Source organism: Cavia porcellus, unplaced genomic scaffold (genome assembly GCF_034190915.1).
Source record: "Cavia porcellus strain 051 isolate PalLab524CR breed Dunkin Hartley unplaced genomic scaffold, mCavPor4.1 scaffold_42, whole genome shotgun sequence".
NCBI classification, from domain to species: Eukaryota; Metazoa; Chordata; class Mammalia; order Rodentia; family Caviidae; genus Cavia; species Cavia porcellus.
The window spans coordinates 1,402,723-1,691,080 of record NW_026947525.1 but is presented as its reverse complement, the minus strand read 5'-3'; the positions used below and the strand labels follow the sequence as shown (position 1 = coordinate 1,691,080).

The 288,358-nt window shown below is 40.5% G+C and overlaps 1 protein-coding gene across 6 annotated transcripts; it reads right to left on the bottom strand.

The window, feature by feature from the left end:
• Positions 1-95,982: 95,982 nt before the first annotated feature.
• LOC134474894 (zinc finger protein 709-like) lies at positions 95,983-264,592 on the bottom strand. 6 transcript variants are annotated; one of them, XM_063243935.1, is made up of 8 exons: positions 264,458-264,592; positions 245,315-245,414; positions 211,198-211,308; positions 208,678-209,909; positions 206,744-206,815; positions 164,773-164,899; positions 164,513-164,573; positions 159,839-162,980 (listed from the first exon to the last, which is right to left on the bottom strand). In XM_063243935.1, the coding sequence occupies exons 5-8, from the start codon at positions 206,780-206,782 to the stop codon at positions 161,825-161,827; spliced, it is 1,383 nt and encodes a 460-aa protein (XP_063100005.1). In that variant the 5' UTR covers positions 206,783-206,815; positions 208,678-209,909; positions 211,198-211,308; positions 245,315-245,414; positions 264,458-264,592; the 3' UTR covers positions 159,839-161,824. The 6 variants fall into 6 exon arrangements, 3 of the variants coding, with proteins under 3 accessions (XP_063100005.1, XP_063100007.1, XP_063100006.1); XR_010045811.1 differs by lacking the exons at positions 159,839-162,980; positions 164,513-164,573; positions 164,773-164,899; ... (1 more) ...; positions 208,678-209,909; positions 211,198-211,308 and adding exons at positions 95,983-98,433; positions 102,997-103,071; positions 103,542-103,701; positions 123,479-123,569 and having other exon boundaries at positions 264,458-264,588; XM_063243937.1 differs by lacking the exons at positions 206,744-206,815; positions 208,678-209,909; positions 211,198-211,308.
• Positions 264,593-288,358: the final 23,766 nt, after the last annotated feature.

The following is a 288,358-nucleotide window of genomic DNA, read 5'->3' as shown; positions in this document are numbered from 1 at the left end:
CACTTTTCACCAATCCCGTCCGAGAGGGGAATGTGTGGCTGGAGTCGCCCCCGAACCCTGCTCTTACAGGACTGCCCAAGCCCAGAAAGTCCTCCACTGGAGTCAAACTGTGGTAGAGTGTCAGTTTCTCTCACTCACCTTGCCACAAGTCGGTGTACGCTTCCTTGTCCATCCTGTTTTCGACTCCGTTCGCAGACTCCCATTCCCAGAGCTTCTGCATCTCTCCTTGCCGAGCCACTGTGGAGGCAGCCAGCCGCCGAGTGGTGGGAAACCCAAATCGCGGTTTCCAATGGCGCAGGGTCCAGCCTCCACACCGAGTCTTTTCTGTTCCTATTTTAGCACCAGGATTGCATTCCAAGTTGGTTTCTCTCAGCCCAGTTCATTCCTGAGTCAGCAGAGCATATCTCTACCAGCTCATGTCTCCTTAGTCTGCATCATTCCTGACTTCTGAGCCGAGCCTTTCAGAGAGCCTCCGGTAGTTTCTGTTATCTGTCCACCATGTTCTCCCGGAAGTCAATCCTGGCCATTCTTTCAGAAGTGAGATGGTATCTCATTGTGGTTTTAATTTGCATTACTCTAATGAAAAATGATGATGAACATTTTTTCATGTATTTATTTGCCATTTTCATTTCTTCATCTGAGAAGTGCGTATTCATCTTACATGCCCATTTTTTTATTGGATCTTTGAATTTTGGGGGTCTGAGCTTTATTAATTCTTTATATGTTTTAGACAAGAGTCCCTTATCTGAGAGAGAGTTCACTAAAATCTTTTCCCAGTTTGTGGGTTTTCTTTTCACTATGCTGGAGATTTCTTTTGACATGCAGAAACTTTTTAATAAGAAGTGGTCCAAGTTATTGATTCTGGGAAGTATTTCCCGTGCGGTTTGAGTCCTGTTCATGAATTCACTGATGGGAGAATGGCCATCTTCACAATGTTTGTTCTTCCTATCCATGAGCAAGGGATGTCTTTCCATTTTCTGAGATCATCTTCAATTTCCTTTTTCAGTGTATTATAGTATTCACTGTATAAGTCTTTCACTTCTTTCATAAGAGTAATTCCTAAATATTTCATTTTTTTGCTTGCTAATGTGAATAGTCCAGTTTCTCTTATTTCCCTCTCTGTGATTTTGTTGTTTGTGTATAGGAATGCTATTGATTTCTGAGTATTGATTTTGTATCCAGCCACATTACTGAATTTATTTATTGTATCTAAGAGTCTTTCAATGGAGTTTAGGGGGTCTTCTATGTAGAGTATCATGTCATCTGCAAACAATGATAACTTAACTTCTTCTTTTCCTATCTTTACCCCTTTTATTTCTCTTTCTTGCCTAATTGCTCTGGCTAGTACTTCCAGTACTATATTAAATAGGAGTGGTGATAAAGACATCCTTGTCTTGTGCCTGATTTTAAAGTAAAGGCTTTCAATTTTTGGCCATTTAGTATGATGCTGGCTGTTGGTTTGTCATAAATGGCCTTTATTATATTGAGGTAAAGACCATCTATTACAATTTTCTGTAAAGTTTTTATCATGAATAAATGTTGGACCTTATCGAAGGCTTTTTCTGCATCTATAGAAATGATCATGTGATTCTTATTTTTGGCTTTATTGATATGGTGGATTACATTTATTGATTTGCGTATGTTGAACCATCCTTGCATTCCTGGGATGAATCCCACTTGGTCATGGTGTATAATCTTCTTGATGACTTGCTGGATCCTATTTGCCAATATTTTATTGAGGATTTTGCATCTGTGTTCATTAGGGAGATCGGTCTATAGTTCCCTTTTTTAGTTGGGTCTTTCTCAGGTTTTGGTACTAGAGTAATATTTGCTTCCAGGAATGACTTAGGAAGGATTGTTTCCCTTTCAATTTCATTGAATAGTTTGAGGAGTGTCAGCATTAGGTCTTTTTTGTATTTCTTGTAGAATTCTGCAGTGAATCCATCTGGGCCTGGGCTCTTCTTGGTGGGTAAGGACTTAATTACATTTTCAATTTCAGTAACCGAGTTTGGGTTATTCAACAGTTTTACATCCTCTTGATCTAGCTTTGGCTCTTCATATGCTTCTAAGAATCTGTCTATTTCTTCTGTGTTATCAAACTTTTGAGAGTAGAGGTTTTCGAAATAGGTGTTGATGATCTTCTGTATTTCTATTGGGTCTGTAGTGATTTCTCCTTTTTCATTTCTTATTGCATGAATTTGAGCTTTTTCTTCCCTTTTTAAAATAAGGTTGGCTAGGGGCTTATCGATTTTATTTATTCTTTCAAAGAACCAATTCTTTGATTCATTGATTCTTTGGATTGTTTTCTTAGTCTCTATTGCATTGATTTCTGCTCTGATTTTTATAATTTCCTCTCTTCTTTTGGCTTTGGGCTTGACTTGCTCTTCTTTTTCTAGCTGTTTGAGATGTAGCATCAAGTTATTTATTTGTATTCGCTCTGTTTTCCTGATGTGGGAACTCAGTGCAATAAATCTTCCTCTCAGGACGGCTTTCATTGCATCCCACATATTCCAGTATGTTGTATCTGCATTTTCATTTTCTTTTAGGTATTGTTTGATTTCTTCTTTAAATTCTTCTGTGACCCACTGATTACTCAAGAGTGTGTTATTCAGTTTCCATGTATTTGTGGGATTTTTGCAGTATCTTTTATCATTAATTTCTAATTTCAGAGCGCTATGATCTGATAACATGCAAGGGATGATTTCAGCTCTTTTGCACTTGTTTAAATATGTTCTGTGAGCTAATATATGGTCTATTTTAGAAAATGATCCATGTACTGCTGAGAAGAATGTGTATTCTGATGTTGTTGGGTGGAACATTCTGCATATGTCTATCAAACCCATTTGTTCACAGGTATGATTCAGTTCTGTTATTTCTTTGCTCATTTTCTGTCTGGTTGATCTGTCCCTTGGTGTCAATGGTGTATTAAGGTCTCCTGTTACAATTGTGTTACTGATAATTTGAGTTTTCATTTCTGTTAATAACTGTTTTATATAACTGGGTGCTCTGGAGTTTGGTGCATATATATTTAAGATAGTTATCTCTTCCTCTTGGAGTTTTCCCCTTACGAGTATGTAGTGACCTTCTTTGTCCTTTATGGTCATTGTTGGTTTAAATTTCACGTTGTCTGAAAACAGAATGGTACTCCTGCCTTTTTTTGGATTCCTGCTGCATGAAGAATTGTTTTCCATCCTTTGACTTTCAGTCTGTGAGTATCCTTCTGGGTTAGATGGGTTTCCTGTAAACAGCATATGGGTGGATTTTGTTTCTTGATCCATTCTGCTAGTCTGTTTCTTTTGATTGGTGCATTGAGACCATTTACATTAATGGTTATTACTGCTAAATGCTGGTTAATTGTAGAAATCTTATCTCTCTGCTGTTGCATCATTATCTTTCTGTTCTGTTTAATTATTTGCTTTGCTTAGTGGTTTTTTCCTTTGTGTATCTAAACTGACTTTCAATGTTTTTTGCAGGGTTGGTTTGGTGTTCACGAAGTTCTTCAGCTGTTCTTTGTCATGGAAGTATTGTATTTCCCCATCTATTTTGAATGGTAGTTTTGCAGGATATATCAGTCTAGGTTGGAAATCATTTTGCTTTAGGATCTGGAATACTTCACTCCATGCTCTTCTTGACTTTATTGTTTGTGATGAGAAGTCTGCTGTGATTCTGATAGGTTTTCTTTTATAAGTGATCTGTCTTTTCTCTCTGACAGCTTTTAATAATCTATTCTTGCATTGGATTTCTGGGATGGTGATTATTATATGCCTGGTGTAGTTTTGTTTTGGTTATGACTATTTGGAGTTCTATATGCTTCACTGATCCTGATGTCAGTTTCTGATCTCATGCTTGGGAAATTTTCAGCTATTACTTCTCTAAATATCCTCTTGATATCCTTTATGTTGTCTCCTTCTTTTTCATTAATCCCTATCATTCTTATGTTATTCTTCTTTGCATCGTCTTGCAGTTGTTGAATTGTTGTTTCCTGATTCCTTGTTATTTTTAAAGATCTTTCCTTTCCTGTTCACTAGCTGCAATCCTGTCTTCAAGGTCTGAAATTCTATCTTCACTTTCATTAAGGCGGTTTTTACAACTTTCAGTGGAGTTTTTTATTTCCTGTGTATCTCTGTGCATCTGCATTATGTATTCTGTTTGTTTCTTATATTGCTCGCCTAGGGATTCTATCTTTTTGTTTAGTTCCTCCAATTTTTTATCTGTGTTTTCTTTAGATATATTTAGAATCTCTTTCATTTCTTTTATCATTTCTTCTTTTATCTGGGAAATTATTTTGAGTTTGAATTTCTTTAAAGCTTACTGGAGTTGCTTGTCAACTTCAGTAGCTATTGTGTCTGATATATGAGGTGGATGGGATATATTTTCTTCTAAATACATTCCTCCTAGAGTTTTCTGAGATGGGCTGGAGGTTTGAGGTTGTAATTTGGTCTTTCGTTTTGTCATTTTCCTATATTTCTGTGTTTCAAGTGTTATTTGAAAGCTTCCTCAGGATCTGTTGAAAATCCCCTTCTATGTTTTCAGCTACTGAGACTCTGGCACCATGCTACCCCAAGCCATTGGGCCTGCAGAACCAATGGCCCTCCTCTGCTTGTTCAGAACTCTGCAGTTCCAGACAAGCTGGGCCTCAGGGACACTGTGCGCCCACCTGCCCCTTGGAAGCTCCACAGCTCTTCAATCGCAGCTGGGTTAGGGTACTCACCACAGGCCTCAGTGCCTCAGGAGCCTGTGATCCCTCCCTGCTTGCAGAGATATCCACCGTCCTCCAGACAAAGGAAGGGGCTTCTGCAGGCACTCCAGATCCGCCCAGCTCCTCCTCTGCACACCAACGGCTAGGCGTTGCTGGGCTCAGGGGATAGTGTAGGCCCACCCACCCATCGGGAGCTCAGCAGACCTCCAAGTGCAGCCGGGATGGGGAAGCAGATGTAGTGGTCTCTAACCCGCTGCTCCACTTCACTGCACCCGGAAGCCTGGGGGGTCCAGAACAGTCTGAGATTTGGGCAGAGTGTGCTGAGCACTTACCACAGGCTGAGGTGCCTCAGGAACCTGCAATCCCTCCCTGCTTGCAGAGATATTCAGTCCTCCAGACAAAGGAAGGGGCTTCTGCAGGCACTCCAGATCCGCCCAGCTCCTCCTCTGCACACTGATGGCTAGGCGCGGCTGGGCTCCTCATTTCAGTGGCACTGCCTTTTAAACATGGTGTTTGCTTGTGTCAGTAAAGGTTTCTGCAGCTTTAGTTGAGTTATAGGAAGCCAAGCAACTGAACTGAGAAATATGGAATTTCATTAGCTGGTCTCAGGACCACTTGTATACAGAACCCCCACCCCCATTTCAGGATCTAAACAAGAGGCTCTGAACTGGAAAGTCACAGATGTTTTAAAAGATAGAATCACAAAATATCCTGTTGGAAATCATTTAGCTAGACTCTTATAATAATTTTTGGATGACAACTGTATTCTGCTTCTTTTGTTGAGCAGATTAGTTTTTTTTCATTGGGTACAGCTCATTTTGCTTTTCTCCTGGGACTTCTACCCTAAGTGATTTTCCATTGTGCTGGGTGAAATACAGGGCACCATTTAAATGCAAAGCTCAAGATGGCATCTATTATTCCAAGCTACAACATGGCTAAGTTACAAGCCTCAATATTTTCTGCAGTAAAAATAACATATCTATATTCCCAACAGTTAAGAGGCTGAAACAGGAGTGCTGCTTTGAGGTTAGGGCAATTCTGAGCTCTGTAAGGGGTTCAAATCTAGCTGATATACATAGAGAAAACTTGTCTCAATAAAACAAAAATAACTAAACAAATAAATCCAAACAAAACAGCTGAATGGAGATTAATTCCTACAAATCTTAATTGCCTTGTCTCAGGCATTAATTTTTTGTATATACACATTTTTTGAGACAGCAAATTTAATACTAGATTGGAACTCACTGCTAATGCTACAGCCAATTAGGAGCACTGATTCTTGTGGTGAGTCAGTGCAAGAGTCCCTATTCACTGTCACTAAAGCAGAGCTTATAGTAGGACCCTGTAGGATCAACACCCATAAAGCCCAGAGACAGACAAATATCTCATCAATCACTTTGATATACTACCAATGATATCTCTTCAAATCTCATTTAGGCCACTGAGTCCTTTGTTCTTAATATACTTAAGCAGCATTTTGATATTTGAATTTGGTTTCATAGAATAAAACATAAATAACATCAAATATGGTACATAAATAATAACTCAAATGTTCATGGAAAACTGCTGTATGTAAAAAATGAATAAACAATGAAACCAGGTAAAAGCTTCAAATTATAGCTCAGTGTCACCAAGTGATCACTTTACATTCAGATATAATAAATATATATTGGGAGGCTGATGCAGGAGAACTTCCTTGAGTTTGGGGCTAGCCTAAGTTACAGAGCTGTCTCAAATAAAGAAACCCTGACTGAGAAACCTCACAGACAATGTGAAACTTGAAAAGTGACTGCATAAGACACATTTGGTTTGCTTTAAAAATTATAGCCATGGGGCCTGGGGATTTAGCTCAGCAGCATAAGCACCTGCCTTTCAAGCAGGCAGTCATGAGTTTGATCCCTGGTATTAATAAAAAGGAAAAAGACCAAAAAAACATATAGCCATGAAATATAGAAAAATTCCAAAATATTCAACATTTTCTGAGGAACAATGTTGATATCATACATAGTATACAGAAAACACTTTCAGAGCTGGGTATTTAGCTCACAGCATGAACACCTACCTAGCAACCTTGAGATCATGAGTTCAATCCCTGTTACAAAAAAAAATTCAAATTTTACCTTCATGACACTTTGTCATAATTAGAGATAATCAAAATTGGATCTCAAGGGAAGAACACAGAATTCATGGGTTTAAAGAGATGTGGAATAATGATTGTTACCAGAGCTGGTGTTATTCACCTCAAGGAAGAAGCAATAAGCCACCTTTAACTTCATGCTTGCCCTAAGAATACCTGACTTTTAGCGAGGACGCTCTCTGTTGTATGTCCTGCTATTGGCACATTGTTTCCTGCCAGTCACTTCCACATCCTTTCCATGTTTGTCTGATCCCCCCGAAGCAGAAAACCCTTCATGACTAAACTATTGATATTCCTGCACAATTTCAATTTAGGGCATCTCCTTTACACCACTTAGGAAAGTCCACTGCAGAGAATTTCCATATTTAAACAATGTCTATGATCAACCAAGCTATTAAATCAGCTGTTAATTCAGAGATGACACCCATATTCCTTTCCATTCTGAATAATATCACCTGTATATGTTCATGCAAATGACTAAATTTAGGAATTTTTCAATGAGGATCTAACAGGCAGCCCTTTCTGGAATTTGTCCTTAGCAAGCACACTTTACTCTGCCCTTGATAACACTTTTAAATCGGTTTCATTTTTGTCAGAATTCAAACTTCTATCACTGTTCTCACAAACATAGTCTATGAGCAGGTTTGTAACAAAAAATATGCTCAGAAATTCTTTGCATTGTTCTGTGTAATACACAGGAGTTCACCAGGTGTTTGGGAAGCCTTCCTCTACTGAGGCACATCACTACACATCTCTGAATTATTAGGACTTTTGGCAACACCTGTCATGAGGATGGAAATGTGAGAATATACCATAAATTTAGGCGATCCTTATAAATACAAAAAAGCACAAGTTTAAGGAGAGCTTTTGTGGATATGAGGCCCTGCATTACAGATATTTATAAACTTTAGAACCTAAAGATTGCTGCTAACTGGAATGAGAACAGAGACCAAGCTCAGTACTGCCGCCCCAGTACAAAATGCATCAGATTCAGGGTCTCCCCAAGCTCCTTCCTCTGCCCCCTATAACGGAGGTGCCAGGGTAGTAGAGAACTTCAAATATGATACTCCAGTCTGTTGCTATCATAGTTAGCTCAGGGTTCTGGGGACACAAAATCATGCTTACTCCCAGCGGGAGTAAAAAGGGACAGTGGATGACCCAAAGCCAATACTAGAATACATCAGGAAATGAAGCTATCTAAATACCTGTGTCTACAGACACCAGAACTGCTTCTAAACACTTGTAACTGGTTTCTCCCAATTCCACCCTATTTCTGGGCTCCCATCCAAAGCCTCACCATTCTGAGGCTACGGGGTCTCCCAGGTATTTGTTAATCAGGCCACAGGACTTCGAAACTAGGAAATGAGATGCAGCAAGTATTCTGCTCCCGGTTTTGTGCTCCAAACAGGCAAATAATGCCTAGACAATGGAAGAGACCCAAGAGACCACCTGTCATGGCTCACCTAATTGGACATTTCATATAGCCTGCCTCTTCATCACTGATTGACTGCTGCTCTACTACCCTCCTTCTGAGTTAAAAATAAAGAGGGAAAGGAACTCCTTCCTGCAAGAGAGGATCCCAAATGATAGACTGTAGTCAGAGACTTCTGTAGCTGGTTGTCTTCTACAATGTTGATCTCAGTTACATAGAGGAATATGTGTACAAAAGGGCTTTACTTCAGGCTTTTGATTTCCAAATCAATTTTATTTCAAGGATAAAATGAAAAAAATAAACTAAAACTAAATTTCAGGACATGTGAATCAGAGGGCAACACTGGTATATACATTGCACACTGTCATCCCCAGATCAGTCACCCAGAGCACAAGACATCTGTATTCAATTTTCAGAAAAATACTGTTATGGGAAGCTGAGTTAGTTAAATACTTTTGGCAGTGAGACAGGGCTAGGTCCTCCAAGGAGCCCATGCAGAAACCCAGATACCTTGCACCTATGTATAAGATGGATGTGATAGTTTGGACTCCGGAATAAAACCCAAGGAAGCAAGAAATTAAAATTAGGGGAGCAAAGGCTTTATTTTAGGCCAGGCCTGGCAATGCAATCTCCAGGAGCCAATTTGGAGACTGCCAGCCTTACAGCTAAAAAGGTTGGGTTTTAAAGCCAAAAACCACAGGAATGTTGCAAACTTTGACCCAGTTTGATAACTTCCTTGTAGTTAAACTTTTCTAAAAGGCAGCACATTGCAGGTAGGCTGAAGGGGGATGGGGGATTACAAGAAACTGAAACTTAAAGTTTACTTAATCTAAAAAGAATAGGGAGGGGAGGGGGATTTACAACGAGCTGAAATTTAAGTCTTTACTGGAGATGGAATTTTAATCTCTATTGAAATGGCGCATACAGAAGAGAAAGGGGGTCCATTGGTTAGAACTATGTTACAACAATGGACAGCTCCTGTTAGGGGCCAAGCCTCAAGACAGAAAATCAACAAATTCATCCGTACTCTAGGGACTGATATTCTAAATAGTTCCCTAGCATTCTGAAGAAGTCAGGAGTCACCATTCAAATATCCTGGACTGATACTGTAATTAGTTCCTATCAAGAGTCACCCTTCCAACCTCCTAAGGGAAGCTTCACTGCTGCCTAAGAATGCCTGCTTTCTATGTGACTCCCTTCCCCATTTGTTCCCAATTTAATTAACTTTACCTGTACTATTTATCTTATTGACAACCATAGATCTGTCCCATCTTATGCCCATCTGCATTTTGAGTTCCCAGTTTTTTCCAACTTAAACCCATCTCACCATATGATTTTACTCTATAAAAGTCCTTGAAAAAGACAGTCTTTGCCAACCCACTCAGGATGAATTTGCTCTCTCCCACAGCTGTCTTTCTCCAAATAAGTATATTATCTTGACTTTTGTTGTTCCTAAAATTCATTTTTTGACTTCAGAGAACACAAACTCATACCAGGATAGTAGACCGGGAGTTTCATTCCCCTATAGCAATACCACTATAAATTTTTCTTTTTCTTGAAGTCAGAGAAATCAGTAGATGATTGTGTTCTTAAATGTTGATCTCACCTCTTAAGGGACACTTGCACTGAAGGGCTTTATCCTTGCCTTTAAGTGCTGCTTCTGTTTTCTGAAAGTGAACTGATCTGTAGTTTTTTATACTTGTACAATGCATTAAGGAAATGACTAAAACCTTTTCTTGTGAATTGTTTACCACTAACTGTGGAAGAAGACACATAGCAAAAATTCTTTATTTTCATTTTGTAATTCAAACTGAAGGATGCACTTGAAAGAGTTTGGCCTAGAATAATTAACAGGACACCATGGTGGTAGTTCATCAGGGTTAAAGTTCAAATCAGCCATGTTTACCCATATGGCTATTTCCTCTTTTTTTCCCTGAATGCAACTTCCTTATTCCTTTCCCAGGGGCCCAAAGAAAATTCCTATCAGCTCCTTGCATGACATCAATGTCAGTGCCAGGCACCACATAGAGCAAAATTTCACATATACCCCATAATCCCATAATCAGTCAGAAAAAAAGGCAAACCCTTGGTGGCTGTAGGCTCCCCTCCACATTCTTTAAATAGAAAGGACACTTTTACTTTTTCTTATATTCTGCTTCTCTATTGGTCCACAAAATCCTAACTGACAAGATTATATAGTAAGTCCAAAAGATGAGAAGTATAAAACAAAAGAGGCCTTTATTCTGAAAATGCGAAGAGAGAAAACAAAAGCCCCCTGACCACTGGAGTCTGGCTTTCTCTCTCATGGACTCATGGCATGGGGGCATATAAGCAACCTAGGTTTAGGGTGGAACCTGAGGGGGCATTAGGGATGCACAGGTAGTCCATTGGTCTTTGTTTGGCACCATAGGTAAATTCCTAGGTGCAGGGAAGTTGCAGTTACAGGGAAATTCCTAGGGGTGGGGGAGATAGGAGCTCCTTGGTTCTGCCTCACTGGCTACAGTGTCTGTCTCAGCCCAAACACTTTCAGTAACAGTACTGATTCTTGTATATGTATGAAGCTAATTTAGCTCTTCAGTAATTCTCATGTTAAATGCCACGAGGACCCAATGGAAATTAATGAAGTGGGCTCTTGCTTCACTCTATCAGCGTCAATGCAGTAAGTTTAATCCTAAGATAAAAATAAATCTTCATATAAATTTCAAAACACAATTATTCATCAAAATACAACCAAGGTCCTAGAGACCTACAGACAGCTTTCAATAATATAATAGAAGCCTTCTAGAAACTGACAAAAATACACAGTTTTTCTAATGAAAAATTGTTCAAGCAGCCCATAATGTAGAAACTTTTCTGAACAAAATAGGTGAATCTTCCTTTTAATAAGATATAACCTACTGCAATGGCAATGTCTAGTTATTGCTAAATAATACACTCAAACCAATTATTTAACATCTATAATGACTGATGTATACAATTTTATATATTGCCAGGACTACAATGACTGTTATTTGTATTAATCACTTAAAACTGCAGGAGAAGGAACAAATTTCAGACCTTATATAGTATAGTCATGTTAATTTGGCTCATGTTAATGGTTTAGGGTAATGAAACTCCTTACCTACTATATGTCTGGTATGAGTTTGTGTTCTCTAAATTTAAAGAATGCATTTTAGGAATGATGGAGTTTAAGAATGGAACATATTTATTGAGGGAAGGAAAACTTCTGAGAGACAGAAGGGGTCCTGAGTGGGTTGCCAAAGACTCTGTCTTTTTGAGGAGCTTGTACAGAGTTAAACCATGAGGTCAGATGGGTCACAGGAGGGGAAAAATAGGAATTTTCAAGATTAGCATAAGGCGGGATAAGACTGTGGTCAACCAATAAGGTTAATCTCTCAGGTAAAATTGATTAAATTGGACCAAATGAGAGAGCAAGTCACATACTAAGTGGGCCTGTTTAAGAGCAGGGACACTTCCTGTAGGGGGTTGGGATGGTGACTCTTGAGTTCCTCAGGGTGATCAGAGAACTATTTGGACTGTTGGTTCTTGGCACTTGGTTGTATTTCCTTGCCTTTTCTTTTGAGATTTGGCCCACAGCAGGAGGTGATTGTCTCTTCCAATGCTACAAGCAATCTGAACTTATTTTCTGGCTCCACTGAGGGCCCAGCCCTGTTGTTACAGGCAGGTGAGTTGGTTAGAAATATATAGCCAGGGAGACAGGATCAGGTCCTAGAAGTGGCCAGTGCAGAAGCCCAGACACCTTGCAGCCATGGGGGAGACAGATACCTCTTGTTATGGGCCAGGCCTCAAGACAAAATATTTCTTTAAAAATGCAGATCATGCAAAGGTTTTAGAACATTTAGCAGATGTTTGATATTCAAATTGAAATAGGACAAATATAATCTTGCCCTGTTTGATGTCAAATGCACCAAGTTTGTTGGCTCACAACATAAAGGAATGAAGTCACAAACCAAAAGAAGTTCAACAAGTTTTCTGCGAAAAAAGAGAGAAGAAGAGCCCTGGATTTTCAGGAGTGCTCTTCAGTGTTTCAGTCACAGACCTATTGTCAGGGGTCATTTATGCAGCAAAGTCACACTGTGGCTACAGTGTGAGTCCCAAACTACAACCAACCTATAAGCTAGTAGTGAATGGCTTAACTAATACTAATATTATTTAACCTGGGAAGAAGTCACCCAGAAAAAGTATGTTGAAAGAGCAAAGGCATTTTGTGGGAACAACAGTCCAGTTGTTCTGGTCATTGAGTATGGTAATTGATGACTATCTGGACTTCCTGGAGGAAGTAGTGGTAACAGTAGTACATTTCAAGCTATTCTTTTTCTCTTCAGAAGGCATGTAGACATGGTCACTGCATCTTCACCTTTATGTCTGGCTTTCTTCAGCTGAGCCTGTATAGGGATTGTTGTGTTTAGTTTTTTATGTAGACTCCTTTGAGGTTCCAATTCCTCTCTGGCTGTGTATCAATTTTTCTCTACTTTGACCTCCTGTAGTAAAATCACAATACCATTTGACTGGATAACGTGATGCTTATACATTTAATAAAATATTATTCAATAGAGGCCAGGGTTTAGCTCAGCAGGCAGAAGTACCTGCCTGGGAAGTGCTAAGTTGTGAGTTTGATCACCTGTACCTAAAAAAAAAAAAAACAGTGTTTTAAACTGCAATGAAAGAAAATAGCTTCATTTGTGAAGATGTACATTAACAAGAGTTTTAATTAAATATGTCAATGGTAAAATAAACATTGGTAATAGTGATATATAGAACCTGAAGATCTTGGGCTGGGTTTTGAGCTTAGTGGTCAAAGCAATGTTACAAAGCCTTTGCATGAAGCTACCTGCTTGCTCTGAGTTTAAGATTTCAATGAGTTTTTGGACCTCTTCATTCTAGCAAATTGCAGATTTATTGGAGGAAGGAGATCGCTGTTGTGCTATAGCACAATAGGTACCATTCTTAAATCTGTATTTGTCACAGCTTCCAGGATGCCACTACATGGCCAGCTGTCTGCTGCAACATCATTCCATAAGTGCCAAGTAGGTCAGCTTTCATTCAACTCTATTATTTTTGTTTTCCTTTAATAGTCTTTCTCTCTCCCTTGGTTTTTTTTTTTTTTTTTTTTTTTCATTTTTATTTTTTTGTTTTTAAAGATGTAGTCTCACTTTGTAGTTCTGGCTGGCCTTTCACTCACTGTGTAGGTTAGACTGTCCTTGAATAAATGGCCATTCTCCTGTTTCAGTCTCTTTAAAGCTGTGAAAAAGAGGTGGGCATCATAACACATGGTGTTTGTCATTTTCTTCCCTCCTTTTCAGCATTATTCTTTCATTTCAGGGGCACTTACATTTAATGCAGAGGTCTGCTTCTGTCAGTAATCTTTCTGCATATTGAGGTGAGTTTGTGAACAACAGTATAGTAATCCAAGCATCCAGAGGGTAAATTTGGAATTTAAATATTTGAGCTCAAAACCACTTTTATATAGACCCCCTTCCCCATTTCAGAATCTAAACAATTGGCTCTGAACAGGAAAGTTAGGCATTTTTGAAAGAGAGAACCACAGAAGACATGCCATTGGAAACAATTTAGATAGAATCTTAAATTAATTTTTGGTTGACACCTGTATCCTGCTTCTTTTTTTAGCAGATTACTTTTTTACTTGGGTAGAGCTCCGTTTGCTTTTCTCATGGAACTTATATCCTGAGTGATTTTTCATTTTCCTGGATCAAATACAGGGCACTAGATAAATGCAGGGTGCAAGATGGAATCTGTTATGCCAGGCTACAATACAGCTGAGCTACAGTGTCAAGCCTCAATATTTTCTAGGATCAAAAGCACATAATGTTTGAATATTTCACTGTTTATGATGTTCTTCCTTAGAGTAAAGCGTGATCTATAGTTAGGACATGCAAAGCTCACCAGGACTCTCATTGCTTTCCACTGGTCTTTTTCTCATCATCCTTAAATACAGTACTCTGAATTCTTAATACTAATGCTCACATTCGATTCATATTCCTACCTGTGACATCTCCTTTTTCTGAAGTAGTCTATCCTGGTATCCTGGGCTCATAAGAGATAAAAACACATCTTCTGATTCCCTACACTCAAAAGATGTTATGTGTTATATTGGACACTTTTCCTTTAAAGGAATGGTAGTTAATGAATGCATGTGTATCTCATGACTGTTTCTTCAGGTTTCAAATAACACCAGGAATTCTTTCAAGTTTTATGTGCATACCTGTAATCCCAGAACTTGGGAGGCTGAGGTAGGATAATCAGTGTGAATTGACTGGACTAGGAAGTGAGTCCATAGTCAGCCTAAACTGGATGGGGAAATCCTGTCTCAAACAAACAGAAGAAAATCCTATTATTGTGGATATCCTTGGGAAGAAGAACTCAAAAGTTTGAAACTCTTAAGATCGTACCTATTATGTTTCATCTGGTGAATATAAGAGACCAGTAAAACTACCTTCAAGGATATGGAAAAAACTCAAAATATCTTATTGCAAACTGTCATACAGATGTAATGCATTGCCCACCAAAATACCACTAGGATAGCTCACAAATGTAGAGAGAACATTTCTAAAATTCATCTGGAAACAGAAATGCTCTAGATCGCCAAAGACATTGCTGGGCAACAAAGGTAACTCAGGAAGCATCACAATTCCTGACTTGCTATTATACTAGAAAGCTACTATTAGAAAATCGGCATAGTTCTGGCAGAAAAACAGACCTGAGAATCAACCAAAAAGACTAGAAGATGCAAATAGAACTACAAACACACTCTGCTACTTTGTGTTTCACAAAGAAGCCAAACATGTCCACTGGAAGTGAGATAGCCTCTTCAATAAATGGTGCTGAAGAAAATGACTTTTCTCATACTGAAGACTTAAACTGGAGACATGTCTATCACTATGAAACAAACAAAAGTCAAACTAGATTAAAGATCTACATATTAAAACAGAAAAACTAATGAGGCTTCATGAACAAAATGCAAATTTTAAAGAATCAACCCCTGGGACCCCATCTTATTAAAAAATATTTCTACATCAAAAGAAATCACTAACAGAGTGAAAAGACAATGCCCAGAATGGGCAAGGAATATCTTTCTATTTATAATAATCTGTTCAATATCCTTTTCCAGAGTACTGTAATTTTCAATATGTAAGTCCTTTACTTTCTTAGTTAGGTTCTTTCCAAGTATTTTGTTTTCTGGGAGGCTATCTGTAAAGGCTGTAGTTTCTGTAACTTCTCTCTTGGTGAATTCATTGATTGTGTACAGGAATGCTATTGATTTTTGATTCTCAACTATGTCTCCCGCTACATTATTGAATTTGGTTATTAATTCTAGGACTGTTTTGGTGGAGTCTTTGGTATCTTCTATTTAGAATATCATATCATCTGTGAATAAGGATAGTTTAATTACTTTCTGTTATATATTTATTCTTATTTCTCTCTTTTGTCTAACTGGTCTGCCTAATGTTTCCAGAGCGATATTGAATGGGAGTGGTCATAATAGTGATCCATGTCCTTTTGATAACTGTAAAATGAAAGATTTCTGTTATTCTCTATTTAGTATGATGCTGGAATTTTCTTTGTCATTGTCTGATTCTTTTTGTCTTTTTGTTTTTTATCAGTGCTGTGATCAAACTCACAACCACACAATTGCAAGGCAGGTGGTTATGCCACTGAGCTAAATCCCCAGTTGTGTCATTGTTTGATTTTATCAGCTTGAGGTAAAGGTCATCTGTTGTTATTTACTGTAGGGTTTTTTTTTATTTAAGGAGAAAAGAAAAAAAGTGAAAGGGTACAAGTTATACAGATTTACAGAAGAAAAAAATGAACAGTAGGAAATCACTAGTTAATGGATTACATATTGCCATCTTAAAAATAATTGTTCAAGTCCCAAAATTAAAGCTTGTAGAGTGGACATTCCAACAATGATACTGCAAACAGTTCTGTTCAATGATCCAATAAAACTCTGTGATATCATTTTCTATCTTATACACTTAAATATACATGCAGTTATATAGTTTAGAGCACTTTCTTTTCCTCTCTTTTGTACAATGACTATTACACATTTTGGGTTTCATTGCTCCCATGGTTCTTGTTTACTTTTTTGGAAGAGAGTAAAACCAAATGAGACATAACGGGACAGAATCGGTCAAGTCAAAAGGGTGGACATAATAGATAATATAAAAACATAATACAAGGTGATCATCAATGGTTACCATAATGCCTCCCGCTATCTCTAATAGAATTTCCTATATCATTAGTTATAATACAATTGAACAAAATAGTAAAGAACAAAACCGACAAAACCAAAACATTGGAGACATTGTAGGTCTTCAAAAGTAGATAAAAGTCAACGAGAATGGGTGTTATAATGAATCTCATTATCTTCTCAGCTGATGCCTAAACTTTCGAACCTGATACTATCCATCAAAACAGAATAGGGGAACATCAGTCAAAATTAAGATGGTGAGAGTAATACAGGGCTTCAAATCGAGATAATAGAAAGTCAAAGTGGGTTACTATATTATATCCTGCTATTTTTTCCCTTTAATTAAATGGATAAAAATAAAAAAGTCAATAATGGAGTGGAGATTGAGAAAAAAGAAGGCATGACAGCAAAACAGCGCAGATCAAAACATAACCATTTAAGCAGAATAGTGTTTCATCACCAGACAATTCTGACCTAAAAGTAGTTACCATATTGACTCTTTCCTTGAAGTCCTTGAGTACAACTTCATATACTGTAGCATTAAGTATATCAAAACAATGTAAAACCATTTAAGAGAATGACAGCATTACAGAGTATTTAGAATTGACTAACAGAAAATGAACAATGGTTTCTGTATAATCTCCTTGTCTTTAAAAGGTTTTTGCTTATACTATCATATATAATAAAATCCAATAAGATACAACCTGTTTAGACCATTGGAGACAGAAGAACAAAAGCTAGATGAGACTTCAAAACAAGATGATACTAATAACCTCCAGCTAAGATTGAAATATCCTGCACAACTGTCCCTGGAAATTGATGGAAAAACAAGGTACTTTCAGGATAAAGAGGAACTGGGGGAATTTGCAACCACCAATTCAACCCTACAGAAAGTATTGCAGGATATTCTAAAAAAAGAAAAATACAAAGAACCCAGAAATGGTGGCGGGGAGGCCACAATGAATGGAGCAGAGAACAAAATGAAGAAGACAAACTGACAGATACTGACAGAAAAAGCGCTCAACAGAAATGAGACAGAGAAGATTGGATGATAGGAACAACTATTTTAGAGAAAATGACATCTTAATAGGTAATACTGGTTTAGTATCATACTGTAGGGTTTTTATCACAAATCAGTGCTTGATTTTATAAAAAGCTTATTGTGCATTTATTGAGATGATTACCACGTGACTTTTGTTTTTGACTGTGTTAATATGACATTTAAATTTGTTGATTTGCATGTACTGAAACATCCCTGACTTCCTAGGATTAATGCAAGTTGATCATATTTTAAACTCTTCTTGATGATTTGCTACATTCACTTTGCTAATATATTGCTAAGGATTTTTGCCTCTTATTCATTAGGAAAACTGTCCTATAGTTTACTTTTTCTGGTTGGGTGTTTCTCTGGTGTTAGTATCAGGGTAATAGTTGCCTCCAGGAATGAGTTAGGAAGAACAGCTTCTCTTCCAATGTCATTAAACAGCAGTGGCCTTAAATTTTTTTCTACATTTATTGTGGAATTCAGCAGTAAATCCATCAGGACCTAGACTTTTTTATGTTGGCCATTTGCTTTTCTGTTGTCATTGTTTTTCTTTTTTTTAATGTGCTCATGAGATAGGCTCTCATTATTTAGTTCAGGTTGGCCTTGAGCTTATTTGTAGTGCTGTTATTCTCGAACTCACAACAATCCTTGTACCTCAGCCTCCCAAGTTCTGGGATTACAGGAATGCACCACCATGCCCAGCAGCTGACACATTTTTAATTAGATATTCATTCTCATTTACTGATACTGTATTTTCTAGAATTTTTATATCTTCTTGGATCAGATTTGGCATTTCATATGTTTCTAGGAATCAGTGCATTTCTATATTTTCTAACCTATGAAAGTATAAGCTTTTCAAGTAGATATTGATGATCTTCTGAATTTTCACAGGATCTGTAATTATTTTATTCTTCTGATTCCTCAGTGCTTGGTTTTCAGTCTTTATTTTTTTCTTTTATGATATGGTTGTCCAAGGGTTTATCAATTTTGATTATTCTTTCAGTGAACCACCTCTTTGATTAACTATTTGTATTGTTTTCTTGTTCTGCATTGCATGAATTTCTTGCCTGGTCTCATAATTTCCTCCCTTGTATGGGATTTGTGTTTGTCTTGCCATTCTTCTTCTGGAAGAATGAGATGCAACATTACATTATTTGTTTGTGTTCTTTCTATTCCCTGATGTGAGATTTGACTACTATAAATTTCCCTATTTGGATTTATTTCATTGAATCCCATAAGATACAGGATTTTGGGTCTATGTTCTTGTTAGGTTGTAGGTATTTTTAAGTTTCTTCCTTTATTTAATCTGTCACCCATTGGTTGTCTAGAAGAGTGTTATTTAATTTCCATATAGTTACGCAGTTTTTGCAACTTCTTTTACCATTATTTCCCAATTTAAATACATGCTTAAGAATACTAGCCTTAGGCTGCAAAGCCAATAAAGTAATAAAAGGATTAAGTTTTTTATACCTCCATTGCTATCAACTCAGCATGTGCTCTAAACCAGTCAGACTGTTGGTGGTGGGAGGAGGTGACTGTGGTGCTCATCTCCCAGCCAATGCAATGGCTAGCTCCCAGGAAGTGTAAGTTACTTTCTTGTTTTTCTTCAGAGAACCAGAATAGCTTCCACAGAATCACAACATGGGAACATTGGCTAGTTTCCCCTACCATTCCACATATGACATCCACCAGCTCACAGCAAGGGCATATTAGCTTTCTATTTCTCCTCTCAGGCCTGGGATGGCTCTGGATTGTTAATTTTTTCTTCAGGATGACTTAGTGGAGACATATTAAACCTGCATATCTGTGTGTATGTCCTACAGAAAATAATTCATATTTAGGTCTTTGATTGGAGTGGAAATAATTGTCTTGAGGAAAGTTGTGTCATGTAAGAGGATTTGGCATTGGTGAACCAAAACAGTACAGTGGAATATAACAGCTTTTGTATATGTGAATTGTCTTAAACAGGTTTGATACTTGTTCCTGTCATCATCCAACAATACCAGATTTCAGTGCTGAGTCTTTAAAACAGATACATTTTATGTTTCATGTTGGGGTCTTTTCCTAGAAACCAAGATGCCAAATAGGTGTACCAAAAAGGCTCTAAGAAGTGAGAAAAACAGCATGGTCTTCAGGACTGTAGGAGGAGAGAGATCCTAGGCAGAGCTCATCACTCTGCTAGCCAGTTGGCCAACCTGATGCAGGCAGGAGTTGAGTGGACAATGGAGGAAACCTGAACAGGATCTTGGGAGAGGTTCAAGACCCACTCCAAGCAACAGATGATGGTAACTGCAGAGAACTCTCCCACAGAATGTGTGTAGGTGGCCTCAGCTGTGGCCTACATTGCCACTTGAGGCATCTCTTGATTCTCAGTTCAATCATGCCTGTGCCACATCACAGCCCTGCATGAGTATTCAGCTTCAATGACTTCAAGATATTCCTCCATTTTGTTTGGTTGATACACAGATGGGTGACCAGCTGCAGATGTAGAAGGTCTGTTAGAGCTCCCACCACTGCACAATCCATCCATCCATAATGGTAGTCACCTACCAGCATAGATAGCAATTGTCAAATGATGTTGGTGATAGGAGATTCACCCACAGACAGTATTTTAAAATTGCACAGTACCTCCCAAGTCCAGACTTTTATGTAGAAGGTTCAAGATCAAGCTATCATGAGGAGTACACTAAAGACAATTGGTTCTTTACTTCCTATCAAGGCCAGTTCTTATAACCATGCATAGCTCCTCATATCTCTTCTGTCAGTGTCTGCCACCTGGAAGAGTCATGGCCATTGCTTGACCATGTTGATTTCTGTGAAACCTTAGGAGACTTTTCTGGTGACTCGTGACTCTCCTTAGGCATACCTTGCATCAAAGGTCACTTTCCTCTGTGGTCTCATCATCTTCCTGATCATAATATTAGGTACTCACTGGTTATCTTCTGATGATGAAAGCGGGATTTCTGTTACATCTTGAGTCTCCTCCAAGCTTTAAATGCTGTGGACAAAATACTGGCTATCCATTTAGCCCATCTGTGTCTCTCATTTTTGGTCCTAAACCTTAGCTGTTGGACATCCAGAAGAAAAGATTGATCACAATATAATACATTAGAGGCAGTAAGGTTAACATTACTATTTTATCTAAACATGAAACACCTTAGAACATTAAGTGAAATGTATTTTCTACTATCCATGGATATTTTTTCACATTTGAATACCTGCAGTGTTAACAGTGACATATTTTACATAGTAAATCAGAAATCAGAACCGTACATATTATTGTATTATGACATCCTTGCAATAATCTGAATTTCTCTTTTGACATAAAATATCCATTTTAGTCAAGCACCCTTATCAAATACCCAAGAAGTCTCTTATGTATCATTGACCAATTTATTGACCTTTAGTGGAATGTGAATCTCACAAGTCTTTGGTATTAGGAGAGGTATGAACATGGAAAAAGTCTGCTACCATAAGCAATCCCCATTTTTCAATCTTGGAGGCCTATGCCTCCAGAAATATGAATATATCAAATACATCATCAATTTGACAACAATAAACTGTCATAACCATGTGAAACCTTTACATAGACATCTTCAATGCAAAAAAATGCATTAATTCTTTTGATAGTGACCAATGTGAAAATTTTGGAGTACATTTCATAACTTTAGTTAAGGTGTCTCCTATAAGACTATGGAGATCATTGATGTCTTTGATCAATAAACAAGCACTGGTTAAAAATGTTACCCAGCAGTTAGTTTATGATTTATCAATCAGAGCCTTGTCCAGCAATCTTAGTCCTAAGGGACTTTGTTTATTCATCCTAATAATATCATTTCTAAATAATGAGACTATCAAGCCAATGATAAATAACAACACATTTCATTCATATACCCTGTCTCTGTGACATTCGGAACACCTGGCAACCAAGATAAAAGCATACTTTATAAATTCACTGCCAAAAGTAATCTTTGATTATGTGATCCAGATATGGAAAAAGACAAAGATTCCTGAGCTCAAAATGAAAGGAACAACTGTTCACACAGTGGACAAGTGGATAAACATAGACAGACAACCTGTGTGGATTCAAACAAACACAGAAATAAGCACAGAACTTGTGGGGGTCCGTAAGAACCCTTTAAGTTCCTCAGAGGCCATTTATGTACTTGTACCATACCCCTTTGTTAAACTAGCTCATCTCTTACACCCCATGCTCCCTGTGCTGGAAAATCTGTACACTTCCAGCACTCAGGTTGTTCCCAGATGTTCTGGGACACTTGAGCACTCCTGTATGGGCAAAATTGATTTCTGCTTTACAGGTTTGAACAATCACTAGCTCAGCAACTCCCAGAAACTGCTTACAAACTAACTGAACAAACAGACAACTGATATATGGATAGACTGACAAACATCTTATAATATCAAGTGAACTTGAGCTTATCCTGAAGCCAAATTACAATACATTTTACAAAGTTAGAGTCTACAACTTGAATTCAACTGACTGATGTATTAATGACCACTTTCTTGAACAATTTCTTGACCAGTCAGTTGAATTTTTTATAGTCCAACTAGTTGAGATCCTGTATAAAAGGAATTGAGGCTTGAATCAGGGAGAGCTGAAATGGTGGAATTATGATGTGGAGCCTGTGGTGCCAATGCATTCATGCAGGGCAAACACAATAAGCAGAAATCCACACAACACCTTGGCAATAACACACAAACATCCCTCTTCCCCAGATCAGCAGGGGCAAGGAGCCTCTGCCCACTAGGGTCTGGGGGTGTTTTGTATAATACAAAAGGCCTTGTCAGAGGTATATTCTGGTAAAAACATATTTGAACTAGGGAAGATGAACGCTTTGTTGGGAAAGAGAAGTGACTTAAAGTAAATAGCACCATCGACAGAATAGTAAGAACCTGAGCAGGAAGTGCATTATTCTTCTTTAATTGTTTCAAGAGAAGAGATTTGAGGGTATGATGAGCTTGTTCAATGATTGCTTGGTCAGTGTCATTATAGGGGATACAAGTTACATGAGAAATGTTCCATGTGGAACAAAAGAAAGCAAAAGCCTGTGAGGTATAGGCTGGACCATTGTGAGTTTTAAGGAAGGAAGATACACCCATGAGTGCAAATGCAGCCAAGAGATGTTGAATTACATGTTGGGCAGATTCAGCATGCAGTGGTGAAGCACAAATAAAACTAGAAAATGTATCAACAGAAACATGAAGAAATGAAAAAGAAATCAAGGAACAGTGTGTGGCATGTTTACCAAGGTTCATTGGAACAGAGGCCATGAGAGTTGACAGCATCACAGGGAAAAGGGTGAGGCATGGCAGTGCAATGGAAATCAGTGTAAATGAAAGCACTAGCTGCAGAAGTTGGAATATGAAACAATTTGTGCAAGGAACACGCTGATTGTTGAAAGAAGGTGGGGCTTCCTTTAGTGTTATCAAATGAGCATAGACTACAAATTAATCTCAAGAGCAGCCTGAACTGCATATAGAAACAATGTTATGAAAAGACCCTGCCCAAAAAAAGAGGGAACAGAATATTCAGTGCTTGATCAGTAATTATCATATCAAACAACAGGTAGGGCTTAATGACTACCTGTATGTAAAAGAAAAAGAGGGGCATGGTGAAGTCAAAGAGGAGCCTGTAGATGCAAAACAGGGACATTAAGTGTGAGCCTATTGCTAAAGGAGAGATAACAAGAGAAGATAAGTGTGGGATAGCATTATGTACAGATAAAGAGGCAGTGACTAAGTTAAGGACTTAGGATGAAAAAACTTTGCAAAGCAAGGATAACACAGAGAGCTCACTGCATTGACAAAGGTTTGTGGTGGTGAATACAGGTGTTTCCAAGTATTATAAAAACATATGTTATAGCTTCATGAAGGGGGGTTCCATCAGTGAAGACAATGAGGACACTATTTAAAGGGGTGCTAACCAAATAAGTTTGAAGAGAAAAGGGAAGTAGGGTAAATAGAGACAAATAATGATCATGGAGCATATCAAAAGAAATGGAACCAACATAGACAGCAAAAGCCACTTACAGAGGCCTTGATTTTTTTTTTTTTTGGTCCCAGGGATCAAACTCATAACTGTGCACTTGTAAGGCAGGCGCTCATACCACTGAGCTAAATTTCCAGACCTGAGTCTTGCAGAGGGAACAGCAGGGGACAGCAAAAAGGAAAAGTCAGCCTTGGTAAGTGGTAAGACAGTATTTATTAAATCAATTCCAAGGACTATAGGTGTTCCAGTACATCCTCAAGTGAAGAGAGGGAATAGCACTGACAATGGGAAATAAAGTATTTCCAGCTGAGTGGAGTAAAACAAAACCATCATCTCCAGTGTGCAGCAAACTTGAAAAGGAAAGCTTGTCAATACCTACAGAGAGGCTTCAGCATTCATCTCCAAGGGGAATAGCAGTAGCCACCACAGTAGAGTGAAATGCTTGATTTCCATGAGTAACATCACAAGTTTTAGAGGAGACAAGGCAAGACAATTAGCTGGGCTACAGATTCAAAAAATTAATTGAATGGGTAAAAGAGATCACAATTGAAGCAACAATATGCCCATATAACGTGCATCAATAATGTCAAGGATAACAAAAGTGCCTGTTTTTTTATGCAGGTGAACAGGAAAGAACTGTCCAACTGTCCCAGGAGGTAAAGGATCATGAAAAGTAGTAGGAACCTTCTTAAACATAGCAGGGAATTCCAAGCTAGTGTCAGGTTTCATAGAAACATCTTTCAATGCATTTCTGTAGCCTTGGTTTGCATTTTTGTGTGTTAATTGCTTTAAGAAGATAGAGGCTACTGCCTTGTTGTCCACCTGGCATTCAATAGCTTTATTTAATCTTCTATAAAGGCAAGGCAAGGTTCAGTGTTCTCCTGTTTAATAGTACTAAAAAACCTTGTGTGCCCACAGATTCATGGATTCTTATTCAAGCTTTTAAAGCAATTTGAGGATAATAGCCTGAGGGTGGCAATGAACATGTTGACAAATATCTGAAAAATCTCTTGCCCCTCATAATTCAGCAACTCCTATAGGAATATAGCAATCAATATTATTTATAGCTTGCATGTCCTCAGCACAAGAACATTCTTAAGCCACACCTGACGTTGGGCTGGAGTGATAATAGTACACACTGAGACTTTCCAGTACAAAAGGATCATATCACAATCATGAAGGATACCCTCAATAATGCCAATTACAAAAGTACTTTTAAATCTTTATCCTTTGACAGGCATTTTAAACTCTTTATCTTTCTTGTTTTTGTTGTTTGGAACATGGTATTGAACTCACAAACTTGTGGGTGTCAGGCAGCCACGTAGGCCACCGAGATTACCCCCTGCCCCTTTTAACTCTTTAAATAGAGTACTGCAAACTTTCAAAGTGGGGCTCTTTTCCTGTTGATACAAAAGAGGTCAAGCAATTAATTTGCCATGTTGTTTACCTTCTTGCGCCATCTTTTACCTAGGAGGTCCAAGAGGTGAAGAGTTGCCCAGAGGTTTTACAGGGTTTGCGTATTTTGGAGGCAGCAGCAAGAGGAGGTGAGAAGCAGCACAAGAGAGGCATCCAGCAAAACTGGGAAGCCAACCGTGTGTTGTTCCATTTGCCTGCCTGCCAAATGTCACAGAATCCTCGCAAAGATACCAAGTGTGCAAGACAGGGATCACAGCTCAAGGCTCCTCAATGCAGCAGTTTATGTATGTTTTTCCCAATCTGCCACAATGACCACACCAACCTAAGAATAACAAGGATCATGAATTTCCCACATGAGGTGTACCAAACTATCCTTGAAAGTAACATGGCCCACCTTCCTAAGGAAAAGCACTTTGCATTATATTTCTGTTGCACCTCAGACACAGAATTCTCCATGATTTAATGGGTCAAGGGATTTTTTTCAAAGAAAATGAAAGGATTTTCCAAAAAGTGAAATAGACATGTTTCGGGGCTGTATTCCATCCCAGGAACTCAACAAATGTAAGTTACACTCCACATCAGACATCTCCACTCTAGAGTCCCTGTTCAGGAAACAAGATTTTGGGTTCCATTCCTGGATCCACAGCCCCTCAAACAGGTGCATGGGAAAGGCCCAAAACAATGAAACAAGTGACACAATCTTTAGGACTGCAGGAGAAGTAAAAGTCTTGGCGGAGCTCATAAGTCGGCGAGCCACCTGGCTGAATGATGCTGGGTAACAAGTATTTAATCAGAACCAGAAAGGAGTTTACTGGACAATGGAGGAAACCTGAGCAGGATCTTGGGAGGGGTTCAAGGATCCCTCAGAGCAACAAATGATGCTAATTTAGGAAAACTATATTGCCCTAACTTTCCCCCTGGGATGTCTCCTCATTCTCAGTTCACTGATGCCCAGGCCATGCCACAGGCTTGCATGTGTATTCAGCTTCAATGGCTCCAACATTTTTGCATATAATTAGATCAATCACAAATGCACATCACTCAGGTCTCATTCATCACTGACACTTTCTCTCACTCCCAGACATGACCTTTCAATTTTACTGAATACTGATAGACATTTGCCTTATCTCATCACATTTATGCTTAATCACCATGCTCCACAGAAATGAATTTGTCAGTCTGAGCCATGAGATGCTGAGGACAGAGTAACACTTCTTTTTTCATCAATACTGTTTCTCAGCATGCATAATATTTTTAGACCAAGTGAGTATAAAACTCATAGTGGTTATAATAAGGAAAAATTAAAAGTGCAAAATGCTATAAGAAAATGAGAAAAGGCAGTGTGAAGCTCATTAGCTCAGTTGAAGAGTAAAATTGCATTTTGCCTAGAGTTGTTTGAATAACACAAATAGGTTAATGAGACAATGTTAATATAGTATTGATGGCAGAAACAGTAGTTTGAAGCAAAGACATGAGGGTCTGCTGACCATAGAGACATGGCATTGTTAAACACTGTGTAAATGTAAACCAAAAATGAGAAGGGAGGCTCTGAGAAACTTATCCCTCTTGTGCTTGTAGAAGTCTAGTAACAGGTTGAAGAAGCACTTAGGTTCAAGGCCAATTCTAGATGGAATAGGGGGAGTCTATAGTTGAATTTTCATGAGTTCAGATAGGTCTATAGAGTTGATTATTGGGAACTCAGATTGTGCCTCCTACATTTTTTTCACATCAGCAAAATCACTAAAAGATTTGGGAGACTTGCAAATTATATATTTTTCAGAACAGAACAATTTTAAGCAACACAGTATTTCACCTCAAGACAACCCGATATATCAGTAGCTACCATAATTTCTCTTTCCTTGAAATAATTGAGTAACTTTCATATACAATAGTATAAAACACAATGAAATAGTATAAAACCATTAAAGAGAATGAAATAATTACAGGGAATTCAAAACCAAATTACAGAAAATGGAAAATTGTTATCATATTCTCTCATTATTCATAAAAGATTTGTTTATACTATCACACATAATAAAATCCAATAAGATAAAACATGATGTAACCAATGGAAATAGAAGAACAAAAGCATGGCAGCACTTCAAACAAGATGATATTAAATTAGCAGTGGCTATTATACTGTCTTATTTTCTTAAAAATAGCTGTTCATACCATCACAGATAATAAAATCAAACAACCCAGGATAAAACCATTCCAACTAATGAATGGGAACATTATAAGTCTCCAAAGCAATGTAATGGGGAATCATGATTACCATAAACTCTTATGTACTCTTAACTGGCTCTTACACAAGGGAGAGTATACAGTATTTATACATGTGTCTTTGATTTATTTCATGTGTGAGTGAGGTTTCAAGTTGCATCCATGTATTTATAAATATCTCAATGTGATCATTCTTTATAGGTGAGTAGTACTCCATTGAATTAAAATACCACAGATTTTTATCCATTCCTCAGTTTACGGACACTTAGGCTGTTTCTAAGATTCAGCTATTACAAATTGTGCTGCTATAAAAATGGGTGTACATATATCACTGAGGTATGATGCTTTCATTTCTTCTGGCAATATACCTAGAAGTGGAATAGCTGGATCAAGTGGGACTTCCTTTCCCATCTGTTTGAGAAATCTCCATACTGACCTCCATAATAGTTTCACCAGTCTAAACTCCCAAGAACAGTGCAGGAGCGTTCCATTTTCCCCACACCCTCCCCAGCATTTGTTGTTGGTAGTTTTCTGGATCCTGGCCATTCTTCCTGGAGTGAGATGGAATCTCAGTGTGGTTTTAATTTGAATTTCTCTAATGAGTAATAATGAGGAACATTTTTTCATGTATTTATTTGCCATTTGTATTTCTTCATCTGAGAATTATGCATTCATCTCAAATGCTATTTTTGGATTAGATCTTTGAATGTTGGGGGTTTGATTTTTTAAAAAAAAATTTTATATGTTTTAGACAGAAATCCTTTGTCTTAGGGATGGTTCACTAAGATTTTTCCCAGTTTCTGTTTTTTTTTTTTCATTATGCTGGAGATTTCTTTTGACATGCACAAACATTTTAAGAAGATGTGATCCCAGTTATTGATTCTGGGAAGTATTTCCTGTGGGGTTTGATTCCTGTTCATGACTTCTCTACCTACTCCTATGTCTTCAAGAATTGCACCCTATTTATCTTCCAACAGATTTAGTGTTTCTGTTATAATATTCATATCTTTAATCCAGTTACATTTTAGTTTAGTACATTTTGATAGGCATCAGTCTAGATTTAGTTTTTGGCCTATGGTGAGCCAGTTTTTCAAGCACAATTCATTTAAGAGACTGTGGTTCTTCCAGTCAACATGTTTGGCCCCTTTATCAAAGATAAGATAGTTGAGTTTCTTTGTAGTTGTGGTTGTATCTTCTAATTTATTCCACTGATCTTTAGATCTGTTTTTATTTCAATACTATGTTGATTTAATTATAATTGCTTAGTAGTATAAGTTTGACTCAGGGATTGTGATGCCTCTTGCCTTTCCTTTGCTGCTTAGAATTGTCTTTGCTATTCTAGGTCTCTTCTGGTTCCAGATTAATTTTAGGAGTGATTTCTCTAGATCTGTGAGGTATGTTGATGCTATATTCATTGGGATTATAGTGAGCTTGTATAACACTTTTGAGAGAAAGGGCATTTTCACAATATTTAGTCTTCCTATGCATGAACAAGCGATGTCTTTATATTTTCTCAGTTTCTCTTCAATTTCTTTTTCAGGATATTATAATTTTCCTTATATAAATAAATTTGCTTCTTTTGTGAGATTAATTCCAAAGTATTTCATTTTTTTTTGGTTGTTAGTGTGAAGGTTGAGGCTTCTCCAATTTCTTTCTCAATGATTTTGTTGTTAGTGGATAGGAATGCTATAGATTTTTGAGCATTAACTTCGTATCCAGCTACTTCGCTGAACTTACAGTATCTAGGAGACTTTCAATGGAATTTTGAGGGTCTTCTATGTAGAGTATCATGTCATCTGCAAATAATAATAATTTAACTTCCTCCTTTCCTATCTTTACCCCTTTAATTTCTGTTTAATATCTCATTGCTCTGGCTAGTATTTCCAGTACTATTCTGAATAGGAACAGTGATGAGGTACATGCTTGTCTTTTGCCTTATTTTAAGGTAAAGGCCTTAATCTTTTTGCCATTTAATATGATGCTGGCTATTGGTTTGTCATAGATGACCTTTATCATATTGAGGTAAAGATCATCTCCTCCAATTTTCTGTAAGGTTCTTTTCATGAATGGAAAATGCACCTTATGGAAAGATTCTTCTATATCAATAGAAATGCTCACGTTTTTCTTACCTTTGGTTTTATTAATATGGTGGATTTCATTGATTGATTTACATATGGTGAAATATCCCTGCATGCCTGGGATGAATGGCACTTGTTTGTGGTGTATCATCCTGAAGATTTGCTGCTTCCTGTTTGCCAATATTTTATGGAGGAATTTTGTATCTGTGTTCATTAGGGAGATTGGCCTGTAGTTCCCTTTTTTAGTTGGATCTTTCTCAGGTTTTGCAACTAGAATATTATTACTTCCAGGAATGATTAAGGAAGAACTGATTTTCTTTTTATTTCACTGAAGTGTTTGAGGAGTACTGGCATTAAATTTCTTTGTATATCTTGAAGAATTCCACAGTAAAACTATCTGGGTATGGGCTCTTCTTTGTATGTAAGGAGAATTATAATGTTTTCAATTTCTTTAATAGAGACTGATTTATGCAATAGTTTTATATCATCTTGATCAAGCTTTGGTAATTCATACGTTTCTAGGCATCTGTCCATTTCTTCTGTGTTATTAAACCAATGAAATAGATTATTTTAAAATAGGTGTTGATAATCTTCTGAATTTCCCAAGAGTCTGTCGTGATTTTGTCATTTGCATTCCTTATTTCATTAATTTGAGCATTTTCTTCCCTTTTAAAAATAGGGTAGGTTAGGTGCTTATCAATTTTATTTATTCTTTCACAGAACCAACTCTTTCATTCATTGATTCTTTGGATTGTGATCTTAGTCTCTATTGCATTAATTTCTGCTCTGATTTTTATAATTCCCTCCCTTCTTTTGACTTTGGGCTTCACTTGCTCTTGTCTTTCTAGATATTTGAGGTGTACATCAGGTTCTTTCTTTGTATTCATTCTGTTTTCCTGATGTGGGAAGTCAGTGCAATGAATTGTCCTCTGGGGGCTGCTTTATTGCATCCTACATATTCCAGTAAGTTGTACATGTGTTTTTGTTTGCTTTTAGGTATCATTTAGTTTGTACTTTAATTTCCCCTGTGACCCTCAGATTGCTCAAGAGTGTGTTATTTAATTTCCATGTGTTTGTGTGATTTTTGCAGTTTCTTTTATCATTAGTTACTAGATTCATAGTTCTATGATCCTATACAATGCATGGGATAATTTAAACCCTTTTGCATGTATTTAAAAATGTTCTGTGGCCTAGTATATGGGCTATTTTAGAGAATATCCCATGTAACTCGAGAAGAATATATATTCTGATTTTGTTGTGTGGAACACTCTGTATATGTCCATCATGTCCATTAGTTTACAGGTGTGATTCAGTTCTGTTATTTCTTTGCTGATTTTTGTCTGGTTGATCTGTCTCTTGGTGTCCATGGTGTGTTAAGTTCTCCTGTTAGAAATGTGTTTTTGCTTATTTGATTTTTCTTTTCTATATATAATTGCTTTGGATAAATTTGTGTTCTGGAATTTGGTGCATATATATTTAAGATAGTTATCTCTTCCTCTTGAAGTTTTCCCCTAACCAGTATTTAGTGACCTTTTTTATGTCTTAGAGTCATTCCTGGTTTGAAGTTCACATTGTCTGCAAACAAAATAGCTACCCTTTTTTTTTCACTTCCTGTTGCATGATGTATTGTTTTCCATCCTTTGACTTTCAGTCTGTGAGTTTCACTTTGAGTTAGATGTGTTTCTTGTAGACAGCATGTGATTGCCATTGTTTCTTGATCCATTCTACCAGTCTGTTTCTTTTAATTGGTGAATTGACCCCATTTACATTAATGTTTATAACTGTTATATATTGGTTTATTGTTGACATGTTATGTTTCCATACTGGTTAATTGTCTGCCTTGCTTAGTAGTTTTATTCTATGAATATCACAAGTGTCTTTCAGTATTCTTTGCAGGGTTGCCTTGGTAGTCATAAATTTCTTAGATGTTCTTTGTCATGAAAGTTAAAGATACAACAGCAAGAAATAACATGCCAATGCTTACAAATTATTTGTCAATATAAAATGACTGCATCCTTTATTGGTAATTCAAGTACACAGAGGCCAGGCAGCATAGGCTACAAGGCTAGGTTCAGGTGACAGGAAACACCATGGAGGTTCCTAACCCATGTGCTTCTCGATCATGCAACACAGAATGTAATGCCTTAATATCTGTAGAGAATCTATCAACAGCCTTCAAAGCCAAGCTATTGGTATAGCTGGGCTTCTCCACATGAGAAAATTGGCATGGAACATTAGCTAACTAAAGAAATATGTCATGTCTGAAAAATGGCACCTCTTACCCTTTCTCAACTATTGTAGTCAGGATTTGCAAGGAAAGAGATTTAATATGGAACTTATAATTGATAAGATTATATTAAAATATTCACTCCCAAAAAGTCAGATTTAGAGAGGTGTAGATCTGTCCACATACTAGATACCTAAAGAATCCAGCTGACAATTTGAATCTTATGACGATATACTTCTTAAGTCTTGCTGAACACGTAGAGTTCATGGCAAGGACCAACACAAGTTTACCTGGAGACCTAGAGGCACTCCCAATGTCTCATGCAAGTCTCTATCAAAGTTGTGTACTAGGAAGTGTCAAAGTTCATTGTTGGAACCTACAGATCTGTGCACTTGGGCACAGCATGTGTGCCATCAGACTGAGGGATCAATACTGGAGCCAAGACAAAAAGCTCAGGATGAGTGCCAGAGATCTGCAAAAGAAAACAGTAGCCATACACAGGACTAATGAGTTCCTGCGCTCCTCCTCCTCTGATGATGATGATGTCTGTGTTCATATCTGGAAAACTGTGATACCAGCTTCTCCATGAGAATTAACAGCCCAGCACTTTCCCTCCATTTCTCCTTTGATGATGTTTGCAACAATCCATCAGTGGATGCTCTATGCCCAAAACAATGGTGCCTCAGTTCACTGGGTGATCCAAGTTGACATTACTAAGTGGGCCACACCACCAACGCATTTCTTCAGATACTTAAATTCCAAAACAGACTTTGTAAGTGCTGAGGATTGATCTCAGTGGCATAAGCATCTGCTTAGCAAGCTCAAAGTCAAGAGTTTGAGACTCTGTAAAAAAAAAAAGGACGCTTTATAACTTCATATCTTAAAGTAGTCATCTGGTACACCTCCCACAAACAACAGTGAGAAAACCTGAGGCAAATTCAAATGTAATAATTAGGAAAACATACCTCCACAGAGTTGTCTTCTCATGTGCCTTGACAAACCTCTCACGGGAACTATGTGGTCTCTTTCCTGTGTGTGTGTGCTGCACTCTACTTAACTGTGAGCTTGTGCCTCAAAGTGTAGACAAGGTTATTGATTATATAAGGTAATTTTAAAATCTTTTTGAAGGAAAGTAGATAAACAAACAGTTATATACATTTAAACACATAAGTCTCACTGCATTACACTGACAGCACTGGACCCATGAGAGAATGTCATGAGGATGGTGGTATGTACATCACCACCCCAATAAGGTCACAGTGGTTATAGATGCTGGAGGTAAAAAGTGGAAATACTTTAACAACCAAAACAGTTGAAATTTTAAAAAAAATACTGAATATAAAGTTAACATACCAAATCTAAACTGGGCCAATGGCATGGGTGTGTAACCAAGTACTTGAGAGGCTGAGGCAGGAAAATTTTTTGAGACCACTCTGGGTTACAAAAGTGATCTAAAATCCCACCTGAACTTCATAGCAAGATGTTGCCACCAAAAGAAAAACAGTTCAAATCTAATTAACACAAGAGTGTAATGGTGATGGCCTTGTTACATTAGCATGACTATCATGCTCATATCATGCTTATCACACTATGAATACCTAACGTAGAGCCCATTTCATAATAAAATACCATATCATTTACTAAACAGAGAACACTGATGAGTATTTGTTGTTCATCATTAGCATTTGGTGGTGATGGGGCAGTGCTTGCTGCTGCTCTACACAGAAAAGTGACTATTGCTGCAATAAACAGGAATATGCATGAATCACTGCAACAGGTCCTTAGATCTTTGAGTATGAGACCCATTAAAGGAAGCACTGCACTTTGTGGACTTAATATGTTTAATCATTTGAATACTTTGAACACTGACTTCAGTAGTGGTTGAAGTACTTGCCTACATTTCCACCAACAAAATTAAATTGTTTCTTTTCCCCTACCATCTCATGAGTGTTCTTTTTATCTTTCAGTGATTTGTCTCTGCAATGAGATGGTGTACTGATTTGCATTTCTCTACTGTGCATAAATGCTCAATAGTTCTTCAGGTATTGCTTGACAATTTGTACCTGTTCTGAAAAGTGTGTATTCATTTCACATTTCTATTGGATTTACATGTTAGCTGTCAGGGAGTAACATGCAATCTTCTACTATCCTGTAGATTGTTTCTTCATCCTTTTTTTATTTGACTTTTTTTGGTTGTTTCTTTTTTAGCTTCTTCATTTGTGCACAAATATTAAATTATTATAAAATCATTTTTCATGTTTTGTTGCCCTATCTTATTTTGTATAAAAAGCAGCAGCAGTAGCATTGAGTAAAAAAGTTTTGATAATGCCTCTACTTTCAGAACCTAGAATGCCTGCCTCATTCATGTTTCACTATGTTTTACTCTAATACAGGCATATTTAAGACTGCTGCACAAATTACCATGAAACGCACATTTCCTGGGACAAAAAAAAAAAAAAAAAGAAATCATGATTTTCATGATTCAGCTATCCTATCCTACATTTATATTCTTGACCTAAACTTACCTGTTTCCTTAAACTTTAAATGCAGTTATAAAAACAACTTCCACACATTCTGCTAAATCATCTAGCAAAATTGCCTCCCAAAGTCAGCTTCAAAACCATGACTGTTCCATCTCATCCTCTGCTGATGCTGGGACTAAAGGAAATCACACTTAGCCTAAGGCTTTATATGTAAGTCCTTACCAGTGCAATTATTTAAATAAAAGATAATTAATTAAATATTGCATACATTTGTTAGTTTTTCTAAAATAACAACAAATATAAAAGTGAGTATTGTAATGTGTTCAATACAAGAATCAACTGGTTAAAATGACAACTACCCCGGTGACGCTCAGTATAGTCAGTGCAAAAACAAATGTGCTTCCCAAGTGATGTTGGGGGATAACTGCTGAGTGGCCAAGTGATAAAAGTATGATCCAAAAAATTCACACATATATATCTCAAAGGAAGATTGAGACTCATGGCCTGGGATATCTTAAATTCTCTCATAAAAATCTGAATCAAAAGCAGAGTTGGTGCATATTTATAATCCCAGGACTCAAGAGGCTGAGAGAGGAGGGCTGTTGTGAAGTCAAGGAAATTGTAGGCACCATACAGGTTTCAAATACAGTGATACACATAGTGAAATCCTGTCTCAATAAAACAAAACTAAAGTAAACAAAGCAGAACCAAACATCACAGCTGAATGGAGACTGAATTCTTCAAAGCTTAATTCCTTGTCTTGGTGATTAATTTTATGGATAGACACATTTTTTGAAAAAGCAATTTGGATGCTACATTGCAACTCACAGCCAAATGGGAGCACTGATTTTTGTTCTGAGTCACTGCAATGGGCACTGTGTCCCCACTGTCTCTAAAGCAGAGCTCACAGTGGGATCCTGCAGGACCAGCATCCACAAAGCAAAGGGGTAGGCAAATATCTCATGAATCACTTTGATAGACTACAGATGATATCTCTTCAAATCTCATTTAGGTCACTGAGTCCTTTGTTCTTAATATACTTCAGCAGCATTTTGAAATTTGAATTTAGTTTCATATAACAAAACATAAATAACATTAAATATGGTACAGAAATAATAACTCAAATGATAATGGAAAACTGTGTATGTAAACAATGTATAAACAATGAAACAAGGCACAAGTTGCAAATTATAGCTCAGTGTCACGAAACGATCATCTTTCACTCAGAAATAAATATATCTTGGGAGGCTGATGCAAGAGAACTGCCTTGAGTTAGAGGCCAGCCTCAGTTACACAGCTGTCTGAAATAGAGAGAAAAACCTTGACTGAAAAACCCCACAAAAAATGAAACTTGAAAATTGACTGCATAAAACACCATTGGTTTGTTTTAAAAATTATATCCATACAATATAGTAACATTCCAAGAACATTCAAGACATTCTGAGGAAGAATGTTGATACTTTCCATAATATACAGAAAACACATTCATGTTTGGGTATTTCTCTCAGTGGCATAAACACCTGTCTGGCAAACATGAGCTAATGAGTTCAATCCCTGGAACAAAGAAAAAGTGATTCAAATTCCTGCATCAAGACATTGCCACATAATTAGAGAAAATCAAAATTAGATCTCAAATATGGAACACATAATTCACGGGTTAACACGTATGTGAAATACTGAATATAGAAAGAGTTGGTGGTATTCATCTCAAGTAAGAAATCAGAAGCCAAATTTAACTTCATGCTTACCCTAAGAATACTCGATTTTCACTGAAGATCTTCTCACTTGTAAATCCTGCTATTGGCACCTTGTATCATGCCAATCAATTGCACAATCTTTCCATTCTCCTCTGATCCACACTACACAGAAAACCCTTCATGCCTAACTATGGATATCCCTGCAGCAAAACTTCTATTTAGGGATTCTATTTTACTCAACTTAGTAAAGTCCATTGCAGAGAATTTCTATAGATAAACAATGTATATTATCAGCCAAGTTGTTAAATCAGCTGTTAATTTAGAGATGACACGCCTATTCCTTTCCATTCAGAAGGATATCATGTGTATGAGTCCATGCAAATGCATAAATTTTGGCATTTTTCAATGAGGGTTTAACAGGCAGGTGATTCTGGAATTTTTCCTTAGGAAGCACACTTTACCCTGCCCTTGATAACACTTTCATATATGCTTCATTTTTCTCAGAATTCAAAAATCCATGGCTGTTCTCACAAACTGTCTGTGAGTAGAGGTGTCACCAAAATAATTATGTTCAAAATTCTTTTGCATTGTTCTCTGTGATGCACAGGAGTTCAAAAGGTGTTTGAGATGCCTTCCACCACTGAGGCACATCACTACACATCTTCAAATACTCAGTACCTTTGCCAACACCTGTGATGAGGATGGAAATAAAAGAACATACTATAAACTTAGGAGATCACTCTAAATACAAAAAAAAAAAAACCCACAAGTTTAAGGAGAGCAGTTGTGGCTATGAGACCCTGTATCACAGACATTTATAAACATCAGACCCTCCAGGTCTGCTTCTCACAGCAATGAGAGCAGAGACCTTCCTCAGTACTTTTGCAGCAGCTACAAAATGCATCAGAGTCAGGGTGTCCCCAAGCTCCTTCCCTCACTGAGCTTGTGGAGGTGCCAAGGCAGCACAGAATTTCAAAGATGATACTGGAATCTGCTGCTGTCAAAGTGAAGATAGAGTCACTCTTGCCACCAGAAAGAGGCAAAATGCACAATGGATGACCCACAGCCAATGCTGGAGGACCTCCGGAGCTGAAGCTAACTAAATACCTGAGGATTGAGACACCCAGAACTGCTTCTAACCACTTGTAACTGGTTTAGCCCATTTGCACCCTATTTCTGGGCTCCCATCCACAACCTCAGCATTCTGTGGCTTGAAGATCTCCGAGGTTCTTTCCTAACCAGGCCACATGACATTGAAACGACTAAATGAGATCAAGCAAACATTCTGCTCCAGTACTGTGCTCACAACAGGTCAATAATGCCCAGATAGGAAGACCTAAGAGACCACCTGCTGTGGCCCACCTGCTTGGACAGTTCATATAGCCCACCTCTTCATCAGTGATTCAGTCTTGCTCTACTGCTCTCCTTCTAAGTCAAGAATAAACAGGGAAATGAACCCCTCCGTGCAAGAGTAGATCCCAAATGATAGACAGTATTGCAGACTTCTGAAGCTGAATGTCTTCTACAGTGCTGATATCCACAGAGGAGTGCTTGTACCAAAGAGATTTACCTCAGGCTTTTTATTTCCAATTCCATTTGATTTCAAGAATAAAAATAAACTAAAATTAAATTTCAAAACATGTCAATCAGGGGACAACAATGGTAAATGCTTTGCAAACTGTCATCCCCAAATCATTCACACAGAGCACAAGACATTTGTATTCAGTTTTCCAAACAATGCTGTAATGGGCAACTGAGATAGTCAAATAATTTTGGCAGTGAGACAGGGCTAGGTTCTCCAAGGATCCCATGCAGAAGCCCAGATACCTTCAACTATAGGGAAGGCAGGCACTTTCTGCTAAGCATCAGACTTCAGGACAAAAGATTAAGCAAATGTATTCATATTGTAAGGTTTGATATTGGAAATGGTTCTCTAGCACTCTGAGGTAGTCAGCAGTTACCATTCAACTAAAGCCTGATATTCCAAATAATTCCTATCATCCTGGTGAAGTCATGAGTCACCTTCTGAACCCCTTAATTGAAGAGTCACTAGTGCATAAAAATGCCTACTTTCTGTGTGACAGGCTTCCCCATTTGATCCCAATTTAATCACTTTTACCTGAACTATTAATTTTATTGGCTCCCATATTTCTGTCCCATCTTATGCATATCTGCCTTGGGAGCTCCCAGTATTCCCACCTTAGATCCATCTCACAAAATGATTTTACTCTATAGACATCCCTAGAAAAGACAGTCTTTGGCAACCCACTCAGGACCCCTTCTCTCTTTCAGACAGCTTTTTTCTCCCAATAAATAAATTCTACTCTTAAATTCTGTTGTTCCTAAAATTTATGCTTTAATTTTAGAGAGCACAAACTCACACCAGACATAGTAGATCAGGAGTTTCTTTCCCCTGTAGCAACACCATTATAAATTTTTCTCTTTAGTGAACTCAGATAAATGAGTAGTAGTTTGTGTTCTATAAAGCTGATCTCACCTCTTCAGGGATACTCTCATTGAAGGCCTTTATGCCTGCATTGAAGTGCTGCTTCTGTTCTCTGAAAGTGAACTGATCTGTAATTGTGGTTATGGTATCTACAATTTATTAAGGATATGACTCAAAATATTTCTTGTGAATGGTTACCACCAGCATTGGAGGAAGACACATAGCAAAACTTCTTTATTTTTGTTTTGTCATTCAAACTGAGGGATGTACTTGAAAGAGTTTTGCCCTAGAATGAGTTACAGGACCTCCTGGTTGTAGTTGAACATGGTGGAAGGCCCAATCAGGGATGCTAACCATATGGCCGCTTCCTCTTTTTCCCTGATTACAACCTCCTCATTCCTTTCCCAAGGACCTGAAGAAAATTCCAATTAGCTCCTCACATGACAGAAATGTCTGCTTCCATCTCCACATCCAGGCAAAAATCACATATACCCCTAACCCCATAGTAAAAAAAAAAAAAAAAAAACAAACCTTGTTTTTTTAGGCTCCTCCTCACATTCCTTAAATACAAAGGCCACTTTTCCTTTTTTCTTATATTCTGCTTCTCTATTGCACCAGAAAATGCTAACAGTACTGATTCTTGTCTATATAGCTAATTTACCTCTTTAGTATTTCATATGATCAATGTCATGAATATATAATTGAAATTACTGTAGTGGACTATTGCTTCACTCCATCAGTGTCAATGCAGTGAGTTTAAGCCTAAGATAAAAATAAATCTTCATATAAACTTCAATGAAGAAAAAGCATCAAAATATAAACAGGGTCCAACAGATGTACAGACTTCTTTCAATAACATAATAGAAGCCTTCTACAAAAAGGCAAAAACACACAGTTCATGTATCTTAAAATTGTTGAAGCAGCCAGTAATGTAGAAATTGTTCTGATTGAACGCCTTGTTCTACTCTTTCCCCCCTTCTCACTAGTGCACTTGGCTAGTCTAAAGAAAAAAAAAAAGAAATTGTTCTGAAAAATTTTATTTGAACATTCACTTTTATATGAGATAACCTACTGCCATGGCAATATCTAGTTCTTGCTAAATTATACACTCAAACCAATTATTTTACATTCATAATGACTGATATACACAACTTTATACACTGCCAGGAATACAACCACTGTGAGTTGTATTGGTCACTTAAAACTGCATGAAAAGGGAAAAGCATTCAGACAAATCATAAAGATATTTATGTGAATTTGGCTCACATTAATGATAGAGGGGAATGAAATTCCTGACTTACTATATGTCTGGTATGAGTTTGTGTTCTCTAAAATAAAACAATAATGTTTAGAATGATGGAGTTTAAGAATTCAATATATTTATTGAGAGAAAGAAAGCTTCTGTCTGAGAGACAGAAGGGGTCCTGAGTGGGTTGCCAAAGACTCTGCATTTAGAGATTAATAACGGAGGTTAGATGGGTCAAAAGAGGGGACAAATGGGAATTTGCAAGATGAGCATAAGGCGGAATAGAGCTGTGTTCAACCAATAGGGTCAATTGATAAGGTAAAATTGATTCAATTAAGAACAAATGGGGGAGTATGTCACATAATAAGTGGGCTTCCTTAACATCCGGGACTCTTCCTGTAGGGGGTTGGGATGGGGAGTCTTGACTTCTTCACTGGTTTAGAGAACTATTTGGACTATTGGTCCTTAGCACTCGGTTGTATTTCTGTTGGCATTTGTCTTGAGATTTGGCCCAGAGCAGGAGGTGATTGTCTCTTCCAAGGCTATAAGAAATCTGAATTTATTCTCTTGCTCCTTTGAAGTCCCAGCCCTGTTGTTACAGGCAGCTGAGTTAGTTAGAAATATATAGGCAGTGAGACAGGACAAGGTCCTAGAAATTGCCAATGCAAAAGCCCAGATACCTTGCAACCATGGGGGAGATGGATACCTCCTGTTGTGGGTCAGGCCTCAAGAAAAAACACCAAGCAAATGCATCCCTATCCTAAGGGCTGAGCCAGTGCTGACAGACAGGCTTGGACTGGCGCTGACCTGGCTGCTGCCCCAGTCTCAGCCCCACTCCTGGTCCCATTGTTCTGTTGCCCCCTACATCATATAACTTTTTTCTAGAAAATATCTGGTGGATCATAGCACAAGGAGTCAAAAGGGAATTTATAATTATCTCTTAACTGTAGCTGTTAAACATCCAGAAGATTAATACCATACAGTACAGGACAAGCAGTAAACTTAATATAGAACATTAAAAGGAAGTGTTATTTTCTATTAACCATGGGTGTTTTAACATTTGAGCACTGAAAAAATTTGTGACATATTTTGTACTGCTCACTATTACATTACATAAGTTTTTGTTAAAAATTATTATTTGACTGGTGACCATGTATTGGCCTGATTTAAATCACCAGGCTGGAACACACAAAAAAAGGCATAAGACATCTAGATATGAAAGAAAACATTTGTCATCATAAACAATTGCAATTTTATATTTGAAGGCATGAAAATTCCATCAGATCAGCAACAATGAATTGTCTTAGTAATATGAACTTTACTGGAACTTTTTCCAATGAGGCTAAAGTGTTTATTTGGACCTCCCATCAGTGAACCTGACCTGCTTAACGTACCTGGTTGTTCATGTGTAAATACCATATAGTCTCCCTAGTGTGAGAATTGGTAAGAGTACATAAGAGTTTTTGGTAATCCTGCTTCCCCGTTACATTGCTTTGGAGCCTTATAAATTTCCATTCATTACTCAGAATGGTTGCATCCTGGGTTGTTTGATTTTATTATCTATGATTATTTGAACAGCTATTTTGAAGAAAACAAGAAGTTATAATAGCTAGTGTTGATTTAATATCATCTTGTTTTGAAGTGCTAACATGCTTTTATTCTTCTGTTTCCTTAGTTCTATCTTGTGGCATCTTACTGGATTGTATTATGTGTGATAGTATAAATGAATATTTTATGGACAATGAGATAATATAGTAACCATTGTTCTTTTTGTGTTATTTCATTCCAAATAATCTGTAATAATTTCATGCTCTTTAATGGTTTTATAATATTTTATCTTTGATACTATTTTGTATGAAGATATACTCAAAAACTTCAAGGAAAGAGACACTAAGTTAGCTACTGATATGTCAGGTTTTATTGTGTTGAAATACTGTGTTGCTTAAACTGCTGTGCTTCAATCTCATATGTTAAGTCCTCTTTTATTTTAATCTCTTTAAAATTAAAATAAATTTTTAAAAAAGTTCCCAGGTGGCCACGTTCTTGTTTATCAATTGGAGTGCTGTCTGATGTTGCCTCACCCCAAGGGATTTTGTTTAACCAATTTTAGCATCATTTTGACCAGCTGGCAACTTAGGTGGAAGCATGTCTTTTAAATCTGTTACCCAAATAAACCTTTATTACATGATCTGAAAATATAAATGTTGAGGAAAACGTTGTTGAGCTCAAATAAAAAGAAAAAGCTGCTAACAGAGCAGACAATTGGACAAATGAACAACAGATATATAAACTGACAATCATCTTATAAAATTAGAATGCACTCAAATATATTTGGCCAACTTGAACTATGATAAATAGAGTAGAGTGAACCTTCTTATAGATCAATTAATAGAGATCTTGAAAGAATAAGAATAACAGAAAAGGAACATAATTGATGGCTAACCTGAGGTAGCTCAGAAAGTTAAAAAGACAGAACACAAATATTAGTTAATCTTTTAGGCCCAGCCTGTTCCCAAAGCAGCAGTAGAGATGAGCCCAGCAGGTGCATGTGTGTAATCAACATGGCTGCTGGCAACCATGTGGCCTGCCAGAAGGCTGCAATGCCCATGACTGAGTGTGCTGGGCAGGCAGAGAAAATGGCAATGCAGGGGAAGGAGAAAAAGAACCTCAGATGGGACAGACGGCTAGAGCAGGGGGATTGAGAAATCAGAGCCTTGTGAGAAATGCTACGGGAAGGATGAGAGACCCTAGGGGAAGGATTGGAGACCCTAGGGGGAGGATTGGAGACCCTTGTGTGTGACGGAGGAGGAGAGGATGACGCAAGACTTATAGAAACTTTTGGCTGAGAAAGCAGCGGGATTTGGTATGAGAGATATGGGGAGAAGCTGTAAAGACAGAAGCCGCATCGTAAATTTGGGGAATTGGAGATCCTGGTGGAGCAGAGCGAGCCAGGAGTACTTGGGCCATCACAGAAGACAGAGTAAGAAAACCACATCCTTAAAGTGAAGAAGGCCTAAAAATGAAGGGGTTTTGCCAAGTTCTCACCATTTTGACAAAAGCATAAATAAGAGACCAGCTTTTTGGTTGTTGTAGCCTTTTAGAGGACAAAAGCACCAAGGTTATGAACCAGGCACCAAAAGGTGTGTTTTCTGGAGGACAGGAAGTGGTCCCCATGACAGAATTATAAGGGAGCTGAGAGAACAGTTTCACCTCAGGAACTAAGAGCTATAGCTCCCCCAAGGAATGTGGAAGCTGTGCTTGGTCACACACAACATTAGAGATCATAATCTATTTTGAAAGTTTGTTAGGCAGAGTCCCAACACCCATTCTTCTTGGCAGGTAACTAAAGAGAGCAGGGCGGGGTCCCAGCACATAAAAATCTCAGCATTACCTCCAGCTGTGTGGACTAAGGGATGTGGAAACTAGTAACCCTGTTCAGGGATGGCAGGATGGGTTTTCTGTCACAAGCTTGCTAAAGAACAGAAACAAACAAACAAACAAACAAAACCGGAAAGTATCTCACCCATGTTCAGTGAGTAAGGTTGCTGTTGCATGCATATTAGCAGTGGCAAGTAAACCATCCAGGAGGAAGAAACTGGTGGTTTTAAAGCAAAGGGACTCAAAATGGGAGGGATTCCCAGGAGACACTCAATCTGCCTTAAGGAACCAAATGATAGGATTTTTGACGTGGTAAAAGAGAGAATACACAGTAAAAATGTCATGTAGGGGCATACATATAGTTTACCACTGGGGTGGTGCTAAAAGGTCGCATTGCTGATGTGCAAGTACCTGATTGGGACTCTTTTCATGCCACAGATAAGTTGCAAAGGAGAGGGGAAAGTGACCTCAAGGTAAATGTCCCCTGGTCTCACCTCCCAGTGCTGAAATGTCCCATCTAGAGCAAAATCCTGTCAATTTATTTCTCTCAAAAAATATATTCTGCTCTTACCTCCGTTGTTCCTAATTATTCATTCTTCAGTTTTAGAGAACCTAAACTCATACCCAACATAGTAGGTCAGGAGTGGCATTCCCCTATATCACTGTCTGACTGCTTATATTTCTAACTAACTCAGCTGCCCATAACATTAAGGATCATTTATCAACTTCTCTTAGCATAATTGTAGCAAATAAAATGTACTTAATGAATATAGTGAAATATATGATTAAAATGAAAAAAATAATTATCACAGTTTCTCTAGCATCACCAAATATTTTCAGGTTTCAAGTATGTGAAAAAATAAAAACAAAAACAACTCTCAGCAAATACCCAGGAGTATACGGGACAGTATATCATTCACTGTATTTACCATGTTATCTGTAGATATTTTGTAGAACACAAAAGAAAAATTGAGCCACTGAATGAACAACTGTCAATTTCAGTAATTGTGCTTGTAGCACTACATGGTTGACAACTGTAGAAATTTTATTTTTCGTACCAGGGATTGAACTCATGACCTTGTGCTTGCCTGGCTGGTTCTTGAACCACTGAGCTCAATCCCCAGCCTGAACAACCTTAGATTCTAAATATGACTATTATCACTCTTTAATTTGCCATTGACAGATTTAGATTTGAAAATTTTATTCATCTACATATTCACAAATGAAATTATTTTCTTTCCTTGCATTTTAAATCATTTTTTTAGGTACTGGGGATCAAACTCACAACCTGGCACTTGCCAGGCAGGTACTTTTGCCTGCTGAGCTAAAACCCAGGCCCCTATTAAATAATATTTTCTTAAATGTATAAATATCACTATATCCATTCAGATAGTATTGTGATTTTACTACAGGAGGCCAAGGTAGACAGAAATTGATATACAGTAAGAGAAGAAATAGAACCTCAAAGTAATCAATGTAAAAAACTAAATACAACAATCTCTGCTAGAGGCACAGCTGAAGAAAGCCGGACCTGTAGATGCAGTGACCAGGTCTACATGCCTCTTAAAGAGAAAAACAATAGCTTGAAATGTACTACAGTTACCACCACCTTCCCAGGAAGTCCAGGTAGGCATCTATTACCATACTCAATGAACAGAACACCTGGGCTATTGTTCCCACAAAATTCCTTGGCTCTTTCTGCATACCTTTTCTGGGTGACTTGCTGCCCTTCTGAATAATATTAGTTAAGCAGCTATACAGTTATAGGTAAATTGTAGTTTGAGACCCACACTGTACTTACATTCTGAATTTGCCGTATAAATGACCCCTGACAATAGATCTGTGGGCTAAACACTGAAGACCCCTCCTGCAGTAGAAGGGCTATTAGGTCTTTTTTCCAAGAAATCTTTTTGAATTTCTTTTGATTTGTGACTTCATTCTTCAATGCTGTGAGTCAACCAAGTTGCTGCATTTGCCATCAAACAGGGAAGGATTATATTTCTCCTGTTTTAATTTGAATATGAAATATGTGCTAACAGCCAGGTTCCAAAGTCTTGATTGCAACCTGCTTGTTTGCTCTGAGTTTGACATTTCCTTGAGCTTTTGCACCTCCTGTCTAGTAGACTGCAGATGTATTGGAGGAAGGAGATCACTATTGTGATGTAGCACAATAGGTCCCATTCATAACTGTATTTTTCACTGCCTCCTGGGTGCCACTTCATGACCAGCTTTCCTCTGCAACATCATTCCATAATTCCCATTTTAGTTAAGTCAACTTTCATTCAGCTCTAATATTTTTGTTTTCTTTCTCTATTTCTCAGTTTTTATATTTTTTCATATTTGTTTTTTGTTTTTAAAGACATAGTCCCACTTTGTAGTTCTGGCTGACCTTGCACTCACTATCTAGGGTAGTCTGTCCTTGAATACATGGCCATTCTCCTGTTTCAGCCTCTTTAATGCCAGGTAAAGAGGTGGGTATCATAACACATGGTGTTTGTCTCTTTCCTTCCCTCCTTTTCACTATGATTCTTTCATTATGTTGACACTGTATTTAATCTACATTCTTGCTTGTGTCAGTAAACCTTTCTGGAGCTTGAGGTCAGTTTGTGAACAACAATATATGAATCCACACAGACAAAGGATAAATTTGGAATTTAAATAGCTGTGCTCAGAACCATTTCTCCCATTTCAAAACCTCCCCCATTTCAAAATCTAAACAAGTGATCCTGGACTGGAATGTTAAGAGTTTTTAAAAGAGAGAATCACAAAGAACATCCTATTGGAAACAATGTAGCTAGAATCTTATGTTAATTTTTGATTGACACCTGTATCCTGTTTTTTGTTGTTGTTGTTGTTGCTGTTGTTGTTGTTGTTGAGCAGGTTACATTTTTTTCTTTGGGTACAGCTCATTTTGCTTTTCTCATTGTACTTATATGCTGAGTCATTTTCCATTTTCCTGGTTCAAATACAAGGCACTAGTTAAATCTAGGGCTCAAGATTGTGTGATTTATGCCAAGCTACAACACAGCTAGGATACAATGCCAAGCCTTAATATTTTCTGCTAAAAACACACATAATATTTGACTATTTCAATATTTGTGACATTCAGCATTATAATAAAGCCTGATCTAGAGTTATGAAAGACTAAAGTCACCAGGTCTCTCATTATTTTCCAGTGGTCTTTTCGCTCATCTTCCTTAAATACTCTCTTAATTCATAATGCCGGTGCTCAAATTTGACACATATTCCTAGCTGTTATGTCTTCCATTTTTGCAGTAGTGTAGTCTGTTATCCTCAGACCATAAGAGATAGAAACACGTCTTCTGATTCCCTATACTCCAAGGGTATTATGTGTTAATTTGAACAATATTCCTTTAAGGAAATGACAGTTAATGAATACATGTGTATCTCATGACTGTTTCCTCATCTTTCAAGTAACACCAGGAATTCTTTCAGGTGTCAGGTGCACACCTGTAATCCCAGAACTTGGAACCCTGAGGTAGGATTACCAGGGTGAATTTACTGGACTAAGATGTGAGTCCACAGTCAGCCTGAACTGCATAGGGAAACCCTGTCCCAAACAAATTGGAAAAAAGTATCTATTATTGCTGATATCCTTGAGAAGAAGAACTCAATTGATTGAAACTCTTAGTATCATACCTTTTAGAATACATCAGGTGAGTATAAAAACCAGTAAGACTATGTTTAAGGATATGGAAAACTCAAAAAATATCATATTGCAAACTATTATAGAGATATAATTCAATGCCCATCTAAATAGTATTAGTATAGCTCACAAATATAGAGAAAACTTTTCTAAAATTCATTTGGAAATAGAAAATATCTAGAATACCAAAGACATTCCTGGGCAACAGAGGCAAGTCAGGAGGCATCACAATTCTTCACTTGGTATAATACTAAAAAGCTACTGTCACAAAATCACCAGAGTCCTGGCAGAAAAACAGACCCAGTAATCTATCAAACACACTGGAGATGGAGATACAACTGCAAACACACTCTGCTACCTTGTCTTTGATAAAGGAGCCAAATATATTCACTGGAAGAGAGATAGCCTCTTCAATAATGCTGAAGAAAATGACTTTCTCCATACTGAAGACTTAAACTGGGTCTATGCCTAACACCATGAAATAGACTAAAGTCAAACTAGCTTGGAGATCTAAATATTACAACAGAAACACTAATGCGGCTTCATGAACAAAACACAAAATTTGAAGAATCAACTTCAAAGTATCAATCACTGGGACTCAATCTTATTAAAAAAATATTTGTACATCAAAAGAAATCATTAACACAGTGAAAAGACAATGCACAGTTTGGGCAAGGGATATCTTTCCATTTTCTGATAATCCCTTCAGTATCCTTGTACAAAGTACTGTAATTTTCAATATGTAAGTCCTTGACTTTCTTTGTTAGGTTCATTCTAAGTATTTCATTTTCTTGGAGGGTATTGTTAAGGGTGTGATTTCTGTAAATTTTTTTCTTTGTTAGGTTCATTCTAAGTATTTCATTTTCTTGGAGGGTATTGTTAAGGGTGTGATTTCTGTAAATTTTCGCTTAGTGAGTTTATTGTGTACAGCAATGCTCTTGATTTTTGGTTGTTAACTTTGTCTTCAGGTACATTATTGAATTTGGTTAAGTCTAGAAGCCTTTAGGTGGAGTAATTGCCAAGCTCCAACTGTGTGGCCTAAGGACTGCTAGATATGAAAGAAAAATACATAGAATCTACATAGAATATCATGTCATCTGTGAATAATGATAGTTTACCTACTTTCTGTTATATGATTATTCTCATTTGTCTCTTATCTCTAATTGTTCTGCCTAATGATTCCAGAGCCATATTCAATAAGAGTGGTGATAGTAATCATCCTTTTCTTGTTCTTAATTGTAGTGTGAAAGTTTTTAGTTTTTCACCATTTAGTATGATGCTGGGTGTATTTTTGTCTTTGCTTGTTTTATCAGATTGAGGTAAAGGCTCTCTATTGTTACATACCACAGGATTTTATTACAAATCAGTGCTTAATTTTATCTAAAGCTTATCATGCATTTATTGAGATGATCACCATGTGACTTTTGTTTTTGCCTGTGTTGATACAACATTTAAATTAGTTGATTTGCATGTACTGAAACATCCCTGCCTCCCTGGGATGAATCCAAGTTGTTAGGTTTTAAAATCTTCTTGATGATTTGCTACATTCACTTTGCTAGTATCTTATTAAGGATTTTTGCAACTATGTTCATTAGGAAATCTTCCCTGTAGTTTTTTTTTTTTTTTTTTTTTTTTTTTTCTGGTTGTGTCTTTCTCTGGTATTAGTATCAGTGTCAGTGTAATGCTGGCCTCCAGGAAAGAGACAGGGAAATCTGCTTCTCTTTCAATTTCATTAAAGAGTAGGGGCCTTCAATTTTCTATACATTTCTTATAAAATTCAGCAGTAAATCCCTGAAGACTTGGACTTCTATACGTTGGTCAGTTGCCTTTTTGTTGTCTTTGTTTGCTTCATTTTAATGTATTTTGCAGAGGGTCTTATTATGCACTGGAATGGCCTTGAGCTCACATTGTAGCCCTGGTTCATTTCAAACTCCCAACAATACTTCTACCTCAACCTCCCAAGTTCTGGGGTTACAGGCATGCACCACCCGGCCAGTACCCAATAAATTTTAATTAGATCTTCAGTCTCATTGACAGATACTGCATTATCTAGAATTTTTATATCTTCTTGATATAAGCTTTGGCAATTCATATGAATCTAGGAATTGATTCATTTCTATGTTATGCAACCTAGGGAAGCATGAGTTTTTGAAGTAGATACTGATGATCTTAATTTTCACATGATCTGTAGTTTCTTTACTATTTTCAGTCCTCAATGAATGGTTTTGAGTAGTTCTTTTCTTCTTTTGATGTGGTTGGGCTAAAGGTTTATCAATTCTATTTATTCTTTCAATGAACCAACTCTTTGATTCATTAAACCTTTTTACTGTTTTTATGTTCTGCACTGCATTACTTCCTTCTCTGATCACTATAGTTTCCTCCCTTTTATTGGCTTTGGTGTTTTCATGCCATTTTTTTTCTGGAAGTGTGAGGCACAACAGTATATCTTTATTTATGCTCTTTCTATTCCCTGAAGTGAAATTTGAGTACTATTAATTTCCTACTTTGAACTGCTTTCATTGTATCCCATGAGAACCAAGGTTTGTATCTATATTTTTGTTGTATTGTAGAAACATTCAGGTTTCTTCCTTTATTTCATCTGTGACCTCTTGATTGTTTGGCTGAGTGTTACTTAATTTCCATATATGTATGAGGATTTTGTACCTTCTTTTACAATTATTTCCCAATTGTATTGCACTATGGTCAGGTAACATGCATGGGGTAACTTCAGTTTCTTTGCATTTACTTCAGCATGTTCTGTAGACTAGTTCATATGGCATGTTTTAGAGAACCTCCCCTGCACAGCTGAGAAGAATGTTTATTCTGAATATGTTGGGTCACATACTTAGTAAACATCTATTCAATTCATTTGATCACAGATTCAGTTTTACTTTCTTATTTGTTTGCTGATTATTAGTCTTGGTCACATATTTGTGATAGTGGGATATTAAAGTCTCTTGGGTCCGTTGTATTATTTTTTGTTTGCATTATTTTCATGTCTTTTAACAATTGCCTTATCTTGTTGGATGCTCGTATTAGATGCACACATATTTATGATTGTTATCTTATCCTTTTAAAAACTTTCCATTAACATCTATGCATTGAGGCTCTTTATCTTTTTGGTCATTCTTGGTTTGAAGTTCATATTGTCTGCACAGAGAGTAGCTACTCATGCTTTTTGCTGGGCCTCTGTTGCATGGAAGATTGTTTTCTGTCCTTTGACTTTCTGTCTCTGAATTTCCTTTTGAATTAAACATTTTTTTCTGTATACAGTATATTTTTGTATATTGTTTCTTGATCCATTTAACCCATCTATTTCTTTTGGTTGATGAGGTGTGACCATTAACAATGATATGTATTGGTTTGACTTTGTTGTAATATTGTTCTGCTGTTGATTCTCTGCTTTTCTCCTCTGTTTAATTACTTGTCCTGCCTGGTTGTTTCTGTGTTTTTCTTGGAATTGTGGCCATTTTTACCTCTCTCTAGAATAACTTTCATTACTTTTTCTATGGTCAGTCATATATTTCTTCAGTTTTTCTTTGTCATGGAAGTATCTTATGTTTCCATTAATTTTGAAAGTTTTGCAGGATACATCAATCTGGATTGGATGTTCTTTCCTTTCAGAACTTGTACTTCTGTCTAACTTCAAGAGTTGTTCTTCTGTTTCAACTACAGCTTTCTTCTTTACTTGGATATTTGTGTTGAGAAGAGTGAGGTAGGTTCATGAACAAAAATAAAGGGATCAAAGCATACAAATTGATAAATTTGGAATTTGATTAATAGAGCTCAGGACCACTCATTTAGATTACCTGCCAGTTTCAGAGTCCACACAAGTGGCTCAACTGGAGACTTACAAAGCTTTTAAACAGAAAAACACAAAGTGACATCCTGTTGGAAACAATTGAGCTAGAATCTTACATTAATTTTTAGTTGACATTTGTATCATGTTTCTTTCATTGAGCAGGGTAATTTTTCTCCAGGTGATGCAGCTCATTCTGCTTTTCTCACAGGACTTGTACTCTAAGTCATTTTCCATTCTCTTGGGTTAAATATAGGCAAACAGTTAAAAGAAGGGATCAAGATGATGTTAGTTATGCCAGGCTACAACAAAGACTGCTAAGAATTTGATGTGCTTTCAATTATAAGTGATCTGTGACTTTTCCTTAGTAGCATTTTAAACTGTGTTCTTGTGCTGTATTTCTGGAATCTTGAATATTATATGTCTTGGTGTAGTTTATTTTGGTTATGTCTGTTTGGTGTTCTATATGCTTCACTTATTTGTATGGCAAGTTCTTTAATCATGCTTGGGAAGTTTTATTCCATTATTTTGTGAAGTATTTTTTATAGTATTTGAGTTGTCTCTGGCTTTCTCATTGACCCCAATCAATCTCATTCAATTCTTTTTTGATGCATTTTGTACCTGTTGGATTGATCTCTCATAGTCCCTTGCTAATTTTAAGATAGTATTGTTTTCATGACAACTAGGTACAATTTTGTCTTCAAGATCTGAAATTCTAAACCTATCTTTTTTTCAGTCTGTGCATATAATTTTAATCTCAAAGGTCCACTTTGTATTCTTTGATACTGTGATTTGAGCAACTATTTTCAAGATAATAATATGTAATCTATTAACAGGTGATTCCTTACTGTTATGTGGTTTTTTTTTTTTTTGTAGTTCTGTATTACATGTACCCTTACACTGCTTTGTTTTGTTTTGTGTTTTTCTCTTTTTCCTCTTAAATAAAATTTTTTAAAAAAGGTTTTATATATCTCTTATATAGCATTGAACTTGTTGAAATCTTGTTTGGATCTCTTTCATGTATTCCATTTCTTCACTATGATGGCCAACCATTGTTTTTCATTGTTTTCCTATGTTCATCTATTCTTTTATTTGTGTGTTCTCTAGTATATTTGACTTAAAGTATGTTTTTGTATCTGAAAGATTTTCTCTGTAAACTTTTCCACTTTTTTTCAGTTCTGGGTGATCAATGCAAACAATTTTGAGAACAGTCTCTAGTTCATGGGTTGCACTGTCATGCACCACATAGGATCTAATATGCATTCTGCATAATAAATAAACCATGTGCCTATCGTCAGTGTAATCAATATATACTGCAAAAAAGTGTATATTGCATCAGGGATGGGGTCCTTCTGGCAAATGCAGGCTCAAGAACAAAGCATCAACTTTCCTCAACTTAAGACCTCACTAATGGAGTTTCTGGGAACAATCTTTCTATCATAGGAACATGCACATTTATACTTTGCTGTATACACAACCTAACAGAGACACATGGAGATCTCACTGTGTGCTGACTGCCCCAGATCCCCAGAAGCAGCCCACTCTTTTGGAGACAAGTGAATCCACACCGCCAATATCTGGTGATGACTGAGTCATGGAACAGAAAGTGAAAACGAAAAGCAGGCAAATCTTCTGGAGGAGCCCTCAGTCTGGCTCCAATGTCCTGCCTTTGTAGCTCTGTTCAGATCACTGATTCTAGCAAAGTGTTCAAAACTGCTGTCTCCTCTCTGACCACAGGCTACAGGCTCAGAAGTGGATGTAACAGTGCCTGCTGAAGGTGCCTGCTGCCCCTCTGTAGCTGCTGTCTTGGAGGACAAAGCCACTTGTCCTCCTTCACCTCCCTCCCCACCTCTCCCACCCAGCTTTGAAGGCTGAGCTGTTACCAGAAAGTCTGGGTGGAGACACTTAGCAGGGCCTTGAACATATACTTATCTGGCATACAGCTTTTGAGTAATATATCATGGGAAGGAAAGTTATAGTAAAAAGTGACATCTGAGTGGCAGGAATCTTGCTCTGTACATCATGACTGCAGCAACAATGTGGTGGGGATCAAAACACATAGGGTTCTTGCCACACTCCACAGCTTTTCACAACACAGCAGCCCTATTGCGGGTGGCACAGGTGCTTGCCTCACACCAGCACACTGGCCTACAACCTCACTGTGCAGCTGGACTTGGGAAATCAATTCTGCTGTGATTCAGGTGAGAACACAATGGAAGCCTGGCAAATAGGTGACCAAAACAAAATAAGAATTGATGGTGGCCATATCCTGAGGCTGGGCACTGAGACAAAGTCCCATTGTAAACAAGTGAGGCTTGCACCTCTCTCCTGTTCAGGTGCTGTCCAGCTCCTCAGGGGCCCAGAGGCTGGGCCATTAGAAGACTGACCACAATGTCACACCTTATAATACCTTCCATTGCTCTTAGGACAGGACCGAAATGCATGAGCACAGGGGGCAGGAATTTGCACGCAGACACATTTGGGCTGGGGCACACTTATTTGCCTTTATTCAAAAGTTTAGCACATATCTGAGGGTCCTGCTTCACGGTCTGGTGCACCCAGCCTTTATTCCCTGAGCAGATACAATTCTGCCCATATCATATGAGCCATTTCAAAGATACTGTGTCTACCTGGATTCTGACAGACAGGAGCACCTGCATTTGTCTCCCCACATATCCAGGAACACATGCATCACACAGGGACCCAAAGCTTAGGTCAGGTCCTGGGTTGCTCCACAATCAGATTGATCTTGATCCCCCAGTTCTGACCACCATGTCCTGAGGAGAACTCTAGAGCTTAGAGCCAAGAATAGAATTCCTGGTAGCCTTAGTCCCACGTTGTGAATCAAGGACAACACATTTTGGTTCTAGTTTGTTGTGGGTGACAACAAATCAGCCATACCTGTGGGTACTGGATTCTCTCTTCTGGGGGAGTGCAGAGCAGCTCCCAGTCCAGCCAGGGCTAGCACAAGCCAGATGTGTGCTCTTGAGAGGAGAAGTGTGTAAAAGAGGAGGATGGAGGGATACCTGGGGAAAGAGAGAATGGAAGCTGGAAGAAGAAGGCTGAGAAGTCCCTGAGCTGCACAATGGTTGGCACTTCATTTTGTTACACATCATGGGTGACACCGTTTTGGCTGATAGCACCAAACTGCACCGCTATATTTTGGGCAGCTACACATGCAGTGTCTCCACTTGTAGCTCCACCAAAAGGTTCAGAGAAGACTGGGGTGGACAAGGAAGGACCTGGGTAGACAATGTCAAGCAGTCACACAATCTGTGTTGTGCAAATTCACTGCCAGACAGAGCCAATACCCACTGCCACCCTGACCCAGAAATACCAGGCCAGGAACTGCCTTGTTCAATGCAAGAGGCCCATCCTGATGCCCTCACAGGCACTGGGGTCCACACATCAGAATAGGGATGCCCACCTCTGCTGTTCCCACATCCCCTGAACCTGCCCTTGTTTTGTGCCCTCCCTCATGGTGCTCAGCTCCCACATGGTACCACACAGAGGGGCCTGGATTTTTCCATGCTACCTGGCACTGATCCTGTGCTTCAGCTTGCTGTGCACAATACCAGTTCAAGTGACTCCCCTCAGGCTCAGGGAGTAAAGGAGGCCACAATCCCAGTTATATTGCTGACACATGTGAAAGTGGGGCCAAGAGATGCTATTGCGCTGGACTTTCAGCCCGGGAATGATGCCCATCAGAAGGTGGTCAGAGCAGCAAGCAAGGGAACAGCACATCTGCTGCTTGGAGAACCATGTTGAAGTCCAGTTCAGGACAGCTGAGACCCTCAGTAACCTGTGCGGCACAGGGGCTGGATGGAAGTGAGGCAAATGGCATCACAGGGCTTAGGAAATGATGCCAGGGAAGAAGAATGAAACTCAGTCTCCTCTCAAAAGGTGTACTCACCAGGGATTTGAACTTTAGTTAGTCATCAGTGCCATGGATCAGGGTACAGGGCATTTGGGTTTGTTCACTGTGTCTGAGGTATGACAGTCCTTGCAGGCACTTGGTAACAATGAATAAAGAGGATGAAGTTGCCTCAATGGACAATTCAGTCAAGAACAACCTCCAACCCTCCCAGTTTACTGGTGGCCCAGGAGGAGACAATCCCAAAGCAGTTAGCTGCTATGCAGGAAGGGATAGGGTTAAGCATTCATTCTTTGGAAAGGTGGGGTTAAGGAAAATAATACTAGTAACTGCAAACACCCCTTTAAATTGTTTACTTATATCAGATGATATCCTCAAGGTAATGAGAACCACAGAAGTCACTGCTTTAGGCTGAGGACTTCGCTCAGCAGCTTCAACACCTGCTTAGAAAATGCAACATTGTGAGTTTGAACGATGCTACTGAAAAAACCAAAACAAAAATGAGAAATTACTTTAAACCAACCAAAAGAACACACACACACACACACACACACACACACACACACTTGTAAGTCATCTAGAGTAAACAGTGTTTGTTAAATTACCCTATGAAACTGGCGTAGTTGTGCACAACTGCAATTCCCATACTGTAGGAATCTGAGACAGGAACATCAGAAGTTCAAGCCTAGGCTGAAGAATATGGAGACTCAAAAAAATGGAGAGAGAGTGAGACAGAGACAGAGACAGAGATAGAAAGAGCAAGGAAGGAAGCAAGACTCATAAGGCCATGAGTTCAGTCCCCAGTGAGTGAGTGATAGACAGAGAGAGAGAGAGAGAGAGAAGTTAAACAGAAAAAAGCTATGCACACACTATAATACCCAAATCTCTACTCAGAAGTGTTCTAATCCACCATTTGTTTAGGTTAATTTTGTCTTTTTGAAACAAGGTCTCGCTTTGTAGTTCAAGGCTATACTTGAGCTCACTGTGTAACCTAGGTTGGTCTCAAACATTAAAGAATCCTGACTCAGCCTCTTGAGTGCTGGGATTACATGCTTGTACCACCCTGCCCTGCTTCCACTATTTTTTAAAACACAGGCTTCAGAAAGGTTTGCTAGAGGGAGACACAAAATGCACTCAACTGTGGAATGTGGCTGCTCAAAGAGATGAGCCACCTAATCCACCAGTTTTGATGCACAGTGAACAATGCAACAGGATCTATAATGTGATTCCAGGAGAACAGAAAGTGCCTCCCTCTAGAGGTGAGGACCAGTCCTCCCCATATGTGTGTGATAGATCTCTCCAGTACAATCCAGCTGTGCTTGTATTGGGGAGGCAGTTTTGACAGTTACCCCAGCAGCTCTCTTCACTCTGCTATTGCCTGGCAGTGTATACTTTTGGCATTGAACTCTGCAGGGTGCACCCCCAACATTTTTCCTTTAGTAGTTAGGAAACACTGTCAGCAAAACAAAGGGGCCAGAGACAGGGACTACTGAACATTTATCACAATTGTCAAGACTGTTTTGAGAGATGAGCCTTCCATAATCCTGCCTCTTGGGCTGGGAACAATGAACCAACCAGGTTGATGGCTGGGTGCAAGGAAGGCAACTGGCAGCCTGAATTTCTGAAAATGCTGGCAGATGCCAACCAATGATGACTCTGCTCTCAGTCAAATACTTACCAGTCATGAGGTCATTTAGCCACTAGTCCATGAAATTAGTGCCCTCTGGAAGAGCATGGGGTGGGATGCAGCTGCCTCCCTTGTCTGGGGCCTGAGGCTCACAGAACAGAAAGGGAGGTTCCCCAACTACTGCCAGGTCTCTCTGCCTGTCCATGGGAGCCTGGCAGGAAGTGAAAGGGTGCAGAGTAACCTCCCTGGGCAGACACGCTACCTCCCTCCCAAACCTTGACCACATACTGAAATCCACAGTATCTTGTTCCTGGGACCCACCACACCCTGCCTGACATGGGGTTCATTCTGCAAGTGACAGAATATGGTCCCCTAGGGTATGGTTCCCACTGAGCACAGCTTCCATAGATGTGTCTGCCTTTTGAGGCCCAGGTTCACCCTTCCCCTTTTGGAACCTTTATTAAGTGCTGCTCTGTTATTCTGAGACTGTGAGTCAGCTTCAACACAGACAGTCATGGCCTTGGCCATAACCAAGTGCTAGGTCACAGGTTTGAGCAGCCATAGAGAGCTTGGTTGGAGAGGATTACATGCAGTGTCTTGGTTGCTGACCCCAACACACTATTCTGTGCACCCAGCAGGAGGGGAGCTTCCTTCCTGTGTAGACAGAGCCTTGTGGTGGGGAAGAAGCCATTGCCCAGCTCCTGGCTGCAGACCGCATCATAGTGTTCTCTTTTGCTCTGCATAGCTCCCATGGAGCATGAAGCCCACTCTCTGAATGGACTTTTCCTACTAATAATCAACCCCAAACACATCAGGAGTCTGACTTTGACAGAAACTTACTTTTTGGAGCTGAGCAGCCCTGTGCCTGGATTTTTTGGTGTGGGATTTCATCAGTCCAGGTTCACCATGCTCTCACAGGTCAAAGGCCCAGTCTCAGACAGCATAAGACTTGAAAGGTGGCCTGTGAGACACAAGGTCAAGTGCAGGTCTCTAATTACACAGGGCCAGCACTGCGCCCTTGGGTATCAGATGCATGGTCTATATGGGAAATGGGTTACACTCAGCTGAATTCAGCAATGTGGGCAAGAATTCCTGAGGCTGAGAGCATGGGAACATATAGCAGGCTGGGCCTCTTGTGTGCTGTCTTAGTTACTTTTCTCTTGCTGGTGAGGCAAAATAACAGACACCCAAATTTAAAAAGAAGAGGGTGTTTTAGTTCACAGTTTGGAGAGGTTTCAGTCCATTACCTCCTGGCTTCAAGGCAGGGTGGGACATGGCAGAGGGCAACAGTCCATGGCAGTGGAAAACAGTAAAAACAACAGGTGAGGAGGGGAGACGAAGTCTCCTTCCATCCCTTACAATGTACGCAGGTACCAACCCTAGGGCAGGTGTGCCACAAACACCCTTAATCTCAGCATTAGACCAAGAATCCATCACAAACTTAGTTTCAGCAACTTTTGAAAAAACCCTTCTCCTGTGACTAGATGAGGCTTTGGGGGTACAACCAGACACAAAATATAATGTGTGCAATATGTACTACCAGTGAGAGATGGTACAGCCTTCTAACCTGGCTCTAATGCAGAAACTTAAATCCAGAAGCTAGGGACTCACTGCTTAATTTCTAAAGAACCTTCCTGTGTACATAAGAAGCTCTGTTACCCAAGGGCTCAGTCAGGTGGCCATGAGTCCCCAGCAGGAAACAGGAATAAAGATGGAGTTTTTTCAGGCCTCAGATGCAAAGCAGAGGCCAGGCAACCCAGGTAGAGGGAGATTCACTAGGGCTCTGAGGAAGGCCACCTGGGGGCTGATAAGTGAGCCTGAGCTGGTCTAGGGTTTGGCAAACCACAGGGTGAGAATAAATTCTAGATGGGGATGGGAAGGTGGGTGAGATCAGCTTCCAGAAGACCTGGCTTCCCCACCAGGCCAGCAAGCCCCAGGTGCTGTCTGAAAGGCTGCCATGGGGAACTGTACTAAAGGACGTGGTTCATCACATGGCTGGTGTCTTCTGTGCTGTCACTAGAAAAGTGAATCCTTTCCCACTTAGGCAATCCCAAAACAGACAAAGTTAGACCTCCTGGTAATCTGTTCTGGCTGGCTGGTGGCTTTGAGGGCTTCCTGGATCATAAATGCTGGTGAACACCCCTTAGTGACTGTCTGCTCTGTGGGCCTGGGTGTCCCTATCATCCCTACCATGGGGGAGCAGGGTTATGAGACAGGGTGTGACCCCTCCAAGCTCACTGTGCAGGGCAGACCCTGCAACTCTATGTACAGCCTGTGCTTCCAGAAGCTGCCAGGTGTCTCTGTGCTATACTCAGAACTCTGGGAAGATTTCAGGGAGTCCTGATGGTCCCATTCTCTGCTTGTCTGAGATCTCAGAAGCTTCTTGCACACTACTAGTCATTGCACCATCAGTGCTGCCCCAGACATCACCCTGGAGCTAGTCCCTGCAGGGCTGCAATCCACATACCTGTACCACAGTGGGGCCTCGCAATAACAACAGATGCCAGCAGGGGGAGAGAGTGAGCTAAGGGGATTCTGTAATGAGGCCCAAAGAGGGCAGGGAATATTCAGGGTCAGATTACATTTTCAGCACTTCCCTCAAGGGTGTGTAAACAGCAGGCCTGTGGTCCTGTCCCCAAAGGAAACTGGGGTCTAATTCTTCAAGTATCACCTCCTCTCTGCTCAGCCAACTCAGCCAGGTGCCAGGTCACTGTCCACACATTAGTGGGAGCATCAGAATAGGGACATGGACACTAAGTCACTTCACCTCCTGTCATGATTTACTTCTGCTGTTTTAGTTCACTGTAACTCCTGGGCCCATTTATTCCTTTGGCACTGGTGTGACTGTGCTTCTACCCTGTCCCAAGCTCTGACACATCATCACATCAGCAGGGGTGCACTCACCCAAAACCTAGGCCCTTGCTACTTTGTCCATGTCTCAGGGAAATTATCCAGCCCCTCAGGTCAGAGGTTGAGGCCCCACTAGGCTAAATGACATTGTACCAGGAGAGAGTGAACACAGCCACTCAGCCTTTCATGGCTAAGGAAACTGGAACCAATTTCTTCAGAAGCACCACAGGGAAGTACCCTGTGTGTCATCATATACAGGTCCCCACTCCCACACCCAGGACAATCCTGTTTTCTCATCTCCAGAATGTGTGGTTGTCACAGGATATGTGGGATGATACTCTTCATATAGGAAGCTAATGACTTATTTGCTCACAACTGATCTAAAAATGCTATTATTTCTAACTGCACCTTCTGAAATTTAACCTTTGAGTATCACTACAGATTCCAGCACTCACGGTGGGGCATGGCTGGGCCAGTAACTTCAGGCTTCCCATGTCTCATCACAGACTGGAAATCAGTCAGTGGAGAACCTGGCAGTGGTCTGCACAGTGAGGGTGACACAGGCAAAAGGGCTGCACAGCCTGATGGAATCCCTGGAGCAGGACTTTCTGCACAGCTGCCCTATCCACAGCTCTTCCTTCCCAGGTCCCTCAAGGGCCAACATTTCCCCCCCACAGGTGGGAAGGTGAGTTTGCTCTCAGGTGCACAGGTGCCACCTAGAGCTGAGTCTTTGAAATGTGCTTATATCTCCGAGCCTCAGTTCACTGAGAAATGAGAATTGCACCCAGTAACAGTGCAATTCTCAGAACAGTGAATTGCACCTAAGGACAATCTTACAGGGTCCCTATGGAACAAAATGGGGTTTCCAGGCAATTGCTGACCCCAGCCAAGGCTCTGTGGAAGGCCTGCTTGAGTGGCCATGTTTATTCTCCATTGAGCTGCTCTCTCAATGGTAAAGGCTTGTTTCTCCTGCACTGATCCCTACACTGAATAAACATTCTCTCTTTATTGTAGAGGAGATTGGAGAGTTGCTCTATGGGCATTGGGATGTATTAGTCAGAGCCAGATTCTCTGAGGACTGGCAGAGGCATCAGGCCCTTTTAGACATCTGGGCAGGAACCAGTTGTTACCATGAGTACATGAATATACATAGAGCTACACCATGCACAGACACTTTTCCGGGCACTGACCATGATCCAATGACCAGGAAATATGTATCTACTCCCCTCTTGACCCTCCACACTAGTGGGGGCTACCCTGAATGGCAGATCATGAATCACTGACATTATGGTACATGAGTCCCCCTCTTGGCTTCCCTAGACAAGGATGCCCAACAGTGGAAGAGGAGCCCAGAGGAAGCACAGAGTACTGGGTGGCAAGTCACTGCGCAATCTAACAAATGAGGAAAGGTGGAACAGGACACATCCCTCTCTCCCCTCACTTCTCACATGTTTATGGAAGACAACCCCTGTTCCATAGCAGACATTTTCCATCCCCCATGAAGGCAACATGCCACTGGAGAGCACTAGACAGATATGTGTACAGCTTCCCTGAAGAAGGGAGAGATGATCACCCCAGTGTCCACAGACTCTCCCGTGGAGTCATCTGTCAGTCTCTCAGGGCTGTCTGGGCCAGCACTGCTTCACTGATGGTGGAGATAGAGTGAACTCGGCTCTCCACTGCTGGAGCAGCAGGCAGGTGTGGAACTCAGCAGCTTGCCTTAGGTGAGCAGTTTGGGAGGGAGGACCAGACCTCACACTCAGCTCCCCACACCTGTCTCCTCCAGAACCACAGCCCTGCTTCTTAGCTCTAAGCAGCAGCTCCAAACCCACATGGACCCTCCAATGAAACTCCACTTCTCTGAGCTGGAGCACTGTGAACCCACTGAGGCAGAAACAACGGTGAGATGGACTGGGTTTAGGCTTGAGGGTATGTGAGGAGGACAAAGCTAAGGGACCACCCTGCAACTCTGAGACACAGCAGTCAGTGGGTGGATGCAGTGTGGGACACTTCCTGATAGTGGATTTTTGCACAGAGCTGTCTCTGACATGCACTGGGAAGGTTGTTTGCTCTGCAAGGAACATGGGAAATGGATGATCTTTCCTCCTTTTGTTGTTGAAGGGTTGGCTGGACACCAAGTTCAAGGACCAGCTGAAGAGTTTGTACCTGATTCATCTCCAGTGCCTTCATCAGCTCTGGGACCACGGGAAGAGGCAGCACCAGGAAGCCATCTCTGTCAGCTCCACAGCCTGTGTCAGCTCCTTAACTCCACTGAGGCCAGCTCCTGCTGAATTCGTGACTTTCCCATCTCCTCCACTATGTTTTCCATTTCCTTGCACTTACCTCTATACTCTTTTTAAATATTATGGCATGAATTAATTTTAAACAAATTATAGGATTTCATTCATTTTAATTAAAATCCTCAGGAAATGGCACTATCACATTCTCAATGTGCACAGCCTTCATTTCTGCCCAGTTCCAGAATGTTTCCCCCAACTTCATTCCCATTTGGACACCATTCCCTCTCTTCCCTGCCATCCCAGCCACCACTAATCTATCTGCCTCTGTGATTTATTACCCCAGGTTTTCACATCAGTGCATCACAGCTCTGTTTGGCCAAGCAGTACTGGAAGAGATTAACTGATATTTGTCTTTCATAAAGGGGACTATCCTAGATAGACTATAGGATATAAGTAAAAGTTAAATACATTCATCTTTGAGGTTGGAATTACCTTTCCATTTGTTTTGTGAGATATGAGATGAACTCTTACAATTCAAAAGGGGATCTGCTCATATGGCCAACAAGTGTATAAAATACACAGTATCCCACTGCAGATACATTCACGGACATGTCACTGAGATGTGCTGTGTCCCCATTTGACTTCAGGTTTTAAGGCAAGTGGGGAAGTGCAGTGGGGAGAAAATGGAGGGGCAGAGCAGAGCCCTTTCCCTCAGCTCCCATCAGACCTCTACACAGGTCCCTGGACCTCGTTTAGCTAAGCATAGAGGTTTCTTCCACACAGACAGCTACACAACAACAACACAAAACAATAAAGAAAAAGCTGCATAACTTCTTAACTTTCCTTTCTAGATTGTTGTTCACAGCACTGTTAGAAGCAGAAAGGAACTGGGACCCTCCCTACCCTGCAGGTAGATGGTGCGGGCACCAGTGTGGGCCATGGGAACCAGGGGAAGCTGCAGGGATGCTGAGCTCAGTCTCCCTGTGCCCACAGGGAAAGAGGCCAAGGAATCTGGTCATGAAATAACCATGGATGCAAGATGGATGTGTCTGAGGAAAGTCTCAGTTTTTACAATGAATACCTCTGACATCCATGTGCATACACACAGAGATGTGTGTGAGGCAGAGTGACAGATGAGAGTGAGGCAGAGCCTGGGAGACTTGCCCATCACTTAATGAAGTGGAGCTGCAGAGGATGGAAAATGTGAGCACTCTTCTTGGTTTACTCTCAAAGCACTTTATTGTACAATGACATCTTTGGGTGGGGAAGTGGCACAGGGAAGTAACAGGAACCTGGAGAAATAGATAAATATACCAAGATTTTCTTTTTTCTTTTTCTAAATATGGCATTTACAATAAGAGAGAATATATTAATGACATACACATAGTTCTCCAGTAGCAGAGTCATCCATGGGCTTGTCATTAGCAGACTCAGAAGACAGAAGGGTGAGGGAAGGGAAGGGAGGTCCATATAAAGGGGGAAATGGGGTTTAACCTTAGTTGAAAAAAATGTAACCTGAGACTCCTTACTTAAATCAAAGAGAGATGCAACCACTTCCCAGTGTGTAGGGGGGAGGGCGGGGATGCAGCACAGAGTACAAGGCTGGGTTGGAAGAAGACCAGGGCTCAGCTGTGGGAGAGGGGATCACAGTATGCCTACCGGGCCACTATGTCTCTGCTTTTCTTTCGCAGTTAAAAACTAACAAGAAAACAACACAACTACCAGGATAGAGGAGTTTCCAAAAAAGGAGCCACCAGAGACATGAACAATAGAACCATGTTAAATTTTTAAAAAGTATTTACATGTCATCTGTTTGTACATTGGCTAGTTCTGTAGGAAAGGTGGGAAGCCGTGTACCACTCAGCTGCTCCACAGATATGAAAAGTGTTGCTGTAGGTTCCCCTCATTAAAAATCCTTCAGTGTAGAAATATGAGGATGTAAGCTGAAATAGTCACTGAGATAATGGTGTTGACAAGGGGAGAGACAGTGTCTCCTCTTCTGGAAAGGAAGAGAACTTGAAGATTGTGTCATTAGCAGCTCTGGGAATGTCTGCCAGTCTCAGTACTCCTATAGTGAGGTGTCAAGGTGGCCCCTTCCACAAGTCACAGACCACGGGTAAGGTGGAAGTAGGAGAGTGTGTGGAGCCTGCTGTGCACTGTTGCTGGAGAGAACCCTGCCCTGGCACCATGCTCTCAGACTACGGATTGCACTATGTGTTTACATAAAATCCCGTCATGATTTCAGGATGGGTGGCAGCCTCTTGTCTACTGGAAATTATTTTTCATGTTTGGGCATAAAAAACCTTAGACAATGTGCTTAGCCAGGTGAACAGAAATGACATTACTTGGAAAAATCTAGGCAACACATTTTGCAGTGGCAGATTCAAGCTACTGAATCTACTGAAGCCCATATTTTGGGGATAAAAAGACATGAGTCAGGGTTTGCTGTACAAGATGCTGGGAGGCACAGAAATGTGCCCAAGTTCACTTTCTGCTTCGCTTCACTCATTCTACCAAGCTGCAGAGTAGATTCTGAGCATCCAAGACCTTAAGGTTTGAACTGCAGTAGAAATCTGTAAAAACTCAGGCAAGTGGAGAGTAAAAACAAAAGAAAAGCTTTTTTGGCAAAATGCAGTTTTAAATATATGGTTAAATAAATAAAAAAAACACCACAAAATGAAAAAGAACAAAGAAGAAGAAAAGGTAATGCTAATGCTGTGTTTGTTCCAATGCTGCAGCCATAGTCAGAAAGGAGAGGAGTGAAATTTGCAGATTGGAAGGGTCACTGTGGTAAACGCACTTGGCCTAGGAGGCTGAGGGTGTGTAGACCCACTATGTGAGCAACACCCAGGCAGTATCAGGCACCTGGTGGAGGCGGACTTAGGACTGATGTGGCAGAGTCTTGGCTGCATCCTGGCAGCTCTGCCTTGCTGTCCCTGCAGGGCTGCAGCATGGATGTGGTGGGGGAGAGGAGTGTAAAGCAGGCGGTGCTGGGCTCCTCTGCACACTGCACACTCCGTGTTCAGCCTGGCAGCAGGAAGATTCAGGTCCTCCTCACTGGTAAAAGAGACTCTGAAGAAAATCTCTTGTTCTCCTCTGAGAGGTATTGGCACAGGTGAACCGGTGCTTTCTAGGGGAGGAGGGCATTGCCACCCCACCATGGAAGGGCTCCGCATGTGTTAAGGTTTTAAAAATTAGTCATAAATGATGTGTTGTTTTTCTGAATAACAAAACTCCTTATTTTATATATCTATAAGGTGACGTTTGAAGTTTCTGTACTGGGCATATCCTTCATTTTACATAAATGAAAATTAAGTCATCCATTTTCACTCATCTGTTTGAGAAATTACATACTATTTTTTTCTTAACTAGGTTGGGTACAAGAGAAGAAATAGTGAGTTGGACACTAGCAATAATTCAATGGAAATTAAAAATTGAAAAACCACAAAAGCATCCCTCCGAGGATGAGTGGTCTGCCACTGACCAGCTCCTCTCTCCTGTCCTCACCTGCTGTGCTGGCCTGTGTCTCTTCACTGCTGGGTGGAGAGAGGGCTAGGCCACAAGCTCTCTGTCATCTCAAGTAAGACTGAGGACATGGCCTAGGACATGGCCTTCTTTCAGCATTTTCAGTGCCTGTAAGTTTATAATTCACTCAGCAGCTTTGCTGTCATGGGTTCATGGCTTCTAACTTTTCACACCTTAACTGAGTAAGAATAGAATATGGGAAACTGTAAATCTCACTTTTTGTTATGAAGACTTAGCACTGGGCGTTCTAGGAAAAATGTATACATGTTCAATTTCATAGTGATAGATTTCACAGCTGAAGTCTCCACATTGAGTTGGAGCCTGGAAGAGCAAGTCTAGGGGGTGCTCAGATCCCTGTGGAGATCTGATGTCAGTGGAAAATGGTCCAGGCAGACATAGAGGACACCATGGCACCAGGGGCAAGAAAGGCCCAGGTCCAGGCCTCCTGATCCACAAGTCAGCTTCCAGCAAAACAGCATACACTGCACGCTGGACAGAAGAGGGCTGGTGCGGCCCTGCTCCCAGAACTCCTTCCTGAAAGCTCTAGGCTCCTTGGCTGACTCAGGGAAGCACTGTATGAGAAGGTCAGCCTGTTACCGAGCCCACCTTGACAGAATGTCTTCCACCCAGGTGCAGATTTCAACTGCCGCGTGTGGACTCACCACAGCTATGGAGCAGGACAGGTGTTTACAGGGAGCAAATCAGGAGATGGGGACACTTCAGGCAGGCCAGAGTATGAAGCCTGAAATAAGATATGGGCACTGACCAGCTCCAGTTTCCTTCAGCGGTAAACTCCCGACAAGAACAGTATGCATTAAGACTAAGTAACTGAAAGGAGTTACTGACAAAAATATATAAAACACAAAAGTAAATGGCTGCATCCCTAAGTAAAATGAGATGTGACCCTTAATGGGAATGTGGTCTCCTTTGGTGTCACTGACCCACACCCATAAGGAACAAACACAGTGATGAACAGAGCAAAAATTAATATAGGTGATGGGTCAACAATCAAAACTCATTAATAACAACAACAAAACTAGGATAAGGCAAATGACCCAGTGAAGTGTATAATAAAAAATAAATAATAATCATTTTTGGATTCTTCCAGGAAATTGAAGGGAAAAATCCAACACCAACTTCTTTTAGATGACAAAGTTACCCTGAGAATGAAGCCTGACAATAGTATATTGAAAAATAAAATAAAATAAATGAAAACACCCTACTGACCAATATTCCTAATGAACATAAGCAAAATTATTCAGCTAAGTACTTGTCAGCTAAATTGGCCCGCACATGCAAAAGTTAAGCACCACAATCAACACTCGGCTCAATCTCAGTGATGCAACAACTGTCCCACTGTAAAAACCATTCAGTGCCACTTCTCACTCATAGAATGAGACAGAAGTAACCTCTCAATACATTTGGAAAAATAGCTTTGAAAAATACTGAGTTTCAACATTTTCTTATTGTAAGAACTACCCACACATGATATTTTGGAATAATGGACCTCAGCACATCAAAGATCATGCATGAGAAGCCCATCCCAGACATTGTGCTTAGAGGCTGACAAGCTGCAAAATTTTCTTCACAGATCAGGAACCAGACAAGGCTTGCAATGCCTTTCAACACAGTACTCCTATCCCTAGAATTTACTCAAGAATAAGAAATCAAAGGCTTCCATATCAGAAGGGAAGAATTAAGCATGGTCTCTGTTTCCTGAAGACACCACCTTTCGTATAAGAAATTTATATATCACTGAAAAGCTTTTAGAACAAATTCACAAATCACATAGGGTGCAGGGTACAAGATCCACATGTCTTAAACAATTCATATCTATGTGCTTCAAACAAACTGCAGCCTCAAATACAAAGAACACAATTCACTTCGTAATTCATCAATTAGAATTAACACTTAGGATAAATTTAATTAAACTCACCTGTTGTTTAAAATATGTAGAAATTGATGCAATCAGTGAAATAGCACTAACAGAAGAAAACACATAGCATGATGGTGGATAGGAAGAATTCATGTTGTTATAATATATGTGCATTCCAGAGCACCCAGACATTTCAAAGCATTCCTGTCAAAAAACCACTGATATTTTCTTAGAAATCAAAAAAATTAATATGAAAATTCACAAAGAAGTACAATATGCTCTAGCCATGTAAAGAACATTAAACTTAGAAGTACCAAAATCCCTGGTGTCAAGGTATATTTTAAAGTGACAGCAGTTCAAAAGGTTTTATACTGCAATAGGACCACAGATTAAAATGACTAGCCCAGATACAAAAGAACTCATAGAATCACCAGGAATTTGATATTGTATCTTCCTTCCATTCCTGTCCTTTCCTATATTTTCCTTTTCTTTTTCTGGTCAGGGACTCCCTCTGTCTCTCTGGCCTAAGCTGAAATCAGAGTGTGTTGCAGGCTTGTCTGAAACTCCCAGGAATCCTGCTGCCTCAGTGGCCTGAATGTAGACATGACAGGCATTTTCACCAATCCCTGCGCAGCCAATGAGTTTTTAAGAACACCATGATGAAACCACATCTGCTGGTGTGGCTTGTAAGCTTACCACTCTGGAAGACTAAAACAGGAACATTATAAATTCAAGGAGAGACTCACCAACTTAGCAACTTATTAAGAAACTCCTCAAAAAAGGAAGACTTTTAAAAGTGGAAGGTAATGGAACTAAATACAAAACCTCTGTATTCAATTCTAGAAACTAAGTGTAAAACCAAAACCATAACCAAAACAAAAATTTTGGAAAGTAGAAGTGGAAGGCAAAAATATTTTACCCTGGCCTGACCTTCTGGAGGGCAGTGGGCCCCAAGTAGCTTTAACGTCCACATCTTTCTTGGGATTTGACGTCAGTCATCAATTGCCATGAGTTTATCAGAGAAAAAGAGACTGTGCTTTCAGGATACCAAGCCGCAGTCCCACAGCAGAAGGCATTTGGAGTGATCTCCTGAATCCCAGGCTGACCACTGTTACAGTTAAAAAGCTGTGACTCTACTAATATTGTTAATAGGATTTTGAGTCTTGCTCACTATGAAAGAAACTGTGGATTAGAAAGGTAGGAGATAGCTTAACTGGATGAATTTTTCTACAAAGAGTCTAAAGATCAAAGCCAAGTATTTTATTCCACGAATACACAAAATTACTGCCAATTGTCAACTCAGGATAATGCACACCTGTAATTCCAGCCCTCTGGGAGTGAGAGGAAGGAAGAGGAAGAGTTTAACTCTAGCCTGGGAAACTCAGAGAACTGGTGAGACCATGTGTTAAAATCTTTTTTAAAAACTTACAAATGTATGAAATTATTGATCATTAAGAAATCCTGCAAATCACTGTGCAAGGTACATTAACCACTTTTATTCTACAATTATTTTTATCTTTCCATAGACTTAAAAAGAGTATCTTTTATATGGTCCTTATTTTTATTTTAAAAAAGGAGCAATCCCTTGATCAACTTCTGATTGTAAATATAAATTTAGGAGATGAAAAAAAGCAATGATCATATTCTCTTAGTACTGAGCAACCCAAATCCTAAGATGGTATATTCATTTGCATATCTGCAGTCATCTCTGTAAAACATTCAAAAAAATTGAAACAATGCAAACCTGGTAACACATCAATGTCTACATGATGGTAAACCTTATGGTAGGTGTGCTGACTAAAGTACACTTATTAGAAAACCTCACATATGTTTTTATTCTGAATTCACAGTCAATATTTGACTTTGTGTTTTTAATTGTTTTTTTCCCTCTTCTTTCTCTCGTTCTTTCTTTCATTCTTTGTTTGAGACAGGGTTCTGCTATGCAGTTGAGGCTGGCCTTGATCTTCCCTTGTAGCCCAGAATGACCTCAAACTTACAACAATCCTCCTGCCCCAACCTCTGAGTACTGGAATGACAGTGTGTACCAACATTGCTGACTATGTCTTCCTTTTTAAATTTTCTACAAAAAATACTTACTAAGAGTTATGTGATATTCTTATATTTTCTCAGGTTGATTATACAAAATCAAATCAGAATCCACAGAAAATACAGTTTCAAAATCCTCACCAACATATAACATAATATAAAATAACATAGCATAGCACAGTATAATATAATAAAACAAATCAAAATAAAATGAAAAGCAACCACCTAATTCTGCTAATCAACTGCTTCCAATGATACTTTAAAATTTTTTAAGTTAGCCATAAACCAGCAATATGATCCAGTAATTTCACATTTAAGTAGTTTTCCTTTAAAATAAAAGTCTGCATCGACTTAAGCCCATGTATAAGAATGGCTATGGCAGGGGCTGGGGATTTAGCTCAGCGGCATAAGCACCTGCCTTGCAAGCAGGCGGTCGTGAGTTCAATCCCTGGTACCGATAAAAATGAAAAAGACAAAAAAAAAAAAAAAAAAAAAAAAAAAAGAATGGCTATGGCAGCTCGCTTTCACTGGTTGACCCAGAAACAGAAGAAATGGCCATCAGCAGATGGGTGAGGGGTGCATGAACAAGTCACAGCTGGTTTTTGTTCAGCCTCCCAGTGGGCATCACACTGGGAGCTCAGCATGGAGACAGTGCTTGAAGGAGACCAACCAAAAAGCATTGCGCCTGATCAGCCTCAGGGTCATCACCTCTAGGAAAGGTAAACTACCTAGCAGGGACAGAAAGCCCATGGTCTATATGGATGGGAGGACAGGAAGTTATACCTGTTGCTATGAGACAAGTTCCCCAGGAGGCATGTGCATGTGTCTTTCCTCAGCATGGGGTGATGATGTCCATGGACTTGGAAAGCCACTCCTTGCAATCACCACCTGCTGACCCCTCCACAGGATGTGAGAGGGCAGAGCACTACAGTGTGTGGCTGAGTTAAACATCTAAGGATAAGAAATCATTCATATGCACGTGAGAGTAAAACTTGCTAGGAATCCTCCCCTGGACATATGGGGGTAATAACATGAAACATTTAAATCCTTTGGGAAAATTATTTTGGATATTCTGGAAACTTCTCCATACTCTCTAATTGAATTGAAATGAAACTAACATGAAGCCAGGAAAGAATCTCATCCTAAAATTTGACAGATCTCTAAGTGAAACCTAATTCTCAATGAAAAGTACTTTTGGATGGAAATATGCACTTGGTATCCAACCTGCCACATCTGAGGCATCTACCTGTTTGTTGTATTAAAAATTTCAAAGTGAAAAAAAGTGTAAAACCACACTCAATTTTCTAGTTTTTCACTTGCCATTTCTAAGGAACACAATAAAAAGAAAGGGGGCGTCAGAGGGGACAGCGCAGCTATGGACCCCAGCACATGACACAACTTCCTTGGAAACAGGTCTAAACAGAACTCTGAAGGCTCTGGTCACCAGGCACCTTTTTCTGGCAACAGGCACTTGGTTCAAGAGAGTGACCAGTGAATATACTGTGCTGCTTTCCAAGGCCTTGATGCCCCAGCCTCAAGATCCCGCCTGGGAAAACTACATGGGAATGAGGGAAAGGATGGTTCAGTGGACCAAGATGCTTCAGGATGCTTACCAGGAACTGCCCAAATGTCAAGGGCAGCATAGGCTTCCCAAGAGACCAGAGAAAAGAGGGAGCCTGGGACAGGTGTCTCTAGGCTTGGCCACTTGCCCTTCAGAGACACCAAGTACAGGACAGGTACATTAAGGCCTGGCCACCTAGGTGAGTTCTCCTAAACATTCCCCATTCTAAATCATCAGTGAAATGGCTCTGAGGACAGACACCAAGGGCAGAAGCTCTGCAGAAGGGGCAGGTGCTGGGATGCATGAGCCTGTGCTCCTGTAATGTTCCCACCCAGGACAGGGCATCCTCGAGGACAAAGGCAGAGCTCATGTTGATCCACAGTCTCCAGAGTCATCTCTTGTCCTCCTGGGTAGACGTCTGGTACAGATCTGTCTGTCTTTAAGGAACATAAAGTTATCTGGGTTCACAAAGTGAAACCTGTGGTGTCTGAGTCTCAGGCTTCCTGTTGGCGGCTGGGCACTGCCCCACCCGAGCTGCCTACAGGAGATCAGCATGGAGATGGAAACTGGAACATGTGTGCCACATCCCTGATCCAGACATGGTACCCACAGTAACAACATATATCAGCTCCGGTGCAGGGTGTGTGAGCAGAAGTAACTGTATGGAGACCCACAGATGACTGAGAGGAACTTTGTGTCAGGTCAATCCTTCCAGCACCTCCCTCCAGAACTTTTCAAACACTGGGCCCATGGTCCTGCTCCAAAGGAATCTTGACTCCAAGTGCTCAACTACCATATACTCTCAACTCTGTCTCTACCTTGTCACAGGCAAGGTCACTGTACACATATTAGTGGGAGCAAGAGAAAGGGGAGAGACGAAAGTCATTTCATTTCTTGTCATGATTGAATTCTGCCATTGCACCTTATTGTCAGTCCTGGGCCTGGTGTCCAAGGACAATTAGTGAGCTGTCTTTCCCCTGCTGTCTCCAGCTCTTACACAGCATCACCTTGCTAGAGATGTGCTCACCTCAAATGTCATCCACTCTGTCCATTTCTCTGGCACTTGTTTCATGGGAGTTTTCAGGTTCTGCAATTAGTATTGAAGGAGCCTCTGGGCAAAATGAGCACAAGAAGAGATCAGTGAACACAGCTGCTCAGCCTCCCATGGCAATGGAAGAGGAACTTAATTCCTTCCTGGGAACTTTTCATCAGAAACCTGAGAATATTCTGAGGTGTCTCATTAATGGACCTGGACATGTAGAATCAGCCTTTTCTCATCCCTAAAATGGGGGGCCGTCTTAGGACTCATAGCTTTTGTTCATGCATAGACTTCTTTTCAACCTCTCTATCGAGGTGATCTGAGCATACTAGTATTCCTAAGTGTGCCTTGTGAAATGTAACTTTTAATATGACAATTCCTTGTCTGCAAGGACCATCCTGTGAGCCCATTACCACGAGGCTCTGTGGACCAATCGGAGTGTGGGCTTTGCTTCATCCCCAAACCCTCCTGAGAAGCCACATGCAGGACACCAATTCCATATCCACCCACAGTCTCACCACATTCTCAGAAGTCTGGCAGCAGAGAGCCTGGCAGAGGTCTGTACAGGAAGCACGGTGCAGGCAGATGGGCCTCACAGCCTGAAGGAGCCTATGGAGCTGGCTTCTGGATAGATCCTCCAGATATATGCAGATCGCTCTTGGCTCCTCCAAGGATCACATCTCTAGCCCACAAGCACCAAGGCTGAGAAGGGGAGTTCTCACCTTAGCAGCCCAGTGGGACTTGGCTACCTTTGGATTCAGGTCCTGGCTATATGCAAGGGCCTCAATCAACCCTAGTTTACAATGCTGAATGGGTGGGGTCTGAGTGGATTAAGACCTTAGGGTCACTAAGGATGAAATGGGGGCTCCATGCCAAGTGTGGCCTTGGCCCAATGAAGACCTACTGTGGAGGCTGTGATGATTCTAATGGATGATCTTCCATCTCATTCACTGACCAATAATTGGTGGTTGCAGTTCTGTTCATTGGAAAGGAGATTAAAGAGTCACTTTTGTGGACTTCAGGGTTTGTTCAACACAGGAAATCTTAAGAATAGCAAATTTTCCATGGCTGTCAGATGTCATGGAAGAGCAGATAGATGTCATCAACCCACAAATGTACATGAAGACACACTGTGTGCAGACACTTTTCTGGGCATTGACCATGATCCTATAAGCAGAGCCAGTGCAACCACTGCCCTTTTGAGTTTTGATGTTCTTTGGAGGCCACAAAATCACCCTTGGCAGCAGAACAGATATTGCTCACCTCAAGGCCATTGTTCTGGTCCCCAGGCCTCCCTAGATGTGGGGACAGACCATAAATGAGGAGTTATACAGAGGCTAAGAGAACTGGGCAATGCATCACTGCCTGAGCTAGAGACTGAAGCGACACAGGACAGACACTGATTGATCCCTCAGTTCTCAGATATTTATGGAGAGGCAGCCCTGAGCCTTTGAGTGCAAAGACAGGAAAGATTCCACTCTCTGTGTTCACCACACTGAATTGCACTGGGGATGGGCAGGGAGAAACTGTGTCAGGATTCCCTGTACAAAGCAGAGGTATGATTCAATTGAGCAAGAAATCCCACCCACTGAGACTTATGTCAGCCTCTAAGAGTTCCTTGGGCTGTAAATACCCAATTATGGCTGGGTGAGGATGGGGATGGATGTTGTACTGACTGAAGAGGAGGCCCATGCACCCCTCTCTACAAGTGAGCTGTGCAGACATTGTGGCAGGAAAACCCAGGCCTCTCACTCTGCTAGCTCCCTGTCTCCCCAGGTCTTCTGTGCTTGATGCCCCATTGGAAATGTATGCCCATGTGGATCCCCAGGCTGAGCTTCTCCTGGAAAAGCTGGAGCCTCTTGAACCACCAGGGACTGAGCCCTAAAATGAATAGCCCTGGAGTGTGGGATGTGGGCTTTTGGGACGTGATGGCCTTGGAACTCAACAAAGTGCCCATATGCTTGGTGACCCAGGAGCGTGACACACTCAGCAGTCAATGTGTGAATACAGTGAGGGAGGCTTTGTTGGGGCTGTATTGGTGCACATGCCTGCCTAAACAGGCAGTGGGAAGGTTTTGCTCAGGAAGCCCATGGACAGTTGGCGATCTTTTCACTTCCTGCGACTACAGGGCCAGGTTCAGCCCATGCAGAAGTTGCACCTGCAGACCTTGTGCCAGCTTCCCCTGCAACTCCCTCACCTGCTGTGATCCCAGAGCAAGAGCCAGCACCTGGATTCCTTTGTCCACCAGCTAAGCCTCCTGGTGCCTCCACTCAGGAGTCATCTCTTGAGGTCTACTTGCGGGCAGCTCTTGACCCACACCTTCCATTTCCGTCTTTTCCAGATTTACTTATCACTGTATTCATGCTACACTTATTTACCAGATATATGTTAGTGATAGAACAAACAGATAAGATTTAAGATTTTAATGTTGTTTAAAATAATCAGCTTGCTGGCATTCAGTGCATTCTCAATTTGAAGCTAATTTCCCCAAGGTCCACATCCAGAATATAATCTTCAAATATTTACACAACAGTGTTTTCTTTTCTTTCACCTCTTGCTCCATCCCAACCACCACAGAGTATATATTCTCATAATTAACCTATATTACATTTCGCTCATCAGTGCCATAAAGTTCAATTTAACCAGAGAATGCTAGTAATGACTTTCTATGGTTAGAGTTAAGTTTTGGGTTTGGCTAGACTTTTGTTTTTTAAATTTTATTTGAGGAGAAAAAAAAAAGCAGAGAAAGGGTACAAGTTATACAGATTTATAGAAAATAATAAACAGTAGGAAATCACTTGTTAATGGATTACATATTGTCATCTTAGAAATAATTGTTCAAGTCACAAAATTAAAGCTTGTAAAGTGGACATTCCAACAATGATACTGCAAACAGTTCTGTTCAATGATCCAATAAAACTCAGTGATATCATTTTCTATTTTATACACTTACATATACATGCAGTTATATCATTTAGAGCACTTTCTTTTCCTCTCTTTTGTACAATGACTATTACACATTTTGGATTTTATTGCTCCCACGGTTCTTATTACTTTTTTGGAAGAGAGTAAAACCAAATGTGACATAACAGAACAGAATCCGTGAAATCAAAAGGGTGGACATAATAGATAATGTAAAAACATAATACAAGGTGATCAACAATGGTTACCATAATGCCTCCTGCTAACTCTAATAGAATTGCCTATATCATCAGTTATAATAAAATTGAACAAAACAGTAAAGTACAAAACCGACAAAACCAAAACACTGGAGACATTGTAGGTCTTAAAAAGTAGATAAAAGTCATCGAGAATGGGTGTCATAATGAATCTCACTATCTTCACAGCTGTTGCCTAAACTTTCAAACCTGGTACTATCCAGGAAAACAGAATAGGGGGACATCAGTCAAAAACAAGATGGTGTTAGTAATACAGGGCTTTCACTCAAGATAATGGAATATCAAAGTGGGTTACTATAATATATCCTGCTATTTGTATTTATTTTTCCCTTAACTAAAAGGATAAAAATTAAAAAGTAAATAATGGAGTGAAGATTTAGATAAAAGAGGGCATAACAGCAAAACAGCGCAGATCAAAACATAACCATTTAAGCAGAATAGTGTTTCACCACAAGATAATCCTGACATAAAAGTAGTTACCATATTGTCTCTTTCCTTGAAATCCTTGAGTACAACTTCGTATACTGTAGCATTAAATATATTAAAACAATGTAAAACCATTTAAGAGAATGACAGCATTACAGGGTATTTAGAATCAACTAACAGAAAATGAACAATGGTTTCTTTATAATCTCCTTGTCTTTAAAAGTTTTTGCTTATACTATCGTACATAATAAAATCCAATGAGATACAACCTGTTTAGACCAATGGAGACAGAAGAACAAAAGCTTGATGAGACTTCAAAACAAGATGATACTAAATCAGTATTACCTATTAAGATGTCATTTTCTCCAAAGTAGCTGTTCCTATCATCCAGTCTCCTCTGCCTCCATTCCATTGAGATCTTTTTCTGTCATTAGTTGTCAGTTTGTCTTCTTCATTTTGTTCTCTGCTCCATTCATTGTGGCCTCCCCGGGTTTGCTAGACTTTTAAGGTTAGGGTTGGGCTAAGCTCCCAAATATTGTATCATTACCCACTGTATTGGTCATAAAGAAAGGACAATCAAGACAAAGCAGCACCTTGTGTTGCCAATGTCTTAGTCCTGAGATGTGTGCTCAATGCACAAAACTTTGAGAACAGTCACTGGTTGTTGGATTGTACCACTGTGCACAAGATGGGGCCTAATTTGCATTCTATGCATCACATTTGCAATGGACCTAGCACCAATATAATCAGCATACATGCTATATATGTACTAATAAAAATATACAATAATCTATAAACAAAAATTTTTTTGTAGTTCTGTATTACATGTACCATTACACCGCTTTGTTTTGTTCTGTGTTTTTATCTTTTTCCTTTTAAATAAAAATTTTTTAAAAAAGAAAATCTATTCAGACATGTGGGAAAAAAAGAACAACTGATGAGAAACCTCACACAGGAAGGACATGCTCTAACTGGCCAGCAGTGGGTCCTTCATGCGGATGCAAACCTGTAGAGCAAAGTATCAGCTGTCCTCAATCTACATCCTCACTAATGGAATTTCTGGGGCTAACCTTCCTATCATAGGAATATGCACTTTTATACTTTTGTCTATGCACATTCTAACAGAGACACACAGAGGACTAACCGTGTTGAGTACCAGAGATGTACAGAAGCAGCTCAATCTTGGGGAGACAAGTGAACCCACACTGCCAACAGCTGGTGTTGACTGAGTCATGGAACAGAAAGTGGAAACCAAATGCAGCAAAGTCTTTTGGAGGAGCCCTAAGTCTGGCTCCCAAGTCCTGCCTTTGTAACTCTGTTCAGACCCCTGATTTCTAGCAAAGTGGTCAAAACTGCTGTCTCCTTTCTAGCCTCAGGATACAGGCTCAAAAGTGGGTCTAACAGTGACAGCTGAAGGTGATCCTTGCCCCTCTGTAACTGCTGTCTTCGAGGAGAAAGCCCCTTGTCTTCCTCCTCCTTCCTCCCCTGTCACTCCCACTAAGTTTTGAAGACTGAGCTGCTGCCCAGGGGTTTGGGAAGAGATGCTCAGCAGGGCCTTCAATACACTTATATCAACATACTTTTATATGTGACATACTGTGTCACATACAGACAGTTTTCCAGTAAATTATCATGAGATGGAAAGATGTAGTAAAAAGTGACAGTTAGTTGGAAGGAACCCTGCTTTGTACACCAAGATACCCACATCAATGTGGTGGGGAAGGAAATGTATGGGATTCTTGCCCCACTCCGTGGCCACTCAAAACTCAGCTGCCCCATTGCTGATCACATCCCACCACACTTGACTAAATTCTCATGGACAACAGGACTCGAATACTAGGTATTTCCCTCATAATCCAACGAGCAGGAAAGTGAGAATGCAGCAGTGCCTGGCAACTAGCTGGCCAGACAGAAAAAAGAGATGACAATGGCCATGACCACCTTACCTGGGGGTCAGTCACTGAGAGGTACATTATGCACAGGTGAGCCTTGGGCCATCTCCTTTCCAGGTGCTGTCCACTCCTGAGGGGCCCAGAGATATACCAAAAACAGGGGATGACAATTCTAGGCCTTATAACATGGTCATTTGGTCTTGGGACAGAACAGAGATGTACTGTAACAGTTGGGAAGAATTTGTCCCCGGACACAGTTGGGCTTGGGCACCCTTATTTCCCTTCCTTGTAATGTGTGGTCGAGATCTCAGGGTCCTGCTTTAAGGTCTGGTGCACACAGATTTTGTTCCCTGGCCAGATCCTACAGGAGTTATTTCAAAGTTACTGTTTCTACTTGGATTGTGCCAAAGAGGAGCGTCTGCATTTGTCTTTCCACATATCCAGACACATGCATCACATGGCAACTCACAGTTTAGATCAGCTTCTTAGACGCTCCACAGATTGGAGTTTCCAGACTGACCTTGAGACCTCTATTCTAAGCACCATGTTCTGAGAACTTCTAGAGCTGTGAGACAACATTAAGCATTCTAGGAACCTCAATCCTAGGCCTTGGACCAAGTTCAACACAGATTGGATTAAGCTTGTTCTAGGGGATAACCAATACTGGTGGGAACAGGACTCTCTCCACGACAAAAAGGGATGGAAGGGGCCTAGAGCAGCTCCTAGGCCAGCCAGGGCTAGCACAAGCCCAGCTGTGTGCTCTTAGAAGGAGAGGAGTATAGAAGGAGGAGGAAGGGATGCCTGAGGAATGAGGGAATGGAAGGAGGAAGATTAGAAAAAGGCCCCAAATTACTCAGTGATGGACACCACTCAGTGATTTTGTTACCCACCATAACTTTTGGGTGACAGCAGACACCAGTGACACTGGATTTTGGTCAGCTACACGTGCATTGCCTTCTCCTGTGACTCCATTCAAAGGTCCAGTGAAGATTGGAGTGGAAAAGGTGTTCCTGGGTATACTAAGTCTGGTAGGGGAATGACAAAAGAATGACTTTATGGGAGGATGTCCTGGGCATGGAGCAGAGGTACACACTCTGTGTTGCCCAACGTGGCTGCCAGACATAGCCAGTGTCCACTGCCACCCTGACCCAACACCCCCAGGCAGGGATATCCCTAGCTATTCAAGAGGGCCATCCCTATATCCTGACAGACACTGGGGTCCACTTATATCTGAGGAGGGCTGCCCAACTCTATGGGTTCCATAGCACCCGATCCTGCCCTTGCTTTGTGCTCTCCCTCATAGCACTCACCTACAACGTGGTGCCACATATTAAGAACAGATGGCTTGCAGAGTACATGGGGAGCTGCTTTCAGGAGGGTTTGTGCTGGACATGGGTTCTCCCTACCATGCGTTAATGCTGTGCCTGGTTTTAACACACTATGATACACAGGAAAAATGAGTCTCCATGTGTTCAGGAATCAAGGGAGGCTAAGATATGCTGGCAAGTAGCTCCACCTGTGTGTGAGAGGGGCCAATGGACCCTATTATCCTGGCCTACAGCCTGGGACTGACTCACCTCAGACCATGGTCCTACCAAGCTGCTCAAGAACTGCTGCTAGGGGAGCTGTGTTCCACTTCCAGGTCAGAACACTTGGGAATATTAATGCCCTATGGGGTACAGAGGAGGGATGGAATTGGGGCAAATGTCCATAACAGGGCTTAGGAAGTGCTCACCAAGACACATGCATAAAACTTGGTCTACATTCTTAAGCTGTATCCCAACACAGAATTGGGCTTTTGAATGTGATGCATGGCTTGGAACAGGGCACAGGAAGTTTAGTTTTGTGGGGTATTAAAGTGTCCTGTGTCTGTGGTATGATATTTTCTCAGAGTTAGGGAGTTGAGTGGGTATTTTAGTGGGTAAGATCCCCAGGGAGAAGAAACCACACAGAGTCAACATTAGCAACAGTAGTAAGCAAGAATTTTTATTATCCAGACTGTATATATCAGCCATCCTCAGGAATTATTTCTTGTATACTGTCACAAGCCTGAGCATATTCATGGCTGTCTACATTAACTCATGCTTATATAACTATGTCCATGGTGTGCACATGCCACTCGGTTGAGTGAGGTCCATACCGGTCCTCATACCCTTTGATATTGAAACAATATGCAGTGGTTTTTCTCATTCAACCAACTCAAAAATCAGGGAAAATGTGCTTATTGTAAGTGACCCATAGGGTGGACTCACATACGCAAAGAACACGACAACACTAAATGTAGAGCATAATACCACTAATCCCACCACAGTGCAGCTTATGGCCATGCAAAGCTAGGTGGATCCCAAGGACTCTCACCACTGCATGAGCAGGCCCTGCTTCAAGGAATGAAAGGCACAAAATTCCAGGTCCATTACTTTTTTTTTCATTTTTTACTTTTTTATTTAAAGAAAGAAAACAAAATTAAACAAAATACAAAAAAGCAAAAAGGTATAGAATATAGAATTCAAAAAAGTTAACATCTTAAAATCACTAGTTGATACATTACATATTGTCTTAAAAATAGTTGTTAAAGTTACAAAAACAAAGCATAAAAAGTCACTGAACACTGAAACATTGACAGTGCAAACCCTCCTGTTCAGTGATCTAACAGAAATTTAGTAATATGGTCATCTATCTTACATACTGTACATACCATTATATCCTTAGAACACTTTACTTCACTTTCTTTTTTATAATATCTATTATACTTTTTTGGGTCCCATTACTTTGTCAGTTTTTATTATTTTTTTTCAGTAGAGAGACAATGTAATATTTTCTAATGTGAATCTTATTTATTTTACTAATGAGGATATTCTTGTTACCTTCATTTACCTATAAAGGCCTCAAGATCATCCCTTTGTATAGATGAGTAGTATTCCATTGTGTAAAAATACAATTTCTTCATCCACTTGTGGTTGATGGGCAGTTTGGTTGTTTCCAAGATTTAGCTATCACAACTGTGCTCCACATATGGGTGCACATATATCACTGTGACATGATATTTTCAATTTTTCTGGGAAAATACCCAGTAGTGGAACAGCTGGATTAAATGAAACTTCCATCCTAGTTTTTTGAGGAATTTCTACATTGATTTTGACAGTGCTTTCACCAGTCTGCATTCCCACCAATGGTGAGAAATTTCTTTTTCCCTTCATGCTCGCCAACATTTGTTTCAGTTTATTTTTGATGGCAGCCATTCTTCCCAGAGTAAGATGAAACCTCCGTGCTGTCTTAATTTGCATTTATCAAATGACCAGTTATGGTGAACATTTCTTCGTATATTTGTTTGTCATTTGTATATCTTCCTTAGAACTGTGTGCTCATCTCTGATGTTCATTTTTGATGTTTTTCAATTCTTTGTATGTTCTGCATTTAAGTCCTGTGTCTTATATCCAGATGCTTTCTCAATCTGTTAGGTTTTTTTTCCTCACTTGTCTGATTTCTTTTGAAGTATAAAAACTTTTGGTAATATGACATCCCAGTTGTTGTTTCTTTGAAATATTTCCTATGCACTTTGCATTTCATTCATGAATTCTCCGTCTACTCCTATATCTCCAAGATTTCTACCTACCTTGTCCTCCAGTAGATTTTTGTTTCTTTTTAAATATTTAGATCCTTGATCCCCTAGGACTTAAGTTTAGTGTATGGTGATAGTTATGGGTCTAGTTTCAGTCTCTGGCATGTAAACTCAATGTTTCCAACAGCATTTATTAATGAGGCTATCTTTTTCGAGTGAACATGTGTAGCCCCTTTGACAAATGTAAGGTGGCTCTGTGTCTTTGTAGTAGTGTTAGCATCTTCTAATCTGTTCCATTGATTCTCAGGTCTATTTCTTTGCCAGTACCATGCTGATTTTATTACTGTGGCTTTGTAGTATAATTTCAAGTGAGGAAGTGAGATGCCTCCTGTCTTTCCATTGTTGCCCAGAAATGCTTTTGTTATTCTAAGTTTCTTCTGTTATCAGCTGAATTTCAGAAATATTTTCTCTACATCTGAAGGTATGTTAATGATATTTTGAATGGGATTGCTTTGAATATGTATAAGAGTTTTGGAAGTATGGCCATTTTCACAATATTGACTCTTCCTAACCAAGAGCAAGAAATATCCTTCCATTTTCCAATATCCTCTTGAATCTCCATGATCAGAGTAGTATAATTTTCAGCATACAGTACTTTTACATTCTTAGTTAGGTTGATTTCTCAGTATTTCTTTTTTTTTTTGATGCTGAGTATTTCATTTTATTGTGAAAGGCTACATTTCTGTAATTTCTCTCTCATGGAGTTTTTTTTTTTTGTGTGTGTGTGTGTACAGGGATATTATGGTTTTGTGAATGTTGACTTTGTATCCAGCTATTCGGCTTAATTTTTTTAATTTGTTTGTTACCTCTGTGGTCTTTCAGTTGACTTTTTGGGATCTTCTATGTAGAGTATAATGTCATCTGCAAATAATGATAATTTAACTTCTTCTTTCCCTATTTTTATTCCTTTTATTTCTCCCTCTTGTCTGATTGCTCTGGGTAATATTTCCAGAACTATATTGATTAGGAGCGGTGACAGTGGACATCATTGTTTTGCTCCTGATTTTAGTGTGAAGGCTTTCAGTTTTTGTCCATTTAGTATAATATTGGCTGTAGGTTTGTAATAAATGGTCTTTATGACATTGAGGAACATAGTGTCTATTCTGAGTTACTGTAGGGTTTTTTTTTTTTAACATGAACAGTTGTTGTATGTTATCAGAAGATTTTTCTGCATGCATTGCAATGATTACACGATTTTATTTTTGGCTTGTTGATGTGGTGTATTACATTCACTGATTAGTGTATGTGGAACCATCCCTGCATTCCTGGAATAAATACTACTTGGTTATGTTGTATAATCTTCTTGATGATTTGCTACAGTCTATTTGCCTATATTTTATTGAGAATCTTTACATCAATGTGTATTAGTGGGATTAGTCTATAGTTCTGCTATAGAGTTGGATCACTCTCTGGTTTTGATATCAGAGTGACACTTGCTTCCAACAATGAGTTAGGGAGGACTGATTCTCTTTCAATTTCATTGAAGAGTTTAAGGAGTATTGGAGTCAGATATTCTCTGAATTTCTTATGGAATTCAGCCCTGAATAAAGCAGGATCTGGGCTTTTCTTTGTTGGTAAGGTTTTAGTCATGCTTTTGATTAAAGTAGCTGATACTGGGTTATTCAAAATTGGTATATATTCTTGACTGAGCATTGATAAGTCACATGTTTCTAGAAATCTATTTCTTCTGCTTTCCATCCTATGTGAGTAGAGATGTTCAAAGTAGGTGTTCATGATGTTTTGAATTTCCATGGGATGTACAGTAATTTCTCTTTTCAGTCCTTATTGTGTGTTTTTTTCTTGATAAGCTTGGCTAGAATTTTATCAATTTTATTTTCGCAAAAAAACAATTCATTTATTCATTTATTCTTTGTACTGTTTTTTTATTTCAATTTCATTAATTTTTCTTTAATCTTTAGAATTTCCACTCTTCAATGAAAGTTGGGTTTGATTTGCTCTTCCTTTTTTAGAAGCTTGAGATGTAGCATTAGGTTATTTATTTGTGTTCATTCATTTTCTTGATGTGACTACTTATTACTATGTATTTCCCACTTAGGACTGCTTTGTGTCCCATAGGTTGTGGTATGTTATTCTGCATTTTTATTGTATTATAAGTTTTGTTTTATTTCTTATTTAATTTCATCTGTAACCCATTGGTTTTTCAGAAGTTTATTATTTAATATTCATGTATTTAGGCAGGTTTTGCAGACTTTTTGTCACTGATTTCCAATTCTAGTGCACTATGCTCCCATAATACATATGGGATAATTTTACTCCATTTGCATTTACTTCAAATATTTTATGGGACAATATATGGTCTATTTTGGAGAATATCCCATGTAGAGCTGAGAAGAAAATATGTTCTTATGTGGTTGAGTGCAATACTATGTAAACATCCACTAAGTCCATTCACTCACAGGTATGATTCAGTTCGTTATTTCTTGGCTGACATTTTGTCTAGTTGATCTATCTCTTTGTGACAGTGGGGTGTTAAGGTTTCCTATTGCAATTGTATTCTTGTTTGTTTAGTTCTTCTTGTCCATTAGGATTTGTCTTACATAGTTGGGTGCTTCTATATTTGACGCATATAAACTTATAATTGTTAGTTCTTCCTGTTATATTTTTCAATATACAAGTTGTAGTGGCCTTCATTAACTCTTTTAATCATTTTAGGTTTGAAATTCACTTTGTCTGCAAACAGAATAGCTACCCCTGCTCTTTCTGGTTTCCTGTTGCATGGAAACTGTTTTCCATGATTTGATTTTTAATGTGAGCTTCTTTTTGAGTCTGATGTGTTTCTTTTATGCAGCATACTGTGGGATTCTATTTCTTGATCCATTCTGTCAACTTGTTTCTTTTGATGAGTTAGTTGAGCCCATTTACATCTATGGATATCACTGATATGTACTGGCTTGAATTTGCCATATTGTGTTTCTATTTTTGGCTGCCTGCTTTACTCCATTGTTTAGTTTTCTGTCCAGCCTGGTGGTTTCTTTCTGTTTTTCTGGAGATTGTGGTCGTTTTTATCTCTATATAACATGTCTTTCAGTATTCTTTCTAGGGTTGGTTTGGTGGACCTGAATTTCTTCAGTTTTTCTTTATCATGGAACTATCTTATTTCTCCATTAAATTTGGATGAAAGTTTTGCTGGATACATCATTTATGGGCTGAAAGTTGTTTTCTTGTAGGGCATGAAATACTTCACACGAAGCTGATCCTTAACCTGAAGACTTGTGCTGAAAATTCTGCTGCGATTCTAATAGGCTTTCCTTGATAGGTGAGTTGTGTCTTTTTTTCCTAACAGTTTTCAGTATTCTGTTTCTATGCTGTGTGTATCAATCTTAATTATTATATATCTGGGTGTAGATTTATGTTGGTTGTGACTGTTTGACAGTCTGTATGTATCACTTTTTTGTATATCAGACTTTTACCGTATTGGGAAATGTACTACTATTATTTCTCTGAATAGTTTATTTATGTCATTAGTATCAACTCCTGTACCTTCACTGATGTGTATTATTGTGATATTTCCCTTCACATCATCTTGAAGCTACTGAATTGTTATTTCATGTTGCTCTGTTGTTTTTAGAAGTTCTACCCCCCTATGTATGACACTGTCCTCAAGCTATCCTCTGCTTCTTATAAATAGCTTTACCAGCTTTCAATAGTTTTTTGTCTTGGATATCTCCTTGCACTTGTTTCAGGGATCCTGCTTATCTTCTACATTATTCATTCAAAGTTTCAATTAATTTCCCATGCTCTTGTCTTTTTTAAAATCTATTTCTTCTCTAGCTATGTTGTGCAACTAGTTTAATAAGTTTGGTCTTTCTGTATTTGCATGGGACATTCTTTCTAATTTGATTTCTGCTATGGCCTCATGGATTTCTCTCTTTACTTCAGTTGCTATCTTTCCAGAGATTTCTGTTATATGACTTTTAAGATCCTCTATTTCAGTGTTACCTGTACTTGCTCCTGATTGACTAGATGTTTGAGATTGCATTTTGCCAATTCACCTTGTCATTTTCATCCTTTGGGTACATATTTGGTCTTCCAATACCAACACAGTGTGGATTTTAGGGTCCTATTGTGTGGTTGATGTTTGTGCAATTGCTGGGCACCAAAATGAAGAGGAGAGCCCATCACCGGAATTCTTCCTGCAGGGCCTGTTTTGTGAGTTCTATAGTCTTCCTGGACTAACTATCCTAAAAGAATAGATCTAGGCAAACCCTTAGTTCTTGCTATTGCTATGTCTTCAGGTTGGTGCAGGTCACCAGATCTCCCTGTCTATAGTGTTTGTGTCAGCTGAGGCCCTATTGTGTCACTGGGTGTTTTATAAGCTCTTTTAATTTTCTCCAAGTGAGGGGAGGCCTTATTGGTCCACTCCTCAACTTGTCTGTTGTTCTCTGTGTGGAGTGTTACTCACTGTCTTGCCAGGTTTGCCAAGGGCTTGTAGTTGGAGGGAGCTTCATTTCTGCTCCTATTTACCTACTGCAGACCTCTATTTTAGGGGCACACTCACCACACTGACTGGAGCCTGCTGACAGCTTCTGTTTGCATGAGGGGTTCCTGAGTCTCTCATCGAGCCAGCATGGTAATCCACTGTAGTCCAAGGTTTTAGGAGAAAGGGTCAGAGCCAAAGTTCAACTGTAATATTTGGTCCAGGAGGTGGAGGAGTTTCTGACTGTGTGGGGCTGAGTGGCAGTCCAGTGTGTCCTTGGTTGCCAAGTTGTGGGGCAGACCCATGGTGGCAGTCCGGGGGTCTCAGATGAACATCCATTTATTGGAGGGCTTCTTGTTCCTATCTCTTGTTGGTCAGAGATATAAATGCCATATTCTACATGAAAGACAGTGCAAGTACCTTGTTGGGCTGTGGTTCCCAAATCAAGTCTCATGTGGTTTTGCAAAACCACCTTTCACATTTGAGAAGTTTCATCCATGAGCAACACCAAGCCTAGCAAATAAAGTTAATGGCATGGGCCCTGCATTAACAAGGGTTTAGGTCCATGATTTTTGTCCTTGGTAGCAACACAGCCACCAGAGAAAATCACCAGGCCACCTGTACAATATGGTGGCACCTAAAGAACAGTTTCACAATATTGCAGTATGTCCATAATAATGGGTTTGATGGTGTCATGGAAATATAGGAATACATAGGTGGTATCCTGGTCAGTGTAGGGATAGTTATTGTCAGCCCTAGCTGACACAGACTTAAGAGGCTTCCACAGTAAGCCAATCTGTGGGCATCACCCTGATGAGCTTGTTGCCACCCCAAATGTCTGTATCATTTTTTAGTGATACACAGTTACACAGGTGAAGACATATCCACACCACAATGGGGTGCCCCAATGCTGCATTTACCTGTTGAATAAAAGTGGGGCTGCATCCAGTTATGCTCCTTAGTTCCCTGTTATCCATCCCCAGACACTGTACATAACAGACCCCAGGCCCTGTGGTGCGGTCATGCTCTCCATATCAGCACCTTGCTGGTCTGGCATCTCTGATCCCAGCTGCTGCTGTCAACAAGTTTATCAAAGTCTGTTTATCTGCTCACAGGTTGTCCTTTTCACATTCTATAGAACTTGTCACATAGAGGCAGTGCTGGCTGGAATAAATTTGGCACATCTTCTGTGGGCTCAACTTTGTGTTATCACCCCATTTTCCCATAGCTATAACATCCATGTTGAGACAGTTTCACTCACATTTTAATTCAACTGTCTCACCAGCTCCCATATTCCAGGGCTATACAGATTGTATATGTGTATCATGGGTAGAGAGGAGCAGTCCCTCAAGTCCCCCTCCTTGGGCTAGGGGCTCCTCCACATCCACCTTCTGTCAAGTAGCAGGTCTGAGGGAACTCACAGAGACTGTCCTGGTCATGGGGCCTTAACCTCAGAAGGAGGCGGAGCTCCCTGGTTCATGCAGTGTGACTTCAGCAGGAGCCTGCAGTGATTCGAAGGCCTCTGTGGGATCCACATGTCTATCACTTCTGAAGGCCTTCCACATGCTCTTGGGAGTCATATGGACCCTTCCCAGTCTGTGCATGTCTCAACATTATCATTAATCAGGTAAGTGAATATTCATCTCACAAGGAAATACCTTGCTTATGTGTTGAAGAGCAGTAAGAGCCGACTTTGTTTTTTAGGTCAAAGTACACTGGTATTGGTGAGGAAGGAGACTCCTTTTGCATTGCTAGTAGTATATTCACTTCAGAAATCATCTTGGTAGTTAATTTAACAGTAGCACATCTGACTACCTTAACATTCTGTGAATCCATTCCTATGTCATGAAGACAATTTCACAATCTATTCACATTAGCTTTGTTTTCAATAACTGAAAACTACAATGTGAATATCCAATAATATCTAAATGAATAAAAAACTACAGTAAGCCATTACTTGAAATTCTAATAAAAAATATAAAAACACTGTACAGTAACCTCAGAATGATTGATTGGCAGAGAGGACAAATTTTGTTCAGTCATTACATACATTTGCAAAATATTTAAATATACAAGGCAGGTCAGTCTGTTCCTATCTGATACATGAGGTAATACTCTATTCTAATAAGAGTTGCTGTGGATCAGGAATCCAGGAGGCTTTTCTGTGGCTGCTACCATAGTAGCTTGGTGCACAGAGCTACATACTCAGTGAACATGCTGCTAGGGCAGAATTTGGTCTCAGGCTTTGTCCTCTGTCTACACGAAGAACTCAGGACAAAAGCCTAATGTCTCCTCTGTCTGTTCTCCCTTTTCTCACTCAAGTTTCATCAGCCTCTCCTCAGGGAAGCTGCAGAGATAGGAGTGACTTCTTTGAAGCCAGAGATCCAGAGAGGGATAAAAAAAAAAAAAAAAAAACCCACCATACTGGAGAGAACAAAGTAAAATATCAGGAGATTGGTCAGAGTTATTTTGTGTGAACCTTAGTAGTACCATCACATAACCTCTGTCATATTCAGTTATTTAAGACTGAGTCAGGAACTGGGGAGAGAACTCATGATACAATACTTGCTTACCATGCATGAGGCCCTGGGCTCAATTTTAGCACTGCTAATGCAAAATTAAAATAATAATAATAATAATAATAAAAATAATAATAATCCACAAACTTAGGACCATAGGGCTGGGCATTTAGCTCAGTGGTACAAGTGCCTGCCTTGCAAGCTGGCAGTTGTGAGTTTGATCCCCGGTACCGATAAAAAGGAAAAAGACAAAAAATAATTTAGGACCATAATATAGTGAATAGGTTACTCAAGATATGGCCATCACAAGATGAACTTTCAGCTACTGAGTAGGAACAAAGACCATAGGCCTGGTGGCTCACCCAGGTGTGAATATAGGAGCTATGGACTTAGATATGGGGATGTATCTCCATCCATAGTGCTTGCTCAGCCTATGTGAGGTCCTGATTTGAGTCCACAGTACCAATATATAGAAGAAATTGTGATGCTTAGGGAAAATATGGATGGCTGAATCAATGCATTTCCACGTCCTCATGAAGCCACCAGGGAAACATGTCCCAGGAGGTGAGTCTCATTTCTACCACCACACAGCAGGAGCCAACATTTTGAGCACTGTGTTCCACGTCCATCCTACCCTTTCCTGGATTTCACTTCTAATTCTGTGCTGTATGTATATGTGAAACCAGCCCACAGATTTTACAAGTGTTATCTCACATCACCGAAGATGATCCCAGGTGGCAGATGCCAGGATGACCTCCACAGAGTACACTAACACATTGGGAAGCTCCTGAGAGTCATGGTGTCTTGTCTAGGTTGACATAAGAAACCAGAAAAACAAGTTTTATCCAAACCCCTGACGTTGGCATCAGAGCTGAGACCCTGCCTGCACTGCTGGTTTTCTTAGCCATGGGAATATTTGCATCCTGCCAAGGATCCATCACATGGGTGATGAAGCTGCTGTTTATTGTGAAGGACAATGGAGATTTATTCTTTGGGATTCCCTATTATCCAGAGCAGGAATTTCTGTAAGGTATCATGGTCCACACAGAAATCATGCAGGAAGCTGGAGGATGCATTTTATTATCAATTTACTAGGCTCTGACAGATGCAATGACCAGATTAATCATAAACACTGTTGTCTTGTGCTTTAATGCTGTACAGGCCACAGTCATCCTGGAGAGAACACCATGTAATACCCACATTTCTGTGACTGTGCCTAACTTCCTGGCCTCTGTACATGTGAACACATAATAGGGTTAGGGGAGTTCCTCTGAGGTACACAGAATGAGGTGATGCATCATTACATAAACTGAAGATGGAGGAAAGGCAGGCAGAACCCACACTCTCTGTCCACTCACTTTGCAGATATTTATAGTACAGCACCTCTGTAGAGTGACCATGAGTAGAGTAACACTGCAGACACCACTCTTGCTCAGAGACAACAGTCCCCAAGGGTTCAAAAGGGAGGTGTATGTCAGGCTTCCCTGAAGAAGGGAGGACAAGTGGTCACAGCACTATTAGGGACTTCTGTCAGCACGTGAGGACAACCTGGGATAGCACTACCCCATTCAAGGCAAAGAAAAGGCTGGGGCAGGGCTCTGCAACTGCAGCAGGAGGTTGATGTCCAAATCTATAAGATGCCCAGTTGACTTAGGCCAACTTGAGCTCACTGAAAATGAGGACTGAAGTCAGAAGGGTTTGGCCTGGGTCTGTGGGCCTCTGGGGAGTGCATGGGACACTTTAGACAGACAAAGACTCCAAGATTTCGGGCCTCCTGCAACACTGAGACATGCAGAAGTGAGCAGGTCAAAGAAGAATGGGAAGCTTTCCTGTGGTGGATTTGTGCACAGAACTGTCTGTGACAGGCACTGGGAAGTTCTAGGGCCTGCAAGGAACAAGAATAGTTGGTGATTTTTCTCCTTCTGCTGACACAGTGTAGTACCTAACTGAGCTCAAGTCCCACATGCAGAGTTTATGCTAGATCCATCTACAGTGACCTCACCAGTTTTGGGATCAAAGTGAAAACTAAGGCCAGGCAGCCTGTCTTGAGGAACTCTAGAGCTGAGGCTTTTACTGGCTCCACAGCAAGCATCCTGAACTCCACTTAGGGCCAATCCTGCAAAGCACCTACCTTTCCTTTCCCCTCTCCTTGTACACCTTGTATTATTTTCAGTTTACATTTCTACTGCTAAGTCTGTAATTCTTCTAGACATTAAATTCTAGTAAATTTACCTTTAAATATAAGATACAATTTGTTTCATCATGTTCAATTAAGTGGCATGCAAGTACATCATCATCTATTTGTAAATTTCCACATCTGTTGATTTCTAGCTCTCTACTCAGTTTTGGACCCATCCATACCCCTGTCCTCTCCTGCTATACCCCACCAAACTCTGACCTTTTTCTCACTGCAATTTAGTATTCTGGGGCTTTAATAATCATTTATCAGATTCTGTTCAGTCAAATTTTACAGGAAGACACTGGCTGCTGTTGCTCTTTGATAGAAGAGAAAACCCCAGGGAGACAATTCTATCAGGAAAATGTAGAGACCATTGTGTACCTACTCATCTTTTCATTTTGGAAAAGTGTTCCCATGACCTCAGTGATAGAAGGGAGCTAGAAAGGTCTGATTCATTGCATTTGAAAAACAGAAACAAGTATAATGTAAAAACTACAACAAGAAACCTTTCCTTACAAGCCATAGTCAGACAGATAGTTTGTGATACAGGTGTAAAAGAGGTGTCATGAGTCCATTCTGTGAGAGATGAAAAATTCTTATAAATCAAAAGAGAATCACCACAAGTGACCAACAAGGGCAGAAAACACTGAGCCTCCAAAGCTGATTCATGCAGGCACACATCCCTGGCATGTGCTGTGTCTCCATCTGATGGCAGGTTTTAAGGCAGGTCCTGAACAGCACTGGGGAGAACATGGGGGGCAGAGCAGAGCCCCATCTGGCAGCTCCCATCAGAGTGCTATGACTTACAGAGGTTTATGTCTTACAGAGAGTTGCACAACTTTGTAAGATTTATTTTCAGGAGTTTGATTCACAGCTGTTTGAAGCAGGAAGAAACTGGGACCATCCCTATCTTCCATGTAAAGGGTATGGGGCATCAGTGTGGGCCACAGGATGCAGGGAAAGCTGGGGGGATGCTGAGATTAGTCTCCCTGGGTCCACAGGAAAAGTAGCCAAGGAATCTGATCATGAAATAATACATGGGTGTGAGAATAAGGATCTGGGTTTTCAAAGTGAAATGTCTCTGACATTATGGGGTTCTGTCCTAAATCCCGGATCTCCCAAACTAGTTTATGGTGGAGGTTAAATAAAAAGTGAGAAATTATATGATTTGTAGGGCTCCACTTTGAGGGTAAAGACAAAGGATTCTCTGTGTCAATCCACTTACATTAGGACCAAGGACAAAAGGCAGAGAAACTGAGGAAAGCACAACCAATGAGCAGGACCGTGGGAGTCACTTCAAGGATGTCTCCAAGTAATGAATCAAGTCAATTCAGTAGCACTGTCTTATCATGAAGACATGGTAGAAGTGAGACTGTAGGAGTAATCTTTGCATCTGCAGTCTCTACCTAGTTAATTGGTGTTGGAGCCAGACTGTCCACAGCTGTAGCCTTATCTTGCCTTTTGAGGTATCTCTGGCCTCACAAGCCACTACAGGCCTCAGCCAGGACCTGTGATTCATAGAGGTTCACTTACTAGGAATCAGCTCCAATCTCCAGGCAAGGGGCCTGGGCCTCGGACAGATTGACAGCTAAAGATAGAAAGCAAATTAGTAAAATTTAAATCCTGCTCAGAGCCGCTTCATCTCCTAGTGGTTTCCAACATGACGTCAAGGTGCATCCACACATAGACATGTAAGAATCTATGTCCAAAAATGGTGTCTCAGCACTGTAGCTCCTTGTGGTGACCCTGGCTCAAAATAAAAAAAGAATATTAAAACAGAAGTTAGTCTAGTTCAGTGCAAGGCCCTAGTCATAGTTTATGTCTGTGGCCCCCAGGCCTCATGCATTTATATTATGCATTTGTGACTGGTTCATTGTTTATCCCTTGGACTGGGGGTGTGAGTGCTACACAGACCTAGGGGTGGAGCCAGGATGTGATGTAATGGCAGAAAGAAGGCCTGTCTTGCTCTTTTGCCTGTTTCCTCCTTGCTGTTTGTAGCAGTCATGAACCTCGGCCCTGCCATGACAGCCTGCCTTAAAGCCAACTGAGTATGGACTGAAACTTCCAAAAATTGTAAGAAATAAACCTTTCCTTTCCCAATTTTTGGCATCAGGTATTTTGTCTCAGCAAACAGTATAAAGTAACTAAGACAGCCCTGCATTCAATTCCTAGGATTCTGTTAAGGAAAAAAAAAAGTGGGAGCAAGGTGCAGCCCTGCAGAGTACCACTGCTTGGGCTTTCTGAAGAGCAATGTGCCCCAAGTACCTTGAGCCTTCACACCTTTCTTTGGCAGTCTGATTTTAAAAATTGATCAGTTCCACGAGGGATGGTGAAAGGAGGATGTTCACCCAAGAATACAAAATCTCAGTCACAGTGGAGAGGAAATTTTGAATTCTCTACTAAACATTATGGTAACCACAGTTAATAAGAAGGACAACTTTCAAAACTGCTAAACAATAGGATTTGCAGTCTAGTCACTGAGAAAGAATTTCTAGATTAGTAAGGTGGTAGGTACATTAACTAGATTGATTCTTTCTACAAAGGAGCCATAGATTAAAGGCACATTTTTATCCCATAAACATACATAATTATTGTGAATTTCTAAGTAAGGATAGCCTGTACCTATACTCCCAGCACTCTGGGAGGACCACAAGTTTAAACTCAACGTGTGAAATTGAGTGAATTATTTAGACCCTGTCTCAAAAAAAAATTTTTTTTAAAGTGCAGGGGCATATAGCTCATGCAGAAATCCCCAAGATCACTAAACATAAAATATAAAAATGCATAATATGAAACTGCATACTTCATACTAGTTTCATACTGTGCAGTTTTAGAGTATATAGTTATATAAAGTATACTATAGTTTATAAATATACTATTGTTTCATAGTATATAAACTGCATAGTATGAAATCTTTAATCTATTTATAAGGGTTTTCATAATTTCTTTATTTTTATCTACTTGTGCTACATTAAAATAAGATAAGAGGAAAAAGGGTTTGTTCATTTTGTTCTGAGATAAGGTCTTGCTATGTACTGCAGCCTTACCTTGAACTCACCAAGTATTTCAGGCTAACGTGGCACTCCCTGTTGATGCACCTGTCTAACCCTCCAGAGTGCTGGGATTACAGGCATGAACCACCATGCCCAGGAAGAAAAAATTTTTTTTAATTTATTTTAAAGAGAATGAAGCCAAATGAAGCAAAACAGAATAGAGTCAATCAAAATAAAAAGACGAACATGGTACATGACTTAAAAACATAATCCAACAGTAGGTTGTGTGGCCTGTCTCACAGTCTGCACCGAAAATGACTCAACATCTTGCTGAACTCCAAATTTCCCAAGATAATTGGACAAAAACCTAGATTATGAAAGATGTAAACATGACTTATTTAGGCACCAGTTCATGTCAAGTGTCAGGGAAAGAACAGAGAACTCTGAATTAGTATTTCCAAATTCTGGAATTTATCCCAAGAAAAAATGATGTATGCTCAATGCAATTTTTCTAAGCCGAACTGGACTTTTGTACATGGTCAGTAACAGGATAACTAAGTAAACTTCTACCTATGCATATAATATAAATATTCAACACTATGCAAATATATAAATGATATGAGCAGAACTGGGTAGTAATATTTACAGACAGCCGAATATGGGCAAGATGGGTATTCTGTAGCAAAGTTCAATTATGTGGGTGAATTATTTTTATTTGTGGATTTAAATTTTTAACCCTACTGATCACACTTTGCCTTGTTGTCAAAGCCCCATGCTGCATTCAGTCTCCTCACAAAAGCTAAACACCTAAGTGGCACTAATATTAAAAGAAGCAGAAACCCATTATCAATGGAAGGGACTTGAGCTAAAGCATGTGCAGGTAGAATAATAACTGCTATCTTACTGTAATGTCTTGGTCCTCTCTCAGTCTCTGCAGGGAAGAGCACAGAGTGAAATGAAATCATCGTTTTGGGGGTAAATGTCCCCCGCTCAGCACAGCCAGGCTCAGTGACAGCAGAGGCCATGTGAGACCTGAGCCACCTCCTGCAGGTCCCACACCAGGACCGGGCTCCCAGCAGCGCCTGGCGGAGGCCAGGGACTCCGGGCCGCGCGCCAGGCCTGGCTGTGCGGACCCCTAAAGGAGAGGAGGGAGGAAGGGAGAGAGGGGCCTTGCGGGCTGAGGCCAGGTCACCACCAGAGCCACACCCGCCGCCATGGGCCCGCGACCCCGCCGGCAGGACTCCCTGCCAAGGCACCTGCGCCCGCTAACCTCAGGGCCACCGGGCCACGCCCCTGCTCACAGCCGGCTCCCGCCTGCCAACCTGGCCCAGATTCCAGCCCCTGCCCCGCCGCAGGCTAGGCCACTGAAGAAAGAGTGTTCAGGTCTCCTGAGGGCTTCTCTAGCGGCAAAATGGCCACTCCGTGCACAAGACAGGCATCCACTGCGAAGGCGAGGCCAGGGCCAGGACTGACTGGGATGTGCAGGCGCAAGGCGAGGGACAGCCCGTGGGCACAGCACACGCAGGTTGGGCCAGGTGGAGTGTAATCTTCGCTTGAGGCCAGTGGCTGGGCTCAGAAGCTTGGGAGGCGGGGCAAGGGGCGTAGCCAGAAAGTTGGGGCCCAATAGGTATGTAGCCCGCCTGTGGGGGGAGAATGAGGAAGGGGGCGTGGCATTGGGGGTTGGGTCAAGCTGAAGGGAGGTGTGGTTGCAGGTCTCAGATGAGGCTTGTGGGAACTCTGAGCCCCAGGCCTGCTATGACAGGAAGCAGAGAGTGGACTGAGTCTGAGGCTTGAAATTTATGGATGTCTGGACTCAAATCTTCCCAGGCCTGACACCTTAGGCACACTGCTTCTCTTCTGGGAGCCTCAATTTTCACTATTGTTATTCTCCTATTATTTCACTTTGAAATATTGTGCGGTTTTTTCCATTAAAAAAACAAACCGTTATGAATGGCAATACTCATCTCTTGGCACTGCTGTGAAGATCCAATGAAGAGATCTTCCCATGGTTCCTAGCATATAACAAGTGCTCAGATACAATTGTTATTTGTGTTGTTGCCCTTCTTTTATTACAGAGAAATGAGTGCTTTTGGTATCCATCCTCTGATTTCTTTATATCTTAAAAGTATCTTTACGTGGGGGCTGGGGATTTAGCTCAGCGGCATAACTTGCCTTGCAAGTAGGCGGTAGTGAGTTCGATCCCTGGTACTGATAAAAAAAAGTATCTTTACATGTTAATATAACATATTAATATGTAACACTTATAGGTATCAGGCCAAGGCCCCTTTGAGATGCTTTAAATATGTTAATTCTTACAACAGTGTGAGATAGGAATTATCTTCATTTTCATAGCTGTGTGAGCCTACACACCAACTTTTCCAAATACCTTTTCCAATAACAAAGCAGTGGACAGAATTTTAACCCAATGGGCCCAACACCAACATCTCTGTTAACTAACCCATAATTAGCACAGCACAGCTGCAGTTCTGCTTTTGGATTTTTCACATGAGTGAGGAAGAAATTGTTCATGGGAGGTTGCACAGGTAGCTAGAGGCAGTTTGTGTTAGGGTGCACTACAGGATCAGATTTAATTTGTGTGTGTGTGTGTGTGTGTGTGTGTGTGTGTGTGTGTGTGTGTGTGACAGATAAGGATTTACAAAGCAGGCTTAGGAAGGCCATCTGCAGAGTCCTGTGGAGAAGAAGGCAAAAGTGCCAGGTGCTCATTGGAGATGCAAAAGATCAACACACAAGTCTAAGGCCTGGAGTTCACAGTCCTGGGAGAGTCTCTGGCAGGAAGCAGAAGAATCTGTGCTAGGATCCTGGAAATGACACCTAAGGTGATGGCAAGGACTCAAACTCTTCTGAAGAGGCAGAAGCCAGACTTTTTACTACCTCCGGGATGCAAGACTATTGGTTGCTCACCACACACAGAAGGTCTTCCATCTTCAATGCGTTAGTAATCTACACACAAACACAAAACACAATCACCTAGGAGTTCTTTGTTTGTTGGCTGTTAGTTTTTGAGGCAGGATTTTCTTTGGAGTTCAGGCTGGCCTTGAACTCACTGTGTTGCTCAAGCTAGTCTCAAACTCAGATTTTGCTGCCTCAGCCTCCCAAGTGCTGAGTTTACAGGTATGCACCACCATACCCAGTTCCTCCTTCATTTGAATGCACTTATTCCATCATTCTTGCCATTTTCTTCTGAATCAATTCTGGAAGTCCTCTTATAAGGATCTTTAGTTTTGCTGTTGTGGTTGCCTCAAGGTCTTGAATCAGTTCAAACTATTTACCTTTCATGATCATTTTGATTTTGGAGAAGAGTCAGAAGTCACAAAGATTCAGATCTGGTGAATGAGGTGGATGAAGACACACCATAATGTCTTTATGAACCATTCTTCCCATTGGATGGCACTCAGCAGCAGCTCTCACTATATTTTTTATCTCAATTTGTAAAGACACTTGCAAAAGAGGACTTCCAAACTGCTCCAAAAATTGCAAGAACAAATGGAGAAGTGTGTTTGAAGCAAGGAGGTGTATTTTATTTAGTTTATTTTCAGAATGTGATTTTTAAGGAGGATTAATGAGTATGTATCTCTTATTGTAGTAAATTTAAAGAATTTGAATGTTAGCGGTATATTTTCATCAGCCCTTGTACTTCTTCCTTGAGGTTATTAATTAAACATCTGCATATTCAGTGTCATTTATACAAAATGATTGGGACAAGAAGTGTTTTGAATTTCTGATTTTTTCATTTATTGGAGAACTTGCATAGACATAATAAGTTGTCTTTAGGATGGGACCCAAGTCTAAACATGAAATTTATTTATAGTTCATATATACTTCATACTCAGAGCCTGAAGATAATTTTATACCATATTTGTATTAATTTTGTGGTTAACGTGTGTATTGTGTTGTTTCTCTGGTGTGGGAAACTGAAAATGTAGATAAGGACTAAAATAAAATAGATATTTGAACATTTTCTAATGAGAAGGGGAATTATGGATGGAGGAGGGAGAAAGGAAGAAGGGAAATGAAAAAATGATGAGAAAGAAGGAAACAGGCCTTCCATAAACAAGAAGGGGAAGGGAGTTGAAGGAAAGCTGCAGGAATGGAGAAAAAAAAGATTCAAATCATGTATAGTACAAATTTCCCACGATTAACATGATCATTATTTACATCTAAAATGTACCAATAATCTTAATTAAATAACATTTTGTGTTTGAAACAAAATTTCTTTTTGTGGAATTTCTCAATTTGGCACTACATAAGTACTCAAAAGTTTTGGATTTTGAAGCATTTCAGACTTCAGATTTCAGATTAGGAATGCTCAGCCTATATTTGGATAGTGATTTGATAAATATCCCCCTACCTCAGTAGACCATAAGCTTCATGCTGAGAGTATGAGAGCTGTCTCTTTGCCTCTACTGGTGTCATAGTTTATGTCAGTGCCCCTCCCAAGCATCATATAATTATGAATGTGGCCAAATCCAGTATTTCTGATTGGTTCATTGTCTAGCACTCAGATTGCTGGTATGAGTGCTACACCTGCCCAGGAGTGGAGCCAGCATACAGTGTACCTGAGGGAAGAAGGCGTGTCTCTCTCTTTTGCTGTTCATGCTTGCTGTTTGCAGGCACGATTAACTGCTTCCTCTCAACCATGTCACTTTGCCTTGGAGCTAACTAAGTATGGACTGAAACCTCTGACCTGTAAGAAATAAACTTTTCCTTCTTGCATGTTGGGTATCAGGTATTTTGTCTCAACAACCAATGAAAAGTAACTCACACAACTGGTAATCAGTGTTTCTCAACTCAATGCCTGACACAAGAATGGTGCACTCTTGTTGATAGAAAGAAAACTAGCAGTAGCACACAATTATAGATTTGTATCACACAGAATTTCACTGCTTCCAAGGCTCTGCAGTGAAATGAGGTCTCCCCTCTGTAGGCACTAAGATTGTCATTTATTTTGCTTTATTATAGCAAATAATGCTCCTCTATCCATGTTCCATTCTCCCTATGGTCTTAAAAATCAATTGTAAGCTTTTATACAATCTCATGCTGGGCATGGAATTCAGGACCTCCTGCATGCTAGGCAAGTGCTCTACCCTCAAGATACGTTCCAGTCCTCCCTTTCTTATTGCTGGACTTTAGGCCATGGGAATGTACTGCAGTTTTAGCCCCAAGCTGACTGAAGTTACTTGACAGGACACTGTAACTACGCAACTGAGCCTAGTAAAACCAGAAAATTGAGTGCCAATTATAAAATTTTGCAATAAAGCACTGAGTTTGGGAATGCTTTGTTATACAACAATGGCTAATGAGCAAGATAGGTGCAAGAGAGGAACTATTCACAATAACCAAGGCAAACAATCAGTCTAGGTATGTGTCAGCAAGAGAATGGGCAAAGCAAACGTGGCATGCACATGTGCACACATGCACACATGCACACACAGACACAGACACAGACACACACACACACCCTATTCAACCATAAAGAAGAATGAAATACAGTCATATGCAGAAAAATTCAGGGAAGTGGAGGATATCATGTTAAACAAAATAATTCAGACAGAAAAATATTGCATGTTTTCTCTCATATGTGGAAACTAAAAAATAAAGTAGAAGAGGGGCTATACAGGCCTGGATGGAGAGTTAGGAGAGAGCGAGAAGATAGGAGAGGGGTTCACAAACTTGACCAATACACAGTATATGCATATATGAAAATATCATAATGAATCCCCTTACTCTATACAACTAGTATGCATCAATAATTATAATGTGTAAAAAGGAAAAGAGATGGAACAAATTTTAAAGCATGTGGGCAGGTACATGCTAATGCATACATTGCTTAATCCCTTGCTAATCCCATGCACCTGGGGCGTTGCAGGTAATAGGAGTGCAGTGATTGCTGGGAAATCATCATTGGCCATATTCAAGGCTCACACACTTGCATGTGGAACATGAATCAAGAGGCCCACGGCTAAGAAGCTCGCTATCATTTGATAAAAGGTCCTCTCCCCCCAAGTCATGTACTATAGAAAAAAGATCCCCTGCCTTCATATGGCAGGGTGGTAGCTGCCAGACACCAGGAACAGGGTCTGCATGCTGACTCTCCTATTGTAGAAATGACATTGAACAGATCTGCTCACTTTTCCACACTTAGTTTTCTCACTTACAAATGATCACTTATGTTAGCAGCAGTATAGAGACCGGAGGTGAGAAACAGCATTTCCATGGTGTTCATGAGTTAGAGGTGGCCAGAGGAAACTGTTTTGCAGCATCTTCTTCAGCCTTGCATCTCTCGCCATCAAGGATGAAGAACAAGGCTCTTGTTTCCCTAAGGAAAACAAGAGCACAATGGGTGGTCCTGCAGTAGGAGTCAGCAGAGGTCAAAATCAGGTTACCATGCTGGGGAGCTTTGAAGTTTCATCATTGAATCCTCTAATTTTTATTTTTTTGTTTGTATCTCAATCACTGTTTTGATAATTATGGTAATATTTACATATTTCAAAAAGTACAATAAACAAGGAAAAATTAGAAATATTTGCTCTTTTTCTATGTAGAGAGGTAACTATCTTTGGTACATTTTTTAGCCTCCCTTTTCTTGTCAATGATTTATTGTAGATGTGGTTCCAGGGTGATTAATTTAGGTTTACATCACTGTAACAGGAATCAGTGAAATAGGAATTAGGATTCTGCCAGGCATTAAGGGCAGCAGCCCCAAAATGGAGTCAGGAAGTCCAAAATGGAGCCTGCTGAGTTGTGAACTTCCAGCGACCTTACACAAACATCTGCTGACTGTCCTGCAGGTTTTTGGGAACTGTCCAGAGCATGATCATGCAGGACATTGGCGGAAGGGTACATGGGCTGTGCATGGGCACTGTGTGAACACTTGTTGGCCTGTTTTGTGGACTCAATGAAGATGTTGTTGGGTGAGGTCACAAAATTAGAGAATGTACATGTTGAAGACATCAGCAACAGTGGTAGGCAGAGTGGAACAGAGCAGAGAACCACTGTTCTTGAAGTATAATTCTTACACAGGTTGTTATCTCATCTTTACATTCTTGAGTAGTGCTCTAACCTGTTCATGGGAGTTCATCTGTGCTAAGTCATGGTTATATAACTGTACCCCACTGTGTGCCTGTGCAGACAAACAGGGTCATGTTCTCAGTTGTCTTTAGATGTCACTGAACTGTGAATCAGTCTGAGTGGTTCCCCACAACAATACATAGATTGAACCCTGAAAAGTAGGTAGTCTTCCATAGGGTAGCTCTTTTCTAAATCCATTAACAACTTCTGGATAAAGGCTCCCTCATGGGTATCCTACTCAGAACCGCCTCTTTGCTGGTGGGAACTTTACTCCCTTGCCTTTATATCTATCAGAGAGGATGAGGCTAAGGGGTTAATTGCTTGTGAAGTCCCCAATGACAGCAGGGAGGCAGACTTCAGCACATCAGCAGCAGCAGGCAGCAGTCAGGGAAAATTGTGTCTTTATCGTTCAGCCTCTGTATATGTTGTTATGTTTACATTCTTGCATGCTGGCCTCCCAGAGGTGCCACAGGCTGATGATCAAGCCACAAGGATTGCTGAGGGACAATTACAATCCAAAGCCTCACACACACAAACAAGAAGCGTTTCTCATGTGTGCATCACTCAGGGGCCAACAGTGGTGTCCAACTCATGTCACCTGCACTTCCTTCCCCTCAGTGGGACCCTGCAATTCTTACAGCAGAGGAAAAAGAATTTTTACTAATTATTCAATATCAACTACAAAAAATAGATGTCTAAAGATATGGTACATTGTAAACTCTATTGCAATCAAGGTGTACCCCCTCAAGGCAGCCCCATAAAACAAATGCAGTGAAGTTTGTTGTAGAGGATTCCCAGAGTGATTTTCAGAGACAGCTCCATGATTACACAGACTCCTGAGTCACATGTGCATCTGACTGTTAGCTAACAAGGATGTTCCTGGGTGAGAGGTGTTGGAGGAGGAGATGAAGATGTTCATTCGTTCTGTAAGTCTAGGAACATCCTTCAGTTTCACCTTCAGCGGGTTTGCATACTGTCCTGTAGCCATTTCCTGACTTACTTCAGAAAGTCTTAGCTTTCCTGATTTTCTTTTATTGTCTTTCACAGCCCTGACTCTTAAGGCTTCTAGTGGGTAGTGACATGTGTCACTTGCATTCATGTCTCACAACTATTCTCTCCTTGCCCAAACCCTAGTCAGGATCCTCTAGTCACCTGACAGTGTCTGAGAAGTCTCCACAAAGAGGAGATGGGGACCTCCACTCATTCTGGGCCTGGTGCAGATATTCCAGTCTTGTCATGGAGGAGAATTGCTATGTAACCCTATGAGAGCTTCAGGTAAATTTAGTAAGCAGATTCAAAGATGCAGGCAGTCAGAACAGAGTGCATGTGCTCAGATAATGAGGCCCATTATGGTCTAGGGCTGGGCGGCTTCTGTGTTATTGCGAATGATAATCTGTGCAGTTTGTGAATCTATAGAAGGCAGGGCCTCAAGTTACAGGCAACAGGCAATGGCCCATTTTCTAGGTAAAAGGCAAAAGAAGGCCCAGTTTAAGGCCTTATTTTATCTTGAAGACAATGGATTTTTTTTCAGTGAGTTTCTTGGAAGGAAAAAAAGACATTGTAACTTTGGATACATTTGTATCCTGAAGCTGGGATTTCCCAGGAACCATCTCTGGCTATACCTGGCCTTCAAATTACCAGTCCTCTGGACATATCTTTGCAAACCAAATTGTGTTGTCCCAGCAGCATTCCACTGAGACTCCGGGTTCTGCATTCTTTATAAACACAATGCATTTGTAAAACTTCCTCCAGAACAAACACTCATATGGCCTAGTATAGCACAAAGTCCCTGGCGTGACCAGAAGTTAATCTTGTTTAAGTTAATCTGTTATCCATATCTGGGTCAAATGGGACCAGCAATCCTAGTTTTTTTAGGAATCTCCACAATGATTTCCACAGTGGATGCACCAGTGTATGCCACCACCAGCAGTGGAGAAGGTTCCTTTTTGCCCACAACACCTCTAGCACTTCTTATTGGTTGATTTCTTGACACAAAGATTCTTTTCAGGGTGAGGTGGAATCTCAGTGTTATTTTAATTTTTCACCTATATTTATTTCATATTTCTCACTCTCAGTTCATTTTTGGCTTCTGTGTTCATATCTGCATTGTCCAGTTTTAGCAAGTGTCCTGCTAAGGCAGTTGGCCACAAGCTTCCATCCCTGATGTCTGATCACCCTTAACATCTGATTGGCTCCTCATCCTCCACCATCACGCAGCTCATGCCTGTTCAGCCTGGCTTGCCCTCTGGAAGCATTCCATTAGGCTGTCAGGAAGCAGCTCCCTTCCATCTGCTGCTCACTCTTAGTGTTGTCAGCTGCCTGATCTGACCCTGACCTGCAGCTGTACATCCCTAATTTTCCTAGGTGCATGTAGAGTTCTCTGTCCTCCACTGGTGAACCCCTCACAGTGGCACCTGCCTCTTTCAGGAAGGTCCCTATATTGTGAGAAACTTCTTGACAACACAAATGGGGCCCAAAGTGGTGGCACAGAAGACTGTGGCAACTTCCTGAATGAACTAAGTGAAGAAAAGCCCTGGGTTTAGCTGCCTACTGCTTCCATGGTTTGTTGTACTGTGCCCATCCCAGGACAATTTTTGTCGATATCAGGAGAATCTCAGGTACAGTTAAGACTGCATATGTTTAGAGCATACAAAAATAACAAGTGCTCTCTGTCACACAGTGTACATCTAAAGGTTAAACAGCAGTAAAATATTTCAACATCTCTTTAAAGTTGGTCATGGTACTTAAAGTTTGATCTATATCTACTGGAATTTATTAAATAATCATTTTGTTATTGCATAAATAAGATATAATTGTATTAGTTAATAACTATATATATATATATATATATATATATATAGTCATTAATGCTCTATCCTAAATTTATTAGATTTCTACAGATGTCTGTTAAAAAATCTAAATTTTGCCTAAAGTGTAAAATCTAAGTAAATGTACACAAAGTTTTCATACGGCATTGAAATTAATTATTGGTAACCTCACGGTATATCAAATATATTTCTTTTATCAAGGATGTAGGGTTTTATATGGTATAGCATGTGAGAAAGACACCTTATCATATTGATGACTACAGTAGTACAACTGTAGTCATCAATACTAAACTACAGTTGTAGGTGAGATCTGGTGTACGTAGGAGAGATGGCAACCAGAGGAATGTGATTACGTTGGTGACTTTGTCCCACTCCATTTGTGTGCACATGAGGGTTTGGATCAGAGAGATGCTGTTTGCACAAAATCCCTAAAGTGATGTTTGCACAGTGACAGGGCTTGGTTGGTTGGCTGGCTTTGTCTTTTGCAAAAAGTATTACCAGCATCCCCCTCACTCAGCCTAACTGCACCAGGAGCCCTCTCTAGTCCAGCATTGTAGTTCACAGAATGGCCAGGAGGTGGCGGCGGAGCAGCGAGTCAAGTTTGACAAGTTTTGTAGGAAGGCAGCAGGGAAAATGAAGCTTTGGTAACAAGGAATAATAAAGGAAAACGTTGAATTCAATGAATTTTCATAAATGAAATGAACATTCACCTTTTATGCTCTTTTCTGGCTGCTTCTTCTCTCTTCCCCCAAGATAAATCCTATCCAGTGATTAGTTTGTCCTGTTTTTATCAGTTATACATATGCATGTTCATTTATATCCATATATGTACTCTTACAGTTTGTGTTTCTTGAGGGTCTGACTGTTTCATTTATCTTTATGTTTGCGAGATTTACACACTAACTCATTCACAAAGCCATTACATTATGACCTGCTTCATGTAGCTGTAGATATCTTACTTCTCATGGCTCCGTGTTTCTCACCTTCATTTGTTCCTTCTCCTGGCTGGTCTCTTCTCCTCACAGGTAGATTGCCGTCTTGAACTGTATAGTGAGACTCTGTCTCAAAAAGAGAAAAAACCATTAAGTCAATGAAAACACTGGTGATTGCATTTGTTACTGTGGATCATCTTATGCTTTTGGGCCACTGTTTTCAGCTTTGAATTATATTAAATCTGACACATGAAACAGACCAACAGATGACTTGAGTATTGCATGAGTTGCTCTGAAATGAATGCAGTATGAGCCAACCTTTGACAAACTATCAGTGTGCATGCAACAGCCAAGATAACATTAATTGTGTGAAAGCATACCAAATGCAAACCTTCACTTTTCAATAAAATGTTGTATCATTGAAAGCTTTGTGATTGTGTTTTTCTCTCAAGCAAAATATGTCAATGGATGAGCAGTTTTTTCTAAACTAAAACTTCAGTTCATTAATCAGATCTAGTTACAGTGTAGGCAGTGCAATAAATAAGTGGGTTTTGGCTTGCAGTATGGGCCCTTGTTCTCTAAAAGGTTTCCCTTACCTGATCCAGGAGACCTGAAGGGTGAGGATTCCATGTCCAGGTTTCCTGTCTGGTCTCTGGCACTCACTGGGGTCCCAGGCATGGACAGAGCATTCAAATAGGATTGAATTCATCAGCTCATGCAAGGCAGATCCCAGCCTGAACATCAGTTCACTGGAAACTGTGAGAGTCAACAACCAAGTTTGGGACACAGCCAATCAGAGTTCTGCTGAACTTGTAGTAGCAACACCTGATTCATCTAGCTCTTTCCCCTAAAACACAGAAGGTGGATCATCCACACACTCACCCTGCAAAGGTTCAGCTTTGTGGGGCATCTGGGTTTCACTGAGGAGTGGGGAGTTGCAAGGTGTGGGTCACTATGCTACTGGTTTCCATGGTGTAGAAGGGGACAGTCTCTAAAGAGTTCACATCACTGCAGAACTGACCCTAAATTGGGTGTGGCTTGGATCCAGTCCCTCTTTGTTTCTACTGCCTCATGTGCCACACAAACCCATCACGTGGAGTGTAGTCTGAGGCTCTGCAGACCAAGGATCAGGGACAGCAGCTTGATTAGATTCTGTGACTGCTTGCTGGTCTACAGGATCTCAGTGAGAAACCCAAACCACATGTCTTGTTGATGGGGTTGTAAAATGGACTGACTGCTGTAGGGAACAACATAGCTGTCCTCTCCAAATTCTATAGAAGCTTTCTATGATTGAACAATTCTAAATATGTTTATACAGCTTAACAGAAATCAGGAGCTCAAGCAGATACATGCATTCCCATGTTCACAATAGGATTATTCCTAAGAGCCAAAACATGGAGAAAAAACCCCAAATCGTGGATGAACAAAAGGTGCTATGTATATATCCTGCAATATTATCTTAAGGGAAATAAAACAGAGAGAAAAGGAAATGTTATATGATTGCAAATATGTCATGGCCCAGAAGAGTCCATTTCATGGAGACAGACAGTATAATGGTATTTCTAGGAGTAGAAGGTAGTGAAATGATGCTATTGTTGGGAGGGTTCACAGTTTCTGTTCAGAAACAGAGTTTTGGAGCAGGGACGGTGCTGATAATTGCCCAAGGTAAGTGTTCTTAACTCACTGACAAAATTAGTGGATTTTGTGTTGTGCATATTTTAGCATATTTTCAACAGTCTATAAGAGATGATAAATTGGACAGAAGAGATGAGTGAATTCAGGGACAATTTTTTGAAACCCTGTTCACATTTTGAGGAGTAATACTCTCCTGGGTCCTGATCATAACACACATCCCATATATCACTCAGAAGACAATTTACAGTTAAAACTTCCCGTCTGCTGACTGTGCACATCAGATTTTTCACCTACACTCAGTAACGTGTCTCTGATGGCTTCATTCTAAGCAGAGGGAGAAGAAGCATTTGCAAAAGATCTCCATGACCACTGATGTCCTCAGGAGGCTCCCACTCTACAGGTCTGTAGTGGGGTTAGGGCCACTCCTCATCTGCTCTTCTTTCTTTATTAAGGCAAAATTCAATCTAAAATTCAGCATCTGTCCTGGAGCAAACAGCTCAGAGGCAATTCATGCACTCAGAGCTGTGAGACCCTCACCATGCCTGGTAAAGAATACCTTCACCATCCCAGGTGGTAACCTAGGTTCGTTAAACTGTCATTCTCCATTCTGCACGCTCAGCCATGAACCACTATTGTGCTTCCTAAGGATTTGCCTCTTCTGGATATTTATACAAATGGAAGCATAAAATAAGTAAATATTTACATTTGACAAAAATTTAATATATTAATCACAAGAGTTCTAAATCATGAAGAATACATTTAACAGTATATTTGTACACAGCCCATTATTTAAATGCATAAAAAAATTGAAAACAATTCCCACATCTGACCTGAAAGTAAGTGTGAAATTATGGTAAATTCTATAAAAGCTGTGTAGGTTGAAGCACCTATGTAAACATAAAAACAATTGTCTTGGTCAAGGTTTCCCATTAGTAGAACACAAAATCCAAGATGCACAACTTGGAAGAGGATATGTTTAATCTAGCTTATAGTTTCAGCAGAGTCAGTCCTGCCTGATTTTAACATATTTCAGACAATAGATAGGAGATGATAAAGAGGACAGAAGAGATGAGTGGATTCAGGGACATTTCTGTGACTCTCTGTTGACTTTTTGATGAGTAGTGTGCTCCCGGGTCCTGATCATAACACACATCCCATATATCATTCAAAGGACAAAATTTTCAGTTGAAGCCTCCAGTGTCCTGACCATGCACACTTGTTTTTTCACCTACACTCAGTAACACATCTCTGATCCCTTCATTCTGGGCAGAGGAGGGAGAAGAAGAACCATTTGAGAAATGTTTCCATGACCAGTTATGTCCTCAGGGGGCTCCCACTCTACAGGTCTGTAGTCAGGGGTAGGGAGACTCCTTATCTGTGGTTCTTTCTTTATTAAGGTAAAAGTCAATCTAAAATTCAGCATCTGTCCTGGAGCACACAGCTCAGTGGCATTTCATGCACTCAGGGCTGTGAGACCTTCACTATGCCTGTTAAAGAACACTTCCACAATCCCCAGTGGTAACCTAGGTTCATTAAACTGTCATTCTCCATTGTCCACACTCAGCCACAGACCACTACCATGCTTTCTAAGGTTTTGCCTGTTCTGGGTATTCATATAAATGGAATTATAAAAGTAGGTAAATATTTACATTTTAGAATAATACAGTTCCATTAGTCACAAAATCTCTAAATCAGGGAAGACCACATTTAACAGCATATTTGTGAACATCTCATTTAAAAGGGAAAAAATTGAAAACAATCCAACATCTGAGTAGAAAGTAAGGGTGAAATTATGGTAAATTCTATAAATGCTCTGTAGGTTGAAGCACATATGTAAACATAAAAACAATTGTCTTGGTCAAGCTTTCCCATTAGTAGAATCCAAGACCCACAGCTGAGAAGAGGAGAAGTTTAATCTGGCTTATGGTGTCAGGGGAGTCAGTCCTGCCTGGTTCCAAGGGAGGGACACCACAGCAGGAGGGTGTGATGGGGCAAAGCTGCAGAGTTCATGGTGGCCAGGAAGCAGAATAGAGGCACAGTGCGAGGGAGGAAGGGGCCAGAGACCAGATGGAGTACCTAGCGTCATTCCACTATGACCCGTACAGATGAGCCCAGAAGTACACTTTACTAATCCCTTGGACAGCTCTCAAGCCCATGAAGGTGACCATGAATATTACTCATCACATAGCAGAAATTTTGTGACATTAAAATTATATGTGATTTACATATGTGCATATATACCGTATTTTGAGGTTATTTCCACCTTTAAAATTCTAACCAAAGTCAAAAAATGGTGAATTTTGTGTAATAGAAATAAACTTTCCTTAGGTATATTTTATAAAATCAACCCCAAAAGACTGAAAAACATAAGAGCAGGGTTTAAAAATACTCACAGGAAGAGACAGAAATCTTAATTCTGTTTTGAAGAACTACTCTGAAAGACAGTTAAACATTCAAGGCATGAAATATTCAACTTCACACTAAGTATCTTCCCCAGGGAAATGAATGCTACAGCTATACAAACACAAGAATGACTGCAGCAAACTTATTTTTAAGACTAAACCTGGAAACAATACACAAGGCCTCAGCTGATGGACGCATGAGGATTTGTGGTTCATTCACACAGCGGGATGTGATGGCTCCACCACTGACAGGGAGCAGCACATGGGAAACCTCACATGGTTATGAGGATTGAAAAAACTCTACTTGCTCCCCCCAAACAAAAACAAAAACACTCTGTATAGTGGGTGGTCACAGAGAGGTCACAGACCTGTCACCTCTAGAAAATACAAAGTGATTCCCAGAGACAAAAAGCAGGTGCATTGCTTAGGATAGAAGGAAGCAATTGTAAGGAGCCATAAGGAAAATTTGGACATGACTTATGAACATATGAGAGGATGTTCACTAGTCCCAGATGCTTCAGAAAGCTCACCTGGAAACACCCAACCATCATGGGCAGCTCAGGCCAGGACTAACCAGACTTAGGCCAGAGGCTCCCAGAGATAAGAGGGAGCCCAGGACAGTTATTCCTAGGCTCAACCACCAGCCACTCAGAGACACTGAGTCCAGGAAAAGTTCAGATACTGGGAAGGTAAGTTCTTACCTGAGAAGCCCTTTGGAACTTGGCCACCTGTGCATTCAAGTCGTGGCCATGAGCAAGCAGCTGAACCTCAGTTTAAAACACTGAAAGAGGGGTGCTGAGTGGGTACAGAATGCATGGTAACTGAGGAGGAAATGGGGGCTCCATGGGAAGGTGACAGCTGTGGTCTTAGCCCCATGAAGACCAGAGGATATGCTGATTCCCAGGGATGACCTTCCACCCCCTCCCCACTGACCCACACTTGTGGAAAGCTGTTCTATTCATTGGAAAGGAGATTGGAGATCGGGGTGTGCTCAGGACAGGAATTCTTGGGGATGGCAAAGTGTCCATGCCCATAGGTATCATTGGAAAGTGGGCCGATGTCATCAAGCTACAAATACACATGAATACACCCTGTGTGAACACACTTTTCTGGGTATTGTCCATGGTCCTGTAAGCAAAACAGGTACAAACACTGCCCTTTTGAGTTTTGATGTTCTCTGGAGGTCACAAAGTCAGCACTGGCAGTAGAACACACATTGTTCATCTCAAAGCAGTTTTTCTGGGTCCCAGGCCTCCCTAGATGTGGGTACAGACCATGCAGGAGGAGTTGTACAAAGACAAAGAGATCTAGGCAAGAGATGTCTGCCTGACCTAGACACTGCAGAAAAGCAGTACAGACACTGATGACCTTTCACTTCTCAGATATTCATGGAGCACCAGTCCTGAGCCCTTGAGTGCAAAAACATGGCAGATATCAGTCTTTGCCTTTGCTGAGCTGACATGCAGTGGGAAAGGACAGGGAGACACTATGTCAGTCTTCCCTGAGGAAGGGAGTGGTGTCATACCAATAAGCAAGGACTGCCTCCTATGGAGCATTCTGTCAGCCTCTCAAGGCTCCCAAGGCCCATAGTGCCACACTGTATTTGGGATACAGTGGGAGCGGATCCTGCCCTTATTGGGCTAGAGGTCCAGGTGCCCTCCCTAAGGTTACTTATGTAGGTAGTGTGTGAAGAGAGGCAAGACCTCTCACTCTGCTGCCTCCCTGTCTGCCTCAGGTCCACATCTCCTGTCCTTGACTCCTCACTGCAGCTGAACTCCAAGGTGGTTACCCAGGCCAAGCTTCTCATGGACCATCTGGAGCCTCCCACTACCCTGGAGCCTAAGTCACAGGTAAGGAGCCCTGGGATGTGGGCTGTGGCCTTTAGGGTAGGGAATGCCCTAGGGAAATCAGCAATGTGTCCAGAGGATGGGAGACCCAGGAACATGAGCCCCTCAACAGTCATTTTGGGGCAGCAGACTGGGAGGCTTTACTGGGGCTGTGTTCATGCACACAGCTGCCTCTGAGAGGCAGTGGCAAGGTTTGTTCCTGAGAGGTACCTGGAATATCAGTGATGTTTTCTCCTCCTGCAACTGCAGAAGCAATTCCAGTGCATGGTGAATTTGCACCCACACAGCTCGTGCCAGCTCCACCTGCAGCTCCCTCACCAGCTCTGGCCCCACAGCAAGAGCGAGCACTTGGATTCAGTTCTCCACCAGCTGCAGAGCTGGACCTCCTGGTGGCTCCCCAGCAGGAGTCATCTCTTGAGTTCTACCTGCAGGGAACCCTTGACCCACACCCGCCATTCCCCTCTCTTACAGATTTACTTATCAGTGTATTCATTGCTACCCTTATTTCCCAGAGGTATGGTAGTGATGGAACTAATATAAATAAAGTTTAAGATTTCAGTCATGTTTAAAATAATCAGCCTGGTAGCATTCTGTGTATTCTCAATGTTTTGCAAATTTCACCACTGTGCACTTCCAGAACATTTTCCTCAATTTTGTACAGAAAGGTGTTTTCTTTTTTTCACCATCCTGCTCCATCCCAGCCACCACTCATCTTATGTCCTCATAATTTACCTCTGCTACATTTTCCACATCAATACCATCAAGTTTCTCTTGAGCCAGAGGGTGCTGGATGTGACTTTTTAATGTTGCTTTTTTGTAAGAAGGCAGAATCTTAAGTTAATGTCCTTGGTTAGTCAATCACAGATTCAGTAAATTATCCAGTATTCTTTTCTGGGGCAAGAAATACATATTATGGTTAAATACACAATGCAATATGAGTGAATAATATAGGACATAGTGGCTGTTGTTCCACCCAGGAACAGTGGCCTCCCTCCTAGGTGCTACTCTTTCAGTCTCATTTTAGGGACAGCCTGAGTGTTTTAACTGTTGGGTGGGGAGTGTGTCTCAGGGAACAGCTCCTCATGGATTGCATCTAGGATGTGGAGACAGAGTCCTGTCAAGCTCTATGCAATAGGAAGCAACCACCTTTGTAAATCTCATTTTGTGTGTTAGATTCTTAACAGTGGAATTTTTCAGTCATGGTCATAGAACCTTTGGTAGGACCAGTTACTGTCCATGGGTCTGCATATACATTGTCCAGGCACAGAGCTTCATGATGACCTCTGGCAAATGCAGCTCTGCAAGCTGTGGTGTTCCCATGGGGACACTGCATCCCCATGACATCTCAGCAGACAGCACAACATCATGACATGGCCTCACCTCTGCTTCTTGAAGATGGATGAACATTGCCTACAACTTGACTCACTTTCTCTTACAAATTACTGAATCTCAGACCATTTTGGACAATTGGGGCTTAAGGTTCCTAGGGGAATTTTCTTCCATATTGCCCCAAGATAGTTGTAGAATCCTCTTGATTGAGCTTCTTCACAATGTAATAAGTTTTGTATTTATGTAGGAGGGTTGAACTGAGGGCGTTCCCACAGAGTGACATCCCCAGCTCCTTTTAGTTTTTGAAATATAAATTTGACACCAAGTCTCACTGTGCAGCTAAGTTGTTTAGTCTGGGTTCAAATATGTGACCCTCTTGCCCTAGTCTGGTAGAGCATGGGGATTATAGAGACTCAAACCTCAACTGATTTCTCTAGGCATTTTTAAAAAACCAACTCCAAATCTACTGCTATAGTCTGGCTGACCACCCTTAGAACATGGTTGATTGCTATCTCTCTCCAGGCTGTACCCAGGGGTCATTCTATGAGATGTCAATAACTTTCTGCACTTGAGGCTAAAATGCCAATACATAGAAGCAATTGCATTGCTTAGGGAACATAAGGATGGCCAAACTGATGAACTTCTGTCTCCTCACGATGCCACCAGGAAAACATGTCCAGAGGTGAGTGTCATTTCCACAACCAGGCAGGAGGAACCAGCCCAGTGTGCACTGTATTCACCTCCATCCCAACCCTTCCCAGATTTCTCCTCTATTTCTATACATTATGTACCTGGGATACCAGCTGCCAATTTTCACAAATGTCATCTGATACCTCTGATGATGTCCCTAGCAAGCAGATAACAGTATGACCTCTATAGTGCATGTTTTACCTAGGTTTACATAGGAAGTCAGAAGGAGCACGTCTTTTTCCTCAGAAAAGGCACCCTGGCTACACTGCTCTTTTTTCTTTCCTATGCAGAAACTTTGCCTCCTACCAAGGAGCCCTTGCCTCGGTGAAGCTGTTCTCTTCACTGTGAAGGACACCAGAGAATCATTTCATGGGCTTCTATGGTATGCAGAGCAGTAATCTCTGGGGGATACCAGAGGACACAGACATCATGGAAGGAGCTAGAGGATGCTTTAAATCATGAGTGTACCAGGCACTGACCATGAATAATGCCAAGAGCAGATGCAACCATTGGTCTCCTGTGCTTTCATTTTGTCCAGGCTCACAATCAACTTGGACCAAATACTACCAATATTATAGACTATGTTCCTGGCCTCTGTACATGGGGACACAAAATAGAGGAGGGATGTCATGGGAAGGCACACAGAATGGGGTGATGCATCACTACATGAACTGAAGATGAATGAAAGGCAGGCAGGACACACTCCATCTGCACTTCTCAGATAGTTAGAGAGCAGCACCCAGTAGAGTACCCATGAGTAGAGTAACACTGAATACACCACTCTCTTTCTCACAGAGGCAACATGCCATGAGGTCGGGAAAGGGAGATGCATTTCAGGCTTCCTGAAGAATGGAGGACAGGTGGTCACAGCACTGTCCAGGGACTTCCATTAGCACATGAGGGCTGCCTGAGTCAGCATTGCCCCATTCAGGGCACAGTGATGGCTGGTGCTGGGCACTCGGTAGCTGGAGCAAGAGGCTGGTGTCCAACTCCACAGGATGCCTTGGGAGGGCAGTTTGGGAGGGAGGCTGGACCTATACTGCTGCTTACAATTGTCCTCCCTAGGACCAGTGCTTCCTTTACTGACGCCTGGAAGGTGCTGCTTACCAAGTTGGGACACCCAGTCCAAATTAAACTGAGTCTTTTGGAACAACCTGAACTCACTGAAGATGAGAACTACAGTGAGCAAGGTTTGGCCTTGTTCTATTATTCTCTGTGGAGGGCATGTGTAACTTTACATGCAGAAAGACTCTCAAACTTGGGGCCTTCTGCAACAATGAGGCATGCTCAAGTGAGTGGGGTGAGGCATAACAGGAAACTTTTCTCGGGTGGATTTGTGCACAGAATTGTCTTTGAGAGGCCTTGGGAGGCTTTGGGGCCTGCAAGGATCAAGGAGAGTTGGTGATTTCTCTCCCTTCTCTGAGGCAGGGCTCGTACCTGACTGAGCTCAAGTCCTATTTGCTGAGCTTGTATGAGCTCCACCTCCAGTGACCTCACCAGCTCTGGGATCAATGTGAAAGCTATGCCCAGTTCAGTACCAGCACTTCATGAATTTCAGAGCTGGGGCTGTTGCTGGCACCATGGTAGACATCCTGAGCTCTGCATAAGGCCAAGTCCTGTAAAGTATTGTCTTTCCCTCCCCTTCCCTTGTAACCCTTGTATTTCTTTCAGTTTGCATTTCTACTCTTATGTAATTCTTCTAAACATTACACTCTAAGTTAATTTAAATTAACAGTTAAGATTTTATTAGTTTCAACATGTTCAACTCAGTAGCCCTATCATAAGCACATCGCCAATTTGTACAATATTCACATCTGTCGAGTTTCAGCTTTCTGCTGTTTTGGACCCATCCATAGCCCTGTACTCTCCTGCTAGTCCCCATGTGCTTCTAACATTTCTCTCGATGTGATTAGCTACTCTGAGTCTTTCGTATCAATGCATCAGATTCTGTTTGTCCAAACATTACTGGTGGAGACTGGCTGCTATTGCTCTTTGAAATAAGAGAAAACTCCAGACAGACAAAGTCTACAGGGAAAATGTAGAGACAATTGTGTATATACTTATCTTTTCATGTTGGAAAAGCTTTCCCATGATTTCAGTGACAAAACAGAGATTGAAAGTTCTGATACATGGCATTTGAAAAACAGAAACAAGACTAATGTAAAGACCACAGCAGGAAACTTTTCTGTACAATCAATATTCAGATAGATGATTGTTATTACAGGTGTGAAAGATGTCTCAAAAGTACACTTTATGAGAGAAATGACGCATTCTTTTAACTCAAAGGCAATCATCATACATGGCCAACAAGTACAGAAAATATTGAGCCTCCCAAAGCTGAAGCATGCAGGGGACAGATCCCTGAGATGTGCTGTGTCCCAATTTGATGGCAGGTTCTAAAGCAGATGCTGAACAGCACACATGAAATTATGGGGTGCAGAGCAGAACCTTGACACACAGCTCCCATCAGAGCTACACACTGGTGTCGCTGGAGCATGCAGGGCTAAGAACAGTGATTTCTCCCAGAGAGAAACTTGCACAACTTTTCAAGATTTCTCTTCAAGAGTTTGATTCACAGTACTGTTTGAAGCAGAAAGGAACTGGGACCCTCCCTAGCCTCCACATAGAGGGTGTACAGAAGAGCTACCTGGAGGATATTGTGCATGGTTGCTGGAACTAACTGGCCCCAGGGCCACAGAGGTGAAGTCTAGGAACTGACAACCTCATGGTAGCACAAGGCTTTCCAAGAACCAGCCAGTGAACAGGGAGTCTCTACTGCAATCCAATGCTTCCCAAAACCAAGACCAGCTTGGGGAAAGGACATTTGGATGTCAGGGTGGCCAGTCAATTAATGAGCAGCCCTTCCTGGTACAGCTGTGCAAAGCATCTCCCTCTGGGGATAACGAACCAGCAGGTCCAACTCACTGCCTTTTTCAGGTCTGGCAGCAAGGAAGTCACACAGAAGCACACCAACACAGTTGAAGTTTTCTCTAACTAAATTGTTTAGCTTCCTTTGAAGAAATGATTGAAAATGCACAGGTCTGGAGAAACAAGGCTGACAAAAGTGCTCTGCATGTTGTGTAAATAAACTAGCCCTTGACAAGACATGGGAATAATGCCTATGAATTGGTCTACAATGGCAGAGGCATAAAATCTCATGCAAGAAGATTCCATAAATGCAAAAGAAAATGGCAAATAAATGATACATGTACATGATTTTCCTTTGGAAGGATAATCCCTGCAACAACCTGGATTTACCAAGCCACATCAGTAAACCCAGGGCAAAACCTACCACACCATTCCATCACCCAGCAGTGAAGGCTCAGCAGCTCTGCTCCCTGCTTGTTGCAGCTGCTGGTTGACTATTTCTAGGTGTTTCTATCTGCACAAGCCATCTGCCCCTCTCTCAGCTCATGACTGCCAGGGTGTGGGCTGGACTATATGTTTACATAAAATCCCATCATGATTTCAGGATGGGTAGCAGCCTCTTGTCTACTGGAACTTATTTTTCAAGTTTGGGCATAAGAAACCTTAGACAATGTGCTTATCCAGTTGAGGGGAAGTGAAATTGTTTGAAATAAATGCAGAAAACTCATTTTGTCAGTGGCAGATGCAGTTGGTACTGAAGCCTATATTTTGGAGGTAAAAAGACACGAGTCAAGGTTTTCTCTTCAAGGTGCTAGAAGGCAAAGAAATATCCCCAAATTCAGTTTCTGCTTTGTTTCCACCATGCTATGAAGCTGCAGATTGGATTCTGAGCATTCAAGCATATGGGTTTGAAGTGCAGTAGAAATTTGTAAGAGCTTCTGTTAACTGGGGCATGAAAAGACAAATAAAGGGTTTTTGCAAAATGCAATTTTAAATATATGTTTAAATAAAAAAAGAAACCACTAAAACAAGAACAAAAAGAAAAGGTAGTGACAATTTTGTGTATTGTTCCAATGCCAAAGCCTCAGTCAAAATTTGCAGACTGGAAGGGTCAGTGTGGTCAGTGATCTTTGTGTATGTGGGGCTGAGAGTGTGCCCCACCCACTATGCCAGCTGAACACATGGCAGCACCTGAAGCCTAGTGGAGGTTGAGCCCAAGACTCAGGAACTGAGGATCCTGGCACTGAGGAGGCAGAGACTTGGCTGCACCCTGGCAGGGCTGCAGCATGGATACAGTGGGGGAAAGGGGTGTAAGGCAGGCAGTGCTGGGCTCCTCTGCATGCTGCTCACTCCCTGAGCTGCCTGGAAGCAGGATGATTCAGGACTTCCTTGCTGGAAAAACAAACACTGAACCAAATCTCTTGCTGTGCTCTGGCAGTGGCAGGCACAGATGCGCATGGTGACTTCTAGGGTGGCTTCTAGCACCACTACACCGTGGAATGGCTCTGCATGACCTCGTGTGTTAGAGATAGTGATAAACAGAGTGTTGCCTTTCTGAATATCAAGACTCCTTTACACACACACACACACACACACACACACACACACACACACACATATAGATAGATATTCGAAGTATGTACTGTGAATTTCATTGTATGTAATGTAATTAAATCATCCATTTTCACTTACCTATTCAAGAAATTAGCCACTATTTGTTCTTAACTAAACTGAATAGAAGTAACATTGAATAGAGCACTATAGTTAACTCAATGGTATAAGAAAATGGACAAAAAAGAAATAGGCATACCCCCAGGATCATGGTCTGCCATCGATGAGCCCCTCTCTCCTGCCTCACCTTCTGCGTGGGCCTCTGTGTCTTCACTGCTGGGTAGAGAGAGGGCCAGGCCATAAACTCTCTTTCATCTCAGGTAACACCGGGGGCATGGCCTGAGACATGGCCTTCTTGCCGCATTTTCAGTGGCTGTAATTTCATAATTGATGCAGCAGCTCTGCTGTGGTACATTCAGTGGTTTCTAACTATTCACAGCTAAGCTGAGTAAGAAGAGAATATGGGTGTTGTCAGCCTCATTCTTTATAATGAAGCCTTAGATGCTGAATTTCCAGGTTAAATGTATACAAGTTGAGTTTCATAGTCACAGATTTCACACCTGTAGTTTCTACATAGAGTGGCAGACTGGAAGAGGAAGCCCAAAGCTGTGCAGATCTCGGTTGAGATTTGAAGGTGGGGAAGATGGACCAGGCAGAGGTGCTGGACACCATGACACCTAGCCGGAACCATGGCAAGAAAGGCCCAGATTCAGGGCTGCTAATTCATGAGTGAGCTTCTCAGCAAAGCAGCACAGCTTGCAGGCTGGACAGGAGATGGCTGGAATGGCGCTGCTGCCAGAGCTCCTCCCTGCAGGCCTAAGGCCCCTTATCTCCCTCAGGGGACCTTTGTTCAAGAAGGTCATCCTGTTACAGAGCCCAATTTGACTGAAAGTCTTCCACTCAGGTGCAGATCTCAACTGCCTCATGTGGACTCACCACAGCTGTGGAGCAGTTCAGAAAATGGGGACACTGCAGGCTGGTCAAGGTATGGAGCCTGAAATAAGAGACAGGCTCATGACTGCTACAGTTTCCTTCAGTAGAAGCAGCATGATGAGAATATTTTGCTTAAAAGACTAAATAACTGAAAATAGTCACAAGAATATACACTGTAGGGTTAGTTTGAGGATACCAAAGAAAATGGCTGCATCCCTAAGTAAAATGAAATATGACCCTTAATGAATGTGTGGTTTCCTTTGATGTCACTGACCCACAGATATTAAGGACAGACACACTGATGAACAGAGCAAAAATTAGAAAGAAAAATCAATATCCAAAAGCCAAAACAAACCCTTGGAAAGTAGGACAGCAGGGAAAATAATGTTTTACACTGGCCTGGCCTTCTGTAGGGCAGCGTGCCCCAAGTAGCTTTAACTCTCACACCTTTCTGGGGGTCTGAATTCAAATAATAATCAAATTCTGGGAAGGATCAAATAAAAAGAGAATGTGCTCCAAGGACACCAAACCTCAGTCCCAGTGCAGAAGGCAATTATGCTGATGCTCTGAAGCACATGCTGACCACAGTTAAAAAGCACAGAATCTACAACACTGGTAATGGGATTTTCAGTCTTATTCTGTGAAAGAAAATGCAGGCTAGGAAGGGAGCAGATAGCTTAAGTAGATTGACTCTTTCTGCAAAGTGTCTAAAAACTGAAGCTGAACATTTTATTCCATGAATACACAACACTGCTATCAATTGCCAATGCAGGATTATATACACCTGTAATCCCAGCACTCTGGGAGGGTGAGAAAGAATGAGGAAAGATTTAAGCCTAGCCTGGGAAACTTAGAAAATTAGTGAGACCATGTATTAAAATTTGTAAATAATTTTACATATGTATGAAAATATCCATCATTTAGAAATTCCAGAAATCCCAGTGCAAGGTACGTTAACCACTAGTACTCTATAATAATTTTTATGATTTTATACACTCAAAAAGAGTATCTTTATAAGATGCTTATTATTATTTCAAAAAAGGTAGTAATCCCTCTATCAAATTCTTGTTCAAAATATAAATTTAGGACAGAAAAAATAAGAATGATCAAATTCTCTTCATACTGAGCTACTCATATCCTAAGAGGGTATATTAAGTAGCATATCTGCACTCATTTCAGTAAAAACTTTAAAAAATTAAAACAATGCAAACACCAGGCAGAACATCAATGCCTACATGATGGTAAATCTGATGCTAGTTGTGGTGACTAAAACACATATTCAAGAAAACCTCACAAAGATTTGATTTCTCAGTTGACAGGTGACTTTTGACTTTTCATTTTTATATTATTTTGTCTTTCTTTCTTTCTTTCTTTCTTTCTTTCTTTCTTTCTTTCTTTCTTTCTTTGATTTTGTTTTTAGAAAGGGTTTTGCTATGCAGTTCAGGCTGGTCGTCATCTTATCTTGTAGCCCAGGATGACCTCAAACTCACTACAATCCCCCTGCCTCAACCTTCTGAGTACTGGAATGATAGGCGTGCACCAACATCCCTGACTGAGTTTTCCTTTTTAAATTTTCTCCAAAGCAAAATTAGTCAGATTATGTTATATTCTTATATTTTCTCAGGTTGATTATTCAAATTCAAATCAGAAAGCACTGAAAACATGCTGAAGGAGTTTCAAAATCCTAACCAACGGAGGACCAGAGAACATGGCGGACAGACAACAGCAACTATCAGAGGCTCTCTGAAAGGTTCGGCTCAGAGGCCAGAAATAATGCGGACTAGGGAGACACGAATCAGTAGAGATATGCTCTGCTGACTCAGGAACGAACTGGGCTGAGAGAATCCAACTTGGAATACAGTCCTGGCGCTAAAATAGGAACAGAAAAATCTCGGTGTGGAGGCTCGACTCCGCGCCATCGGAAACCGGTTTGGATTTCCCGCCGTGCGGCGGCCGGCTATCTCCACAGCGGCTCAGCAAGGAGAGACGCGCCGAGCTCTGGGAGCGCCGAGCTCTGGGAACGGGAGAACGGAGTCGAAAAAAAAAAAAGGACGGACAGAGGTGTACAGGAAAACTGACTGGTGGCGAGGTGAGTGAGAATCTGACCCTCCACCACAGTTTGACTCTGGCGGAGATCTCTCTGGGCGCCATTCCCCTCTCGGATGGGATTGGAGAAAAGTACCTGGCCTGAGTGACGCTGCTGGCGGACTCTCTAGGCTAGACTAGCCTAACCCAGATCCCAGAGCCGGACGATGGCCCGGAGGAGCGACTGACTTCCGCGTAGGCTGCCTCCTCCGACTCCCTGGTGCGCAGCGGTGGGCGGGAACAACTAGCCAGCGCAATTTGATCAGGCTGTGGCTGACAGGCAGGGAAGCCGGGCCTCCTTTGTAAGATTGCATTTTATAAGGAACAAAAAATATGGGGAAGGGAAGCAACAAAAAAAGCTCCTCGGCCCCCAATCCTGAGAAACAGGCAATAATGGACGCCGCACCAGCATACATTAAGCACCATATTGAGAGCCTCATAGACCAATTCAGGAATGAAGTTATCAATGATCTGAAACTAGAAGTATGCAGAATAGTTAGAGAAATGCTAAACACCACCCAGGAAAAAACAGATGGTGGAATGGAAGAACAGAAAAAGAGGGGAGAATTGCTTGATGGAGAAAACAGAGAAAGCATTGAGTATGTGAAGCAGGTTCAAAGGGACTATCAAGAAATTAATAAGTCTATACAAGACTGGCATAACAGCTTAAAAGAAACTAAGGACAGACTATCTGAACTGGAGGGCAGACTTGAAATATGGGAGAATGAAATGAAAAACTTCTTAAAAATAACAAAGAAACAAACAGCAATAATACAAAGACAAGAAGATGATAAGAGGAGCCACCACTTAAGGATTAAGAACATAGAAGAAGAAGTAGGGACACAAACAAGTGAATTACAAAAGCTACTCACAGAAATAATCCAGGAGAATTTTCCTAATTTAGCAAAAGGGAAAGATACTCAGCTGTATGAGGCATACAGGACCCCAGCTACCTACAACCCTAACAGAGAAACACCCAGGCATATAATAATAAAAATCCCAGAAATTCAATACAAGAACAGAATATTAAAAGCTGTAAGAGACAAGAAACGGATCACTTACAAAGGAACACCCATCAGAATTACAGCAGATTTCTCTTCACAAACCATCAAATCACGAAGAGCATGGGGGGAAATAATTCAAGCTTTGAAAGATAATAATTTCCAGCCAAGATTGAGATATCCTGCACAACTGTCCCTGGAAATTGATGGAAAAACGAGGTGCTTCCAGGATAAAGAGGAACTGGGGGAATTTGCAACCACCAATTCAACTCTACAGAAAGTATTGCAGGATATTCTAAAAAAAGAAAAATACAAAGAACCCAGAAATAGTGGCAGGGAGGCCACAACAAATGGAGCAGAGAACAAAATGAAGAAGACAAACTGACAGCTACTGACAGAAAAAGAGCTCAACAGAAATGAGACAGAGAAGATTGGATGATAGGAACAGCTATTTTTGAGAAAATGACATCTTAATAGGTAATGCTGATTCAGTACCATCTTGTTTTGAAGTCTCATCTAGCTTTTGTTCTTCTGTCTCCAATGGTCTAACCAGGTTGTATCTTATTGGATTTTGTTATGTACGTTAGTATAAGCAAAAACCTTTTAAAGACAAGGAGATTATACAGAGACCATTGTTCATTTTCTGTTAGTCAATTCCAAATACTCTATAATGCTGTCATTCTCTTAAATGGTTTTACATTGTTTTGATATACTTAATGCTACAGTATATGAAGTTGTACTCAAAGACTTCAGGGAGGGAGTCAATATGGTAACTATTTTTAAGTCGGAAATATCTGGTGGTGAAACACTATTCTGCTTAAAAGGTTATGTTTTGATCTGCCCTGTTTCGCTGTTATGCCCTCTTTTTCTTTTTCTCAATCTCCACTCCATTATATACTTTTTTATTGTTATCCATTTAATTAAAGGGAAAAATATAGCAGGATATAATATAGTAACCCACTTTGACTTTCTATTTTCTCGATTTGAAGCCCTGTATTACTCTCACCATCTTGTTTTTGACTGAGGTTCCTCTATTCTGTTTTGCTGAATAGTATCAGGCTCGAAAGTTTAGGCATCAGCTGAGAAGATAATGAGATTCATTATAACGCCCATTCTCGTTGACTTCTATCTACTTTTGAAGACCTACAATATCTCCAATGTTTTGGTTTTGTCGGTTTTATCCTTTACGGTTTTGTTCAATAGTATTACAACTAATAATATAGGCAATTCTATTAGAAATAGCGGGAGGCATTAGGGTAACCATTGTTGATCACCTTGTATTATGTTTTTATATTATCTATTATATCCACCCTTTTGACTTGACCGATTCTGTTCTGTTATGTCACATTTGGTTTTACTCTCTTCCAAAAAAGCAATAAGAACAGTGGGAGCAATGAAACCCAAAATGTGTAATAGTCACTGTACAAAAGAGAGGAAAAGAAAATGCTCTAAACTATATAACTGCATGTATATTTAAATGTATAAGACAGAAAATGATATCACAGAGTTCTAATGGATCATTGAACAGAACTGTTTGCAGTATCATTGCTGGAATGTCCACTCTACAAACTTTAATTCTGTGACTTGAACAATTATTTCTAAGATGGCAATATGTAATCTATTAACTAGTGATTTCCTACTGCGCATTTTTTTCTTCTGTAAATCTGTATAACTTGTACCCTTCACTGTTTTTTTTTTTCTTTTCTTTTCTCCTTAAATAAAAATTAAAAAAAAAAAATCCTAACCAACACATAACATAGTGGAACATAACATAGCATGGCATAGTATAGCATAATAAAACAAAACAAAACAAAAACCAACCACTTAACTCTGCTTGAATCAACTGCTTCCAAAGATACTTTAAGAATTTCTAAGGTAGCCAGACAACAGAAATATGATCCACTAATTTCACATTCAAGCACTTTTCTTTGAAATAAAAGTGTATATACACACAAGAACATGAATAAAACTGGCTGTGGTACCCTGCTTTCAAGAATCAAGCCATAAACAGAACAAATCCCCATCAGCACATAGATGACACATGCATGAACAAGTCGCAGTTGTTTGGTTCAGCCCCATAATAGCAGGTGGTGACAGCACAGGAGGAGCCCAGCACGGAGACACTGCTTGAAGTATACCAAGCAAAGAGCATTGCCACTAAAGAGGCTCAGCACCATCACCTACAGGAAAGGCAAACTACCCAGGAGGGACACAAAGCTCATGGTCTTTTTGGGATGGGAGGACAGGAAATGAAAGCAGCTGCTAGCAGACAAGTTCCCCAGAAGTGACACACATGTGTCCTTCATCCACATGGGGCAATGGCATTCATGGCCTTGCAAAGCCTTAACTTGCTCTCACGACCTGCTGTCCCCCCTCACAGGCTGTCAAAATATGGAGCACTACAGTGTGTGGCTGAGGTAAACATCCAAGGACTCATAAGTAATCATTCATAGGCATGTGAGAGCAAGACTTGCTAGGAATCCTCCTCCCGTGGACATGTGGGGGTTTTAACATGAAACATTCACATCCTTCAAGGAAAAGTATTATGGGCAATTTGGGAACATCTCCATGCTCCCTAATGGAACTGAAACGAAACTAACATATGCCCAGGAAAGCAAGTCACCTGAAAATGTGACATATCTCTAAGTGAAGACACTGAACACCTCATCTTCAGAGACAAGGGACCCTTTGGATGGAATTGTGTGCTTGGCACCATGCCTGCCACATCTGAAGCATCTACATGTTTGCTGCATTTAAATTTTCAAAGTGTAGCAAAATGTAAAACCACACTCAGTTTTCCAGTTTTTCACCTGCTGTTTCTAAGGAAAACAGATTTATTCCACAATAAAAATAAATTGGGCTTTAGAGGGGGCAGCCCAGCTATAGACCCTAGCGTGTAACCTCATTTGCTTGGCAACAGATCTAAACAGAACTCTGAAGGATCTGGTCACCAAGCACCTTGATCTGGTGACAGTGGCCTTCACAGGCACTTGGCTAGAGAGAGTGATCAGTCAATATGTTATGCTGCTTTCCTAGGTCTCAAAACCCCAGCCTCAGGACTTGCCATGGGAAAACTACCTGGGAACAAGTGAGAGGATGGTTCACTCAGCCAAGATACTTCAGGATGCTCACCGGGAACTGCCCAACCGTCAAAGGCAGCACAGGACAGGATTCACCAGGCCCAGTCTCCAGGCACCCAGATAGAAGAGGGAGCCTAGGCCAGATGTCCCTAGGCTCTGCCACCAGCCACTCAGAGACACAGACTCCAGGACAAGGCTATTTAGGCTTGGCCACCACTGTAAATCTGCATAAACAATTCCCTCCCTAGGTCATCATTGTGAGAGGGTCTGAGGACAGGCACTGAGGGCAGATGCTCCTGCGCAGGGACAGGGAAACTGAGCCTGGGCCACTGTCATGTTCACATTTCCATCTAGGACAGGGCTGGCAGGAGGAGAAGGGCAGCAGCCATGTTTATCCACAGCCTCCAGAGTCATCTCCTGTCCTCCTGGGTAGAAGTCTGGGATAGTGCTTTTTGTCTTTGAGGAACATAAGTTTATGTTGTTTAACAAAGTAAATCCTGTGGTTTCTCAGAGCCTCAGGCTTTCTCCAGGCTTCGGGGCTCTGGCCCAACAGAGCTGTACACAGGACATGGGCATGGAGCTGGCCCCTGGGCCCTGTGTGACATGTCCCTGCTCCAAACATGGTACCCAGAATAACAATAGATATCTGCCCTGGTGCAGGTTGTGTCAACAGAAGGGACTGTATAGCGGCCCATAGAGTACTGAGGTGAATTTAGGGTCAGATTAACCGTTTAAGTACATCCATCCAGGACTTGTCAAACACTGTGCGCCTGTGGTTCTTCTCTCAAGGAATCTAGACTCCAAGTGCTCAAATACCATATGCTCTCTACTCAGCTTCTACCTTGTCACAGGCAAGATCATTGTACACACATTGGTGGAGAAGGGAAAATGGGATACAAACACAAAGACACTTCATTTCTTGGCGTGATTTGAATTCTGCCCTTGTATCTCATTTTCAGCCCTAAGCCTGGTGTTCATGGACCATTAGCTGGCTGCCTCTCCACCCTATCCCCAGCTCTTACACATCATCAACTCACCAGAGATGTGCTTACCTCAAATGTCAGTCCACTCTGTCCATTTCTCTGGTGCTTGTCTTACAGGAATTTTTCAGGAACCACATTTCCTTTCATAGGAGCCTCAGGGCTAAATGAGCACAAGAAAAGAAAAGTTAACACAGCTGCTCACCTTCCATGGCTATGGAAGAGTAGCTTAATTCCTTCCTGTGGACATTCTATTGGGAAACTGGGGAACATTGTGTGGGGCCTCATTAATGGATCTGGACATCTAGAATGATCCTCCATTTTCTCATCTCTAAAATTGGAGGCCATCTTAAAACTCATAGGTTTTGTTAATGCATAGACTTCTTTTCTGCCTCTCCTCTATCGAGGTGATGTGAGCATGGTAATATTCCTTAGTGAGCCCTGTAGCACAAGCCTCTGTGGACAATTTAGAGTGTGGGCTTTGCTTCAGCTCCAACCCTTCTGAGAAGTCATGTGCACGACACCAATTCCATGTCTCCCCACTGTCTCATCACAGATTGGAAGTCAGCCAGCAGAGAGCCTGGCAGATGTCTGTACAGGAAGCCAGATGCAGGCAGATGGACCTCACAGCCTGAAGGAGACTCCAGACTTAGCCTTCCTGGACAGCTGCCCCAGGTCAGGCCATTCCTCGCTGGCTTCCTCCATGGCTGACATCTCAGCCCTGCAGGCACCAAAGCTGAGAATGTGAGTTCTTACATTAGCAGCCCAGTGAGACTAGGCCACCTGGAGATTCAGTTCCTGGCCATGTGCAAGTTGATCACTCAACCCCAGTTTACAATGCTGAACGATGAGGTGCTGAGTGTATTGAGAACTCAGGGTCACTGGGGATGAAATGGGCGCTCCATGCAAAGTGGTTAGCTGTAGCATTGGCCCCATGAAGACATACAGTAGAGGCTGTGCTGATTCCCATGAATGATCTTCCATCCCCTTAGTGACCAACACTTGGGGGAAGCTTTCTATTCTTTGGAAAGGAGATTGGAGTGTCACTATATGGGCCTCAGGGTTTGTTCAACACAGGAAACCCTGAGTACAGCAAAAAATCCATGACTGTCACATATCATGGAAGAGCAAATAGGTTTAATTATGCTACAAATACACATGAAGACATGCTGTGTGCAGACACATTTCTGGGTATTGGCCGTGACCTTGTAAGCAGAGCAGATGCAACTCCTGCCCATTTGATTTACAATGTTCTTTGGAGGCCACAGAGTCACCATTTGCAGCAGAACAGATATTGCTCACCTAAAAGCCATTTTTCTGGACCCCAGGCCTCCCTCAGTGTGGGTATAGACCATGCATAAGTGGGCAAGCCATGGATCATAGCCTAAGCTAGAGACTGCCGAGAGGCAAGACAGATACCGACTGACCTCTCACTTCTCAGATATTCGTGGAGCAGAAGCCCTGATCCATTGAGTGCAATGAAATGGCATATAGCAGTCACTGCCTTCAACAAGCTGACTGCACTGGGGAGGGGCAAGGAGACAACGTGTCAGAAAGTCCAAGTGTGCTACAACTATGCAAGGTCTCCCTCTCACAGAGACTTCTTTCAGCCACTAAGGGCTCCTTGGGACCAAAGTGCCCCACTCTGGGTGGGAGAGGCTGTGGCTGGATGCTTTACATATTGGGCAGAAGGCCTACACACCCCTCCCTACAGATGAGTTGCCTAGGTATATCACGACTCTCACTCAACTGGCTCCCTTCTGCCCCAGGTCCACATCTTCTGTGCTTGACTCTGCATTGGAACTGTACTTCCATGTAGATCCCCAGGCTAAGTTTCTTCAGGAACACCTAGCGCATCCTGAATGTCCCAAGCCTGAGCTCCAGAGTTTATGGGCTTGTGGGCAGGGGATATGCCTTAGGGTTAGGGTTAGGGTTAGGGTTAGGGTTAGGGTTAGGGTTAGGGTAAAGTGGTTTTCTGTAAGGCTTGAAATTGTTCACTCCAACCTCATCTTAACCTGAAGGTTTGTGCTGAAAAATTTGCCTTAATAGTAATCATAGTCTTTCCTGGACAGGTGAGTTGTGTCTTTTCTCTCACAGTTTTAGTATTCTCTTTTTAAGCTGTATGTCTGGGATCTTCATTATTATATGTTTGACCATAGACTTATGTTTGTTATGACTGTTTTGCACTTTGTGTGTCTCACTTTTTTGTATATCAGGCTTTTCTTCATGTTTGGAAATTTTTCTGTTATTTTTTTATGTGAATAGCTTAGTTATGTCATTTGCATTGACTCCTGCATCTTCACTGATGTCTATTAGTCTTACATTGCTTCTCTTGGCATCATGTTGAAGCTGCTGGATTGTCATTTCATGATGCTTTGCTATTTTTATATGTTCTACACTTTCATGATCACTCCCTGCAATACTGTCCTCAAATTATGAAATTCTATCCTCTGCTTCATTTAAATGGTTTTGCCAGCTTTCAATATTTTTTTTGTTGCTTGAATATCTCTTTGAAAATGTTTCATAGATTCTGATTGTTTTCTAAATTGTTCATTCATAGTTTCAATTTACCATGCTCCTGTATTTTTTTTGTTTTATCTGTTTCTTCTCTAACTATGTTGAGAAACTTGTTTACTACATCTGTTATTTCTTTACATGAGACATTATTTCTAATTTGATTTCCTCTATAGCTTCATGGATCTGTTTCTTTACTTCATTTGCTATCTTTTGAAGTTTCTGATTTATGTCTTTTAAAGTCCTCTATTTCAATGTCAGTTGGTCTTGCTCCTGATGGACTAGATGTTTGAGATTGCATTTTGCCCTTTCTTTTTGTCATTTTCCCATGGGTATAACATCCATGGTGGGACTGTTTCACTGACATTTTGCTTTAGCTCTTTTGGCCGCTCCCATATTCCAAAGCTGTCTAGATTGTGCACATGTATTATGGGTAGAGAGGAACAGTCCCCTGAGTCCCTCTGCTTGGGCTAGGGGCTCCTCTACCTCCATCTTCTGTCAATTCATAGGCCTGTCACGCAATACCAGGGAACTCTCACAAGAACTGTCCTAGTCATGGGGCCTTAACTTCAGGAGAAGTCAGTACTCCCTGGGTCATGCAGTGTAACTTCCACAGGAGCCAGCTGTGATTCCAAGTCCTCCAGCGGACTCAGAATTCTAGCACTTCTAAGGCCTTCAACATGCCCTTGGCCATCACATGAACACTTTCCAGTTTCTACATGCCTCCTATCATTGTCAATTATCAGATAAGTGAATATTCATCCCACAAGAGAAACCCTGTAGATGTTTTGAAGAGCACAAAGGAGACTTTCATTTTTGTTCAAAACATGCTGGTATTGGTGAGGAAGTTCACGAAGGAAATTTCTTCTGTCTTGCTTGTGGTACATTCACTTCAGATACCATTTTGGCAATTAATTTCAGGTTAACTCATCTGACTATCTTAGGATTCTTTGCATACAATCCTCTACGTCATGAAGAGAATTTTATAAGATATTCACTTCAACTTTGTTTCCAACAACTGAAAATTGCAATGTGAATATCCAATAACATTTGAATGAATAAACAAACCACAGCAAACCATGAAGTGAGAACCTACTAAAGAAAATCCATAGGAAAACACTGTACAGTAATCTCACTGTACATAATCATTAACAATTATGATTGGTGAAAGAAGGCTGAGAGGTCAAATTCTGTCCACTCATTACATACATTTTCAAAATATGACAAGACACGTGTGATAGAAGACAGGTCAAATCATATAAGAGATATTCTCTGTTCTCTTAAAGTTGCTGTGTATCAGGAATCCAGGAGGTTTTGCTGGGTCTGCCACCATCATATCTCTGTGAAGAAAGGCTCAGGAGAGATGGCACTAGGGAAAAATTTGCTCTCAGGCTCTGTCCCTTGCTTACAGGCAGGACCCAAGGAAAAAGCCTGATTCCTTTTGGACTGTTTTCCCTTTTCTCACTCAAAGCTCCTCAGCCTCTCCTCTTGCAAGCTTCAGAGACAGCAGTGAATTCCCCGCAGCCAGACATCCAGAGAGGGAGAAAAATGAATACTAAAATGTAAGAGAGAACATAAGAGGAAAAGAACAGAAGGTGTATAACAGTTATTTTAATGCGTGAACCTTAATATTCACATCACATGATGTCTGCCATTGTCAGTTATTTAACAGTGAGTCAGGAGCTGGGGAGAGAGCTCAGCATAGAGTACTTGCTTACCATGCATGAGGCCCTGGGCTCAATTTCAGCACTGCTAATGCAAAATAACAACAACAACAACAACAACAACAATAATAATAATAATAATAATAATAATGATAATTCACTAAGTGAGGCCCATAATGTACGGAATGGGCTACTCAGCTTTTTGCATCAGAAGATCAGCTGTCAGCTATTGAGTAGGAGTCAGGTCATGGGAGTGCTAATTTACAAAGGTGTGAGTGTAGAAGCAATGCCAGAAGATTTGGGGGTGCAACTCCATCCATAGTGCTTGCATAGCCTGTGTGAGTTCCTGACTCAAGGCCATAGCATAGTACATAGCAGAGATTGTGATGCTTAGGGAACATAAAGATGATTGAATTGAAGAACATCTGCCCCCTCACAATGCCACCAGGGAATATGTCCAGGAGGTCAGTGTCATTTCTACCACCAGGCAGCACTGTATTCCACGTTCATCGCACCCATTGCTGGATTTAACCTCTAATTCTGTATACTATGTACACAAGACACCAGCTAACAGGCATTACAATTGTCATCTCAGGCTGGTGATAATGTCCCTAGGAAATAGATGCCAGGATGACCTCTATAGTGCATGGGGACACTCTGTGAAAGACCTGAGGGAGGGTTTCTTGTCTAGGTTTACATAGGAAGACAGGAGGAGGATTTGGTTCTAAACTCAGATCTTTCTCCTCAGAGCTGTTTCCCTGTCAGCACTGCTGGTTTTTCTTAGCCTTGGAGAAGCCTTGCCTCCTACCATGGATCTGTCACTTGGGTGAAGCTGTTCTCTTCATTGTGAAGGACACAGGAGAGTCGTTCCATGGGCTTCCAAGATATCAAGAGCAGGAATCTCTGGGTGATACCATAGGACACAGGTTCACACAGACATCATAAAAGGAGCTGATTAGTGCTTTTAACCAGCAATTTACTAGACTGTGACCATGATGCAATGACCAGACCAAATGTAGCCACTGTTCTCTTGTGATTCCATGTAATCCAGGACACAAGTCCCTCTAAAGAACAGGTCAGGCTCTACCCACATTACTGTGAATTTGCCTAACTTCCTGGCCTCTGTATATGTGAACACATAATAGGGGGAGGGGTGTCCCCAGAAGGCACACAGAATGGCAGGATGCATCCCAATATGAAGTGAAGAGGAAGGAATAGCAGGCAGAACACACTCCCTCTGATCACTCACTTCACAGATATTTACAGTGCACCAACCCTGTAGAGTAAGCACGAGTAGAGTAACACTGCAGACACCATTCTCTTTCTCACAGAGACAACACCACGAGGGTGAGAAAGGAAGATGGATTTCATGCTTTCCTAAAGAATGGAGGACAGGTGGTCACTGCACTTTTAGGGACCACGATCAGCAGGGGAAGGCTTCTTGGACCAGCACTGTCCCATTCAAGGCAGAGAGAAGGCTTGGCTGGCCTCTCTGCAATTGGAGCACGAGGCTGGTGTCGAATTCTACAAGATGTTCCAGCTGAATTGGACCAACCTGAGCTCACTGAAAATAAGCACTTTCTTCAGAAGATTTTGGCTTTGGCCTGTGAGCCTTTGGGGGAGTGCATGGAACACTTGACAAGAAAAAAGACTGCCAGTATTTGGACTTGCAACCCTGAGACATGCAGAAATGAGTTGGTCTAAGCTGAATGAGAAACTTTGCTGGGGTGGATTTGTTCACAGAGTTGTCTGTGACAGGCATTGGGAAGTTTTGGGCCTGCAAGGAACAAGGACAGTTGGTGATTGTTGTCCTTCTGCTGATGCAGGGCTGGTTCCTGACTAACCTTAAGTCCAAATTGCAGAGCCTTGGTCATCTGCACCTCCAGTGACTTCACTAGCTCTGGGATCAAAGTGAAAACTAAAGTCAGGCACCCTGTCTTAAAGAATTCCATAACTGGCACTTTTACCACACCATGACAGGTGTCTTGAACTCTACTTAGGAGCAAGTCCTGCAAAGCACCTGCTTTTCCCTTCCCATCCCCTTGTAACCCATCCCCTTGTATTTCTTTCAGTTTTGATGTTTGCTCCTATGTCTATAATTATTCTCAACATCAAATTCCAAGGTAAATTTAATTAAAAGTTAAGATTTCATGCATTTCAACATGTTCAATTCAGTAGCACATCATCACATCACTAATTTTTACAATTTCCACATCCATTGAGTTGCAGCACCATGCTCAGTTTGGGAACTTCCATATCCTTGTTCTCTCTTGCTACTCCCCACCCACTCTGACATTTTTGCCCTCTAACTTAGTACTGTGGGTCTTTAATATTCATGCATCAGATTATGTTTGGTCAAATATTCCTAGAGGAGACTGGCTGATATTGCTCTTCAATAGAAGAGAAAATTCCAGATAGACCAAAGTGTACAGATAAAATGTGAAGACTATTGTTTATCTACTCATCCTTTCATGTTGGAAAAGTTTTCCCATGATCTCAGTGGTACAAGGGAGAGAGAACGATCTGATTCTTTACATTTAAAAAAACAGAATGAAGAATAATGTAGAATCCACAATAAGAAATCTTTGCTTACAAGCAGCAGGCAGATAAATAGTTTGTATTAGAAGTGACAATGAGGTATAATGAGTCCATTCTGTGAGAGATGAAAAATTCTTGTAATTCAAAAGAGAATCACCACATGTAAACAAATGTAGAAAATGCTGAGCTTCTCAATGCTGATTCATGGAGGCACACATCCCTGACATGTGCTGTGTCCCCATCTGATGGCAGGTTTTAAGGCAAGTGCTGAACATCACTGGGGAGAAAATGGTGTGCAGAGAAGAGCCCTGTCCAGTAGCTTCCATCACAGCTCTACACAGGTGTCCCCAGACCTTGAAATGCTCACAATAGAGATTATCCCACACAGAGATCCGCATAACTTTTCAAGCTTTCTGTTTAAGACTGTGGTTCAAAGCACTGTTTGAAGCAGGAGGAAACTGGGAGCCTTGCTACACTCCACATAGAGAGTTCAAGGCATCAGAGTGGGTCATGAGAACCAGGGAAAGCTGCAGGGATGCTGAGCTCAGTCTCGCTGGGCCCACAGGGAAAGAGGAAATGGAATCTGCTCACGAAGTAATCACCGATGAGAGTGGGATGTGTGCATGGAAGATCTTGGTTTTGAAAATGAAATGTCTCTGACGTCAATGTGTGTTCACACACAGACATGTAAGAATCTATGGCCAAGATTGGTGTCTCAGCAGTGTACTTACGTATGCAAACACTGACTCAAAATAAAAAAAGAAATTTGAAAACAGAATATACTCTAGTTCAGTGCACGGGCCTGCATTCAATTCCCAGAATTGAGTTAAGGAAAAAAATTGGGAGCAAGATGAAGGGCTGCAGAACACCATCACCTGGTCTTTCTGGAGAGCAGTGTGCCCCAAGCAGCTTGAGCCTCCACATCTTTCTTGGGCACTTTGATTTTAAAGAATGATCATTTCCATGAGGGATGGGGAAAGGAGGATTTTCACCCAAGAATACCAAGTCTCATTAACAATGGAGAAGAAATTTTCAATGATTACCAAACTGCCTGGTGACCACAGTTAATAAGAAGGATACCTTTCAAAACTGCTAAACAATGGGATTTGCAGGTGTAGTCACTGTGAAAGTATTTGTAGGTTAGTAAGGTGATAGACACGTGGTAGACACATTAACTGGATTGATTCTTTCTACAAAGGAGACATAGAGCAAAAGCACATGTTACCCCACAAACATTCATAATTACTGTGAATTACCAAAGGAAGATATCCTATACCTGTACTCCCAGCACTCAGGGAGAGTAAGGAAGGAGGACCACAAGTTTAAACCCAACTTGGAGAGCTGGGTAAATTATTTAGAGATTGTCTCAAAAATTTTTTAAAAATGACAAATTTTTAAAGTGCATGGGCATATAGCTCATACAGAAATCCCTGGGATCATTGAACACAGTGTACTAACCACTATTCTGTTATGAAAAAAAATTAATCTATTTATAAAAGAGTTTTCATACTTTATTAATATCTATCTGTGCTACATTAAAATAAAAAAGAAAAAAAATTGGTTGTTTGTTTGTTTTATTTTCCTCTGAGACAAGGTATTCCTATGTACTGCAGGCTGACCTTGACTCAACAAGTATTTCAGGCTAGCCTTGAACTCCCTGTGATCCTCGTGTCTAACCATCCTATGTGCTGGGATTACAGACATGCACCACTATGCCTTGCAAGAAAGTGTTTTTTTTTTAATTGTCAAGAGGATAAAACCAAATGAAATAAAACAGAATAGAGTGAATCAAAACAAAAGGATGAACATGGTACATCAGTTATAAATAAAATCCAACAGTAAGTTGTGTGGCCTCTCAGCTGGTACAGAAAATGACTCAACAGCTTGCTGAACTCCAAATTTCTCCAGATAATTGGGAAAATACCTAAATTTTGCAAGGTGTCTATTGTTAACATGTCTTGTCTAAGAAGCAATTCATATCAAGTACCAGGGAAAGAACACAGAACTTTGATTTACTATTTCCAATGTCTGGAATTTATCCCAAGAAAAAAAGATATATGCTCAATGCAGTTTTTCTTAGAGGAACAAGCCTTGTGTACATGGTCAGTAACCGGATAACTAAGTAAACCTCTACTTATGCATATAATATAAATATTCAACACTACTCAAATACATAAATGATGTGAGCACAACTGGGGAGTATGGTTAGAGACAGCCAAATACGGACAAGATGGGTATTCCACAGCAGGTTCAACAATGTAGGTGAATTATTTTTTTGTGGATTTAAATTTTTAAACTGCTGATCACACTTTCTCATCCCTCAAAGCCCCATGCCAGATTCAGACTCCTCACAAAGCTTAAACACCCAAGAGGAGCCAATATTGAAACAAGCAGAAAGCCCTTATCAGTGGAATGAACTGGAGACAAAGCATGTGCAGGTAGAATAAAAACTGCTATCTGAAAGGTTTTGGCCCAGACAGGACACTGTAGCCAGGAAAGCCACAACTGGAAGCAGGAAGCCCAATCTTGCCCTGCCCCTAGGAAGTTACCTGTGATGCCATCTTCCCGCCCCTGGGAATTTAAATATGGCGCCAAACCTAGGACCAATGGGCTACCTGTGTATCCCTAATGCCCGCCTTAGGTTCCACCCCAAACCGAGGCTATTTACAGGCCCCCACGCCACGTGTCCCCCGGAGAGATCGCCGGACGCCAGCGGTGGGGTGCCGGTCATCTCTCTCCATGTTCTCAGAATAAAGGCTGCTTTTTATTTTGTATTTCTCATCTTTTGTTAATATTTTTCATCTTTTGGAAATAACTCTATCGCTATCTTAGTATAACCTCTAGTTCCTCTCTCAGTCTGCAGGGAGGAGATCCAAGTGGAATAAAATCATCAGATTGGGGTAAATGTCAGCAGCTCAGCAGGGCCAGGGTCACTGAGAGCAGAGGCCATGTGAGACCCACAGTCGCCCTGCCCACAGGTCCCACACCAGGGCTGGGCTCTCAAAAGCACCTGGGGGCGGGCAAGGATCCTGGGCCACATTCCAGGCTGGACATGCGGACCCCAACAGAGAGGAGAGAGGAAAAGAGGGCCCTGAAGACCTGAGGCTAGGTCGTCCCAGTGCCGCGCCCGCCGTCTCCCCAGACCCCCAACCAAGGGCACCTGCGCCTCTACAGTCTGAGCCACCAGGCCGCGCCACAACTCAACACCTGCTGCCGCCCACTTACCTGGCCCAGACCCCAGTCCCAGCCCAGCCACAGCTTAGGCGGAGGAAGGAAGGAAGAGTGCTCAGGTCTCCAGAAGGGGTCCCTAGCGGCAAAATGGCCACTCCGTGCATCCCCTGTGAAGCGAGGCCGGGGATGGGACGGGACTGAGTAGGATGAGGAGGCCAGTGGCTAGGGACCATCCCTGGGTGTGGGCCGCCCAGGTTGGGCAGGGTGGAGTGTAATCTTCGCTGGTGGCCAGGGGGTGGGGCCAAGCGATGTGAGGGGCGGGACCAGAAGCTGGGACCCAAGAGGTGCAGAGCCCTCCAGGAGGCAAGAATCAGGCGGTGGGCATGGCAGTGGGGGTTAGGGTTTCTCTGAGGTTGGGTGTGGCTGCAGGTTGAGCTTCTGGGAGACTGAGCCCCAGGCCTGCTGTGAGAGGAAGCAGAGGAGTGGACTGAGTCTGAGGCTTGGAATTTATAGATGTCTGGACTCAAATCTTCCCGGGCCTGACACGTTATGTGCACTGCTTCTCTTCTGGGAGCCTCAATTTAAACTGTTCTTATTCTCGTATTATTTTGATTTGAAATATTGTGTGGCTTTTTTCTATTAAAAAAACAAACTGTGATGAATGGCAATACTCCTGTCTTGGCACTGTTGTGAAGATCCAATGAAAACCCTGCAGAGCTCTTCCCATGGTTCCTACCATACAGCAAGTGCTCAGATGCCATTGTTATTTGCATTGTTGCCCTTCTTTTATTACACAGAAATGAGTGCTTTCAGTATCCGTCGTCTGATGTCTTCATAACTTAAAAATGTGTTTACATGTTAATATAGCACACTAACAAGCATATGTAACACTTACAGGTGTAAGGTCAGGGCCTCTCTGAAGTGCTTTCCATATGTTAATTCTTACAAGACTAGGGGTTAGGAATTATTTTCACTTTCATAGCTGTGTGAGCTGACACACCAACATTTAATACCTTTTCCAAAGACAAATGTGTGGACAGAATTTTAACCCAGTGGGCCTAATACAACACCTCCGTTAATTAACCCATACTTGGCACAGCACTGCTACAGTTCTTCTTTAGGTTTTTCACATGAGTGAGGCATGAAATTGTTCATGGGAGGTTGCAAAGGTAGCTAGAGCCAGTTTGTGTCAGGGTTCACTAGAGGATCAGATTTAATTTGTGTGTGTGTGTGTTTGAGACACATAATTGATTTACAAAGTAGGACTAGAATGGCCTTCTGCAGAGTCACGCGTAGAACACAAAAGGGCCATGTTCTCCTTGAAGATGCAGAAGAATTGGCTGAAGGTAACATGGACTATTCGTGGGCACTGTGTGAACATTTGTTGGCCTGCTTTGGGAACTCAAGAAAGATTTTCTGGGGTGGGGTCCCAAGGTCAGAGAATGTACATGTTCAAGACATCAGCAACAGTGGTAGTCAGTGTGGAGCAGAGCAGAGAACCACTGTTTTTGTTGTAAAATTCTTATAGTTTGCTATCTCATATTTACATTCTTATATAGTTCTCTAAGCAGTCCATGGTGGCCAGGGAGCAGAGTAGAGGGAGAGCGCCAGGGAAGATGGAGCCAGAGACCAGAGGGAGAACCTAGTGTCATTCCTCCATGACCCCTACAGATGAGCCCAGAAGTATACTTTACTAATCCCTTGGAAAGCTCTCAGGCCCTTCAAGTTGACAATGAAGTCAATCATCACATAGCAGAAGTTTTGTAATGTTAAAATTATAGGTGATTTACATATATGCATATATATATATATATATATATATATATATATATATATATATATTGTATTTTGGGTTTTTTCCACCTTTAAAATTCTATCCAAAGTCAAAAAATGCTGAATTTTATTTAATAGAAATAAACTTTCCTTAGGTAAATTTTATAAAATGAACTGAAAAAGACTGAAAACTAAATGAACAAGAGTTTTAAAAAGAACAGGGTTTTAAAATACTCACAGGAAGAGCCAGAAATCTTTACTCTGCTTTGAACAACTCCTTGAAAGACAATTAAACAATTTCTGAGTTAGACAAGCAAGACCTGAAATATTCAACTGCACACTGAGTATCTTCCCCTTGAAAATCAGTGCTACAGCTATACAAACACAAGAATGACTACAGCAAGTTTATTTTTGAGCTCAATACAGGAAACACCAAAAAAGGCCTCAGCTGATGGACTCAAGAGGATCTGTGGTTCATCCACACAATGGGTTGTGATGGCACAGCCACTGACAAGGAGCAGCACTTGGGAAACCTAACATGGTTATGAGGATTGAATAAACCCTACCAGCTCCCCCCAGAACAAAAACAGAAACCTTCTGCATCCTGTGTGGTTACAGACCTGTCACCTCCTGAAAATACAAAGTGTTTCCCAGAGACAAAAAGCAAACACATTGCTTAGGATGGAAGGAAGCAAGTATAAGGAGCCATAAGGAAAATGTGAAGGTCACGTAAACATCACCACTTTGGTGTTGATTTTCAAGGGGCTCATGTATGACAAGATTCCTAGAGGATTTTTTGTTTGGTTTTAGTTTCAGTTTTGTTTATTTTTGGTACCAGGAACCAAATTCAGGACCCTGTGCTTGCCAGGGAGCACTTTGCCACTGAGCTATATCCCTGGCCCATGTCAAGTTTTATAGAATTTTGTATTTAAACCTGTTAGTTCATTGCATGTCAATTATAATGAAATAAAATTGCTTTTAAAACACTTCTCATCTGAGCTATCCACAAAAGCTTTATTTAGTATAGATTTACTGACAAGCAATTTTTTATAGATTTATTTCTAAGCAGTATTGTTTATTTATAGATTATTTTATATGGTCTGTTTATTTATAGATTTATTTAATTTTGCTGTGTTGAAGATTGAATCCAGTGCCTTGGTCCTTTTATCATAATTTATTCCCAGACAGGACCCTGCTAAATTGCTAAGTTGTTTACATTGGGCTGGAATTTTATTATATTTATTGGCATTTTTGTATACTTAAGAATAACAAAGGTAACTAAATTGATTAGTGTCAAGTAAATCAATAAATACAGCTTAACAATCAATAGCTGGGTGTGATGGTACATGCGTGTAATCCCTGCAATTAGGAAGCTGAGGCAGGAGGATTGTTGCAAGTTCTAGGTCAGCCTAATTTACATAGTGAATTGAAGGCCAGCCTGAATTACACAGTGAGAGTCTTAAAAAATAAATTAATAAAATAAAATAAGATAAACCCTGGACTAAGGCAAGGAATTATCTTCTAGTCCAAAGCATGAGCATCTTCAGAGGATTCACTTTCGAAGGTGTTATGATTTGTATCTGGGTGTCCCCACCAAAGCCTCATGAAATCACAGAGGCAGCTAAACCTAGCATCTGTGATTGGTTCATTGTTTAGTGCTGTGATTGGTGATGAAAGTGCTTCACCTTTCTGGGGTTTGAATTATCGGAGTAAAAGAGGTCTCACCAGTTCATTTTGTGAGAGAAGTGAGAAAGTCTTGTAATTCAAAAGGAAATCAACACCTGTGGCCAACAGCCTCCCAAAGTTGATAAGCACAGGCACAAATCACTGAGATGTGCTCTGTCCCCATCCAATGGCACATTTTAAGGCAGGAGCTGAACAGCACTGGAGAGAAAATAGGGGACAGAGCAGAGTCCCATCCCGTAGCTCCCATCACAGCTGTATACAGAGCCATCCTTAGACCTCACAGGACTAAGAAGATAGGTTTCTCCAACAGAGAATGCTACACAAATTTTCAAGATTTCTTTTCAAGGGTTTGATTCACAGTACTGTTTGAAGCAGGAAGGAACTGGGACCCTCCTTAGCCTTCACGTAGAGGATGCACAGCAGAACTGTTTGGAGAATGCCGTGCATGATTGTTGGAGGGAACTCTGGCCAGGGCCACTGAGGTGCAGGTCTAGGGGTGAAAAACTCATAGCACAGCAAGGTTTTTCATGGGCTAACCAGTGCGCTGGGAGTCTACACTGCAAACCAGTGCTTCCCAACACCAGGGACAACACCGAGCAAGGGTATTTGGATTCCAGAGTGGCCAGTCAGGGGAGGGGCAGCCCTGACTGACACAGCTGAGCAGAGTATCCCTCTGGAGCTGAACCCTGAGCAAGTACATCTCACTTCTTTTTCAGGTCTGTCAGCAAGGATATCACACAGAAGCACGGCAACACAATTGAAGTTTCCTCAAACTAAATCATTTAGCTTCTTTTTGAAGAAATGATTGAAAATGCACAAGTCTGAGAAAAACAAGGCTGAGTACAGAATTCTGCATATTGTGTAAATAAACTGATCCTTTACAAGTCATGGAAATAATGTCTGTGGGTGAGTCTGCAATGGCAGAGGTGTGGAACCTCACGCATGCAGGTTTCACAATTGCAAAAGAATAACTCCAAATAAATGCTACGTGGACATGATTTCCCTTTGGCACTGCACTACAGCAATCTAGATTTACTGAGCCACCTCAGTAAACCCAAGGCAAAACCCACCAGATGATTCCTTCACCCAAATGTGAGGGTTCAGCAGCTCTGCTCCCTGCTTGATGCTGCTGCTGGTTGACAATCTCAAGGTGTTTCTATCTCCACAAGCCATCTCTGCCCCCTTAGCTCATGATTCCCTGGGTGTGGATCAGACTATGTCTTTACATAAAAAGCCACCATGATTTCAGGATGGGTAGCAGTCTCTTGTTTACTGGAAATTATTTTTGAAGTTTGGGTGTAAGGATCCTTAGACCATGTGCTTAGCAATTTGAGGGGAAATGAGATTATTTGAAGTAAATGTAGGAAACTCATTTGTCAGTGGCAGATTGTTAGTATTGAAACCCATATGTTATGGGTAAACAGGCATGAGTCAGGATTTGCTGTACAAAATGCTGGAAGGCACAGCAGTGTCCCCAAGTTTAGTTTCTGCTTTGCTTCCCTCATTCTACCAAGCTTGAGAGTGGATTCTCAGCATTCAATCACATAGGGTTTGAACTACAGTAGAAATCTGTAAAAACTTATGTTAACTGGGGAGTGAAAAGACAAAGAAATGCTTTTTTGCAAAATGCAGTTCTAAATATATGCTTAAAGAAACAAAGAAGCCAGAAAAAATAACAACAAAGAGAAATATAATGACAATATTGTGTTTTGTTCCAATGCCACTGCCTCAGTCGCAAAGATAGGAGCAAAATTTGCAGAGTAGAAGGGTCACTGAAGACAGTGGTCTTTGTGGTCTTCCTCCCCAGAGGTGCAGAGTGGGTGCCCTGCCCACTAAGCCAGATGAATTCAGGACAGCACCTGAATCCAGGTGGAGGCTGAGATCAGGACCCAGGAACTGAGGCCCCTGGGGCTGAGGAATCAGAGTTTTTGCTGCATCCTGGTTTCTCTCCCTTCCCTTGCCTGCAGGACTGCAGCATGGATGAGGTGGGGGAAAAGGCTGTAAGGCAGGCAGTGCTAGGCTCCTGTGCAAGCTGCACATTCCCTGCAATGCCTGAAAGCAGTAAGATTCAGGACATTCTTGCTGGAAAAATACTCACTGAAGAAAATCTCTTGTTGTCCTATGGCAGTAGTAGGCACAGGTCAGCATGGTGGCTTTTATGGTAGGAAGGGCAGGGACACCCACCGCAGCAGGATCCTCATGGCTTTATGTGTTGGGAATTTTAGAAGTTAGTTATGAGAGATGTGTTGGCTTGCTGAATACCAAGCCTCCTTATTTTATATTTACAGTGATATTTGAAGTGTCTGTATTGTGCATAACTTTCAGTATATTTAATGAAATTAAATCATCCATTTTTACATACTTATTCAAGAAATTAGCCACAATTAAATATATATTTTATTCAAATATGATTTGAATAAAAGGAATATTGAATAGAACGCTCTAAATAATGAAATGGAATGGAAAAATGGAAAAAAACACCAAAAAGGCTTCTCCCCAGGTTCAGTGCTCTGCTCTCCAGGAGCCCCTCTCTTCTGTCCTCACCTGCTATTCAGGCCTGAGTCTCTTCATTGCTGGGTGGAGAGAGCGCCAGGTGTTGAGCTCTCCTATCATCTCAGGTAGAATCCAGGACATGGCCTAGGACATGGCCTTCTCTCAGCATTTTCTGTGACTATAATTGAATAATTGACTCAGCAGCTCTGCTGTGGTACATACATGGTTTCTAACTATCCACACTCATAACTGAATAAGAAGAGATCACGGGTGTCTCTCAATCGCATTTTTTATGAGGCCATAGAAGTGGAATTTCCAGGTTAAATGTATATAAATTGAATTTCCTGATCATAAAATTCACACTAAAACTCACCATAGAGTTGGAGCCTGGAAGGGGAAGCCCAGGGCTGCTCAGATCTCTGTGGAAATCTGAAGTAGGGGGAAGATGGACCATGCATATGTGGAGGATACCACAGCATGTAGTAGTGTACCATGTGCAAGAAAGGCTCAGGTCCAGGACTCCTTATCCATCAGTCAGCTTCTCAGCAAACAGCATACGCTGCATGCTGGATAAGAGAGGGCTGTTGTGGCCCTGCTGTCCAAGCTCCTCCCTGCAGTCCTGAGGCCCCATGTCTCACTCAGGGGAACACTGTATGAGAAGATCAGCATGTTTCAGAGCCTACCTTGATGCAATGACTTCCATCCAAGTGAGATCTCAACTGCCACTTGTGAATTCACCACAGCTTTGGAGCAAGACAGGTGTTTACAGGCAGCAGGTCAGGAGCGGGGGACACTTCAGGCAGGTAAGTCTACAAAGCCTGAAATAAGAGGCCTGGCCCTAGCCTGCCCCAGTGTCCTCCAGGAGTAACTGCACCCTGTAACAATGTACTTTAAAAGACTAAATAACTTAACAGATTACTCACAAAAATATATACTTTAGGGGTAGTTTGAAGATACAAAAGTAAATTGCTACATCCCTAAGTAAAATGTGACAGGATCCTTAATCAGTACATGATCTCCCATGTCGTCCCTGACCCACACCCTCAGAAGAAAACACACCATTTGACATAGCATTAACAAACACGGGCAATGAGTCAACAATCATAACTGCTTAATAACAACAACAAATGCCAGGATATGATAAAGGCCCTGCTGACTTGTATGAAATGTATAGTAAAGAATAAATACTGGATCTGGCCATGTTGGGACTTAGGCAGCTGAACAAGAAAACAATTATCCTGCCTTCCTGGCAAGCACCCCTAATGCAAGCCAGGAGGAGAACCAGTCAGCATCTCTGGTGAGCATACTGGTACATGGACTGAGAGCCATACATCTCTTTTGCCCACCCTTGGTCAGCAAGGAGAGGCAGAATTCTGAGCATCTCTTGGGAAGATGACTGTGTGCAATATAGAAAATATGGGGTATTTTTTTCTATTTTGTGTTTGAAAACAAATGTTGTCTTTAATATTTTGCTGTGTTTAATTATTTTGCTCTATTCAATATTATCTTTTGACTGGTTTTAAAATGTTCTGTGTTTGTTTGGATTTCACTATAACTAATTGAATGGAAACCAATTGTGAAGATAATGAGATATAGTATGGTGCCTACTACTGTTATCATGGACCCTGCTGTGAAGGTCTGTACCAATTTCACTGCATTGTCTTGATTTGCTTTGTTCTGTTTGCTCTGTTGTATTTTACTATCTTCAAAATAAAATTTTGAAAAAGAATAAATACTAATTATTTTCATGTCTTTCAAGGGAAGGGAACCACCACCAATTCCTTTTAGATGAGAAAGTCATCCTGATAATGAAGCCAGAACATAATGCATTAAAAAAATGGGAATGCTCTAATGCCCAATATTCTTAATGAACATACACAAAAATATACAACTAAATGCTCATCAGCTAAATTCACCAGCACATGAAAATTTTAAATAACACAATGAACACTGGGTTCACCCTCAGTGGTGCTAGAATGGTTCCACTTGCACAAATCATTCAGTGTCACTTGCCACATTCACAGCATGAGGCACAGCTAACCCCTCAAGAGATTTGGAAAAATCACTTTGAGAAATTCAAAAGTTCATCATCCTTTCATGATAAGAACCATTCACACACCATGTGTAGGAGGAATGAATCTCAGCACAGCAAAGAACAGACATGACAAGCCCATCACTGACATCATGCACAGAGCCTGACAAGCTGCAAGATTTGCTTCTCAGGTCAGGAATGAGACCAGGCTTTGGACTCTTTTCAACACACTTCTTCAAGTCCTAGTCCTAGAATTTAGTCAACAATAAGAACCCAAAAGTTTACCAAATCAGAAAGAAGAGTTAAGAGGTGTCTCTGTTTCCTGAGGACACAACATTTCATATAAGAAACTTAAAACTCCACTGAAAATCTTTTAGAACAAATGGACAAATAACTTCAGTTTCAAGGTGCAATATCCATATGTCATAATCAATTCATATCTATGTGCTTCAAACAAACTGCAGCCCCAAATACAAGGAACACAATTCATTTCATAATTCATCCAAAAGAATTAATACTCATGTAAAATATAAACCAAACTCACCTGTCCTTGGAAATTATAGAAATTGAAACAATGAGTGAAGTGGCACTAAGAGAAGAAAAGACAGACTGTGATGGTGGAGGGGAGGAATTCATGTTGTTATAATGTACATGCTACCCAGAGCAACCAGGTGCTTAAATTCCATTCCTGTCACAATATCAGTTCCATTTTGGCACTGCTAGAAAAAACAAAATGAAAATGCACAGGGAAGGACAAAGAGTCATCCTATAGCCATGGAAAAAACATTAAAGTTAGAGGCAACAAAATACATAGTTTTCTGGTATATAATAAAGTGACAACAGTCAAAGGGTCCTTTACTGCAAGAACTGCACCACAGATTAGAAAGGCCAGCCCAGTAGAGAAAAACTCATACAGTCAACAGGAATTTTGTTTTGTTTCTCCCTTTTCCTTTCCTTCCTTCGCCTCCCCCACCCCCTCTGCTTTCCTTCATTTCCCTTTCCTTTAGTTTTCTTTCTTTTTCTTTTTTGAGTTTTGGTCAAGTTCTTCCTGTGTAGCTCTGGCCTAAGCTGAACTCAGAGTGTGTTGCAGGCTTGTCTGGAACTCCCAGGAATCCTGCTGTCTCAGCCTCCTGAGTGCAGGCATTGCAGGCATTTTCACCATTCCATGCTCAGCCAATGAGTTTTTAACAACACTATGATGAAACCAGGTCTGGTGGTGTGGATTGTAATGCCAGCAGTCTTGAAGGCTGAGGCAGCAACATCACAAATTTAAGGACATCCTTGGCAATGCAGCCACTTATCCAGAACCTGGATGAAAATAAAAAGAATTTTAAATGTGGAAGGCCATGGAGCTAAGTGCAAATCTCAGTATTCAATCCATAGAAACTGAATGCAAAGCAAAAAAAAAAAAAAAAAAAAAAAAAAAAAAAAAAAAAAAAAACCTTGGGAAGTCCAACAGTAGAAAAAACAGTATTTTACACTTTCCTGGCTTTCTGGAGGGCAGTGTGCCCCAAGTGACATTAGCTTTCACACTTTTCATGTGGTTTGACTTGAAAAAATCATCAAAATCGAGGCGGGAGAACATGGCGTACAGATAAAAGATACTACGCAGGCTCTCTGAAAGGCTTGGTTCAGAAGTCAGGATGGTGCAGACTAAGTAGACATAAGCCGGTAGAGATATGCTCTGCTGACTCAGGAACGAACGGGGCTGAGAGAAACCAACTTGGAATGCAGTCCTGGTGCTAAAACAGGAATAGAAAAGTCTCAGTGTGGAGGCTGGATCCTCACCATTGGAAGCTGAGATTTGGGTTTCCCACCGTGCAGCAGCTGGCTGCCTCTACATCGGGCTCAGCAAGGAGAGAGAGGCTCAGAAGCTCTGAGAATGGGAGTCTGCGAACGGAGTCGAAAACAGGACCGACAGGGAGGCGTACACTGACTTGTGGTAAGGTGAGTGAGAGAAACTGACACTCTACCACAGTTTGACTCCAGTGGAGGACTTTCTGGGCTCAGGCAGTCCTGCGGGAGCAGGGCGCGGTGGCGACTCCAGCCACACATTGCCCTCTCGGACGGGATTGGTGAAAAGTGCCTGGCCTGCATGACACTGCTGGTGGACTCAGTAGGCTGGCCCAACCCAGATCCCAGAGACTGACAGTGGCCCAGAGGGGTGACTCCCGCCTAGGCTGCCTAGTCCGCAACTCCCTGGTGTGCTGCCAGTGGGCGGAAACACCTAGCCAGCGCAATTCGATCAGGCTCTGACTGACAGGGAGGGAAGCTGGGCCTCCTTTGTAAGCTTGCATATATAAGGAACAGAGAATATGGCAAAAGGCAGCAACAAGAAAGGCTCCTCGGCCCCCAATTCTGAGAAACAGGCAATAGTGGACACCGCACCAATAGACATAAAGCACCATATAGAGAGCCTCATAGACCAATTCAGGAATGAAGTTATCAACGGCCTGAAGCTAGAAGTATGCAGAATAGTTAGAGAAATGCTAAGCACCACCCAGGAAAAAACAGATGGTGGAATGGAAGAACAGAAAAAGAGGGGAGAATTGTTTGATGGAGAAAACAGAGAAAGCATAGAGTACATGAAGCAGGTTCAAAAGGACTACCAAGATACTAAGAAGTCTATCCATGAGTGGCATAACAGCTTGAAAGAAACTAAGGACAGACTATCTGAACTGGAGGGTAGACTTGTAATATGGGAGAATGAAATGAAAAACTTCTTCAAAATAACAAAGAAACAAACAGCAATAATACAAAGACAAGAAGATGATAAGAGGAGCCATAACTTAAGGATTAAGAACATAAAAGAAGAAGTAGGGACACAAACAAGTGAACTACAAAAGCTACTCACAGAAATAATCTAGGAGAATTTTCCTAATTTAGCAAAAGGTAAAGATACTCAGATGTATGAGGCATACAGGACCCCAGCTGCCTACAACCCAAACAGAGCGACACCCAGGCATATAATAATAAAAATTCCAGAAATTCAATACAAGAACAGAATATTAAAAGCTGTCAGAGACAAGAAACAGACCACCTACAATGGAACACCAATCAGAATTACAGCAGATTTCTCTCCACAAACCATCAAATCACAAAGAGCGTGGGGGGAAATAATTCAAGCTTTGAAAGATAATAATCTCCAGCCAAGATTGAGATATCCTACACAACTGTCCCTGGAAATTGATGGAAAAACAAGGTGCTTCCAGGATAAAGAGGAACTGGGGGAATTTGCAACCACCAATTCAACTCTACAGAAAGTATTGCAGGATATTCTAAAAAAAGAAAAATACAAAGAACCCAGAAATAGTGGCCGGGAGGCCACAACGAATGGAGCAGAGAACAAAATGAAGAAGACATACTGATAGCTACTGACACAAAAAGAGCTCAACAGAAATGAGACACAAAAGACTGGATGATAGGAACAGCTGTTTTGGAGAAAATGACATCTTAATAGGTAATACTGATTTAGTATCATCTTGTTTTGAAGTCTCATCTAGCTTTTGTTATTCTGTCTCCAATGGTCTAAATAGATTGTATCTTATTGGATTTTATTATGTACGATAGTATAAGCAAAAACCTTTTAAAGACAAGGAGATTATACAGAAACCATTGTTCATTTTCTGTTAGTCGATTGTAAATACTCTGTAATGCTGTCATTCTCTTAAAAGGTTTTACATTGCTTTGATATTCTTAATGCTACAGTATACGAAATTGTACTCAAGGACTTCAAGGAAAGAGTCAATATGGTAACTACTTTTGGGTCGGGATTATCTGGTGGTGAAACACTATTCTGCTTAAATGGTTATGTTTTGATCTGCGCTGTTTCACTGCTATGCCCTCTTTTATTTCAATCTACACTCCATTATTTACTTTTTTATTTTTATCCATTTAATTAAAGGGAAAAAATTGCAGGATATATTATAGTAACCCACTTTGACTTTCTATTATCTCGATTTGAAGCCCTGTATTACTCTCACCATCTTGTTTTTGACTGATGTTCCCCTATTCTGTTTTGATGGATAGTATCAGGTTCGAAAGTTTAGGCATCACCTGTGAAGATAATGAGATTCATTATAACGCCCATTCTCGTTGACTTTTATCTACTTTTGAACACCTACAATGTCTCCAATGGTTTGGTTTTGTCGGTTTTGTTCTTTACTGTTTTGTTCAATTGTATTATAACTAATAATATAGGCAATTCTATTAGAGATAGCGGCAGGCATTGTGGTAATCATTGTTGATCACCTTGTATTATGTTTTTACATTGTCTATTATGTCCACCCTTTTGACTTGACCGATTCTGGTCTGTTATGTCACACTTGGTTTTACTCTCTTCCAAAAAACCAATAAGAACTGTGGGAGCAATGAAACCCAAAATGTGTAATAGTCATTATACAAAAGAGAGGAAAAGAATGTGCTCTAAACTATATAACTGCATGTATATTTAAGTGTATAAGATAGAAAATGATATCACAGAGTTTTATTGGATCATTGAACAGAACTGTTTGCAGTATCATTGTTGGAATGTTCACTCTACAAGCTTTAATTTTGTGACTTGAACAATTATTCCTAAGATGGCAATATGTAATCCATTAACTAGTGATTTCCTACTATTCAATTTTTTCTTCTGTAAATCTGTATAACTTGTACCCTTTCACTGTTTTTTTTTCTTTTATCCTTAAATAAAATTTTAAAAAAATTAAAAAAAAAGAAAAGAAAAAATCATCAAAATCCATGAGGGATTAAAAAAATAAACAGAAATTGCTTCAAGGACATCAAGTCTCAGTCCCAGTGCTGAAGGCATTTGCAGTGATATTTTGAAGCACATGATGACCACAGTTACAAAACTGAGAATCTACAGACAGTGTTAATGGGATTTTCAATCTTACTTACTTTGAAAAAACTGCCATTTAGGAGGGTGATATATAGCTTAACTAGATCCACTCTTTCTTCAAAGTGTCTAAAGATCAAAGCTAAATATTTCATTCTATATGCACAAAATTACTGCTGATTACCAACACAAGATAATATACATTTGCAATCCTAGCACTCTGGGAGAGGGAGGGAGATTAAATAAGGAAAGGTTTAAGCCTCACCTGGGAAACTCACAATCTTAGTGAGATCATGGCTTAAAATTTGTAAAAAGATTAACAAATTTTACAGATGTATGAAAATATAGATCATTAAGAAATCATTGTGCACAATACAGTAGCCAATGTTATTCTCTCACAATTCTTATGTATTTTATTCTTTTACAGACTTAACAATACCATCTTTTATGTGGACCTTATTAATATGTACATGAGTTACATTAAAATAATACAAGAAAGTCTTTCCAAAAAACAGTAATCCTTTGCTCAAATCCTACTTCTATATATAAAGTTAGTACTAAAATAAAAAGAACCATCAAATTCTCTTTACACTTTGCTCTCCAAATCCTAAAACTGTATATTCAGTAGCATATATACATTCATCTCAATTAAAAGGTCAAAAAAATTGAAACAGTTTAACTTCTTGGCAGTAGATCAATGTCTACCTCATGGTAAACCTAATGCGCAGTGTGCTGAATAAAGTACATATGTAAGAAAAATTCATCAAGATTTGATTTGTTGATTTGTAGGTGACTTTTGTGGCTTTTTAAACCTTTTTTTAATGTATTATTTATTTCTATTTATTTATTTATTTTTGAGACAGGATTTTTCTATGAAGTTTTGGCTTTCATTGAACTCACATTGTAGCACAGGCTGACGTCAACTCACAGCAATCTTACTGCCTCAGCCTTGTAACTTCTGGCATTAGAGATGTTTACTACCAAACCTGGTTCTTGTTTACTTTTTAAATTTTTTCCTAAGTTAAATTACCCAGGATTATGTGATATGTCATAGTTTATCAGGTGAGTTATACAAAATGAAGTCAGAAAGCACTGAAAATGCACTGAAAGAGACTCAAAATCCTCACCAACACTAAACATAGTGTAACATAACATAACATATTATAGCGTAAAAACACAACAAAACAAAGCAAAACAAAATGAGAAAACAGGGTTGGAGATTTAGTTCAGTAGTATAAGTGCCCACTTGGCAAACCTGAGGTCATAAATTCAATCCTCAGTACCAAAAAGAAAACAACCGCCTAACTCTGGTTTTAAAAAATGCTTGCAAGTGTACCTTAACAGTTTGTAAGCTAATCAGACACAAGACATATAATCTTGCAATTTCACATCTAAGTACTTTTCCTTTGAAATAAAAGTCTATCGCCACGCAAGACCGTGTATAAGAATGGCTGTAGCAGCTGGCTTTCCAGGGCCAACCCGGAAACAGAACAAATGGGATCAGCAGATGGGTGACAGATGCATGAACAAGTTGCAATTGGTGGGTTCAGCCCCATGAGAGTGTGTGGTGGCTCCACTACCAATAAGCAGCACTATGTAAAGAGCCCAGCACAGAGATGCTGCTTGAAGGAGACCAACCAAGAGCATTGAGACTGAACAGGCTCAGCACCATCACCTCTAGGAAAGGCAAACTACCCAGCAGGGACACAAAGCCCATGGTCTGTTTGGGATGGGAGAACAGGAAGTGAACCAGTGACTAGGAGACAAATTCCCCAGGAGGGATGCCCATGTGTCCTCATCAGCACGGGGTGATGATGTCCATGGCCTTGCAAAGCCTCCCCTTGCCCTCACCACTTACTGTCCCTCCTCAAAGGAGGTCAGAGTATGGAGCACTACAGTGTGTGGCTGAGGTAAACATGAGTAAAACTTGGTATGAATCCTCCTTTCCTGGACTATGGGTGTTATAACATGAAACATTTCTTATCCTTTAATGAAAATTATTATGGGCATTATGGGAACATCTCCATGCTCCTTAATGATAATGAAGTGAAACTAACATAAGTCCAGAAAAGACAGTCAAAATAAAATTTGAGAATTCTTTAAATAAAAAAACTGTGCACCTCATCCTCAAGGGAAAGGATCTTTTGGATGGAAAAGTCTAAAAATACACACATTTTGCTAGTTTTTTAACTTGCTGTTTCTAAGGAGGACACAGATTAGCTCACAATAAAAACAAAGGAGGCATCAGAGGGGGAGCCTCAACTGTCGACCCCAGCACATGACCTCACTTGCTTGGTGACAAGTCCAAACAGGAATCTGAAGACTCTGGTCACCAGGCACTGTGGTCTGGTGATAGTTGGCCTTCATGGATGGCTGGCTCAAGAGAGTGAACAAGGAACATGCTATGCTGCTTTCCCGGGGCTAGTGGCCCCAGCATCAGGACCCCGTGTCAGAGAACCATGTGGGAACATATGGAGAGGATGTTTCACTTGGTCCAGATGCTTCAGGAAGCTCAACTGGAAACACCCAGCTGTCAGCAGCTCAGGCCAGGACTCATTGGCACACAGAGGCACCCGGAGGCTCCCAGAGACAAGAGGAAGCCCAGAACACATATCCCTAGGCTCAACCAACAGCCACTCAGAGACACTGAGTCCAGGACTAGTTCAGATACAGGCAAGTTAAGTTCTCACCTGAGCAGCCCCGTGAGACTTGGCCACCTGTGTATTCAAGTCCTGGCCATGTGCAAGCACCTCAGTCTTGGTTTACAACACTGAACTGTGGGGTGCTGAGTGAATCCAGAGTGCAGGGTCACCGAGGATGAAATGAGGACTCCAATGCAAGGGATTAGCTGTGGCCTTGGCCCCATGAAGACCTGCTAAGGAGGCTGTCCTGATTCCCAGGGATGACCTTCCACCCCCCTCACTGTCACACACATAGTGAAAACTGTTCTGTTCTTTGGAAAGGAGATTGGAGAGTCACTCTAGGGGATTCAAGGTATGCTCATGGCAGGAATTCTTAGGAATGGCAAAGTGTCCACGGCCCACAGGTGTCACTGGAAAGTGGGTGGGTGTCATCAAGCCAAAATACAAATGAAGACACCCTGTGTGAAGACACTTTTCTGAGTATTGTCCATGATCTTGTAAGCAGAACAGGTGCAACCACTGCCCTTTTGAGTTTTGATGTTCTTTGAAGGCCACAGAGTCAGAATTGGCAGCAGAACAGATTTTGTTTACCTCAAGGAAGTCTTTCTGTGTCCAAGGCCTCCCTTAGAAGTGGTTACAGAGCACATCGGAGGAATTCTACAGAGACCAAGAGAACTGGGCTGCAGATCTTTGCCTGACCTAGACACTGCAGAAAGGCGGGATAGACATCAATGACTCCTCACTTCTCAGATACTCATGGAGCACCAGCCCTGAGCCCTTGAGTGCAAAGACATGGCAGATATCAGTCTTTGCCTTTGTTGAGCTGACATGCAGTGGGGAAGGGCAGGGAGAAACTGTGTCATGCTTCCCTTAAAAATGGAGTGGTGTCATACCACTAAGCAAAGACTGCCTCCAACGGAGCATTCTGTGAGCCTCTCAGGGATCCCAAGGCCCGCACTGCCACACTGTGTTGGGAGAGGGTGGGAGTGGACACTGAACTTGCTGGGCTAGAGACTCATGTGCCTCTCCCTAAGGTAACCTGTGTAGGTAGTGTTAGAAGACAGGCCAGACCTCTCGCTTTGCTACCTCTCTGTTTGCTCCAGGTCCGCATCTCCTGTCCTTGACTCCTCACTGGAGCTGAACTCCAAGGTGGATAGCCAAGCCAAGCTACTCAGGGACCAGCTTGAGCCTCCTAAGTCCCTGGTGTCTGAGTCACAGGGTAAGGAGCCCTGGGATGTGGGTTGTGACTTTGAGAGGAGGAATGTGCTAGGGAACTCAGCAATGTGTCCAGATGATGGGAGACACGGGAACATGATCACCTCAGCAGTCAGTGTGGGGATGCAGTCTGGGAGGCTTTAATGGGGCTGCATTCATGCACACAGCTGCCTCTGACAGGCAGTGGGAAGGTTTGGACCTGAGAAGTCCCTGGAAAATCAGTGATGTTTTCTTCTCCTACAACTGCAGAGGCAATTCCATTGCATGCTGAATTTGCACCAGCAAAGCTCATTCCAGCTCCACCTGCAGCTCCCTCACCAGCTCTGACCCCACAGCAAGAGCAGGCACATGTTTTCCTTCCTCCACCAGCTGCAGAGCTGGATCTCCTGGGGGCTCCCCAGCAGGAGTCATCTCTTGATCTCTACCTGCAGGCAGCTCTTGACCCACACGTGCCATTCCCCTCTCTTCCAGATTTACTTATTATTCTATTTATTACTATTCTATTCTGAGCTGTCAGTGATAGAATCATTGTAAATGAAATTTAAGGGTTTATTCTTGTTTCAGTTGATGAGTTTGGTATGATTTAGTGCATTCTCCATATTGTGAAACCTTCACCAGTGTCCTCTTCCAGAATATTTTCATCAACTCACTACACAAATATATTTTCTTTTATTTTCCTTCCTACTAGATCCTGGCCACCACTCATCCTGTGTCCTTGTAATTTACCTGTCCTACCTTTTCTACATCACTGCAGTTACGTTTCTCCTCTGCCTTACCCTGTTGCAAGTAACTGTTTAATCTCGTCTTATCTGAGAAGAGAAAATCCAGACATATTGCATTAATTTCTCATGCATGTATTCATGGACTCTTGGAAGGGCATAGAAAAAGAATTCAGGATTTTTTTTGTAATTCTTAGGATTTTTTGTTTTGTTAATTATGTTCCTGGCTTTATAGACACATACACATCAAAACTGCTCAGTGTTTAATTACATGTAGGTCATTTCATATCAATTTCATATGAAAGAGACTAACACACTTTCTTTTGTTACAGAGCAGCACCATGGGAGTGTCACATCCATATTTATTCTTTAGATATTTCCAATGATAAAGTTTTAATTTTAATTTCTGAGTGCTTAACTTGCAAAAAATCACAAAAGTATTGTAGTTGTAATACAACCATTAAAATGTGAGGCACTGTGTGTTCCAAAGCAAGTCTACAACCCAGTATAGAAAGTGCAGTGTCACAGGAAGCATGTCCATTGAATTCCCCTGTGGTTTATCTCCATGCAATGTCATGAATATGGCTGCCTATGTCCTCCTCTCTGGACAGAGTAAATTTGCATAAAGTCTGGCTCAGCATGTCATCACCTATAAGTTGTAGTTCTTACCCAGTAGTTCAGTCAAAGGACAAGACACATGAACACAGCCCAATTAAGAATGGGCTGTGTTCATAAGAAAAGAAACATAATGGTCAACGAGGCAAACAAGCTGGAGAAATGAGCACTGGGAAACAGCAGAGGCATCAAGTCCCAGGTAGTAAAAACCAGCCCAGAACTCGAATCCACCAGGCTCCTGGCCAGGCTGGGGTAGATGGTGGGAACCCAAGAGCTCTCCATGACTCCTCAGGGGCTGGGGTGGGTCTTCAATCACAGATCTTCTGTGTCATGGTGTAAACCCCTGCAGCCTTCACAGAGGCCAGCTGATTGGTTGCTCCAAGCTGTAAATATGTCCGGCTGAAGTTATTCCCCCAAGTCCTGGCCTGCACTTTGCTGCCACTGGGGGCTGGGCAGCAGGAGAGGTTAGATCACTGATTCAGCAGCCACTAGGTTTCCCACAAAGAAATAGCTGAGCACGTGGGTACCCCAGTATGAGCTAAAGTGTAGGTCCTGAATTCGATGGATGATAGAAAGTTTTCCCATGGTCTTTGAACCAAGTAGGCCTATAATGTGTCACAGGCTTGGGGAAAGGCATCGGTGACAGTGAGTGGTGAGTTCTATGTCCAAGCCTTGCCCTGCCCAATGGACTGCATGTGACAATGGCAATGTGAGGTAACCCATAGGTGATGGCCTTAGTAGGGATGGTATCAAATTACAGGCAGGTGTGGATGGGGACAGTGCCCAGGTGAAGAGAACCCCATGTGACCCTCTAGTGCCTCACCCTCAAGCATGCTAGAATCTCCACAATAAAGGACTATGTGTGTTATTTCATTTCCAATGGACATTTCAGAACCAGTGCCAAGAGAGGGACAATGCCAGGCCCAAGGCACAGGATATGGGCAGAGTGAAGAGGATGGGGGAGAAGTCCAAAAGAGAAAAACTTCCTAACACAGGACCGATTCCACTCCCAAAGGATTAGAAAAGCAGCCCTCAAGCTCCTGGGCCCTGAGCCTAAACATATGGGACTGATTTCAAGCAGCATCCCAGGGGATACACACATGCACACACAAACACACACACACACACACACACACACACACACACACACACACAGACACACACACACACAAATGAACACACAGTGATGCCATGGGCACCCACTGGATAGCACAGAGCAAAAATGATCTGATTCATTCAATCTACATGCCTCAAATCTCCCCTTATTCCTGGGCTGAACTAGGCTGGCACCAACACAGAACAGGACAATATGTCACTGGCCACCCAGAAGCTGGAAGGCTGGAGGAGAGGGACAAACCACTGCAGATTGTAGTGGAAGAGAAGACCCAGGGCTATATCCCAATAAACAAGGGCACACAGAGGTCAAGGTCACTACATGGGGGCATCTGAATAGCCTCAATGAGATGGAGCTGATGCCTGAACCTGAGACATGCAGCCCCTAATGCTGTACAGAGCAGAGTCTGTGTGGCAAAAGATAGAGAACCAACCATTTAGAGATTCAAAGTCAAAATTTTTTTTAGTCAAGAAAGAGATGAGAAGCGAGAGCAGAAGGCCTGGTGAGAATAAGGGAGGGGAGGAGTGGGCAAGGGACAGGGGTGGGGGTAGAACCTCACATCTGCTATAGTGCATCAGTGAACACTGAGGTATGTGTGGCTGCAAACTTAGGTACAACAGGTAAACTTCAGTTCTTTCAGGTTCTATGGGTTAGGAATTCAGGAGGTGCTGCTGGGGGATCCACCATAGTTTCTCCTGACCAGGCTGCAGGCTCAGTGGACACACCACTGTGGCAGAATCTGTTCTCACGCTCTCTCTCTTGCTAACAGGCAGGAACACAGTTATGATGGAGGTCTGATGTCTCCTCTGTCTGTTAACCTTTTTCTCTGCAAAGAGTCAGCCTCTCCTCAGAGAAAATGTAGAGATAGTCAGAGATTTAGAGAGGAAGACAGAATGAAACAGAGAGGAAGGAAGGAAGAACAGAGGAGGGAGAGAGCAGGAGGTTGGTCACAGTCATTTTATGGGTGAACCTTGATAGTCACATCCCATTACATCTGCCATGTTCTGTTATTAAGAACAAGTAAGGAATTGGGGAGAGAGCTCAAGATAGAGCACTTGCCTACCATGCGTGAGGACCTGGGCTCAATTTCAGCCTGGCTAATACAAACCAGAACAAAATTCACTACATGCGACCCATGCTCAAGAAATGGGCTACTCAGGATGTGGCCATCAGAAGGTGAGCTGTCAGCAGTTGAGCACCCTTGCCATGGGAGTGGTGACTCATACAGGTGTGAATGTAGGCACAGTGCTGGTAGATTTGGGGGTGCATCTGCATCCATAGTGCTTGCTTAGCCTGTCTGAAATCCTGACTTGAGGGCACAACACCAATACATAGAAGAAATTGAGATGCTTAGGGAACATAATGATGGATGATCTGATGAACTTCTGCCCCCTCATGATGCCACCAGGGAAACATGTCCAGGAGGTGATTGTAATTTCCACCACCATACAGTAGGAACCAGGCCTGTGTGCACTGTGTTCACCTCCCTTCCACCCTTTCATGGAAGTGACCTCTAATTCTGTATACTCTGTACACATGACACCAGCCCACAATGTTTAAAAGTGTCATCTCTCACCTCTGATGATGTCCCTAGGAAGCAGATGCCATAGTTCCGGGGAACACACTGGAAAGGAACTGAGAGGCATGGTGTCTTTTCTAAGTTGACAAGGGAAGTAGGAAGGAGGAGTTGGGTCTAAAACTAGGTCTGCTCAGACCGGGGACCTTGGCTTCATTGTGGTTTTTCCTTTCCCATGGGAAAGCTTTGCCTCTTGCCAAGGATCCATCACTTGGTTGGAGCTGTTGTCTTCACTCTGAAGGACAGTGGGCAGTCATTCCATGTGCTCATGGTATCCAGAGCAAGAATCTCTGGGTGATGCCAGATGACCCAGTTCCACACAGACATCTTGGCTGGAGCTGGTGGGTGCCTTAAATCATCAAGGTACTAGGCTCTGACCATGATGCAATGACCAGAGCAGATTCAAACACTGGCCCCTTGTGCTTATGAAGGCCACACAGTCACCTGGAGAGCTGACCGGGTACTAACCACATTACTGTGAGTGTCCCTAATTCTTGACCTCTGTACACATGGACATAAAATAGGGGTAGGGGACACCCATGAAGGCACACAGAATGGGGTGATGCATCCGTATATGAACTGAAGGTGGAGGAAAGGCATACAGGAAGCACTCCCACTGTCCACTCAGGTTTCAGATAGTTATAGAGCAGCACCCTGTTGAGCCCCCATGATTAAAGTAACAGTGCAGACTCCACTCTCTTTCTCACAGAGGCAATATGCCACAAGGGTGGTAAAGGGAGTTGCATTTCAGGCTTCCTGAAGAGTAGAGGACAGGTGGTCACAGCACTGTCCAGGAAACTCTGTCAGATAGTGAGGGCTGATTATGGTTAGCTCACAGGATACCCTGGGAGGACAGTTTGGGAGGGAAGCCAGACCTGTAGTGCTGCTTACACCTGTCCTCCTCAGGATCAGAATTTCTCTTCTTGGCTCCTGGCAGGTGCTGCTGAGAAAGGTGGGACAGCCAGCCCAACCTAATCTGATTGAGTTGGGCCAAGCCTAGCTCACTGAAAATGAGAACTACAGCGAGAAGGAATTGGCCTGGGTCTGTTGGTTTCTGAGGAGGACATGGGACACTATAGAGGGAGGAAGACTCTCAGACTTGGGGCCTCTTGCAACCCAGAGGCATGCAGAAGTGAGTGGGATGAGGCAGAATGGGAAGCTTTCCTGGGGTGCATTTGTGCACAGAGCTGTCCCTGACATGCCCTGGGAGGCCTTGGGGCTTGCAAGGAGCAAGGACAGTTGGGGATTCTTCTAAGGCAAGGCTGGTACCGGACTGAGCTCAAGGTCTACTTACAGATCTTGTGCCAGCCTCACCTCCAATGACCTCACCAGCTCATCAACCTGAAAATCAAGGTCAGATACCCAGTCTGGTGGGATTCCAAGGCAGGTCTGTCACTGGTTCCATGGCAGGTGTCCTCAGCTCCACTTAGGGCTCAGGTCTTGCAAAGTATAGGCCCTTCGTTTTCCCTTCAATTTACCTCTTCTATTTCTCTCAGTTTTCATTTCTACTCTTAAATCTAAGTTCTTTAAAACATTAAATTGTAAGATAATTTAATTTTAAGTTAAGATTTCATTAGTTTCCACATGTTCAGTTGAGTCATATGTAAGCCCATTGTCAGTTGGTATAATCTTCACATCTGTCTAGTTCCAGCTTTCTGCTCAATGTTGGACCCATCCATACCCCTGTTCTCTCCTGCTAGTCCCCACCCACCACTGACTTTTCGCTCACTGTGATTTACTACCCTGTGTTTTTCATATCAGTGCATCAGATTCTGTTTGGCCAAACATTCCTGGAGGAGACTGGATGCTATTGCTGTTTGACAGAAGAGAAAACCACAGATAGACAAAGTCTATAGGGAAAATGTAGAAATCATTGTGTATGTACTCATCTTTTCATGTCGGAAAATGTTTTCCATGATTTCAGTGATACAAAGGGAGCTACAAATGACTGATTCATTGCATTTGAAAAATAACAATAATGCAAAAATCACAACAGGAAACCTTTCTTTACAACAAATAGTCAGATAGATGGTTTTTATTACAAGTATGAAAGAGGTCTCATGATTCCATTTTGTGAGGGAAATGACAAATTCTTCTAACTCAAAGGGAATCACCAGACATGGCCAATAAGCACACAAAATGCTGAGTCTCCTAAACCTGATACATGCAGGCACACATCCCTGAAAATGGATTCTGAGTGTTCAAACACATAGGGTGTGAACTGCAGCAGAAAGCTTTAAAAATTTCCTTTAACTGGGGTGTGAGAAGACAAGGAAAGTTTTTTGGCAAAATACACCTCTAAATATGTATTTAAAGCATCAAAGAAACCATGAAGAACACAAAGATGAAGACAAACAGGAAGAGGAAGAAGAAGGAGGAGGAGGAAAAAGAAGAAGGAAAAGAAAGAAAAACAAAAAGTAATGACAATGTGTGGGGTTTTGTCTCCAAAGCCTCAGCCTCATTTAGAAAGGAAAGGATCAAAATTTGAAGAATGGAATTGTCACTGTGGAAAATGGACTTTGCCCCAAGGCACTGATGGTGTGTCTGGCCCGCTATGAATGTCCAATCCAAGGCAGAGCTTGGAGCCTGGTGGGGGCTGAGGCCAGGACCCAGGAGTTGAGGCCCCTGGGGCTGAGGTGGCAGAGTCTTTCCTGCACCCTGGTGGCTCTGCCTTATTGGGCCTGCAGGGCTGCAGCATGGATGCAGTGGTGGAAATGGGTGTAAGGCAGGAGGTGCTGGGCTCCTCTGCATGTTGCACACTCCCTGCTTGGCCTGAGGACAGGAAGACTCAAGACCTCCTTGCTGGAAAAAGAGACTCTGAAGAAGATTCTGGTTGTCCTCTACCAGACAGAGATGAACACAATGACTTCTCAGGTAGGGAGGGCAGGACACCCACCAGAGCAGGATCCGCATGGCTTCATGTGTTGGGGGTTTAGAAGTTAGTCATGAATGATGTGTTGCCTTTCTGAATAAAAAGACTCCTTGTTTTATATGTCTATAAAGTGAAGCTTGAATGTTCTTCTATATGCATATCCTACATTACATATAAAAGAGTATTAAGTCATCCATTTCTACTCACCTATTAAAGAAGATACCAACTATTTATTCTTAAGTGAATTGAACAGATGAGAAGTAATATTGAATGGAGCACTATAAATAATGCAGTGGAAAATAAAATGGAAAAACCCCAAAGGCATCCCTCCCAGGATGAGAGGTCTGCCATTGACCAGCTCCTCTCTCCTGTCCTCAACTGCTGTGCAGGTATTTGTCTCTTCACTGCTGGGTGGAGAGAGTGTCAGGACACAAGCTCTCTTCAATCTCAGGAAAGATCAGGGACGTGGCCTTCTTTCAGCATTTTTCAGTGGCTGTAATTTATAATTAACTCAGCAGCTGTGCTGTCGAACATTCATGGTTTCTAACTGTCCACACCTTAACTGATTAAGAAGAGAATATGGTGTCTATCAATTTCATTTTTATAATGACCCTTAGAAGTGGAATTTCCAGGTTAAATGTATATAAGATGAATTTGAGGGTAGCAGATATTTCACCTGAATCCTCAGCATAGAGTTAGAGCCTGGTAGAGGAAGACTGAGTCTGCTCAAATCTCTGTGGAGATCTGAAGTCAGAGAGATGGTCGAGGCAGAGGAGCAGGACACCATAGCACCTAGCAGGAACCATAGCTAAAAAAGGCCCAGTCCAGGCTGCCTCATTCATCAGTGAGTTCTAAGGGAGGCATCACACACTCCATACTGGACAGGAGAGAGCGGGAATGGTTTCAGAGCTCCTCCCTACATGCCTGAAGCTCCCTGTCTAACTCAGGGGAGCTCTGTATGAGGTCAGTCTGTTACAGAGCCCAACCTGACTGAATGTTTTCCACCCAGGTGCAGATCTGAACTGCCTTATGTGGATTCACCGTAGCTATGGAGAAGGACAGGTGTTTACAGGGAGCAGGTCAGGAGATGGGGACACTGAAGGCAGGTCACGGTATGAGCCTTAAATAAGAGACCAGGCCCTCACCAGGCCCAGGTTCTACCAGCAGTAACCACACCCTGCAAGAATGTGCATTAAATCTGAGTAACTGAAAGGAGTTACTTACAAAATTATATATTATAGAGATAGTTTGATGATAGAAAAGTAAATGGTAGCATCCGTAAATAAAATAAGATGTGACCTTTAATGGATATGTGGTGTCCATTGCTGTCCCCGAACCACATGCATCAGAAGGAAATAGTCTGATTAACAGAGCAATAAGGAGTACAGGCAATGGGTAAAAATCACAGCTGCTTAATAACAACAACAAAGCTGGCATACAAAAAGTGCACTGGTGAATTTTATCCAGTATATAATAAAGAATACTGATTGTTTTTCAATTCTTCAATCAAGTTGAAGGAAAACCCACCACCAACTTCTTTTAAGTGACAAAGTTAATGTTATCCTGAGAATGAAGCCAGACAATAATGTGTTAAAAATAACATAAATGAAAACACTCTGCTGGCTAATATTCCTACCAAACATACACAAAATTGTTCAGCTAAATGTTTGCAACATTAACTCACCAGCATATTCAAAATTAACCAACATGATCAATACTGGGCTCAATCTCAGTGGTGTAAGAATGGTCCCTCTCTCACAAACTATCTGTTTCCACTGGTTTTAACATGTTGTATCTTACTATATTTTACTATATGCGATAGTATAAAGAAAAATTTTTATAGGCAAGGAGATATTATAGAAACCATTGTTCGTTTTCTGTTAACTGAGTCTAAATACCCTGTAATTCTTTCATTCTGTTGAATGGCTTCACACTGTCTTGATATGCTTGATGCTATCGTATACAAAGTTATACTCAAATAATTCAAGGAATGAGGCACTTTGATGGTTACTATTATGTTAGATTTTCTGGGAGTGAAACACAATTATGCTTAAATTGTTCCATTCTGACCACTGTTGTTCTATTACAATGTCCTCTTTTATCTCAATCTCCAACTTTTTTTTAAATTAAACTATTTTATTTTTTTCAATTAAGGGAAAACTAAATTTAAAAATAGCGGGATATATTATAGTAATTATTTGTTTTCCTATTAACCTGATTTGAACCCCAGTATTGCTCTCCACATCTTGTTCTGATTTTACTATATTCTATTTTGTTTGATAGTATCAAGTTTGAGGGTATAGGCAACCACTTTGAAGGCAATAAGATTTATTATGATGCCCATTATAGTTTGACTATGATCTTTTTTGAAATATTGCAAGGTCTCCAGTGTAGGTTTTATTGGTCTTGTTCTGTACTGTTTTGATCAATTCTATTATACCTGATGATATAGGAACTCTTTTTAAAAATAGCAAGAGGCACAATGGTAACCATTTTTGATCATCTGATATTCTATTTTTGCATCATGTACTATGCCCATCCTTCTGTTCTAACTGACTGTTTTATTTAATCATGTTAGGATTTATTCTCTTCAAAAAATGTAATAAGAACTGTGGGAGTAAAAAAACTCAAAATGTGTAATTGTTATTGTAAAAAAAGAGAGGAAAAGAAGGTGGTCTAAGGGATATAACTGCATGCTTGAGTGTGTAGGATGGAAAACCATATTACTGAGCTTTTGTTGGATCACTGAACAGAACTTTCTGCAATCTCACTGTATGAATGTCCACTTTATATGCTTTAATTTTATAATTTGGACAACTGTTTCTAAGATGACAATATGTAACCTATTGACTAGTGATTTCTTACTGTATTTTTTCTTGAAATTCTGTATTACTTGTACCCTTTTATTGCTTTGTTTTTTATTTACTTTCTTTTTTCTCTTTAATTAAAAAATAATCAAACCTGGAATGGATATCTTTTATTCATTTATTTTTTTGGCTCTGGAAATCAAACTCATGACCTCACCCTTGCCAGGCAGGTGCTTAAGCCACTGAGCTAAATCCCCAGCACACCAATGGATATCTTTTACATCTTTCCATCTTCAGAGTAGTTGCCTCTGCTCTTGAACTTGATACCAACAAGCATACCAAATGTGAATAAAATCACTCAAGGCCAAATAACATTGAAACAATCCAGCTTCAAAGAAGATCAGTCATAGAAGACAATGTAAGTAATATAGGTATTCAGTTTTAGTTAATAGGAAATTAAGGATAATTACCATGGTATAACCTGATATTTTTGGGTTATCTCTCTGTGCCCTCAAATCTAATATGAGTAGACAGACCAGAACAAAATATAATTAAACTAAACAGAACAACAAGACTACTTTAGCTTTTAAGTCCTGATACACTTTTAACAATGTCCTCTGCCTTCTTTTATTAGGCAATTCCTCAGCTTTCTCCTTCTCAGGATACTATTATTCACTGTTCAGAGTGATATTAGTCTAGTCTCTTGTGTTCCATTTCAGCATACATAAAGATAAAGACAGCTACTATGAAGAGAATGAGAGACATTATGGTAGTCAATATCGACTTCCCCAAAATCAGTCTTGAATATTGAAAAAGCCTGCATCATCCTGTAATTATTTGATTAGTTCTATAATATTCAGTATATATTCATTGTGTGTGAGGATGGGAACAACTATTTGGAAGAAAAATAGAGACAGTAAGATAGACAGTGAACAATTCCAGTGGACTTGCTTTGAAATCTGTGTTTCCTTAACTTGTTTCCTTATGAACTGTTCTGCTCTGTTTCGCCATGTTTAATCTTACCCTCTTTAAGAAAAAAAATTGTGTAGGACAGATAGGCATATTAAAAACTTTTTGGTGGATCATTGAGGTGAACTGTTGATAGTGTCATTATTTGAATATCACTTTGTATGCTTTAAATTTGTAACTTGAACAACTACTTCTAAGATGACAATATGATACTAGTCAACTAGTGATTTCTTATTGTTTATTTTTCTGAAATTCTGTATTATTTCTACATTTTTTCTCTTTAAATAAACAACATTACAATTCACCAAAAAATATAAAATTTAAGTTTTAAAGACAAAATATTAAGTACATAGGCACTATCCATACTTGAAAGTGAAAAAGCCCATTTCAGTTTAGCATGTTTAATTACAAGATGCCATGTTGAAGCACAAAAACACTTTAAAAAATCTAGAGAGGTACAGTGATTAACTGAAAATCAAAAAACATATGCAATTGAGTAGAGATCCACCTCAGATTTGTCATTTCTGGAATATTTGTGAAGAAATATTGACATCAAACTTCTGTATTGATTATTTCTTCAGGTCTCCTTGGGATTTTTAAAGTAAACTGTCTGAACAGTGATGCTTTTTCTAAGTATTTAACAAGAAACATGGATTACCATATTTCTCACATTGTTAATCCCATAGCATCTCTGCCCAGTGAGCTCTTTCAGATATGTAACAATGATCAAGTATGCTGAGAGTATTCCCATAACACATAGGAATTATCTCTTGTGTGAGTTTTTTCATGTATTTCACTTACAATCTGGCTGCTGAAAATGTCTCCACTTGCTTACATAGCCAGTGGTTCTTCCCAGTGTGAATTCTTTCATGTGTTTTGCAATGACTATATGCAGTAAAAGCTTTGTCACATTGTTATGTACATAGGCTTTCTCACCAGTGTGAAGTCATTGATGTATTTTACAAAATCAATGTGTGGTGAAAGCTTTCTCACATTCTTCACATACACAGGGTTTTTCAATCATGTAAATTTTATAATGTATTGGACAATGAGCATTTCTCCTGAAACCTTTCCCACATTCCTTACATATGTAAGTTTTCTGCCCAGTGTGAAAATTTTCATGCATTATGCAATATGTACATGTGCTGAAACCATTCTCATGATGCCTATATACACTGGTTTTATATTGAATGTGAACTTTCATGTTTCTTACAATCTCCCTGTGTTTTAAAAGCTTTCCCATATTGCTTACATACATATGGTTTCTCTCCAGTGTGAATGCTTTCATGAACCTTACAATTTGCACTTGTGTTAAAAGCTTTCCCACATTGCTTACATACATATGGTTTCTCTCCAGTGTGAATTCTTTCATGTTCCTTACAATGTCCAGGTCTGGTAAAAGCTTTCCCACATTGCTTACATACATATGGTTTCTCTCCAGTGTGAATACTTTCATGTTCCTTACAATGTCCAGGTCTGGTAAAAGCTTTCCCACATTGCTTACATACATATGGTTTCTCTCCAGTGTGAATTCTTTCATGATTCTTACATTCTCCCTGTGTTCTAAAAGCTTTCCCACATTGCTTACATACATAGGGTTTCTCTCCAGTGTGAATTCTTTCATGAACCTTATAACTTGCATGTGTGTTAAAAGCTTTCCCACATTGCTTACATACATATGGTTTCTCTCCAGTGTGAATTCTTTCATGTTGCTTACAATGTTCAGATCTGGTGAATCTTTTTCCACATTGCTGACATATATATGGTTTCTCTCCAGTGTGAATTCTTTCATGTTCCTTACAATGTCCAAGTTGGGTGAAACCTTTTCCACATTGCTTACACACATAGGGTTTCTCTGCAGTGTGAACATTTTCATGTATTTGAAAATGAATTTTACTGCTAAAAGCTTTCACACATTTCTTACATATATGCGATTTCTGCCCAGTGTGAAGTTTTTCATGGATTACACAATAAGTACATGTGCTGAAAGCTTTCTCACAGTGCTTATATTTATAACGTTTTTCTCTGGAGTGAAGACTTTCATGTACTTGACAATATGTACGTGTTGTAAAAGCTTTCCCACACTCCTTACATATGTAGGGTCTCTCTCCTCTGTGAATTCTTTCATGTTTCTTACAAATTCCATTTGTGGTAAAACCTTTCCCGCATTGCTTGCATACATAGGGTTTCCCTCCACTGCAATATTTTTCATGGATCTGAACATTGTGGTGTGTTTCTGTTACTTTCACATTCACATTACCTTCTGCAATACAAAGGAATACTTCTTTACACTGATTCCAAGATGTATGTCCATAGGATTTCCCTAGCTTGTAATTTCTGTAAAGAAAAAATCACATATAGGATTTATAACCATATTACTAAGCTTTTCTTGGAGAGTTGAACAAAACTATTTGCAGTCTCACTGTTTGAATCCCCACTTCATATGTTTCACTTTTGTATTTCATAACTATTTCTACGAGCAGGATATGTAATCATCATCTTGTGATTTCTTACTGCTTATTTTCACTTTGAAAGCAGTATTATTTCTACTTATTTTGTCTTATTTAATCTTTCCTTATATTAAATTTAAAATAAGAAAAATACACAGTGAAATGGGTCTCCATTTAATGACTGCATTAATATAAAGTTCTGTTTTTAATGCCTGCTAAGAAATTCTGACCATGAAGCAACAGAATGGCCTTGTAAGATATGTTGAAAACAACCATTCCCAAAAGACTGGTACACATTTGGAAATCTTAAAAATTGGTACTTTGAAATGCAGAATCTTTAGCTTCATTTTGGGCATGGGTACATACATGTATCACACGCAGATTATTTTCATATGTTTTGCCATCACAATCTCCCTTCTGTCCTTAACCTGTTGTTCCCTTTTCGATATGGTCAGTCTTACTTTTCTCTGTCAACTCTGTTTCATTTCATTCCACATTTTGTATTTTGGTTTCTCATCTAAAAGAAACCCAGTGACCTTTTAAGTTTTATAGCTGAGCTATTTCACTGAATTGATGGGTGAAAGACCCATCTAATTCATATGGCAAATGACATTATATTATATATTTTTTGACATTATATAACACATATTTTTCTTTTCTGGGCTGGCAATGAACAACAGGTATTAGCATAAATCTATAGCTTTTTAAAAATCTATTTTAAGAGATTTTCACTGATCATTAAGCTGGGAAGTTTGAACTTGAATTTGCCATTCTGCAAAATCTGATTCCTAGTGTGCTGGGTTTACAAGAATGCACAATCACAGAGAGTCTATTAACATTTTCCTTCTCCACAAATCCAGTGATAGATAGATATGCTTCAAGGCCTGATCTGTTATAACTTGATCTGCTTTGTATATGAGTAAGCATGTATCAGTATTTTATGTGGATTTTGAGATTTTAAAAATATCCAGGACAAGTATGAGGGGATCAATTTCTAGAGACACCTGCATACAGATATTCAAAATGAGTGTACTAACATTCCACCAGCCTACTAAGAGTATTAATCAGAATTGCTGATTGTCTAGAGCATGGCTTGGAAACATGAGTACTCAGTTTTATTTCAAATTCTATTGCAATCTTAGCAATTGTTACATAATGAGTGTGTTGTATTCACATGTATATATGGATAGAAAAACTGAAGGCAGAATGTCATAACTCAAAGTGTATGCCTTTCGTACACATCTATATGCAATGTGATACATTTTCATGATTTAATTCCCTCGTATATACACTAGCTTATACATCTTTGGAGAATATTACTGACATTAAATTGAATGGTGCCTCATTTCTCTGGTGGTCATTTTTCTGCTGAGTCACTAATTACTCAGGAACATTCCTCTCCTTGTGAGTGTCAATTACCTTAAGTATCTCCAGTAAATTTTGCCTTCTTTTTCAGCTTCCTGGATATCCCCAAGTCCTCCTGAATTGTAGACATAGAAATACCAGGACTCAGTTGAGTAATACATACAAATTAATAGATTTTGTTTAGATTTACGATATAATGTGTCCAGGTCTGAGCTATTTTTAAAAATATTTTCATATTGTTTTTAACGAAACAGCACTAATGAGCAACAAACAATATTCTGACAGCATGAGTGCCAAAAAGTATTCATCCTTACCTATTGCAGCCATGTTCCTAAAGATTTCACCCATCACATTTCTGTAGAGGTTCTTTTGGGATGGACTCAGCAAAGTCCACTCATCATTGCTGAAGTTCACAACCACATCCTCAAAGGTCACCGCCTCCTAAAGGATCATACACATACTTCTCAAAGAAAGGTTGAGACCCCAGGTTTGGGGTATCTTAAATTCTCTCCTAGAAATCTGAATCAAAAGCAAAGTGTGGTGGCACATATTTATAATCGCAGCACTCAAAAGGTGGAGACAGGAAGGTATCAGTGAGGTCAGGGCAATTCTAGGCTCCATAGGGTGTTCAAATCCAGCTGATATACATACGAAAAGCTTGTCTCAATAAAACAAAACAAAACTAAACAAATAGGGGGCTGGGGATTTAGCTCAGCGGCATAAGCGCCTGCCTTGCAAGCAGGCAGTCGTGAGTTCGATCCCTGGTACCGATAAAAATGAAAAAGACAAAAAAAAAAAAAAAAAACTAAACAAATAAAGCCAAACAAAATAGCTCAATGAAGACTGATTTGTTCAAATTTAAATCCATGTCTTGGTCATTAATTTTGTATCTATACACATTTTTGAAGACAGCAAATTTGATGCTAGATTGCAACTCACTGCTAATGTAACAGCCAAATAGGAGCACTGATTCTTGTGACACATCATGGCAAGACTCCCTGTGCACTGCCTCTAAAACAGAGCTCACAGTGAGAAGCCTACAGCACCAGCAACCGCAAAGCACAGAGGCATATAAATATCTCATCAATTGACTGGGAAGCTAGGTAAGCACCTCCCCTCCCTGGTCAGCAGTGGTGGTTTGGCAGACTGCAGCCCTTCCAGGGGCAAACCAGCAGCAGCTCCTGTGATCCATGCCATGCTGGAATTTAGAACACTATGAGGCCAATTAAGCACCACTTCTCCCTGGTAAGCAGTGGCAGTCTGGCAGACTGCGGCCCTTCCAGGGGGAGAACCGGCAGCAGCTCCTGAGATCCGTGCTATGTTGGAACTTAGGAAGCTGTGAATCCAAACAAGCAGCCTGTCTCCCTACTAAGCAATAGTGAACCTACTGATTCACAGCCTAGAATCAAACATCCCACTTCCCTACCCCTCTTCTCCTGTCACCCCCCCCCCATTAGCAAATGGGAACCAGAAATCTGAGCGTTTCCTGGGAAGTAGATCATAGCAAGTAAGGGGGACTTCCTTCTACTATCTCTTTGAAGGGAAATGTTTTTATTATTGTTTCACTCTATTCTGATTAATGGTACTGCTCAATTCAATATTCTGTTTTGATGAGTTCTATATTGTTCTGTATTTCATCTCATTTTGATATATGTGATTAAAGAACAACTATTACAAAGATAACAAAATATACTGTGATACCTATTACTGTTATCCCAGTAACCTGTTGTGAAGTTGTGTACCAATTTCACTGTATGAACTTAGTTGGCCTTATGCTGCCTTGTTCTGTTGTATTTTACCAATTTCAAAATTAAATAAAAAATCTCATCAATCACTTTGATAGAGTACAAATGATGTCACTTCAAAACTCATTTAGGCCAATGAGTACTTTGTTCTTAATATACTTAAGCAGCATTTTGAAACATTAATTTGGATTCATAGAACAAAACATAAATAACATAAAATATAGTATATAAATAATAACTCAAGTGTTAGTGGAAAACAGCTGTATTTTAAAAATATGTATATACAATGAAACCAGGCCCAAGCTGTAAATTATACCTCACTGTCACCAAGTGATCACTTTCAATTCAAATATAAGAAATGTATCTTGGGATGCTGGTGAAGGATTTCTTCCTTGAATTTGGGGCTATCCTAAGTTACACAGCCATCTAAAATAGACAAACCCTGATTGAGAAACCAAACAGACAAAGTGAAACTTAAAAAGAGAATGCATAAGACACCTTGGGTTTGTTTTTTAAAAATTATAGCCATAAAATAGAGAAAAATTCCAACAATATTCAACACTTTCTGAGAAACAATGTGGATATCTTGCATACTACACAGAAAATATTTTCATAGTGGTGTATTTAGCTCAGTGGCATGAATGCCTGTCTGGAAAGCATAGGTCATGCATTCGATCCTTTGTACAAAAAAATTGAAAATTTCACCTTCATGACACTGGGGCATAATTAGAGATAATCAAAATTAGATCTAAATTGCAATGGAACAAAAAAAATCATGGATTGACAGGGATGCGGAATACCGATTTTTGCCAGAGCTGGTGTTGATCACCTCAAGGAAGCAATCAGAACCCAACTTTACTTCATACTTACTCTAAGAACTACCTAACTTTCAGTGAAGACCCTCTCTGTTGTATGTTCTGCTATTTGCTGCCTGCATCCTGTCAGTCACTTCCACATCTTTTCCACACTCCTCTGATTCATCCAAACAGAAAACACTTCATGCCTAACTATTGATATCGCTGCAAAATTTCTATTTAGGGCTTCTCATTTACACCACTTAGATATGTCCATTGTAGAGAATTTCCATATTTAAACTATTAACAACCAAGCTTCTAAATCAGCTCTTAATTCAGAGATGACACCCCTATTCCTTTCCATTCAGAAGGATATCACGTGTATATGTCCATGCAAATGCCTAAATTTTGGCATTTTTCCATGAGAATTTAACAGGTAGCCCTTTCTGGAATTTGTCCTTCACAAATTTTTACCCTGTGCTTGATAACACGTTCATATTTGCTTCATTTTTCTCAGACTTCAAAACTCTATGGCTGTTCTCACAAACCTAGTCTGTGAGCAGGGGTGACACCTAAATAACTAAGTATGTTCAGAAATTATTATGCAATGTTCTGTATAATACACAGGAGTTCACCAGTTGTTTGGGAAGCCTTTCTCCACTGAGGCACACTACTACACCTCTGAATTCTCAGGACCTTTGTCACTACCTTTCATGAGGATGGAAATAGGAGAACATATTATAAATTTAGGAGATCACTATAAATACAAATAAGCCCAAGTTTAAGTTGAGCCATTGTGGCTATGAGGCCCTGCATTACATACATTAATAAACTCTGGACACTCCAGATCTGCTAATCTGAGGAAATAGAGCATAGACCTAGCTCATTACTGCCCTACAAGCTACAAAAGCATCATAGTCAGGGTCTTCCCAAGCTCCTCCTAATGCCTAAGATGGTGGACTTACCAGGCTAGCAGTGAATTTCAAAGATGATACTTGAGTCTGCTGCTTTCATAGTGAAGCCAGGGTTCTGGGGACCCCAAATTACCCTTGCCAACAGCAATAGCAAAAGGGATAGTGAATAACCCATGGCCAAAACTGGAGGACTTCAGGAGCTTAAGCTAACTAAATACCTGAGGCTCCAGACACCGGAACTACTCCTAAACACTTGTAACTGGTTTTACCCAATCCATCCTATTTCTGGGCTCCTATCCACAACCTCACTATTCCATGGATCCAGGATCTTTCAGGTTCTTTGCTAATCAGGCCACAGGACATCAAAAGTACTAAATGGGATCCAGCAAGTGTTTTGCTACCAGTATTGTACTCAGAAAAGGTAAATCATGCTGAGACACTAGAAGAAACAAAAGTCACAGCCATCAATGGCCTGAAAATTGGACAGTTCATATAGCCTGCCCCTTCATCACTGACTGACTCCTGCTCTACTGCCCTCCTTCTGAGTCAAGAATAAACAGAGAAATGAACCCCTCACTGCAAGAGTGGATCCTAAAAGATAGACTGTAGTGGAAAGACTTCTCGAGCTGTCATTCTTCTACAGTGGTGAACTCAGCTCGACAGAGGAGTGTTTGTACTGAAGAGCTTTACCTCAGGCTTTTAATTTGTAAATCCATTTTATTTCAAGGAAAAAAGAACACATCAACTAAAATTAAAATCAAAACATGTCAATCAGGGGGCAACAATGGTATATACATTGCACACTGTCATCCCCAGATCATTCACCCAGAGCACAAGACATCTGTAATCAATTTTCCAAACAGTACTGTTACAGGGACCTGAGTTATTTAAATACTATTGGCATGAGACAGGACTAGATCCCCCAAGGAGCCCATGCAGGAGACCGGATACCTTGCAACTATGGGGAAGACTGACACCTCATGCTATGGGCCAAGGCTCAAGACAAATGATAAGCAAATTCATCCATATCCTAAGGATTGATATTCTAAATAGTTCCCTAGCACTCTGAGGAAGTCAGGAGTCACCATTCAAAGAAATGTATCCTTATCCTAAAGACTGACATTCTAAATAGTACCTATCATCCTGAGGAACTCAGGAGTCACCCTCCCAAACCCCTAAGGGAAGAGACACAGCTGTCTAAGAATGCCTGCTTTCTATGTGACTCCCTTCCCCCTTTGTTACCAATTTAATCAACTTTACCTGAACTTATAATCTTATTGGCTACCATAACTCTGTCCCATCTTATGCCCATCTGAATTGTGAGTTCCTAGTTTTCCCCACCTTAAACTGACTTCACCACATGATTTTACTCTATAAAGGTCCCTAGAATGGGCAGTGTTTGGCAACCTGCTCAGGATACCTTCTCTCTCTCAGGCAGCTTTTTTTCCTCTCAATAAGTATACTCTTCTCTTAATCTCTGTTGTTCCTAAAATTCATTCTTGGACTTTACAGGACAAAAACCTAATATCAGACATAGTAGACCGGGATATTCATTCCAGTATATCAATATCAGTATATACTTTTCTCTTTCTTGAAGTCAGAGAAATCCCGTAGTTTGTATCACACATTGAAGGCTTTTATCCCTGCCTTTAAGTGCTGCTTCTTTTTCTGAAACTGAACTGATCTGTAATTTTCGTTATGGTATTGACAATGCATTAAGGAATTGACTCAAAATATTTCTTATGAATGGGTTACCAACAGCCATGGAGGAAAACAGATAGCAAAAATTCTTTGTTTTGATTTCTTCATTCAAACCAAAGGATGTACTTGAAAGAGCTTTGCCCTTCAAACAATTACAGGACCTCATGGTTGTAGTTCAAGGTGGAAGAAGGTGAAATCAGGGATGCTTACTCATATGGGAAGTTCCTCTTTTCTCCTTGAATACAACTTCCTCTTTCTTTCCAGGGGCCGAAAGAAAATTCCCATCAGCTCCTTGCATGACATCAATGTCCCCTCCAAGCACCACATCCAGTCAAAAGTCACATATACCCCATAACCCATTAGTCAGTGGGGGGGGGTGGGAGTCAAACCTTTGGTGGCTGTGGGCTTCTCTCCACATTCTTTTAATAAAAGGCCAGTTTTACATTTCTTATATTCTGCTTCTCTACTGTGCTAATTTACCTCCTCAGTAATCTCAGTAATCTAACCCACTTTAAAGCTATCTCATCACATGATTTTATTCTATAAGGTCTCTAGAAAAGACAGAGTCTTTTGCTACAGGCTCAGAATCCCTCCTGTTTTTCTCAGATAGAAGCTTTCTGATAAGATTTTTGGTGTAGTAAAGAAGAGAATACAAATTCAAAGTGGCCTTTGTTCTAAGAATATGGGGAGAACCCCATGACCACTGGGGGTCTTGCTTTTTCTTCTGGAAATATGTGGGCACCATACATATAGTTTTTGACTTGGATGGTGCTTAATTAAAGGTGGCATTGCTGATATGCAAGTAACTCATTGAGATTCTTTTCTGGCCACAGGTAGGTTGAATAGGGAAAAGGAAAGTGACTTCAAGGTAAAAGTGCCCTGGTTCCACCTCCCAGTTCCAAAATATCCTATTTAGAGCAAAATACTTTCACTTTCTATCTCTCAATAAATATATTCTGTTCTTCAACTCTGTTGTTCCTAAAATTCATTCTTGCACTTTAGAGAACACAAACTCATACCAGACATAGAAGTTCAGGAATTTCATTCCACTTTATCAGAGTATGGTTGCCTGTATTTCTAACTAACTCAGCTGCCTGTAACTTTAAGAATTGTTTATCAATTTGACTTGGGGTAATTTTAGCAAATAAAATGTTCTTAATGTATATAGGGAAATATATCACTAAATTGAAAAAAAATGATTATCGCATTTGTTCTAGCTAGCATCAGCCAACATTTTCAACTTCCAAGTATGTGGGAAAACAATAAATAAAAACAACTCAGAAAACAGCAATCCTATAGGGGGCACTACATCATTTACTGTAATTGCCATGTTATGTGCAGGTATTTCATAGACCACAAAGGAAACATTAAGCCTATTAATTAACAAGTATCAGTTTCAATAAATGTGCTCATAGCACTGCAGCAATGACAACTGTGAATTTTTTTTTTTTTTGTATGAGAGATTGAACTCATGACCTTGTGCTCTCTGGGAAGCTCCTTGTATCACTGAACTCAATCCCCAGAACCAACAACTTTAGATACTAAATATGACTATTAACAATGTTTAATTTGCCATTGACATATTTAGTTATAAATTTTGTAAACCTACATTTTCACAAATGAAATGATTTTCTTTCCTTACAGTTTAAATTACTTTTGTTTATAGGTACCAGCGATCAAAGTTACAACCTAGCACTTTCCAGGCAAATGTTTCTGCCTGCTGAGCTTAAATCCCTGGCCTGTATAATGAATATTTTTAAATGTATAAACATCACTTTATTCATTCAAATAGTATTGTGATTTTAGCAAAGGATGTCAATGTAGAGAAATTGATATACAAACAGAGAGGAACTGGAACCTCAAAGAGTCAATGCAAAAAACTAAACACAATAATCACTGCTACAGGCACAGCTGAAGAAAGCCAGAACTGAAGGTGAAGATGCAGTGACCATGTCTACATGCTCCTGAAGAGAAACACAATAGTTTGAAATGTACTGCAGTTACCAACACCTCCTCCAGGAAGTCCTGATAGGCATCAATTACCATAGTCAATGACTAGAACAACTGAAATATTGTTCCCACAAAATGCCTTGGCTCTTTCCATATACCTTTTCTGGCTGACTTGTTCCCCTGATGAATAATATTAATTAAGCAGCTATAAGCTTATAGGTTGATTGTAGTCTGAGACCCACACTGTACCCACATTGGGACTTTCCTGTATAACTGTCCCCTGACAGTAGGTCTGTGGCCAAAACACTGAAGACCACTCCAGAAAATTCAGGGCTATTCTTCTTTCTTTTTTTCTAAGAAAATTTTTGAACTTGTTTTGGTTTGTGGCTTCGTTTCTCAATGTTGTGAGCCATTAAACTTGGTGCATTTGACATCAAACAGGGCAGGATTATATTTTTCTTATTTCAATTTAAATATGAAATTCTGCTAAAGGCCATGCTCCAAAGCCTGGATTTCAAGCTGCTTGTTTGCCATGAGTTTAACATTTCCATGAGCTTTTATAAGTTCTCCATTTAGTGAACTGCAAATGTATTGGGGGAAGGAGGTCACTGTTGTTCTGTAGCACAATAGGTGCCATTACTAAATCTGTGTTTGTCACTGCCTCCTGGATGCCACTACATGGCCTTCTTTCCTCTGCAGCATCATTCAATAATTCCCATTTTGCATAAGTCAACTTTCACTCAGCTCTATAATTATTTTTTTAATAGTCTTTCTGTCAACTTGGTTGCTTATTTTTTTTTCATTTTAGTTTTTTGATTTAAAGACATAGACTCACTTTGGAGTTCTGGCCAGCCTTGCACTCACTATGTAGGTTAGCCCGTCTTTGAATACATGGTCATTCTCCTGTGTCACCCTCTTTGTTGCTAGGGAAAAGAGGTGTGCATTATAACACATGGCATTTGTCTTTTTTCTCCTCTCCTTTTCACTATTATTCTTTCATTTCAGTGCCACTGTCATTTAATCCTGGTGTTTGCTTGTGTCAGTAAAGGTTTCCGCAGCTTGAGTTGAGTTTGTGAACAACAATATAGGAAGACAAGCAAACCAATTGAGAAATGTGAAATTTCATTAGCTGGTCTCAGGACCACTTGTATAAAAAAACCCCACCACCATTTCAAGATCTAAACAAGGGGCTTTGAACTGGAAATTTACAGATATTTTAAAAGATAGAATCACAAAAAGATCATGTTGGAAATCATTTAGCTAGAATCTTATAGTTTTTTTGGATGACAACTGTGTTCTGCTTCTTCTGTTGAGCAGGTCAATGTTTTTCTTTGGGTACAGCTCGTTTTGCTTTTCTCCTGGGACTTGTACCCTGAGTGATTTTCCATTTTTCTGGGTGAAATACAGGGCACTAATTAAATGCAAAGTTCAAGATGGCATCTACTATGCCAAGCTACAACACAGCTAAGTTACAAGCCTCAATTTTTTCTAGGGTAAAAACACACATATCTATAATCCCAGCACTCAAGACACTGAGGCAGGAGTGCTGCTTTGAGGTTAGGGCAATTCTGCACTCCATGAGGGGTTCAAATCTAGCTGATATACATAGAGAAAACCTGCCTCAATAAAACAAAGCTAAACTAAACAAATAAAACCAAACAAAACAGCTGAATGGAGACTGGTTTCTTCAAATCTTAATTCCATATCTTGGGGATTAATTTTTGTATATACATTTTTTGAGACAGCGATTTCATGCTATGTTGCAATTCACCACTAATGTAACAGCCAAATATGAGCACTGATTCTTATGCTGAGTCACTGCAAGAGTCGCTGTGTATTGTCTCTAAAGCAGAGCTCATAGTGAGAGCCTGCAGGACCAGCATCCATAAAGCACAGAGCCAGACAAATATCACATCAATCACTTTGATGTACTACCAATGATATCCCTTCAAATCTCAAATAGGCCACTGAGTCCTTTGTTCTTGATATACTTAAGCAGCATTTTGATATTTGAATTTGGTTTCATAGAACAAAACATAAATAACATCAAATATGGTACATAAATAATAACTCAAATGTTCATGGAAAATTGCTGTATGTAAAAAACGTATAAACAATGAAACCAGGTGCAAGCTTCAAATTATACCTCAATGTCAACAAGTGATCACTTTCCATTCAGATATAAGAAATATATCTTGGGAGACTGATGCAGGAGAACTGTCTTGAGTTTGGGGCTAGCCTAAGTTACAGAGCTGCCTGAAATAGAGAAACCCTGATGGAGACACCCCACAGACAATGTGAAACTTGAAAAGTGACTGCATAAGACACTTTTGGTTTGCTTTAAAAAGTTATAGCCATACAATATAGAAAAATTCCACAATATTCAACATTTTCTGAGGAACAATGTTGATATTATCCATAATATACAGAAAACACTTTCAGAGCTGGGTATTTAGCTAGCAGCTTGAAAACCTAACTTGCAAGCTTGAGAACATGAGTTCGATACTTGGTACAAAAAAAATTCAAATTTCACCTTCATGATACTTAGTCATAATTCAAGATAATAAAAACTAGATTTCAAGTGAATAACACAGAATTCATGGGTTGACAGAGATGTGGAATACTGATTGTTACCAGAGCTGGTGTTATTCACCTCAAGGAAGATATCATAATTCAACTTTAACTTCATGCTTACCCTAAGAACTACCTGACTTTCAGTGAAGACCCTCTCTGTTTTATGTCCTGCTATTTGCACACTGTGTCCTGCTGGTCACTTCCACATCCTTTCCATGTTCCTTTGATCCACCCTAAGCAGAAAACCCTTCATGCCTTAACTATTGATATCCCTACACAATTTCAATTCAGGGCATCGCTTTACACGAATTAGTAAAGTCCATTACAGAGCATTTCAATATTTAAACAATGTATATGATCAACCACACTATTAAAGCAGCTCTTAATTCAGAGATGACACCCATATTTCTTTCAATTCAGAAGGATATCACATGTTTATGTTCATGCAATTTAGGCATATTCCTACATTTTGGCATTTTTCATTGAGAATTTAACAGGCAGCCCTTTCTGGAATTTGTCCTTAGCAAGCGCACTTTACCCAGCACTTGAGGACACTTTTATATCTGCTTCATTTTTCTCAAAATTGAAACTTCTATGGCTGTTCTCACAAATATAGTCTATCAGCACATGTGTCACATAAAGTATGTTCAGAAATACTTTGCACTGTTATTTATCATACACAGGAGTTCACCAGGTGTTTGGAAAGCCTTCCTCCACTGAAGCACATCACTACACATCTCTGAATTTTCATAATCTTTGGCAACACCTGTCATGGGGTTGGAAATGCGAGAACATACCATAAATTTAGGCAATCCCTATAAATACAAAAAGTACAAGTTTAAGGAGTGCCGTTGTGGATATGAGGCCCTGCATTACATACATTTATAAACTTTAGAACATCAAGATTGCTCATCCCTGGAATGAGAACAGGGACCAAGCTCAGTACTGTTGGTCCAGCTACAAAATGCATCAGAGTCAGGGGCTTCCCAAGCTCCTTCCTCTGCTCCCTATGGTGGAGGTGCCAGGGCAGTAGAGAATTTCAAAAATGATACTCCAGTCTGTTGCTATCATAGTTAATTCAGGGTTCTGGGGACACAGAATCATCCTTGCTCCCAGCAGAAGAAAAAAGCGTAAAAGTGGACGATCCAAGGCCAATGCTAAGAAGAACTCAGGAGCTGAAGCTAACTAAATATCTGAGTCTAAACACACCAGAACTGCTTCTCACCATTTGTAGCTGGCTTCTCCCAATTCCACCCTAATTTTGGGCTCCCATCCAAAGCCTCACCATTCCGTGGCTTAGAGGGTCTCCCAGGTTCTTTGCTAATCAGGCCAGAGGACATCGAAACCAGTAAATGAGATCCAGCAAGCATTCTGCTCCCAGTTTTGTGTTCCAAACAGGTACACAATTTCTACACACTGGAAGAGACCCAAGAGACCTCCTGCCACGGCTCGCCTGATTGGACATTTCATATAGCCCGCCTCTTCATCACTGATTGACTGCTGCTCTACTGTCCTCCTTCTAAGTCAAAAATAAACAGGGAAAGGAACTCCTTCCTGCAAGAGAGGATCCCAAATTATAGACACTAGTCAGAGACTTCTGAAGCTGGTTGTCTTCAACAGTGTTGATCTCAGCTACACAGAGGAATATGTGTACCAAAGTTCCTTACCTCAGGCTTTTCATTTCCAAATCCATTTCATTTCAAGGATAAAAAGAAAAAATAAACTAAAACTAAATTTCAAGACATGTGAATCAGGGGGCAACACTGGTATATACATTGCACACTGTCATCCCCAGATAACTCACCCGGAGCACAAGACATTTGTATTCAATTTTCCTAAAAATACTGTTATGTGGAGCTGAGTTAGTTAATTATAATTAGCAGTGAGACAGGGCTAGGCCCTCCGAGGAGCCCATCCAGAAACCCAGATACCTTACAACTATGGAGAAGATGGACAAATCCTGCTATGGGCTAAGCCTCAAGACAGAAGATCAACAAATTCATCCATATCCTAAGGACTGATATTCTAAATAGTTCCCTAGCCCTCTGAGGAAGTTAGGAGTCACCATTCAAAGAAATTTATCCTTATCCTAAAGACTGACATTCTAAATAGTTCCTATCATCCTGATGAACTAAGGAGTCACCCTCCCAAACCCCTAAGGGCAGATTCACTGCTGACTAAGAACGCCTACTTTCTATGTGACTCCCTTCCCCCTTTGTTCCCCAATTTAATCAACTTTACTTGAACTATTTATCTTATTGGCTACCATAGATCTGTCCCATCTTATGCCCATCTGCATTGTGAGTTCCTAGTTTTCCCCACCTTCAACCAATCACACCACATGATTTTACTCTAAAAGTCCTTGGAAAAGACAGTCTTTGCCAACCCAGTTAGGATGCATTTGCTTTCTCTCACACAGCTTTCTTTCTCTCAATAATTATATTATCTTGACTCCTGTTTTTTCTAAAATTCATTTTTTTTACTTCAGAGAACTCAAACTCATACCAGACATAGCAGACCTGGAGTTTCATTACCCTCTAGCAATAACAATGTAAATTTTTCTTTCTTTAAGTCAGAGAAATCAGTAGATGATTGTATTCTTAAATGTTGATCTCACCTCTTAAGGGACATTTGCATTGAAGGGCTTTATCCCTGCCTTTTAGTGCTGCTTCTATTTTCTGAAAGTGAACTGATCTGTAGTTTTGTTTATTTGTACAATGCATTAAGGAAATGACTAAAAACTTTTCTTGTGAATAGTTTACCAGTAACCATGGAAGAAGGCACATAGCAAAAATTCTTTATTTTCATTTCTTAATTTAACCTGAAGGATGTACTTTAAAGCCTTTTGCCCTAGAATAAAGTACAAGGCATCATGGTGGTAGTTCATCAGGGTGAAAGGTCAAATCAGGGATGCTTACCCATATGGCGACTTCCTCTTTTTTCCTTGAATACAACTTCCTCATTCCTTTCCCAGGGGCCAAAATAAAATTCCAATCAGCTCCTTACATGATGTCAATGTCAGTGCCAGCACCACCAAATTTCATATATACCCTATAATCTCATAATCCTTCAGAAAAAAAAAAAGGCAAACCCTTGGTGGCTGTAGGCTCCTCTCCACATTCTTTAAATAGAAAGGACAGTGCTACTTTTTCTTATATTCTGTGAAAGGGTTTTGGCCCAGTCAGGTCTCTGTAGCCAGGAAAGCCTCAATGGAAAGCAAAAAGCCCCCATCTCCCCCGCCCCTAGGAATTTACCTGTGATGTTATCTTTCAGCCCCTGGAAATTTACATATGGCACCAAACCTACGACCAATGGGCTACCTTTCCATCCCTAAAATCCTTCTTAGGTTCCACCCCAAATCGAGTCTACTTACATACCCCCACCCCATGTGTCTGCCAGAGAGATGACTGGAGTCCAGCAGTGGGGGGGGTGCCAGTCATCTCTATCCACGTTCTCAGAATAAAGGCCTCTTTTTGTTTTATACTTCTCATCTTTTGGAAATGTTTTTCATTTTTTGGAAATAATCCTATCATTCTGCTTCTCTATTGGGCCATGAAATCCTAACAGTACTGATTCTTGTCTATATATGAAGCTAATTTACCTCCTCAGTAATTCACATGTTCTATACTGCGAGTATCCAATGGAAATTAATGCAATGGGCTGTTGCTTCACTCTATCAGTGTCAATGCAGTAATTTTAATCCTAAGATAAAAATAAATCTTCATACAAGTTTCAAAACAGAATTATGCATCAAATTATAGCCAAGCTCTTAGAGGCCTACAGACAGCTTTCAATAATATAATAGAAGCCTTCTAGAAACTGAAAATACAGTTTATCTAATTAAAAATTGTTCAAGCAGCCAATAATGTAGAAATATTTCTGAACAATTATAGATGAACCTTCTCTTTTATAAGATATAACCTAGTACCATGGCAAAGTCTAGGTCTTGCTAAATAATACAATCAAAGCAATTATTTTACATTCATAACGATTGTTGTATACAATTTAAGATATTGCCAGGATTATAATCATTGTGAGTTATATTAATCACTTAAAACTGCAGGAAAAGGAACAAATTTCAGACATTATAAAAGTATAGTCATGTTAATTTGGCTCATGTTAATGGTATAGGGGAATGAAACTCCTTACCTACTATATAACCGGTATGAGTTTGTGTTCTCTAAAATTGAAGAATGAATTTTAGGAATGATGGAGTTTAAGAGTGGAATATATTTATTGGGAGAAGGAAAGCTTCTGTCTGAGTGACAGGAAGGGTCTCAGTGTGTTGCCAAAGACTTTGTCTTTTTGAGGAACTTGTATAGAGTGAAATCATGAGGTTAGATGGGTCCAGAGGAGGGGAAATGGGAATCTGAAAGTTAAGCATAAGGCAGAGTAGAAACGTGGTCAACCAATAAGGTTAATTGCTCTGGTAAAATTGATTAACTTGGGAGCAAATGGGAGAGCAAGTCATAGTAAGTAGGCAGATTTAAGAGCAGAGAATCTTCTTGTAGAGGGTTGGGATGGTGACTCTTGTGTTCCTCAGGGTGATCAGAGAACTATTTGGACTGTTGATCCTTAGCACTTGGTTGTATTTAATTTACCTTTTGTTTTGAGATTTGGCCCACAGCAGGAGGTGATTGTCTCTTCCAATCCTGCAAGCAATCTGAACTTATTTTCTGGCTTCTTTGAGGGACAAGCCCTGATGTTATAGGCAGCTGAGTTAGTTAGAAATATAGAGCCAGGGAGACAGGATCAGTTCCTAGATGTGGCCAGCTCAGAAGCCTACATACCTTGCAGCTATGGGGAGACAGATACCTCCTGTTATGGGACAGGCCTCAAGAGAAGATACCAAGCAAATGCATCCACATCCTAAGAACTGATTTTCTAAATAGTTCCCTGTCACCCTGCTGAAGTCAGGTGTCACCCTTTCAGTCCCATAGAGGAGAGTTACTGCTCTGTAAAATGCCTGCTTTCTATGACCTCACTTCTCCATTTGTCTGCAGTGTAAATGATTTTACCTGAACTATTAATCACATTGGCAAAACATAGCTCTGTCCAAAGTTTTGTGCACCTGCCTTGTGAGTTCCCAATTTCCCCCACCTTAAACCCATGTCACCTCATGATTTTATTCTATAAAGTCCCTAGAAGATATGGAGTCCTTGACAACCCACTTATGACCCCTCCTGTTCTCTCAAACAGAAGCTTTCTGATAGTGTTTTCACTGTGGTAAAGGAGCGAATATAAATTAAAATTGGCCTTTATTCTAAGAAGGTGGAGAGTACCAAATGACCACGAGACATCTGGCTTTTTATGCTGGATACGTGGTGAGGGGAATTATATTTACTGTTTGACTGGGGTGGCGCATAAAGGCGGCATTGCTGATGTGCCAGTAGCTGATTGGGGCTCTTTTCATGCCACAGATAAGTTGCCTAAGGGAGGGGTAAGTGAGCTCAGGGAAAATGTCCCCTGGCCTGCTTCCCACTGCTGTAATATGCTATCTAAAGCAAAAATATTACAGTTTTTTCTCTCAATAGTTATATTCTGCTCTTCACCTCCCTTGTTCCTAAAATTCATTCTTCTATTTTATAGAACACAAACTCCGACCAGACACAATAGGTCAGGAGTTTCATTCCATTATATCACTATCTGACTGCCTATATTTCTAACTAACACAGCTGCCTGTAACATTAAGAATTATTTATTTATTTCACTTAGCATAATTGTAGCAAATAAAATGTACTTAATGGATGTAGTGAAATATCCCATAAAATTGAAAAAAATCATTATCACAATTTCTCTATCATCACCAATCATTTTCATCTTTCAACAATGTGGGGGAAAAATAAAAGCAGCTCTCAGCCGATAGCAATGATATAGTGCACAGTTTATTACTCACTGTAGTTACCATGTTATTTGTAGGTACTTCATAGCTGACAAAAGAAACATTGAGCTTTTTAATGAACAATTATCAGTTTTCATAGTTGTGCTTATAGTATTACATGGTTGACAACTGTAGATTTTTCTTTGGTATGAGGGATTGAACTCCTGACCTTGTGCTTGCCAGGCAGGTGCTTTGACCACTTAGCTCAATACCCAGAACAACATCTTTAGATTCTAAATATGACTATTAACATTGTTTAATTTGCCATTGACATATTTAATTTAAAATCTTGTTAATCTACATGTTCACAAATAAAATTATTTTCTTTCATTGCAGTTTAAAGCACATTTTTTTTTTTAGGTACCGGGGGTCAAACTTACAACCTAGTACTTCCCAGGCAGGTGATTCTGCCTGCTGAGCTAAATCCCAGGCCCCCATTAAATAATATTTCATTAAATGTATAAACATTACTTTATCCATTGAAATAGTATTGTTATTTTAATAGAGGAGGCCAAAGTAGAGAGGAATTGATATACAGAGAGGAAATGGAACCTTAAAGGAGTCAGTATAAAAACCTAAACACAACAATCCCTGCTAGAGTCAAAACTCAAGAAAGCCAGAAAGTGAAGATGTAGTGACCATGTCTACATGCCTCCTGAAGAGAAAAACAATAGCTTGAAATGTACTACAGTTACCACCACCTCCTCCAGGAAGTCCAGAGAGGCATCGTTACCATACTCAATGACCAGAACAACTGGACTATTATTCCCACAAAATCCCTTGGCTCTTTTAACATGCTTTTTCTGGGTGACTTCTTCCAAGTTTGAATAATATTAGTTAAGCCACTAAAAGCTTATAGGTTGATTGTAGTTTGAGACCCACACTGTACCCACATTGTGACTTTCCTGTATAAATGACCCCTGACAATAGGTCTGTGATTTAAACACTGAAAACATTCCTGAAAATCCAGGACTATTCTTCTCTCTTTTTTCCCAGAAAAATTTTGAACATCTTTTGTTTTGTGCCTTCATTCCTCAATGTTGTGAGCCAACCAACTTGATGCATTTCACCCCAAACAGGGCAGGATTATATTTGTCCTATTTCAATTTGAATATGAAATATCAGCTAAAGGCCATGTTCCAAAGCCTTTGTGTGAACCTACTTCTTCCCTCTGAGTTTAAGATTTCCATGAGCTTTTGGACCTCTTCATTCTAGCAAATTGCAGATTTATTGGTGGAAGGAGGTCACTGTTGTGCTGTAGCACTATAGGCACCATTTCTAACTCTGTATTTGTCACTGCTGCACAGATGCCACTACATGGCCAGCTTTCCTCGGCAACATCATTCCATAATTGCCAATTTAGGTCAGCTTTCATTCAACTTTATTGTTTTTGTTTTCCTCTAATAGTCTCTCTCCCTTGGTTTTCTATAATTTTCATTATTATTTTTTGTTTTTAAAGATGTAGTCCTACTTTGTGGTTCTGGCTGGCCTTTCACTCTCACTGTGTAGATTAGATTGTCCTTGAATACATGGCCATTTGCCTGCTTCAGCCTCTTTAACGCTGTGGAAAAGAGGTGGGCATCATAACACATGGTGTTTCTCATTTTCTTCCCTCCTTTTCACTATTATTCTTTCATTTCAGGGGCACTGACATTTAATCCAGATGTTTGATTGTGTCAGTAAATCTTTCTGCATCTTGAGGTGAGTTTGTGAACAACAGTATAGGAATTCAAGCATCTAAAGAATAAATTTGGAATTTAAATAGCTGAGATCAGAACCACTTGTATAAAGACCCCTTTCCTATTTCAGAATCAAAACAAGTGGCCCTGAACTGGAATGTTAAGCATTTTTAAAAGAGAGAATCACAAAAGACATCCTGTTTGGAAACAATTTAGCTAGGATCTTAAATGAATTTTTATTTGACACAATATGTATCCTGCTTCTTTATTTAGCAGGTTACTTTTTTTCTTTGGGTACAGCTCCTTTTGCTTTTCTCATGAAACTTATACCCTGAGTGCTTTTTAATTTTCCTGGGTCAAATACAAGGCACTAGATAAATGCAGGGTGCAAGATGGCATCTGTTATGCCAAGCAACAATACAGCTGAGCTACAGTGCCAACCCTTAATATTTTCTAGAGTAAAAAGCACATAACGTTTGAATATTTCATACTTTGTGATGTTCATCCTTATAATAAAATGTGATCTATAGTCAGGACAAGCTAAGCTCACCAGGTCTCTCATTGCTTTCCACTGGTCTTTTCCTCATCATACTTAAATACAAGACTCTCTCAGTTCTTATTACTAATGCTCACATTTGATTCATATTCCTACCTGTGACATCTCCTGTTTCTGCAATAGTCTAGAGTGGCATCACCAGCCCATAAGAGATAGAAACTCATCTTGTGATTTCCCACACTCCAATGAGGTTATGTGTTAAATTAGACATTTTTCCTTTAAGAGAATGACAGTTAATGAATACATGTGTATCTTATGATTGTTTCTTCATGTTTCAAATAACAGCATTAATTCTTTCAAGTGTTAGGTGCAAACCTGTAATCCCAGTACTTAAGAGGCTGAAATAGGACAATCAATTTGAATTTACAGGACTAAGAAGTGAGTCCACAGTCAGCCTGAACTGCTTAGGGAAATCCTGTCTCAAACAAACAGAAAAAAAATATCATGTTATTGTGGATATCCTTGGGAAGAAGAACTCAACAGTTTGAAACTCTGAGGATCATACACTTTAGGTTTCATCTGGTGAGTATAAGAGACCAGTAAAACTACATTCAAGGATATGGAGAAAAGTCAAAAAATCTTATTGCAAACTGTCATATAGATGTAATGCATTGCCCAACAAAATACCATTAGAATAGCTCACAAATGTAGAGAAAACATTTCTAAAATTCATTTGGAAACAGAAATGCTCTAGATCACCAAAAACATTGCTCGGCAACAAAGCCAATTCATGAAGCATCACAATTCCTGACTTGCTATAATACTAGAAAGCTACTATCAGAAAATCAGCATTGTTCTGGCTGAAAAACAGACCTGAGAATCATCCAAAAAGTCTAGAAAATTCAAATAGAACTACAAAGAGAATATGCTACCTTGTCTTTGACAAAGGAACCAAATATGTTCAGTGGAAGAGAGACAGCCTCTTCAATAAATGGTGCTGAAGAAAATGACTTTCCTCATACTGAAGACTTAAACTGGAGAAATGTCTATCACTATGAAATAAATATGTCAAACTAGATCAAAGATCTAAATATTAACACAGAAACACTAATGAGGCTTTGTGAACAAAATACACATTTTAGAGAATCAACCACTGGGACCCCATTTTATTAAAAAATATTTGTACATGAAAAGAAATCATTAACAGAGTGAAAAGACAATGCTCAGAATGGGCAGGGGATATTTTTCTATTTTCTGATAGTCTCTTCAATATCATTTCCAAAGTACTATAATTTTCAATATGTAAATCCTGGACTTTCTTTGTTAGGATCTTTCCAAGTATTTCATTTACTTGGAGGCTATTTAAAATGGTGTGGTTTCTGTAACTTCTCTCTTTGTAAGTTTGTTGATTGTGTACAGGAATGCTATTGATTTTTGATTGTCAACTTTGGCTCCAGCTACATTATTGAATTTGGTTATTAATTCTAGGACTGTTTTGGTGGAGTTTTCAACATCTTCTATTTAGAATATCATATCATTCGTGAATAATGATAGTTTAACTATTTTCTATTATATACTTATTCTTATTTCTCTCTTTTGTCTAATTGTTCTGTCTAGTGTTTCCAGAGCTATATTGAAGAAGAGTGGTCATAGTAGTCATTCGTGTCCTTTTAATAACTGTAGAATGAAAGTTTTTAGTTATTCTCCATTTAGTATGATGCTGGATTTTCTTTATCATTGTCTGATTTTTTTTTTTTGTCTTTTTTTTTTTAAGGTACTGGTAATCGTACTCACCACCACACAATTGGAAGCCAGGTGCTTATGCCGTTGAGCTAAATCTTCAGCCCCGTCATTATTTTATTTTGTCAGCTTCAGGTAAAGGTCATCTTTTTTTATTTACTCTAGGGTTTTTATCACAAATCAGTGCTTGACTTTATCAAAAGCTTGTTGTGCTTTTATTGAGATGATCACCATGTGACTTTGTTTTTGTCTGTGTTGGTATGACATTTAAAGTTGTTGATTTCATGTACTGAAACATCCCTGCCTTCCTGGGCTGAATCCAAGTTGGTCATGTTTTAAAGTCTTCTTGATGATTTGCTACATTCACTTTGCTAGTATCTTTTTAAGGATTTTTGCATCTATGTTCATTAGGAAAACTGTCCTATAGTTTTCTTTTTTTGGTTGGGTCTTCCTCTGGTGTTAGTATCAGGGTAATACTTGCCTCATGGAATGATTTAGGGAGAAGAGCTTCTCTTTCAATATCATTAAACAGCAGTGTCCTTAAATTTTTTTCTACATTTATTGTAGAATCCAGCAGTAAATCCACCAGGACCTAGACTTTTTTATGTTGGTCATTTGCTTTTCTGTTGTCATTATTTTTGTTATTTTTTTAGTGTGCTCATGACACAGGCTCTCATTATTCAGTTCAAGTTGGCCTTGAGCTCACTTTGTAGCCTTGTTTAGTCTCAAACTCAAAACAATCCTTGTACCTCAGCCTCCCAAGTTCTGGGATTAGAGGAATGCACCATCATGCCCAGCCGCTGATAAATTTTTATTAGATCTTTATTTTAACTGATACTGTATTTTCCAGAATTTTTATATCTTCTTGGATAAGATTTGGCATTTCATATGTATCTAGGAATCGGTGCATTTCTATATTTTCTAACCTATGAAAGTATAAGCTATTAAAGTAGATATTGATGATATTCTGAATTTTACAGGCTCTGTAGTTATTTTATTCTTCTGATTCCTCAATGCATGGTTTTCAGTATTTATTTATTTTTTCTTTTTTGATATGGTTGTCCAAGGGTTTATCAATTTTGTTTATTTATCCAGTGAACCAACTCTTTGATTCATTAATTCTTTGAATTTTTTCTTGTTCTCCATTGCATGAATTTCTTGTCAGGTCTTATAATTTCCTCCCTTGTATGGGATTTGTGTTTGTCTTGCCATTCTTCTTCTGGAAGATTGAGATGTAACATTTCATTATTTGTTTGGGTTCTTTCTATTTCCTGATATTAGATTTGACTACTATAAATTTCCCTATTTGGACTGCTTTCATTGAATCCCAGAAGGTACAAGATTTTGCATTTATATTCTTTTTAGGTTGTAGGTATTTTAAAGTTTCTTCCTTTATTTCATCTGTTACCCATTGATTGTTTAGGAGAGTGTTAAGTTCCATATACTTATGAAGTTATTGCAACTTCTTTTACCATTATTTCACAATTTAAATACATGCTTAAGAATACTAGCCTTAGGCTGCAAAGCCAATCAAGTAATACAAGGATTAAGTTGTTTTTATACCTCCATTGCTATCAACTCAGCATGTCCACTAAACCAGTCAGACAGTTGGTGGTGGGAAGAGGTGATTGTGGTGGTCCTCTCCCAACCAATACAGTGGTGAGCTCACAGGAAGTGTAAGTTACATTCTTGCTTTTCTTCTGAGAAACGGAATAGCTTCCACAGAACCACAACATGAGCATATTGGCTAATTTTCCCTACCATTCCCCTTATGAATTCCATCAGCTCATAGGAAGGGCAAATTAGCTTTCTATTTCTCCTCTCAGGCCTGGGATGGCTCTGGATTGTTAATTTTCTCATCAGGAAGACTGGGTGGAGACATGTCATAAAACCTGCATATCTATGTGTGTGTCCTACAGAAAATAATTCATATGTAGGTCATTGATTGGAGTGGAAATGTCTTGAGGAAAATTGTGTCATGTAAGAGGATTTGGCATTGGGGAACCAAAAAAAAAAATACAGTGGAAAAGAACAGCTTCTGTATACTTGAATTGTCTTAAACAGGTTTGATACTTGGTCCTGTCTTCAACAATACCAGATTTCAGTGCTGAGTCGTTAAAATAGATACAATTAATATTTCATGTTGGGGTGTTTTCTTAGACACCAAGACACCAAAAAGGGCTAACAAAAAGGCTCTAAGCAATGAGAAACACAGCATGGTCTTCAGGGCTGCAGGAGGAGAGAATTCCTTGGCAGAGCTCATCACTCTGCTACCCAGCTGGCCAACTCATGCTGGCAGGAGTTTAGTGGACAATGGAGGAAACCTGATAAGGATTTTGGGAGAGGTTCAAGACCCACTCAGAGCAACAGATGATGCCAACTGAAGAGAACTATCCCACAGTAAGTGTTTAGGTGGCCTCAGCTGTGGCCTATCTTGCCCCTTGAGGCATCTCTTCATTCTCACTTCAGTCATTCCTGGGCCACATCACAGCCCTGCATGAGTATTCAGCTCCAATGGCTCCAACATATGCTTCCTTTTTGTTGGGTTGATACACAGATGGGTGACCATCTGAAGATGGAGAAGCTGTGTTAGAGTTCCCACCACTGCACAGTCCATCCATTCATAATGATAGTCAGTTGCCAGCATAGATAGCAATTTTCAGAGGATGTTAGTGATCCAAGATTCATCCACAGACAATATTTTACATTGCACTGTACCTACAGAGGCCAGACTTTTCTGCAGAATGTTCAAGACCAAGCTAACATAAGGACTGCACTAAGGACAATTGATTCGGTACTTCCTATTAAGGCCAGTTAGGTCTGCTCAAGAACAATCTTATAACCATGCATAGCTCCTCATATCTCTTCTGTCAGTGTCAGCCACCTGGAAGAGTCATGGCCGTTGCTTGACCACGTTGATTTCTGTGAATGCTTCGGAGATTTCTCTGGTGAATCTTGATTCTCCTTAGGCACACCTTGCATCAAAGTTCACTTTCTTCTTTGGTCTCATCATCTTCCTGATCAGAATACCAGGTACACACTGAATATCTTTTGATGATGCAAGCAGAATTTCTTTTACATCCTGGACCTCCTCCAAGCTTGAAGTGCTGGGGCCAAAATATTGTATATCCATTATCCCATCTGTGTCTGTCATTTTGGTGTCTATACCTTAGCTGTTGGACATCCAGAAGAAAAGATTGATAACAATACAGTATAGTAGAGGAAGTAAGGTTAACATTACTGTTTTATCTAAACATGAAACACCTTAGAACTTTAAATGAAATGTATTTTCTACTATCCATGGATATTTTAACATTTCGATACCTACAGTGTTAATAGTGACATATTTTACATAGGAAATCAGAAATCAGAACCATACATATAATTGTATTATGACCTCCTTGCAATAATCTGAATTTCTCTTTTGATATAAAATATCCATTTTAGTCAATCACCCTCATCTAATACTCAAGAAATTTCTTATGTATTATTGACCAATTTATTGAACTTTAGTGGAATATGAATATCACAAGTCTTTGTTATTAGCAGAAGTATGAACATGAATCAAAAGTCTGCTACCATAAGTAATCCCCATTTAAAAACCTTAGAGGTCTATGCCTCCAGAAATATGGATATATCTAGTATATTATGAATTTGATGACAATCAACTGTCACAACTATGTGAAACCTTTTCACAGGCATCTTCAATGAAAAAAATGCATTAATTCTTTTGATATTGACCAATGTGAACACTGAGGAGTACATTTCATGACTTTAGTTAAAGTGTCTCCTATAAGGCTATGGAGATCATTGAGGTCTCTGATTAATAAACAAGAACTGCTTAAAAACATTACCAGGCAGCCACTTTCTGATTTATCAATTAGAACCCTGTTCAGAAATCTCAGTCAAAAGGGACTTTGTTTATTCATCTTAATAATATCATTTCTAAATAATGAGACTATCAAGTCAATGATAAATAACAACATATTCCATTCATATACCCAGTCTTTGTGACATTTGGAACAGCTGGCCAGAAGGTACAAGCATACTTTATAAATCAGTAAAGAAACAAATCTTTGATTATGTGATCCAGATATGGAAAAAGAGAAAGATTACTGAGCTCCAAATGAAAGGAACAGTTGTTCACAGAGTGGACAGGTGGATAAATGTACACAGACAACCTGTGCTGATTCAAACACAGAAATAAGCACAGAGCTTGTGGAGGTTTTTGAGAACAATTTAAGCTCCTCATAGGTCATTTGTTTACTTGTTCAATACTCCTTTGTTAAACTAGCTCATCTCTTATGCCCTGTGCTCCCAGTGCTGGAACACCTGTACACCTCAAGCACTCGGGGTCTTTCCCAGATGTTCTGGGCCACTTGATCACTCCTGTATGGGCATTTTTGCTTTCTGCTTTACAAGTTTGAACAATCACTAGCTCAGGAACTTCCAACAACTCCTTACAAACAGACTAAACAAATACACAACAGATACATGGACAGACAGACAAACATCTTATAAAATCAGAGTGCACTTGAGCATATCCTTAAGCCCAATAAGAAGTTAGAGTCTACAAAGTTAGAGTCTACAACTATAAATCAACTAGTTCTATTTTTTATAGACCAACTATCTGAGATCCTGTATAAAAGGATCCAAGGCTTGATTCAGGGAGAGGTGAAATGGTGGAACTAGGCTGTGTAGCCTGTGGTGACAACTCATTCCATTCAGGGCCAACACAATGAGCAGGAATCCATACAAGGCCTTGGCAATAACATGGAAATGTCCCCTCTTCCCCAGATCAGCAGGGGCACCAGACCCTGCCCACTTGAGTCTGGAGATGTTTTGTATAATACAAAAGGCTTTGTCAGAGATATAGCCTGGTAAAAACATATTTGAATTAGGTAATAAGACAGCCTTGTTGGGAAAGGTAAGTGACTTACAGTAAATAGTACCATGGACAGAATAGTAAGAACCTGCACAGGAAGTGTACTATTCTCCTTTAATTGTTTCAAGTGAAGAGATTTGAGGGTATAATGAGCTTGTTCAATGATTGCTTGGCCGGTGGCATTATAGGTGATAAAATTACATGAAAAATGTTCCATGTGGAACAAAAGGAAGCAAAAGCCTATGAGGTACAGGCTGGACCATTTTCAGGTTTAAGGAAGGAAGATACACCCATGACTGCAAATGTAGCAAGGAGATATTGAATTACATGTCGGGCAGATTCACCATGCAGTGGTGAAGCACAAAAAAAAGCAGAAAATGTGTCAACAGAAACGTGAAAAAATCAAAAGGAAATCAAGAAACAGTGTGTGGCATGTTTACCAAGGTTCATTGCAGCAGAGGCAATGAGAGTTGACAGCATCACAGGGAAAAGAGTGAGGTATGGCAGCACAATGGAAACCAGTGGAAATAAAAGCTTTAGCTTCAGAAGATGGAATGTCAAACCATTTATGCAAGGAACAAGTGCATTGGTGAAAAAAGACATGGCTTTGCTTAGTGTTATCAAAAGGAGTGTAGACTACAGAGTAAACCCAAGGCCAGACTGAACTGCATAGAGAGAACCTGCCTCAAAAAGGCCAAAGGAGTGGGAGGGGGTCTGTAGAGTATATGCAATCCTTGATCAGAAATCGCATTATCTTGTAAAAAGCCAGGTAGGGCTTACTGACCACATTTATGTAAAGGAAAAAGCACAGCATTGTGAGGGCAAAGAATTTGTACATGTAAAAAAAAAGATACTAAGTGTGAGTCCATTGCCACAGGAGAGATAAAAACAGAAGATAACTTAGATAAAAACAAAAGAAATAAAACAGAAGAAAACGAGCTCACTTCTTACACTCCGTGCTCCCAGCGCTGGAACACCTGTTCACCTCCAGCACTCCATGCCCTCAGGACATTTCCAAGATGTTCTGGGCATCTTGAGCACTCCTGTATGGGCACTTTTGCTTTCTACTCTACTGGTATGAGCAATCAGATGCTTAGCAACTTTCAGCACCTGCTTACAAGTCAACTGGAAAAACAGGCAACTGACATGTGGACAGACTGACAAACATCTTATAAAATCTTATAAAACATCTTATAAAATCACAGCACACTTGAGTATATCTTTAATCAAGCCAAATTATAATACCTTCTTACAAATTTAGATTTTACAGCTACAAACCAAACATTTGGATTTGTTATACACCAACTAGCAGAGATCTGGCATAAAAGGATCCAAGGCTTGATTCAGGGAGAGGTGAAATGGTGGAATTATGTTGTGTAGCTTGTTGTGCCAACTCATTCCATGTAGGGCAAACACAATAAGCAAAAATCCACACAAGGCCTTGGCAATAACATAGAAGTATCCCATTTTACCCAGTTAAATGAGGGCACCAGACCCAGCCCACTTGAGTCTGGAAGTGTTTTGTATGATACAAAAGGCTTTGTCAGAGATATAGTCTGGTAAAAACATATTTGAATTAGGGAAAAAGAAAGCCTTGTTAGGAAAGAGAAGTCACTTACAGTAAATAGCACGATGGACAGAATAATAAAAATTTGTGCAGAAAGAGCATTTTTCTCCTTTAATTGTTTTAAGAGAAGAGATTTCAGTGAACAAGGAGCTTGTTCAATGATAGTATGGCCACTGGGATTATAGGGGATACAAGTTACATAACCAATTTGCCATATGGAACAAAAGGAAGCAAAAGCCTGTGAGGTATAGGCTGGACCATTGTCAGTTTAAAAAAGGAAGATACACCCTTGACTGCTAATGCAGCCAGGAGATGTTGAATTACATGCCAGGCAGATTCACCAAGCAGTGCTGAAGCACAAATAAAAATAGAAAATGTATCAACAAAAACTTGAAGAAATGAAAAAGTTTTAAGGAGGAGCACTGTGTAGCATGTTACCATGAGTCATTGGAGCAGAGGCCATGAGAGTTGACAGCATCACAGGGAAAAGGGGGAGCCATGGCAGCACAATGGAAAGCACTGGAAATTAAGGCTCTAGCTGCAGGATTGTGAAACAATTTGTTCAAAGAACAAGCTGTTTGGTGAAAAAGGTGGGGCTTTCTTTAGCGTTATCAAATGAGGATAGACTACAAATTTATCTCAAGATCAGGCTGAAATGCTTATAGAGACACTGTGTCGAAAAGACCTTGCCCTAAAAAAGAGAGAACAGAATATTCAGTGCTTGATCAGTAATAGCCTTATCATATCAAACAACAGGTAGGGCTTAATGACTACATATATGTAAAAAAAATAGAGTTGCATGGTGAAGGCAAAGAAGAGCCTGTGAGATGTAAAAAAGAGATAATAAGTGTGAGTCTATTGCTACAGGAAAGACAACAAGAGAAGAAGATAAGTGTGAGTTAGTATTATGTACATATAAAGAGGCAGTAACTAAGTTAAGGACATGGGTTGAAAAAACTTGCAAAGCAAGGATAACACAGAGAGCTCACTGCATTCACAAGAGGTTTGTGGCAGTGAATATAGGTGTTTCCAATTATTATAAAAACATGTTACAGCTTCATGATGGGGTATTCCATCAGTGGAGACAGTGAGGGCACTATTTAAAGGGGTGCTAATGAAATAAGTTTGAAGAGAAAAGGGAAGTAGGGTAAATAGAGACAAACAATGATCATGGGACATATCAAAAGAAATGGAACCAACATAGACAGCCAAAGCCACTTGCAGATTTTTTTTTTTTTTTTGGTCCCAGGTATCAAACTCAAGACTGTGCACTTGTAAGGCAGGCACTCATGCCACTGAGCTAAATTCCCAGACCTGCGTCTTGCAGAGGGAACAGCAGAGGACAGCAAAAAGGAAAAATCAGCCTTGGTAAGTGGTAAGACAGTATTGATTAAATCAATTCCTAGGACTATAGGTGTTCCAGTACATCCTCAAGTGATGAGAGGGAATAGCATTCAAAATGGGAAATAAAGTATTGCCAGGTGAGTGGAGTAAAACAAAACCATCCGCTCCAGTGTGTAGCAATCCTGAAAAGAAAAGGTTGTCAATAGTTAAACAGAGGCTTCAGCATTCATCTCCCAGGGAATAGCAGTAGCCACCACAGTAGAGCCAAATGTTTGATTTCCATGAGTAACATCACAAGTTTTAGAGGAGACAAGGCAAGACAATTAGTTGGGCTACAGATTCAAAAAAATTAGTTGAGTGGGTAAGAGAGATCACAGATAAAGCAACAATATGCCAGTATAACCAGCATCAATGAGGCCAAGGATAACAAAAGTGCCTCTTTTTTGATGCAGGTGAACAGGAAAGAACTGGAGAGCTGTCCTAGGAGGTAAAGGATCATGAAAAGAAGTAAGAACCTTCTAAAACATACTGGAGAATTCCAAGCTAGTGTCAGGTTATCATAGAAACATCTTTTAAAGCATTTTTGTAGCTTTGGTTTGCATTTTTGTATGTTAACTGCTTTAACAAGACAGAGGCTACTGTCTTGTTATCCACCTGGCATTCAATAGCTTTATTTTATCTTCTATAAAGGCAAGGCAAGGTTCAGTCTCCTCTTGTTTAATAGTACTAAAAATCCTGTGTGTCCACTGCTTCAGGGATTCTTTTTCAAGCCTTAAAAGCAATTTGAGAATAATAGCCTGAGGGTGGCAATTAAATTGTTGGCTAATATCTGAAAAATCTCTCTCCCCTCATAATTCAGCAGCTCCTATAGGAATATAGCAATCAAAATTATTTGTAGCTTGCATGTCCTCAGCACCAGTATGTTCTTAAGACAAACCTGATGTTGGGCTGGAGTGATAATAGTATGCACTGAGAGTTTCCAGTCCAAAGTGGTCATTTCACAACCATGAATGATACCCTCAATAATGCCAATTACAAAAGTACTTTTAAATCCATATTCCTTGACAGCGATTTTAAACTTTTTATCTTTCTTGTTTTTGTTGTTTGGAACATGGGACTGAACTCACAACTTTGTGGGTGTCAGGCAGCCACTTAGGCCACTGAGATTATCCCCTGCCCCTTTTAACTCTTTAAATAGAGTACTGCAAACATTCAAAGTGGGACTCTTTTCCTGTTGATACAAAACAGGTCAAGCAATTAATTCATCATGTTGTTTACCTTCTTGGACCATCTTTTACATGGGAGGTCGAACAGGTGAAGAGTTGCCCAGAGGTTTTACAGGGTTTGCATATTTTGGAGGCAGCAGCAAGAGGAAGTGAGGAAGCAGCACAAGTGAGACATCCAGGAAGACTGGGAAGCAACCGTGCGTTGTTCCCTGTGCCTGCCTGTCGAATGTCACAGCATCCCAACAAAGATACCAAATGTGCAAGACAGAGATCAGAGCTCAAGGCTCCTCAATGTAGCAGTTTATGTATGTTTTACTCAATCTGACACAATGACCACACTGACCTCAGAATAATAAGGAGAATGATCATGAATTTCCCACAAGAGGTGCACCAAACTATCCTCGGAAGTAACATGGCCCACCTTCCTAAGGAAATGCAGTCCTGCATTATGTTTCTGTTGCACTTCAGACACAAAATTCTCCTTGATTTAATGGGTGTAGGGACTTTTTTCAAAGAAAATGAAAAGATTTTCCAAAGAAAGTGAAATAAATGTGCTCTGAAGGCTGTATTCCACCCCAGGAACTCAGCAAAAGTAAGTTACACTCTACATCAGACATCTCCACTCTAGAGTCCCTATTCAGACACCAAAATTTTGGGTTCCATTCCTGGATCCCCAGCCCCTCAAACAGGTGCATGGCAAAAGATCAAAACAATGTAACAAGTGACACAATCTTTAAGGCTGCAGGAGAATTAAAATTCTTGGCAGAGCTCATAAGTCTGCTAGCCACTTGGCTGAATGATGCTGGGTAGCAAGTATTTAATCAGAACCAGAAAGTTTAGTGGACAATGGAAGAAATCTGAGCAGGATCTTGGGAGGGGTTCAAGGATCCCTCAGAACAACAAATGATGCTAATTTAGGAAAATTATTTTGTCCTAACTTTCCCCTGTGATGTCTCCTCATTCTCAGTTCAATCATGCCCAGGCCATGCCACAGGCTTGCACATGTATTCAGCTTCAATGGTGCCAACGTTTTTCCATATAATTACATCAGTCACAAGTGCACATCACTGTGGTCTCATTCAAACTCTGCCACTATCTCTCACTCCCAGACATGGCCTTTCAGTGTTACTGAATACTGATAGACATTTGCCCTATCTCATCACTTTTATGTCTAGTCACCATGCTCAACAGAAGAGAATTTGTCAGTCTGAGCCATGAGATGCTGAGGACAGAGTAACACTTTTTTTTCATCAATACTGTTTCTCAACAGGCATAATATTTTTAGACCAAGTGAGTATGAAACTCATAGTGGTGATAATAAGAAAATATTAAAGTGCAAGATGCTTTAAGAAAATGAGAAAAGGCAGTGTGAAACTCATTAGGTCAATTGAAGAGTAAAATTCCATTTTACCTAGAGTTGTTTGAATAACACAAATAGGTTAATGAGACAATGTTAATATAGTATTGTTGGCAGAAACAGTAGTTTGAAGCAAAGACATGAGGGTCTGCTAACCATAGAGACATGGCATTGTTACACACTGTGTAAATGTAAACCAAAAATGAGAAGGGAGGCTCTGAGAAAGTTATCACTCTTGTGCTTGTAGAAGTCTAGTAACATGTTGCAGAACCACTTAGGTTCAAGGCCAATTGTAGATGGAATAGGGAGAGCCTATAGTTGAATTTCCATGAGTTCAGATAGGTCAATAGATTTGTAATAATTGATTATTGGGAACTCAGATTGTGCATCCTACATTTTTTTCACATCAGCAAAATCAGTAAAAGATTTGGGACACTTGCAAATTATATTTTTTCAGAACAGAACAATTTAAGCAACACAGTATTTCACCACAAGACAACCCCATATATCAGTAGCTACCATAATTTCTTTCCTTGAAATAGTTGAGTATGCTTTCATATATAATAGTATCAAACATAACAAAATAGAATAAAACCATTAAAGAGAATAAAATTATTACAAGGCATTCAAAACCAAATAACAGAAAATGGAAAATTGTTACCATACTATCTCATTATACATAAAAGAGTTGCTTATACTGTCACACATAATAAAATCCAATAAGATAAAACATGATGTAACCAATGAAAACAGAAGAACAAAATCATGGTAGCACTTCAAAGCAAGATGATATTAAACTAGCAGTGGCTATTATAATGTCTTGTTTTCTTAAAAGTAGCTGTTCATACCATCACAGATAATAAAATCAAACAACCCAGGATAAAACCATTCCAACTAATGAATGGGAACACTATAGGTCTCCAAAGCAATGTAATGGGGAATCATGATTACCATAAACTCTAATTTACTCTTACCGGTTCTTACACTAGGTTCTTACACTAGTGAGAGTATATGGTATTTATATATGTGAGTTTGATTGATTTCATGTATGAGTAAGGTCTCAAGTTGCAACCATTTATTTAAAAATATCTCAATGTGATCATTATTTATAGCTGAGTAGTACTCCATTGAATTAAAATACCACAGATTTTTATCCATTCCTTAGTTTGCAGACACTTAGGCTGTTTCCAAAATCCGGCTATTACAAATTGTGCTGCTATAAAAATGGGTGTACATATATCACTGAATTATGATGCTTTCAGTTCTTCTGGGAATATGCCTAGAAGTGGAATAGCTGGGTCAAGTGGGACTTCCTATTCCAGCTTTTAGAGAAATCTCCATACAGAACTCCATAATGGTTTCACAAGTCTAAATTCCTATGAACAGTGCAGGAGAGTTCCATTTTCCCCTCAGCCTCTCCAACTTTTGTTGTTGGTAGTTTTCTTGATCCTGGCCATTCTTTCTGGAGTGAGACGGAATCTCAGTGTGGTTTTAATTGCATTTCTCTAATGAATAATGATGATGAATATTTTTTCATATATTTATTTGCCATTTGTATTTGTTCATCTGAGAATTGTGTATCCATCTCAAATGCTATTTTTGGATTAGATCTTTGAATTATTGGGAGTCTGATTTTTTTTAATTCTTTATATGTTTTAGAAAGAAATCCTTTGTCTGAGGGATGGTTCTCTAAGATATTTTTTTCCCAGTTTGTGTTTTTTTTTCCACTATGTTGGAGATTTCTTTTGACATGCACACACTTTTTAATGAGATGTGATCCCAGTTGTTGATTCTGGGAAGTATTTACCAGGTGGTTTGATTCTTTTTCATGAATTCTCTACCTACTCCTATGTCTTCAAGAATTATAACCTATTTATCTTCCAACAGTTTTAGTGTTTCTGTTATATTATTCATATCTGTGATCCACTTACATTTAGTTTAGTACATTTTGATAAGCATGGGTCTAGTTTTAGGTTTTGGCCTATGGTGAGCCAGTTTTTCAAGCACCGTTCATTAAAGAGTCTGTGGTTCTTCCAGTGAACATGTTTGGCCCCTTTATCAAAGATAAGATGGTTGAGTTTGTTTGTAGTTGTGGTCATATCTTCTAATTTATTCCATTGATCTTCAGATCTGTTTTTATTCCAATAACATGTTGATTTTACCATGATTGCTTAGTAGTATAAGTTCAACTCAGGGATTTTAATGCCTCCTGCCTTTCCTTTGCTGCTTAGAATTGTCATTGCTATTCTAGTTCTCTTCTGGTTCCAGATTAATCTTAGGAGTGATTTCTCTAGATCTATGAGGTATGTTGATACTATGTTCATTGGGATCACAGTGAATCTGTATAACAGTTTTGATAGAAAGGCTATTTTCACAATATTTAGTTTTCCTATGCATGAACAAGTGATGTCTTTCCATTTTCTGAGATTCTCTTTGATTTCTTTTTCGGGATATTTTAATTTTCCTTATATAGATTATTTTTTACATCTTTCATGAGATTAATTCCAAAGTACTTCATTTTTGGGGGCGGTAGTGTGAAGGGTGTGGCTTCTCTTACTTCCTTCTCAATGATTTTGCTGTTAGTACATAGGAATGCTATTTATTTTTGAGTATTGACTTTGTATCCAGCTACTTCCCTGAATTTCTTGTATCTAGTCTCCTAGATACTTCCAATGAAATTTTGAGGGTCTTTTATGTAGAGTATCATGTCATCTTCAAATAATAATATTTTAACTTCCTCTTTCCTTATCTTTACCCCTTTAATTTTTGTCTATTATCACATTGCTCTGGCTATTTTTTCCAGTAGTATTTTGAATAGGATCAGTAATGAGGGGCATCCTTGTCTTGTACCTTATTTTAACATAAAGGCCTTCTGCTTTTGGCCACTTAATATGATGCTGGCTGTTGGTTTGTCATAGACGACCTTTATCATATTGAGGTAAAGATTATCTATTCCAATTTTCTTTAAGGTTCTTTCAGGAATGGAAGTTGCGCCTTATGAAAAGCTTTTTCTGCATCTATAGAAATTCTCATGTGATTCTTACCTTTGTTTTTACTGATATGGTGGATTTCATTGATTGTTATACATATGGTGAAACATCCCTGCATGCCTGGGATGAATCACCCTTGGTTGTGGTGTATCATCTTGATGATTTGCTGCATCCTGTTTGCCAATATTTTATTGGGGATTTTTGCATCTGTGTTCATTAAGGAGATTGGCCTGTAGTTCTCTTTTTTAGCTGGGTCTTCCTCAGATTTTGCAACTAGAATAATATTTGCTTCCAAGAATGATTAAGGAAGAATTGCTTTCCTTTTGATTTCATTGAAGTGTTTGAGGAGTACTGACATTAAATTCCTTATTATTTCTTGTAGAATTCCACAGTGAATCCATCTGGGCATGGGCTCTTCTTTGTATGTAAGGAGAATTATTATATTTTCAATTTCATTAATAGAGATTGAATTATTCAGTAGTTTTACATCTTCTTGATCGAGCTTTGGTACTTCATATGTTTCTAGGAATCTGTCCATTTCTTCTGTGTTATTAAACCAATGAAAATAGACAATTTTAAAATAGGTGTTGATGATCTTCTGTATTTCCCAAGAGTCTGTTGTGATTTTGTCATTTGCATTCCTTATTTCATGAATTTGAGCCTTTTCTTCCCTTTTTTAAACAGGATAGGTAAAGTGCTTATCAATTTTATTTATTCTTTCACAGAACCAACTGTTTCATTTATTGATTCTTTGGATTGTGTGCTTAGTCTCTATTGCATTAATTTCTGCTCTGATATTTATATTTCCTCCCTTCTTTTGACTTCGGGCTTCACTTGCTCTTGTCTTTCTAGACATTTGAGGTATACCATCAGGTTGTTTATTTGTATTCTTTCTGTCTTCCTGATGTGGGAAGTCAGTGCAATAAATTTTCCTCTGAGGACTGCTTTATTGCATCCCACACATACCAGTAAGTTGTATTTGTATTTTTGTTTGCTTTTAGGTATTGTTTAATTTGTTCTTTAATTTCCCCTGTGACCCACGGATTGCTCACGAGTGTGTTATTCAATTTCCCTGTGTTTGTGTGATTTTTGATGTTTCTTTTATCATTAGTTACTAGATTTATGGCACTATGATATTATAACATGCATGAGATAAATTCAACTCTTTTGCATTTATTTAAAAATATTCTGTGGGCTAGTTTAGGGTCTATTTTAGAGAATATCCCATGTAATGCTGAGAAAAATATGTATTCTGATGTTGTTGTGAAGAACACACTATATATATCCATCAGGTCCATTAGTTTAAATGTGTGATTTAGTTCTGTTATTTCTTTGCTGATTTATGTCTGGTTGATCTATCTCTTGGTGTTCATGGTGTGTTAAGTTCTCCTGTTTGAATTGTGTTGTTGCTTATTTGATTTTTCTTTTCTATATATACTTTCTTTGGATAACTTTATGTTCTGGAATTTGGTGCATATATATTTAAGATAGTTATGTCTTCCTTTTGAAGATTTCTTCTAACCAGTATGTAGTGACCATCATTATGTCTTAGACTCATTCCTGGTTTGAAGTTCACATTGTGTGCAAACAAAATAGCCACACTTTTTTTTGTTGTTGTTTTTTTTTTTTTTTTTTTTACTTAATGTTGCATGATATATTTTTTCCATCCTTCAACTTTCAGTCTGTGAGTTTCATTTTTGGTTAGAAGGGTTTCTTGTAGACAGCATTTGATTGGCCATTGTTTCTTGATCCATTCTACCAGTCTGTTTCTTTTAATTGGTGAATTGAGCTCATTCACATTAATGTTTATAACTGTTATATATTAGTTTACTGTTGACATGTTATCTTTCCATACTCGTTAAATGTCTGCCTTGCTTAGTAGTTTCATTCTATGAGTACCTAAACTGTCTTTCAGTATTATTTGCAGGGTTGGCTTGATGGTCATAAATTTCTTTAGATGTTCTTTGTCATGACAGTTAAAGATGCAACAGCAGGAAATAACATGCCCATAGACTTGCAAATTATTTGTCATTATAAAATGACTGCATCTGAGAGTGCACACTTTATTGGCAATTCAGGTACACAGAGGCCTTGTAGCATAGCCTACAAGGCTAGGTTCAGCTGACAGGAAGCACCATGCAGGTTCCTAACCCATATGCTTCTTGAGCATGCAACACAGAATACAATGGCTTAATATCCATAGAGAATCTATCAAAAGTCTTCAAAACCAAGCTATTGATATAGCTGGGCTTCTCCACATGAGAAAAGTGGCATGGAACATTAGGTAACTAAATAACTTTGTCATGTCTGAAAAATGTCACCTCTTCCCCTTTCCCATCTGTTGTAGTCAGGGTTTGCAAGGAAAGAGATTTAATATGGAACTTATAATTGAAAAAATTATATTAAATTATTCACTCCCAAAAAGTCAGATTTAGAGAGGTGTAGACCTGTCCACTTACCAGGTACCTAAAGAATCTAGCTGACAATCTGAATCCTATGACAACATACTTCTTAAGTCCTGCTGAACACCTACAGCCCATGACAAGGGCCACCACAAGTTTACCTGGAGATAGAGGCACTGCCAATATCTCATGCAAGTCTCTATCAAGGTTGTGTACTAGGAATAGTCAAAGTTCAGTGTAGGAAGCTACAAAGTCTGTGCACTTGGGCACAGCATGTGTGCCATCAGGCTGAGTAATCAGTCCTGGAACCAAGACAAAAAGCTCAGGATGAGGGCCAGATATCTGCAAAAGAAAACAGTAGTCATGCACAGTACTAATGAGGTCCTGTGCTCCTCCTCCTCTGATGATGATGATGTCTGTGTTCATATCTGGAAAACTGTGATACCAGCTTCTCCATGAGAATCAACAGCCCAACCTTTTCCCTCCACTTCTCCTTTGATGGTGTTTGCAGCAATCCTTCAATGGATGCTCTATGACCAAAACCACGGTGCCTCAGTTTACTGGGTGATCCAAGTTGACATTACTAAGTGGGCCACACCACCAAAGTAGTTCTTTAGATACTTAAATTCCAAAATAGACTTTATGGGTGCTGAGGATTGATCTCAGTGGCACAAGCATCTGCTTAGCAAACTCAAGGTCATGAGTTTGATCCTCTAGAAACAAAAAAGGACGTTATATAACTCCATAACTTAAAGTAGTCATCTGGTCTACCTCACATAAACAACAGTGAGAAAACCTGAGGCTCATTCAAATGTAATAATCAGGAACACATATCTCCACAGAGTTGTCTTCTCATGGGCCTTGACAAACTTCTCATGGGAACTATGTGGTCTCTTTCCTGTCTGTGTGTGCTACACTGTACTTAACTGTGGGCATTTGCATCAAACTGTAGACAAGGTTATTGATTATATCAGGGAATTTTAAAATCTTTTTGAAGGAAAGTAGAAAAACAAATTGTTATGTACATTTGTACACATAAGTCTCACTGCAGTACACTGACAGCACTGAACCCAGGAGAGAATGTCATGAGGCTGGTGGTATGCACATCACCACCTAAATAAGGTCACAGTGTTATAGATGCTGGAGTTAAAAAATGGAAATACTTTAATACTCAAAACAGTTGAAATAAAAACAAATACTGAATATGCATTTAACATACCAAATCTAAATTGGGCCTGATGGCATGTGTGTGTAAGCCAAGTACCTGAGAGGCTGAGGCAGGAGAATTGTTTGAGACCACTCTGGGTTATAAAGAGATCTCAGGCCAACCTGAACTTCATAGCAAGATGTTTACTCCAAAAGAAAAACAGTTCAAATCTAATAAGCATAGTGTAATAGTGATAGCCTTGTTACATTAGCAAGATTATCATGCTTATATCGTGGTTATCACACCATGAAAACCTAACTTAGAGCCCATTTCATAATAAAATGTCATATCATTTATTAAACAGAGTACACTGATTAGTATTTGTTGTTAATCATTGGCATTTGGTGGTGATGGAGCAGTGCTTGCTGCTGCTCTCCACAGAAAAGTGACTATGGCTGCAGTAAACAGGAATATGTATGAATCACTGCAATGGGTCCTTAGATCTTTGAGTATGAGAACCACTAATGCAAGCACTTCACTTAGTGGACTTACTATGTTTAATCATTTGGATACTTTGAACACTGACTTCAGTAGTGGCTGAAATACTTGCTTACATTTCCACCAAGAAATTTAAATAGTTTCTTTTCTCCTGCTGTCTCATGAGTGTTCTTTTAATTTTGTGGTGATTTGTCTCTGCAATGAGATGGTGTACTGATTCACATTTTTCTACTGTGCATAAATGATCAATAGTTCATCAGGTATTTCTTGTCAATTTGTACCTGTTCTGAAATGTGTGTATTCATTTCACATTTCTATTGGATTTACAAGTTAGCTGTCAGGGAGTAACATGCAATCTCCTATCCTGTAGATAATTTCTTCATTCTTTTTCATTTAAATTTTTTTTGTTTTGTTTTTTGGCTTCTTCATTTGTGCATGAGTATGAAAATCTTATATAATCCTTTTTGCTTGCTTTGTTACCCTATCTTACTTTCTATAAAAAGCACCAACAATAGCATTGAATAAAAATGTTTATTAATGCCTCTACATTCAGAACATAGAATGCTTGGCTCATTCATGTTTCACTATGTTTTACTCTAAGACAGGCATATTTAAAACTGCTGCACAAATTACTATGAAAAGCACATTTCCTCAGCCAAAAAATCATGATTTGTACTTTGCTTCAGTTATCCCATCCTACATTTATATTCTTGACCTAAACTTACCTGTTTCCTTAACCTTCAAATGAAAGTATAAAAACAACTGCCACACATTCTGCTAGATCATATAGCAAAATTGCCTCCCAAAGTCAGCTTCAAAGCCATGATCATCTGATCTCATCCTCTACTGATGCTGGGACTAAAGGAATCACACTTAGCCTAGCGCTTTATACATAAGTCCTTACCACTGCAATTGTTTAAATAAAAGATAATCAAAAACTGCATACTTTTGTTAGTTTTTATCAAATAGCAAGAAATATAAAAGTGACTATTGTAATGTATTCAAAACAAGAATCGATTGCTTAAAATGACAACTGCCCCAATGACGCTCAGCATAGTCAGTGCATAAACAAATGTGTTTTCCAAGGGATGTTAGAGGATAACTGCTGAGTGGCCAAGTGATAACAGTATGATACTAAAGATTCATGCATATATTTCTCAAAGGAAGGTTGAGACTCAAGGCCTTGAATATCTTAAATTTGCTCACAAAAATCTGAATCAAAAGCAGAGATGGTGCATATCTATTACCCCAGCACTCAAGAAGCTGAGAGAGAAGGGTTGTTGTAAAGTCAAAGAAATTGTAGGCACAATATGGGTTTCAAATCCAGCTGATGCATGTAGTGAAAGCCTGTCTCAATAAAACACAACTAACCTAAACAAAGTAAAACCAAACATCCCAGCTGGATGGAGACCGAATTCTTCAAAGCTTAATTCCATGTCTTGGTGATTAAATTTATGTATAGACACATTTTTTGAAAAAGCAATTTGGATGCTAGATTGCAACTCACAGCCAAATGGGAGCACTGATTTTTGTGCTGAGTCACTGCAATGGTCCCTGTGTCCCCACTGTCTCTAAAGCAGAGCTCACAGTGGGAGCCTGCAGGACTAGCATCCACAAAGCAAAGGGGTAGACAAATGTCTCATGAATCACTTTAATAGACTACAGATGATATCTCTTCAAATCTCATTTAGGTCACTGAGCCCTTTGTTCTTAATTTACTTAACCAGTATTTTGAAATTTGAATTTAGTTTCATACAAGAAAACATAAGTAACATCAAATATGGTACATAAATAATAACTTGAATGATAATGGAAAACTGTGTATGTAAACAATGTATAAACATTGAAACAAGGCACACATTGCAAATTATAGCTCAAAGTCACCAAGTGATCATCTTTCACTCAGAAATAAGAAACATATCTTGTGAGGCTGATGCAAGAGAACTGCCTTGAGTTTGAGGCCAGCCTCAGTTACAGAGCTGTCTGAAATAGAGAGAAAGACCCTGCCTGCAAAACCCCACAAAAAATGAAACTTGAAAATTGACTGCATAAAACAACACTGGTTTGTTTTAAAAATTATATTCATACAATATAGTAACACTCCAAGAACTTTCAACATGTTCTGACATAGAATGTTGATACTTTCCTTAATACATAGAAAACACATTCACGTTTGGGTATTTATCTCAGTGGCATAAACACCTGCCTGGCAAGCATGAGCTAATGAGTTCAATCCCTGGTACAAAAAAAAAAAAAAAAAAAAAAGATTCAAATTCCTACTTCATGACACTGGCACATAATTGGAGAAAATCAAAATTGGATCTGAATTATAGAACACAGAATTCATGCTTTAACATGTATGTGGAATACTGATTATTGACAGAGCTGTTGTTACTCATCTCAAGTAAGAAATAAGAAGCCAACTTTAACTTTATGCTTACCCTAAGAACTACTTGACTTTCAGTAAAGATCCTCTCAGTTGTAAATCCTGCTATTGACACCCTGTATCATGCCAATCACTTGCACATCCTTTCCATCCTGCTCTGATCCACACTACACAGAAAACCCTTCATGCCTAACAATGGATATCCCTGCAGCACAACTTCTATTTAGGGCTTCTATTTTACACCACTTAGTAAAGTCCATTGCAGAAAATTTCTATATGTAAACAATGTGTATTATCAGCCAAGCTGTTAAGTCAGCTGTTAATTCAGAGATGACACCCCTATTCCTTTCCATTCAGAAGGATATCATGAGCATGTGTCCATGCAAATGCATGCATTTTAGCATTTTTCAATGAGAGTTTAATAGGCAGGTGATTCGAGCTGAGAGAACAATTTCACCTCAGGAACTAAGAGCTGTAGTTCCGCCAAGGAACCTGGAAGCTGTGCTCAGTCACACACAACATAAGAGATCATAATCTATTTTGAAAGTGTGACAGGCAAAATTCCAACACCCATTCTTCTTGGCAGGTAACCATGAGAGCAGGGCAGTATCTCAGCACACAAAAGTCTCAGTGTTACCTCCAGCCATGTGGCCTAAGGAGTGTGGAAACTAGTAACCCTGTTTATGGATGGCAGGATGGGTTTTCTGTCACAAGCTTGCTAAGGAACAGAAAAAAAAAAAAAAGACCCAGATGGTGTCTCACCCATGTTCAGTGAGTAAAGTTACTGTTGTATGCATATTAGCAGTGGCAAGTAAACTGTCCCGGAGGAAGAAAGAGGTGGTTTTAAGGAAGAGAGACTCAAAATGGGAGGGATTCCCAGGAGACACTCAATCTGCCTTAGTGGTCAGGGAACCAAATGATAGGATTTTTGGCGTGCTAAAACAGAGAATACAAAATAAAAATGTCATGTATGGGCATACATATAGCTTTCCATTGGGGTGGTGCTTAAAGGTGGCATTGCTGATGTGTAAGTAACTGATTGGGAGTCTTTTCATGCCACAGGTAAGTTGCATAGGAGAGGGGAAAGAGACCACTGGTCCCACCTCCCAGTGCTGAAATATCCCATCTAGAGGAAAATCCTCTCAATTTCTTTCTCACAAAAAATATATTCTGCTCTTACTTCCATTGTTCTTAATTATTCATTCTTCAATTTTAGAGAACCTAAACTCATACCCAACATAGTAGGTCAGGAGTTTCATTCCCCTATATCACTGTCTGATTGCTTATATTTCTAACTAACTCAGCTGCCCATAAAATTAAGAATCATTGTCAACTTCACTTAGCATAATCATAGCAAATAAAATGTACTTAGTGGATATAGTGAAATATATGTTTAAAATGAAAAAAAAATAATTATCACAGATTCTCTACCTAGCATCACCAAACATTTTCAGCTTTCAAGTATGTGGAAAAATAAAAACTAAAAACAACTCTCAGCAAATACCCATAGTATAAAGGACAGTATATCATTCACCGTATTTACCATGTTATCTATGGACATTTTGTAGACTGAAAAAGAAAAATTGAGCTGTTGAATGAACAACTATGAATTTCAATAATTGTGCTCATAGAACTACAGGGTTGAGAATTGTAGAAAAAAAATTTTGGTACCAGGGATTGAACTCATGACTGTTATACTCTAGAAAAAATAGCTTCATTATATTTGAATTATAGCAAATTCCCTGTAACATGTCCATACCATATATATGTTTTCCTTCTCTATCTGGGTGACCTAATTGATATGTTAATCAATGCTCTCCACTGTAAAGAATTTTAAAATCTTACCTAATTGATATGTTAACCATTGCTGCCCTCTACAAATAACAGATGTAGTGCTAAAATAAGCTAACAAAGGTTGTTAATTGCTACTAGACTTCCTATTCTCTGCTGAAGGAAACAGAATTGATTCCTGTTTACAGGAAATCTTGCTTGTTTGCAGGAAAATCTGCTTGTTACCTGAACTTTGCTCTTCCCAGTGTAATCACTGTGATCTTGTTCTGTAGTGCTCCCCAGCCCCCCTCCTTACATTGTGAAACCAGCAGCTGTTTGCAGTTTTACAAGATAAAAGCCTGCCTTTTAGTTGGGAGGTGGGCAGTCTGCAAATTGGCTCCTGGAGACTGTGTCACCAGGCCTGGCCTAAAATAAAGCCTTTGCTCCCTAAATTTTAATATCTTGCTTCCTTAAATATTATTCCAAGGTCTGAGTTATCAGAATGATCTTGTGCTTGCCTGGGTGGTACTTGTACCACTGAGTTCAATGCCCAGCCTGAACAGCCTTAGATTCTAAATATGACTATTACTACTGTTTAATTTGCCATTGACAGATTTAATTGAAAATTTTGTTAATCTACATCTTTACAAATGAAATTATTTTCCTTCCTTGCAGTTTAAATCACATTTTTTAGGTACTGGGGATCAAACTAACAACCTGGCACTGGCCAGGCAGGTACTTCTGCCTGCTGAGCTAAAACCCAGGCCCCTATTAAATGATATTGTATTAAATATATAAATATCACTTTATCCATTCAAATAGCATTGTGATTTTACTACAGGAGGCCAAGGTACACAGAAATTGATAAACAGTCAGAAAGGAAATGGACCCTCAAAGAATCAATGTAAAAAAACTAAATATGGGGGCTAGAGATTTAGCTCAGTGGTATAAGTGCCTGCTTTGCAAGCAGGCAGTCGTGAGTTCAATCCCCAGTACCGATAAAAATGAAAAACACACACAAAAAAAACAAAACAAAAAAAAAAAAAAAACAAAAAAAACCTAAATACAACAATCACTGCTAGAGGCACAGCTGAAGCAAGCCAGACCTAAACGTGAAGATGCAGTAACCATGTCTACATGCCTCTTAAAGAGAAAAACAATGTGATAGCTCGGACAACAGAATAAAATCCAAGGAAGTAAGAAATTAAAATTTGGGGAGCAAAGGCTTTATTTCCATACCTGGGAGCACAGTCTCCTTAGGATTGACCCAAAGACCATGCACCTCACAGTTGGGGGAAGAGGCTTTTAAAGCTGAAAATCACAGAAATGTTGTAATCACTGACACAGTTAGATAGCATCTGGGCTTTACAAAACTTCCTGAAATTTCCTTGAAGTTAATCATTTTCTAAAGAACAACACATTTTATTATAGACCACCGGGTAGGGGAGGGAGTTATAAGAAACTGAAACCTAAGGCTTTTACGGCCTTCCAGGAAATTGAAACTTAACCTAGATAGATAGGAAGGGGGAAGGTGGGAGGGGGAAGTGGAAGGCAGTGTAGTGCAAAGAGAACAGAAATAAGGCACAATGGTTAGAGTTAGGCTATAACATTCCCCTCTGATGTTGTAACATAGGCCAAATCCTTGGCCTTATTATTTTATTATTACTTAAGTGCCTCTGGGAACACACCCATATGTTTGTTGTCTAACCATCATTAATTTTCTGTTTTGCATCTAATATCTGATATACATAGTCAGCTTATTGATTATGCAGGGGCCTAGAGTAACTAATACTAGAATCATAACAAGAGAACCAGCTAACATCGCTATTATACTAGTCATCCATGGTGGGAGGGAGAGCATTCGTTCCATCCACTGCGGAGTTCCTTGTCTTAGTTTTTCTCTTTCCTGTAGACATTTCTGGAGTTCAGCCAAATTTTGTTTTACTATCCCAGACTTATTAGCATACAGGCAACATTTTTCCCCTAATGCCAAACACAATCCTCCTTTTTCAGCTAATAGGAGGTCTAGCCTTCTACAATTTTGGAGAGCTACTTCAGCTAATGCACTGATTGAGCTTTCTAAGGCCTCAATGGCATTGTGAATTTGTTTCATTCCTTCATCTACCTGTTTGGATAAAATGTGGTAATGGTGTGTACTAACTCCCAGGGAGGCAGAACCCAGCCCGAGGGCTGAGAATATACTGATTCCAGCCATAATAGGAAGAACTGGACTTCTCTTATCTATTTGGTGGCTGGTAGAGATGAGGGCCCTATTTTCTTCTTCTTCGGAATGCCAGTAAATTCTAGGCAGGATCTGGGTCAGCACACAAACTTCATTCTGGTCAATAACAAACTTTCCTGAAGCAATAAAGGGGTACCATCCCAAAGTACAAGCCCACTAATGGCTGGCTGGGGCCACTATGGGAGTATTATTACCAGACCCTGTAATGCGATAGGAATGGGAGAGATCACAATATTCAGGAGCCGTGTGGCTGCAGTGATATATATAGGACCTATTTAAACCCTCTAGACTGGTACTTTTCCACAGAGATTGAGGGAGAAATATATCCCATCTGGTGGCACTGGAGGCTAGTTTACTGGTGACTGTGATGTAACCCTTGTAGAACGGACTCTCAGAGGACAGACATAGACAACACGGGATTGTCAGACCACTGTCAATGGATCCATTAATTAGCTCAGCTACTATTTCTAAGGGTTTGGAATATCTCCATCATTGAGGGTGGCATGGGGGTTTCAGGCTCAGCACCAGTTACTAATGAGGGTGTAAGTTTCTGTCTAGACTTCACTGGGCCAGTTTCTTGTGGCCTCTTAGTGGTTGCAAGTTGGAATGGGTTTGATCTGGACCAGGCACCTCAACTTTGATCCAATATTTGAGGTCCTCTTTCTTTTTCCACATGCACATTTTTACTTGGGGTTGGTTTGTATCATATAGAGTTCCAATACAAAGGGCTTCAGGCACTGGAAGCATTGGAGTATGCCTCCAGAATTGGCTTGGAATGGACATTGGCACCTTTATTGGAGTAGGGACCACCACTGGGCAGCATTCCCTTTTGTATTGAACTACAGGAGCTTTTCTAGGTGGTTTATATAGAATATTAATATTAACTCTAGGGTCATACCCAGTGCAAAAGATCTTAACACAGAGTACCTACTTTTCGGTGGACACTGCTGCCCTGGCCACTCATTTGCCGTTCTGGATGAAGCTGCTTCCATCGATGAAATAGTTGTTGGCATCTCCCAAACGCTCATTGGTGAGATCATCCCATAGACTCTGTTGTAGATCTAGGATGTCAGCACACTCATGGAGAGGTGTGTGTTGACTCTCTGGGTCATCATTGCGCATAAGGGTGGCTGGGTTTAAAGCTGCAGAAGCCTTGAAATCTACTGACTCTTGGTCTAGCAGCAGAGCCTGATAGTGTAAAATTCTAGTGTTCGAGAGCCATTTCTTAGGAGGGGTTTTGAGAAGAGTCTCTAAACTGTGGGAGGTCACCACAGAAATCTTTTGTATAAGAGTGAGTTTTTTAGCCTCCTTGAGTAACATCACCACAGGGGCTAGGATTCTTAGGCATGGGGACCACCCTCCTGCTACTGTATTGAGTCTCTTAGAGAGGTAGGCTATAAGCCTCTTCCAAGGGCCAATGTCTTGAGTCAAGACTCTTTTTACAATGCCTATGAGTTCATCTATAAACAAGGTAAATGGCTTGGTAACATTAGGGAGTCCCAGGGCTGGAGCCTCGGTCAGGGCCTGTTTGAGCTATTAGAAGTCCTGCTCGCGGTCATTGGTCCAGTCTAATGGCTTTTGGGTCTCTCCCTTAAGAGAGACATACATCAGGTAATCCATTTTGATGAAATTTAGAATCCATAGCCTACAGTACCTGACAGCTCCCAGAAACTTGCATACTTGTTTCGTAGTTTCTGGGGTTGTTATCTGTAATATGGCTTGGACTCTTTCTCTAGACAAAGTTCTTTTGCCTTCTTGTAACTTGTGGCCCTGGTAAATCACAGACTGGTGGCACAACTGAGCCTTCTTAGCTGAGACTTTATAGCCTAATTGCCCCAAAGTCTTTAACAGTTCCTTGCTTGTCTCTCGACAAGTCTCTAATGAAGAGGAGGCTACCAACAACTCATCCACATACAGAGCACTATCTTGGGGTGTTCTTCCCTAAATCTCAAAAGATCTCTGGCTAGTGCCTCATCGAAAAGGGTGGGCGAGTTCTTAAAGCCCTGAGGTAAGTGAGTCCAGGTCAGCTGTTCTTTCACTTCTGAATCTGGGTCAGTCCACTCAAAGGCAAAAAGGAGCTGACTCACCCGTGTGAGGGGCAGAGTGAAGAATACACCCTTGAGGTCCAAAACAGAGTACCAGTTGTTCTCTGGATTGTGGAGGCTAAGAAGAGTATAAAGGTTAGGCACCATTGGGTGTAGAGTCAGTACTCATCTATTAATCTCTCGGAGATCCTGTACAAGACAATAGTCATTTTTCCTGGCTTCTGGACTGGAAGTAGAGGTATATTCCTTGGAGAGACACAAGGAATTAAGATACCATTGTCTCTTAATCTCTGAATGTGGACTTTGATCCCTTTTCAGGCTTTGATCCCTTTGTAGGCATAACAGGTATTGCAAATGGGGTGTCCCTAGGGTAGGAGCTCCACCACAAGGGGCAGCAGGTTAATTGCTAGCCCTGGGGGGGTGTTGGGTTCTGCCCAAACTTCTAGGATTTCCTGCTTCCATTTGCTTAACAATTTTAATTCTAGGTCAGTTTATAATGGCTCAGGTACACTTGACAAATTTCCCAGTAGGCGGTAATTTTCTCCTACTGGGACAAGAGCTAGTACTCTGATGCCTTCTGAGTCCAGAGTTGTATCCACCCCCAGTTTTAGTCTTGGCTCATGTGTAAATAAGTCAATATGCACTTGCAATATATGGAGGAGGTCTCGTCCCAAGAGAGGGTCTGGACACTCAGGAACCCATAGAAAATCATGTTGGACCAGGTTATGTCCAGGTCAAGCAAAACTAGCTGTCACTTTTGGGTACAATTTTCATCTCCCTGTGGCTCTTATCACATTGACTGAACTCTTGGTTAGCTTTCCTAAAGGTTGGGTCAGCACAGAATAGGTGACTCCTGTATTGACCAGGAAGTCCACCAGTTGCTTTCCCACTTGAAGAGTTATCCAGGGCTTGGGGGGTGGTGTCGATCCCTGACCTCCTCATTGTTGAGACAACAGGGACTTTATCTCTTTTTATAGCTTGACATTTAACGTTGGGCAATATTTATGCCAATGTCCCATCTCTTTGCAATATGCACATTGTTCTTTATCTAAAGGAGGCCACTGGCCTTTAACCTCATTTTTCCCAATGCTAGTCAATCTTTTAGATTCTTTCTCACCAAGCAATTCCAAAACTTTAGTCATCTTTTTATTTGTGGCTTCTAGTAGGGTCTCCCTGTTGTTGAAAACCTTCTGTGCTATCTCCATCAACTGGCTGAGGGACATCCCTTAAAATCCCTCAAGTTTCTGTAACTTTTTCCTAACATGGGGGGCCGAGTGAGACACGAAAGCAATGTTAATCACTTGAGTGTTTTCAGATGCCATCAGATAAATTGGAGCATGTAATCTGTAGGCCTCTAGGAGGTGCTCCAAGAACATAGCAGGAGACTCATCAGCTAACTGTCTTACCTCACTCACTCGAGACAGATTGGTAGACTTGTTAGCAGTGGCACGAAGTGCATCTAGGAGCCTCAGGCAATAATCATCAAGAGCCTTCTTACCTCCATCCGTGTTGGGGCCCTATTCAGGTTGAGAGGAAGGGAACAGATGTTCACGTCTCTGCTGATGAGCCCATAGAGTTCCACCCAGATCCCAAACTCCCTTTTGTCCTAGAGTGTAGATATGCATTCTTTCCTTGGCCATAAAAAGAATGCGCAGGATCTGCTAACAGTCATCCCAAGTGAGGCTATGGGTAGAGAAAACAGATTTTATAAGGTTAATCAGAGTTTCTGGGTCCTTTGAGAAAGGGGGGATTTGAGTTTCCAGTTAGAGATCAGAGAAAGAGAAGGTAGTATACACAAACATGGAGCCCCCTCTTGAGGGTGGGGACTTCCTGCAAAAGGTACAGCAGTGCTGCTTCGGGACCTTGTTCTGGAGGTCACTCTAGCCTTGGGTGGTGGGAGGTTTGGATAAGATGATGCGGGGAGGAGTGGTGAGTCAGGGTGGGGACTAGGGGCAGGGTACAGGGGAGGGGGCAAGGGTAGAATGTCTAGTGGGTCAGAAGAGTCTTCACTTGGAGGCAAGACTGGAGGTGCATTGGGTCCAGGTGCCGCGTCTTCAGACTTTGTTTTCAGTTTGAAGGCTGCTAGAACTCCATCCTGAGAGGGCTTAATCCATGAGGGGGCATCATAGATTATATCTATCCAAATCTGAATACAGACAACTTGGTCAGGATGAACAGGGGGCCCAAACACATACTGGTGAACAGCCTGCGTAGTTCCCAGGTCAAAAGATCCAGAAGGGGGCCAGACCCCTTGGGTCCCCATCGGCCACTCCTGTGTGACAAAAGTTGTTAATCTGGCCTTATGAACCTTTTCCACATATCCCTCAGCTCATCACTTAAATTATTTGAAGTGATCAAGCACAAGGCCAAGGGGAGCACTAGAAAAAGACTTGGTCTGACCCATGGCTGGCAATGGCGCTGGTTTACTTTTCCTGTCAGGAAATTTAAGAGACAAAGACAAGGTCAGAAGGAAAAGACCAATTATTAATGAGAAGAAGAGAATGGTTAAAATTTCTCTGGCTGGCTTTGGGCTTGCAGAAGTGGTTCCTACGAGAAAATGATCTGTAAGAGTCAGGTGACCAAAAGGACAATTAGACCACATAGACACAAAGCCAAACATAAAAGACATGACACGCTGCAGCAAAAAATGGCCTTTGCTCAAAAATTCAATCAATTCTGGATTTTTGTAGGAATTTACCAAACTAGCCAATGGTGCAGTTCGCTACCTAAGGCAGAGTCACAAATGGACAGAGTGCATTGCAAAAGCCAACTGACTCCGGACTCAGGAGATCCCCGCACCCCAAATTGAGGGCATCCCCTCCAAAAGTACAAAAATACAAAGTGACTATGGCCCAAAAAGCCCTCCAGAGTACTTACTTTCAAATGTTCAGAATTGAGTCTGGGGTCTTGCTCCCCTCCCAGACAAGACCCCAAATGTGATAGCTCAGACCCCAGAATAAAATCCAATGAAGCAAAAAATTAAAATATGGGGAGCAAAGGCTTTATTTCCAGGCCTCAGGGCACAGTCTCCTTAGGATCCACCCAAAGACCGCGCTCCTCACAGTTGGGGGAAGAGGCTTTTAAAGCTGAAAACTGCAGGAATGTTGTAATCACTGACACAGATAGCATCTGGGCTTTACAGAACTTCCTGAAATTTCCTTGAAGTTAAGCATTGTCTGAAGAACAACACATTTTATTATAGACCACGTGTAGGGAAGGGGGTTACAAGAAACTGAAACCTAAGGCTTTTAAGGCCTTGCAGGAAATTGAAACTTAACCTAGATAGATAGGAAGGGGGAAAGAGGAAAGCGGAGGCAGTGTGGCACAAATAGAACAGAAATAGGGTGCAATGATTAGAGCTATGCTATAACAAATAATAGCTTGAAATGTACTACAGTTACCACCACCTTCCCCAGGAAGTCCAGATAGGCATCTATTACCATCCTCAATGACCAGAACAACTGGACTTTTATTTGCACAAAATGCCTTGGCTCTTTCTGCATACCTTTTCTGGGTGCCTTGCTACCCTTCTAAATAATATTAGTTAAGCACCTATAAGCTTATAGGTTTATTGTAGTTTGAGACCCACACTGTACTTGCATTCTAACTTTGCTGTATAAATGACCCCTGACAATAGATCTGTGGCCTAAACACTGAAGACCCCTCCTGCAATGGCAGGGCTATTCTGTCTTTTTTTTTCCTAAGAAAACTTTTTGAACTTCTTTTGATTTGTGACTTCATTCTTAAATGTTGTGAGCCAACCAACTTGCTGGATATGCCATCAAACAGGGTAGGATTATATTTCTCCTATTTTAATTTGAATATGAAACAGCTGCTAAAGGCCATGATCCAAAGCCTTGATTTCAAGCTGCTTGTTTGCTCTGAGTTTGACATTTCCATGAGCTTTTGGACCTCCTGTTTAGTAGACTGCAGAGGTATTGGAGGAAGGAGGTCACTATTGTGATGTAGCACAATAGGTCGCATTCATAACTATATTTTTCACTGCCTCCTGGGTAACACTTCATGACCAGCTTTCCTCTGCCACATCATTCTATAATTCCCATTTTAGGTAAGTCAGCTTTCATTCAGCTCTACTACTTTTGTTTTCTTTTAATAGTCTTTCTATGTTCCTCAGTTTTTTATATTTTTCATTTTTCTTTTTCAAAACATACTCCCACTTTTTTTTTTGTCTTTTTCATTTTTACCGGTACCAGGGATCGAACTCACGACCGCCTGCTTGCAAGGCAGGTGCTTATGTCACTGAGCTAAATACCCAGCCCCCATACTCCCACTTTTAGTTCTGGCTAACCTTGCACTCACTATGTAAGTTAGTCTGTCCTTGAATACATGGCCTTTCTCCTGTTTCAGCCTCTTAAATGCTGGGTAAAGAGGTGGGTATCATAACACATGGTGTTTGTCTTTTTTCTTCCTTCCTTTTCACTATTATTCTTTCATTAAGGTGACACTGTATTTAATCCAGGTGCTTGTTTGTGTCAGTAAACCTTTCTGGAGCTTGAGATCCCATTTGCAAACAACAATATAGGAATCAAAGCAGCCAAAGAATAAATTTGGAATTTAAATAGCTGCACTCAGAAACACTTCTATACAGACTCACTTCCCCCATTTCAAAATCTAAACAAGTGGTCCTGGACTGGAAAGTTAAGAGTTTTTAAAAGAGAGAATCACAAAGAACATTCTATTGGAAACAGTGTAGCTAGAATCTCATGTTAATTTTTGTCTGACACCTGTATCCTGTTTTTTTTTTTTTTTTTTTTTTTGAGCAGGTTAAATTTTTTTCTTTGGCTACAGCTCATTTTGCTTTACTCACTGGACTTATACAATGAGTGATTTTCCATTTTCCTGGGTCAAATACAAGGCACTAGTTAAATGTAGGCCTGAAGATGCTAGGATACAGTGCCAAGTCTTAATATTTTCTAGGTAAAAACACACATAATATTTGACTATTCCAATATTTGTAATGCTCAGCATTATAATAAAGCCTGATCTAGAGTCATGAAAGGGCAATGTCACCAGGTCTGTCATTATTTTCCACTGGTCTTTTTCCTCATCTTCCATAAATACTCTCTGAGTTCATAATATTGGTACTCAAATTTGACACATATTCCTAGCTGTGATGTCTCCCCTTTTTGCAGTAGTGTAGTCTGTTATCCCCAGCCCATAAAAGATAGAAAGACATCTTCTGATTCCCTACACTCCAGTGGTATTATGTGTTAATTTGGGCACTTTTCCTTTAGGGAAATGACAGTTAATGAGTACATGTGTATCTCATGACTGTTTCCTCATCTATCAAATAACAACAGGAATTCTTTCAGGTGTTGGGTGCACCCCTGTAATCTCAGGACTTGGAATGCTGAGGTAAGATAATCACTGTGAATTTACTGGACTAAAGTGTGAGTCCACAGGCAACCTGAACTGCATAGGAAAACCCTGTCTCAAACAAATAGGAAAAAAAATATCTATTATTGCTGATATCCTTGAGAAGAACTCAATAGTTTGAAACTCTTAGGATCATACCTTTTAGGATACATTACTTGAGTATAAAAACAAGTTAGACTACCTTTAAGGATATGGAAAACAAAAAAACCATGTTGCAAACTTTTATACATATTTAATGCAATGCCCATTCAAATACTATTAGTTTAGCTCACAAATATAGAGAAAAATTTTCTAAAATTCCTTTGGAAATAAAGAAGATTTTGAATACTAAAGACATTTCTGGGCAACAAAGGCAAGTCAGGAGGCATCACAATTCTTCACTTGCTATAATACTAGAAAGCTTCTGTCACAAAATCACCAGAGTACTGGCAGAAAAACAGAACTGATAATCTATCAAAGAGACTAGAAAATGTAGACACAACTACAAACACACTCTGCTACCTTGTCTTTGATAAAGGAGCCAAATATTTTCACTGGAAGGGAGATAGCCTCTTCAATAATGCTGAAGGAAATGACTTTCCCCATACTGAAGACTTAAACTGGTTCCATGCCTATCATCATGAAACAGACAAAAGTCAAACTAGCTTGGAAATATAAATATTACAACAGAAACACTAATGAGGCTTCATGAACAAAACACAAATTTTGAAGAATCAACTTCAAAGAATCAACCATGGGGACCCCATCTTATTAAATATTTGTACATCAAAAGAAATCATAAACAGTGAAAAAACAATGCACAATTTGGGCAAGGGATGTCTTTCCATTTTCTGATAATCTCTTCAGTATCCTTTTACTAAGTACTGTATTTTCAATATGTAAGTCCTTGACATTCTTTGTTAGGTTCATTAGAAGTATTTCATTTTCTTGGAGGATATTGTAAAGGATGTGGTTTCTGTAACTTCTCTCTTAGTGAGTTGATTGTGTACAGGAATGCTCTTGATTTTTGATTGTCAACTTCATCTTCAGCTACATTATTGAATTTGGTTAAGTCTAGAAGTCTTTTGGTGGAGTAATTGATATCTTCTATATAGAATATCATGTGATCTGTGAATAATGATAGTTTACCTGCTTTCTGTTATGTGATTATTCTTATTTGTCTCATGTCTTATTGATCTGCCTGTTTCCAGATTGTATTGAATAGGAGTGGTGATAGTAATCATGCTTTTGTTGTTCTTAATTGTAGTGTGAAAGTTTTTAGTTTTTCACTATTTAGTATGATGCTGAGTATATTTTTGTCTTTGCTTGTTTTATCAGATTGAGGTAAAGGCTCTCTATTATTACATACTGCAGGATTTTATTACAAATCAGTGCTTGATTTTATCAAAAGATTATTGTGCATTTGTTGAGATGATCATCGTGTGACTTTTCTTTTTGCCTGTGCTGATACGACATTTAAATTTATTGATTTGCATTTACTGAAACATCCCTGCCTTCCTGGGATTAATCCAAGTTGGTCAGGTTTTAAAATCTTCTTGATGATTTGCTACATTCACTTTGCTTGTATCTATTAAATATTTTTGTATCTACGTTCATTAGGAAAACTTGCCTATAGTTTTCTTTTGCTGGTTGTGTCTTTCTCTGTTATTAGTATCAGTGTAATGCTGGCTTCCAGGAAAGAGACAGGGAGAACTGCTTCTCTTTCAATTTCATTGAAGAGTAGGGGACTTCAATTCTCCTACACTGTTGGTGAGAGTGTAGACTGGTACAACCTTTGTAGAGGTCAGGCTGGAGATTTCTCAAAAAGCTGGGATTGGAAGTCTTATTTATTCCAGCTATTCCACTTCTAGGCATATTCCCAGAAGAACTGAAAGCATCATGCCACAGTGATATATATGCACCTATGTTTATAGCAGCAAAATTTGTTTTTTATTCTTTTTTTTTGTCTTTTTCATTTTTATCAGTACCAGGGATTGAACTCATGACTGCCTGCTTGCAAGGCAGGCACTTATGCCACTGAGCTAAATCCCCAGCCCCAACAGCACAATTTGTTATTGCCAGATCTTGGAAACAACCCAAGTGTCCATTAACTGAGGAATGGATAAAAAAGTTGTGGTATTTCTTTACAATGGAATATTACTCAGCTATAAAGAAGGATCACATTGAGATGTTTATCAATAAATGGGCGCAGCTTGAGACCATACTCATAAGTGAAATAAATCAATCTTGCATGTGTGAATATCGAATTATTTCCCTAATGTAAATAATGATTCAAATATATAAAAATATGGGGTAATCATGATTCCCCATTATGTGGCCTTGAAGCCTTATAAAGTTTTCACTTTTTAATTGAAAAGGCTTTATTCTGGGGTTCTTGATATGAAAATATTTGAAGCTATAGTATATGAAGCTTTATTCAAGTATTTCAAGGAAAAAGACAGACACTATGTTAACTACTATTAAGTCAGTTTATTTGGTAGTGAAGCACTAGCTTGCTGAAACAGTCATGCTTTGACCTGTATTGTTATATTGTTATGTCCTCTTTTATCTCAATCTCTCCCTTATTCATTAAAAAAATACTTAGTTATTTTTATGGTTTTTTTAATTAATGGGAAAAATTAAAAAATTAGCAGGATATATAATAGTAACATTTTTTGATTTCCTATTAACTTGTTTTGAAGTCCTGTAATACTCCCACTATCTTGTTTTGACTATTAGACTCTGTTCCATTCTGTATGATAGTATCAAGTTTGAGGGTATAGGCAACTACTTTGAAGGGAATAAGAGTCACTAAGATGCACATTCTGGTTTGACTATTGTCTCCTTTGGAAGTCCTGTAATGTTTACAATGCTTACGTTTTATTGGTCTTGTTCTCTACTGTTTTGTTCAATGATATAATACCTAATGAGATATACAATTCTTTTTAAGGAAACAAGAGACATTATGGTAACCATTGTTGATAACCTTGTATTCTGTTTTCACATAATGTGCTATGTCTATCCTTGGTTTTGACTGACAGCTTTGTTTTGCCATATTTGACTTTATTCTCTCTCCCCCCCAAAAAGTAATAAGAACTAAGAAATAATAAAACCCCAAAAGTATAAATTTTGTTATAAAAAAGAGAAGGAAAAAAGTGCTCTAAAAGATACAACAGCAAGTGTGTTTAGGGGTGTTAAATAGCTATCTATATTAATGTTTTTGGTTGGATCATTGAACACAACGGTTTGCAGTCTCAATGTTTGAATGTCCACTTTGTATCCTTTGATACTGTGACTTGAGCAACTCTCTCTAAGATGATAATATGTAATCTATTAACTGGTGATTTCTTACTGTTTTTTTTTTTTTTTTTGTAGTTCTGTATTACTTGTACCCTTACACCACTTTGTTTTGTTTTGTTTTTTCTCTTTTTCCTTTTAAATAAAATTTAAAAAAAAAGAGTAGGGGCCTTCAATTTTCTATACATTTCTTGTAAAATTCAGCAGTAAATCCATGAAGACCTAGACTTCTATATGTTGGTCAATTGCCTTTTTGTTGTCATTGTTTTGCTTCATTTTAATGTGTTTTGCAGAGGGTCTTATTATGCACTGGAGTGGCCTTGAGCTCACATTGTAGCCCTGGTTAGTTTCAAACTCACAACAATGCTTCTACCTCAGCCTCCCAAATTCTGGGGTTTAAGGCATGCACCACCCGGCCAGTACCCGCTAAAATTTAATTAGATCTTCAGTCTCATTAACAGATACTGCATTATGTAGAATTTTTATAACTTCTTGAGTCAGCTTTGGCAATTCATATGTATCTAGGAATCAATTCATTGCTATATTATCCAACCTAGGGAAGCATAAGATTTTGAAATAGATACTGATGTTTTTCTTAATTTTCACGTGATCTGTAAGTATCTTACTGTTTTCAATCCTCAGTGAATGGTTTTGAGTGGTACTTTTCTTCTTTTGATATGGTTGGCTAAGGGCTTATCAATTGTATTTATTCTTTCAATGAACGAACTCTTTGATTCATTAAATCTTTTTATTGTTTTATGTTCTGCACTGCATTACTTTCTTCTCTGATCATTATAATTTCCTCCCTTTTATCGGCTTTGGGTTTGTCATACCATTTTTTTGGAAGTATGAGGTAAAGCAGTAGATCTTTATTTATGCTCTTTCTATTGCCTGATGTGAGATTTGAGTACCATAAATTTCCCTCTTTGAACTGCTTTCATAAGAATCCCCTGAGAACCAAGGTTTGCATCTGTATTTTTGTTGTGTTGTAGATATTTTCAAGTTTCTTCCTTTATTTCATCTGTGACCCATTGATTGTTTGGCAGAGTGTTATTTAATTTCCATATATTTATGAAGTTTTTGCAAATTCCTTTACAATTATTTCCCAATTGTATTGCACTATGGTCAGGTAAAATGTATGGGGTAACTTCAGTTTCTTGACATTTACTTCAGCATGTCTGTGGACTAGTTTATGTGGCCTGTTTTAGAGTACCTCCCATGCAGAGCTGAGAAGAATGTTTATTCTGAATAAATGTTCTTGGTAAAGAATGGCACACATACTTGGTAAACATAGATTCAGTTCATTTGTTCACAGATTCAGTTCGACTTTCATATTTCTTTGCTGATTATTAGTCTAGTTCATCTATTTGTGATAGTGGGATATTGAAGTCTGGTCAATTGTGTTATTCTTTGTTGCATTATTTTCATGTCTTTTAAAAACTGCCTTATAATGTTAGGTGCTCGTGTATTAGATGCACACATATTTATGATTGTTATCTGATACTTTTAAAAACTTTCCATTAACATGTATGTAGTGAGGCTCTTTATCTTTTTGGTCCTTCTTGGTTTGAAGTTCATGTTGTATGCAAAGATCATAGCTACTCACGCTTTTTTCTGGGCCTCTGTTGCATGGAAGATTGTTTTCTGTCCTTTGACTTTCAGTCTCTGAATTTCATTTTGAATTAAACATGTTTTCTGTATACAGCATATTTTTGTATATTGTTTCTTGATCCATTTCACCCATCGATTTCTTTTGGTTGATGTAACCATTAACAATGATACGTATTAGTTTGTCTTTGTTGTAATATTGCTCTGCTGTTGATTCTCTGTTTTTCTCCTCTGTTTAATTACTTGTCCTGCCTGGTTGTTTCTGTGTTTTTCTTGGAGTTGTGGCCATTTTTACCTCTCTCTATTATAACTTTCATTACTTTTTCTAGGGTCAGTTTTGCAGCCATACATTTCTTCAGTTATTCTTTGTCATGGAAATATCTTATGTTTCCATTAATTTTGAAAGTTTTGTAGGATACATCAATCTGGATTGGATGTTCTTTCCTTTCAGGACTTGTACTTCTGTCCAAATTTCAGGACTTCTTTTGTTTCAACTACAGCTTTCTTCTTTACTTGGATATTTGTGTTGAGAAGATTGAGGTAGTTTCATGAACAAAAATAAAGGAATCGAAGCATACAAATTGATAAATTTGGAATGTGATTAATAGAACTCAGGACCACTCATATAAATTCCCTGCCAATTTCAGAGTCCAAATGTGTGGCTGAACTGGCAACTTACAAAGCTTTTAAACAGAGAACCACAAAGTGACATCCTATTGGAAACAATTGAGCTAGAATCTTACATTAATTTTTAATTGACACCTGCATCATGTTTCTTTCATTGAGCAGGGTAATTTTTCTCCAGGTGGTGAAGCTCATTCTGCTTTTCTCACAGGACTTGTACTCTGAGTAATTTTCCATTCTCTTGGTTTAAATATAGGGCACCAGTTAAAAGCAGGGTCAAGACGATGCCAGTTATGTCAAGCTACAAAAAAGAGTGCTAAGAATTTGATGTGCTTTCAATTATAAGTGATCTGTGATTTCTCCCTAACCACATTTTATAATGTGTCCTTGTTGTGTATTTCTGGAATCTTGGATATTATATATCTTGGTGTAGTTTTATTTTGGTTATGTCTGTTTGGAGTTCTATACTTCACTTATTTGTATGGAAAATTCTTTATTCATGCTTTGGAAGTTTTATTCCATTAATTTGTGAAGTTTTTTTATGGTATTTGTGCTGTCTCCGGATTTCTCTTTGACGACAGTCAATGTCATGCAATTCTTCTTTGATGCATTTTCTACCTGCTGGATTGATTTCTCATATTCACTTGCTACTTTTAAGATACCACTGTTTTCATGACAACTAGCTACAATTTTGTCTTCAAGATATGAAATTCCAAACCTCTCTTTTTTCAGTCTGTGCATATAATTTTAATCTCTTATAGGTTTTATATATCTTTTATATAGCATTGAATTTGTTGAACTCTTATTTAGATCTCTTTCATGTATTCCATTTCTTTGCTATGTTGGTAAACCTTTGTTTCTCATTGTTTTCCTATGTTCATCTATTCTTTTGTGTGTTCTCTAATATATTTGACTTAAAGTATGTTTTTGTATCTGAAAGATTTTCTCTGTAAACTTTTCCACTTTTTTTCAATTCTGGGTGCTCAATGTAAAAAATTTAGACAAACGTCTCTAGTTGATGGGTTTCACTATCATGCATCACATAGGATCTAATATGCATTGTGCATAATAAATAAACCATGTGTCTATCATCAGTGTAATCAATATACACTGCAAAGAAGTTGTAAAAAATAGTAAAAAATATATCATATATAACCAACAAAATAAACAGAAAAAAATCCACTTCTTACTTGTGGTGAAAAAAAGAGCAACTAATGATAAATCTCACACAGGAAGGACATCCTCCAGGCATCAAGGAAGGGGTCCTTCAGGCAGATGCAGGCTCAAGTACAAAGCATCAACTGTCCTCAAGTTAAGACCTTACTAATGGAGTTTCTGGGACCAATCTTCCTATCATAGGGACATGCACTTTTATACTTTGTTCTATGCACAACTTAACAAAGACACATGGAGATCTCACTGTGTGATGACTGCCCCAGATCCCCAGAAGGAGCTCACTCTTGGGGAGACAAGTGAATCCACACTGCCAATAGCTGGTGATGACTGAGTCATGGAAGAGAAAGCAAAAACGAAAGGGAGGCAAATCTTCTGGAGGAGCCCTCAGTCTGGCTCCAATGTCCTGCCTTTGCAGCTCTGTTCAGATCCCTGATTTCTAGCAAAGTTATCAAAACTGCTGTCTCCTCTCTGACCACAGGATACAGGCTCAGAAGTGGGTGTAACTGTGAGAGCTAAAGGTTCCCCCTGCTCCTCTGTAGCTGCTGTCTTGGAGGACAAAGCCCCTTGTCCTGCTCCGTCTCCTTCCCTGCCTCTCCCACCTAGCTTTGAAGGCTGAGCTGCTGCCAGGCAATCTGGGTGGAGATGCTTAGCAGGGCCTTCAACATACATTTATCTGGCACACAGCTTCTGAGTAACTGATCATGGGAAGGAAAGTTATAGTAAAAAGTGATACCTGAGTGGCGGGAATCTTGCTCTGTACATCATGACACCAGCATCCATGTGGTGCGGATCAAAACACATAGGGTTCTTGCCACAATCCACAGCTTTTCACAACACAGCAGCCCTATTGCTGATGGCACAGGTGCTTGCCTCACACCTGCACACTAGCCTACAACCTCACTGTGCAGCTGGACTTGGAGAGTCAATTCTGCTGTGATTCAGGAGACAGTGAGCAAGAACAGAGAGAACACAATAGAAGTCCTGCAATGAGGTGGCCAAAACAAAAGAAGAGCTGATGGTGGCCATAACCTGAGGCTGGTCACTGGGACGGCATCACGTTGTACACAAGTGAGCCTTGGGCCTGTCTCTTGTTCAGGTGCTGTCCAGGTCCTGAGGGATCCAGAGCCATGCCATTAGAAGGCTGACCACACTGCTACACCTTATAATACCATCCACTGCTCTTAGGACAGGACCGAAATGCATGATCTCAGGTGGCAGGAATTTGAATGCAGACACATTTGGGCTGGGGTACACTTATTTGTCTTTATTCCAAAGTGTAGTACATATCTTAGGGTCCCGCTTCACCGTCTGGTGCACCCGGCCTTTGTTCCCTGAGCAGATACAATTCTGCCCATATCACATGTGTCATTTCAAAGTTACTATGTCTACCTGGATTCTGCCAGGCAGGAGCATCTGCATTTGTCTCCCAACATAACCAAGAACATGTGCATCACACAGGGACCCAAAGCTTAGGTCAGGTCCTGGGTTGCTCTACAATCAATTTGATCTTGATCCCCCAGTTCTGACCACCATGTCCTGAGGAGAACTCTAGAGCTTAGAGCCAAGAATAGAATTCCTCGTAGCCTCAGTCCCACATTGTGAATCAAGGACAACACATTTTGGTTCTAGTTTTTTGTGGGTGACAACAAATCATCCATACCTGTGGGTACTGGATTCTCTCTTTGTCAAAATGTCTGGGGGAGTGCAGAGCAGCTCCCAGTCTAGCCAGGGCTAGCACAAGCCCAGATGTGTGCTCTTGAGAGGAGAAGGGAATATAAGTGGAGGATGGAGGGATGCCTGGGGAAAGAGAGAAGGGAAGCTGGAAGAAGAAGGCTAAGAAGTCCCTGAGCTGCACAGTGGTTGGCACTTCATTTTGTCACCCACCATACTTTTTGGCTGATAGCATCAAATTGCACCAGCTATATTTTGGGCAGCTACACATGCAGTGTCTCCTTTTGTGGCTCCACCGAAAGTTTCAGAGAAGACTGTGGTGGACCAGGAAGGACCTGGGTAGACAAAGTCGGGCAGTCACACAATCTGTGTTGTGCAAATTCACTGGCAGACAGAGCCAGTGTCCACTGCCACTGTGACCCAGCAACAGCAGGCCAGGAACTCCCTTGTTCAATGCAAAGGTCTATCCTGATGCCCTCACAGGCCCTGGGGTCCACACATAACAGAAGGGCTGCCCACCTCTGTGGTTTCCACAGAACCTGCTCCTGCCCTTGTTTTGTGCCCTCCCTCATGGTGTTCAGCTCCCACATGGTGCCACACAGAAAGGCCTTGACTTTTCCATTCTACCTGGCACTGATCCTGTGCTTCAGCTTGCTATGCCACAGTACCAGTTCAAGTGACTCCCCTCAGGCTCAGGGAGTAAGGGAGGCCACACTCCCAGTTATATTGCTGCCATGTGTGAAAGTGGGGCCAAGAGATGCTATCGCCTTGAAATTTCAGCCCAGGAATGATGCCCATCAGAAGGTGGTCAGAGCAGCAAGCAGGGGAACGGCACATCTGCTGCTTGGAGAACCATGTTCCAGTCCAGTTCAGGACAGCTGAGACCCTCAGTAACCTGTGCAGCACAGGGGCAGGATGGAAGTGAGGCAAATGTCATTCACAGGGCTTAGGAAATGATGCCAGGGAAGAAGAATTAAACTCAGTCTCCTCTCAACAGCTGTACTCACCAGGATTTGGGCTTTAGTTAGTCATCAATGCCATGGATCAGGGCACAGGGCATTTGGGTTTGTTCACTGTGTCTGAGGTATGACAGTCCTTGCAGGTACTTGGTAACAATGATCAAAGAGAATGAAGTTGCCTCAATGGACAATTCAGTCAAGAACAACCTCCAACCCTCCCAGTTTACTGATGGCCCAGGAGGAGACATTCACAAAGCAGTTAGGGGATAGGGTTAAGCATTCATTGTTTGGGAAGGTGAGGGTTAAGGAAAATACTACTAGTAATTGCAAACACCCCTTTAAATTGTTTACTTATTTCAAATGACATCCTCAAGGTAATGAGAGCCACAGAAGTCACTGCTTTAGGCTGAGGACTTCACTCACCTGCTTCAGCACCTGCCTAGAAAATGCAAGGTTGCTAGTTTGATCCATGCTACCAAAAAAACTAAAACAAAAAATGTGAAAGTACATTAAACCAAACAAAACAGCACACACACACACACACACACACACACACACACACACACACACACACACACTTGTAACTCATTTAGAGTAAACAGTGCTTGTTAAAATCACCCTTTGAAACTGGCATAGTTATGCACAACTGCAATTCCTATACTGTAGGAATCTGAGACAGGAACTTCAGAAGTTCAAACCTAGGCTGAAGAATATGGAGATGAGAGAGAGAGAGAGAGAGAGAGAGAGAGAGAGAGAGAGAGAGAGAGAGAGAGAGAGAGAGAGAGAATGTTAAACAGAAAAAAGCTATGCACACATTATAATATCTAGTTCTCCACTCAGAAGTGTTCTACTCCACCATTTGTTTAGTTTAGGTTTGTCTTTTTGAAACAAGGTTTCACTTTGCAGTTCAGACTAGACTTAGGCTCACTGTGTAGCCTAGGTTGCTCTCTAACTTTCAAGAATCCTGACTCAGACTCTTGAGTGCTAGAATTACAGGTGTGCACCACCATGTCCAGCTTCCACTATTTTTTTTAAAACACAGGTTTCAGAAAATTTTGCTAGAGGAAGACACAAAATGCACTCAAGCATGGAGTGTGGGTGCTCAAAGAGATGAGGCACCTAATCCACCAGTTTTGATGCACAGTGCACAATGCAGCATGATCTATAATGTGATTCCAGGAGAAAAGGAAAGTGTCTCCCTCTAGAGGTGCGGACCAGTCATCCCCATATGGGAGTGATAGGTCTCTCCAGTACAATCCAGCTGCCCTTGTGTTGGGGAGGCAGTTTTGACATTTACCCCAGCAGCTCTCTTCAATTGCCAATAGTCATGAATCTGTCTTCACTCTGCTATTATTTGGCAGTGTATGCTTTTGGCATTGAACCCTGCAGGGTGCACCCCCAATGCTGTTCCTTTAGTAGTTATGAAACTGTCAGCAAAACAAAGGGGCCAGAGATATGGATTACTGAACATTTATAACAATTGTCAAGACTCTTTTGAGAGATGAGCCTTCCACAATCCTGCCTCTTGGGCTGGGAACAATCAACCAACCAGGTTGATGGCCGGGTGCAAGGAAGGCAACTGGCAGCCTGAATTTCTGAAGATGCAGACAGATGCCAACCAATGATGATTCTGCTCTCAGTCAAATACTTACCAGTCATGAGGTCATTTAGCCACTAGTCCATGAAATTAGTGCCCTCTGGAAGAGCATGGGGTGGGATGCAGCTGCCTCCCTTGTCTGTGGCCTGAGGCTCACAGAACAGAAAGGGAGCTCCCCGACATCTGCCAGGTCTCTCTGCCTGTCCATGGGAGCCTGACAGGAAGTGAAAGGGTGCCGAGTAACCTCCCTGGGCACACACTCTACCTCCCTCCCAAATCTTGACCACATACTGGAATCCACAGTATCTTGTGCCTGGGACCCACCACAACCTGCCTGACATGGAGCTCATGCTCCAGGTGACAGAATATGGTTCCCTAAAGTATGGCTCCCAGCTTCCATAGATGCCTCTGCCTTTTGGAGCCTAGGTTCACCCCTCCCCTGTTGGAACCTTAATTAAGTGCAGCTCTGTTATGCTGAGACTGTGAGGCAGCTTCAACACAGACAGTCATGGCCTTGGCCATGACCAAGTGCTAGGTCACAGGTTTGAGCAGCCATAGAGAGCATGGGTTGAGAGGATCACACGCAGTGTCTGGGTCACTGACCCCAACACTCTATTCTATGCACCCAGGAGGAGGGGGGCTTCCTTCCTGTGTAGACAGAGCCTTGTGGTGGGGAAGAAGCCACTGCCCAGCTCCTGGCTGCAGACCGCATCATAGTGTTCTCTTTTTCAACGCATAGCTCCCATGCAGCATGAAGCTCACTCTCTGAATGGACTTTTCCTACTAATAATCAACTCCAAACATACCAGGAGTCTGACTTTGACAGAAGCTTACTCTTTGGAGCTGAGCAGCCCTGAGCCTGGATTTTTTGGTGTGGGATTTCATCAGTCCAGGTTCACCATGATCTCACAGGTCAAAGGCCCATTCTCAGACAGCACAAGGCTTGAAAGGTGGCCTGTGAGACACAAGGTCAAGTGCTGGTCTCTAATTACACAGGGTCAGCACTGCGCCTTTGGGCATCAGATGTGTGGTCTAAACGGGAAATGGGTTACACTCAGCTGAATTCAGCAATGTGAGCAAGAATTCCTGAGGATGAGAGCATGGGAACATATATAGCAGGCTGGGTCTCTTGTGTGCTGTCTTAGTTACTTTTCTCTTGCTGGTGAGACAAAATAACAAACACCCAGATTTTAAAAGGGGAGGGTTTATTTAGTTCACAGTTTGGAGAGGTTTCAGTCCATTACCTGCTGGCTTCAAGGCAGGGTGGGACATGGCAGAGGGCAACAGACCATGGCAGTGGAAAATGGTAAAAACAATAGGTGAGGATGGGAGAGGAAGTCTCCTTTCATCCCTTACAATGTAAGCAGGTACCAACGCTAGGGCAGGTGTTCCACAAACGCCCTTAATCTCAGCATTAGACCATGAATCCATCACAAACTTAGTTTCAGTGACTTCTGGAAAAACCATGCTCCTGTGACTACATGAGGCTTTGGGGGTACATCCAGACACAAAATGTAACATGTGCAATATATATACTGCCAGTGAGAGATGGTATAGCCTTTTGACCTGGCTCTAAAGCAGGGACTTCAATCCAGAATCTTGGTACTCACTGCTTAATAACTCAAGAACCTAACAAGGTCTTAATATCTCAAGAACATAAGAAGGTCTGCTGCCCAAGAGCACATGCAGGTGGCCATGAGTCACCAGCAAGAAACAGGAATAGAGATTGTGGTGTTTCAGGGCTTAGATGCAGAGCAGAGGCCAGGCATCCCAGGTAGAGGGAATCTCACTAGGGCTCTGAGGAAGGCCACCTGGGGGCTGATAAGTGAGCCTGAGCTGGTCCAGGGTTTTGGGAACCACAATGTAAGAATAAATTCTAGATGGGGAGGGGAAGGTGGAGGAGATCCGCTTCCAGAAGGACACAGCCTGGCTTTTCCCACCAGGCCAGCAAGCCCCAGGTGCTATCTGAAAGGCTGCCATGGGGAACTGCAATAAAGGGCCTGGTTCATCATATGCTTGGTGGCTTCTGTGCTGTCACTAGAAAAGTGAATCCTTTCCCACTTAGGCAATCCCAAAGGAGACAAAGTGAGACCTCCTGGTCTGCTGCCTGGCTGGCTCGTGGGTTTGAGGGCTTCCTGGATTATAAATGCTAGTGAACAGCTCTTAGTGACTACCTGCTCAGTGGGTCTGGGTGTCCCTACCATCTGTACCATGGGGGAACAGGGTTATGAGACAGGGTGTGGCCCCTCCAAGCTCACTGTGCAGGGCTGTCCCTGCAGCTCTCTGTGCAGCCTGTGCTTCCAGATGCTGCCAGGTCTCTGTGCTGTATTCACATATCTGGGAGGCTTTGTGGGAGTCCTGATGGCCCCCTTCTCCGCTGGTCTGAGATCTCAGAAGCTTCTTGCCTACTAGTAGGCACTGCACCAACAGTGCTGCTCCAGACATCAGCCTGGAGCAGGTCCCTGCAGGGCTGCAATACACATAGGTGTACCACTGTGGGGCCTCCCAATAACAACAGATGCCAGCAGGGGGAGAGTGCGAGCTGAGCGGACTCTGTAATGAAGCCACAGGAGGACAGCAGATCTTCAGGATCAGATTACACCTTCAGAACCTCCCTCCAGTGTATAGTAAATAGCAGGCCTGTGGCACTGCCTCCAAAGGAACCTGGGGTCTATGTCTTCAACTATCACATCCTCTCTGCTCAGCCACTAATTCGGCCAAGTGCCAGGTCACTCTCCAAACATTAGTGGGAGCATCAAAATAGAGACATGGACACTAAGTCACTTCACTTCCTGTCATGATTTACTTCCGCTGTTTTAGTTCACTGTAACTCCTAGGCCCAGCTATCCCTTTGGCAGTGGCATGACTGTGTTTCTACCATATCCCCAGCTCTGACACATCATCACATCAGAAGAAGTGCACTCATCCAAAACCTAGGCCCTTGCTACTTTGTCCATGTCTCAGGGTAAATATCCAGCCCCTCAGGTCAGAGGCTAGGGGCACACTAGGCTAAATGACATTGTACCAGGAAACAGTGAATACAGCCACTCAGCCTTTCATGGCTAAGAAAACTGGACCAAATTTTTTCAGCAGCACCACAGGCAAGTACCCTGTGAGTCATCACATACAGGTCCCTATTCTCACACCCAGGACAAGCCTGTTTTCTCATCTCTAGAATGTGTTGTTGTCACAGGACACATGGGATGATACTTTTCATGTAGGGAGTTTATGACTTATTTGCTAACAAACTGATCTGAAAATGCTATCACTTCTAAATGCTCCTTATGAAATTTAACCTTTGAGTATCACTGCAGCTTCCAGCACTCACAGTAGGGCATGGCTGGGCCACTAACTCTAGGCTTCCTACTGTCTCATCACAGACTGCAAATCACTCATTGTAGAACTTGGTGGTGGTTTGCACAGTGAGGGTGGCACAGGCAGAAGGGCTGCACAGCCTGATGGAGCCCCTGGAACAGGACTTTCTGCACAGCTGCCCTATCCACAGCTCTTCCTTCCCAGGTCCCTCAAGGGCCAACATTTCCACCCCACAAGCACCGATGCTGGGATAGTGAGTTTGCTCTCAGCTGCACAGTGTGACTGGGCCACCTAAAGCTGAGTCTTTGAAATGTGCTTACATCTCTCAGCCTCACTTCACTGAGAAGTGAGAATTATACCCAGTAATAGGGCAATTCTCAGAAGAGTGAATTGTACCTATGGCCAAGCTTATAGGGTCCCTATGGTACAAAATGGGGTTTCCAGGCAATTGCTTCACCAACCAAGGCTCTATGGAAGGCCTGCTGGAGTAGCTGTGTTTATTCTCCATTGAGTTGCTCTCTCCATGGGAAAGGTTTGTTTCTCCCTCACTGATTCCTACACTGAGTAAACATTCTCTCTTCATTGTAGAGGAGATTGGAGAGTTGCTCTATGGGCTTTCAGATGTATTATTCAGAGCCATATTCTCTGGGGACTGGCAGAGGCATCAGGCCCATTCAGACATCAGGGCAGGAACCAGTTGGTACCATGTGTACATGAATATACATAGAGCCACAACACGCACAGACACTTTCCAGGCACTGACCATGATCCAATGACCAGGAAAGATATATGTACTCCCCTCTTGACCTTCCACATTAGTGGGGGCTATCCTGGATGGCAGATCATGTATCACTGACATTATAGTACATGAGACCCCCTCTTGGTTTTCCTAGACATGGATGCACAACAGTGAAAGAGGAGTCCAGAGGAAGCACAGAGTCCTGGGTGGCAAGTCACTGAGCAATCTAATGACTGAGTAGAGGTGGAACAGGACACATCCCTCTGTCCTCTCTCTTCTAACATACTTATGGAAGACAACCCCTGTACCATAACAGACAGTTTTCCATCCCCCATGAAGGCAACATGCTGTTGGAGAGCACTACACAGATGTGTGTACAGCTTCCCTGAAGAAGGGAGAGATGGTCACACCAGTGTACACAGACTCTCCCATGGAGTCATCTATCAGTCTCCCAGGGCTGTCTGGACCAAGACTGATTCACTGATGGTGGAGATAGAGTGGAACTGGGCTCTCCACAGATGGAGCAGCAGGCAGGTGTCTAACTCAGCAGGTTGCCTTGGGCAAGCAGTTTGGGATTGAGGACTAGAGCTCACACAGCTCCCCATACCTGTCTCCTCCAGAACCACAGTCCTATTTCTTAGCTCTAAGCAGCAGCTGCAAACCCACATGAACCCTCCAATGCAGCTTCAACTTGCTGAGCTTGAGCATTGTGAACAAACTGAGGAAGAAACAAGGGTGACGAGGACTGGTAAGGTCTGTGGGTATGTGAGGAGGACAAGGCTAAGGGACCACCCTGTAGCTCTGAGACACACAGGAATCAGTGGGTGGATGCAGTGTGAGAAACTTCCGGATAGTGGATTTGTGCACAGAGCTGTCTCTGACAGGCACTGGGAAATTTGTTTGCACTGCAAGAAACATGGGAAATTGGTGATCTTTTTCCCTTTTGCTGTTGAAGGGTCAGCTGCACACCAAGCTCATGGACCAGCTGCAGAGTCTGCACCTGATCCATCTCCAGTGCCTTCACCAGCTCTGGGACCACAGGAATACCCAGCACCAGGAAGCCCATCTGTCAGCTCAGAGGTATGACTAACAGGGTCTCCACAGCAGGTGGCAGGTCCTCAACTCCCTTGAGGCCAGCTCCTGCTAAAAACTTGAGTTTCCCATCTCCTCCACTATTTTTTCCATTTTCTTGCCCTTACCTCTATACTCCTTTTAAATATTATGGCATAAATTAATTTTAAACAGATGATAGGATGTCATTCACTTTAATTAGCATACTCAGTGCAGTGGCATGCACACATTCTCAATATGAACAATCTTCAGTTTTGCCCAGTTCCAGAACATTTCCCACAACTTCATTCCCATTTGGACACATTTCCCTCTCTTCCCTGCCAGCCCCAGCCACCACTGATCTTTCTGCCTCTGTGATTTAGTACTCTAGGTTTTCACATCAGTGCATCACAGCTCTGTTTGGCCAAGCATTAATTGAAGAGACTAACTGATATTTTTCTTTGATAAAGAGGACAGTCCCAAATAGATCCCAGTTTATAAATAAAACTCAGATACATTCATCTTTGAGGTTGGAATTGCTTTTCCATTTGTTTTGTGAGGTAAGAGACAAATACTTGCAATGCAAAAAGGAATCTCCTCATATGGCAAACAAATGTACAAAATGCACAGTATCCCACTGAAGATACATTCAGGGCCATGTCACTGAGTGATGCTGTGTCCCCATTTGACTTCAGGATTTAAGGTAAGTGGGGAACAGCAATGGGGAGGAAATGGGGTGGGGGAAGCAGAACCATTTCCCTCAGCTCCCATCCAAGCTCTACACAGGGTCCCTGGACCTCTCTGAGCTAAGCATAGAGGTTTCTCCCACACAGAGAGCTGCACAACAACAACACACAAAAAAATAAAGAAAAATCTGCATAACATTTTAACTTTCTTTTCAAGATTGTTGTTCATAGCACTTTTAGAAAAGGAAGGAACTAGGACCCTCCCTACCCTGCAGGTAGAGTGTGCAGGGCACCAGTGTAGACCACAGAAAGCAGGGGAAGCTTCAGGGAAGCTGAGCTCAGTATCTCTGGGCCCACAGGGAAAGAGGCCAAGTGATCTGATTATGAAATTCCCATTGATGCAAGATGGATTTGTGTGTGGAAGATCTCAGTTTTTACAATGAAATATCTCTGCCATCAATGTGCATACACACAGAGATGTGCATGAGACAATCAGAGGGACAGAGGCAGAGTGAGGCAGAGCCTGGGAGACTTGCCCATCACTTAATGAATGGAGCTGCAAAATACTGGAAATGTGAATGCTCTTCTTGGTTTTACTCTCAAAATCCTTTATCATACAATGTCATTGTTGGGTGGGGAAGTGGCACAGGGAACTAACACAAACCTGGTGACATAGACAAATATACCAAGATTTTCTTTTTTTTAATTTTTCTTAATCTGTCATTTGTAATAAGAGAGCATATATTAATGGCATACAAATAGTTCTCCAGTAGCAGAGTCCTCCATGGGCTTGTCAGTCGCAGGCTCAGAAGACAGAAGTAGGGTGAGAGAAGCAGAGCAAGGTCCATATAAAGGTGGAAATGGCATTTTGCCTTAGTTGAAAAAAATGTCACCTGAGACAACTTACTTAAACCAAAGAGAGATGCCACCTCTTCCCAAGGTGTGTGTGTGTGGGGGGGCAGCACAGAGTACAAGGCTGGGTAGGAAGAGAGCCAGGGCTCAGCAGTGTGAGAGGGGATCACAATGTACCTATCAGGGCCATTAGGATGAGTGGTCTGCCATCCACCAGTTCCTCTCTCCTGTCCTTGCCTGCTGTGAGGGCCTGTGTCTCTTCACTGCAGGGTAGAGAGACGGCCAAGCCATAAGATTTCTGTCATCTCTACTAAGACTGAGGACATGGCCTAGAACATGGCCTTCTTTTAGCATTTTCTGTGCCTGTAAGTTTATAATTCACTCAGCAATTTTGCTGTGTGCTATGTTCATGGTTTCTAATTTTTCACACCTTAACTGAGTAAAAAAGAACACGGGTGTCTTTCAATCTCACTTTTTATAATGAAGACTTAGCAGTACATTTTCCAGGTTAAATGCATACAGGTTGAATTTCATAGTCACAGATTTCAAACCTGAAGTCTCCACATTGAGTTGGAGCCTCGAAGAGGAAGTCTAGGGGTGCTCAGATCTCTGCGGAGATCTTATGTCAGGGGAAAATGGGCCAGGCAGTGGTAGAAGACACCTTGGCACCAGGGGCAAGAAATCCTGAGGTCCAGGCCTCCTGAGCCACAAGTCAGTTTCTCAGCAAAGCAGAATACACTACACACTGGACAGAAGAGGGCTGGAATGACCCTGCTACCAGAACTCCTCCCTGTAGGCCTGAGGCCCCTGACTCACTCAGGGAAGCACTATATGAAATGGGAAGTCCATTACATAGCCAATACTGATGGAATGTCTTCCATCCAAGTGCAAATCTCAACTTCTACATGTGGATGCACCACAGCTGTGGAGCAGGACAGGTGTTTACAGGCAGCAGGTTAGGAGGTGGGGCACTGCAGGCAGGTCAGTTTCTGAAGCCTGAAATAAAAGACGGGCATCTGATCAGCTCGTTTCCTTCAGCAGTAACCACCCAACAAGAACATTTTGCGTTAAAAGTCTAAGTAACTGAAAGGAGTTACTGCCAAAAATATATGCTGTAGTATTAGTTGGAAGATACAAAAGTAAATGGCTGCATCCCTAAGTAAAATGAGATGTGACCCTTAATGGGAATGTGGTCTCCTTTGGTGTCACTGAACCACATCTATCAGGAACAAACACACTGATAAACAGAGCAAAAATGAATATAGGCAATGGGTCAACAATCAAAACTCATTAATAACAACAACAAAACCCATTATAAGATAAATGACTCAGTGAATTTTTTCAAGTGCATAATAAAGAATAAATAGCAATCACTTTTGGATTCTTCCTAGAAATTGAAGGGAAAGAACCAACACCAACTTCTTTTACATGACAAAGTCACCCTGAGAGTGAAGCCAGACAATAATGTATTAAAAAATAAAATAAAAAACAATTGAAAACACCCTACTGACCAATACTCCTAATGAACATAAGCAAGATTATTCAGCTAAATGCTTGTCAGCTAAATTTGCAAACACATGCAAAATTTAACCACCATGATCAACACTTGGCTCAATCTCAGTGATGCAACAACCATCCCACTATAAAAACCATTGAGCATCACTTGCTACTTTCACAGAATGAGACAGAGCTAACCCTTCAATAGAGTTCGAAAAATAGCTTTGACAAATTCCAAAGTTCAACATTTTGTCATGGTAAGAACTACTCACACACCATGTATAGGAAGAATGGACCTCAGCACAGCAAAGATCATACATGAGAAGCCCATCCTGACATCGCACTGAGAGGCTGACAAGCTTCAAGATTTTCTTCTCAGATCAGGAACCAGACAAGGCTTGCAGCAACTTTCAACAAAGTACTCCAAGTTCTAGCCCTAGAATTTACTCAAGAATAAGAAATGAAAGTTTCCAAACCAGAAAGGAAGAATTAAGCACTGTTTCTGTTTCCTGAGGACACAACCTTTCATATAAGAAACTTACATCCCCACTTAAAACCTTTTAGAACAAATTCAAAAATCACATAAGGTGCAGGGTACAAGATTCACATGTCCTAAACAATTCATATCTATGTGCTTCAAACAAACTGCAGCCTCAAATATAAAGAATACAATTCATCAAAAAGCATTAATGCTTAGGAAAAATTTAACCAAACTCACATATTCTTTAAAATTTGTAGAAATTGATGCAAGCAGTACAGTAGCACTAACAGAATAAAACACATACCATGATGGCAGATGGGAAGAATTCATGTTGTGATAATATACATGCTACCCAGATCAACCAGCTCTTTCAAAGCATTCTTGTCAAAATACCACTGATATTTTCCTAGAAATGGAAAACACAATATAAAAATTCACCAGGAAGTACAAAGTGTCATCCTTTAGCCATGTAAAGAGCATTAAATATAGAAGCACAAAATACCTGGTTTCCAAATATATTATAAAGTGGCAGCAGTCAAAAGCATCTTATACTGAAAGAATAGGATCACAGATGAAAATGACTAGCCCAGAGACAAGCCAACTCATAGAGTCAGCAGGAATTTGGATTTGTTTCTTCATTCCATTCCTATCCTTTCCTGTATTTTCCTTTTCTTCTTCTTTTCAGGATCTCCCTCTGTCGATCTGCCCTGAGCTGAAATCAGAGTGGCCACTGAGGCAGCAGGCTTGTCTGGAACTCCCAGTATTCCTGCTGCCTCAGTGGCCTAACATTGCAGGTATTTTCACCATTCCTTGCTCAGCCAGTGAGTTTTTAATAACACCAGGATGAAACCACGTCTGGCGGTGTGTCTTGTAATGCTATCACTCTGGAAGGCTGAGGCAGGAACATCATAAATTCAAGGATAGACTCACCAAATTAGCAACTTATTGAAAAACTCCTCAAAAAAGGAAGACTTTGGGGGCTGGGATTTAGCTCAGTGGCATAAGCGCTTGCCTTGTAAGCAGGCAGTCATGAGTTCGATCCCTGGTACTGATAAAAACAAAAAAAAGTCCAAAAGGAAGACTTTTAAAAGTGGAATGTAATGGAGCTAAATGCAAAAGCTCTGTATTCAATCTCTAGAAACTGAATGGAAAATCTAAACCATACCCAAAACAAAACCTTGGAAAGTAGAAGGGAAGGTAATAAAGTTTTATTCTGGCCTGGCTGTCTGGAGGGCAGTGTGCCCCAATTAGCTTTATCCTTCACATCTTTTTTTGGGATTTGACCCAATCATCAATTTTCATGAGTGATCAGAGAAAAAGAGAAAGTGCTTTGGGGATATCAAGCCTCAGTCCCCCAGCAGAAGGCATTTGGAGTAATCTTCTGAAGTGCATTCTGACCACAGTTACAGTTAAAAAGCAGTGACTACCAATATTGTTAATTGGATTTTTAGTCCTACTCATTGTGAAAGAAACTGCAGATTAGGAAGGTGGTAGATAGCTTAACTAGATGGATTCTTTCTACAAAGTCTAAAGATCAAAGTCAAATATTTTATTCCATGAGTATACAAAATTGTTTGCCAATTGCCAACTCAGAATAATGTACACCTGTAATCCCAGCCCTCTGACAGCATGAAGAAGGATGATGAAGGGTTTAAGCCTAGCATGGGAAACTCAGAAAACTGCTGAGACTATGTCTTAAAATGTTTAAAAACAAAATTTTACAAATGTATGAAATGATTGATCATTAAGTAATCCTAGAAATCACTGTGCAAGGTACATTAAACACTCTTATTCTACAATTATTTTTTATTTTCCATAGACTTAAAAGAGTATCTTTTATATAGTCCTTATTATTATTAAAAAAAAATAGCAATCCCTTGATCCACTTCTGATTCTAAATATAAATTTAGGAGAGGAAAAAAAGCAATGATCACATTCTCTTCACACTGAGCTACCCAAATCCTAAGAAAGTATATTAAGTAGCATATCTGCAGTCATCTCGGTAAAACATTTGAAAAAAATGAAACAATGCAAACCTAGCAGCACATCAATGTCTACATGATGGTAAACCTTATGCTAGGTGTGCTGACTAAAGTACATTTGCAAGAAAAACTTACATATGTTTTTTATTCTGAATTCACAGGTGATATTTGACTTTGTATTTTTAAACTTAATTTTTCTCTTCTTTTCTTTCTTTCTTTCTTTCTTTCTTTCTTTCTTTCTTTCTTTTACTCTTTCATTCTTTTTTTGAGATGGGGTTCTGCTATACAGTTGAAGCTGGCCTTGATCTTCCCTTTTAGCCCCAGACGACCTCAAAATTACAACAACCCCCTGCCTCAACCTCTGAGAACTGAAATGACAGGTGTGTACCAACATCACAGACTGTGTTTTCCTTTTAAAATTTTCTCCAAACAAACTTACTCAGAGTTATGTGATATTCTTATATTTTCTCAGATTGAATATACAAAATCAAATCAGAAACCACAGAAAATACAGTTTCAAAATCCTCACCAACATATAACATAATGTAACATAATATAGCATAGCACAATATACCATAATAAAACAAAACAAAAAGCAACCACCTAACTCTGCTTTAAACAACTGCTTCCAAAGATACTTTAAGAATTTCTAGTTAGCCATAAACTAGTAATATAATCCATTAATTTCACGTTTAAGTTGTTTTTCTTTAAAATGAAAGACTGCATCCACTCAAGCACATGTATAAGATTGGCTGTGGCAGCTTGCTTTCAAGGGTTGAGCCAGAAACAGAAGAAATGGACATCAGCAGATGGGTGAGGGGTGCATGAACAAGTGACAGCTGGTTTTGTTCAGCCCCACAATGGCATGTGGTGGCAGCACAGCCCAGGATGGAGACATTGCTTGAAGGAGACCAACCAGAGAGCATTTTGCCTGATCAGCCTCAGGGCCATCACCTCTAGGAAAGGCAAACTACCCAGGAGGTACTCAAAGCCCATGGTCTGTTTGGAATGGGAGGACTGGAAGTGATATCAGTGGCTATGAGACAAGTTCCCCAGGAGTGATGTGTGTCCTTCCTCAGCATGGGGTGATGATGTCCATGGCCTTGGAAAGCCTCCCCTTGCAATCACCACCTGCTCTCCCCTCCACAGGGTGTCAGAGTATGGAGCTACAGTGTGTGGCTGAGTTAAATATCTAAGGATGAATAAGTAATCACTCATAGGCCCATGAGAGTAAAACTTCTTAGGAATCCTCATCCCCTGGACAGGAGGAGGTTATAACATGAAACATTCACATACTTCAAAGAAAATTATTATGGTTATTCTGGGAATATCTCCATACTCCCTAGTGGATTTGAAATAAAACTAACATAAGCCAAGGAAAGAAACTCATCCTAAAATTTGACAGATCTCTAAGTGAAGCCTAATTCTCAATGAAAAAAAAAAAAAACTTTTTGGATGGAAATGTGCACTTGGTTCCCAGCCTGCCACTTCTGAAGAATCCATATGTTTGTTGTATGAAATATTTCAAAGTGAAGAAAAGTATAAAACCACATTCTGTTTTCTAGTTTTTCACTTGCGATTTCGAAGGAACACAAATTTGTTCCACAATAAAAAGAAAGGAGGCATCAGAGGGGGCAGCCCAGCTATGGACCCCAGCACATGACACAAATTCCTTGGCAACAGGTCTAAACAGAACTTTGAAGCTTCTGGTCACCAGGCAACTTTGTCTGGTGGCAGTTGACCTTCACCAGCACTTGGCTCATGAGAGTGACCAGTGAATATGCTGTGCTGCTTTCTGAGGCTTTGAAGCCCCAACCTCTTGACCCTGCATGGGAAAACCACATGGGAATGAGTGAAAGGATGGTTCACTGGGCCAAGATGTTTCAGGAAGCTCACCGGGAACTGCCTAAAATCAAGGGCAGCACAGGGCAGGGCCCAAGAGCCCCAACTCCCAAGACACCAGAAACAAGAGGGAACCCAGGACAGGTGTCCCTAGGCTCAGCCACCAGCCACTCAGAGACACCAACTAGAGGACAGCACATTAAGGCCTGGCCACCTCTGTGAATTCTTCTAAACAATTCCCATCCTAAATCATCAGTGTAAGTGCTCTGAGGACAGGCAGTGAGGGAGATCCTCTGGGGCAGGGGCAGGTATTGGGAAGTGTGAGCCTGTGCTCCTGTCATGTTCCTACCCAGGACAGGGCTGGCAGGAGGAGAAGGGCAGCACTCATGCTTATCGAGAGCCTCCAGAGTCATCTCCTGTCCCCCTGGGTAGAAGTCTGGGAAAGAGCTGTTAGTCTTTGAGGAACATAAGGTTATCTGGGTTCACAAAGTGAAACCTGTGATGCCTCAGAGTCTCAGGCTTCCTGTTGGCTGCTGGGCACTGCCCCAACCATGCTGCACACAGGACATTGGCATGGAGGTGGACCCTGGGCCCTGTGTGCCACATCCCTGCTCCAGAGATGGGACCCACAATAACAGGAGATATTGGCTCCAGTGCAGAGTATGTGAGCAGAAGGGAATGTATGGAGGCCCATACACGACTAAGAGGAATTTTGTGTCTGATTAACCCTTCCAACACCTCTATCCAGGGCTTGTCAAACACTGGGCCCATGGTCTTACTCCAAAGGAATCTGGACTGCAAGTGCTCAACTATCATATCCTCTCTACTAATCCTCTACCTTGTCACAGGCAAAGTCACTGTACGTATATTGATGGAAGAGGAGAAAGGGAACAGACACAAAATCGTTTCATTTCTTGTCATGAATGAATTCTGCCATTGTACCTCATTTTCTGTACTGGGCCTGGTGTCCAAGGACCATTAGCAAGGTGTCTTCCTCCACTGTCCCCAGCTCTTACTCAGCATCACCTCACCAGATGTGTGCTCACCTCAAATGTCAGTCCACTCTGTCCCATTCTCTGGCACTTGTCTCATGGGATTTTTCCATGCACTGCAGGTCCTTTTGCAGGAGCCTCTGGGCTAAATGAGCACAAGAAGGTGAGCACAGTGGCTCAGCCTTCCACGGCTATAGAAGAGGAACTTAATTCCTTCCTGGGGACTTTTCAGCAGAATCTTGGGAACATTCTGAGGTGCCTCATTACTGCACCTGGACATCCAGAATGAGCCTCCTTTTCTCATCTCTAAAATGGGTGGGATGTCTTAGGACTCATAGGTTTTGTTCATACATAGACTTCTATTCAACCTCTCTATTGAGGTGATCTGAGCATGCTAGTATTTCTAAGTTTCCCTTGTGAAATGTAAGTTTTAATAAGAGAATCCCTTTTCTGCAGGGGCCCTCCTGTGAGCCCATTACCACTAGCCTCTGCAGACTAATTGGAGTGTGGCCTTTCCTTCAGCCCCAAAACCCTCTGAGAAGCTATGTGCAGGACACCAATTCCATGTCTACCCACAGTCTCAGAAGTCAAGCAGCAGAGAGACTGGGAGAGGTCTGTACAGGAAGCACAGTGCAGGCAGATGGGCCTCACAGCCTGAAGCAGCCTAAAGAGATGGCCTTCTGGATAGATACCCCAGGCACAGCCTCTCCTCCTTGGACTTCTCCAGGGCTAAGCTCTCTACCCTATAGGCACCAAAGCTGAGCAGGTAAGTTCTTACCTAAGCAGCCCAGTGGGAATTGGTCACCTGTGGATTCAGGTCCTGGCCCTATGCAAGGGCCTCACTCAACCCTAGTTTACAGTGCCAAACAGGTTGGGAATGAGTGGATTGAGAGCTTAGGGTCACTGAGGATGAAATGGGGGCTCCATGCCAAGCAGTTAGCTGTGGCCTTGGCACGATGAACACCTGCCGTATAGGCTGTGATAATTCTGATGGATGATCTTCCATCCCACCCAGTGACCAACACTTGGTGGATGCAGTTCTGTTCATCAGAAAGCAGACAGGAGAGTCACTCCATGACAGGAAATCTTGAGAATGGCAATTTGTCCATGGCTGTCAGACAGATAGGAAGAGCAGATATGTGTTACCAACCCACAATCGTATATGAAGACACACTGTGTGCAAGCACGTTTCTGGGTATTAACCAAGATTCTGTAAGCAGAGCCAGTGGAACCACTGCCCTTTTGAGTTTTGATGTTTGTGGGAGGCCACAGAATAACCCTTGGCAGCAGAACAGATATTGCTCACCCCAAATCCATTGTTCCAGTCCCCAGGCCTCCCTAGTTGTGGGTACAAACCATGCACAAAGAGTTATACAGGGGCAAAGAGAATTGGGCACTGCATCACTGCCTGAGCTAGAGACTGCAGAGATGCAGGACAGACACTGATTGATCCCTCACTTCTCAGATATTCATGGAGTGGCAGCCCTGAGCTTTTGAGTACAAGGACAGGGCAGATTGCAGTCTCTACCTTCTCCAAGTGACTTTCACTGGGGAGGGGCAGGGAGATACTGTGTCAGGATTCCCTGAAGAATGTAGATGTATGATAAAACTAAGCAAGTTCTCCCTCCCAATGAGACTTCTTTCAGCCACTAAGGGCTCCTTGGGCCCTCACTGCCCAATTGTGGGTGGGTGAGGATGGGGCTGGACACTGAATCAACTGGGCAGGAGGTCCATGAAACCCTCTTTACAAGTGAGATGTGCAGGCATTGTGGGAGGAAAGCCCAGGTCTCTCACTCTGCTGGTTCGCTGTCTGCCCCAGTTCTTCTGTGCTTGAGGCCACATTGGAAGTATATGCCCATGTGGATCCCCAGGCTGAGCTTCTCCTGGACCAGCTGGAGCCCCAGAGACTGAGCCACAGGGTAACTATCCTTGGAGTGTAGAATGTAGGGTTGTGGGGAGGTGATGGCCTTGGAACTCAGCAAAGTGCCCAGATGCTGGGTGACCCAGGAGTATGACACACTCAGCAGTCTTTGTGGGGATGCAGTCAGGAGGCTTTCCTGGGGTTGTGTTGGTGCACATGGCTGCCTCTGACAGGCAGTAGGAAGGTTTTGCCCAGGAAGTCCATGGAAAGTTGGCAATTTTTTCATTTCCTGCAACTACAGGGCCAGGCTCAGCCCATGCAGAAGTTGCACCTGCAGACCTTGTGCCAGCTCTACCTGCAGCTCCCTAACCAGCTGTAATCCCAGAGCAAGAGCCAGTACCTGGGTTCCTTTGTCCAGCAGCTGAAGTTCTGAGCTTCCTGGTGGCTCCACTTAGGAGTCATATCTCGAGCTCTAACTGCGGGCAGCTCTTGACCCACACCTGCCATTCCCCTCTCTTCCAGATTTACTTACTATTGTTTTCACAGCTACACTTATTTACCAGAGATAGATTAGTGATAGAACAAATATAGATAAAATTTAAGATTTTAGTGTTGTTTAAAATAATCAGCTTGCTGGCATTCACTGCATTCTCAATGTTGAGCAAATTTTCCCAAGTCCACTTCCAGAACATATTCTTCAAATTTTTACACAATGGTGTTTTGTTTTCTTTCCCCTCTTGCCCCATCCCAGCCACCACTGATTGTATGTCCTCATACTTAACCTATATTACATTTCCCACATCAATGCCATAAAGTTTTATTTGGCCAGGAATGTTGGTAGTGACTATCTTGGGTTAGAGTTAGGTTTAGGGGTAGGTTAAACTTAGGGTTAGGGTTGGACTAAGCTCCCAATTATTGCATCATTACCCACTGTATTTGTCATAAAGAAAGGACAATCAAGACAAAGCACATCCTTATGCTGGCAATCTCTTGGCCCTGAGCTGTATCCTCAATGCACAAAACTTTGAGAGCAATCACTGGTGGTTGGGTTGTACCACTGTGCGAAAGATAGGGCCTAATATGCATTCTATGCATCACGTGTGCCCTGGTCCTAACACCAACATAATCAGTCTACACTGTAAATAGGTAGTAAGAAAAAATGTCCAGTAATCTGTAAACAAAACACAAAGCAAGAAAATCCACTTCTGACATTTGGGGAAAAAAAGAGCTATTGATGAAAAATCTCACACAGGAAAGACATGCTCTCTTTGGCCAGCAATGGTTCCTTTGTGCAAATGCAAATCTGTGGAGCAAAGCATCAGTTGTCCTCAATCTATGTCCTTGCTAATGGAATTTCTGGGGCTCATCTTCCTACCATAGGAACATGCACTTTTATATTTTTCTCTATGCACAACCTAACAGAGACACATAGAGGACTCACTGTGTGCTGGGTACCAGAGCTCCTCAGATGTAGATCACACTTGGGAAGACAATGAAACTCACACTGTCAATAGCTGGTGATGACTGAGTCAAGGACAGAAGGTGAAAACCAAACACAGGCAAACCTTCTGTAGGAACCCTCAGTCTGGCTCCCAAGTCCTGTATTTGTAACTCTGCTTAGACCCCTGATTTCTATCAATGTGATCAAAACTGCTGTCTTCTCTCTGGCCTCAGGATACAGGCTCAGAAGTGGGTGTAACAGTGACAGCTGGAGGTGCCCTGGCCCCTCTGTAACCACAGCGTTGGAGAAAGACTCTTGTCTTCCTCCACCTTCCTCCCTTGCCTCTCTCACTACATTTCAAAGGCTGAGCTGCTGCCCAGCTGTCTGGGTGGAGATGCTCAGCAGGGCCTTCAACATAGTTTTATCAGCATAGTTTTATATGTGACATACTGTGTCACATACACACAGCTTTCCAGTAAATGGTCTTGAGATAGAAAGATGTAGTAAAAAGTGACAGCTAACTGGAATGAAACCTGCTTTATACACAAAGGCCCCACATCAAAGTGGTGGGGGAGGAAATATATTCGGTTTTTGCCCCACTCTGTGGCCACTCAAAACTCAGCTACCCCATTGCTGATTACAAATATTCCTGCCCCACCCCACCACACTAGACTAAAGACTCACGAACACAAAGACCAGAAACCTAGGTGTTTGCCTCTGGAGCCAATGGCAGGAAGGTGAGGACACAGTGGTGCCTGGCAACTAGCTGACCAGACAAAAAAGAAATGAAGTGGCCATGACCATCTTACCCGAGGGTCAGTCACTGATACAGAGCCATATTATGCACAGGTGAGCCTTGGGCCATCTCCTTTCCAGGTACTCTCCACTCTTGAATGACCCAGAGACATACAAATAGCAGGGTGATGACACTGCCAGGAGTTATAACACAGTCATTTGGTTTGGGACAGAACACAGATGGATGATAACAGAGACGGATGAGTTGGGAAGAATTAATGCCCAGACACAGTTGGGCTGGGGCATCCTTATTTCCCTTCCTTCCAATGTGTGGTCCAGATCTCAGGGCCCTGCTTCAATGTGTGGTGCACATAGCCTTTGTTCCCTAGCCAGATCCAATTCTGCCCATCCCACAGGAGCCATTTCAAAGTTACTGTTTCTGCTTGGATTGTGCCAGACAGAAGCATTTGCATTTGTCTCCCCACATATCCAGATATTCATAAATCACATGGTAACCCACAGATTAAGCTAGCTCCTTAGATGATCTACAGATAGGGATTTCCAGACTGACCTTGAGACCTCAATTCTGAGCACCATGTTCTGAGGAGAACTTCTAGAGCTGAGAGCTAAAATTAGGGGCTCTTTAGTCCTAAGCCCTGGACCAAGTGCAACACAGATTGGAACCAGCTTGTCCTAGGTGATAACCAATCAGAAATACTTGTGGGAACAGGATTCTCAGACAGAATGGGATGGCACAAAGCATCCCCTAGACCAGCCAGGGATAGCACAAGCCCAGCTTTGTACTCTTACAAGGAGAATGGAATATAGCAGGAGGAGGGAGGGGTGCCTGAGGAATGAGGGAATGAAAGATGCAATAACAGTAGAAAAAGGCCCTGAGTTACTCATTGAGGGACACCTGATTTTGTTACCTACCATACCTTTTTTTTTGTCTTTTCTTTTTCATTTGTTTATCGGTATCAGGTATTGAACTCATGACTGCACACTTGCAAGGCAGGTGCTTATGCCACTGAGCTAAATCTGCAGCCTCCACCCACCATACATTTTGGGTGACAGCAGACAACAGTGACACTTGACTTTGGGCAGCTTCACATACACTGCCTCCTCCTGTGATTCCATTCAAAGGTCCAAGAAAGATTGGAGTGGACAATGGGGGCCCTATGTAGACAAAGGTTTGTAGGGGAATGACAAAGACAGTGTGAGAGGATGTCCTGGGCATGTGGTAGTGGTACACACCCTGTGTTGTTCAATGTGGCTACCCAACACAGCAAGTGTCCAAATGCCACCCTGACCCAATACCCCCAGGCATGGATCTCCATAGCTCATTCAAGAGGGACATCCCAATATCTTGAAAGACACTGGGGTCCACACACATCAGAGAAGGGCTGCCCAAATCTATGGGAACCATAGCACCTGCTCCTGCCCTTGTTGTGTGCTCTCCCTCATGGCACTCAGGTACAACATGATGCCACATGTTAAGAACAGATGGCTTGAAGAGTACTTGGCAAGAGTCACCTTCAGCAGGGCTTGTGCTGGGGAAGGGATCCCCCTGCCACACATTAGTGCTGTGCCTGGTTTTAATACATCAAGACACATAGGAAAAGTGAGTCCACATGGGTTCAGGAATCAAGTGAGGCTAAGATATTCTAGTAAGTAGCTCCACTGTGTGAGAGTGGGGCCAACAGACACTATTGTCCTCAGCCTCCAGCTTGGGACTGACTCACCTCAGACCATGATCCGGGCAGTCTGTTCAAGAACTACATGTCTGCTGCTTGGGGAGCTGCGTTCCAGGTCCAGGTCAGAACATTTGAGATCTTTCATGCCCTGTGGGGTACAGAAGAGGAATGGAAGTGGTGAAAAGGTCTATCACAGGGCTTAGGAAGTGATCACCATGGCACAGGTATATAACTTGTTGTCCTTTCTAAAGCTGTATGCCAACAGAGATTTTGGCTTTAGGATATGATACATGGCTTGGAACAAGGCACAGAGACTTTAGTTTTGTGGGACATTAAAATGCCCTGTGTCTGAAGCATGAAATTTTCTCAGAGTTAGGGAAGGTGAATTGGTATTTTAGTGGGTATGATCCCCAGAGAGAAGAAACCACATGTAGCCAACATTAGCAACAGCAGTAAGCAAGCATCTTTATTATCCAGCCTGTATATATGAGCCATCATGAAGCATTACATGCTTGCATAGTGTCACAAGCCTGAGCACATCCATGGCTGTCTATGTTAACTCATGCTTACATAACTATGCTTATATAACTATGCTTATATAACTCATGCTTATATAACTATGTCCATGCTAATCGGTTGGGTCAGATTCCATAGGTCATCATACCTTTTGGTGTTGAAGCAGTGTGCAGTGGTTTCTCACATTCCACCATCTCAAAGATCAGGGAAAGTGTGCTTATTATAAGTGATGTATAGGGTGGATTCATGCACACACAGACCATGACAACAATAAATGTAAAGAATAATACCACAAGTCATGCCACAGTGCAGCTAATGGTCACCCAGAGCCAGGTGGATCCCAAGTATTCCCACCACTGCATGAGCAGGTCCTGACACAAGGCATCAAGGACACAAAACTCCATGTCCATTTCTTTTTGTTTTATATTTTAAAAAAATTTTAATTTAAACATAGAAAATAAAATTAAAAGAAAACAAAATACAAAAAAGCAAAAAAGTGTAGAATATAGAATTCAAAAAACTTAACTCCTAAAATTACTAGTTGATACATTACATATTGTCATCTTAAAAACAGTTGTTAAAGTTACAAAACAAAGCATAAAAAGTAGCTAAATACTGAATCATTGACGTGCAAACCCTTCTGTTCAGTGATCTAACAGAAATTTAGTAATATGGTCATCTATCTTACACACTATATGTATCATTATATCATTTAGAGCCCGTTTCTTTGCTTTTGCTTTTACAATATATACTATACTTTTTTGGATCCCAATTCTTTGTCAGTTTTATTATTTTTTTACACTAGGGAGACAATGAGAGAGGATATTCTCAAGCATATTCTTGAATATTCAAATATATTCTCAGCATACAGGTGTTTTACTTATAAAGGCCTCAATCTTTTCTATAGCTGAGTGGTATTCCATTGTGAAAAAATACAATTTTTTCATCCACTTGTGGTTGATGGCATTTTGGTTGTTTCCAAGATTTAGCTATCACAACTGTGTTGCACATATGTCACTGTGAAATAATTTTTTTCAAATTTTCTGCGAAAATACCCAGAAGGGCAATAACTGGATTGAATGGAAAATCCAATCTTAGTTTTTTGAGGAATTTCCACACTAATTTGCACAGTGCTTTTATCAGTCTGCATTCCCACACCAACAGTGGACAAGTGTTCCTTTTCCCCTTCATGTTGCCAAAATTTGTTTCAGTTGATTTCTTGATGTCAGTCATTCTTTCCAGAGTAAGATGCAATCTCAGGGCTATCTTAATTTGCATTTATCAAATGGCCAATATTGGTGAACATTTCTTTATGCATTTATTTGCCATTTTCATATCTTCATCTGAGAACTGTGTACTTACTTCTGATGCCCATTTTTGGAAAGGGTCTTTGAATTTGTGGGCTTGACATTTTTCAATTTTATATTGAAATTTATATAATTTCATTTTATATGTTCTGCATATAAGTCCTTTGTCGTCTGTCCAGATTCTTTCTGTCTCTGTGGGGTTTTTTTTTTCACTTTATTTGATTTCTGTTTAAGTCCAAAACTTTTTAGTAATATGAGATCCAAGTTGTTGATTCTTTGAAGTATTTTCTATGTGATTGTGTTTTATTAATGAATTCTCTGCCTACTCCTATGTCTCCAAGATTTCTATCTACCATGTCCTCCAGTAGATTTTTGTTTCTTTTTTAATATTAAGATCCTTGAAACACTTTGACTTTAGTTTAGTGTATGGTGATAGGTATGGGTCTAGTTTCAGTCTTTAGCATGTAATGTCAATTTTTCTAACACCATTTATTAAAGAGGCTATCTTTTTCCAGTGAACATATTTAGCCCCTTTGGCAAACTTAAGGTGGCTCCGTGTCTTTGTAGTAGTGTTTGCATCTTCTAATCTGTTCCATTGATCCTCAGGTCTATTTCTTTGCCAGTACCATGCTGATTTTATTATTGTGGCTTTGTAGTATAGTTTCAAGTCAGGAATTGAGATGAGTCTTGTCTCTCTGTTGTTTCCTAGAAATGCTTTTGTTATTCTAGATTTATTTGGTTACCAGATGAATTTCAGAATTACTTTCTCTAGATATGAAGGTATGTTAATGATATTTTGATTGGGATTGCATTGAATCTGTATAACAGTTTTGGAAATATGGCCATTTTCACAATATTGGCTCTTCCTAACCAAGAGCAAGACATATCCTTCCATTTTCCAATATCCTCTTGAATCTCCATTTTCAGAGTAGTATAATTTTCAGCATACAGGTGTTTTACATTTTTAGTTAGGTTGATTCCTAAGTATTTCATTTTTTAGATGCTATGGTGAAAGCTGATATTTTCATAACTTTTCTCTCATGGAGTTTTTTTTGTGTGTGTGTGTGCAGGGATGTTATTGATTTGTGAGTGTTGACTTTCTATCCAGCTATGCTGCTGTATTTGTTTGTTGCCTCTAGTAGTGTTTCAATTGAGATTTTGGGGTCTTCTATGTAGCATATCATGTTGTCGGCAAATAATGATAATTTAACTTCTTTCCCTATTTTTATTCCTTTTATTTCTCCCTCTTGTCTGATTGCTCTGGTTAATATTTCCAGAACTATATTGACTAGGAGAGGTGACAGGGGACATCAGTGTCTTGTTCCCGATTTTAGTGTGAAGGTTTTCAGTTTTTGTCTACTTAGAATACCATTGGCTGTAGGATTGCAATAAATGGTCTTTAGACTTTGAGGTACATAGCGTCTATTCTGAGTTACTGTAGGGTTTTTATCATGAACAGTTGTTGTATGTTATCAAAAGCTTTTTATGCATGCATTGCAATGATTAGGCGATTTTTATTTTTGGCTCTGTTGATGTGGTGTATCACATTCATTGATTTGTGCATGTTGAACCATCCCTGCATTCCTGGAATAAATCCTACTTGATTATGTTGTATAACCTTCTTCATGATTTGTTGCATTCTATTTGCCTATATTGTATCAAGAATCTTTGCATCATTGTTCATTAGTGAGATTAGTCTATAATTCTGCTATTTGGTTTGATTTCTCTCTGGCTTTGGAATGAGAATGACACTTGCTTCTAAGCGTGAGTTAGGGAGGACTAATTCTCTTTCAATTTCATTGAAGAGTTTAAGGAGTGTTACAGTCAGATCTCTGAATTTCTTATGGAATTCAGCCCTGAATCCAGTGGGATATGGGCTTTTATTGTTGGTAAGTTTTTAATCACATTTTTGATTAATGTGGCTGATATTTGGTTACTCAAAATTGTTATATCTTTTTGATTGAGCATCGATAGTTCATATTTCTATGAATCTATTTCCTCTATTTTGAACCCTATGTGAGTAGAGATTTTCAAGGTAGGTGTTCATGTTTTGAATTTCCATGGGATCTACAGTAATTTCTCTCTTTTCAGTCCATATTGTGTGGATTGTTTTTTTATTGATAAGCTTGGCTAGAGGTTTATCAATTTTATTTTCTCAAAAAAACAGCTCTTTGATTCATTAATTTGTAATTTCTTTGGTTTCAATTTCATTAATTTCTGCTCTAATCTTTATAATTTCCACTATTCTATGAACTTTGGGTTTGACTTGCTCTTACTTTTCTAGAAGCTTGAGATATAGCATTAGGTTATTTACTTGTGTTCATTCCATTTTCTTGATGTGACTACTTATTACTATATATTTCCCTCTTAGGATTGCTTTCATTGTGTCCCATAGGTTGTGGTATGTTGTTTCTGCATTTTCATTGTATTATAGACATTGTTTTATTTCTTGTTTAATTTCATCTGTAACCCACTGGTTGTTCAGGATTGTTATTTAATTTCCATGTATTTGTGCAGGTTTTTTAGGGATTTTTGCCATTGATTTCCAGTTTTAGTGTACTATGGTCCCATAATATGCATGAGATAATTTCGCTCCATTTGCATTTACTTAAAAATATTTTATGGGATAATATATGGTCTATTTTGTAGAATGTCCCATGTGCAGCTGAGAAGAATATATGTTCTGATATGGTTGGGTGGAATACTATGTAAACATGCACTAAGTCTATTCATGCACAGGTATGATTCAGTTATGTTATTTCTTTGCTGACTTTTTGTCTAAGTTGATCTATCTCTTTGTGACAGTGGGGTGTTAAAGTCTTCTATTACAATTGTGTTCTTGGGTGTTAGCTTTTCATGTCCATTAGTATTTGTGTAACATAGTTGGGTCCTCCTGTATTTGGTGCATATATATTTATAATTGTTAGTTCTTCCTTTTGTAGTTATCCATGTAAAAGTTTGTAGTGGCCTTCATTATCTCTTTTAATCATTATATGTTTGAACTTCACTTTGTCTGCAAACAGAATAGCTACCCCTGCTCTTTCCAGGGTTCCTGGTGCATGGAAACTCTATTCCATGCTTTGACTTTTAATCTGAGTTTCTTTTTGAGTCAGATGTATTTCTTGTATACAACATACTCTGGGATCCTATTTCTTGATGTATTCTGTCAACCTGTTTCTTTTGATAGGTGAATTGAGCCCATTTACTTTTATGGATATCACTAATATATACTGCTTTGACTTTGCTATATTGTGTACCTGTTGTTGGTTTCTGCTTTTTCTCCATTATTTGGTTTCTTGTCCAGCCTGGTGGTTTTTTTCTGTTGTTCTGGAGATTGTGGTCATTTTTACCCGTATCTTGCATGTCTTTCAGTATTCTTTCTAGGGTTGGTTTGATGGACATGAATTGATTCAGTTGTACTTTGTCTTGGAAGTATCTTGTTTCTCCATTAAATCTGAATGAAATTCTTACTGGATACATTAGTCTGTGCTGAAAGTTGCTTTCTTAAAGGGCTTAAAATGCTTCAGTCCAAGCTCTTCTTAACGTGAAAGTATGTGCTGAAAATTCTGCTGTGATTCTAATAAGCTTTCCTTTATAGGTGAGTTGTATCTTTTCTCTAACAGCTTTCAGTATTCTGTTTTTATGCTGTATGTCTTGGATCTTAATTATTATATATCTGGGTGTAGATTTATGTTGGTTGTGACTGTTTGACATTCTTCATGCCTCACTTATTTGTATACCTTTTCTTACATTTGTGAAATTTTCTGCTATTACTTTCTGTGAATAATTTAGTTATGTCATTAGTATCCATTCCTGTGTCTTCACTGATGCTGGTTACTCTTACAGTGTTTCTCTTGGCATCGTCTTGAAGCTACTGAGTTTTCACTTCATGTCGCTTTGTTGTTTTTAAAAGTTCAACCCTATCATGATCACTATGTTCAACTCTGTCCTCAATGTATCCTCAGCTTCATTCAAATGGTTTTGCCAGCTTTCAATAGTTTTTTGTCTTGGATATCTCTCTGCATTTGCTAAATGGATTCTGCTTGTTTTATACATTATTCATGCAAAGTTTCAATTTCCCATGCTACTGTTTTTTAAAAAAAAAATATTTCTTCTCTAGCTATGTTGAGCAACTAATTTAATAAGGTTGGTATTTCTGTGTCTACATGAGACAGTCTTTCTAATTTGATTTCTGCTATGACCTCATGGACTTGTTTCTTTACTTCAGTTACTCTCTTTTGAGAGATTCCTGGTGTATGAGTTTTAAGATCCTCTGTTTCAGTGTTGCCTGTTATTGCTCCTGATTAACTAATGCTTGAGAATGCACTTTGCCAATTTGCTTGTCATTTTCAAAATTGGGGTACATAGTTGGTCTTTAAATCCCAAAGTAGTTTGACCTTTAGGGTCCTACTGTTTGGGGGATGTTTGTGCAATTGCTGGGTACCAAAATGAAGAGGAGATCCAGTCGCCTGAATTCCTCCTGCAGAGCCTGTTTGTGAGTCCTATATTCTTCCCAGGCTAACTAGCTTAGAAGTATTGATGTAGGTCAACGCTTACTTCCTGCTATTGCTATGTCTTCAGGTTGTTGCAGGTCACCAGATCTCCCTGTCTATAATGTTCATGTCAGCCTAGGCTCTACTGTGTCACTGGGTTTCTTATAAGCTCTTTTAATATGCTCCATTTGGGGGAGACCTTATTTGGGCACTCCTCAACCTGTCCAATATTCTGTGTGGAGAAGGTGAATCTTCACCCTCTTGTCAGGTTTTCCAAGGGCTTATAGTTGGAGGAAGATTCATGTCTGCTCCTGTTTACCCACTGCTGACCTCTATTTTAGGGGTAAAATAACCACATTGACTAGAGCCTGATGATGGCTTCTGTTTGTGTGAGGCTTTCCTGAGTCTCTCATCGAGCCAGCATGGTAATCCACTATATTCCAAGGTTTTGGGAGAAAGGGTTAGAGTCAAAGTTCAATGGCAATACTAGGTCCAGAAGGTGGGGGAGGTCCTTCAAGGGGTTGGCCTGAGTGGTTGTCCAGTGGGTCCTAGGTTGTCAGTCAGAGCGGTGGCCTGTGGTGGCAGTCCAGGTGTCTCAGGTGCACATCCATTTCTTGCAAGGCTTCTTGTTCCTATCTCTGCTGGTGAGGGATATAAATGCCAGATTCTACATGCAAGAGAGCACAAGGACCTTCTTGTGCTGTGGTTCACAAATCAAGGCTCATGTGGTTTTGCAAAACCAACTTTCACATTTGTGATGTTTCATCCATGAGAAACACCAAGCCTAGCATGTGAGGTTCATGGATTGGGCTCTGTATTGACAACGATTTCAATCTGGGTGGTGAGGTCCATGATTCCTGCCCTTGGTAGCAACACAGCTACCAGAGACATCCTCCAGGCCACCTGTACAATATGGTGGCACCTGCTGAGTATTGTGTCACTTATAGAACTGTTTCACAATATTGCAGAGTGTCCAATATAATGTGTTTGATGGTGTCCTGGATATATGGGAAAACCCAGGTTCTGTCACAGTCATTGTGGGGATAGTTATGGTCATCCCTAGCTCACACAGACCTAAGAGGCTCCCACAGTAAGCCAATCAGTGGGCACCACCCTGATGAGCTTGTTACCACCCCAAATGTTTGTATCATTTTTCGGTGATACAGTTACACAGATCAAGTCGTATCCACTGCACAGTGGGGTGCCCCAATGCTGAATTTACCTGTTGCATAAAATGTGGGGCTGCATCCAGTTATGCTCCTTGGTTCCCTGTTACCCAACCCCAGACACTGTACATAACAGGACCCAGTCCCTGTGGTGTAGTCATGTTCTACAAATCAGCACCTTGCTGTCCTGGCATCTCTGATTCCAGGTTGCTGCTATCAACAAGTTTATGAAAGTGTGCTTTTCTGCTCACAGGCTGTCATATGCACATTCTGTAGAACTTGTCACATATAGGGAGTGATGGCTGGAATAAATTTGGGACACATTCTGTGGGCTCACCTTTGTGTTATCAGCACCATTTTCCCATAGCTGTAAAACCCATGTTGGGACAATTTCACTCACATTTTGCTTCAACTGTTTCACCAAGTCTCATATTCCAGGGCATTATGGGTAGAGAGAAGCATTCCCACAAGTCCCTCTCTTAGGCTAAGCGCTCTTCCACCTCTACCTTCTGTCAAGGAGCAGGCCTATCATGAAATACTAGAGAATTCTCACAGGGACTATCCTTGTCATTAGGCCTTAACCTCAGAAGGAGGCAGTGTTCCCTGGGTCATGCAGAGTGGCTTATGCAGGAGCCAGCAGTGATTCCAAGGCCTCTATTGGGTCCAAGTGTCTATCACTTCTGAAGGCCTTCAACGTTCCCTTGGGAGTCAGATGGACCATTCCCAGTATGCACATGTCTCTTATTATTATCAGTAATCAGGTAAGTGAATATTCATCACACAAGGAGAAACACTGCTCATGTTTTGAAGAGCAGACTTTGTCTTTTACATCAAAGTACACTGATATTGGTGGGGAAGTGTAGGAAGGAGACTCCTTCTACCTTGCTAGTGGTACATTCACTTCAGAAATCATTTTGGTAGTTAATTTAAGAGTAACACATATGACTACCTTAACATTCTGTGCCTCCAATCCTCTTTATGTCATGAAGAGAATTTTGCAAGATATTCACATCAACATTGTTTTCCTTAAACTGAAAACTACAATGTGAATATCCAGTAAAACCTGAATGAATAAACAAACCACAGCAAGCCATGCACTGAAAGTCTGCTAAAAACATAGCAATAACCTCAGAATGACTAATTGGTGAAAAAAGGTAGAGAGGTCGAATTTTGTTCAGTCATTACACACATTTGCAAAATATGACAAGACACATGTGTGATAGAAGGCAGGTCAGTCTGTACCTATCTGATATAAGAGATAATATGCTGTTGTATCAAGAGTTGCTGTGTATGAATCCAGGAGACTTAGCTGGGGCTGCTACCATAGTAACTCGGTGCACAGAGCTACATACTCAGTGAACTTGCCAGTAGGGCAGAATTTGCTCTCGGGCTCTGTCCCTTGCATACCAGGCAGGACTCAAAAGCCTGATGTCTCCTCTCTCTGTTTTCTCTTTTGTCATTCAAGGTTTATCAGCCTGTCCTCAAAGAAGCTGCAAAGACAGGAGTGACTTATTCGGAGCCAGAGATTCACCCCCAGAAAACCCCCACAATACTGGGGAGAACAAATGAAAAAATGAGGAGGTTGGTAACAGTTATTTTGTGTGAACCTTAGTAGTACCAACACACAACCTCTGCCATATCCAGTTATTTAAGACTGAGTCAGGAACTGGGGAGAGAGCTCAGGATACAACATGTACTTACCATGCATGAGGTCATGGGCTCAATTTCAGCACAGCTAATGAAATATAATAATAATAATAATAATAATAAACCACAAAGCTAGTCCCATAATATAGGGAACAGGCTACTCAGGATACGGCCATCACAAGATGATGTTTCAGTGACTGATCAGGAGCACAGGCAATAGGCCTGGTGGCTCACACAGGTGTGAATATAGGAGCTATGGACATAAATATGGGGATGTAGCTCCATCCATAATGCTTGCTTAGTCTGTGTGAGCTCCTGATTTGAGGCTACAGCACCAATACATAGAAGAAATTGAGAGGCTTAGGGAAAATAACGATGGCTGAATAGACACACTTCCACCCCCTCATGAAGCCACCAGGGAAACATGTCCAGGATTTAAGTCTCATTTCTACTGCCATACAGCAGGATCCAGCATTGTGTGCACTGTATTCTACCTCCATCTTAACCCTTCCTGGATTTCACTTCTAGTTCCCTGCTCTATGTAAATTTGATACCAGCCCACGGATTTTACAAATGTTATCTCACACCACTTATGATGTTCCCAGGTAGTAGACGCCAGCATGACCTCCACAGAGCATAGGAACACATTGGGAACGTCCTGAGAGGCATGGTGCCATGTCTAGATTTACATAGGAAGTCAGGAGGACAAGTTCAATCCAAACCCCTGACTTTTGCCTCAGAGGTGAGACCCTGCCAGCACTGCTGTATTTCCTTAGCCTTGGAAAAGCATAGCATCCTGCCAAGGATCCATCACTTGGATGACGAAGTTGTTGTTTATTGTGAAGGACAACAGAGATTCATTCTGTGGGCTTCCATGTTATCCTGATCAGGAATCTCTGTGAGATATTATGGAACCAGGTCCACACAGAAATCATGGAGGGAGCGGGTGGGTACCTTTAATCATCAATTTCCTAGGCTCTGATAGATGTAATGACCAGATTCAGCATAAACACTGTTGTCTTGTGCTTCAATGTTGTTCAGGCCACACAGTCACCCTGCAGCGCAGATGAGGTACTACCCTCATTATTGTGAATGCACCTAACTTCCTGTCCTCTGTACATGTGAACACATAATAGGGTAATGAGAGTCCCACTAAGAATGGGGTGATATATCATTATATACACTGAAGATGGAGGAAAGGCAGGCAGGACCCCTCCTCTCTGTCCAAACACTTTGAAGATATTTATAGTACAGCACCCCTGTAGAGTGACTATGAGTAGCATAACATTGCAGATACCACTCCTCCTCACAGAGCCAACAGGCCACAAGGGTGGTAAAGATAGGTATATGTCAGGCTTCCCTGAAGAATGGAGGAAAGGTGTTCATAGCACTATTAGGGACTTCTGTCAGCACAGGAGGACAACCTGGCCCAGCAATGTTGCCTTCCAGGCAATGAAAAGCCTGGGGCTAGGATCTCTGCAACAGGCACAGGAGTTTGATGTCCCACTCTACAAGATGCCCAGTTGAGTTCAACCAACCTAAGCTCACTGAAAATGAGAATTGCAGTCAGGTGGGTTTTGCCTGGGTCTGTGGGCTTCTGGGAAGTCCAAGGGACATTTTACACAGACAAAGACTCCAAGACTTGTGACCTCCAGCAACACTGAGACAAGCAGAAGTGAGTGGGTCAAAGAATGGGAAGCTTTCCTGGGGTGGATTTGCACACAGAACTGTCTGTGACAGACACTGGCAAGTTCTAGAGCTTGCAAGGAACAAGGACAGTTGGTGATTTTTCTCCTGCTAACACAGGGTAGTACCTAACTGAGCTCAAGTCTCACATGCAGAATTTATGCTACATCCATATCCAGTGATCTCTCCAGCTTTGGTAGCAAAGTGAAAACTAAGGCTATGAACCCTGACTTGAGGAATTCTAGAGCTGAGACTTTTACTGGCTCCACAGCAAGCATCCTGAGCTCTATTCAGGGCCAATCCTGCAAAGCACCTGCCTTTCCCTTCCCCTCCCCTTGTACCCCTTGTATTATTTTCAGTTTATATTTCTACTCCTAAGTCTGTAATTCCAAACATTAAATTCTAGTACAATTTAAATTAAAAATTAAGATACCATTAGTTTCATCATGTTAAATTCAGTAACATATAAGCACATCATCAATTTGTACAATTTTCACATTTGTTGAGTTCCAGCTTTTTGCTAAGTTTTGGAGCCACCCAAACCCCTATCCTCTCCTGCTATAACTCACCCAACTCTGACCTCTTTCTCAATGTTATTTAATACTCTGGGTCTTTAATAACCTTTTATCAGATTCTGTTCAAATTTTACTTAACAACAGTGGCTGCTATTGCTCTTTGATAGAAGAGAAAACCCCAGATAGAGAATGAGTTCATTCTGTGAGAGATGAAAAATTCTTGTAATTTAGAGCAGAAATCAATGCAATAGAGACTAAGAAAACAATCCAAAAAAATCAACGAATCAGAGAGTTGGTTCTTTGAAAGAATAAATCGAATCGATAAGCCCCTAGACACCTTATTTTAAAAAGGAAAGAAAAAGCTCAAATTCATGCAATAAGGAATGAAAAGGCAAAATCATTAGGGACCAAGTAGAAATACAGAAGATCATCAACACCTATTTCGAAAACCACTACTCACATTTTTTTTTTTTGGTCTTTTTTTTTCTTTTTCTTTTTCGGTACCAGGGATCGAACTCACAACTGCCTGCTTGCAAGGCAAGTGCTTATGCTGCCAAGCTAAATCCCTAGCCCAAAAACCTCTACCCTCAAAGATTTAATAAAACAGAAAAAGTAGACAGATTCATAGAAGCATATGAAGTACCAAAGCTAGGTCAAGAAGAAGTAAAACTGCTGAATAACCCAAATTCTATTAATGAAATTGAAAATGTAATTAATCCTTACCCACAAAGAAGAGCCCAGGCCCAGACACATTCACTGCAGAATTCTACAAGAAATACAAAAAGACCTAATGCTGACACTCCTCAAACTATTCAATGAAATTGAAAGGGAAGCAATCCTTCCTAAGTCATTCCTGGAATCAAATATTACTCTAGTACCAAAACCTTAGAAATACCCAACTGAAAAAGAGAACTACAGGCCAATCTCCCTGATGAACACAGTTGCAAAAATCCTCAAGAAAATATTGGCAAATAGGATGCAGCAAATCATCAAGAATATCATACACCATGACCAATTGGGATTCATCCCAGGCATGCAGGAATGGTTCAATATAAATAAATCAATAAATGTAATCCACCATATCAATAGAGTCAAAAGTAAGAATCACATGATCACTTCTATATATGCAGAAAAAGCTTTTGATAAAGTCCACCATTCATTTATGATAAGAACCTTGCAGAAAATTGGAATAGATGGTCTTTACCGCAACATGATAAAGGCCATTTATGACAAACAAACAGCCAGTGTCATACAAAATGGCTAAAAAGCCTTTGAAAGCCTTTACTTTAAAGTCAGGCACAAGACAAGGATGTCTGTTTTCACCACTCCTATTTAATATAGTACTGGAAATACTAGCCAGAGCAATTAGACAAGAGAGAGAAATAAAAGGTGTAAAGACTGGAAAAGAAGAAGTTAATTTATCATTATTTGCAGATGACATGATACTCTACATAGAAGACCCCCAAAACTCCATTGAAAGAATCCTAGATATAATAAATAAATTCAGCAATATAGCTGGAGACAAAATCAATATTCAAAAACCAATACCATTCCTATACACTAACAACAAAGTCACAGAAAAAAAAAATAAGAGAAGCCACACCCTTCACACTAGAAATCAAAAAATGAAATATCTAGGAATTACTCTCACAAAAGAATTGAAAGACTTATACAGGGAAAATTATACACTGAAAAATGAAATTGATGATTTCAGAAAATGGAAAGGCATCCCTTTTTCATAGATAGGAAACATAAATATTGTGAAAATGGCCATTCTCCCAAAACTGTTATACAGATTCAATGCAAACCTGATAAATATACCATCAACATACCTCATAGATCTCAAGAAATCACTCCTAAAATTCATCTGGAACCAGAAGAGACCTAGAATAGCAAGGACAGTTCTAAGCAGCAAAGGCAAGGCAGGAGGCATCACAATCCCTGACTTGAAGTTATACTACAAAGCAACTGTAATAAAATCGACATGCTACTGGAATCAAAACAGAGCTGAAGATAGATTAGAAGATACAAACACAACTACAAACTCACTCAACCACTTATCTTTGATAAAGGGCCCAAACATGTTCATTGGAAGTATGGCAGTCTCTTTAATAAATTGTGGTGAAAAACTGGCTCTCCATATGCCGAAAACTAAAACTAGACCCATGCCTATCACCATATACTAAAATAAAATCTGAAAGGATGAAAGATCTAAATATTAAAACAGAAACACTAAATCTATTGGAAGACAAATTGGGTAAAAATTTGAAGACATTGGGGTAGGTAGAGAATTCATAAACAAGATTCAAACCACATGGGAAATACTTCCCAGAGTCAATAAGTGGGATCACCTCTTATTAAAAAGTTTCTGCACGTAAAATGAGATCTCTAACATAGTGAAAAGAAAACCTATGAACTGGGAAAAAATCTTAGTGAGCTGTCCCTCAGACAAAGGACATCTTTATAAAGCATATAATGAATTAAAAAAATCAGACCCACAATATTCAAAGACCCAATCCAAAAATAGGCATCTGAAATGAATATACAATTCTCAGATGAAGAAATACAAACAACAAATAAATATATTAAAAAATCTTCATCATCATTGGTCATTAGAGAAATGCAAATTAAAACCACACTGAGATTTCATCTCACTCCTAAAAGAATCACTAAGATCAAGAAAACCACCAACAACAAATGTTGGAGAGGCTGTGGGGAAAAAGGAACTCTCCTGTACTGTTGGTAGGAGTGTAGACTTATGCAAACATTGTGGAGGTCAGTGGGAATGTTTCTCAGAAAGTTGGGATTGAAAGCCCCATTTGACCCAGCTATACCACTTCTAGGCATATTCCCAGAAGAACTGAAAGCATGATACCACAGTGACATATTTGCACCCATGTTTATTAGCAGCACAATTTGTAATAGCCAGATCTAGGAAACTACCTAAGTGTCCATCAACTGAAGAATGGATAAAAAAGTTGTGGTATTTCTATACAATGGAGTACTACTCAGCTATAAAGGATGATCACATTGAGATATAAATAAATGTATGCAGTTTGAGAACATACTCATAAGTGAAATAAATCAAACTCACATGTATAAATACCGAATAGTTTCCCTAGTGTAAGAAATGATAAGAATACATAAAAGTGCATGGTAATCATGATTTCCATCATATTGGTTTGAAGCCATATAATGTTTTCATTCATTATTTGGAATGGTTTTAATCTAGGTTGTTTGATTTTATTGTCTGTGATAGTATGAATAGTTATTTTGAAGAAAATTAGGCAGCGTAATAGCTAGTGCTGATTTAATATCATCCTGTTTTGAAGTCATACTAAGTTGTTGTTCATCTGTTTCCATTGGTTTTAACATGTTGTATCATATTATATTTTAATATGTGAAATAGTATAAAGAAAAATTTTTATAGGCAAAGAGATAGTATAGAAACCATTGTTCAATTTCTGTTAGCTGGTTCTAAATACCCTGAAATACTTTCATTCTCTTGAATGATTTCACACTGTCTTGATAAGTTTGATGCTATAGTAAACAAAGTTATGCTCAAATATGTCAAGGAAAGAGACACTATGGTAACAACTATTATGTCAGGCTATACGGTGGTGAAACACAATGATGCTTAAATTGTTCAGTTCTGACCTGTGTTGTTCTATTGATATGTCCTCTTTTATCTCAATCTCCCTTTTTTAAAAAAAGTAATTTCTTATTATTTTTAAGGGAAAACTATACTAAAAATAGCAGAATATATTATAGTAACTCTTTTATTTTCTTATTAACTGATTTGAACCCCTGTATTGTTCTCCACATCTTGTCCTCACTGATTTTACTACATTCTGTTTTGCTTAATAGCATCAAGTTTGAGGGTGGGCAACCACTTTGAAGGCAACAACAAGATATTCTATGATGCTCATTATGGTTTGACTATTATTTTCTTTGGAAGTCCTCCAATGTGGGTCTTATTGGCCTTGTTATGTATAGTTTTGTTCAAATCTATTATAACAGATGATACAGGCAACTCTTTAAGATAGCAAGAGGCATAATGATAACCATTGTTGATCACCTGGTATTCTCTTTTGCATTATATACCATGTCCATCCTCCTGTTCTAACTGACTCTGTTTTGCTTTGTCACGTGGGATTTTTTGTTTTGTTTTGTTTCATTTGTTATGTTTTTATTTTTTTTTTCCTCTTCAAAGAAAAAGTTACAAGAACTTTGGGAATAATAAAACCCCAAATGTGTAATTGTTATCATAAAAAAGAGAGGAAAACAAAGTGATCTAAATGATATAACTGCATGTATATTTAAGTGTATAGAATAGAAAACCATATTACTGAGTTTTTGTTGGATCATTGAACAGAACTGTCTACAACTTCACTGTATTAATGTCCACTTTGTATGCTTTAATTTTGTAATCTGGACAACTGTTAATGAGATGACAATATGTAATCTATTAACTAGTGATTTCTTACTGTATTTTTTCTTGAAATTCTGTATTACTTGTACTCTCTTACTGTTTTGTTTTGTTTTTCTCTTTAAATAAATAAAAAAAAAAAAAACAGAATCACCACATTTGGGCAACAAATGCAGAAAATGCTGAGCCTTCAAAGCTGATTCATGCAGGCACACATCCCTGAGATGTGCTGAGTCTCCACCTGATGGCAGGTTTTAAGACAGGTGCTGAAAAGCACTGGGGAGAATATGGGGGCCAGAGCAGAGACCTGCCTGGCAGCTCACATCAGAGTGCTACACACATTTGTCCCTGGACCTGGCAGGGTTAACAACAGATCTTTATCCCTTACAGAGAGCTGCACAACTTTGCAAGATTTCCTTAAAAGAGTTTGATTCACAGCTATTTGAAGCAGGAAGGAACTGGGACCATCCCTCTCTTCCACATAAAGGGTGTGTGGTACCAGTGTGGGTCATAGGAAGCAGGGAAAGCTGCAGGATGTGAGAACAAGTATCTCAGTTATGAAAGGGAAATGTCTCTGACATCAATGTGCATCCACACATAGACCTGTAAGAATCTGCATGTAAGAATGGTGTCTCAGCAGTGTAGTTACTTATGGTGACCCTGGCTAAAAATAAAAAAGAATTTTAAAAACAGAAGTTAGTGTAGTTCAGTGCAAGTCCCTTGTCATAGTTTATGTCTGTGGCCCCTAGGCCTCATGCCTTTACATTTTGCATTTGTGATTGTTTCAATGTTTAGGGCTTGCATTGGGGGTGTGAGTGCTTCACAGGCAGGATGCAGAGCCAGGATGTGATGTACTGGCAGGAAGAAGTTGTGGCTGGTGCTTTTGCCAGTTTCCTCTTTGCTGTTTGCAGCCACCATGAACTGCGGCCCTGCCATGTCATCCTACCATGGAGCCAACTGCGTATGGATTGAAACCTCCACAAACTGTAAGAAATAAACCTTTCCTTTCCCAAATTTTGGCATCAGGATTTTTGTCTCAGCAACCAGTAAAAAGTAACTAAGACAGCCCTGCATCCAATTCCTAGAATTCAGTTAAGAAAAAACAAACAAACAAAGAAACAAAAATTGGGAGCAAGGTGAAGGGCTACAGAGTATTGCTGCCTGGTCTTTCTGAAGAGCAGTGTGCCCCAAGTACCTTTAGCCTCCACACAATTCTTGAGCACTCTTATTTTAAAAAATGATCATTTCCATGAGGGATGGGGAAAGGAGGATGGTCACCCAAAAATACAACGTCTCAGTCATGGTGGACAAGAAATTTTCAGTTCTCTACTAAACTGTATGGTGACTACAGTTAACTAAGAAGGATAGATTTCAAAACTCCTAAACAAAGGAATTTGCAGTCCCAGTCACTGTGAAAGAATTTGTAGGTTTCTAAAATGGTAGGTACATTAACTAGATTGATTCTTTCCACAAAGGAGCCATAGATGAAAAGCACATTTTATCCCATAAACATACATAATTATTGTAAATTTGTAAGTAAAGACAGCCTGTATCTGTACTCCCAGAACTCTGGGAGGTAAGGAAGAAGGACCACCAGGTTAAACCAAACCTGGGGAATTGAGTAAATTATTTAGATACTGTCTCAAGAAACAAACAAATAAGAACAAATTTTAAAAGTGCAGGGACATATACCTCATGCAGAAATCCCTGGCATCACTGAACGTAGTACATAAACTGCATAGTATGAAATTGTATAGTCTTTCTTTTATTTATTTATTTATTTATTTATTTATTTTTTGTCTTTTTGAGACGTAGTCTTGCTATGCACTTTAGGCTGGCCTTGAGCTTACTTTTTAGCCCAGGCTGGTTTCAAACTTGCAAGGATTCTCTCACCTCAGCCTTCTGAGTGCTGGGATTACATGTGTGAGCCACCAAGCCCGGCTGAAAAATTTCATAGTTTCATACTACACAGTTTTGCAGTATATAAATTTATATAAAGTATGCTATAGTGTATAAAGCATACTATATAGTTTCATAGTATACAAACTGCATAGTATGAAGACTTTCTTTATAAAGGTGTTTTCATATTTGCTTTATTAGTATCTACTTATGGTACATTAAAATAAGAAAAGAGGAAAAAGGGGTTGTTTATTTCGTTCTGAGACAAGGTCCTGCTATATAGTGCAGCCTGATCTTTAACTCAGCAAGTATTTCAGGCTAGCCTGGTATTCACTGTGATCCTCCTGTCTAACCCTCCATAGTGCTGGGATTACAGGCATGCACCACCATGCCCAGCAAGAAAATATTTTTATTTCATTTTTATTTTTAAGAGAATAAAATGAAACGAAACAAAACATAATGGAGTGAATCAAAACAAAAAGATGAACATGGTACATGACTTAAAAACAAAGTCCAATAGTAGGTTGTGTGGCCTGTCTCTCAGACTGCCCAGAAAATGACACAACCTCTTTCTGAACTCCAAATTTGACAAGAAATTTGGGCAAATACCTAGATTTTGAAAGATGTAAACATGTCTTGTTTAGGCACCAATTCATATCAAGTGGCAGGGAAAGAGCAAAAAACTTTGACTTAGTATTTCAAATTCTGGAATTTATCCGAAGAAAAAATGATATGTGTTCAATGAACGTTTTCTAAGAGGAACTAGACTTGTATACATGGTCAGTAACAGGATAACTAAGTACAACTGTACCTATGCATATAATATAAATATTCAACACTATGCATATATATAAATGATGTGAGCAGAACCGGGGAGTAATGGTCAGAGACAGCAGAATAGGGACAAGAAGGGTATTCTGCAGCAGGGTTCAACAATGTGTGCGCAGTATTTTTGTGGACTTAAATTGTGGAATCACACTTCCTCATGACTCAAAGCCCCATGTCGCCTTCAGACTCCTCACAAAACCTAAACACCCTTCACAAAACCTAAACACAAAAGTAGCGCCAATATTAAAAGAAGCAGAAAGCCCCTTATCAGTGAAACGGACTGGAGCCACAGCACGTGCAGGTAGAATAATAACTACTATCTTACTGTAACATCTCAGTCCTCTCTCGGTTTCTGCAGGGAGGAGTTCCTAGTGGAATGAAATCGTCATTTTGGGGGTAAATATCCACGGCTCAGCATGGCCAGGCTCACTGACAGCAGAGGCCATGTGAGACCCCAAGCCGCCTCCTGCAGGTCCCACACCAGGACTGGGCTTCCAGTAGCCTGGCTGTGCTGACCCCGACAGAGAGCAGGGAGGAAGGGAGAGAGGGGCCCTGCGGGCGGGGGCTAGGTCGCGCCCAGCGCGTCACCCCCACCGCCCCAGCCCATGACCCCGCCATAAGGACTCCCTGCCCGGACAGCTGCGCCCACTAATGTGGGGGCCACCGGGCAGCGCCACTGCTCGCTGCCGGCTCCCAGCGGCCTACCTGGCCCAGACCCCAGCTCAGGCCCCGATGCAGCCTAGACCGCTGAAGGAAGAGAGCACTGGTCTTCAGACAGCATCTCTAGTGGCAAAATGGCGACTCCAAGCACAAGACCGGCATGCACTGCGAGGGCGAGGCGGGGCGCGGGCAGGTCTGAGCGGGGATGTGGAGGCTCATGCTCAGGCCGTCTGTGGGCGTGGCCCGCCGGGTGTGGGGCGGGGCAGCAGAACCTTTGGTCCTGGAAGGGGGTGGGGCGAAGGGTGTGAGGGAAGGGCAAGGGGCAGGGCTAGAAGTTGGGACAAAGCAGGCGCCAAGCCTGTCAGTGGGGCAAAAATGAGGCAGTGGGCGTGGCAATTGGGGTTAGGGTCCCACTGAAGCAGGGTGTGGCTGCCAGTGGAGATCTCTGATGAGGCTTCTGGGAGACTCTGAGCCCCAGGCCCACTATGACAGGAAGCAGAGGAGTGGACTGAGTCTGAGGCTTGGAATTTATAGGTGTCTGGACTCAAATCTTGTAGCTCTGAAACCTTGGGCCCACTGCTCCTCTTCTTGGAGCCTCACTTGCCAATACTGTCATTCTCCTATTACTTTGTTTTGAAATATTGTGGATTTTTTTCCATTCAAAAAACAAACCGTGATGACTGGCAATACTCCTCTCTTGGCGCTGCTGTGAAGATCCAGTGAAAACCCTGCAGAGCTCTTCCCATGGCTCCTAGCATATAGCAAGAGCTCAGATGCCATTGTTATTTGCGTTGTTGCCCTTCTTTTATTACAGAGAAATGAGTGCTTCCTGAATACATTGTCTGATGTTTTCATATCTTAAAAATATGTTAATATAATGTACTAACAAGCTTCTTTCACACTTATCAGTGTCAGGCCAGGGCCTCTTTGAGGCGCTTTACATATGTTAATTCTTACAAGAGTGTGAGTTAGGAATTATCTTCATTTACATTGCTGTGTGAGCCTAGACACCAAAAATAAATACCTTTTCCAATGACAAAGCAGTGGACAGAATTTTAACCCAGCGGGCCTTACACCAACACCTCTGTTAAGTAACCCATACTTAGCACAGCATCGCTGCAGTTCATGGGAGGTTGCACTGCTAGGTAGAGGCAGTTTTTGTCAGGGTTCACTATAGGATCAGATTCAATTTCTCTCTCTTTGTGTGTGTGTGTGTGTGTGTGTGTGTGTGTGTGTGTGTGTGTGTGTGATATAAAGGATTTGCAAATTAGGTTTAGGATGGCCATCTGCAGAGTCAGGTGGAGAACAGCGCAAAAGGGTCAGGTGCTCCTTGGACATGCAAAACCTCCAATCACAAGTCTGAGGCCTGGAGCTCTCTGCAGAGTCCCTGGAGAGTCTTCAGGGAGCAGAAGAATCTGTGCTAGGTGCCTGGAAATGGATACCTAAGGTGATGGCAAGGATTCAAACTCTTCTGAAGAGGCAGAAGCCAGACTTTCTCCTTTCCCATTTTACAGCTTCCAGGATGCAGGCCTGTTGGTTGCCCACCACACACAGGGAAGGTCTTCCATCTTCAGTGAGTCAGTAATCTACACACAAACACAAAATTGTGCTGAAACGATCAGCTAGGTGTTCTTTGTTTGTTGGTTTTTGGTTTTGTGAGACAGGGTTTTGCTATGGAATTCATGCTGGCCTTGAACTCACTGTGTTGCCCAAGCTAGTCTCAAACTCAAAGATTTTATTGCCTCAGGCTCCCAAGTGCTGAGTTTACAGATATGCACCTCTACACCAAGTTCCTCCTTTATTTGAATGCACTTATTCCATCATTTTGCCATTTTCTTTGAAACAGTTCTGGAACTCCTCTTATGAGTATCTTTAATTGTGCTGTTGTGGCTGCCTCAATGTATTGAATCAATTCAAAATATTCATCTTTCATGGTCATTTTGAATTTCAGAAGAGTCACCAGATCTGGTGAATCACGTGGATGAGGACACACCATAAGGTATTTATGAGCCTTCCTTTCCATTGGATGGCACTAAGCAGGAGCACTAACTATAATGTTTATTCCAATATATAAAGACACTCACAAAAGAGGACTTCCAAACTCCTTCAGAAATTGCCAGAACAAATGGGGAAGAGTTCTTAAAGTGAGGATGTGTATTTTATTTAATTTATTTGTCTAAATAGGTGCTTCTTAAGAAGGATTAATTGCCACATATCACTATTGTAGTACATCTAAAAAATTTAAGTATTAGAGGTATATTTTGATCACCCATTGTACTTCTTCCTTCAGGTTTTTAATTAAACATCTATAAATTCAGTGTCCCCTATACAACATGATTGTGACCAGAAGTATTTGGAATTTCTATAATTTTATTGGAATATTTGCATATACATAATAAGTTATCTTGAGGATGGGACACAGTTTAAATATGAAATTTATTTATGGTTCACATATACTTCATACTCATAACCTGAAGATAATTTTATACAATACTTTTAAGGAGTTTGTGTTTGACATGTGTATTGTGTTGTTTCTCTGGTGTGGGAAGCTGAAAATGTAGATAAGCACTAAAGTAATCCAGATATTTTGAAAATTTTCTAATTAAATGAGGAATTATGCATGTAGGAGGAAGAAAAGAAGGAAGAAAAAAGAAACAAATGATGAGAAAAGAAGAAAACAAAGCTTTCATAAACAAGGAAGGTAAGAGAGTTGAAGCAAAATTAGGGGAATGGAGAATAACACATTCAAGTTTTTATTGTACGGTACAAATTTCCCACGGTTTCCATGATCATTATTTACACCTAAACTATACCAATAATCTTAATGAAAAAAATATTTTGTGTTTGAAACAAAATTCTTGTTGTGAAATTTTTCACTTTTGGCCCTGTATCATTACTCAAAAGTTCTAGACCTTGAAGCATTTCAGACTTTAGAATTCTGATTAGGAATGCTCAGCTGACATTTGGGTAGTTATTGGATAAATATCCCTCCACCTCAATAGACTGTAGGCTTCATGGTAAGAGTATGACAGCAGTCTCTTTGTCATGGTTAACCTTAGTACCCCTCAAGCCTCATGCCATCCTGGATGCGACCATATCTATGTTTTCTGATTGGTTGTTTTCTAGCACTCAGATTGATGGTATGAGAACTACACCTGCCAAGGGTGGAGCCAGCATACAGTGTACCTAAGGAAAGAGGACTTGTGTTTCTCTTTTGCTGTTCATGCCTGATGTTTGTAGCCACCACAAATTACTGCCCCTCAGCCTTTTAACCTTGGAGCCAACTGAGTATGGACTGAAGCCTCCAACCTGTAAGAAATAAACCTTTCCTTCTTTCATGTTAGACATCAGATATTTTGTCTCAACAACCAGTGAGAAGTAACTAAGACAACTTGTAATTATTGTTTATCAGTACCCAACACAATGCCTGACACAAGAATAGTATGGTTTTGTTGACAGAAAGAAAGTAAGCAATAGCTAACATTTTTAGATTTGTATCACACAGAATTTCACTACTTTCAAGGCTGTGCTGTGAAATAAGGTCTCATCAGTTTTCCTCTCTATAGGCACTAAGCTTGTCATTTCTTTTGCTTTATAATAGCAAATAATGCTCCTCTATCCAGTTTTCATTTACCCTTCAATCTTAGAAATCAATTCTAAGCTGTTATACAATCTTAAGCTGGGCATGTAACTCAGGATCTCCTTCATGCTAGGTGAGTCCTCTACCTCAAGATACATTCCAGCCCTTTCTTTTTTTTCCTGGAGTTTAGGCCATGGGGATGTACTGTGGTGGATGTCCAGCCCAAATGAGTCACCAGGGAACTGCAGTTTTAGCTGCAAGCTGACTGAAGTTCCATGACAGTTTACTGTAATCAAGAACTACCCAACTGAGCATAGACAAACCAAAAAATTGAGTAATAATTATAAAATTTTGCAATAAGGCAATGAGTTTGGGAATCCTTTGTTATACAACAATGGCTAATGAGCAAGAAAGGAGCAAGAGAGGCACTATTCTCAATAACCAAGGCAAGCAATCAGTCTACATATCTGTCAGCTGGTCAACAGGAAAAGAAAACATGGCATGCGCATGTGCACACATGCACACACACATCCTACTCAATCATAAAGAAGAATAAAATCTGGTTATATGCAGAAAAATGCATGGAAATGGAAGATACAAAATAATTCAGATACAAAAGAAATTGCATGTTTTCTCTCATATGTGGAAACTTAAAAAAAGTAGAAGAGGGACTACACGACCTGGAAGGAGTGTTAGGTGAGAGGGAGAAGGTAGGACGGGGTGGACGAACTTGATTGAAGCACAATATATGCAAATATGAAAATATAATGAATCTCCTTACACTTTACAGCCAGTATGTGTCAATAAATTTAGTTTTTAAAACACAAAGGAGATGGAATAAAATTTAAAGCATGTGGGCAGTTACATGCTAATGCAGACACTGCTGAATCACTTGCTAATCCCTTGTGTCTTTGGCAGTTTTCATGTGATAGGAGTGCATAGATTGCTGGGAAAACATCACTGGCCATATTCAAGGCTCACACTTTTGCATGTGGAACATGAATCAAGAGGCCTAAGGCTAAGAATCTTGCTGTCATTTGATAGAAGTTTTTTTTCCAAGCAATGTACTATAGCAGAATTATTCCCTGCCTTCAGATGGCAAGGAGGTGGCTGTCAGACACCAGGAACAGGGACTGCATGCTGACTCTCCTACTGCAAAATGACCTTGAAAAGATCCTGTTGCTTTTCCACAGTTAGTTTTCTCCCTGAAAAATGATCACTTAAGTTAGCAGCTGTAGAGACTGGAGGTGAGAAATAGCATTTTGATGGAGTTCATGAGTCAGAGGTGGCCAGAGAAAAGTCTTTTGCAAGTGCTTCTTCACCATAATTCTGGATACTTTGTACAACCTGTTTGGTATAATTAACCAATTATTTCCTCATCATAAAGTTCTAGAAGTAAGTTTGTTGGGCCAAGAGGGTGTGACCTTTTCCAATCTGGTTACCTAGGCATGTTGAATTAATTTATATTCTCACCAGAATATCCCTATTTTCTCATCAACCTTGGCACCACTAAGTTTTTATGTTACCTGAGTTGATGGTCAGTGTTTCTCAGTTTTTTAAAATTAATGTCCAAATCAAGCTGTCCCTTCTTATGCTGGCCAAACTGCCAGATGAATATCATCTTTTCTCCCCCACTCATCAGATATTGAGTACTTCATATATGCTGGGGCTTAGAGCTGGGTTTGCAGCAGGAACCAGAAAGCTCTCACTTCCTAAGACAAGCCAGTGAGCCAGCCACTGCAAATCAAACAGTTAACAAAATGCTGATTTATTACCTTGTAAACTGTACTACATGTGACCAGTACTTACAAGCAGTTGTATAACATTTATTTTTTTAAGTTTATCAATACTATGATTATTTTATATTGATGTGGAATTCAGCACCAGACCAAATGGAGACACAGTACCACAGGGACTTTAGAAGACAGCTTTATTACACTAGTGGACTGACAGGAATCTCAGTTCCAAATCATCAGCACTGACTGGAATTTTCCAATCACTTATCTGTGTTTCCAAAACGAAGAACAAAAGAGAGATGACATAATACCTATGTTGGTTACACATTTCTTTGTCACTAAGTTGTAGGCAGAATTTATTCTTTCAGAAACAGCAACTAAATGAGGTTACTATAGTGCAACACAGAGGAAAAACCAATCATTGGTTGGGACCGGGCAGAGGTGTCCTTGAAGTGATTACTCTCGGGGGGTTGGAACAAAGATAAAGATTTCTTCCTGGCTGAGTTACTCCTATCTTGTAATTGGCACCCAGAGTATCAAGGCTTGTTAAGTCTGTAGCTTTCTAACCATGTGAACGGGCTGTGTCTCCTGGTCTCATCCTTGAACAGTGTTAGAAATATGCTTAATATTAGAAATATAATTTTTAAAATTTTATCTGCTTTAAAGTAGTTTCTACCATATGACATTCATTATAATAATGATAAAAGTGTCAGCATCTTTGGCTATAATACTTCAGAAGTTGCTGATCTTCCCTGACCATCAGTTTCCTCATCTATGAGTAAGTTAGTGCCACGCACCTAGTGGAAGAATGTTGGGAACCAGCCTTGAACCATGAATTTATGGCACCTGGCAATGAACCAAAGCCACAGTGAGGTTGCGATAAGCCACACACAATGATTGTTCTTCCTTGCAGCTATTCTGGGTACTGTTGAGTCACAGCAGCAGTCCACGTTCCAGGAATTGTTGGTTCTTTATATCCATAATTGGAAAGTGCAATCAAGGCAGCACTGCTCCCAGCACAAGGCTGCTGGGTCTCCTTCCTTGCCAGAGACCATCATCTCCCAGACCCTAAGCTGGAATCATCACCAACAACCCCAAATCATGTTCATCTTGCTTGAGCCTCTAAATACCTCATCTTGAGCTGGAGTCTATGGAGCCCACCGATCTCCTCCTCTACCTGCCCTACAACCATCTGAGAAACAGAGTTCCTGGCTATAAACTTACAGAGTATTTCTTCTTCATGCATTGAATACCTCTGCTAGTGAAGACTGAAGACAGGGGCCCTGGGCCCTGCTTCCTGGTGACTTCACTTTCTAATTATGGATGTGAAGAACCAACAATTCCCAGCCAGTGAAAGCTGCTTACTATTACTAGTCTTCAGCAAAATGTAAATTAAAGCTCAGTGATTTACTACTGAGCATGTACAGAGGTACTATGGTTCATGAACTGTATTCCCTCTGTGTTAGAACTGTGGTCCACAGCCCATGCTACTACTAGAAGGTGGTGGAACCTTTAGTAGTTCAAGCCCAATAGGATCAAGTTAGATCACTGAGACGTTCCCTTGAAGGAAAATAGGACCCTGTCATTTCCTCTTTTTTCTCTCTTTGCTTCCCAGTGGCCATGACATGAACAGGTTTTTTCCACTGTATTCCTACCATGATGTGCTGTGCTACCACAGGCCCAAAGCAAGAGTCAAGTGACCATATAGTAAAACCATGAGCCCAAATCACCTGCTTTTTAAATTGAATGTCCCAGGTATTTTGTTACAGTAATAGACATCAAACAAGCAACAATACTGTTGGTAAAGAAATGAAGGGATGAGAATTCACATAGATGGTCACTGGGAATTTGAAACAGTAAACTTTGGAAAGCAATTCTGTGATTTCGTATCAAATCAAACCTACACTTACAGTACAATCCAGCAAACCTCTCCTAGACACTTACCATAAAGAAATGAAAACATTCACTATCAAAAAACTTTATATGTCAATATTCATAGCAGTTTTTTGTCATTTTTTTAAAATTTTGTCACCACAAATCAGACACAGTCCAAATGTCCTTGCACTATGTCCTAGGAAATAGATGATCAAAGTGTAATATATTAATAAAATAAAATTTGACTCATGGACTCTTCTAAAAACCATTGTGTGAATGACAGAAACCACTCTATAAACATTCTGGAACCCCTTTGTATGAGATTATAGAAAAGGTAAATTTAATCTATGCAGGCAGAAGTACAGTTGCCTAGACCTGCAAACAATCAGGTAAAATTTTCACAGTGATTTAAAGTTCGTTAGTCTCAAATAACAGGATAGTCCATGTAGAGGGATCACAATTTATGACATATAAATAATCACTCTATAAAGCTTATTTTAAAAACCTGCCTTGTCTGAAAAACACACCATGTGCCCTGCATACTGGACCCTGTGGACCTGTCAGTTGTCACCTCACCTGTCCTGCCTTCACTCCCTCTGTATTAGTCTATGTTGCATTACCATAATGAAATATCTGGATCTGGATACTTCAGAGGAAACAGAGTTTATTGCAAATGGCTCAGGGTATAGTATTGGCATCTGTTCAGCTCTCATGAGGACATCATGGTGAGTGACCATGCCAGCCCCGCATCCTGAGAAGAAGTCCAAAGAGGCATCTCTTCCTTTCCAGGGGGTTTGCTGGAACTTCCACTTCCCTTTCCTTTGTCAAAATTTACTTCCATGACCACACTTTGCAGCAAAGGATGCTGGGAAATGAAGCCTTTTCCTGTGCTCATTGTTGCACTATGAGATGATCAGCAGTGGGGGAACAACTGGAGGAAGGGTTGTATAAAATAAAAGCACTGTGTTTATGTTTTTAAAAATTGTTAAAATGCAGTGCTGGGGCCATTGTCAGATTCCTGTTTCAATAGGGTTCGAGAGAAATATGAGCACTGATGTTTCTAAAACAAGACCCAAGTTGACGCTATGCTATAGTCTGGGTATCGAACTTCAAGAGTCATCATCTCAGAGCTCTGTTTCTAAAGAGAAAGAGGACACAGACATTGGGGGCTACTTGGCAACTCCATTAGAGACAGGAAAGTCACCAACCCATGTCTGACAAAGGCCCACAAACAGTGTGAAGACCTTGTTTCACACAAAGCCTTTAGACACTGTACTTCACATCCTTTATTAAATGTATCACACATACCCCCCAGTGCAGAAAATATAGCTCTTTGCTGCATTTATAATATCAATTCCTAAATCACTTGGTTACAAGTGATTCATTCAATTTAAGAGCCATTGTGGTTTCTAAGCAATTACCTTGTATGTTGCTTTTATGGAGACTTCTTGCAAAATGAAAAAAAAATCTAAGCTACATGTTTTTTGTTGTCTTGAAAATTTTATGAACATTAAGTCTAATCATAAAGACATTGAGTAAAGGGTTATATTTTGTGGGCATTTAAATAAATACATATGATTTTTTATTTCTCAGAGCTTTCTAAAGTTTTGGGTGTAATAAAAAATTTTAGGTCTGAAATAAAAACTAAGATCTTTAGGGTCTGGGGCTGTAGCTCAGGGTTTAGGAACATTGGACCAGCATGGGAAAGACCCTGAGTTTCAGCTTCAGCACCACAAAAATATCAAAAATGAATTAAGTCCTTTGAAACAATCATAAGCCAGGATCTTCTGTAAAAAGATTTCACCAGATGAAGTGGACTCTCCCTGGAGGCCAGGGGTGAAAGCCCTCAAGGAGTCCCTCTGCCCACAAACCTTAGCAAGGTCACTTCATTGAAGGAACATCTGGGTCCTATTCAATACCAGCAGGCAGCCAGGCAAAACAAAAGTAGAGAGAAACAGGCCTTTTCTTGATCTCAGGAACCTGGCAGAGCTGATGCACAAGGGCTGACTCATTTAGGGAGCCAGTACTGTGAAAAGCAATCAAGTTTTCTATGTTGGCCAAATCTTAGCACTCACTGTCTTAGCTCTCCACTCCTATGGTGAGATACCTGAGATAAGCAACTTAAAGAATGCAGGCTTATTGTGGCCTGTTGTGTCAGGGTTTGAGTTCATGGTCACTTGGCCGTTTTGCTTTGGACCTGAGGCAAGGCTGACTATCATGGCAGAGCAAAACTGCTCAAGGTTTAGTGGCTAGGAATTAGAGAAACAGGGGGAGGATGTTTGGGATCCTGATAGTCCCTCATTGACTTCCAGAGAACACCCATAATGGCATAACTTCCTCTCACTAAGCTCCATTTCCTAAAGGTCCACTCCTCACTGTGGTGCTACAGGCTGATGACCAAGGCTTTAAACAAGGAACTCTGAGGATCAATTACAATCCAAACCATCACACATACAAACAAAAAGCATTTCTCATGTGTGTGCCCCTCACGGGCCAACAGTGATGTCTAACTCATGTTGCCTGCACTTCCTTCCCCTCAGTGGGATACTGCCTTTCTTACTGCAGAGGAAAAATAATTTTTACTAATTAGTCAGTGGTAACTACAAAAAACAAAAGTCAAAATAAATAGTACATGGGAAACCCTGTTGCAATTCAGGTGCACCCCTCAAAGCAGCCCCATAAGGCAGATGCTGTGAGGTTTGTTGTAGAGGATTCCCACAGAGTTATTTTCAGAGACAGCTCCCCGACTAGACAGACACCTGAGTCACACATGCATCTGACTGTTAGTTAACAAGGATCTTCCTGGGTGAGAGGTGTTGGAGGGGGAGATGAAAAGCTTCAGTTGTCCTCTAAGTCTAGGGAATTCTGCAGTTTAACCTGCAGCGGGTTTGCGTACTCTCCTGGAGCCATTTCCTGACTTACCTCAGAAAGTCTTAGCTTTCCTGATTTCATTTTATTTTCTTTCACAGCCCTGACTCTTAAGGCTTTTAGTGGGTAGTGACATGTGTCATTTGTAATAGTGTCTGACAACTATTCCCTCCTTGTCCAAACCCTAGTCAGGATCCTTTGGTCCCCTGACAGGGTCTGAGGAGTCTCCACAAAGAGGAGATGAGGACCTCCATTCATCCTGGGCCTGGTGCACTGTTTCCTTGTCTTGCCATGGAGGAGAATTGCTGTGTATCCCTGTGAGAGGCTCAGGTAAATTTAGTAGGCAGAATCAAAGATATAAGCAGTCAGAACAGAGTGCAGATGCTCAGAAAATGAGGCACATTTTGGTCTAGGGCTGGGGGCTTCCATTATGATGGAAATCTGTGGATTTGTGAATCTATAGAAAGCAGGGGCTCAACTTACAGGTGACAGGCATGGCCCATTTTCTAGGTAAAAGACAAGAGAATGCCCAGTTTTAGGCCTTATTTTATCTTTAAGACACTGGATTTTATTTTATTACTTTGAGTAAGTTTCTTGGAAGGGAAAAAAGACACTGTAACTTTGGGTACATTTGTATCCTGAAGCTGTAGTTGGTTTCTTTTTCTTTCTTTTTTTTTTTTTTTTTTTTGGAGGGGTCTCCTTTCAACCTATACTTTTCTTTTTTAATTTTAAAGAAGAAAAAATAAAACAAAATTTCAAAACATGATAGATGTTACCATGATAGATGTAACAATGGTTAATACATTACATATTGTCATCTTTAAATTAGTGACTTAGGGTTCAAGATGTCTGCATTTAGTTGTCTGAACAATATTAGCACAAACCTTTCTCTTCAGAGAACTCAAAAATATCAGTAGTATGTTTGTTAGCTATCATCTACATATATATGTAAGTCTGATTTATTTCCTTTATGAGTATGGTCTCTAGTTGTGTCCATTTACTTATACAATTCTCAAGTTAATCCTTTTTATGGCTGAGTACTACTCTATTATATAAAAATACCACATGTTTTTGTTTATTCTTCAGTCGATGGGCATTCATGTTGTTTCCAAGGTCTGGCTATTATAAATGGTGTACTATGAACATGGGCTCACATATAGTGCTGTGGTGTGATGTTTTTAATTCTTCTGGGAATACAGAAGAGGAATAGCTATTGTTGGTTTCTATGAGGAGACACTTCCCAAAAACAAGGTGTGGCAATGAAAGGAAAACAAGAGACCAAGTTATGGGATGAGGTAGGGGCAGCAGCCTCTAGGACTGAGCCCCAAGTACAGTTCTCTCTGGCTTTTTCTTAAAGTCTTTTCTTTAAGAAGAACAGAAGTAGATGTCAGAAAGGTATCTAAGGTTCAATAAGTGGTAACTAATTGTTTAACTTTCCCAGGGATGATCTCTGGCTCTACGTGGCCTTGGCACACATCTTTTCAAAGCAGGTCATGCTGTCCCAGCAGCATTCCACTGAGATTCCAGGTTCTGCATTCATTACCTTAAACACAATGCACCTGTAAGACTTCCTCCAGAACAAACAGTCATATGGCCTAGTATAGCACAAAGTCCCTGAGGTGACCAGAAGTTAATCTAGTTTACGTTAATCTATTACCCACATCTGGTTCGAATGGTACCAGCAATCTTAGTTTTTTGAGGAATCTCCACACTGATTTCCACACTGGATGCACCAGTCTACGCTCCCACCATCAGTGGAGAAGGTTGCTTTTTCCCCACAGCCCCTCTAGCATTTCTTATTTGTTGATTTCTTGACATAGACATTCTTTTCAGGCTGAGGTGGAACCTCAGTGTTGTTTTAATTTTTCACCTATATTTATTTCATCTTCCTCACTCTGAGTTCATTTTTGGCTTCTGTGTTCATATCTGCATTGGCCAAATATAGCAAGTGTCCCGCTAAGTCAGTTGGCTGAAGTCTCCATTCCTGATATCTGCTCACCCTTTGCATCTGATTGGCTCCTCATCCTCCACCATCCCTCAGCTCATGCCTGCCCAGCCTGGCCTGTCCTCTGCAAGCATCCCATTAGTCTGGGTGAGGAAGCACCTACCATCCATCTGCTGCTTACTCTTACTGTTGTCAGCTTGCTGACCTGACCCTGCTCTGCAGCTGTGCATTGCTAATTTTCCTAGGTGCATGTGAATTCTCTTTCCTCCACAGTTAAACCCCTCACAGTGGCACCTGCCTCTCAGGATATTGTGAGAAATTCATGACAACACAAACAGGGCCCAAAGGGGGGCACAGAGGACTGTGGTAACTTAATGAATGAACCAAGGCAAGAAACATCATGGGAGCAGCTGCCTACTGCTTTGGTGGTTGGTTGTTCTGTCCCCATCCCAGGACAATTTTTGTTGAGATCAGGAGAATCTCAGATACAGAGTTAAGGCTACATACATTTAGTGCATACAAAAATAACACGTGCTCTTTGCCACACAATGTACATCTAAATGTTAAACAAAGTGATAAATATTTCAAAATCTCTTAAAGTTGGCCCTGAAATTAAAACTTGATCTACATTAACTGGAGTTCATTAAATAGGTGTTTTGTTACTACATAATGAGATACAATTGTATTGGGTAATAAGTCTTTATATATAGTCATTAACATTGTTTCCTAAATGTATTAAATTTCTAGAGATGTTCTTTAATTCTTGTCAACATAGAATTGACAAGAATTCTGTATACATCTGTTAAAAATTTGAAATTTGCCTTAAAAATATAATAAGTAAATACATGCAAAGGTTTGTATACAGCATTGAAATTAGAGATTGCTAACCTCATGGTATATTAAATACATTTGTTTTCCCAACAGTATAGGTTTTTTTTTAAGATGTAGGATGTGAGAAAGACATCTTATCCTTTAATGGCTTCGAGCTACACTTATAGGTGAGATTTTGGGTGCCTAAAAGAGATGGTGACCATAGGGAGGTGACTAGGTTGAAGACTTTATCCCACTCCATTTGCTGCGTGCAGAAGGACCTTACAGTGATGTTTGCACACTGAAAGGGCTTGGCTGGTTGACTGGCTTTGTCTTCTGCACTAAGTATTAACCAGCATCCCTCTCACTCAGCCCAGTTGCATCAGAAGCTGTCTCTAGCAGAGCGTTGTAGTTCACAGAATGGCCAGGAGGTGGAGAGGGAGAAGGGAGTCAATATTGAGAAGTTTTGTAGAAAGGGCAACAAGGAAAGTGAAGCTTTGGTAACAAGGAATAATAAAGAAAAATGTTGAATTCAATGAATTTTCATAAATGAAATGAACATCTGCCTCTTGTGCTCTTTTATGCTGCTTCTCCTTTCCTCCCCCAAGATAAATCCTATCCAGAGATTAATTTGCCCTTTTTTATTAGTTATACATATGTATATGCCTTTATATCCATGTGTGTGCTCTTACAGTTTGTGCTTTTTGAGGGTCTGACTTTTTCACTTATCTTTATGTTTGTGAGTTTTAGACACTGATGCATCCACAAGCCATTACATCTATGACCTGTTTCATGTATTTGTAGATGGATTTGTTCTCATGGCTCTGTGGTTCTCACCTTGATTTGTCCCTTCTCCTGGCTGGTCTCTTCTACTCACAGGTTGATCGATTTTCGATAATTGCTCTTTTGAAGCAATTATGAGTTCTGTGGCTGGGGCTATATACCTGAGTGGAATTGAGGTTATACATAATTCTGCCCTATTACCTGATATTGTCAATGTATTTCCCATGCCATGGAGTATATTCATGATCTCAGAGCCATCTCTTGTGCTTATTTGAGATTTGCTGTTTTTTGAGAGGCAAGCCTTAAACTCATAAGCTGGAATGATATTCCTGCCTCAGCTTTCTGAGCAGCTGTGTCACCAGGCATGTAGTAGCATGCCACGTTAGATTTGTCTTTAACCTCTTTCTTCAGTAGTCTTTAGGCACTTGCGTCAGGCATCTTGCTAAGTAATACAAGTGATGCTAAAAATCCCTCATAGTGTTGGGCACGTCGCTCAGTGACAGAGTTCTTGCATAGCATGTGCAGGGCCCTCGGCTTAGTAACCCATGACATCTGGTCCTCACAACCTAGAGGGAAGAGAGGTGTGCAGGTGTGTACCTGACCACTGTGATTGTGATTCAGCGCAGGCACTGAGCACCATGGCCTGTGTGGTGACCCCAGAGTCTTCAGGTTTTCCAGATCTTTAAGTGCAAATGTGGTGGAGGGAAGTCAAAGTGCAAAAGCTGACAGGGATTTGAGTGTGGGGCTGAGCTACGATGCCTGACCGTGCACTGCCTGGGAAAAGGAGCCTTCTCTTCACACCAAGGACAGAGGGGAACAGGTCTGTCTCTACCACTGAAGGGTCTTTGCTACTTTCTTCTATCACCTGCAGTACTCAGTACAGTGTTTAACACACAGTGAATTGTTATATTAGCTTCCCAAGGATAGCTTAAAGTAACAAAACCAAATGGTTTAAAACAGCAGAAATGTGTTGTTTAAAGGGCTGGGAATTCAAAATCAGAAATCAAGGTGTTAGCATGGTCATCCTCCCTTTCAGCTCACAAAGGGAGACCCATTCTTCAGCTCTTCCTGTGACTGCTGGTCTCCTGTGTACCTCTTGACTTGTACCTGCTCCACTTCTTTCTCTGCCTGTTGTCACAGAGACTTTACCCTTGTTGGCCTGTGACTCTGCTCATACTGAGGATGAATTTTACTCACTCTCACTGTTTTTACTAATAAAAGGTTTTAACTTTGAGTCTTTATGAAAAATTGGAACTTAACGTCTAAGATTTATCAAAGAGATGTTCTAATTAAGAGACTGAAACTAATGTTATGCTGTCCCCTGGCATATTTAAATCAGCATCATATCTAGTTGTTTGTGAAGAGTTTAGGAAAAGAAAGTCAAGAATATATATATATATATATATATATATATATATATATATATATGCATGCTTGACCTGGATGTGATATTAGCAGAAGTTCTACAAGGTAGGAAATGCACTCAGATGCATTTTTCAGAGCAGACCAAAAGATGGTGGTCAGTAAAATATTGCTTCCTTGTGCTGATGGCCACAAAATTCAAGATGAACCCCAGCTCAAAATCACTCACATGTTATTGGAAAATTGTAGAAATTGATGAAATAAGTGAAGCTGCAGTAAGAGAAGAAAAGACAGACTGTGATGAGGTGTGGGAAGGATTAATGTTGTTATAATGTATGTGCTACCCAAAGCAACCAGGTTTTTCAGTGCCATAGCTGTGAAAATATCAATGCTATTTTCCTAGAAATGGAAAAAACAACATGAAAATTCACAGGGAAGTACAAAAAGCCATCCTGTAGCCATGGGAAGAATATTAAAGCTAGGGGCATCAAAATACCTCATTTTGAGGTATGTTATAATCTTAGACTCTAAGCACAGGGCTGCAGATTAAGACGGCCAGCTCAGATACCACCAACTCATACAGTCACCAGGAATTTTGTTTTGTTTGTCCTTTCTTTACTTTTCTTTTTTCTTCGTTTAATTTTTCTTTTCCTTTTGCTTTCTCTTTTTTGTTTTCTGGTCAGGGTCTATCTGTGTACCTCTGCCCTGAGCTGAACTCAGATTGTGTTGCAGGCTTGTCTGGAGCTCCTAGGAATCCTGTTGCGTCAGACTCCTGAATGCAGGCATTGCAGGCATTTTCACCATTCCTTGCACATCCAATGAATTTTTAACTACAGTATCATGAGACCAGGTCTGGTGCTGTGGCTTGTAATGCCAGCATCTGGAAGGCTGAGGCAGGAATATCACAAATTCAAAGGTACCCTCAGTAATTTAATTACTTGTTAGAAACTGTCTCAAAACAAGAAGAGTTTTAAAAGTAGAAAGCAATGGAGCTAATTGCAAAGCTCTGTTTTCAATCCCTAGAAATTGAATGCAAAAAAATAATAAATAAAATAAAACTTGGAAAGTAGGATGGGAGAGAAAATAATGTTTTACACTTGCCTGGCCTTCTGGAAAGCTGTGTGCCCCAAGTAGCTTTAACCTTCACACCTTTCTTGGGATTTGACTTCAAACAGTTATCAAATTCCATGAGGTGTCAGAGAGAAAGAGAATGTGCTTCAAAGACACCAAGCCTCAGTCCCAGTGCAGAAGGCATTTGGAGTGATCTTCTGAAGCACATGCTGACCACAGTTAGAAAAGCAGAGAATCTACTAACAGTGTTAATGGGATTTTCAGTCCTACTCATTGTGAAAGAAACTGCAGGCTACGAAGGTGGTAGATTGCTTAACTAGATCAACTCATTCTCCAAAGTGTACGAGAAGCAAAGCTGAACATTTTATTCAGTGAACACACGAAACTGCAAACAATTGCCATCTCAGGATAATGTATACCTGTAATCCTGGCACTCTGAGAGGGTGAGAAAGGATGAGGAAAGATTTAAGCCTAGCCTGGGAAACTTAGAAAATTAGTGAGACCATTTGATTAAATTTGTAAAAAAACAAAAGATTTTATAAATGTGTGAAAATATCGATCACTCAGAAATCATGGTGCAAGGTACATTAACAACTATTAGTCTATAATTATTTTTACCTTTTCATAGAGTCAAAAAGAAAACCTTTATATGGTTTTTACTATTATTTCAAAAAAATAGTAACCCCTTGAACAAACTCTTGTTCTAAATATAAATTTAGGACAAAAAAAGTGGTAAAATTCTCTTCCTAATGAGCTACCCAAATCCTAAGAGGGTGTATTCAGTAGCATATCTGGAGTCATCTCAATAAAACACTCAAAAACTTTAAACAATGCAAACCTGGCAGCACATTACTGTCTACATGATGGTAAACTTTATGCTAGTTCTGTTGACTAAAGTACATGTGCAAGAAAACCTCACAAAGATTTGATTTCTCAATTGACAGGAGATTTTTGACTTTTCATTTTTAACTTATTTATTTTCTCTTTCTGTCTTTCTTCTTTCCTTCCTTTCTTTTTTTTTCCTAGACAGGGTGCTGCTATGCAATTCAGGCTGGCCTTGATCTTACCTTGTAGTCCAGGATGATCTCAAACTCACAACAATCCTACTGCCTCAGCCTTCTGAATATTGGAATTACATGTGTGCACCAATATCCCTGAATGTGTTTTCCTTTTTAAATTTCCCCAGAACAAAATTATTAAGAGTTATGTGATACTCTTTTATTTTCTCAGGTTGGTTCCACAAAATCAAATCAAACAACACTGAAAACACACTGAAGGAGTTTCAAAATCCTCACTCACACATAACATAATGCAACATAACAGAGCATAGCATAGTGTAGCATAATAAAACAAAACAAAAGAAAAAGCAAGAACCTAACTCTGCTCTAAACAACTGCTTCCAAAGATACTTTAAGAATTTCTGTTAGCCATAAGCCAGCAATATGATCCAGTATAATCACATCTAAGAACTTTTTCCTTAAAATAAAGGTCGGTATACACTTAAGCTCATGTATAAGAATGGCTGTGGCAGCTTGCTTTCAAGGGTTGACCCGGAAACAGAACAAATGGCTATCAGCAGATGAGTGACTGCTGCATGAACAATTCACACTTGGTTGGTTCAGCCCCATAATAGCATGTGGTGGCAGCAAAGGGGGAGCCCAGCAAGGAGACACTGCTTGAAGGAGACCAACCAAATAGCATTGCAACTGAACAGGCTCACCACCATCACCTCTAGGAAAGGCAAACTGCGCAGCAGGAACACAAAGCCCATGGTCAGTTTGGGATGGGAGGACAGGAAGTGACAGCAGTGGCTAAGAAACAAGTTCCTCAGTAGTGATGGGCATGTGTCCTTCATCAGCATGGGGTGATGATGATGATGTCCACGGCCCTGCAAAGCCTCCCCTTGCAATCACCACCTGCTCTCCCCCTCACAGGATGTCAATTATGGAGCACTCCAGTGTGTGGCTGAGTTGAACATCTAAGGATTAATAAGAAATCATTCATGGGCACATGAGAGTAAAACTTGTTATGAATCCTGCTCCTATAGACCTACAGGGGCTATAACATAAAACATTCAAGGAACATTATTATGGATATTCTGTGAACATCTCCATACTCACTGTTGGAATTGAAATGAAACTAACATAATCCCCAGAAACAAGGTCACCATGTGACAGATTTGTAAGTGAAGACACTGAGCCCCTCATCTTCAGAGACAATGGACCCTTTGGATGGACATGTGTGCTTGGCACCCAGCCTGCCACATCTGAAGTATCTACAGGTTTGTTGCATTAAAATCTTCAAAGTACAGCAAAGTCTAAAACCACACACAGTGTTCTAGTTCTTTAACTTGCTGTTTCTAAGGAGGACACAGATTTGTTCCATAATAAAAAGAAAGGGGGCATCAGAGAGGGAGGCCCAACTGTGGACCTCAGTGCATGAGCTCACTTCCTTAGTGACAGGTCCAAACAGAACACTGAAGGCTCATGTCACCAGACGCCTTGGTCTGGTGGAGACAGACCTTCACAGACAGTTGGCCTTAGAGAGTGAACAGGGAACATGTTGTGCTGTTTTCACAGGACTTGATGTCCCCTGCATCGAGGACCACGTGAGAAAGACTATAAAAATGGTTCACTCGTCCCAGAGGCTTCAGGGTGATTGCTGGAAAATGTCCAACTGACAAGGGAAGCGAAGGACATGGCTCACTGTCCCCATCCCTCAGGCTCCCAGAGACAAGGGGGAGCCCAGGACAGCTGTCGCTAGGCTCAGTCACCAGCCAATCAGAGACACTGAGACCAGCACAGGTACATTCAGGCCTGGCCAGCACTGTGAGTCCCCCTGCATAACACCTGCCCTAGGGCATCTGTGTGCAGGGTTCTGAGGACAGGCACTGAGGGCAGACACTTCTAGGCAGGAGCAGGGGCTGGGAAGCTGTGAGCCAGGGCCACTGTCACATTCCCATCCAGGACAGGGCTGGCAGGAGGAAAAGGGCAGTGTCCACATTTATCCACAGTCTGCAGTCATCTCCTGTCCACTTGGGTAGAAATATGGGACTCAGCTGTCTGTCTTAGAGGACAATAAAATTCATCTGGAGCTCCTTGCTGGGCCCTGGGTGCCATGGTCCTGCTCCAGTCTCTAGGACGCACAACAGGTGCTGGCTCTGGTGCAAGGTGCAGGCAGAAAGGACTGTAGGGACCCACAAATGACAGAGAGGATCTTGGGGTCAGATTACCCTTTCAGCACCGTCCTCCAAGGCTCAGCAAACACTAGGCCCATGGTCCTGCTTCCAGGGAGTCTGGACTGTAGGTCCTCAACTGCCATATCCTCTCTACTCAGCCTCTACCTTATCACAGGCAAACTACCTTGTTCACAAATCGGTGGGAGCAGGAGAATGGGGACATAGGCACAAAGTGACTCCATTTCTTTCATGATTTAGTTCTGCCACTGCACTTCATTGTCAGTTCTGGGGCTCAGTCCATGGACCATTAGCTGGTTTCTTTCTACTCTTATACAATGTGACCTCACCAGAGATGTGCTCACCTCAAATGTCAGGTCCATGCTATTCTATTCATTCTCTGGCACTTGTCTCGCAGAATTTTTCCATGCACCTCAGTTCCTATTGCAGGAGCTTCTGGGTTAAATCAATTCCAGAAGAGAGCAGTGAACACAGCTACTCACCTTCCATGGCTATGGAAGAGGAACTTAATTCCTTCCTGGGGACTTTTCATCAGAATCCTGGGGAACATTCTGTGGGGCCTCATTAATGGACATGGATATCCAGAATGAGCCTCCTTTTCTCACCTCTAAAATGGGAGGCTGTCTTAGGACTCATAAGTTTTGTTCCTGCATAGAGTTCTATTCAGCCTCTCTTTTATCAAGGTGATCAGAGCATACCAAAATTCCTTAGTGTCCCTTGTGAAATGTAACTGTTAATATGAGGTCCCTTTTCTTCTGGGCCCCCTGTAACCCCTGAATCACAAGCCTCTGTGGACTATTTGGAGTGTGGGTTATGCTTCAACCCCAAACCCTGCTGAGAATCCATGTGCAGGACACCAATTCCATGTTTCCCCAATATCTCATCACAGATTGGAAGTCAGCATGCAGAAAACCTGGCAGAGGTCTGTACAGCAAGCACGGTAAAGACAGATCCTCAGAGCCTCATGGAGCCTCTGGAGCCAGGTTTCCTGAACAGCTGTTCCATGACTGGACTCTCCTCCCTGGACTCCTCTAGGGCCAAAATCTCCACCCCACAGGCCCTGATACTGTGAAGGTTAGTTCTTACCTTAGCAGTCCTATGGGACGTGATCACCTGCAGATTCAGGTCCTGGCCATGTGCACAGTCTCTCTCAGCTTCAGTTATCAGTGCTGAACTCTGGGTTGATGAGTGGATTGAGACTGTGGAGTCAGTGAAGGTGAAATGGGGGCTCCACAGCAAGGGGTTAGCTGTGTCCTTGGCCCCATGAAGACTGACTGCTTCAAAGGCAATGCTGATTCCCAAGGATGACTTTCCAACCTCTCATTGACCCCTACTTGGGGGAAGCTGCTCTGTACATTGGAAAAGAGATTGGAGAGTCACTCTACGGGGTTCAGGGTGTGTTCAGAACAAAAAATCTTGGGTATGGCAAAGAATCCATGGCTGTCAGATGTCATGGAAGAGCAGGTAGGTTCATCAACCCACAAAGGTACATGAAGACACACTGTGTGCAGATACTTTTCTGAATATTGATCATGATCCAGTAATCAGAGCAGGTGCAAGCACCTGTTGAGCTTCAGTGTTCTTTGGAGGTCACAAAGTCAACCTTGGCAGCAGAACAGGTTTGACTCACATCAAGGAAACTGTTTTGTGTCCCAGCTTTCCTAGATGTGGGTACAGACAATGGATGAGGAGTTCTACAGAGGCAAAGAGAACTGGGCAACACCTCGCTGCCTGAGCTAGAGACTGCAGAGTGGAAGGAAGATATGGACTGACCCCTCAGTTCTCAGATGTTCATGGAATAGGATTCCTGAGCCCTTGAGTAAAATGACACTTCAGATATCAGTCTCTGCCTTCACCAAGCTGAGCTGCACTGGGGAGGTGCAGGGAGAGGCTGTGTCAGGCTGCCCTGAGGAAGGCAGACGTGTGATACAATTAACCAATGTCTCCTTCTCATTCAGCCTCTGATGGCCCCTTGGGCCAACACTGCCCCAACTTTGGGTGGAAAAGGAAGTAGTTGGACACTGTATAGACTGGGCACAAGGCCCATGCACCCTTTACTATGGGTGAGCTGCACGTGCAGTGTGAGAGGAAAGGCCAGGCCTCTCACTCTGCTCCCTACCTCTCAGCCCCAGGTCCACCTCTTCTGTGCTTGACTCTGCACTGCAACTCTGCACTCATGGGGATCACCAGGGTGAGCTTCTCTGGAACCAGTTGGAGCCTCCTGAGGCCACCAAGCCTGAGTCCAAAGGTAAGGAGCCCAGTGATGTGGCGGTGGGCTTCTGGAGAGAAGATGGGTCTTGAAACTCAGCAAACCACACAGATGCTGGGTGGCCCAGGGGCATGAGACACTCAGCAGTCAGTGTGGGGATGCAGTCTGGGAGGCTTTGCTGGGGTTGTGTTGGTGCACATGGCTGCCTCTGCCAAGCAGTGGGGCAGTTTTGCCCCAAGAAGTTCATGGACAGTTGGTGATCTTTTCTCCTCCTGAAACTAACAGGGGCAGTCTCAGCCCATGCAGAAGATGAACCTTCAGAGCTCATGCCAGCTCCACATGCAGCTCCCTCACCTGCTCTGACCCCACAGCAAGAGCAGGCACCAGGATTCCCTTGGCCACCAGCTGCAGAGCAGGACCTCCTGGTGGCTCCCCAGCAGGAGTCATCTCTTCAGCTCTACCTGCAGGCAGCTCTTGACCCACACCTGCCATTCCCCTCTCTTCCAGATTTACCTATTGTTGTGTTCACTGCTACCCTTATTTCCCAGAGATATGCCAGTGATACAACCAATATAAATAAAGTTTGAGATTTCAGTGTTATTTAAAATAATCACCTTTGTTCATTCTGTGTATGCTCACTGTTGTGCAAATTTCACCACTGTACATTTCTACCACATTTTTGTCAATATTGTAAACATAGCAGTTTTGTTTTCTTTCCCCTCCTGCTGTATCCCAGCCACCATTCATCTTATGTCCTCAGAATTTACCTCTGCTACATTTTTCACATCAATGCATTCAAGTTTCTCTTCAACCAGACGATGCTGGATGTGACTGCTTAATATTGTTTTTTGTTACAAATCATAATGTTAGATAAATGTCCTTGATTAGTCTTTCACATATTCAATTAATTAACCAATATTTTCTTGGACCAGAATTACAGTTAAATATACAACAAAATGTGAGTGAATAATAAAAGAAACAACATAGTGACTGTTGTTCCATTCAGGAACAGTGGCCTTTCTCCCAGGTGCTCTTCCTCTTGTCTCATTTTAGGGTCAGGCCAGGTGTTTAAGCCATTAAGTGGGGAGTGTGTGTATGGAACAGCTCCTCAGGGATTACATGTAGGACCTGGGTACACCGTACTGTCATCTTCTATCCCATAAGAAAAGTCAACTTTGCAAATGTCATTGTTTGAGTTGGTGTCCTAGCAGTGATGTTTCTAGGTCTCAGTTATAGGAGTTGGGTTAGGACTTGTTCCTGTCCATGGGATCTGAAGATATGCAGTGTCTGGGCACAGATCTCCATGGTGACCTCTGAAAAATGCAGCTCTACCAGCTCCTGTATTTCCATGAAGACAGTGCATCCCCGTGACATCTCAACAGACAACTGATCAGCATGGCACCATTCTGTCTCTGCTTCTTACACATGGATGAACATTCTCTACATTTTGATGGCATTTCTGTTACTAATACAAAATCTCAGAACATTCTGAACACTGGGGGAAGTTTGGTTCAATATTCCCTCATGGAAGTTGTAGCATTGTTTTGAATCAGCTTCTTTACAGGTGTATAAATTTCCTATTTTTACAGGAGGGTGCACTGAGGGCCTTCTCACAGAGCTACATTCCATCCCTTTTTACTTTTTGATTCTTAAATTTGACACTTGGTCTCACTGTCCACCTAATTTGCTGACTTCTAGCTCCAGTGTGTGACCCTCTTGCCCTAGTCTGGTAGAGTATAGGAATTACAGAGACTCCACACCTCAACTAGGTTCACTAGGCATTAAAAAAAAAAACACTAAATCTACTGCTATGGTCTGGCACCATCAGAATGTGGTTGATTCATCTCTCTCTCTCTAACCTGTAGCCAGGGGTCATTCTATGAGATGTTAATAACTTTCTGTACTTGTGTCAACTGAGTGACTTTTCTTTCAGGGCCACCCATCCTTTGTGTCTGACACAGGCTCTGCACTGAGCTCCCTACCACACTGGACTCTTATAGTCAGACACTCCATATGATTTGCCACCATTCATCAAGGTGAGTTGGGAAGGTGATACACAATAAACCTCTCACAGTGATCCCTGCCCCCGCTCCATTCCCAAATAGTATGCACAAGGGGTAGGGGCTTCAGACTGCTCCCTGTCTGAGTCTGTGCCCACCAACACTGTAGGAACCATCTCATCAATGTCCTCACACAGCCTGAGTTCATAACATCAACCAGCTTGCCCTGGGCTCCCTCCACACAACACACAAACACCCTCCATTTGCCAAATCCTGCAAGCTCCCAACTTTTGTGTCACTATAAAAAAGGACAATACAGGTTGAGCAGGGCTTTATGCTGGGGGCTGAAACTGGGTGCTCAATGCAAGCAAATATGGTAACAGTCGCTGGTTGATGTATTGCACCATAATGTACCAGGCAGGGCCTATGTTGCACTTGGCACATTAAATGGACCATGTGTCCAACATCAGTGTAATCAGTATGTACTGTAAATAGGCACTAATAAGAATAT

Excerpts from the sequence above, each read along its gene's own strand:
- LOC134474894 (XM_063243935.1), bottom strand. The coding sequence starts at position 206,782 with ATGGTCTTTGGGTCAATCCTAAGGAGACTGTGCTCCCAG. Across the intron at positions 164,900-206,743 it reads TAAGGAGACTGTGCTCCCAG|GAGGCGGTGACCTTTGAGGA; the intron begins GTATGGAAATAA and ends ATGATCCTTTAG. Across the intron at positions 162,981-164,512 it reads ATTTACTGGAGATACTTAAG|AAATTACAAGCTAGGGAAAT; the intron begins GTAATTGACACT and ends TTTTCTTTACAG.